This window comes from Dasypus novemcinctus, chromosome 30 (assembly GCF_030445035.2).
Source record: "Dasypus novemcinctus isolate mDasNov1 chromosome 30, mDasNov1.1.hap2, whole genome shotgun sequence".
NCBI lineage: Eukaryota > Metazoa > Chordata > Mammalia > Cingulata > Dasypodidae > Dasypus > Dasypus novemcinctus.
The window spans coordinates 22,709,447-22,997,804 of NC_080702.1; the positions used below are offsets into that span (position 1 = coordinate 22,709,447).

At 39.0% G+C, this 288,358-nt stretch overlaps 2 protein-coding genes and 2 non-coding genes across 7 annotated transcripts; 2 read left to right on the top strand and 2 right to left on the bottom strand.

The window, feature by feature from the left end:
- Positions 1 to 45,161: 45,161 nt before the first annotated feature.
- Positions 45,162 to 239,219, bottom strand: LOC131276944 (zinc finger protein 705F-like). Of its 4 annotated transcripts, none has more exons than XR_009184157.1 (7): positions 239,119 to 239,195; positions 175,990 to 176,072; positions 171,719 to 171,845; positions 170,173 to 170,264; positions 121,731 to 122,101; positions 114,701 to 114,765; positions 45,162 to 47,754 (listed from the first exon to the last, which is right to left on the bottom strand). XR_009184157.1 is itself a non-coding variant. In XM_058290572.2 (6 exons), the coding sequence occupies exons 2-6, from the start codon at positions 175,999 to 176,001 to the stop codon at positions 47,724 to 47,726; spliced, it is 327 nt and encodes a 108-aa protein (XP_058146555.1). In that variant the 5' UTR covers positions 176,002 to 176,072; positions 239,119 to 239,191; the 3' UTR covers positions 45,162 to 47,723. The 4 variants fall into 4 exon arrangements, 2 of the variants coding, with proteins under 2 accessions (XP_058146555.1, XP_058146554.1); XR_009184156.2 differs by lacking the exon at positions 121,731 to 122,101 and having other exon boundaries at positions 45,162 to 47,052; positions 47,261 to 47,754; positions 239,119 to 239,191; XM_058290572.2 differs by lacking the exon at positions 121,731 to 122,101 and having other exon boundaries at positions 239,119 to 239,191.
- Positions 64,411 to 64,542, top strand: LOC111761906 (small nucleolar RNA SNORA42/SNORA80 family). The gene has a single exon (XR_002795140.1). It is a non-coding gene; the product is annotated as a small nucleolar RNA SNORA42/SNORA80 family (small nucleolar RNA).
- Positions 65,005 to 65,933, bottom strand: LOC139437855 (olfactory receptor 14C36-like). The gene is given in 2 exon segments (XM_071212723.1): positions 65,005 to 65,594; positions 65,597 to 65,933. Coding segments are annotated over 2 exon segments (927 nt in total).
- LOC131276951 (U6 spliceosomal RNA) lies at positions 223,420 to 223,526 on the top strand. The gene has a single exon (XR_009184167.1). It is a non-coding gene; the product is annotated as a U6 spliceosomal RNA (small nuclear RNA).
- Positions 239,220 to 288,358: the final 49,139 nt, after the last annotated feature.

Consider the following 288,358-nt stretch of genomic DNA (forward strand, 5'->3'; position numbering starts at 1 on the left):
TGTAAAAACAACTAAATGGAAAGAAAAAAAATCAAACAACAAATGACAAACACAAGTCAAAAGAAAATCTGGCTAAGGTAGGTAATTCCTTGAAAGAAATAACACTGAATGTCAATGGATTAAACTCAACTGTTAAGAGACACAGATTGGAAGATTGGGTAAGGAAATATGACCAGTTGATATGTTGTCCACAAGAAACACATCTTAGATCCATGGATTCAAGAAAATTGAAACTGAATGCCTGGAAAACAATCTTACAGGCAAACAATAATCCAAAAAGGGCAGGAATAGCTATATTAATATTGCACAAAATAAACTTTAAATGCAAAACTATTCTTAGAGACATTACATATTAGTGAAAGGGATAAACTTTCAAAAAGCAAGAACAATCGTAATCATTTATGCCCCTAACAAGGGTGCCTCCAAATACATGAGGCAAATACTGGAAAAACTAATAATAGGAATAGATGCCTCTACAGTTATAGTGGGTCACTTTAACACACCACTCTCACCATTGGAAAGAACATCTAAAAGAGAATCAATGAAGAAACAAAGACTTTGAACAATATATTAGAGGATTTGGACATCATAGACATATGCATAACCTTACACCCAAATACAGCAGTATATACATTCTTCTCAAGTGCACATAGATCATTCTCCAAGATAAACCACATGCTAGGCCATGAAGAAAGTCTCAATGAATTCAGAAAGATTGAAATCCTAAAAAAAATAATTTTTCTCACCACAGCAGAATGACTGGAAATTTGCAAGGGACAGAGACCCAGATATGGCACCAAGATATGGAAGTTAAACTGCACACTCTTAGAAAAACAGTGGGTCAAGGAAGAAATCTCAACAGAAATCAATTACTACCTTGAAACAAATGAAAATGAAAACACTACATATCAAACCTTACGGGATGTGGCAAAAGCTGTCCTGAGAGGGAAATTCATAGCCATAAATTCATACATCAAAAAAGAAGAGCTAAAATTGAAGAACTAACTGCACAATTTGTTGGACTTACCCAAAGCAGCTAACAGGGAGGTGAAGATGGTCAACCACCACACCAGGGAACCAAGAGTGTCTACAACTGCAAGCAGAAGAATTTCATTCATCATCCATGTGGAATCTAAGCCCCCTTTTGATATAGAGGTGGAGTGGACATCCCAGTGTCCACAGAATGGAGGAATAAAATAGGGACTAGAGTGGACTTACTGGTATTCTACTATAAAACTATTGTGACTAGTAATAGAAGAAATTGCAGCATTGATGTGGAGAGAGTGGCCACAGTAGTTGCTGAGGGCACAGAGAGGGAAAAAGAGATGTGATGTGGGGGCATTTTGGGGACTTGGAGTTGTACAAAATGATATTGCAGGTTCAGATGCAGAATATTATATATCCTGCCATAACCCACTGAATAAACTCTGGGAGAGTGTGAACTACAGGGTAAGCTATTATTCATGTGGTGCAGCAATGCTCCATAATGTGTTTCCAGAGTATGATGAGTGTGCCACAATGATGGGGGAGTTTGTTCATGTGGGAGGAGTCGGGTGGAGGGTTTGGGGGTATACAGGAACCTCTTCTGTTTTTTAATGTAGCATTTTAAAAATAATGTATGTATCTTCAAAACCAATTTACAAAAATGATGGGGGTGGGGTATTGGGAACTGGGTTATATCAGAACCTCTTTTTTTATGTAATATTCTGTGTGATCTACTAAAATTTTTTTTTAATTGTTAAAAAAAAAACACAAAAAACATGAAGCCAACAACACCACCAAAAAAATTGTTATCATGTCCAGAAATACAGACCAGTTTAAAAACAAAATCTATATCATTTTGGGAATTCATAAGTAATATGAAACTGCCACAGACAAGTACGTTTATTTTTTTCATGGCAGTTGTGAAATTTTCAACTATTATTTCCTCAAATACTCTTTCTGCTCCTTTTACCGTTTCTTCCTCTGGAACTCCCATGACAAAAATATCATGTTTCATGTTGTCATTAAACTCACTAAGCCCCTACTTTTTTTTTTTTTCCAATCTTTTCCCTCTTCAATTTCAATTTTCTCTCTTTGGTATCACTTTTTCATTCTCTCATCATTTGAGTCTATTTTCGTATGCATCTAATGTGTTTTTTATCTTACCTACTCTGTTTGTCATTTTCAAGAGCTCTGTTACTTTTCTATTCAAGATTTCAAATTCTTCTTTGTGCTTGCTCATTGTCTTCTTGATGTGTTTTTTTCTCTTTAGCCATGTTGTCTTTCAACTCATTATTTTGATATTATAAATTTTTGTGTATCTCATTAATTAGTTCTCTCAAATCCTGCATCTCTTGTGGGGTTTTGATATAGTCCTTTTCTTGGGCCATTCCTTCCATTTTCTTAGTATGGCTTGTAATTTTTTACTGTTGAGTAGGCATCTGATTAGGATGGTAGTTTATTTAGATGCTCAATTTCTTTCTTTCATAGTTTAGTGATTGGAGGCTGTGTCTTCCTGCTGTTATTTAATTCTTGGTTTGACCTGGACCTATTTTATTTTGTTGCTTGTGATTTGCATGTTAAGTCTAAGAAAACATTTCCTAAGACAAGTTCCTGAAGATGCTTACCTATATTTTCTTCTTAGGAGTTTCATAGTTATTTCTGTTATATTAAGGTCTTTGATACATTTTGAGTTGATTTTTGTATATGATATGAGGTTGAGGTACACATTTTTTCCTCCTTTGTGATCCAGTGTTTCCAGCACCATATGTTTTAGAAACAATTCTTTCCAAATTGAGATGTCTTCTCCACCTTGTCAAAAATCAATTGGCCAGAAAACTGAGGGTTGACTTCTGAGCTCTCAATACAATATCTATTCTTTTGATTTTACCATGCTTTTTTTAACCACTGTGATTTTGTAATAAATGTTACAATTGGGTTGTGCAAGTCCTCCAAGTTCATTCTTCTTTTTAAAGATTACTGTAGCTACTTGCAGTCCATTATCTTTCCTCATAAATTTTATCATTTGCTATCCCATTCCTGCAAAGAATTTTTTTTTTCATTTTTATTGGGAATGTAATGAATCTATCAGTTGCTTTGGGTAGTATTGACATTAGAATGATATCTAACACATGAACATGGACTGTCTTTCCTTTTATTTAAAGTTTTAAAAATAATCATTAAAATATTTTGTAGTATTCTGTGTACAAGATGTTTACATCCTTGGTAAAATTTATTCCTCGATATTTGAGGTTTTTATTTGCAATTGAGAAGGGAATTTTTTTTTCAAAATTTATTCATTTTATTACATTCAGAAAATGAGGTCCCCTATACCCCCACCCCTCCCTGCATAGCAACAATCTCCTCCATCATCATGGACATTCATTGCATTTGGTGAATACATCTCTGAGCACTGCTGCACCTCATGGTCAATGGTCCACATCATAGCCCACACTCTCCCATGTTTGATCTGGTGGGCCATGGAAGGACATAAAATATCTGGCAATTGCCCCTGCAGCACCACCCAGGACAATTCCAAGTCCCAAAAATGCCCCTACATCTAATCTCTTCCTCCCATTCCCCACAACCAGCAGCTACCATGGCCACTTTCTCCACACCAATGCCACATTTTCTTCGATTACTAATCACAATAGTTCATGAACTGAATACCATTAAGTCCACTTTAATCCAAATTCTATTCCTCCATCCTGTGGATCTTGGATTGATTGTGTCCACTCCACATCTATATCAAGAGGGGGCTTAGATTCCACCTGGATGCTGGATACAAACCTCCTGCTTTCAGTTGTAGCTGTGCTTGGCTCCATGGTGTGGTGGTTGACTTTCTTCAACTCCATGTTGGCTGAGTGGGGTAATTCCAATAAACCAGAGTGTAGGAGGTGAAGTTTATTGAGGCTATCATATGGTCTATCATATGGTCAGTCCAGAGATTCAGATCCTCCGGGTATATATTAAACCCCAGCACCAATTACAGTCCTGGTAAATGTAACAGGAGAGGCCTGTGAAAAAAGGTCACATCTGAGTCTAGCTCCACCAGACAGATACACAAAATCCAAAGAAGGGCCAACTGACATAGCATTGAACTTGATCTGTCATGACCATAGAACCTGTGGGTCTCTGTAGTCCTCAGAAGAACTAATACCTGGGATTTTATCTACTTTTTCTGTCTCTGCTGAGGTGTGCATATGGCAACCCCTCTGATAACCTCCTGGCTCTTTTTTGGAGACTCATAGACATATAAACTCATTTGTCCTTTGCATTTCCCCCTTGATTCAGGTCAAAAAGCATTTTTAACTTCTGGTATTATATGATCATTGAGATATTCTGCTGGTCCAAGTTGACCCTTTTATTCAAGGTCATTTTCTAGTTACATCATCATCTGGTATTTGGTAGTAATTCCTCAGCACCAGAGAGGCTCATTCCTGGGAGTCATGTCCCACACTGTGGGGAAGGCAACACAATTACATGCTGAGTTTGGCTTCAAGACTGGCCACATTTGAGCAACATGGAGGGTCTCAGGAGGTAAGTCTTAGGCAGCCTGCAGGTCTAGGCCTTGTTCTTATTTCAGGTGCACAGGCTCACAAGCATATTCATTAGTATCAATGGCTCATTGTTGGACCTTCATTCTATTTTGGTCTTTGCTGTTCCACTTGGGGGATTGCTGCTGTTCCTTTAGGGACTGTGATAGAGCTCCCCTGGCTAGGAACTCAGCACTCCCTCAGTTGTTTTTAATTGTATCCACTATGAAAATATCCAAACATTTTTATGTACCCTGAATATATGCCCTATAGAACTCCCTGCCAACCATGTGTCCCCTGTCAATAACATCCCACACCAGTATGCCTCCCCTGCCATTGTTGAAACTCTCTGTGATCCAAAACCTCCTGAAAAGTGAAGCCCAATATATTGCCAGGTTCCCTTATTAGTAAAATGCAATATAGCAATGAGTTTAAAGGTTATAGAACACATAAATTTAGAAAAATTAAGGTAAAAATTACTTGGTGTATCAAAATTTAAAAATGCAAAAGATTTGTTTTTGATGTTTTGCCTCCATCACTGCAATAAGTGTTGCCCTGTTTGCAAATTGGCAAGGCAACTTCTTCCACCTTTTCCTCAGTGTCTACACCCCATCCTTTTCCTATATTTTTTCTAATTACTAAGCTTATCTTCACAAGGGTTTTAGATCACAGTAATTCATATATACAATATACAGTACTCCCACATATCCAACATAAAACCCTTTCCCTTCCACAGCAATAATCTTTTTACATATTCATACTATAATTACTGAAACTGATGCACAGATATAGAGACAATAGCTTTCAAACAAGGCAACATTTGTGTTTACATTGTGGTTTATATTTTAGCCTATAAAATTTTATAAATTTTTAATTATCTTATGTTTTACATTATGATTTACATTTTACAAATATAAATATTTATAAATATTTTATAAATATAAATATGATTTACATTTTATAAATATATAAGGGCTGATAGCCCTTATATATTTTTGGCGTAATTTTACATATCTTATATCCATCCTTGCGTACTTTTGTGAAACACTTCTATTGTCCCAACAGTTACATTGGTTCCATCTATTCAATACCTCTTTCCCCATCTTCTTAGGGCCCACAGTGACAGTCTTCATTGCTTGAAGGGTCATGTTCAGAGATAATTGTAACAGTATTTAGGGTTTAATATGCTCAACTACCCTAATGCCCTGGGAGCCACCATTTCTCTTGAGAGATACAGTTCCCTCTATTTGATGGTATCAGTCCTCCCCAGGAGATGGGTATACCTTCACTCTCATTATATGGGTCTCTAATCAATGATATAACCCACTCTAGCAAAACGAGCATTCACATATTCCCTAGGATCCTGTTCTGCATCAGATTATCCCCTTTAAGCATCTTAAACAGGTAACTTTCCTTATATTTTTGAAAAGGTTTTCTCAGCACTATACTCTCAACCAAATACCTGACAATCTCCTATGCTCGTATGTTGCCCCACACTCCCCCCAATTTTTCGGGCAAAATTACCCATCCTCCCATCCTTAGGCCCCTCAAGCCCGCATAGCCCCACCCAAAGGTAACCCTATGCCCCCATTTTATCTCTGCCTTTTACAAATACTTACCTCCAGTTTATCATAGATTTCACTGGGCCATATGGCAAATCTTTGGTTAGTTTTTTGAGAAACCACCAAACTATCCTTCAGAATGGTTGGGTCCTTCTGCATTCCCACCAGCAGTGGATGGGTGTTTCCATTCCTCCACATCCTCTCCAGCATTTGTATTCTTCTGTTTTTTTCAAAGCTGCCAATCTTATGGAAGTAAGATGGTATGTCATTGTAGATTTGATTTGCATTTCCCTGATAGCTAGAGATTTGGAGGATTTTTTCATATGCTTTTTAACCATTTGTATTTCTTCTTGGGAGAAATGTCTGTTCAAATCTTTTTCCCATTTTTTAAATAGGTTGTTTATCTTTTAATTTTCAAGATATAGGAGTTCTTTATATATGCAAGTTATAAGTCTCCTATCTGATATATGTTTACCGTATATTTTCTCCCATTGTGTAGGCTCCCTTTTCACTTTCTTGACAAACTCCTTTGAGGTGCAGAAGGCTTTAATTTTGGGGAGGTCCCATTTACCTATTTGTTCTTTTGCTGTTTGTGCTTTTAGTGTGAAGTTCATGAAGCTATTTCCTATTACAAGGTCTTGTATATGCTTCCCTACACTGCTTTCCAAAGTCTTTATGGTCTTGGTTCTTATATATAGGTCACTGATCCATCTTGAGTTGATTTTTGTATAAGGTGTGAGATGGTAATCCTCTTTCATTCTTTTACATATGGATATCCAGTTCTCCAGGCACCATTTGTTGAATTATTGGTGCACAGAAATGCTACTGATTTTTGCACATTGATCTTATAACCTGCAACTTTACTAAACTGATTTATGAGTTCTAGAAACTTTGTTGTAGACCTCTCAGGATTTTCTATGTATAGGATCATGTCATCTGCAAATAATGAAATTTTGACTTCTTCCTTTCCAATTTGAATGCCTTTTATATATGGTTCTTGCCTCAGTGCTCGCGCAAGTACTTTTAAGACAACGTTAAATAGAAGGGTTGATAGTGGGCATCCTTGTCTTGTCCCTGATCTTAGAGGGAAGGATTTTAGGATTTCACTGTTGTAAATGATGTTGGCTGTGGGCTTTTCATATATACTCTCTATCATGTTCAGAAAATTTCCTTGTATTCCAATCTTATGCAGTCTTTTTTATCAAGAAAGGGTGTTGTATTTTGTCAAATGATTTTTCTGCATCTATAGGTATAATCATGTGATTTTTTTTCCCTTCAATCTGTTTATATGGTGTATTACATTGATTGTTTTTCTTATGTTGAACCATCCTTGCATACTCAGAATGAGTCCCACTTGGTCATGGTGTATAATTCGTTTAATGTATTGTTGAATACAGTTAGCAAGTATTTTGTTGAGGATTTTTGCATCTAGGTTCATTAGAGAAATTGGTCTGTAATTTTCCTTTCTTGTGGTGTCTTCGTTTGGCTTTGGTACTAGGGTAATGTTGGCATCATAGAATGAGTTAGGTAATATTCCTTCTGTTTCAATTTTTTGGAAGTTTCAGCAGGATTGGTGTTAATTCTTTCCAGAATGTTTTGTGAAGCCATCTAACCCTGGGCTCTTCTTAGTTGGGAGGTTTTCAATGACTGAGTCTATCTCTTTACTTGTGATTGGTTTGTAGAGATCCATCACTTTCTTCTGTCATCAATACAGGCTGCTTATGTGTTTCTATGAATTTGTCCATTTCCTCTGAATTGTCATTTTTGTTGGAATATAGCTTTTCAAAGTATCCTCTTATGATAGTCTTTATTTCTGTGGGGTCAGTGGTGATATCTGCTTTCTCATTTCTTATTTTGTGTATTTGCATCTTCTCTCTTTTTTTCTTTGTTAGTCTCGCTAACGGTTTGTCAATTTTATTGATCTTCTCAAAGAACCAGCTCTTGGTTTTATCTTTTCAAGTGCTTTCTTATTTTCTATTTCATTTAGTTCTGCTCTTATCTTTGTTCTTTCTTTCTTTCTTCTTCTTGTGGGGCTACTTTTTTGTTTTTTTTTTACTCATTCCTCCAAATGTGCAGTTAATTCTTCAATTGTTGCTCTTTCTTCTTTTTTGATGTATGAATTTATGACTATAAATTCCCCTCTCAGTACTGCTTTTGCTGCATCCCAAAAGTTTTGGTATGTTGTGTTATCATTATCATTAGTTTCAAGGTAGTTATTAATTTCTTTTGAGATGTCCTCTTTGACCCACTGTTTTTCTATGAGTGGGCTGATTAATTTCCATATCTTGGTGTAAAATCTGGACCTCTGGCCCTTGGAGATCTCCAGCTTCACTCCACTGTGGTCAGAGGTATTGTTTTGTATGATTTCCATCTTTCTGAATTCATTAAGCCTGTTTTTGTGGCCTAGCAAAAGGTCCTTCTTGGAGAATGATCCATGTGCACTTAAGAAAAATTTATATCCTGCTGTATTCGGGTGTAATGATCTGTATATGTCTATTAGATCCAGCTCCTCTAATATACTGTTCAAATATTTCATTTCTTTACTGATTATCTTTTGAGATGTTCTGTCCAACGTTGATAGTGGTGTATTAAAATCTCCCACTATAATTGTAGAGGCATCTATTCTTTCACTTAGTTTTTCCAGTGCTTGCCTCACATATTTGGAAGCGCCCTTGTTGTTGGGAGCAGTCAAAATGAGTGCACACTGAATTCAGCAGAGCCAGCAGCTCAACCGCCAGAGCAGAGCCAATTTCCCTATTTTGAGTAAGCTATACTTAACTCACCACAACATGGCAGGCCCCACAACATGGCAGAGTCCAAATCTGCCCTGTCACTTCCTTATTCTTCTTCCCCCTCAATCCTTTGTTCTCCGTCTTCCCGCCACTGCCCAGACTGATAAGATAGTGCGCAGGTGCAAGGCGTGAAACTAAAGTCTGCCTCCCACCCTGGCAACAGTAACCACCAATCCCCAACCTCTACCTCCTCACTCCCTGCTCCTCCCCTTCCCAAGAGTATATATGCTTTGTTCCCCTCTGCGGCGGCTTGCTCAGTCGGTAGAGGTGGGGTCTGGCTGTGGATGAGGGGTCGGTCCAGCTTTGGATGAGGGGTCAGTCCCGCTTGGGATGAGGGGTCGGTCCCACTTGGGACGAGGGGTCGGTCCGGCAGCAGACGAGTGGTCGGTCTCACAGGGGTTGCCCGGTTTGGCTGACGGGGTCGCCTGGCGAAGCCAGTGACGAAGGGGTCACCTGGAGAAGCAGGCGACAAACTGGGGACAAGGGAGGCCAGGCCCTTGTCGGGGGCTCTCAGGACTGGAGGGCGCACGGCAGAAGAACTACCATGGAGACAAGGTAAACACGCAAGTCCACTTTATTGAGGGAGAGGCAACAGTTTTATAGGGGCTGGGGAAGGCTGATTGGTCGAAGCCACGCCCTGTTCTGATTGGTTGCCGGCGAAAGGTCAGTGGGCGGTACTGGACAGGGGAGGGGTGGTGATTAGGGATTGGCTGTCGCTGTTGCTGGGGGAAGGGGCAGGGTTTAGGGATTGGTGGCTGCTGTTGCTGGGGTGGAGGGCAGACTTGAGTTTCCCGCCCACGCCTGGCTGTTGCTGCTGTCGGGGGAAGGGAAAAGGGCAGACTGGAATTTTCTGCCCTGCGCCTGTGCAGGGAGAAAGAAGAAGAAGGGTGCCGCCCCACAGGCATCCTGTGGCGCCATCCAGGAGGAGGGGCAGCCGTGGAAGCATGGCTGCCGAGAAGGGGAGACCCGAGGGCACTCTGCGCCCATGCTGAGCTCCCTTCAGGGGTGGCGGTGAGTCCGACCAGCCACCCTATTATGGGGGCAGCAGTTTGGCCTGCCGCGGCTGCTCCCCCGCCAGGCCAGCAAACCATGCTTCAGCCCGAGGGGTGACCGCATTTTCCCCTTCTTTTCAAATAAGGGCCAGGATGGCAGCAGCAGCAAGTAGCCGAGGCCCAAGAGGCAGTAAGCAATGAGGGAAGCGGGGCTGAAGAGGGAGGTGAGTATGACGGGGATATAAATGTACAATTTAGGGGGCGGTATCTTGCCGTTGCAAGCAAGGGTGGCCAATGTCCAATTCTTGTTGATCTCGGTGGCTATAAGATCCATCTGTTGTTAAAAGTCCAGGATGACAGCACGTTGCAGGTAGTTGATCTCTCCTTGGCAGCGAAGACGTTGTAGGAGAGGATTACTTTTTCCTGCCAGAGGCTTACTGTCCAATTAAAAGGCTGATGGCTGGGGTTGGTGAGTGCAATGGGGAGTGTGAGGAAAAGAAGGGTGACGGTTTTGGACAAGAGGAGGCTTGGTGAAGTCATTATGGGAGGAAGATAAGGAGTAAAGCATAAAAGAGGATAATAAACAGAAAGGCGATGGAGAGTAGAATTCATTGGCCGAGGTTCCAATCTTCTGGGGCGGTAGCGGCTAGACAGATGGTGGAAAATATTATCAAGAAAGCAAAGGTTATGAGGAAGAAATAAAGTATTAAAGGCTGTGGGGGAAGTGAGAAGATCATTTAGAGGATAGGGTTGAGAATGGTATGTTTAAGACAGAAGCTTTGTGGTTTGTAGGAGACTGCTTTATAAACAAAGGAGAATGAGGGCAGTAAATATAGTAACGATAGATAGGAAGATGACAGTGAGGAGGAGTCTTTGTTTAAGGTTCCAATCGTCCGGTGCAACAGTGGCTAGGCCGATAGTGAGGGGTGTTGCTAAATAGACAATGGCTGCAAAGACAAAATCATCTTCTGTTTCCTTAAGAATAACTTTTCTTTAAATACTTAGTAGCATGCAATATTAGAAACCGTTTCCTAAAAGCAAGTTGGCAGGGGAGCTTGGTTGCTGTTAATCTTTCCTGTTATAAAATTACCTTTTATTATTATTATCATCAATTCAGTTTTATATATATATATTTAAGAATGACCTTTTGGAATTAGCCATTTAATACCTTAATGTAAACTATTGAAGATAAATTTTATCTTTACAGAACACATTCCCTTACGTAAAGTTATCACAATACCTTTTACACTTGCCGCATGCAAATTAAGTTTCAAGAGTTTATGAAAAATTAGCCATCCTACTTTAGGACAAAATACGTCTTTTTGCAAAACTTATTACATTTCAGTTAGCATTTTTACAAACTTTTACCCTTTTTAATATTCATATAAGTTTTACATTCTTTATATTATCCTGTGAAGAAAAATAAGTTATTCATTTTAATCTAGGCAAGAACAACTTTTATGAAGACGTAGAGTTAATTTTGTTAATTAAGACTTACAATTTTTTTTAAATTGTAGATATCTTATTAACATTTAAACTTATGTATTAATATAATAAACTTAAGTATTAATATAAGCACTTATTTAATTTTTGGCCATTTGAATAGAGCTCTTTTAAAGATTTCTAGTAATTTATATTTACCATCCAGAGGTATCACAATATATGTTGACATTGAACGAACAGACAGACAAACATAGAACAATTACAACACATTAACAGAAATATATAATTTATTTACAGTTGACTCATAATTCTTACTTTCTTGGTATAGCTGCTTTTAAATCCTTTTTTATATAGCATATCATAGATTATACCCTTCAAGATTTCTTCTGGACTTCGTGTTGCCTGTAATAAGCCAGGAGGGAATCTTTTACTTTCCTGCTCCACAGCAGAAGGGACCCTATCTATAAGGCGAGTATAGGTGTCCGGGTCCCAAAGCTGACACATGGTAAGCCATGGACTAAAGGGGAGAAGAAGGTCCCAATATACTTGGAGCTGTTTCAAAGAGATCTTACACCAGTGAGTGTCTAGGAGACCGGTGAGGGCCTGAACTTGTGGGGCTTGCTTAGCAGATAGGATGTTACCCATTGCTAATGGCCTTTTGGAGCCGATAAGAAAAGGGGCCCTTACTTTGAGAGCACGGCGATGGGAGCCAAGATGCGCGGTGAGATGAGGGGTCGGAGCCGGTGGGGCTCCGACGGTGGTCGTGGGCCAAGAGAAGGCCCCGACGAGGGGAGGGAGGAACGACGAGCAGTGGAGCAAGGCAAAGGGGAGCAAGCATGGAGGGGAGGAGGCAGAGGTGAAGGCAGGGGTGGAGGTGCTCAGGCACGCACTCCTGAGAGTTTTATTGGCGCCTCTTAATCATAGCGGGTCGGTATAAGCCCCCGACATGGAAGGAGAAAGCCATCCAGCGATTCTCCCAGACCGCCGTGGATCATATGAGGTAGCCAAGGCTCAGGTAGCAGCAATGTTGCATGAGAGAAGTCCCACGGTGAGAAGAGAGGAGGGGGGGGCCGCCAGGTTATGGAGTGAGGCTGTGGTGGAGTTGCCTTGCCCCACGTTGTGCTGTGGTGGGGTTGCTTTGCCCCACGTTGGGCGCCAGCTGCGGCGGCTTGCTCGGTCGGTAGAGGTGGGGTCTGGCTGCGGACGAGGGGTCGGTCCAGCTCAGGACGAGGGGTCGGTCCCGCTTGGGACAAGGGGTCGGTCCCACTTGGGACGAGGGGTCGGTCCAGCAGCAGACGAGGGGTTGGTCTCACAGGGGTTGCGCGGTTCGACTGACGGGGTCGCCCGGAGAAGCAGGCGATGAACTGGGGACAAGGGAGGCCAGGCCCTTGTCGGGGGCTCTCAGGACTGGAGGGCGCATGGCAGAAGAACTACCGCGGAGACAAGGTAAACACGCAAGTCCACTTTATTGAGGGAGAGGCAACAGTTTTATAGGGGCTGGGGAAGGCTGATTGGCCGAAGCCACGCCCTGTTCTGATTGGTTGCTGGCGAAAGGTCAGTGGGCGGTACCGGATGGGGGAGGGGTGGTGGTTAGGGATTGGCTGTCGCTGTTGCTGGGGGAAGGGGTAGGGTTTAGGGATTGGTGGCTGCTGTTGCTGGGGTGGAGGGCAGACTTGAGTTTCCCACCCACGCCTGGCTGTTGCTGCTGTCGGGGGGAGGGAAAAGGGCAGACTGGATTTTTCCGCCCACGCCTGGCTGTTGCTGCTGTCGGGGGAGGGGAAAAGGGCAGACTGGAATTTTCCGCCCTGCGCCTGTGCAGGGAGAAAGAAGAAGAAGGGTGCCGCCCCACAGGCATCCTGTGGCGCCATCCGGGAGGAGGGGCGGCCGCGGAAGCATGGCTGCCGAGAAGGGGAGACCCGAGGGCACTCTGCGCCCATGCCGAGCTCCCTTCAGGGGTGGCAGTGAGTCCGACCAGCCACCCTATTATGGGGGCAGTGGCTTGGCCTGCCGCAGCTGCTCCCCCACCAGGCCAGCAAACCACGCTTCAGCCCAAGGGGTGACCGCACCCTCAATAAAAATTGCAGCTTGATCAGAACACTGTCTTGCTGTCATTCTTCGTGTCTCTTGTCCCACCATTCTTTCTCGGCAGGTTTCGAGCCCTCGTTGCCGTCCCGTGGGCCGGGGCAGTCTGGCGCCCAACGTTGGGGTTCGATGATTCCCTGTAATCGAGAAAAGAACGTCACTTCATCCAAGGAGGGGAGTGCTCCCTGCATATGGCCGGCGAAAGGCCACATCTTAGCGGCAGAAAGGAGGACCTCAGCATCAACCCATGAATTCTTCAGTCATTGGCAGTGGCCAAAAGGGTAAGTGAAATACTTTATTTCACTTCATTTCTTTATAATCATGGGACAAGCAGAATCTTTGCATTCATTGTTTATTTGCCAGGTAAAAGAGGCACTCAAGACATGAGGAGTTAAGGTTAAAAAGAAAAGTTTAACTGAGTTTTTCAAGTTTATTATCAAAACCTGTCCATGGTTTCCCGAGGAGGGCACAATAGATGCAAAGTGTTGGAGTAGAGTACGTGACTGTTTAACTGACTATTATAAGACTTTTGGACCTGAAAGGGTCCCCGTCACCGCCTTTAGCTACTTGCGGCTAGTACAAGATGTACTAGGAATCACTCCCCAACCTCCTGATATAAAGAATTTAGTTACAGAAGGGGAGACTGCTTTAAAATTAAGTTCTCAACTCCCTTTGGGTTGCAGTAAAAAGTCCGAACAGCACTTGCAACCCCACCCCTCGTGCCCGGGCTCACCTCTTAGCCTAATCTCCCTTGACGATGTAGATACTGAGCACCTACGCCCTGCCATGCCTTCTGCCCCCTCTCCTGAGGATGGAAATGGTGAACACAACCCAAAGACTCTTGATAAGAACATGGAATGCAACCTTGAGCTGCTCCCACTCCCGCCCTTTAAAACCCCCCCATATGGAATCTCTTCCAATCTAAATCCTCAGTTTTTATATCCTTTGGCTTTAATGCCTTCTCTTACAAACATCAAACAACCTCCCACTCTTTCAGTTTCTTCTGAAATTAGCGAGCTTCACGCTGAAATGCGCAGTATTCGGGAACTCACTCAAACTCTTATAAGCATCTCACTTCCCGACACCAAAGGCAAAAACCCTCAGCTCGCTTTCCCTGTTCTGGCCAGAATAACCCTTTTCAAAGTTTGTAGGCAAATTGTGCATGGCTGCAGAAAAACTGTTTGGCGATACCAACACAGAAACAGTCTTTGTTAAGCAAATTGCCTTTGTAAATGCAAATGCGGCTAGTCAGTCCGCAGTTAGATCTTTTAGAAAGTAGGAGAACTTGTCTGGTTACTTCAGGCTTTGTTCTGAAATTGGCCCCACCTATCAACAAGGCCAGCCACAAGCCCCAAAATCCAACAAGCTCATAAGGCAATCAACTCTGTTCCAGCAAATGCCCACCCCTTTCACAACTCCTCCGGCTCCCTACTATCTACATGACAATGTAGCTCTGGGCCAGTGATGGCTAATATAGTTAATCCACTGGTATGAGAGAAAAACGTGGCAACATTTGTGTTTTGTTTTATTTCCATGCTAATTCTGATTGGGCTTATTTAACCAAGATAATAAAATGAGTACAAAATTTTTATCAAGGTCTAAAAAGGAATTTTCAGTTTTAAATCAATAATTATCTCCAGAACTTCAAGTCTCAGTATAGTCTTACAGTAATTATCCAAAAATGTGTGCTAATGGTCTGCCTAACTGCTGCTCAAGTTATTTTAACTGATTGCTGATAACTAATAAAAATGTTTCCAAGCACAAGCTTTCATATTACAGGCAACATGAATTCCAGAAGAAATCTTGAAAGGTACAATCTAAGATGTGCTATATAACAGAGGATTTAAAAGCAGCTATACCAAGAAAGTAAAGAATTATGAGTCGATTGTAAATAAACTGTATGTTTCTGTTAATGTGTTGTAATTGTTTTGTGTTTGTCTGTCTGTCCATTCAATGTCATTGTATATTGTGATACCTCCGGATGGTAAATATAAATTACTAGAAATTTTTAAAAGAGCTCTATTCAAATGGCCAAAAATTAAATAAGTGCTTATATCAAAACTTAAGTTTATTATATTAATACATAAGATTAAATGTTAATAAGATATCTACAATGATAAAAATTGTAAGTCTTGATTAACAAAATTACTATGCCTTTTCATAAAAAATGGTTCTTGCCTAGATTGAAATGAATAACTTATCTTTCTTCACAGGATAATATGAAGGATGCAAAACTTAAATGAACATTTGGTTAAAAGTTTGTGAAAATGCTAACTGAAATGTAATAAGTTTTGCAAAAAGGCATATTTTGTCCTAAAGTTGGATGGCTAATTTTTCATAAACTCTTGAAACTTAATTTGCATGTGGCAAGTTGTAAAAGGCATTGTGATAACTTTAAGTAAGGGAATGTGTTCTGTAAAGATAAAATTTGTCTTCAATAGTCTATATGGTTATAAATAATTATAAAAGATTTAATAAAGCATTGTTTACATTAAGGTATTAAATGGCTAATTCCAAAAGGTCATTCTTAAATATATATAAAATTGAATTGATGATGATAATAATAAAAGGTAATTTTATAACAGGAAAGATTAACAGCAACCAGCCTCCCCTGCCAACTTGCTTTTAGGAAACGGTTTCTAATATTGCATGCTACTAAGTATTTAAAGAAAAGTTCATTATTTTAACAAGCTTGTTTAGTGTTCACAGTATTATAAGAAGTTTGCTTAATAACTTTGTATGTAGGCTATATGGAATTTGTTTTTATTATTAAAGAAACAGAAAATGATTTTGTCCTGAGATAAAATAATTGATTATTGGAAAGAGTAGAGTATAGGACAGAACCTGAGTGAATGCTGAAACTGCAGAAGGTTGGTGGAAAAGGAATTTTTACAGTTAAAGGTAAATAAAATGTAATGGGTCTATCTATAATATTTTACAGGCTTTGGTGTCGGGTAATATGCTGATGCAAAGTTAAAAATTTTTGTTCTTTCTCAAGGCCTCTCACCATTAATCTGTTTTGGTAAAAGTTCTTATCCTCAGTCAGTATACAAAGAAAGTCTGTCTTGTGTTTCTTGTGCTTATCGTTTCCTAGGTATTCCAAGAAGGAAAGCTTTATCTCTTAAAGGAACATAACGTTCAAAATTGCTTTCTCAAAACCTAATCCTGAACAGTAGCCTTTTATTCCAAACTAATTATAAGAGATTTGTTCTTTTACCTTGAAAGAAAAATTAAAGTAATTAAGTTCATTTGATATGTTATAAGTTAAATAAAAGGTGTTTTAAAGTGTTAGAAAATTAACAAGTTTTTTCTTTCCTTTAACCCTCTGTTAATTAAAGTTGTCTGAGTGAAAGTTTTCTATAAATGCTTAAGAGTGTATAAAGTTACCAATATTTCAGCATAATATTAAAAAAAGGTACAATGTGGTTGATTATGGTTTTAATTATTATAAAAGAGTATATGTCACAAAAACAACCTCTTATCATAGATTAAAGTAACAACATGCTGTGCAGCAATCCCAAACACCGCTAGTTCGTTGTAAAAAGTTAAAGTCAAGCTGTATTGCTATCACTTTGTTTTAAAACTTGCTGAGACTCTCTTTAGTGTCTTACACAAATCAAGCCAGCTGCATTCCTCTATCTATAAAAAACCCAACAATAAACTTTTGCAGTGCTTTTCAAGGCTGCCTGCATAGCCCAACCATCCTGTACAGTATTTACTGATAGTAATAGTAATGGAAAAGCAGCATACGTTACTTCTCAGAAAGAACAGGTTTAGCCAACTCCTTATTCATCTGCTCAATGCACAGAGCTTTGAGCCATCATTAAAGTTTTACAAATGTTTTAAGAGCCCTTAAATATTGTCTCTGATTCTGAATATGTATGCCTTACTGTCAAGCATATTGAAACAGCTCATAGCTTTGCTACTGATGAGTTATCTCAACTTTTTGCTGACTTGCAACATCTTATTAGGTTAAAACAGCATCCTATTTACATTACTCATATACGCTCTCATGCCTCTTTGCCTAGTCCTATGACATCAAATAATGCTCAAGCTGATTTATTGGTAAGGTGTTTACAAAGTGCTCGTAATTGCCATGCTTTAACTCATATTAATGCTAAAGGCCTGTGAAATAAATATCAAAAGTTAACAAGACTACAGGCACAAGGAATTATCTGTACCTGTCCCACCTGTGGACCCTTAACTACAGTGTCTTTTCAGGCTGGGACTAATCCCAGAGGCCTGACTCCTAATCAATTATGGCAAATGGATGTTACTCACATACCATCCCTTAGTAAACTACAATCTGTTCACGTTTATATTGACACTTATTCTCATTTTATGTGGGCTACTGCTCAAAGTGGAGAACAGTTTCATCATGTTCACTCACACCTCTGGTCTGCTTTTGCTGTAATGGGATGCCCTCTGAAAATTAAAACTGATAATAGACCTTCTTACATTAGTAAATCCTTTGAATCTTTCTGTTTAAAATATGGTATTAAACATAATACCAGCATTCCTTATAATCCTACAGGTCAAGCCGTAATTGAATGCAGCCATCATACCCTAAAAACTATGCTTTTAAAACAAAAAGGGGGAGATGATGGTATTATAACACCAAAAGATTAATTAGCAAAAGCTTTATTTACTTTACATTTTCTTAATGTTTATAATTCATTAACACCTGTGGAATGTCACTTAGAAAATGTCAAACATCTACAGTAGACACAGGAAATGAAGATCAACCAATATTCTAGAAAGATATTTTAAGCAATGAATGGAAAAAAGGCAGGATTAAAGTAAGGGGGTGAGGTTATGCTCTTATCATTTCAGAAAATGGAGAACAAATTTAGTTATCTGCGAAAAGGATTAAACTCCAGAATGAAGAGATGGAGCCTTCTACAACTTCTGATGATGGTGATCGTAAGTAATAAGGAAGCTGCCAGCAATTACACTTATTAGGCCTATATACCTAACCCCCCATTGGAGTGTTAACCTGGAAAAGTCCATTCTTTCACATATATCTGAATAAAACCCATATATTCCCTATACCAATTGATAATCGATTGCCAATTAAACCCTATTAAGAAAAAGAATCGATAATCTCATATTACCATTTGATTATCAACACTTATGCATTGGTAATCATCCTTCCTGTATGTATGTTAAAAATCGGGCCATAGCTATCTTCAAAAATAATAATACTCAGTTTATTGTGACTTTATTTCCCTCTTACAATTTAATCATGACTAAAAATCCTACTTATGATTGTCCTCAAAAAGACAGTAGGGATAAAGAAGGATGGCAAGAATGCCATATAGGAAGAGAATCTGTCATTTTTAATGATTCCTATGGAATAGTGTGGGAAAGTGCCCCTATGGGGAGTCCCATTGCATATAATGACAGATTTATTTGGCATGGTCTAAGTAGTAAAGGACAACAATAAATAATTTTTACTAAAAATAATAGTGTTTGGAAACAGAAAGGGAAATGAATCCCTTCTCTATGGTGTAATATCACATCTATACACAAGCAGAAGTATCTGTGGAAAGTTTTTCTAGGAATAGCTCCTACTATAGAATGGATTGGGAATAATAGTAAGAATGGTCAATATCTGCATTTAAATCAAATTCATCTTCAGGCATGTGTAAGAGATCTTTATGTGTTTGTGGTTGGAAAACCAACTATAACCCAAAAATGTTCTGTTCTATAAAAATGAGGCCTTGCATCCTAGTAGCCATTACCCCACAACTAACATACTATGGAGAAGGCAAACTAAAAAATTTTACTATCCCCATCTGTGTCAAAGAGAGCCACCTTCCTCCCTATATTGGTAAAAAATTAGCCTCACAGGTTCAGTCGCTGCAGCTGCCACAGCACGTGGTGCTCTTGGTCATGGCCTCATCAGCTTGCAATACTTTGAACAACAACGACAAATTAGCCTAGAATCCAGTGCGCAGTCTCTTAATTCTATGCAGCAGCAACTAACATCTCTCGCTCAAGTAGCTTTACAAAACTGCAAGGCCCTTGACTTACAGCTGAAAAAGTGGGAATCTGCCTTTTCTCCAGGAAGAATGTTGCTACTATATAAATAAATCTGGTATTGTTGAGCAAAATGTTAAAATATGAGAATTGCGGGAAGGGATATTGCCCTCCCAGTCATCCTCCTCCCCGATGTTAGTGTTATTAATGGAACTGAACCTGTACCTGTCCCCAGCATGAACTACATTGCTGGCCATTCTAGAAGAGCTGTGCAACTTATCCCACTTTTTGTTACCTTAGGCATTTCTGGAGCCCTAGCCACTGGTACTGCTGGGTTAGGGCTCTCTCTCTTACCCAATATACAAAATTATCTAAGCAATTAATTGATGATATCCAGGCTTTGTCGAGCACTATACAAGATATTCAAGATCAAATAGACTCTCTAGCTGAGGTAGTGTTACAGAAGAGAGTTAAATCTGCTTACAGCAGAACGCGGAGGAATAGGTCTAGCTCTGCAGGAACAGTGCTGCTTTTATGCCAACAAGTCTGGCATTGTTTGAAATAAAGTTAAAAGGCTTCAAGTGCAACATTCTTAATACCCCATAATAATACAAAATGGTTGTGTTCCTCCACCGGCCTCACCCCATGTCTTAGCATCCAAGCCCTCAACACCACCCGTGAAACCTGCATGCTTGCTATTATACTCCCCTGCATTTATTTTCATAATGATAACCAATTCTTTGACTCCTGGCAGCGCCACCTTCTACCAGCCTATGTACAAAAAAGAGAAATCATTACCACCATCACAATCGCTTCACTTTTAGGTCTTGCCGGAGCGGGCACTGGAGTAGCAGCCCTAAGTACACAACAAACTTCTTTCTCCTCTATCAGGCAAGCCGTCAATGAAGATATAGCCCACATCGAAACCTCCATTTCCCATCCAGAAAAGTCCCTAAATTCATTATCTGAGGTTGTCCTCCAAAACCGCAGAGGGCTAGACCTCCTCTTCCTTAAGGAGGGAGGGCTTTATGCGGCATTAGGAGAGGAATGCTGCTTTTATGCTAATCATTCCAGCCTTATTAGAGATAACATGGCTCAGCTCAGAAATGGACTAGCAAAGCGTAAAAGAGAAAGGGAAGCCCAGGGAAACTTCTCCTGGGGATTCAATGGAATCCTTCCTTACATCCTCCCTATACTAGGCCCATTAATAACTATACTTCTCATACTGTCTTTCGGACCTTGGGCCATAAAAAGAATTATCAAGTTAGTCAAGGACCAAATTGACTCTGCTCTTGGCAGACCTATCCAGGTGCATTACCACCGGCTCCACCTCACTGACCAGGGTGTGTCTATGGACCATCCAGTCTGCCTCCCCTCCTGGATGAACTCTCCCCACCAATAAGCTGCTGAGTGCAAGGCACAGCACTGCAGGAGACAGTTAGAGGTAAGCACAACCTAACTGATCTCTGAGAAGTATGCCTCATTGTTACAGGGGTGTGCTCTGTTTGCTAAGGCCACTAGGCAGGGTGCTTCGACTGCACTCGGACTGCATAGACAGGTGGGATGCGTCGATAGCATTCTGACTGCTCAGGGAGCTGGGCTGGCTAGCCAATGACGGGCAACTGAACTGACCTAACAGTCAACCTAAGACAGGGACATGGCCTTTTGCTGCCATGCCTCCCCATGACGGGTAAGACTGGTCACACGCGTGAGTGAGCTGAAATGGCTCACCAGGTGCGGTTCCGACCTAAGACAGGCACAGCCCCCCTCATTCCATTTGCCTTTGCTGCACATTCAATAATACCCCTTCCTGAAAAATCAGAGCCGTCTACATCAGGGAAATGAGGCCTCTACTTCCCTCAGCTAGCCGTATGAGAAATACTGTGCTAATAAAAGAAAAAGGGAGGAGATGTTGGGAGCAGTCAAAATGAGTGCACACCGAATTCAGCAGAGCCAGCAGCTCGACTGCCAGAGCAGAGCCAACTTCCCTATTTTGAGTAAGCTATACTTAACTCACCACAACATGGCAGAGTCCAAATCTGCCCTGTCACTTCCTTATTCTTCTTCCCCCTCAATCCTTTGTTCTCCATCTTCCCGCCACTGCCCAGACTGATAAGATAGTGCACAGGCACAAGGCGCGAAACTAAAGTCTGCCTCCCACCCCGGCAACAGCAACCACCAATCCCCAACCTCTACCTCCTCACTCCCTGCTCCTCCCCTTCCCAAGAGTATATATGCTTTGTTCCCCTCAATAAAAATTGCAGCTTGATCAGAATACTGTCTTGCTGTCATTCTTTGTGTCTCTTGTCCCACCATTTTTTCTCAGCAGGTTTCGAGCCCTCATTGCCGTCCCGCAGGCTGGGGCACTTTCACTTAGTTTTTCCAGTGTTTGCCTCACATATTTGGAAGTGCCCTTGTTAGGAGCATAAATATTTATGATTGTTCATTCTTCTTGAGATCGTCCCTTTCATTAATATGTAGTATCCTTCTTTGTCTCTCACAATTGTTTTGCATTTAAAGTCTATTTTGTCCGATATTAATATAGCTGCTCCTGCCTTTTTTTGGTTATTGTTTGCTTGTAAGATTGTTTTCCAACCATTGACTTTCAACCTCCATGAATCCCTAGGTCTAAGATGTTTTTCTCTTAGACAGCATATAGATGGGTGATATTTCCTTAAGCAATCTCCCAGTCTGAATCTTTTGATAAGTGAGTTTAATCCATTGACATTAAGTGTTATTACTTTCAAGGAATTATTTATTTTTTTAACCATATTTTGTTTGAAATTGTTTTTGTCACATTTTGTTTTTCTCCTTGTCTTTCTGTCTTTTTTGTTGCTCTTACACTCTCCTCCATCTCTGCCTCTCCTGTTTTTTCCTTTCTTCCTGCAGAACTCCCTTTAGTATTTCCTGAAGGGAAGGGTTCTTGTTGGCATACTCTTTCAACTTCTGTTTATCTGTGAATATTTTGAACTCCCCATTATTTTTGAATGCTAGTTTAGCTGTGTAGAGTATTCTTGGTTGGAAATTGTTTTCTTTTAGTACCTTGACTATATCATACCACTGCCTTATTGCCTCCATGGTTTCAGATGAGAAATCAGCACTTAATCTTATGGAGCCTCCCTTGTAGGTGATGTTTTTCTTTTCTCTTGCTGCTTCTAGAATTTTCTCTTTGTCTTGAGCACTGGATAATTTGACAATCATATGTCTTGGTGTGGGCCTATTGGGATTTATGATGTTTGGGGTGCATTGTGCTTCCTGGACATGTACATCCATCTCTCTCAGTAGATTTGGAAAGTTTTCAGCCATTATTTCCTGCAACACCCCTTCTGTCCCATTTCCCTTCTGTTCTCCTTCTGGGATTCCTATAATATGTATGTTTGTGTGTTTTGCATTGTCGTTCAGGTCCCTAAGTCCTAGCTGGATTTTTTGTATCTTTTTTTCGATCAGTTCTACTCTCTGTTTGATTTGAGATATAATGTCTTCCACGTCGCTAATTCTCTCCTTTGCCTCTTCTAATCTGCTATTTGCTGAGAGTGTATTTTTGATTTCTTGAACTGTGGTGTTCATTCCCATTATATCTGTTATCTTTTTGTCTATGTCTACAATTTCCTCTCCCAGTGTTTTCTTCATGTTGTTAATCTCTTCCTGTACTTCATTAAGTTGGTCTCTAATATATGTTTTGAAATCATTAATTACTTGTCCTATATTCTGCTCCCCTTCCTGGTGTTTAGTTTGTTCATTGGATTCAGCCATGTTTTCCTGAGTATTGGTTTGGTTTTTAGTTTTTTGCTTTTGTCTGGTCATCATTTTATCTTGATGGGTTTAATCAGTTCCTTAGCTTCTTTGTCTAGTCTTGGGGACTAATTAGTTGTTGTTCTTGTGTAAATGTTATGTCTTCTCTTTGTCACTTTTTTCTTCTTATTCTAATTTCTTGTTGCTGGCTAGGTTCACTTTGAAGGAAAAAATTAGGGCCAGGGAAGGGAAATGTGTAAGAAAAGAAAATGTGTAAAGTAGTATTGGTAATAAATGTTAACAGAGCAACAATGTGAGATCTGGGAGAATGGATATTAGACTCATGTATGTTGTGTAGAGTTATAGCAGTAAGCAGAGTACCTATAATGAGATAGTCAACTGAATATGGGGAGGAATATAATATTAATTAAAAAGCCTTTCTTTTCATATGAGAGGGAAAGAGGAAAGAAAGACAGTAATATCAAGAGTGGATAAAAGAGAGAAAATTGAACAAAGGTATTAGAAATTAAAACTTAGATAATTTAGGGGTGAAAGAAATGGAGGTGGAATGTAAGAGAGACAGTAGATGATGGAGGATAGCAAGATGTCTGGGAAAGGGGATAGCGTAGGTCACCAAAATCAATTCACACAGAAATGAGGAAATGGAGAATGAGGAAAAACAGCAAATGTGGAGCGCTCCCTGCAGCACCTATTATATAAATAAAAGAAAAGAAAAGAAGAAGAAAAAGAGAAAAAAGAAAAAGAGAAAAGAAAAAATGGGGTGAGCAAAGAAAAGGGAGGGAATCAAGCAAGAAAATGAAAAGAAGAACAAAAAGTTAAATAAACAAAAAAGGACGTTGGGGGATAAAATGGGATAAAAGACCAGGAGATAATGCAATATTAGCGCCCAAGACAATAAAAAAAAAGAAAAAAGAGAGAGGGAAAAAACACACAAAGGCCTAAGGCTAGGATAATCAGTTGGACTTCAGGATGTGGTGGATTCAGGGATTGGAAGTCTGTGATATTGCAGACTCAAGAGGTGTGAGTCTCTGGAGTGTGGGCCAGCAGGGTTTAGGGGACACAGACCTGAGAATCATGCATCTGGTTAACAGGGAGCCTGGGAGCACCGCAGCACAACACAGCCTTCAGGGATCCCCACAGCTGGGTGCCAGCCCTAGGGGGAGGGGTCACACCTGCAATCTCTGACCTCCATGTCAGAAACCCAAAATTCGACGTCTCACAAGAATCTCCTCCATCACTGTCTCACCAAATCGACTTCCAGACACCTACCACCCTATGAAACATGGAACAGCCTGCAGGGGGTGTCGGTGCTCTACAAACAATTCAGGAACTGCTGCAGATGGGCTGCCAGCCCTAGGGGAGGGGCTCTAGGCAGAAGCTCAGACCTCTGTGTCAGAAACCCACAATTCCCCCTCTTGCAAGAATCTCCTCCGTCAGTCTCACCAAATCGACTTGCAGTCACCTCCCACCCTGCAAGCCCCTGAAGCAACCCACTCTTGGCTTGGGAACTCCCGAGCACAGCAAAACCTTTAGGAATCACTGCCGCCAGGCTGCCAGCCCCAGGGGAAGGGTTCAATACACAGCCCTGATCTCTGTGAAAGAGACCCAAAATTCTACCCCTTACAAGAATCTCCTCTGTCACCATCCCACTAAATCGATGTCCAGACACCTCCTGCCCTGCAAACACCCGAAACTGCCCAGTGGAGCAGGACTCCAACCCTACTCAGCTGCTTCCTTGCCGGAGTGCACTCACTCAGACGCCATCTTGCTCTGTACTCGGGAATTTATTTCTTCATTTCTCTTCCATTTGTTTTTGCTTGTCTGTAGAAGCACTAGTGATATTTGGGTGTTGGTTTTGTATCTTGCCAATCTGCTGAATTCATTTACTAGTTCTAGAACGAATTCTTTGTTGTGGATTTTTCAGAATTTTCTGTATATAGGAACATATCTATAAGTAGTGAAAATTTACTACTTACTTTCCAATTTGGATGCCTTTATTTCTTTTCCTATCCTAATTATTTAGGCAATACTTTCAGTTCAGTGTTGAATAAACGTGGTTATATTGCTCATCCTTGTGCTGTTCCTGACCTTAGATTGAATGCTTTCAGTCTTTCACCATTAAGTAGGATATTAGCTGTGGGCTTTTCATATATACCCTTTTTTTGTGTGGAAGAAGTTTCCTTCTATGCCTAGTGATCTATGTATTTTGTTTCGTTTTTTTCTTAGAAAGGGTGCTATATTGTGTCAAATGCCTTTTCTGCGTAGATTGAGACAATCATTTGGGAATTTTCTTTCATTCTCTTAGTGTGATGGATTATTAATACATTACTTGCATATTGGGTATTACTCCCACTTAATCCTTTTGACAGTTTGATTTCTGTGAGTCCCAAAAAGATAATGATTATGATTGTGATAAAATTTTTTTTATTCCCCCGTTGCAACTTTTTTGTGCTGTCTGCTCTCTGTGTCCATTTGCTGTACGTTTTTCTGTTCTGAAATTATTTATTTTCCCTCCCCCCTTGCATCTTGCTTGCCGTCTGCTTTCTGTGTCCATTTGCTGTGGGCTCTTCTGTGTTCTCACTTCTCTCCCCATTCTTTTTGTTGTGTCACCTTGCTGAGTCAGTGCCCCATGACAACTGTGGGCTGAGCAGTGCTCCATGGTGCTTGCAGGCTGTGTGGCAGTCCACAGAACTTGTGGGCTGGACAGTGCTCCACAGCATGTGGTTGAGCCTGTCTTCACAAGGAGGCCCTGGGATGCGAACTGAGGGCCTTCCATATGGTAGACAGGAGCTCATCTGATTGAGCCACAGCCACTTCCCTGTGATCTAATCTTTTTATGTGGGTGTGATACACTTTGCATTATTTTCTTTTGAGGGTGATTTGCTTAGATTACTTGATAAGATCACTTTAGGACTTTTAAGTGGAGTATGTTAGTGAGGCATGAGCCAGCTTGAGTCTCCTCCCTCTTGCTGGAGCTGATGTAATCAGAGACACAGACCGACATACACCTTCAAAAAGGGAACCACCATATTTTATACTTCAATGTGAGAGAAAGAGTCCAGGTTATCCCACAGCTGAGCTTCATGGAGAGAAGACCCTGAGAGGCTTATGTAACTGGGACCAAGGGAGAAATGAGTCATATGCCTGGTATTGTATAGTGAAGTCAGGAAGAAAGTGGAGCATGTAGATTGAGAGAAGATGCCTGGTAAGAGACAGGCCCTATGCCAGGTATGCCTACAACTGCAGAAAAGTGGGGACCTTGGTAGGGGCCAGGAGACATCTTGCTTCATCTTGTGTCAGCTAATTCTGGTGAGAAACGACCTCTTTTGTGCCATGAGTTGTACTATTCATGGCCTTGGAACTATACACTTTTACAATAAATAAATCCCCATTATAAAAGCCAACACATTTCTGGTACATTGGAAGGCCTTTGAGAATCAATTATTTTCGTGTGCTCATGGGCTTGGTTTGCTTGTATTTTGTTGAAGACTTTTACATCTAAATTCATGGGATATTTGTCAATCGTTTTAAGTTCTTGTGGTTTCTTTCTCTAGATTTAGTATGGAGGTCATTCTGTCTCCGTATAATGAATTAGGTAGTTTTCCCTTCTCTCAGTGTTTTGGAAGAGTTTGAGCAGATTTGAAGCTGTATTCTTTGAATATTTATTAAATTTTTCCTGTGAAGTGTTGTGGTTATGAGCTTTTCTTTTGAGTATTTTGATTGTGGATTCAATCTCTTTACTAGTAGTTGGTTTGTTGAGATCTTCTATTTCTTCTTTAGTCAGTGTAGATAATTTATTTGTTTCTAAGTATTTGTCCATTTCCTCTAACTTATCTAATTTTCAGCATTCATCTTGTGACAGTTTTCATTTCCTTTATGACTCCCTAAAAGAAAAAGGCTACTTGTGAACTAATCCATTCCTGCTGGTGTAGGTCCCTTTTGATTGGACTACATCAGTGAAGCATGACGTGGGTTGGTATTCCACCATCTCGCTGTGCTATATGTAAACAGAGACAGAGAAAAAGGAAGCTGCCATTTTTATCTTACAATGTGGGAGAGGACTTGAGTATCACTAGGAGCCAAAGCTTAAACATAAAGCCCCCAATGGGTCAGGCCCACAGATCAGTTCAAGGATGAATGGATGAGTCATATGCCTGATAACCCACAAATGAACTTGGGAAGAAAGTAAAGCAGACAACACTTGAGAGGAGGGCCAGTAAGAGACAAGATGTATACCTGGTTGCCGACATCTGGATACCAGGAGACAGTAGATTCTCGAAGAGAAGGCAGGTACCTTAGCAGTGAAGTGTGGTCATCTTGTTTTGCCACATAGCAGGACTCCAGGATCACCAGTAGCTAACTTTGGTGAGAAAATATCTGTGCTTATTCCTTGATCTGGATATCTCAGAGCCTCAGAATTGTAAGCTTATATCTTAAATAAAAAATTTTCATTATACAAGTCAACTCATTTCTGGTAATTTGCATCAGCAGCCTGTGGCAAGCTCAGACACATCTGCTCACAGACTCCACTAATAATCCTTTTGTATTTCAGAGTGGATGGTAGTAAAGTCTCCCTTTTCATTTCTAATTTTCATTATTTGTGTTCTCTCTTATTCTTGTCAGTCTAGCTAAATGTTTGTTGATTTTATTGATCTTTACAAGGAATCATCTTGGTTTTGTTAATCCTCAATTGTTTCCTATTTCATTTCACTCTGCTCTGATCATTTTTATTTCCTTCCTTCTGCTTGCTTTTGGTTTAGTTTGCTCTTTGAGTTCTCATTCTTTGAGTTTTGAGGTTAGGTGTCTGATTGAAATCATTCTTCAGTTTTAATGTAAACATCAAGAACTATAAATTTCTCTCTCAGAACTTCCTTTGCTGTGTCCCAAAAGTCTTAGTACACTGTATTTTCATTTACATTTACCTCAAGATATTTCCTAATATGCTTCTGATTTCCTTTTAACCCCATTGTTTATGAGCGTACTGCTTAATTACCACATATTTGTGAATTTCCCCTTTCTCCCTCTGTTATAGATTTCTAGACTCATTCCACTATGATCAGAGAATATACATTCTATGATTTCAATATTTTTTAAATTTATCGAGACTTTTTTTTTGTGACTCAACATATATTCTATCCTGGAGAATGATCCATGTGTTCCTGAAAAGAATTTTCATTATGTTTTCATTGGGTGCAGTGCTCTATATATGTCTAGTAGTTCTCCTTGGTTTAGTGTATCATTCAATTTCTGTCCTTCCTTATTATCTTCTGACTAGATATTCTATCTATTATTGAGAGTGGTGTTTTACACTCTCCTGCTATTAATGTAGAACCATAAAATTTTCCCATCAAATTTATGAGAATTTACTTCTTTTATTTTTGGGTTCTGTTGTTAAGTGCATATGTATATTCATAACTGTTTACTACTTCCTATTGAATTGTCCCCCTTATCAGATGCACTGACTGTCTTTATCATTCATATCTGATTTTATTTAAAGACTATTTTGTCCTATAGTGATATTGCCACCTCAGGTGTCTTTCAGTTACAACTTGCATGGCATATTTTTTCATCCTTTAATCCTCAGCCTATTTATATCTTTGAACTTGAATGAGTCTCTTGCAGACAGCATACAGTTGGTTCATGCTCCTACTATTTGAAAGAAGAGTTTATTCCATTTACATTTAAAGGTACCACTGATCATATGGGACTTTCTTCTGTTATTTTGCTATTTAACTTTTGTAATTCTTATAGCATTTTTGCTCCTTCTTATATTTAAACCTATTTTCACATTAATTTGCTTTCTTGTGTTATACCATATTGTGTGCCTCCTCATTTATAGCTGAATATAGTTTTCATTTGTTTTCCTTGTGGTTACCATGGGTTTAAAATTTAACACAATAATAATTATCTTCATTTTGATACCTACTTAACTTTAATAGCATCTGTTTATATTATAAACCTCTGTCCCCCAACAATTTTTTTACCTGTTATCACTTATGCCTCTATAGACTGTATGTACAAAAGCCTTGATTTATCATTACTTTTTATGCATTTGCATTTTGGCACATTTAGGAAGATGCAGGGTTACATTTTAAGTGGTACAGTACAATAATACTGGTGTTTACAATTACACAAATGGTTACCTTTACTGCAGGTCATTATTTCCTTATCTGCTTTGAAATACTTTCTAGTGTACTTTCATTTCAGTCTGAAAAATTCCCTTTAGAACTGTATTTGGGGCAGACCTATGGAGAATTCTTTCAGCTTTATATCTCACCGGATTTAAAAATTTCAATGGACTGATTTTCATTCAGCCCTTTAAGTATTTCATCCTACTCCCCTCTTGACTCCATGCTTTCTGACGAGAAGTCTGCATTTGATCTAATTAGGACTTCCTTGTACGCAAAACATTGCTTTTCTCTTGCAGCTTTCAGATCTCTCTTTTTGTCCTATGCTTTCAATTGTTTAAACAATACAGGGTGGGGTATATTTTTCTTCATGCTTATCCTATTTGGTGTTCTCTGAGCTTTTTGGATTGTCTTTTTCTATGTTTAGGAAATTTCTATGTTTAGGAAATTCTCTGTCATTATTTCTTCGGGTGTTCTTTCTGCACCTTTTTTCTCTTTCTTCTCCTTTTGGAACTTCCATAATGTGTATACTGGTATGTTTCATGATGTTCTGTATGTATTTTAGACTATTTTAAGTTTCTAAAAAATGAGGCCAGTAAAAGGGTTCTTTGACAAATGTGATGAGAGAGAAGTACACACCTGAGACATGGGTGTGAGCATATTATAGGGTGAGACATACAATGTGGGTATTGGGATAAGTCTTTTAAAGTCTTTCCTCCTTCCCCTACCCATATTAAGGAGGGATGTCAGCTATTTGCTGTCCTGGTTGCCTTCCCTAATTATTTGCTAGATTTCAGTGACCTTTTGTTAGATTTTCAGAGACCTTTCTGTTTGAAGTTATCCAGAGCTTCTTTTGAGCTGGGAATTTCAATTGTGACCTCATGACCTGAGTCTTGGTCAGCTTTTCATCTGCACTGTTTATAGCTTTGCTTTCAATCATATGCCTTCTCCCAGGGTTATTTTTTGCATCATCTCATGGCTATGTTCTGACCAGTGGCCTTCTCATGTTTTCTTTTTTCTTTTTTAACTGTAAGAGCTGACAAATTTATTTTCACATTTTACAATACAAATGAAAATTATTCCTTTTATTGTTCCACTCCTCACCTCCAAAATTATGTTCTTTTGTAGGAAGGGGGAGCAAGTTTTCCTTGTAATGTTGTAAGAAAACTCCCAGAGTCAAGCACCATACCTTCTAGTAAAGTAAAACAAGCAACATAAAACTGATTCCAAGAGGCTCCCCTCTATCCTGATCTGTCTGCCCAGATCATTCTTAGCCAAGTGGGCACCTTAATGGGATTGGCAGGAGGTCTCATCATGGGTGACCCAGGCATCATTGGTATGTGATCTCCCATGGGTGGCCTCATTCCAGGAGCAGGTCTCACTTGCATCATCCCAGGAGGAGGAGGGCCCCCATATGGGGTGCTGACATCATACCAGGGCAAGGAGGTCCCAGGACACTGGTTGGAGGTGGGATTATCAACCCTGTATGTGGAGGAGCAGAAAATGGAGCAGGAAGTATTTTCCATTGTTGAAATGCAGCCATTGTTTTGTCAGTCATGCTCTGAGCCTGCTCTTCCATCCATTTCTTATAGTAGTCTTTCACATTTTCTTTGCGTTTCCTACCACTGCACTGCATCTTTCTCACAGATGGAAAATGATGGGTGAGGTATGTATCACAGTAGTCACAAAAAAACTTAGGCATGTTGCTCTGCCAACTGTTGATCACTCCATTTCCCCTCATGTTTTCTATACTAATTTAAACTCACTCCTCAAAGTTTACATCCTTATTTTTAAGTGGGATCTGAAAGGTGATGGATTGTCTGTAGGTGCTTCCTGCTGGTTAGGGCCAATAGTCCCTGCTTGGTGAAGTGTGAAACTCTCGCTATTCCTTTGATTTTGAGGGAAGGCAGTTATGGCAGCATGGTTGGAACTGGATTAAATCTCCATACGACTACTACTTTTTCTAGAATGTGTTGATTCTTGAAAAAATAAACTTAGAATTTGAAGATACATTATGTTACTGAAAATATGATCAGTGACCCCAAGAAGGGGGCTAGCCAGAAGATACTGGACCATGGTGCAAGAAAAGCCAGGTGCCTAAAGAGGCTACATCCTCCAGAAGTTGATGGGTTTGATCTTGTAGGTTTCAAATGCTGTCCTGGGTTCTTCCAGAATGATTTCCATAGAAATAACATTCCTTCTCGAGGAACAGGCAAGTTTCTCCCTGTTCCACGGCTAGCATGCTTAGCACTCTTGGATTTTGCAGCACCACAGTATCAAGGGAGTGTATTTGTTGTCTGAGAGTTTCTAATGCATGGCCAGTTTCTTCTATGCTGTTGATCTACTCTGGGCAGAGATTATGGTAGACCCACTGGTTTGATATAAACTGAAAACCCCAGTTCCTACAGTAGCAGTTATGGCTAGGGCAGCTAGGAGGGGGATGAGGATAGGAACTTCCGTAGAAACGAACTCACAAAGACAATACAAGAAATAAGACAAGCATATGTGATGCAAATTAAAGATAGTACTTAGTTATTCTTTCATCTTATAGTCATATTCATTAATTAAAAAAGGAATCAAGTTTGCTATGGTTTTCAATATGTACACTATCCTCTGCATATGATCTAGAATAGAAGAGGTATTATCATATTTATCAGATATATAGGTATAGTACTTACTATTAATCAATTCACAAGTTCCTCTTTAAGCTGCAATTAATAAATCTAACGTCCACATTTGTGATACCGTATATGTGGTATTTAAGTTCCATTGATATTACTGATAATAATTGCTCCATTTGGTATATTCACCACACAGCCAACATGCTGCAGCACCATTGATTCTGGAGAAAAACTCCAGTGTTTCGCCAGCCTGGTGCATAGTGCCTGTATTGGCCAGGCAAAGGGGTGCTAATACTAATTATCAGATATCTGTTGGCTTTTTTAAGGGTACCTATTTGAGGTAAAAGCTTAAAGTTACAAGGCCCTAATGTATCCAACACAAGGCTGCTTTCTGATCAAAATCAGGCCTCTTGTGGAAGCATGATGGCAGTTGATCTCTACCTGTTCTCTCCTTCCTTCTTCCTCTTAAGTCTCTGTGGTCCCATATTCTTCTATAGACTGGCATATGATTTATCTTTCAGGGCTTCCTGTATCAATCTGTCATATGGCTCAATTCTTTCCAGATTCTCATAGCTGCTCAGATGCTCAGCTGCAAACTATCAAGTCAGTTGCTTATCTCTCTCTGGGGCCACAGGATCAAACTGTCAGAGTTCTATCCTTTTCTGTATCTTCTTCTGTGTGTCTTCTTGAGTGTCTGGTTCTATAGGTCAAAGGGGGCTGAAGACCCAACCTGAGGTGCACCTTCCTAACAGCCCAATTAGAAGCCCTAAATAGATTTTCTCAAGTAAATTTATTTATTTATTTATTTATTTGCCTTTTGTGTTGGGTTTATTTCAATCAACATGATGTCCTCAAGATTCGTCCATGTTGTGAAATGTGTCAGGACTTCTTTCCTTTTTTTAAAATTAAACTTAATAGATCACAAGGAATATTACATTAAAAAACATTTAAAAAAACAAAAAATGTAAGAGGTTCCCATATAAGCCATTCCCCACCCCCACCACACCTTTTTTGTAAATTGTATTTTTTGAAGGTATATATCACACAAAAAAAGTTACACTAAAAAACATAAGAAGTTCCTGTATACCCCCACCCCCCACCCCACTCCTCCCACACCAACAACCTCCCTCATCATTGCAGCACACTCCTCATGCTCACTGAACACGTTTTGAGGCACTGCTGCACTACACAGATAATAGTTTACCCTGTAGTTCACACTCTTCCCCAGTACATTCTGTGGGTTATGGCAGGATATATAAAGTCTAACATCTGACCCTGCAATATCATTAAGGACAAGTCAAAATCCCAAAAATGCCCCCACATCACATCTCTTCTACCCTCTGCCTGCTCTCAGCAATTACTGTGGTCACTTTCTCCACCTCAATGCTAAAATTTCTTCTATTACTCACCACAATAGTTTTTTAGCAGAATATAAGTAAGCCACTCTAGTCCATATTTTATTCCTCCATTCTGTGGACCTGAGGATGGTGATGTCCTCTCCACCTCCAGATCAAGAGGGGCTTAGATTCCACATGTATGATGGATGCAATTCCTCTGCTTATTGTAGGCACTCTTGATTCCCTGGTGTGGTGGTTGACCATCTTCACCTCCCTTTTATTTTATTTTTCTTTTTAGAGATTTATTTATTTATTTATTTCTCTCCCTTCTCCCCCCCACCCCAGTTGTCTGTTCTCTGTGTCTATTTGCTGCATGTTCTTCTTTTGTCCACTTCTGTTGTTGTCAGAGGTACGGGAATCTGTGTCTCTTTTTGTTGTGTCATCTTGCTGCGTCAGTTCTCTGTATGTGTGGTGCCATTCCTGGGCAGGCTGAACTTTCTTTCATGCTGGGTGGCTCTTACAAGGGTGCACTCCTTGAGCATGGGGCTCCCCTACATGGGGCCACACCTGAGTGGTATGGCACTCCTTGCATGCATCAGCACTGTGAGTGGGCCAGCTCCACATGGGTCAAGGACACCTGGGGTTTGAACCATGGAGCTCCCATGTGGTAGACCGATGCCCTAACCACTGGGCCAAGTCTGCTTCCCTTCACCTCCCTTTTAGTTGACCTGGGTAAGACCAACAAACCAGAGAGTAGGAGTCACCACTCTGCTGAGGCAAGTAAATTTAATCAGAGGTCCTTCACTGATTCTAACATAGTCAAAGGGCATCACACCCAAAGAAATACACCAGGTTACCAATATAATCCTTCTCTTTTTGGGATTCATAAATAATCTCAAACTGCCACAAAACCCTTCAGCATAACAAAAGAGTGTCCTTCAGCAGTATAAAATAGAGTCTGATGGATGCAAGGTCAATTGTAAATCTGGTGATATCAAGCCATCACTGGATGCTGCAGGAGTCCAAAACAGCAACCTACTTTCCATCTACTTCAGGAACATGGCCAGAGATGTAGTAGATACTTACATTGTTTTAGGGGCCAGAGTGAATGGTCAGTAATTCAACTGAAGAGTAACCATGCACAGTACTGGGGGTCTGGTTTGAATGCACAGGAGAGTTTGACTATACTGAAGCCTACCTCTTTTAATTTTTATACACTTTCTAAATACTTCCAATGCTGCTTGTAATGTATAAAATGAACTTAACTATTTTTGGTAGTATACTTTTTACTCCTACACATTTACCATGGTTATGTTAAACAGGTATTTTACTTTAGCCGTACAGGAGGAAAATTACTTTCTCCATTATTATAAGGAAACCTAATATTCCCAATGGAATCAAGACTTTGTTCCCCCTATCACCAACTTAATATGAAGATTAGGGTGATCCCTGGACAAATTTCTATGTTATGAAGTTACTTTTTGTTAACAATATCTGCTTAGGTGTCTATATAATAATGGCTTCCAGGAATGAGCCATTAAAATATTTCAGCTTAGAAAATGTTTTTGCAACTTTTCTATAACCAATCATAACCACATAAAATAGTTACTTTTACCGCAAAATAAACTTATTCAATTACAGATAGCCACCAATGAAATTTACCTTTATCCATTTAAGTCTTGCCTTACATCTCTTATCCTGTTCTGTGAAAACCAGTCATTTCATTGTAGGACAGATCTCATTTTCATTAAACATGAACTTTCAATTTTTATTATCTTAAAGATTAAATACATATATATCATTAGTATCCTATAAACAAACCTAGGGAAATTACATCCAAGCCAAACAAATGGAAGCAATTATAGTTTATGCAAGAAGTGTTCTTCTTCCTTCATCCACAGGAAGCTAAAACCAATTTAAAAATATTCTAAAATTGTGAGCAACCGTAAAAGCATAATTACTGCCAGGTTCTCGAATATATTATAATTACTTAATTCATTTTAGTCATAATATAGGAAAATCTTTCCATCACTTTCAAGAACTTTTTCTTACTTACTGAAATTTTACAATCTGATTATAAATTCCTCTCATTTTAAAGCTGTTAATGGGTGTATTAGCCAAAAGTGTGCTGATGCAAAATACCAGAAATTGGTTGGTTTATTTTTGGAGCATTTTTAATTGTATTTTTGGAAGATACATAGATCACAAAAAATGTTACATTAAAAAATATAAAAGGTTCCCACATACCCCCATGCCCTCATTCCTCCCATATCAACCTTTTTCACCATCGCAGCACATTCATTGCATTTGCTGAATACATTTTGGAGCACTACTCTAATATTTTGGTTTGCTTTTAAAAAGGGCACTTATTTGGGGTAGAAGCTTAACATTACCATAAAGTGTAAGTTACTTCCCTCACCAAAGTCTATTGCCCCATGTTTGAGCATGATGACTGTCTACATCTTTGACACTTCAGGCTTCCTGGGTTCCTCTCTTCCTGGGGCTTCTTGTCTTCATGCTCAGCTCCTCCACTATCTCCACAAGGCCTGCTGTAGACTATCAGGTGAACAGCTTGTTTCTCTACCCAGGGCCTTCTTGCTTTCCTCATGACAAAGCTCCTCTGTGTGCTTACTTCCTGGGACTTCAGCACAAAACTCAAACATCCCTTCTCTGTGGTACAGTCACACATTGAATCACCACCCACCAAAGGTCAGGGAATCAATATCCTACTGATGTGGCCCAGGGAAAGTCTTAATCATTATTCAATCAAGTAAAAGTAAAACTTCTGAATCCAATACACTCTAATATGCACAAAGGAAAAGATCAGTTTACAAACATCATCCAGTATTTCTTTTTGGAATTCATCAATAATATCAAACTGCTACAAAAGTTTTAATTTAGGAATTACAGAAAAATAACATGAATCTTAATTTCCCAGCTTAGTAGATGGAGTTTTAAACTAAACCTACATTTCCCTCTCTTGTCACACCTAGAGTGTAGCAGTTTGATATTTATGAATTCCAAAAAAACATATATTGATTATGTTCATTAACTGGTCTCTTCCTCTGGGTGTGTTAGCCTTTGGTTGTATTAAATTTAAAAGTTTTATGTTTATGTGATGAAATCAGGATTAGGGCTCTGATTTTACCACATCAAGAGGATTTAACTAAAGGTTGAATTCCTGCTCCCTTGGAAGGCTTTATTACAGGACAGTCTCTCAAGTAGACACACAGAAGTTGATACACAAGGAAAGAGAAAGAGCTCCATAGATGCCATATGAGAGAATTTTGTCATGACACAGAAGAGGAGGAAACTTGGTCATATTTTTATCCTACCACATGACAGAAAGAAGTCTCAAACTACTAAAGCTCTAGGCAGAGCTGAACCATTCACCTGATACTTTGCAGCTGAAGAGACCAGTGCCCTGACAAACAGAAGGCCCAGAAAGAAATGAGCCCTTCAGTCTCAGAGATCATTAGCCACCTTGCTTCAACACATTGCAAAGGACTTTGTGAGAAGTTACCTCTTATGGTACCTTGAGTTGGACACTTTAGGACCTTGTAACTGTAAGCTTTCTCCCCAAATAAACACCTGTTATAAAAGCCAACAGATTTCTTGTACTTTGCTTCAGCCTTCATTTGGCTGACATACATAGCATACATAGCACTTCCACCATAGCTCTTGCAAAGAGAAGGAAGTCCTGGAGGTGACTGGGTAGTTCAAGGAGTTTAGAAAAACATGTTTCCTCTTCCATCAGTTTCTATATTCAGAATTCTATATGACCTCTCTATCCTGTTTAGCTTCTTTAATTTGGGCTCTGTAGCAATTTGATATAATTAATGAATTCCAAGAAGAAATATTGGATTATGCTTGTAATCTGATCTGTACCTGGGCATGACTGAGTTATGATTAGGATGTTGTGTCCCCACCTTTGGTGGTTGGGGACTCACAGACAAAAGGCATGACAAAGAACAGAGTTGGGGGTTTCTGATGTTAGTGTTTGATGCTGAAAACCCGGGAAGTCAGCACCCAGAGGAAAGAGAAGCCAGCACCAGGAAGGAAGGAATGCTGAACCCAGAGAAAAGCAAGCCCCAGGAACATAGGAACCCAGAAAGCCTGAACCGACACAGATGTCATCAGCCATCTTTCTCCAAATAGATTTTGGTGAGGGAAGTAACTTATGCTTTATGGCCTGGTATCTGTAAGCTCCTACCCCAAATAAATACCCTTTATATAAACCAACCAATTTCTGGTGTTTTGCATCAGCACCCCTTTGGCTGACTAATAGTCTCTATGAATATACATTTATGTATGTAAGTGCTTATTTAATTTTTACCAATTTGAATAGAGCTCTTTTAAAACTTTTACTTGTTAATTTGATATTACCAACCTAAAATATGAAAATATACACTGGCCAAATAGACACAAATAGACACAAAAACACACAACTCAATGTTACTTATAATTTTCATTCTGTTAAGAAATAGATTTAGCTGTAAAATAACATTATATTGAAAAGATCTCTTTGTAGGCTGTTTCTGATTATTCTAACTTGGACTGTGATGATACAGTTTTACACAGAACTGTGTTCTTCTTAGTCATTGGCTTAAAACAAAATTGTTCCCAATACTTAAAACACAATCAACATTTTTCCTTTACTTCAGAATTCTGCTTAGTTTCCATTTCAGCTTTGAGAGACCTCAGATAAGAAATTGTAGTGGAAGCAAAGTGGATTCAGTGATCACATATTAAAGACTAGGATGCAGGAATTCTCTGAGAAGGAGGATTTATTACAACTGGCCATGTGCGGTGGACTTGTCCAAAAAAACTGAGACTAGTGTAATACTTCAGGTCCATTTTCTACAGAGAGTTTGGGAGTGGTGGTCAAGTGCTACCTTGATGCAAGAGGGACTTTCTCTGTTGGTTACTTAGAGTTTAGGGGTTTGTTTGGATACCCAGTAAGCTTGGATTAATGTATCACCGACATATCAGATAAACTTGAATTAACATATTGCTCACTTTCCATCTGGATGTAAGTTTGAATACACATTCAGTCTACATCCTTTCTAAGTATTCAAAGCCTATAGAGCCTATATCACTTAATTGGCTTTCTGGAAATGAGGCAAACTTGGATACAGGATTAGATAATTTTGAATTCATGTACAGGCCATATTATTCCCCCTTTTGTTGTCTGTTTCAGCTTGTTAAACTTGGGTATCAATATTGTCAGGGTTATGAGGTGGGCCACTGTCTCTGTTCTTACTGCATTGTTTAAGGACATACTCTAGTTATTATTAAGGAGAGGAAACAGGGAATGTATGATGAGAGCATGGGAGGACTTTTAGTTGTTCACCACCTCGACGGATTATTTTTCCCATTAATTTCTCAGGAGGGCTTAATAGTAGTCTCTGGGAACTTCCAGGGCTTTACTTGGCTTCTGGAGGAAGTCTTCTTCTGAGTCTTGGAATCATGGGGAGGTTTCTGCAAGGTTCCAGATCCATCTACCATTTTCCTATCTTACAAGCCTGCCCTATTTTTTTCTTTAGGGAGTTTTACACCTTTGATCTTAAAGGGGGTGCTGAAGGGAGATGATCTTTTTAATGTAGCTACTTCCTACTGCTAAAGAGCAGTCAGCCCTAACTGACAAGACTTGAAACTCTCTTCCTATCTATCTTATCTTGGTTGGAGGAAGATGGATCTGACATCTTGAGTGAAGCTGGATGAAGTTTCCATATGGCTAACAAGATGCTGATTCTGGAAGAAATAAACTTAATTAGGATTTTGAGAATATATGGTCCCACTGACCATATACTGTCCAGAGGACACTGGACCACAGAAGTAGAAAAGTTTAGGTGCCTGCAAAGGCTGGATTTTCCTAAAGTTGGTGGGAAACAGTCTTTTTCTTTGAGTTATTTTATGCTGTTGGCAAACTTTAGAGAGAAATTGCAATAGACAACAGGTTTAGGTATAAATTGTCAATCTCAGTTCTTATGGTAAAAAAGAGGAATGAGAAGAGGCATTTCTCTTTTCAGTTAAGCTAAAGGAGATGAAAAGAGGCAAGTTTTTTACAAGGGAAGTCTGGTTTGCCTTTCCCCTAGCAATAGGCATTTGGGCCAGAGCTAGAGGGAAGAGCTGATTTTGACATAGACACAACATAGCTTTGTCTCTTAAAGAGATATTTCAGGCTGTCCAATGACTGTAACACATGTGTTCTGTCAGGTGCTTTTGGTGAACTGGCTCTCTCTTGGGCAGCTAACTTCATTCAGGGTTAGTGCACCAAATGGACATTAACTTTAATAGCTCTGGAATTGATCAGAACTGCAGACTAAAGGTTTTTTTGTTTGTTTGTTTTTAAATTTTGGCTCCAATTGAGCAACTCCTGGTAATTTCTCTGACTGCTTTTTACCATGCTTTGTCTTTTGAAAACCCATTTGGCTAAGCTAGTTAGGGCATCTATCCCTAGATGAGTGGCTTGGTGAAGTCCATGAAGGGCTTTCCACTGCACTGCTCCTGGCAGGTAGACTTGAATGTTTTTCATAAGCTATTCATTAGTTTCCAGGGTGAATTCCAGGCTAGCTGCCCTGGTTTGTTCTTCCTGGGTATACTGTGGAACTTCAAGTACTGGTACAGTTACTGGAACAAGGGGTAGGAAGGAAACATTTTGAGCATTTCCCTTTGCTATTGTTGTGTTTTTTTCTGATGCTTTGAAAAATGCATAACTGAATAGGATATAGGGGCAGTACTTAATACTAATTAATGTACTACTCAATCCCTAAGTTTCTCCTTGAGCTGTAATTAATAACTTCTAGTTTCAGATTTGCAATACTGTACATGTTATCTCTCCATGGGAGCAAGCTATAGTGGCAATTGTGTTTTGAGTTTTACTCATAGTACTCCAGCAATCTTTGATCCACTATGCATGTTCTTCACATAAGCTGCAGCACCACTGACCCTAGGGAGAAGCTAGGAAAATAGGTTCCAGTAGTTTACAGGCCTGGTGCATAGCACTCTTTGGCATTATATAACAGTGCCAGTCTGGAGGTGATATTCACCTTACATTTGGTAGTACTGAGTTATTGTGGGCTGCTGCAGGAGTTAGAAACTGCAATGTAGTTTCCATCCACTTCAGGAGCACAAGAGATGTAGTAGATATTTTTATTGTTTTAGTGATCAGTGATCAACTTAACCAATAACCATATGGAAAGGCAAACCTGCAGTGTATTGAAGGCCTGGTTTGAATGCACAAGAGAATTTGGCAATGCTGAAGTTTATTTCTTGATGTTTATATACCTTTTAAACATTTTCATTGCAATGTGTTATATTTTAAATGAACTTTTTAGTACTTTGCTTTTAACTTTTAAACTTTTGCCATGAAGACATTAATTACACAGGTATTTTACTTTAGCAATAGAGGAAAACTATTTTTCCTATTTTTAAAATGAAAACTGATGGTTCCCAATGGAATCAAGGTAATTTTCATTATTTGAAATGAATATGCACTTGAGGTGACTTTCAAGCAGGTTTTATTGCTATGAAGTTACTTTTTGCCATTAATATTAATTTAGATTTTAATTACTAATGGCTTTTTAGAACTAGTCATTCAAATGCTTTAATTTGGAAGATTCTCTTACAAATTTTTTATACTTAAACACAACTATATAAACTTGTTAATTTACCTTAGATTACAGTAGCAACTGGTGAATTTATTTTATGGATTGAGGACAGGGCAGATCTACATTTCTTGAAATTCACATTGAGGTGAATTCCAGACAGTTTTTACTGCTTTGAAGTTACTTTTTGCCATTAACATCAGTTTAGGTTTCTAGTTAATAATTGCTTTTTAGATTTAGCAATTTAAATGCTTCAGTTTAGAAGATGCTTTTACAAACTCTTTAAAATTATCCACAGACATATAGACTGGTTCATTTATCTTCCATTACAATTAGCAACTTATGGATTTAAGAGAGGGCAGATCTACATTTCTTTAACTTAATTTCATTAGATATGAACTTAGAATTTTTATCAAGTAATATTACATATAACATATGATATTAATTTATTAACTTGGTATTTTATAAATCAAAGAGATAACACCCAAGCTAAATAAATTGAAACTGTTAATAGTTTATATAAAGAATTATTTTTTTTTCATTTCTTTACAGGGAACTAAAACACTTTTTAATATAAACTGATTCTTTTTTTTTTCTGCTTAGAAGAATTTTAATCTGTTACCTCTAAGTTTTCTTTAGCTTAATTTGGGTTCTAGGAATATTCATTATATATAACTGTATATTTAACTTTAACTATTTGAATAGAGCTCTTTTAGGAATTATTTGGCAAAGCTAAATGAAGACATTAAAGTTGAACACAGAGTTATGCACAGATTAAAACACAAGAGAAAATTCCGAACTTTAAACAGGTGAACTCCAAATCTGATTTTCTAGGCATAAGAGCTCCTTTTATCCTGATCACTATTTACACATTTTATAGGCACAACTGAGTTTACACTAATGGAAGTTTGAGGTTTATTTTCTTATTTCCTTAAGAAGACATGATATGATGTTTCTAGGCCTCGGATCTATCTTTTCCTTTTTTTACACTCATTTAACTGGAATTCAGGGTTCCACCCAGAGGGTGCTCTGTAGCCATGTGGAGCAGCAGCAGGCAGAACCTTCTGATTCCCGAGAAGAGATTCCCATAAGGAGCCCAGTGGCATGTCAGGAGCCATGCTTATCACTCTAGAAAGAATGAAGAGACACCCTTTTAGTAGACTGACCTGGCATCTCAGAGTTCAAGCCTAACCAAAGTCCTACTTTTCACACAATTCAATACCACCATCCAGAGGCATGAAAAATACACATTGGCATCAAACAAATGAACAAACATCAAAGAGTCACAGCACACAGACAGAAACACAAAACCCATCAATTTGACTCATCATTTCCATTTCTCTGATATGGCCATTTGTGAGCATTTACTTTTTACTTCTATTTCTAGGAGGTTTCTACATTTAACTTTTGGGAAGTGCCATCATAGGCTTTGGGGAAAGGGGCTTATCTTTTTTTAATGCTTATCAGGGGAACTGAGTTACAGTTTGTTAATTATTGCAAACTTAGTGAGGAGAATTTTTTTTTTTAATTTTTTTATTTTTTATTGACTTTGTAATAATATTACGTTAAAAATATATATGTGAGGTCCCATTCAACCCCACCCCCCGACCCCCCCTCTCCCCCCCCCCAACAACACTCGTTCCCATCATCATGACACATCCATTGGATTTGGTAAGTACATCTTTGGGCACCTCTGCACCTCATATACATTGGTTCACATCATGGCCCATACTCTCCTCTATTCCATCATGTAGGCCCTGTGAGGATTTACAATGTCCGGTGATTATGTGAGGAGAATTTTTAAGGGCTCTCTGAACACCCCTGCTCAATTGCAAAACAAGCTCAATTGCAATCCAGCATTAAAATTAAAAGACTCATTTTTGACCAAAAGTCTCCATACCTCAATTCATAATCAGACTAAGCTTTATCACAAAAACCAATTCAATTTTTTGTAACCAAGATATTTCAAATTTAGAGCAATTCTTCAGGATGTATGTCAGTGGAAAGCACTGAGATATTGATGCCTTATTTTCTATGGCAGCAGAAAGAGAGAGAGCAGCCAAAATAAAGGCACAGAGGCAACAGTACTTTTTATTAAAGGGAGCTAAGGAGTGGGACTTAAACCCATCATTGCCTCTCCCACTGTAACCAAACCTTCACTATCTTAGTGACAGCAAACCACAGTCAGCTAAAACCAAACATTAGGCTTTTTTTTTTTGCCTTTTCAGACCTGGAAAAGACAGCTTTCCCAAAAGCTTTTTGGAGTACTAGATCCTCTCAGGAGTTGATCAGTCACTCCTTCTAATGTTCACAGGCGTTTCTTACACTATGCCCCCAGGGGTCTTACACTTCTGGTGTGTGGAAACCCTTCTTCATTCTCAGGATTTCCTTTAGACCCTTCAGTGCCTCTGATTTCCTCCAGGAGGGCTCCAGCAGTGTCTACAACCTCCCTCTGGACTAAAAGGGGTCTAGGGGTGCCCTGGGATGGGAATCACCTGGGCCCTCCTGGCTTCCTTGGAGACATCAGAGAGGGGCAACCAACTGTTGGTAACTCTGGCCTTCATAGCAATCCTAGATGGGTCCCCAGGAAATGTAGGGGAAGCAAAGAGGATTCAGTGATTACATATTGAAGGCTGGGATGCAGGAATTCTTTGAGAAGGAAGATTTATTATGACTGGCCAGGCCTGGCATAATTCTGTCCAAAAAAAGAGAGCCCTGAGCAATATTTTCAGGTCCTTCTTATACAGAGGATTTGGGGGTGGGAGTCAAGCAGCACCTTGATGCAAAAGGGACTTTCTTTTTTATTTTCTTAGAGTTTAGGGGTTTGTTTGGATACCAGGTAAGTATGGATTAACATACCACACACATACTAGGTAAGCTTGAATTAACATATTGCCCTATTTCTGTCTGAATGTAAGTTGGAATACACACTCAATCTATATCCTCTCTGAATATTCAAAGCATATAGAGCCTATATTGATGTGGGCTATGGGTGGGAGGCTCTTTGTCTCTTTGAAGATAACCTTAACCTGAGCTGTCTGTCCTGACTTGTGGGTGTGGGATGGTGAGAGGCTACAGCCCTGCCCTTGGTAACCATGGCAATGACTCCAGTCCCAGGAAACAGTTTATCAATGCAAACTCTATAAACTTTAAATATTCAGGGAAAATGCAAACCAAATATGCTAAAAGCTTTTCTAGAATGTATGAAGTCCATGCTAAAAGATTACCTAGGATGTGGAAGATATATGCTAATTCAAGCCTATTGAGAACTGAAACAAAAGGACCATTTGACCCTTCCTCTCTATAAAAGGAACTCAAAATTCTTGTTCAGGGCTTGGGTTCAAAACAAAAAGCTCCCAAGTCTGGCCGGCCATCAATAAACCATTTTTTCTTCTCAAAATCATTCCTGAGTCCTGGCCTTTCTATACACAAATAATCGAACCTAGTATCAAATCCTACAACAATATCACTTAATTGACCTTCTGAAAACTAGGCAAACTTGGATACAGAATTAGACAAGTTTGAATTCGTGTACAGGCCATATTACAATAACATTTCCAGTATATACTCACTGACATAATTGAAGTCTCATGGAACACTAGTTTCTCTCATGACCTGCTGATTTCAGAATCCTTGATGTTTGTGGTGGGTGGTACCCACTCTCTGGTAATCAGAGATAATTGGACTCTGGCACCCACTGCCCTAGGAGAATGGGTGTCCAAGCCTGAGTTTTGATGATTCTACAGGGCAGCAATCTCCTCAAATGTCATGGGGTCCCTCTGAACTCCAGTCCAGAGTAGGTACATTGGAGCCTACACCTGGATACCCATGAGTGAAAGCAGGATTATTGAGGCCAGTGGGCAGATAGGAGACAGGATGGTCTCAAATTTGCCTTCCTCTGATCATGGGGAGCAAAACTTTCCATGGATTCAAACAGGGGAGAATAGACTATTTACAATTACAATGGTGAGGCCAGTCCTCAAACAACCATAATCAAAGGCAAGTTCAGTTTAGAATTACCATCAAAATAGCAAGCACTTTTGAGGGTGAGGGCTAGTTTTGAAATAACTGTAAGCAAAGTTAAGTTCAGTTTTGGATTATCATTACAATTGCAAGCATACCCAAGGGTGAGGCTGGACTTGAAGTAAGGATCAAGAAATGTAAATTTAATTTAGACTTATCATCACAATAGTAAGCCTAGGCTATGTCCAGCCAGGTTCAGCAATTTCATATATTATCCTTTTGCTGTTTTATAACATAGAAACATTTATATAATGTTTCTTTCTTACCTCTTACACTTTCTAGTAAATTTTCACTTCAAGACAAATTAGGCATCTTTATCAACTAAGCAACTAAAACTTTTATTAGTGACAACAATGTAGCTAAGTTTTTCAGCTTTTTCAGCACTTGAACTAATTCCATTTGTGTTTTTTTAATACATCAAATTAAATTTCAAGATCCTATTCAAATTCTTTATTGTTTTAATTTTTAATTTTTATTCTATATGAAGCTTTAGATTATATGAACATTACATAAATGTAGGGATCTTTAATTTTATTTTTATCTTTAAAGAAGATTTTTAAAAATTTTTCACTACTTTTTTTGATGTTACATTAAAAAATATGAGGTCCCATATACCCCCAACCCCTTTACCCCACTCTTCCCACATTAACAACCTCATTCATCAACATGGCACATTCATTGCTTTTGATGAAAACATTGTGGAGCACTACTGCACCACATGGATAATGGTTTACATTGTAGTTTACAATCTCCCCCAGTCCACCAAGTGGGCCATGGCAGGACATACACTATCCAGCATCTGTCCCCACAGTACCACCCAGGACAACTCCAGGTCCTGAAATTGCCCCCAAATCATATCTCTTCTTCCTTCTTCCTATCCTCAGCAGCTACCATGGCCACTGTCTCCACATCAATGCTACAAGTTCTTCCATTACTAATCACAATAGTTCCATAGTAGAATATCAGTAAGTCCACTCTAATCCATACTCTATTCCTCCATCCTGTGGACCCTGGGATGGTTATGTCCACTCCTCCTATAAATCAAGAGGGGGCTTAGATTCCACATGGATGATGGATGCAATTTTCCTGCTTTCAGTTATAGTCACTCTTGGCTCCCTGGTGTGGTGGTTGACCTTCTTCACCTCCCTATTAGCTGGCCAGGGAAAGTCCAATAAACCAGATGGTAGGAGTTGCAAGTCTGCTAAGGCTCAGGGCCTGGCTGTCATATGGACAGTCCAGAGATTCAGGTCTCCTGAGTATACACCAACCTTAGTGCTACCCACAGTTCCAGTAAAAGTAACACAAGAGGCATGTGTAGGAAGGTCATATCTGAGTCCAACTCCATCACACTCAGGAACACAAACTCCAAAGTAGGACCAACTGACATGGTACTGAATTCCAGAGTCATCTGCCATGACCATAGAACCTGTGGATCCCTGTAGCCCTCAGGAAAACCAATACCTAGGCTTCTGTCTACTTTGGCTGTCTCTGGGGCCCTGCTGAGGCATGCATAAGCAGCACCCCTTTGATGACCTCTTGACTCTTTTTTGGAGACTCATAGCCATAGAAACTCATTAGTCCTTTCCATTTCCTCCCTTTATCAAAAGTCATAAAGCAGTTTTTAATGCCCGATATTACATGTAGGCTGAGATATTCTGCTGGTCTGAGTTGACTGTTTTATTCAAGGTCTATTTCTAGTTACATCATCAGCTGGTGCTTGGTAGTAATCCCTCGGTCATGGAGGGGCTTTCAGCTGTTTGCCATTTTGATTGATTACCCCATCCATCAATCCCTTAGTGAGGATCCAATGATAAAGTTCCTAGGGAACATCAGGGACTTTTCCTTGTTCCCAGGAAGAAGACTTTATTCTGGATAGCAGAATTCTGGAGGTGGGGGTCCTCCAGCAGCCTTTGTGGGGGTTATGAATATCCACGTGGACTCTCTTGCCAGGTTCCAGGTCCATCTAATAATTCCCTATCTTATTAGCCTGCTTCATTCCCCCCCTCAGAAAGTTCTGCACCTTTAATATTAAAGGGGTGCTGATTGAAGATGATCTTTCTTCTGTAGCTACTTCCTGCTGGTTAGGGGCTTGCAGACCCTGCCTGGCAAGGTATAGAACTCCTGTGTATTCTATCTTATCTGGAAGAAGACAGATCTGGCATCTGTATGAAGCTGGATGAAGTCCTCATATGGCTAAGAAGATGTTGATCCTGGGAGAAATAAAATTAATTAAAATTTTGAGAATATATGGTGCCACTAAGAGGACACTGGCCCACAGGAGTAGAAAAGGCCAAGTGTCTATAAAGGCTGCATTTCTTTGACATTGGTGGGTGTTATTCTGCAGGTTTTGAATACTGTCTAGGGCTGTTTTAGAACAAATATGTAGAGATGGCATTTTTCCTTAAAGAAAGAACATACCCTTTCCTGTGCTGCAGTTAGCAGTCAAGTGCCCTGTGATTTTGCATTACCACAGCAGCAAGAGAGTCTGCTTGCTGTTTCACAGCTTCTAAGGCATGGCTCGTTTCATCTGCATTGTTTGTTCTAGGGGGCAATTGAAATGGATAATAGGGTTTAGTATAGATTGCCAACCCCAATTTTCAATGGTTCTGCTTATGCTTAAAGAAGCTAAGAGGGGGATGAGAAGGAACATTGCCTTTTTCAAAAGAAAACAGACAAGGATTTTTTCAAGGGATGATTTGGTTTGTTCACTAGCAATAGGCATTTAGGCTAGAGTTAGAGGAAACAGCTGACTTTGACACAGATAATACTTAGCTTTTTCTCTTGCAGAGGTATTTCAGGCTGTCCAATGACTGGCATTTGTATATTCCAATAGGTGTTTTGGTGAGCTGGCACTTTCTTGGGAAGCTGGTTTCATTCAGGATTAGTGCATCAAGTTGGAATTTTTAAAATAGCTGTAGGAGTGATCAGAATACAGAGTAAAGTTTTTTACATACTGGTGATGCTTGTTTTATGTTTGTTTGTTTGTTTTTGCCAAGTTGTGATCAGAACCATATTTTCAGATCTTTGGTCATGAATGTTTTCCCATTAACCATCTCAAAGGGGCTAGGTTGAAGTGAGTTTTAGCCACCTTGTTTGCTGTTTCTCTTCTGGTGGGAAAACACAGATCTGGTAGTAGGCATGTGGGTCTACCAGTCCTCCCCAGGGTATGATCTCCACATCTGGACAGGGGGTGTAAAGGGGGAGGATAGTTAAGCCTCCCACTGTTTGAATTATTAACTGACAGGTGTTGGAATAAGGGATAGGAGGGAGACCTGGGTTTGTGCTGCCATTTTAGCAGCTGCATTAGCTCAAGTGTTTCCCTTTGCTATAGCAGTGTTTGTTTTCTGATGCGCTGGACAATGCAGAGCTTATTTCTTGGGATAACAGTACAACTTCTAGTAAATCTAGGATTTCTTGCCTATGCTTAATAGGTGACCCACTGTTAGTAAGAAAGCCTCGTTCTCACCACACAGCAGAGTGAGCATGAAGGACAAGGAAAGCATACTTAGAGTCTGTGTAAATATTAGCCCATTTCCCAGCTGCTAGTTTTAAACTTTAGGTAAGGGCAATTAGCTCTGCTTTCTGGGCTGAGTTCCAGGGTGAAGAGCTTTGGCTTCTATGTTTTCAAATTCAGAAACTATTGCATAGCCTGCCTTTTAAATTCCTTCCTTAATAAAAATGCTTCCATCTGTGAACCATTCAATGGGTTCACAAGAGGCTCATCTTTTAAATCTGGCCTGTTCAAGTAGTTTTGGTTAAGAGTTTCATAGCAGGAGTGGAGAAAGGGTCCCTCAGGATCTGAGGCTGGGTTAAGAGTCTGACACACTCTTATTTGCACTTCAGGGGTTTCCAGTAATTGAGCTTGGTGTTTAATTAACCAGCTACCTATGAGCCACTGGTAGACCCTGACCTCAAGCACATCCTTTATGTGGTATGGGGTGAAAACTGTGAGAGGTTGCTCCCAAGTTAGTCTGGTGGCTTTCTCAGTTAAAAGGGTTGTTGCCCCCAAGGCTCTCTGGCAAGGTGGCCATTCCTTTATTTTACAGACATGTTCATTAACTACTCAGAAAATGAAGTTTACCAAGACTTTTTTTTAAAGGTTTATTTATTTATTTCTCTCCCCTTCCCCTCCCCACCCCGGTTGTCTGTTCTCTGTCTATTTGCTGTGTCTTCTTTTTATCCACTTCTGTTGTTGTCAGTGGCATGGGAGTCTGAGTTTCTTTTTGTTGCATCATCTTGTTGATGTCAGCTCTCCGTATGGCAGTGCTATTCTTAGGCAGGTTGCACTTGCTTTTCATGCTGGGTGGCTCTCCTTATGGGGTGCACTCCTTGTGCATGGGACTCCCCTATGTGGGGGACACTCCTGAGTGGCACAGCACTCCTTGCATGCATCAGCACTGCACATGGGCCAGCTCCACATGATTCAAGGAGGCCCAGGTTTGAACTGCAGACTTCCCATGTGGTAGATGGATGCACTAACCACTGGGCCAAGTCCTCTTTCCCCAGACTTTTAATATGTTCAATGTTTTTCTGTACATGATCTAATAGAAAAGATAACACTATAATCCTCAGGTATATATTTAAAAGAGTATAAAGGTATAGTACTTAATACTAATTAATGTACTACTCAATGCATTAGTTTCTCTTTGAGCTGCAATTAATAGATCCAAGTTTCAGGTTTGCAATACCTTACATGTTATCTCTCCATGGGAGCAGGCCATAATGTCAATTTTTATTTAAGTTCTACTTACAGTATTCTGGTGATTATGACTCCACTTGATACGTCCTTCACATGGCAAGCCATAGCATTGTAGGTCCTAGAGAGAAGCTAAGAAGGTAATTTCCAGTATTTCACTGGCCTGGTGCATAACATTCTCTGGCACTATAGAACAGTGCCAGTTTGGAGGCAATATCCATTGTATATTTGGCTGTACCAACCCATCATTGGCTGCAGGAGTTTGAAACTGCAACATAGTTTCTGTCAACTTCAGGAGCACAACCAGAGATGTAGCAGATACCTTTATTTTTTGAGGGGTCAGTGACCAACCCAGCCAGTAACTCATATGGAGAGACAACCTGCAATGTACTCAAGGCCTGATTTGAATGCACAAGAGAGTTTGATGATGCTAAAGTCTCTTGATTTTTATATACCTTTTAAATATTTCCAGTGCAATGTGTTACATATCAAATGACTTTGCTTACTTCTACAAGTTTACCATGAAGACATTAGCAGGTATGTTACTTTAGCAATAGAGGCAAAATTATTTTTCCCATTTTTTAAATGAAAACTGAAGATTCCCAATGGAATCAAGGTAACTCTTTATTACCACCACTTGAATATGTACATTGAAGTCACTTTCAGACAGGTTTTATTGCTATGAAGTTACTTTTTGCCATTAATATCAATCTAGATTTCTAGGTGGAAGATGCTTTCACAAACTCTTTATAATTGGCCACAATCACAGACTGGCTAATTTACCTTAGATTTCAATTAGCAAACAATGGAATTTCCTTTATGCATTTAAGAGAGGGCAGCCCTACATTTCTTTAATTTAATTTCATTAGATATGAATTTAGGATTTTCATCATTTGTTAATTTGATATCATCCTGATGTATGCAGTTACACACTGAGCAAATAGGCAGACATGAATAGTTTGACACAGAAACACAACTCAGTTACTTAAAATATTCATTTTTTACAAAATAAGTTTAACTGCAAAACATTTGAAAGCTCTCCTGGAAGGTTTTATCTTTAATTCGCACTATGACCATGCAGTTTTGCACAAGAAGTTTGTTTCTTAACTAATGGCTTATAACCAAAATGTTCCCAATGCTTTAATACAATTTCCTTTGTTTCAGAACATTATATTTTACTTTGACTTTAGCAGACTTTGGATGAGCAAGACTAATTCTATGTATATTCACTGAGACTACTGAAGCCTCAGGGAAACTGGTTTATCTCATGAATTGCCACTTTTAGGAACCCTGACAGTCAAGGCCAGAGGCCACCTTCACTTCCCAGTCCTTGGAGATAAAAAGATTCCAGCAGCCCCTGGACTGGAAAAGTGGACATTCAACCCTGAGGGATAAGAATTCCACCAGGCAGCAATTTAGTCCACACTTGGAATCATGAGAGAAGCAGGGTTACTAGTACCAGTAGGACAGGAGACAGGGATGTTTTACATTTGCTTTCCCCTGAGCCATAGGGGCACAAGCTGTTGTGAAATAACCATAAGTAAAGGCAAGGGGTGAGGCTAGGCCTGAAGTGACCATAAATGAAGGTAAGGTCAGTTTAGAATTTATACTTACAATCATAGGTTCAGGCTAAATCCACCCAGTTATAATTTCAGTTATTATCCTTCTGCTGTTTTATTATATAAATGCATCTATAAATGATTTTAACTTTTAGTTACATTTTTTAGTAAGTTTTTACCTTAAGGTGATTTGGGTACCTTTATTATCTAAGCCACAGGACTTTATTAATAGCAACTTTGTGAAGTTTTTCTGTTTTCTCAGTACCTGAAGTACTTGCACTTGTGATTTATGCATTAAATCTACTAGCAAGACAATACTGACACTCAAAGACTAATTTTCAAGTTACCTTTCACTGTTATTCAATTTGTAATTGGTGAACCCCAAATCTGATTTCATAGGCACAAGCAAACTGACAAAGTTAAGCCCAGATTTCAAAGTTAAACACAAAATTATGCACAAATTAAAACAGAGAGAATTTTATACCTTTAGCATTTCAAGGAACTTTGACTTATATGATGGTATGTGAAGTTTTTTATTTTGATTACTATTCACACCTTTTATAGGTACAACTGAGTTTAAACTGAGAAGTTTGAAGGTTATTTCCTCATTTCTTTAAGGAGACATGATATGAATTTTCTGGGCCTCAGTTTATCTGTTCTCTCTTCTTACACTGGTTTCACTGGAATTCAGGGTTCTATGCAGAGACTGCTCTTGCTATACTGTGGTCATGTGGACCAGCAGTAGGCAGAATTTCCTGATTCCTAAGAGACTACTATGGGGAGTCTAATGGTAGGCTAGAGACTGCACCCATTATTCTAGGAAGAATGAAGAAGCACCCTTTAGTTGACTGTTCTGGCATCCCAGAATCCCAGTCTGACTAAATTCATGGCTCCATATAATTTGGAACTGAAGTCTTGTCTCAGAGTCCTGAGAATATTTATTTTCAGGGTGTAACTGACCCACAAGCATCCTTGTGGGCAGGTCTTGGGGGTATCTGATTCTGGATATCAGATAAATGAGTCCAAGCAGACTGGGAGGCCTGAGCAGTGGCCCCAAATCAAAGCACATGAGATGTTTGTCCCAGAAGATATTTGGCTGCTCTCTGAATGGGTGGGCCCAAGGAATGGGGGCCATTCCATTTCCTGCTTTAGTTCTTGGCACCCCTACTTTCCAGGTTCTGAGACTGACCCAAACAGAAGTTCCTGAGTTAAATCTCAGGAAACATTTGGCTGCTGTCTGATTCCCACCACCCCAGGATTTCAGAGAGCTCCTGCCATCAGGTATTCCCAGGGCAGCCAGGACTTGGGAGACAGGCTGATTACATTTTCAACCTGAAGCTGCCAAGTCAAATTGTGCTGCTTCTTCCTATCCTTCCAGAATTATTAAACACAGTCTTAGTTCTTATGACTTTAGTGTCTGATAGTTCCCCAGTTAAACCAGTTATTAAAAGGCCATTAAGTGATTAGAGGTTAATTGTACAAAGTAAACAGTCTTTGGGGTTCTGAAGCAATAGCTTTCTTGCTAAACAAAGGCACTTTTCACAAGGACTTTATTTTCACAGTTTTAAAAACAGACCAAAGCATCCTAACCCATACCTGCAAGAAGAGATTTAGCAAAAAAAAACAAAATATGGGTAAAGGTTAGAAATTGCAAGGGTATTCTGGCCATGTGGCCACCCTGGGGAAGGGGAGCTCCCATGGCACCCATCTTGGCTCTGCCTGCCGCTTTCCTACTCATTCCCCCTGGTAACTGGTGTGGTCAGATAGGAATGCTGCTTGCAGAGGCATGGACTTGGTGGGAGGGATAAGCCCTCAGCTTTCCATTACTTCCCTGCACCCTCTAAAGGAGAGGGCAGGAGAAGGTGGCAGTTGCCAGTCCCTAGAGCAGAGCCTCTGGCTGCTAAAACAGCTTGAAAGTCCAGTGGCACAGGTAACTCCCATTCTGTGCCATAGCCCTCCCGACTGGGGTTAGACCTAACAAGGCGGGGCATGGTGCAGGGACGCAAAGAATTCCAGAGCCCCAGCCCCTTCCCTCCCAGGATTACAACTTTTGGGGGCTCATACACAAACCCATTTAAAATAGAGAACCAAAGGAAGGCATTAAGCAGGCTAAAGGCCATAGTTTCACTCACCAATAAACTCCTGAACTGGCTCTCCAAATATGTTAGTGGATTTTATCTAGGTTCTTGTCTATGCTGCAGAAATGAATTTCAAAAGCATGCCAGGTGAGTTAAGCCAGCAATTTATTCAGGTCGGGAGCAAAGAGAAATGGGAGAAAATAACAGAGCAGTGGTCCCAGGTAGAGAGGAAGGGGGTGGAAAGGGATGAAGAGGGCTGATTCACAAGCTACAATTCCCCATTATAGATGATAAATCTCCAGGTTTATTTGTGGGGCCACATGACAGAGGAGAAAAATGGCAACAGTGGCACACAGAGGACAGGATGGGCCCAGAGGCAGGAGAGCAGGGCAAGAAAGCCCATGCTCTGGTTTGTGCCTAGCTTTTCAACTGTTAATTATTCCACCCTTTTGCTAATGGTAGTGGAGGGTTCCAGCTGTTTGCTGCTTTGATTGATTACCCCACCCATTAATCCCTTAGTGAGGACCCAATGACAAAGTTTCTAGGGAACATCTGGGGCCCTTCCTTCTTCTAAGGAACAAGTCTTTGCTCTGGATAGCAGAATCCTGGGGCTGGGGGTCCTCCAGCAGCCATCTTTGGGGTTACTGATGTCCATGTGGACTCTGTCAGGTTCCAGATCCACCTATTAATTCCCTATCTTATTAGCCTGCTTCATTTGTGCAAGACAATGGGCTAGTTGCTGGGGCTGAGGTGGAAATACAAAATCAACAAGACACAATTCCTGTCCTTAAATGTTTACATTAGTAACGGCACATACCAAAATGACTGCTACAAGTGAGGTATATACAAACTCCTCCAAAACAGGGAGGAGAGTTTACTCCCTGGTAGAGGTTAAAATTGGGAACTGCTTACATTCAGCAGTGCAGGTGAGAGGCAGGTCAGGAGCATGAGAAAGCAAAACTGCTGTCTAAGCACATCTTGGGAGCAGGAAATACTCCAGTTCTTCTACACCTTTAAATATGCTTAAGGCTAAGGGATGTTCAAAGGAAAAGTATTAATTATTTTAATCCCTCTCATCATTAAGGTACTCCAATATAAGAAACAATTAACAGGAAGTGGGGGATGAAAAAAATTAAAATCTGAAGAGGCAGGGACATGGACATGGTTTCAGTGTAAACTCAACCCCCTTGAGTACACATGTCTAGTTGCCTCAGTTACCACTGCCAAATGGTAAAAACACACACTAGCAGCACCACTGTTTGTCCCTGACTTTGAAAAGCAAGTGTTGGCTATTGTCAGTAGTGGAGATAAATGATACACAATATTAAATTCCATATTTACATTTAAATTAAAGCCCATAAATGTTCCCTCCTTACCTCAACATGACAGAGAAGGCTAGAAGAATTTTTGGACATGAGAAATTTTGCTAGGTTAATTAATCTAATGACTTCAGGTATGCTTTATTCCCTACATTTAAAAAATACAGAATGAATGTGTCTTTCCTGAATTTAGTACATGTATAACAAACACCTCACAGAGATTTTTAATGGAGCATATTACTACTCAAACATCACAGTTTCTGCTTTTGCAATTTACACAAAGTATGATAATTATAATACTTTAGGGAGCCCTTACAAGCACAATATATAAGAAGTCGTTTTATTATTCATAATCCTGATCTGACTGTTGGGATTACATGACGTCAAAGGAAAACCACTCTGGGAAACGGACTTTGGCCCAGTGGTTAGGGCGTCCGTCTACCATATGGGAGGTCCGCGGTTCAAACCCCGGGCCTCCTTGACCCATGTGGAGCTGGCCATGCGCAGCGCTGATGCGCGCAAGGAGTGCCGTGCCACGCAAGGGTGTCCCCTGCGTGGGGGAGCCCCACGTGCAAGGAGCGCGCCCATAAGGAAAAGCCGCCCAGCGTGAAAAGAAAGAGCAGCCTGCCCAGGAATGGCGCCGCCCACACTTCCCGTGCCGCTGACGACAACAGAAGCGGACAAAGAAACAAGACGCAGCAAATAGACACCAAGAACAGACAACCAGGGGAGGGGGGGAAAATTAAATAAATAAATAAATCTTTAAAAAAAAAAAAAAAAAAGGAAAACCACTCTTACATCTCATTTCCCACCAAAGTCACCATGCACCTTAAAAAATAAGTAAATAAATAAGTAAGTAAGTCAGTAAATAAATAAATAAATAAATAAGTGCTTTCCTTTAAAATGGGAAATAGGAATGCATACACCTCCCAGGTGGTGGTGGTGAAATAAAAATAAACAACAAACATAAACCAGCACCTTATAATACTAAAACCTCCTTTTGAAGTATAACGTTCAAGTCTTCTCACCCTCTCAGTAAACTGGTAATGAGAATCAGGCCCCTTTCCCCACTTTGTCATATGACACACAGTATTTTTAACATTAATAAATTCCTGATATGCTACCATCAATAAATAGCTATATTTTTAACCAGGATTATGAGAACAGATATAATAGCATATTGAAAAGATTCATCTAAAAGTAAAATAAAAATATGTGATTTATCCTCATCCTATATTAATTTAATTTAAAAAGCTAAAGACAAAGTATGATTTCAAATCTATATACATCAAGATGCCAGTTTGTCATAAAAAAAGTACTTTAGTTATAAATGCTAGATTATGCAAAAATATTTTTACATCAACTTCATTTAATTTAAATGAATTCCCCCAAATGTAATATTAAAAACACTAAAAGAACTTAAGTTTTAATGACAAAAAGTTCCTATTTTCCCCATCTATTAAGAATAGGTTTTAGTTTCCCTATTGTCATATAATGCCCTATTGTTAAGGCACAACTTTTTTTTTTAGGATAAATATGAATCCGTGGAGGATTAGGTTTATTTTACACAGGAGTCACAAGATTGAATTTCTATAGCTGTAACCTGAAAATAATTAAATACATCTTCAAATTCAATCAAGACATAAAAGGCAAAATTCATTGTTCTTACCTAGGACCAATGCAACACATAACCAAAATAGGTAGTTGTGGGTTTTTAATCTGTTAAAGGCTTTCTCCAAGGGGGCAGGTTGGCCACGTTCTATTGTGAGGGGCAGGGGTTACAGTCCAGCTTTCTTTGATTCTGCTGGGAATTAGAGATAGTTGTTGCCTTAAAATCTGAATAAAATGCAATTTTAAAATTCAACATCTGATCAAAGGTAGAGTTCTGACCGAAGAGGTCAGGGCAGATGTTTCCTTTGCATCCTCTCTCTGCAATCCTTCCATTGTGCTGCCTCCATTTCCTCCACCACCCTCTTCTTATCCACCATTCTGCCCCATCTCCTTTGACACGTTTTACAAAATATCCAAAGGTGCACACAGCAAACAGGAAGAAATTGCAAAACTGTTACATAAAACACACAAACCAAAACGTGTACATTACTTTGTTATACAACCATAAACAACTGGTCTGAATGTTATTGATTTGAAATAAACAAAAAAGAAACATTTAATATGGGGGGGGTGGAGCAATTAGAGTATATAACAGAGGCAAATGTGATCCGTCTTGTAGACCCTCGTAATCTCAACTCTAATAAGGATCCTAGCATGAAGGTTTTTCAATAACAGGCTTATCCACTCATTTCCCTTGTATTTTCTACATTTATATTTTTGATGGATATATCGGAAGATATACTTCAAAAAGAAAAGTACCGGTTTAGATCTCACAATTTAAAACTTCATGGATTTGAAGGTGATTTTCCTTTCCTTTGTAAGTCTTTGAGAGAATGGGTACATAAGAGAAGATCAGGGCTGGTGTTGGGAGTAAAATATGCTGGCTAAAAAAGCAGAAAAAATAAAAGGAGAAACTTAATAGGCAAGGGAAATAACTAATAGGGTAGAGGAGACACAGGGGTCAGAAAAGGGAACAGCTGATGGATACTGAGGTCACTGATGTCTCAGCTGCTACTGAATGTGACATATGAAACTCAACTGTAAGGGCAAGTTACCCCCTAAATGAGGGCAAAGATGAAGGGAAGGGGAAACCAAGAGTTAAGAGGTGAGGGTCACTAAAAGTCAACTGTTTCCTCAGTTATTTTGCACTGTTTTTGAAATAATTTCATTTTTGTAACCCTAGGAGGAAATTACGTGTCTTAATGAGTAAATCAACTTATTCATAAGATGATTTACTAGAGTGTTCCTGCACAATAACATCTCATACATAAATATAAATACTGTTCTTTATGCTCATTCTAATTCTGCAATGTATATCAACTTTCACAAATAAAAAGTTTTAAAAAAAGAATGCTCTGTGAAAGCACTTAAAATCATTAGTAACTATACTATGGCAAACAAATTATAAAAGCAACACATTTAACTGTCAGCTGGTATCTTAATTTTTGCACACAACACAAACCCTTCACAAAGTGACTAACTATATGCAGATTAATGAAGCTAAAAATAAAACCAAAGCAATCATACTAGTTTTGTTTCCATTAAATCAGAAAGTATCCTTATAATATTGGGGGAAAACCCCTTTCAATTAAATTCCATTTCCTACAGTATCAGTTCAGTTTCCCTGAAAGTTTGCAATATTACAATTAAAATATCTGATTATTCTACCACAGGACTCAAGCAACTGCAACCTTTGCCATCTCTCCTGAGAAAAAAGGGTTTCCTCATCTTTCTGAAAATTAAAAAGGCCTCTGATAACTCCTTTTAGAATTCCAAGTTCTATCTAAAAATCAAGTGTTCCAACCAACCAAAACTTTTAATGAATTTTTACTGAACAAAGGCCTACCAATGAGGCTGATCACCTTATCAGATTTGGGATCATTTGCTAGATTGGATGGAAGCTTGTGCACTGTGCCAGACTCAGTTCATTAAGGAGGAATTAAAGGCCTTTGGGCAGTGTGACATCCAAACTTCAATTTCAGACATATTCCACCAGGCTAGAATATCCATTTTTCAGTCAATTTTAACCTCCAAGATAGGTAAATAAATGGAAATTGCCTCAGAATTAAAAATTAAAAAGAAAAAGAAAAAAAAAGGAACCCCCTTTCCTTATCAGTGAGTTGTGGAACACAAGGACATCAAAGCCACATGAACTAGTGGTGCTGACTGTTTACATGAAGTATCCAGACACCACCTGAGAGAAACCAGACATCCCATGAAAGGGAGTTCACAAAGCAAGGTTTCGTACAGTGGACAAGCAACTATGTCCCAACCTTTCTTCCAAGAAGATTCTCCAGACTGATCAGGAAAAAAATTCATCAATAAGTAACTTTAACCATCACTGTTTTAACATGAAGGGAAATGATAGGGTCTCTCAAAAGTTACTACTTTGAGAGTTTGGTTAGATTAGATCCATTTATTAATGGTAAAAGCAACCATAACACATTCTTGATCATTGAACTTTTTAGATTTTTTAAAAAGAATTGAAGTTAAACTTTTGCAGTTTTAAAATAGGGGAAGCTAGTTCAGTCCATGTAGAGCCAAACAACTTTCAATTATTAAAAAAATCATTTATCGTCTTATATTCCCTAATAGCATATCATCTCTAATAGAAAAGATGGCAAAATCTTAAGGCCAGCACTGAAACCTTAAACCAAATTTCACCAGTTAAGGATAAACCTTGGTCAAGGGCACCGATATGGCAGCAGCTCGAGGGGCCGCAGTGCCCCTGTCACCCCCCTCCCCCCCCCCCCCAGGCCAGAGGCTGAAGTGGCCCCTGGAAGCCCTCGTGGAGGGCGGGGCCTGCCGAGCCGGGGGCAGAGCAGGCCACCCCCCGGGACAGGAGGGTGCCTGGGGCCAGGGCGGGGGCCTCCCCAGCTCCCCAGGCGCCTCTGCTCCCCTTCGCCCACACCACGGCCCTCGCCCTAGGCTGAGCCCCGGGACTGCAGCACTTGGGCAGCGCGGGGCGGGCTCCTCCATTTGCAGCACGGTGCCGCCAGGTGAAAGCGTTAAAAAATGATAATAATGGCCATTGTGTGAGAGTGAAATACTCTCCCATTTCCTAATAGCTAATGATGTTGAACATTTTCTTGTGATTTTTGGCCATTTGTATAACCTCTTTGAAAAATGTCTTTTCAGTATTTGCCCATTTTTCAATTGGGTTGCTTGTCTTTTTATTGAGTTGCATGACCTCTTTATATATCATGGAAATCAAACCCTTTTTGGAGATGTGGTTTCCAAAAATTTTCTTTCCATTAAGTGGTCTGCCTTTTTACCTTCCTGCAAAAGCCATTTGAAGTGCAAGAGTATTTAATTATAAGGAAGTCCCAATAATCTATTTTTTAAATTTCATTGCTTGTGCTTTGGGAGTAAGATACAAGAAGCCACCACTTATCGTGAGATCTTGAGGATGTTTCCATATATTTTCTTCTAAGATTTGCATGTTTCTACCTTTTATGTTTAGGTATTTGGTCCATTCTGAGTTCATTTTTTGTATAAGGTATGAAATAGAAGCACACTTTTTTTTTTCTTTTAGATATGGATATACTCTTCTCCCAGCACCATTTGTTGAATAGATTGTTCTGGCCCATCTGGGAGGGCTTGACAGTCTAGTCAAAAGTCACTACAGTATAAATGTGAGGATCTATTTCTGAACTCTCCATTCAGTTCCATTGGAGAGCATGTGCCTCTTCATGCTAGCGCCATGCTGTTTTTACCACTGTAGCTAAGTAATGTGCTAAAAGTCAGGAAGTGAATGCCCTCCAAATTTGATTTTCTTTTTAAAGACATTTTTCGGCCATTCAGGTTCCTTACCCTTCCTAATAAAGTTGATACTGATGTTTCCATTTCTGCAAAAAAGGCTTTTGGAAGTTTTGTTGGGATTGTGTTGAATCTGAAAATAAATTTGCATTGACTTGACATCCTAATAATAATTAGTCTTCTAGTCCATGAATAAAGACTGTCCTTCCATTTATTTAGATCTTCGTTTTTTTTCAGCCAAGTTTGGTAGTTTTCTGAATAGAAGTCCTTTATGTCCTTGGTTAAGTTTATTCCTATATACTTGATTTTTTAGTCACTCTTGTAAATAGAATTTTTTCCCAACTTAATCATCAGTTTGGTCAACTATTGTACACAAACACTTTTGATGGACTTTTCTGTATGAATGTTGTATCCCATCACATTGCACTACTCATTAGTACTAATAGCACTTGGCGAAATTTTCAGGATTTTCCAGCTATATGATAATGTTCTTTCCCTAGTTGGATGCTTTTTACTTCTTTTTCTTGCTGAATTTCTCTAAGTAGAACTTCAAGCATAGTAATGGATAACAGTGAAGAGAGTAAGCATCTTTGTCCAGTTCCTGATCTCAGCAGGAAAGCTTTCAGTCTTTCACCATTGAGTAATTTAGCTGTGGGGTTTCACATATGCACTTTATCATGTTGAGAAAGTTTCCTTCTATTCCTATCTTTCAGAAAATTTTTATCAAGAAAACCATAATGTAAAACATAAGGTAATGAAAAATTCAGAAAATTGTATAGTCTAAAATATAAACCATAATGTAAACCCAGTGTAGCCTTGTTTGAAAACTATTGTTTCACTATCTGTACATCAGCCAAAGCAAATATAATATGAACATGTAAAAAGATCATTGCTGGGGAAGGGACAAAGTGTCTGATTGTGGATATGTGGGAGTACTGTATATTGCATATATGAATTACTGTGATCTAAAACTTTTGTGAAGACAAACTTAATAATTAGAAAGAAAAAGAAAGAAAGGATGTAGACACTGAGGAAGAAATGGAAGAAATTGTCTTGCCACTCTACATACAGGACAACACTTATTGCAGTGATAAAAGGCAAAACTTCAAAAACAAAGCCTTTTCATTTTTTGATACCCCAATTTATTTTTACTTTATTTTTTTTTTAAATTAGTATGTATTCTATATCTAACCTTTCAACCCATCACTATATTCCATTTTACTGTTAATGGAACCTGACAATATATTAGGCTTCATTTTTGAAGAAGTTTTGGACCACAGAGAGGTTCAACTATGGCAGAGGAGGAACACTGGTGGGGGTGTTATTGAGAGAGGGCACATAGTTGGGAGGGAGTTCTCCAGGGCATGTATACAGGGTCCATAAAAATGTTTGGATATTTTCATAGGGGTTACAGGTAAAAATGACAACTGAGGGAGGGTTGAGTTCCTAGCCAGGAGAGCGGAGCTCTCTCACATTCCCCAATGGAACAGCAACAATCTCCCAAGTGCAATGGCTAAGACCAATAAAAAGGATGGTCCAACAATGAGCCCTTGATACTAATGACTATGCTTATGAGCCTGTTCACCTGAAACAAGAACTAGGCATGGAACTGCAGGGTGTCTAAGAGTTACCTCCTGAGAACCTCCATGTTGCTCAAATGTGGCCACTCTCTAAGTCAAACTCAGCATGTAAAGGCATTATCTTCCCCCCAGCATGGGACATGACTCCTGGGGATGAGCCTCCCTGGTGCTGAGGGATTACAATCAAGCAATAGCTGATGCTGTAACTAGAAAATGGGTCAACTCAGAGCAGCAGAATATCAGGTGTTAAAAACTTCTTTTAGATCTTGAAAAAAGGGGGAAATGCAAAGGACAAATGAGTTTATATGGCTATGAGTCTCCAAAATAGAGTCAGGAGGTCATCAGAGGGGTTGCACTTATGCATGCCTCAGCAGGGTGCCAGAGACAGCCAACATAGATACAAGCCTAGGTATTGGTTCTTCTGAGGCCTACAGACATCCACAGGTTCTATGGTCATGGCAGATGGAGTTCAGTGCCATTTCAGTTTGCCCTACTTTGGAGTTTGTGTTCCTGAGTGTGATAGAGTAGGACTCAGATGTGATCTTTGTACACAAGCCTCTCCTGTTACTTTTACTGGATCTGTGGTTGGCGCTGGAGTTGGTGTATAATCAGGAGACCTGAATATCTGGACTGTCCAGGTGATAGCTAGGCTCTGAGTCTCAACAGACTTGCAACTCCTACCATCTGGTTTATTGGACTTACCCTGGCCAGATAACGGGGGAGTAAAGAAGGCCAACCACCACAACAGGAGCCAAGAGTGCCTACAACTGCAAGCAGGAAAATTGCAACCGTCATCCATGTGGAATCTAAGCCCCCTCTCAATATAGAGGTGGAGTGGACATAACCATCCCAGTGTCCACAGGATGGAGGAGTAGAATATGGATTAGAGTAGACTTACTGATATTCTGCTATGGAACTATTGTGATTAGTAATGGAAGAAAATGTAGCATTAACATGGATAAAGTGGCCATGGTAGCTGCTGAGGGAAGGGAGAGGGAAGAAGAGATATGATTTGGCGGCATTTTCAGGACTTGGAGTTGTCCTGTGTAGTACTGCAGGAACAGTTGCTGGACATTGTATGTCCTGCCATGGCCCACTGGGGGGACTGGGGGAAAGTGTAAACTATAACGTAAACCTTTATCCATGTGGTGCAGCAGTGCTCAAAAATGTATTACCAAATGCAATGAATGTCCCATGATGATGAAAGATGTTGCTATGGGAGGAGTGGGCGGAGGGGGTGGTGGGTACATGGGGACCTCATATCTTTGGAATGTAACATTAAAAAAATAAAGAGAACAAAAATATATTGCTAAAAGAAATTTTAAAAAGCATGCTGGATTATGTCAAATGCCTTTTCTGTATCAATCAAAATGATCATGTGACTTTTTTCTCCTCAAAATACTAACATTGTGTACTATATTGATTCACCCTTGCATGCCTGGAATAATACCCTTTTATAATGATGTATAATTCTTTTAATGCGATGTTGTATTCAGTTAGCCAGTGTTTTGTTGAGAGTCATGTCATCTATATTCATTTGAGTAATTGGTCTGTAATTTCCTTTTTTGTAGGATTTTTATCTCAATTTGTTATTAGGGCGATGTTGGCTACGTAGAGTGTGTATGTTAGCATTCCCTCCTGTCAAATTTTTGGAAATGTTTGAGGAATATTGGTATTAAATCTTCTTTGAATGATTGGTAGGATTTCCCTTTGAAGCCAGCTGCAACTGAGCTATTCATTTTGATGAATATTGCAATCTCATTACGTGTGATTGGTTTGGTGAGGTCTCTATTTCTTGTAAGTTCTGTGTAATTTATTCATGGTTTTCTAATGAATTTGTGCATATCACGCATGTTGTCTAAATTGTTATGGTTGCTTGTATTCTCTTCTTATGATATCTCTTTTTCCTAAGGAATCAGAAGTAATGAACTTCCCCTCATTTCTGATTTTATTTATTTGCAGCTTTTCTCCATTATTTTTCCTTTGTCAGTCAAACTAAGGGTTTATAATTTTGTGGATCCTTTTGAAGAATTACCTTTGGTTTTGTTGATTATCTCTACTTTTTGTTTGCTTTTGTTCTCAATTTCATTTATTTCTCTTCTACTCTGTCATTTCTTTCTTTCTACTTACTTTTGGATTAGTTTCTTGTTCTTCTATTTCCTGCAGGTTTTCACCTGGCTTCCTCTTACTGTTGGCTGTGCCTGCCTCTCTCCAGCACACCATCACATAGAGCTTCAAGATTCACAAAGTATTAGGCCACTACACAATTTTTTTCCCTCCTACATATTGCTTATTTGGCTGGAACAACAACAAAAAACCAGTGCCAAGACTAAAGTTCTGAAATTTAAACAGGAGAGCAATAAAGGACACACAGCAATCATTGTTTCTGGGATGAAGACACTCTCCAGTCAGGCCCCTGCAGCCCCGCCGCCGACCGCCCTCTGCCAGCAGCTCCTGCGCCTCCTCGGGCGGGCGGTCCTCCGGCAGGAGGGAGCCAGGTGGGCGGCGGCGGCGGCAGCAGGGCGGGCAGCGGGACCTCCTCGGGGCCGGCCCGGCGCGCAAGCGCTAGGAGTTCCTGTAAAGAATGAACCCACCTTTCTTCCAACATAGTTATACAGAAGGCCAAAAGATGTTCTTAGGTGAAATTTCTCCAGATGATAAATCTTTATTCAAATAAAGTCTTAAAACACCCAAGAAGGCAAAATACATGATGGTGGAGTATTTCAAAGGAATACACGCGTTTCAAGTTTAAATCTGAACATGGCTTTAAAGACACTTAAATAGACCCTGGACAATCCCATCTGTCACTTAAGTCCCGTCTATTGTAAATGTTAATTTTGTAAACAAGAATGAATTAGCTGACATAAGTTTTCTTGCCTTCCCCTAGGGGTTGCTTTGGACATTCCTGAGGATGATAATGCCAGAAGGTCACATTATGTTCGCTCTTAAAACAAGTTGTGTGCAATGCATGGGTTTGGATTTATGGCAGGCCCTTCCCCGTGGACCTCTCATTGTGTCCCATGCTAGAGCAAACTCTAGCCCCGAACCATTGCCTGGCCTTGTCCATAGGCCTCCGCACTGAAGGGGACTGCACAGTGTAAAAAAAACAAACACTTTCTAATATGCAGAACATCCATAAACCCACCGGAAGATAATGCCATAGGTCTCCCCTCTTCCCTGAAATATCGGTTTCTTAAAATTAGTTTGATTTTGTGCACAGCCACTAAATGTTACATTGTCTAAACAGCACAGCCAATTTTAAAACACATACCTCAGGAAGGAAATTGCTGAAAGGGTCAAGGGATACCTCTCTGGGGGCACTTGGGAGTGAACCTGGAAACAGCAACCTGCTGTTCTGTTAAGAGATTAGATCTTTTGCAAAATCAATGCAGAGCAAGTATAGGAGATAATCAAGATCAAAATATAGTTTTAAGTGCCCACCCTTTTGATCAAAGGGGAGCACTAATGAATCACAGGTAAACAGGAATTCCTTGAAACACTAGTCTGAAAATTGACTTCTTTTTCATGATGGAAAAATTCAGCTTGAAATATTAATTATGTTATATTTTTCCTGAATAAAGCTTTTCCCTCAAAACTATCTTTACAGCTTCCTTTATCTGCTTGTTTCTAAGGCTATAGATTATAGGATTCAAGAAAGGAGGGACTATACAATAGAACACAGAGGTGAGCATTGTGGGTGAGCTGGAGGTTGGCTTCATATACACAGAAGTAGCGGAGCTAATAAAGACGGTCACCACAAGGATGTGAGGGACACAGGTGGAAAAGGCCTTTCCTCGTTCTCCTGTTGTTGGAAACTTGAGCACAGTAGAAAATATGTGAATATAAGATACTATGATAAAGGCAAAGCAGCCACCAACAAACACCACTGCAGAGATGAAAATTAAAATTTCATTGTTGAAGGTGTCAGAGCAGGAGAGCTTCAGAAGAGAGGGGATGTCACAGAAGAACTGATGGACCACGTTGGACTGACAGAAGGGCAGTCGAAATGTGTTGCCAGTGTGGACTCCTGAGTAGGCCAGACCACTGAGTACAGAGGCCAGAGTCACCTGCACACAGACCTGAGGGTTCATGATCACAGTGTAGTGGAGGGGCCGGCAGATGGCCACATAGCGGTCACAGGCCATGATGCAAGGAACAGCAGCTCTACTGCAGCAAATGCAAACATGAGGAAGATTTGAGCTGCACATCCAGCCATGGAGATTGCCGTGCTGTCAAGCAGGAAGATGACACATGCTTTGGGGACTGTGACGGAAATGTAGCACATGTCCAAGACAGACAGATTCCTAAGGAAGAAACACATGGGGGTGTGAAGTTTCCAGCTGAAGGTGATTACTGTGACAATGAGAAGATTTCCCATCAGGGTTGCCAAGTACATCAGCGGAAAGAGCATGGCATGTAAGACTCTGAGTTTCCACACATCAGAAAATCTTGTAAGCAGGAATTCGGTCACTGTGGTAGAGTTGGGCATCTTAGAAAAGTTTCCCTTGGCCATGAAGAGTCAAACAAATAATCCCTAAGAAACACGTAGGATCCACATGTAGAAGGAATTAACCGTAGCACATTTATTGCCTTCACATTAATCCATTGTTAGTCAATTAAAATATTTTGGTCAGTAGGTTATAATGTGCTTCCTTATTCTCCTTTGGTCTCCCTGCTTTTTACACTTGTTTCCAGAATAGGAGTAGCAGTAAAATATAATATTTATGAGCTTGTGCATTTGTTTGCATATATTTCTATCACTAGTTATAAAAAAGATCTACTGAAGTTAAAGATTTGTCTAAAAGATTAAAAAGATTAAATGTAGGTAATTTCTATGCAACCCTGTCTCATTAGCAATGTTACATGAAATGTTAATACTTAGGATAATATGATGATCTTGTAGAATCTGAGTAAAGATCTGAGGTTACTATTTATTCAGAGCTATAATCAATTATAATCCGGTCCATGACCTCTAAACCGTTCCCAGTAAATGCCATCATACATTTCTCATGCTTCTCCATGTACTCCTTGATTATAACAGCTGCTTAGTTTTCTCTGTTCAAAATAATCACTTGCAACTCTTGATAGGTAGATATTACCCATATGGAAAAATATTTATATATTAATAATATCAGGTTCACTAAATTTAATGTTTATTCTTCTGTTTGGTGTCAAATACTGTTGTTTTCCCATAAAACCTGAACATATTTCAGAACTTGAATAAACTGATATAGAAAGACATTGCTTGATGTGTGGGTCATTAGTGGATGTTGTATTCACACCTGATTCCTTCATAAAGTTCTTTTTCACAGTCACCCTTAGCAAAACCCTTACTTAATCCTCAAGTGCAGAATGTTTTCTTCTCAGGTTTCTTCAGCTTTGAGTCATATTTTAACTCATGTCATCGAAATGGGAATGGCTTTCCTTGTTGCCTTGAACCCGCAGAATGTACCTTTCAGACTTGCTTATCCAGCCTCTCTAACCCTCAGTGTTAATGCACTTCATCTTCCTGCTCTGTGGTCCTTTTTCTCCTGACAAATGAAACTACTTCTGGAGAAGCTCTGCTAACTGTAAGAAGGCAGGATGCCTGTCACTTTCAAACTGACCTCTGAGCTCAAGAATAAAAGCTTTCTGACTCTGTTTCTCTTTATGTCAAAATTCTTAAAAAAAACTACTTCAATAAATAGTTGTTCTTCTTTTATATCAACAAGTTTACTGATAACTTACTGATAGAATTATATGGTGACTCTGATTAAAAATAGCTAACTTCACTATTTATAAGAAACTCTAACCTATTTAATACAGTTTCTTGCAGAAATTGAGATCTCAAAATAATTGCTTAATTTTTTTCCTCACTAAATTCTATATCAGACTTCTTCTACCATATTATAAAAATGGAACAGGATTTCACAGCTGGAACACAGAGTGGACACGTTTTATTTATTATTTCACCATCATCAATCAATTGTAGGTTTCTATCTTGAATTTATAATGTGTCAGCAAAGTAGAATTAAATCTTTGCCAACTACAGGGAAATATATTTTTTATGTCTTCACTCTCCCACTTATTTGCTATGTATGAGAGCTTCATATATCTTTGACTCTCAAATTTATAGAAATTTTGTAAAAAAATAATTACCTTTTGAATTTAACATGTGTAAAAGTAATTAGAGATTCTCATAATGGTAGCAATGCTAATAAAAAGTAAACCAATAATAATTTTTTTAAAAAGGGAGGCTAAGCACTATATTTTTTTCTTCTCAAATTCATATTACTCTTATTTTTTCAGAAGCAAATGAAGTATAGGAATGCCACCACTCTGAATTTGATACTGCAATTTTTTAAAAAGAAGTATGTCAACATAAAATGTTATGCACACATAAATAGAGATTGTTAAACTAAGACTATTCTTAGTCCAGGGTACAGGAGGATAACTTGCAAAGTAAGGTTCTCCTGGAATAACTAGACTATTGCATAGGTGTTCACATATTAAGTTGTAAAAACAACAGAGTTTTTGCCTTTTCTGCAAAATGTAAAGAATTGGAAGACATATTTTGGTAATTAATATATTTATTGATTGAGACATCCTTGTAATATTTAATTTATTTATAATATCTACCTTTAAAGATATTTTAGGGTGAATTATGTTCAGGCAGTTGTCTGGAGCTGTGGAACTCAAGTATGAAAAATGCTTACATGGTTTTCATGGTATGTTATGAGAAAATCCTAGAATTGCACTTGCACTATAAGGGGTCGAGTGCACTATTTATTTTTATGACAAGGATTGACTTATTCACTATGTACTCTGAACATAGCAGAGTGCTGGATAAAGAGAAAATAGTAGGAAAATAATCATTGAAATTAATTGGCAAAAGCACATATAAATCATTGATACTATTCTTTTTAGGCAAAACACACCTCATTTGAATTAGATCTCTTTAGGTATAAATTTAAATTAGCTTTCTGCCTCCTGAAGCTCTGGTCAGTGTGCAGAACTGCTCCTGCCCCTGCTCCATCTGGTGCTGCAACCAGCTCACTCTTTGCTTCCATGAACATCTACCAGTTCTCCTGAAACAGCTTGAACTGAGTTTACTTCATTGAATGAAAAAGAAGAGGTTTGTCTAATATATATATTAGGTACTCAATCATAGCTCCCTTGACGTTTCTCTCAAAAAAATCAAGTAAGCAGTGCAGGAAAAAATGCAGGTAATACATGGAGGGAAGGGAAGGAAGAGACAAAAAAGAGTTTATAAAAAAATCTCAAATGTCAATTTGGTTGATTACTTACACTGGATAGACACATCAAGATTTCTGATAAGGGTCCACTGATGCTTTACTTGGAGGCAAGGATGAGTAGGTATATTTGGCAGAAATGACTGACATCCTGTCTGGAAGCTTTTTATTGTAACAAGAGCTTTTGTTAAGTTTTATGTCTAAATGGGGTCTCTAATGGCCTCAAAGAAAACACCTGGGAACCCAGGTTTGGCTCCAATAATAACCAGTGCCCACAGGTAATTTCAAAGAAATAATTGCTTCTAGATGGCTAGGGAACAGGACCCAATTAAAATCTGCCCATGAACAGCACTTGTATACAAGATATATTCGTGTATTTGAACATAGATAATGGTGTAGATTAAATGGATAAGCAGAAAGAAAATACAGCTCCACTAGTATTCTCAGTGCTCTTAAGGTGAAATACCTGTGGATCTTAGGACTAAGGAGCAGAGAAGACTCAGAGCCTGGCCTCAGTCCAGTCCCAGGACAATGAGTTTTCTTGATTATCCTGAGGGTTTTCCTCTCAGGAATGGAGTGATATTCACTAGTCAAAACAAACTCATGGTATTGTTAGGATGACAAAACAGTCTTTCAGAAATTATCCAAAGCTATGAGCCCAAAGCCAAAGCCCAGCACAGTGGCCTGTGAGCTGGATGATCCTCATCACGTGGCTTCATCTCTGATTACTCAGTAGCTCAACATGTTAGCACATTAATAACGGTGTTCACCCTCATGTGCATTTGAGGGTAGGACTAAATGGATCATGTACCCATTTAGACTAGTACCCGGCACAAAGTGCAAACATATTAGGAAGCACTAGAATAAATGTTCAGTCTTCACTATCATGGTAGGTGGGTCATTTTTATCATGTTGGGAAAGTGGAAGTCTCAGTATATTTCTTAGAGATGCTATGTACCTTTCTGTCATTGATTTCCAGTTTAATTCAACTGTAATTATTTTTTTAATTTTTTTAAATTTATTCATTTTTTAAAAAATATTACATTCAAAAAATATGAGGTCCCCATTCACCCCCACCGCCCCCACCCCACCACTCCCCCCACAGTAACACTCTCCCCCATCATCATGACACATCCATTGCATCTGGTGAGTACATCTCTGGGCATTGCTGCACCCCATGGCCAATGGTCCACACCATAGCCCACACTCTCCCACGTTCCATCCAGTGGGCCATAGGAGGACATACAATGTCCAGCAATTGCCCCTGCAGCACCACCCAGGACAACTCCAATCCTGAAAATGCCTCCACATCTCATCTCTTCCTCCCATTCTCCGCACCCAGCAGCCACCATGGCCACTTTTTCCACGCCAATGCCACATTTTATCAATTATTAACCACAATAGTTCATGAATAGGATATCATTAAGTCCACTCTAATCCTTACTGTATTCCTCCTTCCTGTGGACCTTGGCTTTGTTGTGTCCATTCCACATCTATGTCAAGAGGGGGCTTAGATTCCACATGGATACTGGATGCAATCCTCCTGCTTTCTCAACCATAATTAGACAACATGCCCTTTTTGATTTCAATCTTCTCAACATGCTCTTGAATGCACTTTCTGCACCATTAGGAGTTAGTCAATTATACTGTTCAAAACTTTTATACTTTTCCTGATGGCTGTCCCATCATGATTACACTGCCTGAATTGTTTTTGCATATCCAGGTATAGTTTTGGATATATTAAGTTTTACTTTGTGCTATAACATGTTAAGCATTATATATTTTTAAGCCATGATAAATGGTGAACATAAATTTAGCATTGTCTATCATGATGCAAATTAACCTTAATATTGAGCCAAGCATCATGCCTTCAGGTGTACACTGTTTGATAAGAAGGTAGCTTTTGATGTTTTCAAATGGTATGTACCCCAGAAAATCACGTTCTTAAAGCCAATCCATTCCTCTGTGTGTAAATCTGTTGTAAATAGAAATTTTTATTAGAGTGCTTCAGTTCAGGCATGGTCCAGTATGACTCTTAATTCTGATATGGGAGTCCTTTTTAAACAGGATGAATATAGAGTTAAGGAAAGAAAACCACAGAATCAAGAAACAGGGAGGAATTAAATCTGGAAAAGATGGGAGAGACTAGCAGATGCTGACATGCTCCTTGCCACTTGACATCATCCAGAATTGCTGGCAGCCAAGTTTCCCAGGGAAAACATCTTTTGATGATGCCTTTTTTTTTTTTAATTGATTTTGTAAAAATATTACATTAAAAAAATATGAGGTCCCATTCGGCCCCACCACCCCCCAACGCACCCCTCCCCCCCCAGCAACACACACTCCCATCGTCATGAGACATCCATTGCATTTGGTAAGTACATCTCTGGATATCTCTACACCTCATGGTCATTGGTCCACATCATGGCCCACACTCTCCCCCATTCCATCCAGTGAGCCCTGGAAGGATTAACAATGTCCGGTGATTGCCCCTGAAGCACCATCCAGGGCAACTCCAAGTCCCAAAGGCGCCTCCACATCTCATCTCTTCCTGCCATTCCCCATACCCATCAGCCACCATGTCCACTTTTCCCATTCCAATGCCACCTTTTCTCTGAGGTCCTTGGATTGGTTGTGTCCACTGCACCTCTATGTCAAGAGGAGGCTCAGATTCCACATGGTTACTGGATGCAATCCTCCTGCTTTCAGTTGTAGGCACTCTAGGCTCCATGGTGTGGTGGTTGTCCTTTTTCAACTCCATCTGAGCTGAGTGAGGTGAGTTCAATAAATCAGATTGTAGGAGCTGGAGTCTGTTGAGGCTCAGGGCCTGGCTATCATATTGTCAGTAAAAAGATTCAATCCCCTAAATATATCTTAAACCCCAATACCAACCACAATTCCAGTAAAGTAGCATGATAGTCTTATGCAAAGAGATCCCCTCTGGGTCCAGTTTCATCATGCAGAAACACCAGCTCCAAAGAAGGGCCATCTGACATGGCAGTGAACACTATCTGCCATGACCATAGAACCCGTGGGTCCCTTTAGCCCTCAAAGGAACCAATACCTGGGGATTGTATCTACTTTATCTGTCTCTTAGACCCTGCTCAGTTGTGCATAAGGGCAATCCTTCTGACAGCCTCCAGACTCTTTTTTTTTAGAGACTCATAGCCATATAAACTCATTTCTCCTTTCTATTTCCCCCTTACATTAGATCAAACAGCATTTTAAAGTCATATTATTCTATGTAGACAGGGATATTCTACTGATCTGCATTGAACCTTCAATTCAAGGTCATTTTCCAGTTGCATTATCAGTTGTTAGTTGATAGTGATCCCTCAGTGCCAGGGAGGCTCATCCCCGGGTGTCATGTCCCATGCTGGGGGGAAGGCATTGCATTTAGATGCTGAGTTAGGCTTCGAGACTGGCCACATTTGAGTAACATGAAGGCTGTCAGGAGGAAATTCCCAGGCACAGTGCTGCTCTAGGTCTTGTTCTTATTTCAGTCATATAGGCTCACAAGCATAGTCGTTAGTATCAGGGGCTTACTGTTGGACCCTCATTCCTTCTTGGTCCTTGCCGCTGCACTTGGGGGACTGCCGCTGCTCCCCTAGGGACCACGGCACAGCACCCCCAGCCAGGGACCCAGTACCTCCCCCAGGTTTAGTTTTTAATTGTTGCCACTATGAGTATATCCAAACATTACCATGCACCCTGGACATCTGCCCTGTATAGCTCCCTGTCAGCCATATATCCCCTGTCAATAGTATCCTATACCAGTATTCCTCCACTGCCATTGTTGAACCACTCTGGGATCCAGAACTTCCTAAATATTGAAGCCCCAATATCATGTCAGGATCTCTTACTAGCAAAATGGGATATAGCGATGGGTTTAAAGGTTAGATATAGAATACGTGTTGACTTGGAAAAATTCTACATCCTATCTTTTTCTTTTCCTTTTTTATTTCCCCCTAATTATTGAACTTCTCTTCACAAGAGCCCTAGACGACAGCAATTCATGTATGCAATATACAGCACTCCCACACATCCACCACAAAACCTTTTCCCTTCCACAGCGATACTCTAACAGCCTATTCACAACATATTTACTTAAAGTGATGTACAGAGTCTGAGACAATAGCTTTTGAACCAGGTGACATCTGTGCTTACATTGTGGTGCATACTTTAGGACATGCAGTTTTCTAACATTTTTAGTTATCCTATGTTTTACATTATGGTTTACATTATCATTCTGTCATCCCCTATATGTTTATGATGTATTATTACATATTTTATATCCATCCTTGTGTACTCTCACGAAACTCCTCTCTTACCCCACATTTACCTTGGTTTCACACATTTAACATCCATTTTCCCATCCCCTTGGTGCCCCCAGTGACAGCCAACCTCCGTTTCTGAGGAGCCACATCCAGAGATACTTGCAACAGTGTTCAGGTCCTAAATTGCTCAGCTGCTCCAATGCCCTGGGAGCCACCCTTTCTCTCGAGAGATACAGTTCCCTTTATTTGATGGCGTTAGTCCTCCCCAGGATGTGGGTCCACCCCCACTCTCACTACTTGGGTCTCTACCCAATGGTATCAACCACTCTGGCAAAATGAGCATTTAGACATTCCCCAGGAGCCCGTCCCACATCGGACCATCCCTTCCGAGCATCCTAAGCAGGTAACCCTCTTAATTATATTTTGATATGATTTTCTCAGCATTTTACTCTCAACCAACACCTGACACCCTCCTGTGTTCGTATGCTAACCTTCCCTCCCCCCACTTTTTGGGCAATATTACCCATCCGTCCATCTCCAGCCCCCCTCAAACCCGCAAAGCCCCACCCAAAGGCAATACCTTGCCCCCATTTTATCTCTTCTTTGTGTTCTGCGGTCACCCCTTGAGCTGAAGTGTGGTTTGCTGGCCTGGCAGGGGAGCGACCGCGGTAGGCCTAATTCCTACCTGCTGCCCCCATAATAGGGTGGCTGGTCGGACTCACCGCCACCCCTGAAGGGAGCTCGGCGTGGGCTCAGAGTGCCCTCGGGTCTCCCCTTCTCAGCAGCCATGCTTCCGCGGCTGCCCCTTCTCCCGGATAGCGCCACACGATGCCTTATGAGGCAACACCCTTCTTCTTCTTTCTCCCTGAGCAGGCGCAGGGTGGAAAATTCCAGTCTGCCCTTCCCCCCCCGCCCCCCGACAGCAGCAACAGCCAGGCACAAGGAGGGAAACTCAAGTCTGCCCTCTACCCCAGCAACAGCAGCCACCAATCCCTAAACCCTGCCACTTCCCCCGGCAACAGCAACAGCCAATCCCTAATCACCACCCCTCCCCCTTCCAGTACCTCCCACCGACCTTTCTCCCCAGTAACTGCTTGCGGCAACCAATCAGAACATGGCATAAGCTTCGACCAATCAGCCTTCCCCAGCCCCTATAAAACTGTAGCCACTTCCTCAATAAAGTTGGACCTGCGTGTTTACCTCGTCTCCGCGGTAGTTCTTCTGCCGTGCGCCCTCCAGTCCTGAGAGCCCCCGACAACGGCCTGGCCTACCTTGTCCCCAGTTCGTCGCCTGCTTCTCCGGGCGACCCCTTCGTCGCCGGCTTCGCTGGGCGACCCCGTCAGCCGAGCCGCGCAACCCCTGTGAGGCCGACCCCTCGTCTGCTGCCGGACCGACCCCTCGTCCCAAGCTGGACTGACCCCTCGTCCAAAGCTGGACCGACCCCTTGTCTGCAGCCAGACCCCACCGCCACCAACCGAGCAAGCCGCAGCAGTGTTCATACTTACCGCCAGCTCATCATAAATTCCACCCCTGCAGACGTCGGCTCACATCCTTCCTCCACCCCCCGAATTCCTGTAAGCCTATCGTTCAGTCTCTAGCTCTCTGAGGCAGCTTGTTTATTTCATATCATTGAGGTCATGTAGTATTTGTACTTCAATGCCTAGGTTGCTTCACTCAGCATAAGGTTCTCAAGATTCATCCATGTTATCGTGTGTGTTTGTAGTGTATTTGTTCTTACAGCTGAGTAGTATTCCACTGTGTGTATATACCACATTTTATCGATCCACTCATCTGTTGATGGGCATTTGGGTTGATTCCAACTTTTGGCGATAGTGAACAATGCTGCTATGAACATTGGTGTACATATATCAGTTTGTGTCCTTGTTTTCAGTTCTGCTGGGTATATACCCAGCAGTGGTATTGCTGGATCATATGGCAAATCTATGGTTAGCTTTTTGAGAAACCGCCAAACTGTCCTCCAGAATGGTTGGATCCTTCTGCATTCCCACCAGCAGTGGATGAGTGTTCCCCTTTCTTCACATTCTCTCCAGCATTTGTATTCTTCTGGTTTTTTTTTTATAGCTGCCAATCTTATGGGAGTAAGATGGTATCTCATTGTAGTTTTGATTTGCATTTCCCTGATAGCTAGAGATTTGGAGCATTTTTTCATGTGCTTTTTAGCCATTTATATTTCTTCTTTGGAGAAGTGTCTGTTTAAATCTTTTTCCCATTTTTTTAAGTGGGTTGTTTATCTTTTTATTTTCAAGATATATGAGTTCTTTATATATGCAAGTTATGAATTTCTTATCAGATATATGGTTGCCAAATATTTTCTCCCACTGTGTGGGCTCCCTTTTTACTGTCTTAACAAACTCCTTTGAGGTGCAGAAGGCTTTAATTTTGAGGAAGTCCCATTTATCTATTAGTTCTTTTGCTGCTCGTGCTTTTGGTGTGATATTCATGAAGCCATTTCCTATTACAAGGTCCTGTAGATGTTTCCCTACACTGCTTTCCAAGGTTTTTATGGGATTGGCTCTTATATTTAGGTCTTTGATCCATCTTGAGTTGATCTTTGTATAAGGTGTGAGATGGTAATCCTCTTTCATTCTTCTACATATGGCTATCGAGTTCTCCAGGCACCATTTGTTGAATAGGCCACTCTCTCCCAGTTGAGAGGGTTTGGTGGCTTTATCGAATATTATATGGCTATATATGTGAGGTTCTATATCAGAGCTTTCAATTCGATTCCATTGGTCTGTGTGTCTCTCCTTATGCCAATACCATGCTCTTTTCACTACTGTAGCTTTGTAGTATGTTTTGAAGTCAGGTAGTGTGATTCCTCCAATTTCGTTTTTCTTTTTCAGTATGTCTTTGGCTATTCGGGGCCTCTTTCCTTTCCAAATAAATTTCATAGTTAGTTTTTCTAGTTCCTTAAAGAAGGCTGTGTTGATTTTTATTGGGATTGCATTGAATGTGTAGAACAGTTTTGGTAGGATAGACATGTTGATAATATTCAGTCTTCCTATCCATGAACAAGGAATATTCTTCCATTTATTTAGGTCTTCTTTGATTTCCTTGAACAGTCTTGTATAGTTCTCGGTGTATAAGTTTTTTACCTCTTTAGTTAAATTTATTCCTAAGTATTTGATTTTTTTATTTTCTATTGTGAATGGTATTTGTTTCTTGATTTCCTCCTGATCTTGCTCATTATTGGTGTACAGAAATGGTACTGATTTTTGCGCATTGATCTTATAACCTGCAACTTTACTAAACTCATTTATGAGTTCTAGAAGCTTTGTTGTAGATCTCTCAGGGTTTTCTATGTATAGGATCATGTCATCTGCAAATAATGAAATTTGACTTCTTCCTTTCCAATTTGAATGCCTTTTATATCTGGTTCTTGTCTCAGTGCTCGAGCAAGTACTTCTAAGACAATGTTAAATATGAGCGGAGACAATGGGCATCCTTGTCTTGTTCCTGAGTTTAGAGGGAACGATTTTAGGATTTCTCCATTGTAAACAATGTTGGCTGTAGGGTTTTCATATATACTCTTTATCATGTTCAAAAAATTTCCTTGTATTCCAATCTTTTGGAGTGTTTTTATCAAGAATGGGTGCTGTATTTTGTCAAATCCTTTTACTGCATCTATAGATATAATCATGTGATTTTTTTCCTTCAATCTGTTTATATGGTGTATTACGTTGATTGATATTCTTATGTTGAACCATCCTTGCATACCTGGAATAAATCCCACTTGGTCGTGGTGTATAATTCGTTTAATGTGTTGTTGAATACGATTAGCAAGTATTTTGTTAAGTATTTTTCCCTCTAGGTTCATTAGAGAAATTGGTCTGTAATTTTCCTTTTTTGTGGTGTCTTTGTTTGGCTTTGGTACTAGGGTGATGTTGGTGTCATAGAAGGAGTTCGGCAATGTTCCATCTGTTTTGATTTTTTGAATAGTTTCAGCAGGATTGGTGTTAGTTCTTTCCAGAATGTTTTGTAGAATTCACCTGTGAAGCCGTCTGGCCCTGGGCTCTTCTTAGTTGGGAGATTTTTAATGACTGATTCTATCTCTCTGCTTGTGATTGGTTTCTTAAGATCATCAATTTCTTCTTTCGTCAATATGGGTTGCTTATGTGTTTCTAGGAATTTGTCCATTTCCTCTAAATTGTCATTTTTGTTGGAATATAGTTTTTCAAAGTATCCTCTTATGATAGTCTTTATTTCTGTGGGGTCAGTGGTGATATCGCCTTTCTCATTTCTTATTTTGTGTATTTGCATCTTCTCTTTTTTTTTCTTTGTTAGTCTCGCTAAAGGTTTCTCAATTTTGTTGATCTTCTCAAAAAGCCAGCTCTTGGTCTTGTTTATCTGTTCAAGTGCTTTCTTATTTTGTATTTCATTTAGTTCTGCTCTTATCTTTGTTATTTCCTTCCTTTTTCTTCCTGTTGGGTCACTTTGTTGTTGTTTCTCTAATTCCTTCAAATGTGCAGTTAATTCTTCAATTTTTGCTCTTTCTTCTTTTTTGATATATGAATTTATGGCTATAAATTTCCCTCTCAGTACTGCTTTTGCTGCATCCCATAAATTTTGGTATGTTGTGTTATCATTATCATTTGTTTCAAGGTAGTCATTGATTTCTTTTGAGATTTCCTCTTTGACCCACTGTTTTTCTAAGAGTGTGCTGTTTAATTTCCAAATCGTGGTGTGAAACCTGGGCCTCTGTCCCTTGCAAATTTCCAGCTTGACTCCACTCTGGTCAGAGATATTGTTTTGTATGATTTCAATCTTTCTGAATTCATTCAGCCTTTCTTTGTGGCCTAGCATATGGTCTATCTTGGAGAATGATCCATGTGCGCTTCAGAAGAATGTATATCCTGCTGTGTTTGGGTGTAATGATCTATATATGTCTATTAGTTCCAGCTCCTCTAATATACTGTTCAAATGTTTTGTTTCTTTAGTGATTCTCTTTTGAGATGTTCTGTCCAAGGTAGATAGTGGTATATTAAAATCCCCCACTATGATTGTAGATGCATCTATTGTTTCACTTAGTTTTTCCAGCATTTGTCTCACGTACTTAGAGGCACCCTTGTTAGGAGCATAAATTGCGGTGGCTTGCTTGGTCGGTAGACGTGGGGTCTGGCTGCGGATGAGGGGTCGGTCCAGCTTTGGACGAGGGGTCAGTCCCGCTTGGGACGAGGGGTCGGTCCAGCTTGGGATGAGGGGTCAGTCCGGCAGCATACGAGGGATCGGTCTCACAAGCGGTTGCGCGGTTTGGCTGACGGGGTCGCCCGGCAAAGCCGGCGACGAAGGGGTCGCCCGGAGAAGCAGGTGATGAAGGGGTCGCCCGGAGAAGCAGGCGACGAACTGGGGACAAGGTAGGCCAGGCCGTTGTTGGGGGCTCTCAGGACTGGAGGGCACACGGCAGAAGAACTACCGTGGAGACAAGGTAAACACGTAAGTCCACTTTATTGAGGGAGAGGCAACAGTTTTATAGGGGCTGGGGAAGGCTGATTGGTCGAAGCCACGCCCTGTTCTGATTGGTTGCATGCGAAAGGTCAGTGGGCGGCACTGGATGGGGGAGGGGTGGTGGTTAGGGATTGGCTGTCGCTGTTGCTGGGGGAAGTGGCAGGGTTTAGGGATTGGTGGCTGCTGTTGCTGGGGCGGAGGGCAGACTTGAGTTTCCCGCCCACGCCTGGCTGCCGCCGCTATCGGGGGAAGGGAATAGGGCAGACTGGATTTTTCCGCCCATGCCTGGCTGTTGCTGCTGTCGGGGGAGGGGAAAGGGCAGACTGGATTTTTCCACCCACGCCTGGCTGTTGCTGCTGTCAGGGGAGGGGGAAAGGGCAGACTGGAATTTTCCGCCCTGCGCCTGTGCAGGGAGAAAGAAGGCATCGTGTGGCGCTATCTGGGAGGAGGGGCGGCCGCGGAAGCATGGCTGCCGAGAAGGGGAGACCCGAGGGCACTCTGCGCCCATGCCGAACTCCCTTCGGGGGTGGCAGTGAGCCAGACCAGCCACCCTATTATGGGGGCAGCAGCTTGGCCTGCCACAGCTGCTCCCCCGCCAGACCAGCAAAGCACACTTCAGCCCGAGGGGTGAGCATAAATATTTATGATTGTTCGATCTTCTTGACAGATTTTCCCTTTCACTAAAATGTAGTATCCTTCTTTGTCTCTCACAATTGTTTCACATTTAAAGTCTATTTTGTCTGATATTAATATAGCTACTCCTGCCTTTTTTGGTTATTGTTTGCTTATATGATTGTTTTCCAGCCATTCACTTTCAATCTCCATGCGTCTCTGGGTCTAAGATGTGTCTCTTGTAGACAGCATACAGATGGGTCATATTTCCTTATCCAATGTTCCAGTCTGAATCTTTTGATAGGTGAGTTTAATCAATTGACATTCAGTGTTATTACTTTCAAAGAATTATTTGTGTTAGCCATATTTTTATTGGATTTGTGTTTGTCATATTTTGTTTGTATTTTTTTTCCCCGTCTAGTTTGTCTTTTTTTGTTGCTCTTATACTCTCCTCCAACTCTGCCTGTCCTGTTTTTTCCTTTCTTCCTGCAGAACTCCCTTTAGAACTTCTTGAAGGGTCGGTTTCTTGTTGGTATACTCTTTCAGTTTCTGTTTATCTGTGAATATTTTGAACTCTCCATCATGTTTGAATGTTAGTTTAGCTGGATATAGTATTCTTGTTTGGAAATTTTTTTCCTTTAGTACCTTGACTATATCATACCACTGCCTCCTTGCCTCCATTATTTCAGATGAGAAATCAGCACTTAATCTTATGGAGCTTCCCTTATATGTGATGGTTTTCTTTTCTCTTGCTGCTTTTAGGATATTCTCTTTGTGTTGAGCATTGGATAATTTGACAAGTATATGTCTTGGGGTGGGCCTGTTGGGGTTTATGACCAATGGAGTGCGCTGTGCTTCTTGGATATGTACGTCTGTCTCTTTCAGTAGATTTGGGAAGTTTTCAGCCATTATTTCCTGCAACACTCCTTCTGACCCCTTTCCCTTCTCTTCTCCTTCTGGAATACCTATAATATGTATATTTGAGCGTTTTGCATTGTCATTCAGGTCCCTAAATCCTAGCTGGATTTTTTCTATCTTTTTATCGAGCCCTTCTACTATCTGTTTGATTTCTGATGTACTGTCTTCCACATCACTAATCCTCTGCTCTGCCTCTTCTAGTCTGTTGATATTTGCTGCAAGTGTATTTTTGATTTCTTGAACTCTGGTGTTCATTCCCATCATGTCTGTTATGTTTTTGCGTATGTCTGCAATTTCCCCTCCAAGTGATGTCTTCATGTTGTTAACCTCTTTCATTATTTCATCAAATTTGTTGGTGATAAATGTTCTGAGATCTTTCATTGCTTCTGTGAAGTTCTGCTCCCCTTCCTGATTTTTAGTTTGTTGATTGGATTCAGCCATGTTTTCCTGATTACTGATTTGGTTTGTTGATTTTTGTTGCTTTCTGGTCATCCTTTTATCTTGACGGGTTTAATCAGTTCCTTAGCTTCTTTGTCTAGGCTTGGAGATTAATTAGCTGTTATTTTTGTGTAAGTGTTATATCTTCTTTTTGTCACTTTTTTCTTCTTATTCTAATTTTTTGTTGCTGGTTAAGTTCACTTTAAAGGAAAGTATTAGTGCTGGGGAAAGGCAATTGTGTAAGCAAGGAAAAAGTGTAGAGTAGTATTGGTGATATATGTTAACAAAGCAAGAATATGAGATCTGGGAGGATGGAGGTTAGATTCATGTAGATTGTGTAGAGTTATAGCTGTAGGTAGAGTACCTATTATGAGGTAGATGACTGAATATGGGAGGAATATGGTATGAGCTACAAAGCTATTGTTTTCATGAGAGAGGGAAAAAGGAAAGAAAGGTAATAGTTTCAAGAGTGGATACCAGACAGAAAACAAAACAAAGGTATTGGAAATTAAGAGTTAGACACTTTGTGGATCAACGAACGGGAGGTGGGGGGTTGAATATAGGAGAGACAGTAGATGATAGCGGATATGAAGATGCAGGGGAAGGGGGATAGTGTAGGTAGCCTAAATCAGTTCACACAGAAATGGGGCAGTGGAGAATGGGAAAACCCAGCAAATGTGAGGTGTTCCCTGTAGCACCTATTATATACTTGAATTAAAATAAAATAAGTGGAAAATTAGGGACAAGAGGGAGAGAGAAAACCGAAAAAGAAAAAGTAATAATAATAAAGAAAAAAAGAAAGATGAGAAGAAAGGAAGAAAGAAAAAGAGGGTGGGCAAACGGTGGGGAATAGGTAGGGGGAAGAGAAATACAGGTATACACGAGCCACAATTGCAACACTATCTAAAACAACAACGAAAAAACCCCTAAATAACTGTATAAAAAAAGGGACTTTGGGGGACACGCTAGGAGAAAAGACTAGGGGATAATGCAATATTAGCAATCAGGGCATCAAAAAGAGTAAAAAATAAGATAAAATGAAAATAAAAACAAAACAATATGAACTAATAAAGATAAAACGCAAACGTTAAGGTCCAGGGCACTCAAAGACCCCAGGTAGACCCCAGGGCATGATGGATTCAGGGGTGGCAAGTCTGAGACACTGAAGACTCAAGAGGTGTGAGTCTGGGGTGTGGACTACCAGAGTCCAGGGGACCCAGACCTGGCAACCTCAAATCTGGTCAACAGGAAGCTTAGGAGCCCCGCAGTGCAACACAGCCCTCAGGGATCCCTGTAGCTGGGTGCCAGCCCCATGGGGGAAGCCAGATCCGCAAACTCTATATTTAATGTCTGAACCCTGCAATTCACCTACTCCTCAGGGTTTCAGCCTTTGGACAGCTCCCTCCCTGTGCTCTCATGCAACGGCCACTTGAGGGTGCCTCTACACCACAGCCAGTTCAATGACCCAGATCCCAAGCCCCGCCGGGTAGGCTGGGCTTCAGCTGGAAACGCCGAAAACAGACTCCAAAACCGGAAGTCCCAAACTTCGCAAAATATTCCCCAATCGGCTTCCAGACGTGTCCCCCTCCCTCACTGTACTCTGCAACAATCTCCCATTTGTGTCCCCTTATTGCCAAAAATCCAATTCCGTTGCAGATCGGCAGCCGGACCTGTGGGGATGGGGCTCCAGGCGGAAGCGCTACCACCCCTGTCCGCAACCAAAATGTCCCCCGCTTCACAACAAAACACCGTCTGTCTCCCCAAATTGATCTGCAAAGGAGTCCTGTCCCACCAAACCCTCACCAGTCCGCCCAGTACCCGCGAATTCCTCAGCACCTCAGAGCCTCCAAAAAAAGGGGAAAAAAACCCTGGCCGCGGTGGCTCCCGGAGCTGCAGCAGCACCCGATACGGCGGCTCCACCCACCCAAGGAGGGAACTTTCCGCGCCCAGCTGGGACCTCCATTTATATATTATAGACGTATCCTCTCTGTTACCTTCCCACCAAATCGATGTCCAGACAAAAATCCCCGAAACAGCGTGGTCCCAAAGAGCCTTCAATGCTGCCTAGCCGCCCCCTGCAGAGACACTACCAGGCAAGTTCACTCAGCCACCATCTTGCCCCAACCTGATGCCTTGATTTGGATATTTTTCTCAGCCTCAAAACTGAAAGCTTGTGAACTTGTGGATTTCCATTTTTAATGCCCAACCCATTTTATAGAATCCAACTGAGCAACTTAGCAAACTAAAATGCAGCAATATAGCCACAGCAGCTTTTTATTTTGTGTTTAATTTATATATATATACATGTATATCTCTATCTACCTCTACCTCTATCTCTATGTCTATATTGTTTTAAATTTAACAATGCATACAGTTTGAACATATTTCAAATAGTTTTTCTTATCAACAGAAAGGTCTTGCATATATTTTAAGTCTTATATAGGTAAATAACGTGAAGATGATGCTAATAGCCTAAGTGCAGTTTCACATGGTATAGGTTCGATCTCCCATCAGGATGCAAGATTTAAAATTGGGAAAATCATTCACTGACTTTCCATCCCTTCAAGAATCAATACCCTTACTAATATATGTATTATTATAAATATATTATTTATATATTTAAAGTATATAAATTATATATTTGCCAGGGTGGGGTCTCTGTGGGAACAAATGATTTTCTGCCTCCTCCCACCACCTGGAGAAATTCTTCTCACCTGGCTCTGCCCAGGCCTCTGCAGTCTGCCCCATCCTCTCAATGGTTATATCCTGCCCAGGAGCACAGGCTGGTCCTCCAGCATTGGTGGTGGGCCAGGGGGAGGGAAGGGAGTCAGGAAAGAGAGGCAGAAGCAATTCTTAGCATCCTTAGTTATTGGCAGAAGGGGAGGCTGAGCTCTAGTTAGCTTCTTCCCAGTGCGACGCGGCCTCCACTGCGTGGATCAGGTGCAGCTTCTAGCAGCTTTAGACAAATGCTGCATCCATGCCACATGATTCCAGGACAGCCTCCCCATCAGGCCACAGTCAAGGCCCATGTGGCAGAATCTCCAGGATGCCTCAGAGATGCACATTCCAGGAGCCCACTGGAGCTATATAACCAGAATCCTACATGTGGGACCACAAGCCTGTGACATGAGGATGCTCACCATGTGGGTCTATGCCTGATAAACCTGAGAACCCTGCCAAAACCCTGAATCAGGGTGGTATGGTTCTTGCCCTTAAAGAAAAATCAAGTCAAATACAGAAAAGCCATTCTCCCCACAGCACTAGCTGAATGAGATCCATGATTACTGCCAAAGTCTAATCTTGCAGAGCCACCATAGGTAGCATTAATATTTTAAAACCAGTCAAGTCAGGTGGTCTTTCCAATGTCAGCGTTGCCTTTTGTGCAAAGGCAGTGTTGACTGGGGGTCGTTCCTAATGAAAAGCACTATTTACAGAACATTAAAGAACTTGGATGGCCGAAGGCATGTTCCTGATTTTTGTTGGGTTGCTGGGGCATGGTTCCCAGTAGTGGCGGGCTCCTGTGACATCAGGTAATAAAAGCAAGGTTCAAAGGAAATTTTCTTACTTGATATTTGGAGACAATATGGATTCCCTAAGAAAAACCAAACTTATGAGAAGGCAAATTATGATGTGACTCTTTGTGGTCATATCCTCTCTTTGAATGGTAAAAATGTTGATTTGGGGTAGGCATTCCACATCAGGAACCCCCAACTGTTCTCTCATAGTGGGAGAGGCTTGTGTCCATGTTGTCAAGAGCTGCCACCTGCAGGGGACACTGAGGAATGATGTGTGCCCTCAAGCTAGTGGTATTTAACCCTACTTCTCCCTTGCCCAGGTCATAGAAGCCCCTGGAGAATTTTTATCTGTTTTGCTTCTTTAATTATGCCCTGGTTTAACTGGGCTGGGGTGAGACCCAGGGGGCCACTGTGCAGCCAGCATGAGAACACTGATTAGAGCCAGTGAGACAGGTTTGCTATAGGATATTAGCAGAGAATATATTCTGCCTGATAGAAAGTACTGTTATCCTTAATAACCTGAAAGTTTCCAAATTAAGATAGGAGTTTCTATGTCCAGTTTTGTTATGGAATAAAGCCAGTTTTTCTATGCATCCTATTGGTACATAAGTAAATAATTATTAATTGATAAATAGCACAAAGTGCACAAAAATACACAGAACAAGTAAGTAGCATCTAAACATTTTATCATAAAATTAAAACAAACCTGAAAAGAAGCCTACGTCCCATTTGAGAGTAAAGGATATATCTGGTGACAAAATGGAAAGTGGGAGGATTTGGAATAAGGAAGGAAGAATTTTTATTGAGCATTTCTCTGACTCTCTTAGAATCAGGCAGCTAAGGAATTTTCACATGTGCTCTCATTCCATACTTGTAACATCCTTACAAGTTACCATTATCCCCGTTTCGTAAGTGTAAGTTGATTGTTTAAAAAGGTGGTTGAAGTGATGCGTTCATGGTCACATAACTAGCAAGGGCCAGGCTGGCTTCTGCATTTAATACACACGCAGTGGTGAAGGTTTGCTATTGTAAATAATCCTGACACTAAAGCTAGCTTGCTCTCCAGCAAGCTGACCTGTAGCTATGGGGTTCTCAGAACCTTCATGAGGCATTAGCGAGCCTTACTGGCCTCAAACCTGAACACCTGGACAAAAGGCAACTTGCTGCTGGGACTGCTTTCCACAAGGCCAGGTCACACACAGTTTTGAGTCATGTTGTCACCATCATTGATAATTGAGTATGTGGACCTAAATTCTAGCACCTGCCCACGCCTCCATGTGCAGCCAACCCTTTCTTATATTGGTGGCTGTGCTCAAGTTTTCCCTCTGCCTGGTCCACTCTGTCCTTTGGGACTCAGTTCACAACTGCACTCAGGGCCCCTCTCCTGTAAGCTGCCCCTACCATCCACGCACATGGGTCCCTTCCAGGCCCAGGGAGGGACCCTCATCAGGTATTCACATGGTCATTTTTTAATAAAATGTGCAGAGGTGAGGTATTTTAACCATAATTATTTAGGTCTGTGCACTTCAACTGCTCCCCATGACATTTCTTGGGTTGGTTGGTGATGGGGTGACCCCATGCATTTTTGAGGTCAGAGTAATGGGATGTTGAGTTTGGAACACATTTAGTTTGGGTTTAGTGGAATAATATATTTATGTGGTTGTTAGTATAGGAATGGTGTCCAATCAGTTTTAACCAAAGAAACAGAAACAGTAGGAGATATTGACATAGACATAGACACAGATATGGACATGGACGTGGACTTAGATATAGACAAGGACATGGACATGGATGTGGAAATGGACATGGACATAGACTTAGATATAGACATGGGCATGGACATGGACTTGGACTTAGATATAGGCTTAGATATAGGCATAAACATGGTCATAGATATGGACATGGACTTAGACATAGATATGGACACAGACATGGGCATGGACATGGACTTGGACTTAGATATAGACTTAGACATTGGTATAGACATGGACATGGACATAGACATTGATATGGACATGGAGTTAGACTTAGATATAGACATAGACATAGACTTAGACATAGTCATACACAGACATAGATATAGATGCAGCTATAGATGTAGATAGAGACATAAACAAATGTTTTATGAGAAATTGGCTTTTGCAAGTGTGGAGCCTGACTAGGCATGTCAGAAGTCCCTCCATCCCCAAGAAAACCCAAAGTCCAATTTTAAGACTTTTCAACTCATTAAGTCTGGTCCATCCAGGATAATTTCTCTTCTAAGTCAGGCCCACTCAATATAATTTCCCTAACTTAAAGTCAACTGATTAGGAACTTTTCTAAAGCAAATGTCCCTCACAGCAGCACCTCAATTTGAGTTTGACTAAATAAACTAAATTCATGTTTGAGGACTGCAGTTCAGCCCAGTGACATGGACACATCAACCAGCCACCTCAGAAATGACTTCCACAGTAAGTCATGGATGTGTCGAGTCATCCAGCCCTGACTGGAGGTGCAGGACAAGGGTTTATGGAGCATGTGAGCAAAGCCTAACACAGCCAGCACCGAGGAAGGTAGGAACCAGAGGAGAAACTGTGAAGCCAGAAGCTTCTGTGTAGAAATTCTTTTGCTCACTTGAGTCTAAAAAATGCAAGGGGAAAGTTGAACTATCATCACTGCCTAGTCAAGATGGAAGCTCTAAATGGAGTAGCACATATAATTGTAAAAGCACCACACACTTGTTTTTTTCTTTTTTTAATGGGAAAGAATATTGGAGCTATAGCAAACATGCCGTTTTACCATTTTAACCATGCCATTGTAAGAGATTAAGGAAAAAACATTTGGAGCATTTTGGAAATAATTCTATAGATACTGGCAGGCTGCTTATTTGGATGTGTATAGAATGTACCTTGTCATCTTTAATTTTATTAAAGAATTATGAGAAAATTCAAACAAAAACTAAAGGGAATATGAAAGATCAGTCATTGAGCAAACAAATTATTTGGACGTCAAGAAGGAAATATTAACAACAAAATTTTCAGATGATTCCAAAAGTAATTAAAAAATTCCAAATTGAAGTACCAAATAGACTCTCACAGTAGGTGATAATTTAATTAATAAAGAGAAGTGGAAGATATGAACATATGGTAGAAAATAATTCAATTTCTAACTTATTTGATACAAAATATCAACTTCATCAACTCATTATATGTACCTATAAAAGTGATGTCAACAACCTGCTTAATGACTGTCATCAAATACAAAACTGAGATTATTCATTGACAAAATATTAAAAATAAGTGCCCTAAAATATTACAGCTTGTATGTGAAAGACATTTGATAGAGGTTTTCCGAAATTTGACAACAACTCTAAAAATTTATACATTACCAATAAAAATATGAATAATTTAAAGAAATTTTTCTATACTATCAGTGATGTATTAAAGTTTTGTGATCAGTAGTGCTAGAGCAAAAACTAAATGTTCTTGCTATTCCCTTTATAAAAATGGGGTTATAAAACCACTGCCATAGAAAGAGGCATTCTAAAAGAACTACAGAAGGATGTTAAGAAGTTGATTATTGGAAAACAGATGTGGCTCAACCAATTGGGCTCCCATCGACTATATAGGAGATCCAGGGTTTGATGCTCAGGGCCTCCTGGTGAGGGCAAGCTGGCACATGCAGTGAGCTGGCCCACGTGGAGTGCTGGCCCATACTGAAATGTCATCCTGTGCAGGAGTGCCGGCCATCACAGAGAGCTGGCACAGCAAGATGATACAACAAGAGACATAGAAGAAAGAAAATAAGAAGACATAGCAGAACAGGGAGTCAAGGTGGCACAAGAGAGTAATTGCCCCTCTTCCACTCTGGAAAGTCCCAGGATTGGTTCTGGAGTCACCTAATGAGAATACAAGCAGACACAGAAGAACACACAGTGAATGGACACAAAGAGCAGACAATGGGGGCAATGCGGGGGGGGGGGGAGACATAAAAAAACAAATCTTAAAAAAGAGAAGTTGATTACTAAAAATAGTCATCTTTCCAAATTTGTGATGTTTTTGTAGTTGCTAGCTTTTTAAAATCTATAATTTCTCATGACTTCTGAGTTAATTCATGCTTTTGCACCCATTTTCATATTCTTTTTCTAAACCAGGCCTTCAGATTGTAAACCTTAGCCACACCCTTCTCTCACCACCCACCACAATCCCAGCCCATTGCTCCAGGGCAGCCACCATACTCCTGTGTGATGTCTGTGTGTCTGTCCCCTCCATGACACTGGCCACCCCTTGCAGTCAAGCAAGCTCCTTACCTGACTTTGAATCTCTAGGGGCTGCTCAGAGCCTGCTCATGCATCAGATGCTCAGGAAATATTTGATGAATGCATGAGTATACATACAAACAGATGCCTTAGAGAACACTGAAAAAACAACCAACTGGATATCTGCCAGGCTGTGATACCACTATTATTTTCAGAGTGCAAGTTACAGGCTATTGATATTGAGTTCAACTGGGACAAAATAGCCTTAAGAGTGTCCAGTCCTGAGTGCTGATGCAAACTCGAAGGAACTGCAAAACCAGTGAGCCAGGGGGCACTGAAAGCTTTCATCCCCAAAGAGAACTTCTGCTTAAAAGAAACACAGACAAATGCAAGAGGATAAAAGGTGGCAAATCAAAACTGCTCTCCTCCACTCTTACCTCCCGCACCCCAACAACCCTCATTTTAGTCCTGTGTGTCCCCTCATGGCTCATCTCTCAGATGATGACACGATTGTGTGGAGAGTGTGAGAGAGGGAAGCATGGCACGCAGCTCCTGTGACAGACTGGTTCCTGCAATGCCAGGACATTGCAGCCTGAGACATGTGTTGTTTGGCATCCAAAATATTTCCTCCGAAAATGCAGTTTTGGATTATAATAAAGAGGCTTGCATAAAGAATTTGAAATCTACTCACTCATGTATGCCATCTCATTCCATATTTAAAATTTTCTCTTATGTAATGAGGAAAATGACCAGTTAGGAAAGGGATTTCCCAATAGGATTGTCCACACCTGCTCTGCTCTGTAGCCATCATGTCCACCTGGGCCTCTCCCAGTGGACACTGCTCTGCTCTTACCAAGGAAGTTTCCTGGTGTTTGAGGTGTGGGAGAGCTGAGCTCAGTGACCGTTTCCATGATTGTGCCCACCCCCACCAGTTCTGTAACTGGGCATACACCTAAGCTGGGGGCCCTGGAAACTCCATTCTAACCCCCCACCAACGTACTGCTTCTTAATCTTTTTGGAATTATGGAATTTCTTGAAAATCTCAAAATTTGCTTCCCAGAAAAATATTCACAAACAGAAATAGACCAAGCATTTTGTCCATTTTCAGACTTTCCTCCACCCCTTCATAGTCTCCATGGGGCCCCTGTGCAAGTCATGTGAAAACTCTTTATGTGCAGTGTTTCAGCACAGTATCTTTTCCAAAGTGATGAAGAGTTTAAGTTAAAGAACTCCTCTACTGATAACCTTTATTTTATGGGTAGTGCTAAGTGTAAAGTGAAATAGATAAATAAATCTCTTTTGAAAGCAAATTTACAATTACAAAGATCATCCAAAATGTAAATCTATTAAAAATAGGCCTTGGGGGTGGAGCCAAGATGGCATAAGAGTAAGGAGCTCCTGGAGTCAGCTCCTGAAACAGGGTGGTTGGTGGTCACCCAGAGCTACCTAAAGCACCTTTTGGAGGACCCAGGAGACCAGAGGAGTACCCTGCAACATCCTTGATGGTATGGAAGGAGGAGACTGCCCAACTGCACAGAGGAATCGTGAGTAGAGCCCTCCATGCCATGGAGGTCGGTGCCCCTGGTGTGCAAGCTGCCTCGGGAGCTATTCCGTGTTTGGAATTGAAGTTCCATCTCCCCCAATAAAAATGGGAGGAAAACACGGTGTGGCACCAACTTCAGCTACTGATTAGTGGATTTGGTGGGCTAAAGTAGAATCATAGGAACAACTAAACTTTGAGCTTGTCCAGGTCAGAGGGAGGCTGGTGGCCACCTTTCTGACTCCACCTGGGGCACAAGGGGAAGCAGCGTTAACTGAAAATTACAGTGCTTATCAGGACTGGCTTCTTTCCACCCAGGTTGGATTGCAGGTCTAGCCTAAACCCCAGTCCCACCGCCGGCAGGGAGGAAGCTGGGGGACCTGCACCACACGTCTGGGAAGCTGCAAGCCATGCAGAGTCTGGTGCCCATCCTACTCTAGGGGCACAAGCCAGCTCAGAGCTATTCTGTGGCTGGAGTTGGAAGCTCCATTTCCGATAAATTGTGAAGGAAGAGACAGGTGTCCACTGACCTCAGCTACTGGTTAGTGGGCTCAGCTGTCTAAAGTATTATTCTAGAGCCAGCTGGGGTCTGAGCCTGTCCAAGTGGGAAAGAATCCAGTAGCTGCCATCTTGACTCCACCCCCGGCATGAGGGGGAGCCTGGCTGACTGAAATCCAGTGAAGTTAGGGACAGGCTACTTTCCACCAAGATCAGACTGCAGCCCTAGCCTAGGCTCCAACCCCACCTCCAGCAGAGAGGTAGCTGTTGGGACCTGCACCAGGCTCTCCAGGCAACTGCAAGTGCTCTCCATTGGCACAGGCTGGGGCTGTATCCCTGCACCCCAAGAGAATAGGAGAGGAGTTCGGTATCTCGGTCTATCTGGGCAACAGCACGAGTTTTCAGCCCACACAGATTTGTTGAGTGCCTTTGAGCCCATCTCCACCTCTGTACCCTCACAGGATAGAAGGGGAAGGTATTGCCTCAACCTCTCAGGGCAACAATTTTGGGCTACACAAGTGTGACTGTTGGGCACCTGTGGCTCCACCCCTATCCCCAATAGGACAAGAGATGGGCTGTGTTTGCCCAGTCTCTTTGGGTAATTGCAGGTGCTTTTGGCCCACACAGCCTGGTCTGGTGGGTACTTGTGGATGCACCCTCACCCCTGAATAGGAAAGAAGGGGGCTGGTCATTCCACAGCCTTTTTGGGCAACAGCAGACCTTCAGCCTGTATGGACTGTACTATTGGATGCCTATGAATCCACCCCCACCCCCAATAGGATAGGGCAGTTTTGGTGTCTCCACAGCTGATCTGGACAATGGTGGGTACTTTCAGCCAACGGGGACTGAACTGTTAGGTGCCTGTGTATTCAACCCCATGCCTTAAGAGGATAGAAGTGGGCTGGTGTTTCCTCAACTTCTACAGGCAATGGCAGGTATTCTTGGCCTAAAGGGACTGGACTGTTGAGCACCCATAGAACCACCCCTACCACCCAATAGGATTGGAGGGAGCTGGTGCTTCCTCAGCTTCTCTGGGCAAGGGTGGGTACTTTCACCCGACAGGACTGAACTGTTGAGCATTTGTGGTTCTGTTCCCACCCCCTAAAAGGCAGAAGGAACAGTGCTCCCTAAGCCTCTTGGGGTAACTGCAGGCATATTTGGCCCACAGAGATAAGATTCCTGGGTACTCCAGAGGGTCTAGTCCCACTCCTGGTAGGGAGAGGGTCTGGTGATACATTAGTTTACATGAGCAACTGTAGTCATTTTGGACCCATACGGTATAGATTGCTGACCAAAACTATAGTTTCATCCCTGCCTAAGGTAAGGGAGGAAGGGGTGTGAAGCTTCATCTGTGTCGCTGGGTGATTCAGAGTCTCGTGCTCAACTGGGATTATTATACATGGCTACAGCTCTGTCCCTACCCCTGGCAGAGAAGAAAGGTGGGAGAATTTCATCAGTTCCTGGGGCAACATGGGCAGCTTCAGCCTCCATAGCTTGCAGTACTAACTACATTCTTGGCTCCTAATACACAACCAAGCAAGGAAGAAAAGATGAGAAATCCCTAAACTAAAGGGAGAAACTGCACCCAGAATAAATATATCTAGCAAGCCAGATGTGGAAACACCAACAAAAAATTACAATCCATACCAAGAAACAGGAAGAGATGGCCCAATTAAAGGAATAAGATAAGCCTGCAGATAACATAAAGGAGTTGAGGCAACTAATTTTAGACGTTCAAACAAATCTCCTTAATAAATTCAATGAGATGGCTAAAGAGATTAAGGATATTAGGATGGCATTGGATGAACATAAAGAAGAATTTGAAAGCATACATAGAAAAATAGCAGACTTTATGGGAATGAAAGGTGCAATAAATAAATGAAATTAAAAATACACTGGAGGCTTATAAAAGGAGATTTGAGGAAGCAGAAGAAAGGATTGATGAGCTTGGAGACATGGACTCTGAAAGTGAACAGACAAAAGAACAGATGAAGAAAAGAATGGAAAAAATTGAACCTCAGGGACCTAAATGACAGCAAGAAACATGCAAACACACATGTCATGGGTGTCCCAGAAGGAGAAGTGAAGGGAAAAGAGGCAGAAAGAATATTTGAAGAAATAATGGTGGAAAATTTCCCAACCCTATTGAAAGACATAGATGTCCATGTCCAAGAAGCACAACATACTCCCACCTGATTAAATCCAAATAGACCAACTCCAAGACACATACTAATCAGAATGTCAAATGCCAGAGACAGAGAATTCTGAGAGCAGCAAGAGAAAACCAATGCATAACATATAAGTGATACCTGATAAGATTAAGTCCTGATTTCTCAAGAGAAAACATGGAGGCAAGAAGGCAGTTGTATGATATATTTAAGATACTGCAGGAGAAAAACTGCCAGCCAAAGATTTTATACCCAGCAAGATTATATTTTAAAAATGAGGGTGAGATTAGAGTATTTACAGATAAACAGAAACTGAGAGAGTTTATAACAAAAAGACCAGCTTTGTAAGAAATAGTAAAGGGTGTGTTACATCCTGAAAAGAAAAGACAGGAGAGAGAGGCCTGGGAGAGAGCGTAGAAATGACAAATGTATCAATAACAGTAATTAAAAATACCAAATATTAAATGACAGACAAAATGCAAAGATCAAAATGGATGAAATAAGAACTGCCTTTACAGTAATAACATTGACTATTAATGGTTAAACTTCCCAATCAAAAGACACAGACTGGCAGAATGGATAAGGAAATATAAACCATCTATATGTTGTCTGCAAGAGACTCACATTAGACCCAAGGATACCAATCAATTGAAAGTGAAAGGTTGGAAAAAGATATTCCATGCATGCAGTAACCAGAAAAAAAAAAGAAAAAAGAAAAAAGCTGGGGTAGCTATACTTATATCAGATGATATAGACTTTAAAAACAAAACTGTTATTAGAGATAAGGAAGGACATTGCATATTAATAAAAGGCATGATTCACCAGGAAGAAATAACAATCATAAATATATATGCACCTAACCAGGATGCCCCAAGATACATGAGGCAAACACTGGCAAAACTGAAGGGAGAAATAGACATCTCTACAAAAATAGTTGGAGACCTCAATAAACCACTCTCAGCACTGGATAGAATACCTGGGCAGAAAATCAATAAACAGAGAGCTTGAATAATATGATAAATGGACTAAACCTAGTAGATATATACAGAACATTGCCCCCCCCCAAACAGTAGGATATACATCCTTTTCAGGTGCTCATGGATCTTTCTCCAGGATAGACCATATGTTGGGACACAAAGCAGAACTCAATAAATTCAACAAAATTGAAATTATTCAAAGCAGTTTCTCTGATCATAATGGAGTAAAGCTGGAAATCAACAAGCGGCAAATAAAGGGAAAATACACATATATATGGAGATTAAACAACACACTCTTAAATAATCAGTGGGTCAAAGAAGAAATTTAAAGAGAAATCGATAAATATCTTGAGAGAAATGACAATGAGAATACAACATATCAGAACCTATGGGATGCTGCAAAGGCAGTTTTGAGAGGAAAATTTATAGTCCTCAATGTTTACATTAAAAAAGAAGAAAGAGCTAAAATAAATGACCTAACTACACAGCTGGAGGAACTAGAAAGAGATCAGGAGATTAATACTAAAGCAAGTAGAAGGAATGAAATAACAAAGACCAGAGCAGAAAAAAATGAAATTGAGAATAAAAATAAGGAAAACTAAGAAAACCAAAATTTGGTTCTTTGAAAAGATTAACAAAATTGGCAAACCCTTAGCTAGACTAAGAAAAAAAGAGAGAAGATGTAAATAAATGAAATAAAAAGTGAAAAAAGGACCTTTACTACTGCCCCACAGAAATAAGGGAGATCATAAGAGAATACTATGAACAACTTTATGCTAAAAAACTAGACAGTATTTTCATAGCAATTACAGTTAAAAATGATGACTGAGGGAGGGCTGAGTTCCTAGCCAGGGAAATCTATCATATTCCCCAATGGAACAGCAACAATCCCCCAAATGCAATGGCAAAGACCAATAAAGAAGGATGGTCCAACAATGAGCCCTTGATACTGATGACTATGCTTATGAGCCTGTGTGGCTGAAATATGAACTAGGCCTAGAGCTGCAGGATGCCTAAGAGTTAACTCCTGAGAGCCTCCATGTTGCTCAAATGTGGCCACTCTCTAAGCCAAACTCAGCATTGCCTTTCCCCCAGCATGGGACATGACAGTGAGGGATGAGCCTCCCTGGTGCCAAGGGATCACTACCAAGCACCAGCTGATGATGTAACTAGAAAAAGACCTTGAATAAAGGTCAACTCAAACCAGAATATCTCAGTCTACATATATCAGGTGTTAAAAACTGCTTTTTGATCTTGAATAAAATGGGGAAATGGAAAGGACAAGTGAGTTTATATGGCTATCAGTTTCCAAAATAGAGTTGGGAGGTCATCAGGGGGGTTGCGCTTACGTATGTCTCAGCCAGGTCCCAGAGACAGCCAAAGTGGATGCAACCACAGGTACTAATTCTCCTGAGGCCTACAGAGACCCACAGGTTCTATGGTCATGGTGGATGGCTCTGGAGTTCAGTGCCATGTCAGTTGAACCTACTTTGGAGTTTGTGTTCCTGAGTGTGATGGAGTTGGACTCAGATGTAACCTTTCTACATAGGCCACTTCTGTCACTTTTACTGGACCTGTGGTTGGCACTGGGGTTGGTGTATACTCAGGAGACCTGAATCTCTGGACTGTCCATGTCAACACATTCTAGAAAAAGTAGTAGTCATATGGAGATTTAATCCAGTTCCAACCATGCTGCCATAACTGCCTTCTCCCAAAATCAAAAGAATAGCCAGAGAGTTTCACACTACACCAAGCAGGGACTATTGCCTCTAACCAGCAGGATGCACCTACAGACAATCCATCACCTTTCAGATCCCACTTAAAAATAAGGGTGTAAACTTTGAGGAGTGAGTTGAAATAAGTAGTATAGAGAACATGAGGGGAAATGATCAACAGTTGGCAGAGCAACATGCCTAAGTTTTTTTGTGACTACTGTGATACATACCTCACCCATGACTCTCCATCTGTGAGAAAGATGCAGTGCAGTGGTTGGAAGCACAAAGAAAATGTGAACGACTACTGTAAGAAATGGATGGAAGAGCAGGCTCAGAGCATGATTGACAAAACAATGGCTGCATTTCAACAATAGAAAGTACTTTCTGCTCCATTTTCTGCTCCTCCACCTGCAGGGTTGATAATCTCACCTCCCACCAGTGTCCTGGGACCTCCTTGCCCTGGTATGATGTCAGCACCCCAGGAGGAGGGAGCCCTCCTCCTCCTGGGATGATGCAAGTGAGACCTGCTCCTGGAATGAGGCCACCCATGGGAGATCACATACCAATGATGCCTGGGTCACCCATGATGAGACCTCCTGCCAATCCCATTAAGGTGCCCACTTGGCTAGGAATGATCTGGGCAGACAGATAAGGATAGAGGGGAGCCTCTTTGAATCAGCTTTATGTTACTTGTTTTACTTTACTAGAAGGTATGGTGTTGTGACTCTGGGAGTTTTCTTACAACATTACAAGGAAAACACTCCCCCTTCCTACCAAAGACCATAATTTTGCAGGTGAAGAGTGGAACAATAAAAGGAGTAATTTTCATTTGTATTGTAAAATGTGAAAATAAATTTGTTAGCTCTTATAGTTAAAAAAAGGAAAAAGAAAACATGAGAAGGTCACTGGTCAGAACATAGTCATGAGATGCTGCAAAAAAATAACCCTGGGAGAAGGCATATGATTGAGAGCAAAGCTATAAACAGTGCAGATGAAAAGCTGCCCAAGACTCAAAAGAAGCTCTGGATAACTTCAAACAGAAAGGTCTCTGAAAATCTAACAAAAGGTCGGTGAAATCTAACAAAAACTTAGGGAAGGCAAACAATCAGGACAACAAATAGCTGAGATCCCTCCTTAATATGGGTAGGGGAAGGAGGAAAGACTTTAAAAGACCTACCCCAATACCTACATTGCATGTCTCACCCTATAATATGCCCACACCCATGTCTCAGGTGTAGACTTCTCTCTCATCACATTTGTCAAAGAACCCTTTTACTGGCCTCATTTTTAGAAACTTAAAATAGTCTAAAATACACACAGAACATCATGAAACATACCAGTATACACATTATGGAAGTTCCAGAAGGAGAAGAAAGAGAAAAGAGGTGCAGAAAGAACACCCGAAGAAATAATGACAGAGAATTTCCTAAACATAGAAATTTCCTAAACATAGAAAAATACAATCCAAAAAGCTCAGAGAACACCAAATAGGATAAATAATAGAAAGAAGGAAAATACACCCCACCCTGTATTGTTTAAGAAATTGAAAGCATAGGACAAGAAGAGAGATCTGAAAGCTGCAAGAAAAGGCAATGTTTTCTGTACAAGGAAGTCCTAATTAGATCAAATGCAGACTTCTTATCAGAAACCAAGGAGTCAAGAGGGGAGTAGGATGAAATACATAAAGGGCTGAATGAAAATTAGTCCATTGAAAATTTTAAATCCAGTGAAATACAAAGCTGAAAGAATTCTTCCATAGATCTGCCCCAAATACAATTCTAAAGGGAATGTTTCAGACTAAAATGAAAGTACACTAGAAAGTATTTCAAAGCAGATAAGGAAACAATGACCTGCAGTAAAGGCAACCATTTGTGTAATTGTAAATGCCAGTATTATTGTACTGTACCACTTAAAATGTAACTCCACATCTTCCTAAATGTGCCAAAATGCAAATGCATAAAAAATAATGATAAATCAAGGCTTTTGTACATACAATCTACAGAGGCATAAATGATAACAGGTAAAAAAATTGTTGGGGGACAGAGGTTTATATATAAACAGATGCTATTGAAGTTAAGTAAGTATCAAAATGAAGATAATTATTATTATGTTAAATTTTAAGCCCATGGTAACCACAAGGAAAACAAATGAAAAATATATTCAGATACAAATGAGGAGGCACTCAATATGGTACAACACAAGAAAGTGAATTAATATGAAAATAGGTTTAAATATAAGAAGGAGCAAAAATGCTGTAAGGATTACAAAAGCTAAATAGCAAAATAACAGAAGAAAGTCCCATATTATCAGTAGTATCTTTAAATGTAAATGGAATGAACTCTTCTTTCAAATAGTAGGAGCGTGAGCCAACTGTATGCTGTATGCAAAAGACTCATCTCAATTTCAAAGATATAAATAGGTTGAGGATTAAAGGATGAAAAAAATATGTCATGCAAGTTGTAACTGAAAGACACCTGAGGTGGCTATATCACTATAGGACAAAATAGTCTATACATAAAATCAGATATGAATGATAAAGACAGTCATTATGTCCTGATAAGGGGGATAAGTCAATAAGAAGTAGTAAACAGTTATGAATATACATATGGACTTAACAACAGAACTCAAAAATAAGTAAATTCTGATAAATTTGATGGGAAAATTTTATGGTTCTACATTAATAGCAGGAGACTGTAAAACACCACTCTCAATAATAGACTATCTAGTCAGAAGATAATAAGGAAGGACAGAAATTGAATGATACACTAAACCAAGTAGAACTAATAGACATATGTAGAGCACTGCACCCAATGAAAACATAATGAAAATTCTTTTCAGGAACACATGGATCATTTTTATGATCCATGTTGAGTCACAAAAAACATCTCAATAAATTTAAAAAATATTGAAATCATAGAATGTGTATTCTCTGACCATAGTGGAATGAGTCTAGAAATCAATAACAAAGGGAGGAAAGGGAAAATTCACAAATATGTGGTAATTAAGCAATAGGCTCATAAACAATGGGGTTAAGAGGAAATTGGAAGCATATTAGGAAATATCTTAAGGTAAATGTAAATGAAAATACAGTGCACCAAAACTTTTGGGACACAACAAAGGAAGTTCTGAGAGGGAAATTTATAGTTCTTGGTGCTTACAAGAAAACTGAAGAATGACTTCAGTCAGACACCTAACCTCAAAACTCGAAGAATGAGAACTCAAAGAGCAAACTAAACCAAAAGCAAGCAGATGGAAGGAAATAAAAATGATCCAGAGCAGAGTGAAATGAAATAGAAAACAAGGAAACAATAGAGGATTAACAAATCCAAGATGATTCCTTGCAAAGATCAATAAAATCAACATTTAGCTAGACTAACAAGAATGAGAATACAAATAATGAAAATTAGAAATGAAAAGGGAGACATTACTACCATCCACTCTGAAATACAAAAGGATTATTTATGGATTCTATGAGCAGATGTGTCTGAGCTTCCCACAGGCTGCTGATGCAAATTACCAGAAATGAGTTGATTGTATAATGAACACTTTTTATTTAAGATACAAGCTTACAATTCTGAGGCTCTGAAATATCCAGATCAAGGAATAAGCACAGATGTTTTCTCACCAAAGTTAGCTACTGGTGATCCTGGAGTCCTGCTATGTGGTAAAGCAAGATGACCACACTTCATGGCTAAGTTACCTGCCTTCTCTTCCAGAATCTACTGTGTCCTGGTGCCCAGATGTGGGCAACCAGCTATACATGTTGTCTGTTACTGGCCCTCCTCTCAAGTGTTGTCTGCTTTACTTTCTTTCCAAGTTCATCTGTGTGCTATCAGGCATGTGACTCATCCATTCATCCTTGAACTGATCTGTGGGCCTGGACCATTGGAGGCTTTGTGTTTAAGCTTTGGCTCCTAGTGATACTCAAGTCCTCTCCCACATTGTAAGATAAAAATGGCAGCTTCCTTTTTCTCTATGTCTCTGTTTACATATAGCACAGCAAGATGGTGGAAAACCAACCCACGTCATACTTCACTGATGGAGTCCAATCAAAAGGTGCCTACACCAGCAGGAATGGATTAGTTCAAAAGTAGCCTTTTTCTTTTAGGGAGTCATAAAGGAAATGAAAACTGTCACAAGATGTATGCTGAAAATTAGATAACTTAGAGGAAATGGACAAATATTTAGAAACAAATAAATTATCTGCACTGACTAAAGACGAAATAGAAGATCTCAACAAACCAATTACTAGTAAAGAGATTGAATCCACAATCAAAATACTCCAAAGAAAAGCTAAGGACCACAGCATTTCACAGGAAATTTTTAATAAATATTCAAAGAATACAGCTTCAAATCTGGTCAAACTCTTCCAAAACACTAAGAGAAGGGAAAACTACCCAATTCGTTCTGTGGTGACAGGATTACCTCCATACTAAATCTAGAGAAGGAAACCACAAGAACTTAAAACTATTGACAAATATCCCATGAATTTAGGTGTAAAAGTCCTCAACAAAATACAAGCAAACCAAGCCCAGGAGCACACTAAAATAATTGTTTCTCAAAGGACTTCCAATGTACCAGAAATGTGTTGGCTTTTATAATGGGGATTTATTTGTTGTAAAAGTTTATAGTTCCAAGGCCATGAATAGTACAACTCATGACACAAAAGAGGTAGTTTCTCACCAGAATTAGCTGTCACATGGTGAAGTAAGATGACTCCTGACCTCTGCCAAGGTCTCCACTTTTCTGCAGCTGTAGGCAAACCTGGCATAGGGCTTGTCTCTTACCAGGCATCTTCTCTCAATCTACATGCTCCACTTTCTTCCTGATTTCACTATACAATACCAGGCATATGGCTCATTTATCCCTTGGTCCCAGTTATATGAGCCTCTCAGGGTCTTCTCTCCATGAAGTTCAGCTGTGAGATAACTTGGAGTCTATCACTCACATTGAAGTATAAAATATGGTGACTCCCTTTTCCAAGGTGTATGTCCATCTGTGTCTCTGATTATATTAGCCCCAGGAAGAGGGAGGAGACTCAAGTTGGTTCATGCCTCACTAACATAGTCCACTTAAAAGCCCTAAAGTGATCTTATCAAATAATCTAAGCAAATCACCCTCAAAAGAAAATAATGCAAAGTGTATCACACCCACATAAAAAGATTAGATCACAGGGAAGTGGCTGTGGCTCAATCAGATGAGCTCCCGTCTACCATAAGGGAGGCCCTCAGTTCGCATCCCAGGGCCTCCTTGTGAAGACAGTCTCAGTCAAATGCTGTGGAGCACTGCACAGCCCACAAGCACTGTGGGCTGCCATACAGCCTCCAAGCACCATGGAGCACTGCCCCACCCACAGTTGTCACGGGGCACTGACTCAGCAAGGTGACACAACAAAAAGAATGGGGAGACAAGTGAGAACACAGAAGAGTCCACAGCAAATGGACACAGAAAGCAGACACCAAGCAAGATGCAAGGGGGGAGGGGAAATAAATAAGTACAGACACAGAAAAAACGTATAGCAAATGGACACAGAGCAGACAGCACAAAAAAAGTTGCATGGGGGGAATAAAAAAATTACATCACAATCATAATCATTATCTTTTTGGGACTCACAGAAATCAAACTGTCAAAAAGATCAAGTGGGAGATGTACTTACCAAATCCAATGGATGTGTCATGATGATGGGAACGAGTGTTGTTGGGGGGGGGGAGAGGGGGGGTGGGGGGTGGGGTTGAATGGGACCTCACATATATATTTTTAATGTAATATTATTACAAAGTCAATAAAAAATAAAAAAATAAAAAAAAAATCATTCTAACATGTGAAAAAAAAAAAAAAAAAAAGATCAAGTGGGAGTTATACCCAATATGCAAGTAATGTATTAATAATCCATCACAATAACAGAATGAAAGAAAATTCCCAAATGATCATCTCAATCTATGCAGAAAAGACATTTGACAAAATATAGCACCCTTTCTAGGAAAAAAAAACCACACAGAACACGTAGATCACTAGGCATAGAAGGAAATTTCTTCCACACAAAGAAAAGGTATATATGAAAAGTCCACAGCTACCATCCTACTTAATGGTGAAAGACTGAAAGCCTTCAATCTAAGGCCAGGAACAGCATAAGGATGAGCAGTATAACCACTGTTATTCAACATTGAACTGAAAGTATTGCCTAAATAATTAGGCTAGAAAAAGAAATAAAGGCATCCTAATTGGAAAGTAAGAAGTACATTTTTCACTATTTAGAGATATGTTCCTATATACAGAAACTTCTGAAAAATTCACAACAAAGAATTAGTTCTAGAACTAGTAAATGAATTTAGCAGATTGGCAAGATACAAAACCAACACCCAAATATCACTAGTGCTTCTACAGACAAGCAAAAACAAATGGAAGAGAAATGATGAAATAAATTCCCTTCTCAATTGCAAATAAAAACCTCAAATATCAAGGAATAAATTTAACCAAGGATGTAAATGTCTTGTACACAGAATACTACAAAACATTTTTAAAGAATATTTTTAAAACTCTAAATAAAAGGAAAGACAGTCCATGTTCATGTGTTAGATATCATTCTAATGTCAATACTACACAAAGCAACTGATAGATTCATTACATTCCCAATAAAAATTTTAAAAAATTTCTTTGTGGAAATGGGATAGCAAATTATAAAATTTATAAGGAAGTAATGACTGCAAATAGTTACAGCAATCTTTAAAAAGAAGAATGAACTTGGAGGATTCATACAACCCAATTGTCACATTTATTACAAAATCACAGTGGTTAAAAAAAGCATGGTAAAGTCAAAAGGATAGATATTGTATTGAGAGCTCAGAAGTCAACCCTCAGGTTTCTGGCCAATTGGTTTTTGACAAAGTAGAGAAGACATCTCAATTTGAAAAGAATTGTTTCTAAAACATATGGTGCTGGAAAAACTAGATCACAAAGGAGGGAAAAATGTGTACCTCAAACTCATACCATATACAAAAATCAACTCAAAATGTATCAAAGACCTTAATATAACAGAAATAACTATGAAACTCCTAAGAAGAAAATATAGGTAAGCATCTTCAGGAACTTGTCTTAGGAAATGTTTTCTTAGACTTTACATGCAAATCACAAGCAACAAAATAAAATAGGTCCAGGTCGAACCAAGAATTAAATAACAGCAGGAAGACACAGCCTCCCACCACTAAATTCCTATGAAAGAGAAAGAATTTGAGCATCTATATAAACTACCATCCAAATCAGATGCCTACTCAACAGTAAAAAATTACAGGCCATACTAAGAAAATGGAAGGAATGGCCCCCAAAAAGGACTATATCAAAACCCCACAAGAGATGCAGAATTTGAGAGAACTAATTAATGAGATACACAAAAATTTATAAAATCAAAATAATGAGTTGAAAGACAACATAGCTAAAGAGAAAAACCACATCAAGAAGACAATGAGCAAGCACAAAGAAGAATTTGAAATCCTGAATAGAAAAGTAACAGAGCTCTTGAAAATAACAAACACAATAGGTAAGATAAAAAAACACATTAGATGCATAAAATAGACTCAAATGAAGAAAGAATGAAAAAGTGATACCAAAGACAGAAAACTGAAATTGAAGAGAGAAAAGATTGGAAAAAAATAAGTAGGGGCTTAATGAGTTTAATGACAACATGAAACATGACATTTTTGTCATGGGAGTTCCAGAGGAAGAAATGGTAAAAGGTACAGAAAGAGTATTTCAGGAAATAATAGCTGAAAATTTCACTACTGCCATGAAAACAATAAATGTAGCTGTCTGTGGCAGTTTGATATTACTTATGAATTCCCAATATGATATAGATTTTGCTTTTAAACTGGTCTGTTCCTCTGGACATGATAACATTTTTTGGTGGTGGTGTTGGCTTCATGGTTTTGTTTTGTTTTTTAACACTTTTTAAAAAAATTTAAGTTAGTAGATCACACAGAATATTACATAAAAAAAAGAGGTTCTGATATAATCCAGTTCCCAATACCCCACTCCCATCATTTTTGTAAATTGTTTTTGAAGATACATACATTATAAAAAATGCTACATTAAAAAAACAGAAGAGGTTCCTGTATACCCCCAACCCCCTCGCCCCACTCCTCCCACACCAACAAACTCCCCCATCATTGTGGCACACTCATCATACTCAGGAAACACATTGTGGAGCATTGCTGCACCACATGAACAATAGTTTACCCTGTAGTTCACACTCTCCCAGAGTTTATACAGTGGGTTATGGCAGGATATATAATATTCTGCATCTGAACCTGCAATATCATTTTGTACAACTCCAAGTCCCAAAAATGCCCCCACATCACATCTCTTCTTCCCTCTCCCTGCCCTCAGCAACTACTGTGGCCACTCTCTCCACATCAATGCTGCAATTTTTTCTATTACTAGTCACGATAGTTTTGTAGGAGAATACCAGTAAGTCCACTCTAGTCCATATTTTATTCCTCCATTCTGTGGACCCTGGGATGTCCACTCCACCTCTATATCAAAAGGGGGCTTAGATTCCACATGGATGATGAATGCAATTCTTCTGCTTGCAGTTGTAGACACTCTTGGTTCCTGGTGTGGTGGTTGACCATCTTCACCTCCCTGTTAGCTGATCTGGGTAAGTCCAACAAATTGTGCAGATAGTTCTTCAATTTTACCTCTTCTTTTTTGATGTATGAATTTATGGCTCTGAATTTCCCTCTCAGGACAGCTTTTGCTGCATTCCATAAGTTTTGATATGTAGTGTTTTCATTTTCATTTCTTTCAAGGTAGTTATTGATTTCTGTTGCGATTTCTTCCTTGACCCACTGTTTTTCTAAGAGTGAGCTGTTTAACTTCCATATCTGGGTCTCTGTCCCTTGCAGATTTCCAGTCATTCCACTGTGGTGAGAGAAATTATTTTCTTTAGGATTTCAGTCTTTCTGAATTCATTGAGACTGTCTTCATGGCCTAGCATGTGGTTTATCTTGGAGAATGATCTTTGTGCACTTGAGAAGAATGTATATCCTGCTGTATTTGGGTGTAATGTTATGCATATGTCTATGATGTCCAGATCCTCTAATATATTGTTCAAAGTCTTTGTTTCTTCATTGATTCTCTTTTTAGATGTTCTTCCCAATGGTGAGAGTGGTGTGTTAAAGTGCCCCACTATAACTGTAGAGGCATCTATTCCTATTACTAGTTTTTCCAGCATTTGCCTCATGTATTTGGAGGCACCCTTGTTAGAAGCATAAATGATTATGATTGTTATTGCTTTTTGAAAGTTTATCCCTTTCACTAATATGTAATGTCCATCCTTGACTCTCAGAAAAGTTTTGCATTTAAAGTTTATTTTGTCCATTATTAATGTAGCTACTCCTGCCCTTTTTTGGATATTGTTTGCCTGTAAGATTGTTTTCCAGGCATTGCCTTTCAATTTTCTTGAATCCATGGATCTAAGATGTGTTTCTTGTGGACAACATATCAACTGGTCATATTTCCTTACCCAATCTTCCAATCTGTGTCTCTTAGAGGTGAGTTTAATCCATTGACATTCACTGTTATTACTTTCAAGGAATTACTTACCTTTGCCAGATTTTCTTTTGACTTGTGTTTGTCATTTGTTGTTTGATTTTTTTCTTTCCATTTAGTTGTTCTTACATTCTCCACTAACTCTATCTCTCCTTTTTTTTTTTCTTTCCTCTTGCAGAACTTCCTTTAGCATTTCTTTAAGGGCAGGTTTCTTGTTGGCATACTCTCTTAGTTTCTGTTTATCTGTGAATATTTTGAACTCTCCAACACTTTTGAATGCTAGCTTTCCTGGATAGAGTATTCTTCATTGGAAATTCTTTCCTTTTATTATCTTGACTATGTCATACCTCTGCCTTCTTGCTTCCATGGTTTCAGATGAGAAATCAGCACTTAATCTTATGGAGCCTCCTTTGTATGTGATGGGTCTCTTTTCACTTGATGCTTTTAATATTTTGTCCTTGACTTGCACATTGGATAATTTGACAAGTATATGTATTGGGTTAGGCATTTTCAGATTTATGCTGTTTGGGCTGCATTGTGCTTCCTGGACATGTACATGCATCTCCCTCAATAAGTTCAGGAAGCTTTCAGCCATAATTTCCTTCAACACCCATCCTGTGCCCTTTCCCTTCTCTTCTCCTTCTGGGATGCCTATAATGTGTATGTTTGTGTGTTTTGCATTGTTGTTCAGGTCCCTATGTCCGTGCTGGATTTTTTTCTATCTTTTTATCAATCAATTATATTATATGGTTTATTTCTGATATAATGTATTCTATATCACTAATTGTTTCCTGTGCCTCTTCAAATCTGCTATTATTTGCTGGGAGTGTATTTTTGATTCCTTGGGTAGTGCTGTTCTTTCCCATTATATCCCTTACCTTTTGGGTATGATTACCATTTCTTCTGTATGCTCTTTACATGTTTTCATAATATCCTTAATCTCTTCCTTCACTTCATTATAGTGGTCCATGATATATGTTTTGAGAGATTTAATTTGTTGTTTGATATTCTACTCTTCTTCCTGGTTTTTAGTTTGCTCATTGAATTGGGACAGGTTTCCTGATTATTGGCATGGTTTGTAATTGTTTGTTGCTGTCTGGTCATCATTTTATCTTGATGGACTTATTCAGTTCATTAGTTTCTTTTCCTTGGTGTTTAAATAGTTTTTGTTTTTATGTGCATGTTAAGTCTTCTCCTTGTAACTTTGTTCTTCTTATCCTATTTCCTTTTTGTTGGCTAAGTTCCCTTCAAGGAAAGTATTAGGGCCAGAGAAAGCGAAAGGGGTAAGAAGAGAAAAATATAATTGTAGTATTGATAGTGAATGTTAGCAGAAGAACCATGTGAGATCTAGGAGAATGGATATTGAACTCTTGTAAGCTGTGTAGAGTTATAACAGAAAAAAAGTGGAGTACCTATAATGAATTAGTAAACTGAATATGGAAAGGAATATAATATAATTTAAAAGGCCAGTGTGTTCCAAAGAGGGGGAAAGAGAAAAGAAAGAACAATAATATAAAAAGTGAATAAAAGATAGAACACAGAATGGAGGTATTAGAGATAAAAAGTCAGAAATATTGTGGGCTAAACAAAGAGAGGAGGAATATAAGAGAAACAATGATGGAGGATAGAAAGATGTAATGGAAAGGGGATAGTGTTGATAGCCAAAATCAATACACACAGGAAAGAGGAAATTGAGGATGAGGAAGCACAGCAAATAAGAAATGTTGCCTGCAGCACCTAATATTTAAAAAGAAGAAAAAAGAAAAAGAAGAAAAGGGAAAAAGGGAAAAAGGGAAAAAATAGCAAACAAGAAAAAGATAAAGAAAAAAAAGGGCCATGGGGGGATAAAGAGGAAGAAGAAACCAGAAAACAAACCACCAGAAAAGACCAGACAAGGCCTCAAGCAAGGAATCCTCTTTACAATGGAATGAACTGCTTAGGAGTCTGATCTTCCCCCTTTCTCCCTTCCTCACTTCCCTCTCTCCAGGGCAGTAGGAAGGTTGTGTGAGGGCTCCTGTACAAGATTTAATTGAGTCCCTGTTGAACCAACTCTCTTCAGAAAACAATATCTCTTAATTTCTTGAAGAGAGAGCACTGCACCCCTTGACAGGAACCCTAAATATGCTATTGGAAGCCTGCAAAGCACATCCTACTGTCCCTCTCCCATAGGTGTGCTAAAGGGAGGCTAGCTAATTTTCTGACTCCACCTTCTCCCTAACGAATTTCCTATTCCAGGGCATTTAGGTAAATTGGGCTTTCTCAGCAGATTCACCTCTCCTCTCTTCCTAGGTTCTCCCCAAGTCAGCTGGTATATTCCTCCAAACTCAATAAAAGACGGGGGGGGGGGGGCAGAAAATTGAATCTATACTCCATGGGCCCCTCTGAACCTTCCACCTAAATCCTCCCACTCCCTGAATTAATCCAAGACCAGAGGGCTGGGGCAATGCCAGATCTGGGAGTGCTGGGTTTGGGAAACAGAGGCCTGGGAGAATGTGGACTCAGGGTATGTGTGTCTGTGAAATGTGAGTTGCAAGGGTTCAGGAAATACAGGCTTGAGGTTCATGCATTTGGGGAACACAGGGCTTGGGAACTCTGCTGTATGACTGGTAGTTCTCAGGGAATGCTGTAGCCCTGAGGTCTAGGGAGAAGGGATTTACCTTCCCACAGCTTCCTAATTCAGTCTTAGAAACCGACAGTTTTACCTCGAGCAAGCATAATTTTGTCACCGTCTCTCCAGATGGTTGTCCATATACCTCCTGCTTTGTAGGTTCCCAAAACAGCCCACTCCAGCAGGATTCTGTCACCACTCAACCAGTCCTTTGCAGGAGAGATGACAATGGTTTACTTACTCAGATGCCATCTTGCCCCACCTCACCTTTTGATTTTATTAGATTCAGCTGAGACAGCTGATAAGTTATGTTAAGATTAGGGCTTTTATTCAACCACACCATTAGAGTGCAACTCAGCCTTGAGTCCCGTCCCTCTTGGTGGACTAATAAAACAAAGACTGGATGATATGCTTACAGGAAATTGGGGGGTAGAGGAAGGATGTAAGCTGACTCCTACATGGGTGAAATCTATGATAAGCCAGAGCAAAAGAATTGTTTTAATGAAGAAAATACCTTATATTTCTTTAGGTATTATACTGTGATAATATCAAAGTATACTTTGATATTACATAGTTATACTTTGCAGAAGCATACCTACTCAACATATTTTCTCAATCTGAAATTAACTACATTATACATATTATTTAACTTTCAGCACTAATACATAAAACTCTTTTTCTTAAATATAAACCAAAATAGTTCAATACCTATTTTAAATTAGAGACAATTAAGTGCCAGGTGTAAGGATTATGAGTTAATAGTTCAATTAAATTAAAACATTCAATAGTTTTTTTTTTTTTAAAAAGGAGGTAGCTACACAGAGAAGACACACAGAGGATTCTGTGACCCCTGGGAGAGAGATGAGCCTGATAATTTACCACCTACCTTGTAAAGGGACCAGTGCAGCTGAGACTGGAAAGAATCAAGACCCAGAGGAAGAGAGACAAGCTATATGCCAGCCTACAGCTGAGATCTGAAGAAGGTTGGACTACAGATCCTTAAGAGGACAGAAGAAAGGTGAATATTCATAGATATCAGCCACCATATTGCTTCAATATGTGGCAAAAGCAGTTGGGTGGGGTACTTTGATTTGGACACTTTAGCGCCTGTAAGATTTTACCCTAAAAAAATATCCTTTATAAAAGCCAACAGATTTCTGTTGGTTTGAAATCAGAACCACATTGGCTGACTAATATAATGTCCAAGAAGTGCACTATACCCCAGTCAGAATAAATTTGTATAAACCTACTCCAAGACACATACTACTAGTATGTGAAATACCAATGATAAAGAGAAAATTCTGAGAGCAGGAAGGGAGAAGCAAAACAACACTTCAATGGACACTCAGGATGACTTTGTGCAAATTTCCCATCAGAAACCATGGATGTGAGAAGACAGTTGTATAATACAATTAGGGTACTGAAAGAGAAAAACTGCCAGCTAAGAATTCTTTATCCAGCAAAATTGTCCTTCAAATACAAACATGAGTATAAAATATTCACAAACAGAAATTAAGAGACTTCATAAAAAAGAACTGAACTTTGCAGGAAATATTAAAGGAAACCTTAGAACATGAAAGAAAAAGAAAGGAGAGAGAGGATTGGAGGGGAGCATAGAAGAAAGAATAGCAGAAAGAATAACCAAGAGAGTAGAAAGATAGACAAAAATATGATATGAACATATGAAAATTACAGAAGAAAATGGTGATAATAAATAATGCATTTACACTAATGTCATTGAATGTGAATGGATTAAGCTCCACAATCAAAAGACATAGGCTGACAGATTGGATAAAAATACATGAGCCATCCATATGCTGTTTACACCAGGAGTACAAATTGGCTGAAAGTGAAATGTCAGAAAAAGATACTCTATGCAAATAGTAACCAAAAAGAGCAGGAGTAGCTATACTAATATCAATCAGGTTTTAAATGCAAACATATTATGAGATACAGAAGGCCATTATATATGTATAAAAGGCACAGTTGACCAGGAAGGATTAAGAGACATAAATGACAATACACCTAAACAAAATATATGAAATAAACTTCTGGCAAAACTGAAGCGTGAAACAAACATCTCTACAATAATCATTGGACACTTCAACACACCACTCACATCATTAAATAAAACAACTAGGCAGAAGATCAACAAGGAAACAAAGACCTAGAACAATATGACAAATGAGTTAGACCTAATAGACATACAGAATGTTGTATCTACTATCAGTGAGTTATATATACTTCTCAAGTTCCCATTGTTTTCTATCCAAGATAGACTACATGTTAGGGAAAAATGTAGCTATCAATAGAAATAAAAAGCATCTTCTCATACCATAGTGGAATGAAACTGGAAATTAATAATTGACAGGAAAAAGGTAAATCACAAATGTGTGAAGATTAAATAACACACTTCTAAATAACCTGTGATTGAAGATGGTTCACCACCACACCAGGGAACAGAGTGCCTACAACTGCAATCAGGAGAATCATACCCATCAATCACGTGGGATCTAAGTACTCTCTCTATATAGAGGTGGACTGGACAGCACCATCCTGGGGTCCACAGGATGGAGGAATAAAATATGGATTAGAGTGGACTTACTGGTATTATACTATAGAACTACTGTGACTAGTAATAGAAGAAATTGTAGCATTGATGTGGAGAAAGTGGTCACAGAAGTTGCTGAAAGGGAGGAGAGGGAAGAAGAGATGTGATGTGGGGACATTTTTGGGACTTGGAGTTGTCCTTCATGGTATTGCAGGGACAGATGCAGGACATTATGTATCCTGCCATAACCCGGGACAGATGCAGGACATTATGTATCCTGCCATAACCCACTGAATAGATTAAGGTGAGTGTAAACTACAATGTAAATTATAATCCATGAGGTGTAGCAGTGCTCCAAAATATATTCACCAAATGAAATGAATGTGCCACAATCATGAATGAGTTTTTTGAATAGGGAGGAATGGGGAATTGTGGGGTGGGGTACATGGGAACATCTTATATTTTTAATTTAACAATTTTTGTGATCTATGTATTTTTAAAAAACAAATAAATATTTTTAAAAATATATAGAAATATTAAAAAATACTGTTTAAACTCTTCCAAAAAATTGAAGAAGATGGAAATTACCCAACACATTTTATGAACCTAGCATCACTCTAATACCAAAGCCAGTTAAATATACTACAAGAAAAGAAAATTATACGCCAATCTCTCCAACGAACATAGATGCAAAAATTCTCAACAAAATAATGCAAATAGAATTCAGCAGCATATCGAAAGACTTGTACATCATGACAAAGTGAGATTTATTCCTGGTATGCAAGGCTGGTTCAACACAAGAAAGTCAAACAATGTAATAGACCATATGTGGGATTTTGATATTATTTATGTATTCCAAAAAGAGGTTTTGAACATGTTTGTAAACTGGTCTGTTCCTCTGGGCATTATATCCTTTTTTTTTTAAAAGATTTATTTATTTATTTCTCTCCCCTCCCACCCCCACCCCAGTTGTGTCTATTTACTGTGTCTTCTTCTTTGCCTGCTTCTGTAGTTGTCAGTGGTATGGGAAACTGTGTTTCTATTTTGTTGCATCATCTTGTTGTGTCAGCTCTCCATGTGTGTGGCACCATTGCTGGGCAGGCTGCACTTTCTTTCATGCTGGCGGCTCTCCTTATGGGGTGCGCTTCTTGTGCATGGGGCTCCCCGATGCGGGGACATCCCTGCATGGCACGGCACTCCATGCATGCATCAGCACTGCACATGGGCTACCTGCACACAGGTCAAGGAGGCCCGGGGTTTGAACTGTGGGCCTCCCATGTGATATACCCTTTTGATTGTATTAAATTCAGAGGTTTCACTTGTATTTTATTAAATCAGTATTGCAAATTTGATTCAACCACATTATTAGGGCAATTATAGTTGAGTTACCACCCCCTTGTTGGACTATATAAACAGAAATTCATTCAAGAATTAGTAAGAAGGTTCAGACAATAATGTAGAGGAAGAGAAGCAGCTCCATAGCTACAGCAGAGGCCACAGGAAGAGAGATGAGACTGATAGCTTGCAGGTGAAGAGAACAGAGAAGGTGAGAAAGCCTGAGAGACAAGCCTTATATCACTCTACAGGTGAGAGGAAGAAGACTGAATGCTCACAGACATCACCTGCCATCTTGCCTCAATATATGGCAACATAGTTTTTTGAGACACTACCTATTATGGCACTGTGAGTTGGACATTTTAGGCCCTTGTAACTGTAATCTTCCACCCCAAATAAATACCCTTTATAAAAGCCAAAATATTTCTGGTACTTTGTATCAGCACTATTTTTGGCAAATACAGAATTTGTTATCAGGGATAGGAGGTGCTTTTGCAATTACCAATTTTACAAAACCATTTTACAAAACCATTTTACAAAAGGGAAAGGGATATTTTTTGGAGAAATCATGAGATGCTTGATAGAAAAGGCCTAGATTGCTTTGAAGAGAGTGTTGGTAGGAAAATGGATACTAAAGAGACTATTTAAGAACCCTTAGAAGTAAATGATGAAAATATTATTGGGAACTGGAGGAGAGATGATCCATGTTTTAAAGTCTCAGAGAACTTAGCAAGATAGACACCTGATGTATGGAAGGCAGAATTTCAAAACTACAAGCTTGGAAATTTAGCCAAGGAGGTTTCCAAACTAAATGTGGAAAATTCACCCTGGCTTGTTCTTGAAACTTGTAGCAAAGTCTTATAGGAAAGATATAAGATGATATCTGAACTGTTAGGTAAAAAGAAACAAGAAACTGATTCTGGGAATTTTGAAACTCTGGAAATCAAGTCCCCAGATGATAGTGCCCAATTTCAGAACTTAAATAAACGTGAAGCTTGTAAATCAGTATTGACAATGAAGTTATCAAGGAAAGACTTGTGGAAAGTCTGACTCTCTGATGGCTTGGACCCATGATTCCTACAAGCTAAACTAACACGCTTTTTGAGGGAACTGTCAGTCTGGACTAAAAGGAAAAGAGAGAGGAAAGATGGAAAGGAAAAGGCTTTCAGAGTAAACCATGGAAGCTGAATTCTGGATTAAGGCATCTCCTTGTCCCAAGAGGGGATTACTACCCATGTGTATAGAAAGCGTGTGTTTGCCCTGGCAGTAGAAGCAGGTGGATTTTCCATTCCTATGTTAGGGAAAGTTTTGCTGCCCCAGGCCACAGAAAGGGTGGAGCACATTCCCCAAGAGTTAGAGAGAGTGAGGTCAACACCCCATATGTCTGAGAGGGGCAGACTTGTCCCCCATAGGTTAGGGAAGGTCGGGTTGCCAATTACTTGCTCTGAGAGAGTTGGACCTGTATGTCAGAGTCAGGGAGAAACTTGCTGTCACCTCACTGCATAAGGGGGCTGAGACTTTACTTCCAAGATAGGGGAAGGAGTGTCCAAAACCACAATGTTCCTGGAGGCTGACATCTGGAGCTTTGTTGCCACCCAGATGCTTGATGAGGGTGCAACCAGGAAAATGGCCATTGGGCAAGTCTGTGGAAAGTGTCGGTCCCCATGAGGCCCCAGGGAAAAGGAACAACCATCTTGAGAATGACTCAAAGTTTGAATCTAATGGAGCATGAAATGCAAATTTATGTAATCCTAGGGACCCACGACTCATGTTTCCCCCCCGAATTTCTCTTTATGGTAATGTAAACATTTTTCCTTTGTCCCTTTGTATATTGGAAGCAGAAAAATTGTTTTGTAACTTTTAGAGGCCTACAGCAAGACAGAGCATTGCCCAAAGGCAAACTGTATATCTCTCTGTGAGGTGATTTTATAATTAACATTGTTATTGCTTAAGTTTTTTTTTAATATTGTAATGTCTTTTTGGAATTCAGAGGGTGCAAGTTTGATATTATTTATGAATTCCAAAATGTGATATTGATTACACCTCTGGGGGAGATACCCCTTTGATTGTATTAAATTCCGAGGTTCACTTTTAGTTTATTAGACAAGAAGGGACTTGATTTGACCACATCATTAGGATGACTCAGAGCTGAGTCCCCACCCTCTTGGTGGGCTACATAAATGGATGTTCAATCAAGAACATGTAAGTACATGCACAGAACACAGAGGAAGAGAGACAGCTTCATAGACAAGGAAGAGGCCTTGGGAAGAGAAATGACCTGATAGTTTGCAGCTGAGGAGAACAGAACAGCTTGGAAGCCATGAGAGATGAGTCTTATGCCAGCCTACAGCTGGGATCATAAGAATCTGGGGATACAGAGCCTAAAGAGAAAGAAAGGTCAAAATCTCACAAATGTTGCCCACCATTTTGCTTCAATATGTGGCAAAAGATGTTGGTAAGGAAGTACCGTTTGAATTGGACTCTTAAGGGCATTGTGACTGTAAGCTTCTGCCCCAACTACATGCACTTTATAAAAGCCAACGCATTTCTGGTATTTTGCATCAGCATCCCTTTAGACTGACTAATTAACCACATTGACAAATTGAAGGAAAAATTTCACATGATCATTTCAATTGATGTAGATAATGAATTAGAAAAAAACCTAATGTTCTTTCTTGAAAAACACTTCAAAATATTGGGATAGAAGGAAAATTCCCCAATATGATAAAAGACAGGAGAAAAACCAGAGCCAACATTTTACTCAGTGGGGAAAGGTTGAAAGCTTTCTAAGATCAGAAACTAGACAAGGATGCCCACTCTCACCACTGTTATTCAACATTATACTAAAAGTTCTAGCTAGAACAATTAGATCACGTTGAGAATCTTGATGTCTAGAAGAGAGAGACAGGTATGTTAAATAGGTACTAAAGTTCTGTAGATGCAAATTTAGAAATCTTTATGTACTTTCATAGGTTCCAAAGAAGGGAGTGCTGGATTCTATCCAGAGGGAATGTGGGTGTTCTGGAGGAGGTAAAGCTTGTTCTGTCTGGAAAGATGTCAAAAAATCGAAGGTGGAATAGTGTGTGGGACTCACGGTGAGTGAAGCAGCAGTAGCATTGACCTAGGGTGTGAAACAGCAAGGAATGTTTGAATAACTGCAGAAATCCTGGTAACTATGGTTTTCAGGTGTGTGGAAAGAGAATAGTGAGAAAAGAGAGACAGAGATAAGGACTTTGAACTTTACCTTGTAGGGACTCATAAGCCATAGGCTTGTCAATTATATTTATTTATATTTTATTTCCAAGCTTTGATCATCCAAACTCGAAGTGGCTATTACAGCCAATTACTACTGTGGTGGGCTATTTGCAAAATGGTTGCCATAATTCCCTGCACCCTGCATCCACACCTTCCTCTCTAATCATGGGCATGTTCAATTGACTTGCTTTGAACAATAGGATGATAGAAAAACTGAGACCAATAGCTTGAAAAATGCTTTCCATTGAGGGGCGTCCTCTCTCACTGTCCATGGGAACCATGCAGTCATCATCATGTGAATAAACCCAAGCAACCCTGCCGGAGACACTTTATGTGGTCACCTCCATCATCCCAGCCTAACCAGCACTAACCTCCAGATATGGGAGTGATGCCATGCTAGACCACTGCTTCCTCTTAACACATACTCATTATGGAACTAAAAAGACAAGAAAGAAAAAAAGATGTCATTAATAGTTGTACAACTATTATAGGCTTTCTCAGTATCTATATTTCCAATCTTTTTTTCTGCACAGATTTGTTTTCTACATGGCAATGACAGTTCTATGTAGACAATTCTGCATCATGATTTTAAAATTTATGAAATAACTATATTCTCTCATATATTACTCTTCAAAATATCATGTTTAATGGTTGAATAATGGTCCATTCAATGGGTGAATTATAATATCTTAGCTATTTCTGGACAATTAGATATATGCTGCAATGAACCTTCATAAGCATAAAGCTTTTTCTAAATTTAGAATGATTTCCTTAGAATATTTCCAATAAGTAGAGTAATTAGACGAAAGGGTATGAATATCTTTTAGAACCAACACTTATTGACAACTTTCCCTAAAGGAACTCATACCAATTTACACATTTTCCAACAGCATTTTCCAAGTAACAATTTTACCAAAGCCTCAAGGACCCCATATGTTTTCATTGTTGTTCATTTTGTGTTGTTTTTCATCTTTATAAATTTGTGTGAAAAGTGAATTCTATTTTCCATTGCAATTACTTCTTATAAAATCAATAAGGTTGAAGAGTTGGAAAGTCACATTTTCTCAGACTACCTGAGCATTGGGCTGGTTGATTTCTCAAAATTACTTCCTTAATTTATTCCACACAATAACTTAAGGTGCTCTCTGAATCTGTGTTGACAGAACAATTTACAAATATTGAGAAAATGCCATCCATTTGTATCTAAGAATGGGCCTATCCTCATGAAAATTATTGGTGGCAGACCCAAACTCCCCCCAAGCCACCCCTTTGCCATCTCCATTGTATTTCTTTTCCTTAGGCTGCCATAAAGTCCCACAAACTGGGTAGCTTAAAGCAATAGAAATTCATTGTCTCAAAGTTCTGGAGGCTAAAAGTCCAAAATCGAGGTGTCCATATGGCCATCTTGCCTTTAAAGTCTATCAGGAAGTATCTCTTCCATGACTCTCTTGGCTTCTAGTGGTGGCTGGCAATCCTGGGTGTTCCTTGGCTTCAATCTCTGCCTCCCTCATCACAAGGCCAACTTCTCTCATGTCTGCCTGTGTGCCTTCTCCCCTTATAAGAATACCAGTTATATTGGATTATGGGACCACCCTACTCCAGTGTGACCTTGGTTGTCTTAACTAATATCATTGCAGTGACTGTATTTCCAAAAAAGATCACAGTCACAGCTTAGTTCTTCACTAAATTATTTTTGGGGACATGATTCAACCTGTAACAGTCATGGTTTCCACACAATCTTCTTCCAAGTTACAGGTGAGCACCTGAGGCCTTTGAGATTTTAAGAAGTTTGCTTAAGTGTCCCATAGATACATGAACTTATTTTTTAGTAAAAAACTTTAAATGGATTGTTGGGGAAAGTGGATGGGGCTCCTCAGTTCATAGCACAAGAAAAATGATAAAACATCATTATGAGAAATGAAAGGACAAATATTGCATGGTCTCACTAATATGAACTAAACACAAATAATAAATTCATGGAGATAAAATCTAGAATATAGGTAATTAGGAGATAAGAAGAGGGTTGAGAAGAATTACTGGTGATTAATGTATGTAGAAGTTTTAATTAACTTGACTGTAGGTGTGTGGAAATGGATAGAATTGATGGTAACACATGATTATGAGTAGAACTAATGAAGCTGGTTTATAAATGGGATTGTGGACAACAAGAGCTCTCTAGGGATGCAAATGTCAACTGAAAGAAAGCTAGAGAATAACCTAGCTTTCTGAATAACACAGTAAACCCAGAGGTGAAAGAGAACTGTGGTTAGTAGAAATGCAAGAATATCCTTCTGTGACCTAGAACAGATGAACATCACTGCTGCAAGGTGGTGGGAATGTGTAGAAGCATACAAAAAATTCAATTAATGTAGCCTATGGACTATAGTGAACAGTAATGCTGTAATATACTTTCATCAATGACAAAGATGTACTGTGTTAGTAATAGAGGGGTATGGAATAAATATGCCAGAGTTACACTGTGGACCATGGTTAGTGGTAAGAGACTAATGAAACAAATGTGCCACATCATAGTTGTGTGTTGGTGGAGGAGTGTTGTATGGGAATTCCAGACATGTACATCATAATTTTGTAAGTTCACAACTTCTCTACTAAAAATACATTAAAAAATAAATACATGCAAATAGGAAAAGTGGAATTAAAACCTCCAATATTTGCAGATGACATAATCCTATATTTAGTAAATTCTGAAATGTCTACAACAAAGCTATTTGAGTTAATGAATGAGTTCAGCAAATTCATGGGATGCAAGAACAACATTAAAAAATCAGTAAGTTTTTATATGCTAGTATTGAACATTCTGAGGGGTGAATCAGGAAAAATTCCCATTTGCAATAGGAAAAAATGTCTCAAATACCTAGGCATAAAATGTAATCAACAAGTACAGGACCGAAATGCAGAAAACTACAAAATAATGCTAAAAGAAATCAATGAAAACTTAAACAAATGGAAAGATATTCCATGTTCATGGAATGAAAGATTAAATATTGTGAAAATATCAATCCTAGAAAAACTGAGTTATAGATCCTATGCAATACCAATCAAAATTTCAATAGCCTACTTCAAAGAAATACAAAAGGCACTTCCAAATTCATTTGGAAGGGAAAGTGCGGCTGAGTAGGCAAAAGCCTTCTAAGAAGATTAATGTGGGAGGAATTTCATTTCCTGACCTTGAAACATATTACAAAGCTACAGTGGTCAAAAGATCATGGTATTGGCATAAAGATAGACATCAATCAGGGGAAGAGATTTGAGACTCTAGAAATAAATCCTCCTATCTCTTGTCAACTGGATTTTAACAAACATACAAAGTCTATGTTAGTGTGACAAAAGAGTCTCTTCAACAAACCATGTTTCAAGAACTAGATATCTATAAATAAAAGATTGAAAGAGGACACCTATCTCATTCCCTATACAGAAAGCAACAAAAAATGAATAAAATACTTAGATATAAAATCAGTACCATAAAACTACCAGAATAAAATATAGGGGAACATCTTAAAGACATTGTGATATGTGGTGGTTTTTTAGAACTTTACACCCGAAGCAAGTGTAAAAACAACAACAACAAAAATCATAGATAAATGGGACCTCTTCAAAATTAAACACTTTTTGTCCCTCATAGGACTTTGTAAAAGGGTGAAAAGCAAGGAAACTTAATGGGAAAAAACAATTGGAAAAATCACATGCCCAATAAAGGATTAATATTCATGATGTATAAACAGATGTTACCACACAATAAAGAGACACATGATCAAATTTTAAAATGGCGAAAAGACTTCTAAAGACATTTGTCCAAAGAAGAAATACAAATGGAAAAATGAAAAAATGTTTAACATCACTCATGATTAGGGAAAATGCAAATGAAACAATGAGATATCATATCACTCCCATCAGAACAGCTGCTATGAAAAAGACACAGTGTTTGGCAGGTCCTAAGGAGGCTGAATATAGATTTGCAATGTGATCCAGCAATGCCACTACTGAGTATGTACCCAAAAGAACAGAAAGCAGTGACACGAATAGACATCTACACACCTGTGTTCACAGTGATATTAACAATTGCCAAAAGTTGAAAATATAACAGGTGTCCTCCCACCACTGAAAGGATAAAGAAATTGGTGTATTCAGCAATAAAAAGAAATGAAATTGTAAAGCATATGAGAACATGGGTGAACCTGGAGGATATTATCCTGAGTGAAGCAAGTTAGACACAAAAGGGCAAATATTGTATGACATTACTATGAAGTAAATATATTGTGTAACATATTGTATAATTTCATTTATATAAAATGTAAATGTAAATGGGACCTCTTCAAAATTAACACTTTTTGTCCCTCATAGGACTTTGTAAAAGGCTGAAAAGCAAGGAAACTTAATGGGAAAAAATGATTGGAAAAATCACATGCCCAATAAAGGATTAATATCCATGAGGTATAAACAGATGTTACCATACAATAAAGAAACACATGATCAAAATTTAAAATGGCCAAAAGACTTCTAAAGACATTTGTCCAAAGAAGAAATACAAATGGAAAAATGAAAAAATGTTTAACATCACTCATGATTAGGAAGATGCAAATGAAACAATGAGATATCATATCACTCCCATCAGAACAGCTGCTATGAAAAAGAGAGAGTGTTTGGCAGGTCCTAAGGAAGCTGAATATAGATTTGCAATGTGATCCAGCAATGCCACTACTGAGTATGTACCCAAAAGAACAGAAAGCAGTGACACGAATAGACATCTACACACCTGTGTTGACAGTGATATTTACAATTGCCAAAAGTTGAAAATATAACAGGTGTCCTTCCACCACTGAATGGATAAAGAAATTGATGTATTCAGCAATAAAAAGAAATGAAATTGTAAAGCATAGGAGAACATGGATGAACCTGGAGGATATTATATTGATGTGACACAAGTTAGACACAAAAGGGCAAATATTGTATGACTGCATTACTATGAAGTAAATATATTGTGTAATGTATAATTTCATTTATATAAAATGTAAATATAAATCAATTGATAAAGATGAAATTTAATTAGTGGTTATGGAGGGCTAGGAAAGGCATGCTAAGGCATATGGAGATTTTTATTGGCATATGGAGATTTTTATTGGAGTAAAGAAATATTTTTGAAATTTTTTCTGATAATGTATGCATAGCATTGTGATTATACAAAAAGTGGTCACTCATTCAACTTTAGATAGTTCATAGAGTATTTGAATATATCTAAATAAATTCTATTAATTTATATAAATAATATATATATTATAAATAATATATAATAAATGCTTAATAGAGAAATAATTGTGCAAGAGTAGCCAGAAATAGGAGCTATGTATAGCAGAGAAAACAGATTGAAAGGGTAAAGAATTTTCTTGTAGGTTTTTGTATATTGTATATTATTATTATGACTATTATGGAAATAATTAAAATGCTTTCATAATGATTGAGGTGAGGAATACAAAAACATATGATTATAACAAATACCTTTAATATGTATCAATAAATCTGATTTGTTAACAAAAAGGAAACAGGTAAATGGGAAGCCATCAAAATTTAAAATTCCTTTTGCTCAAAAGGCTTTATCATAAATGATAAACGACAGCCTATACAATGAGAGAAAATATTTGGAAAGCACATATCTGATAAAGGATTAATATCCAGTATATATAAAGAAATCATTCAATTTAAGAAAATGGCAAACAACCAGATAAAAATTGGGTAAAAGACATGAAGATATCTCTCTCCAAAGAAGATACAAAAATAGTGAGTAAACAAATGAAAAGATAGTCAACATAATCTGCCATCAGGGACAGGCAAAACAAAACCCTTTCATATTCAATTGAATGGCTATTCTTAATCTTTAAAAAAATGAATAAGGGTTTTTTTGTTTGTTTGTTTGTTTGTTTATCCCCCCCTTGCAGCTTGCTTGCTGTCTGCTCTCTCTGTCCATTTGCTGTGTGCTCTTCTTTGTGTTTGCTGGTCTCCATTTCTGTTGTGTCACCTTGCTGAGTTGGTATTCTGCAGTGCTTGCAGGCTGGGCGGAACTTGTGGGCTGGTGGCATTCTGCAGTGCATGGCTGGTGGCTCTCTGTGGCATGTGGGCATGCCTGCCTTTTTACAAGGAGGCCTTGGGACATGAACCCAGGTCCTCCCATATGGCAGACAGGTACCCAACAGATTGAGCTACAGCTGCTTCCTGATAATAAGTTTTTGAGAGGACGTACATAGAGAAGAAGACTCATTCATTGCTGGTGGCAATATAAAATGATACAGGTCTTCTGGAAAACAGTTTGGAAGTTCCTAAGAAAGCTCAGTATAGAACTACCATATGACCTGGCAATCACAATGCTAGGTATATACCAAAAAACAATGAAAGAGAACAGCCCAAAATAATATTGCACACTGGTAGTCATAGTACTGTTATTCACACTTGCCAAAAAGATGGAAGAAGCTCATGTCCATCAATCAATGAATGCATAGCAATATATTATTGTATTAGTCAGGGTTCTCTAGGGAAACAGAATCACCAAGAAATATCTGTCAATAGTATGTGATTTTATGAGTCTCTCATGTGACTGTGGCGATGCACAAGTCCAGGTTCTGCAGGCAGGCTGCAACCAGGAGCTCTGACGAAAGTCCATTGAAGGTTCTTGACGAATTCTGGGAGACACTGGCTGTCTAAAGACGAGGAAGGAAATTCTCACTCAATCCTAGAATCACTTCCCCTTATAAGGCATGCAAATGATTGGAGAAAGCATCACTCATTGCTGCTAGCAATCTCCCTGATTGATGTAATTTTAAACAGCATTCTATGATTTACCACTGCAATAAAATGAATGTTGACTAAAGTCCATAAATGCCCTTGTATTACAGTTAGTCCAGTGCTTGTTTGTCCAAACAACTGGGCACAACTACCTGGCTGAGTGGACAAATTAGCCTAACCATCACAGTCCATCCCTTGTCAACTTGGCAACCACACACATTACCTTAAACCATACTTAGTCTCTCAGTAAAAACAGTAACAAACATGCATATATATGTATTTCGACTAAACAATGTTGAACTCTCCTGCTTACTACTGGAAATACATTAATTCCATACAGAATATGATGCAAGGTCTTCGGTAATATTCATTCTTAAACTTGATATCCTCAAATATTATGACATGAAATTGATACAACTTGTTATATGATAAGGGAAAACTTTGTGGAAGAAGACAAAGAAATTTGTTTTGTATATATATACAATCTACACCATAATGAAAGAAGGAAGATTCTTTACCATTACAGTTCTCATTTCTGTAACTGGTCATGTGTTTGAAGTTCATATTTATCACTACCTTCTTCTGCTACCCATTCCATATTTCCATTACCTGTGGTTCTTTGCCTGGTGGAGTGATGCAACCTTCCATTCCTGAAGATTCTGGGCCATTTTTACTCCTCCTTGAATTAGGTTGTTGCAATTTCCCATTGACTTTAGTCATATGACATGGCAGTATGAGGAGATTCCCTAGAGGATCTCCTGTATTCCAGGCAAACTCTTCTTTACCTGCATCATATAGATGCAGTCCTATTTCCCCTTGATAATCAGGATCAATCACTCCAGCCAGTATCGTAATTTCCTTCTTTGTTGATTCAGAGGTAAGAGGAGCTCAAAGTGGTCAGGTGGCAATTTTAACTTCCAGTTCGATGGAATCACTGTTGTGTTCCCTGGTGACAGCACTCTTCCTTTGGTGATTAAAATCTGTAGACCAACAGAGTTTGAGGTTGCAGGGTCAGGAAGTGAAAAATCTCCTAGGGAGCTACTAGGGGTATTATTGAGTGGTGCCCTTTTCCACCCCTTTTCCACCCTTTGATTCCTGGACACATGGATCCTGGTTATGGGAGAAACATCACAATAGAATGGATGCTGATTTAGAGCATACACAGCCTCCTGGAGAACATTGCCCCAGCCCTGTATGGTATTGCCACCTCATTGGTACCATAATTGAGTCTTCAAAAGACCATTCTACCATTCTATCAATCCAGCTGGTTCAGGGAGAGGGGGAACATGGTAAGACCAGTGAATTGCATGGGCATGTGACTATTCCTGCACATCATTTGTTGTGAAATGGGTTCCTTGATCAGAAGCAATATTGTGTGGAATGCCATGGCAGTAGATAAGACATTTGGTAAATCCAGGGAGGGTAGTTTCAGAAGAAGCATTGTGTGTAGGAAATGCAAACTCATATCCAGAGTATATGTCTATTCCAGTTAAAAGAAATTTCTGCTCCTTCCATGGTGGAAGGGGTCCAGTGTAGTCAACCTGCTACCAGGTAACAGGCTAGACACCTTGAGGAATGGTGCCATATTGGGTATGTGTGTGCGTATCTGCTGCTGGCAGAATGGGCACTCAGCAGTGGCTGTAGCCAAGTCAGCCTTGGTATGGGGAAGCCCATGTTGCTGAGGCCATGCATAACCAAATCCCTATCTTTGCCATGGCCACTTTGTTCATGAGCACATTGGCAAAGACAGGAGTGACTGGGAAAACAGGCTGAGCATTAGCCACAGAGCAGGTCATCTTATCCACTTGATTATTAAAAACTTAATCTGCTGAAGTCACCCTCTGGTAAGCATTCATGTGAGACACAAATATTTTCATTTTTTGGCCCACTCAAAAAGGTCTGCCCACATACCTCTTCCCCAGACCTCTTTGTCACCAATTTTCCAATCCTATTCCTTCCAAGTCCCTGACCATCCAATGAAACCATTGGCATTAGCCCATGAATCAGCGTACAAGTGTACCTCTGACCATTTCTTCATCCAAGAAAAAAGAAAACCAGGTGCACTGCTCAAAGTGCTGCCCACTGGGAGGCTTTGCCTTCACCACTGTACTTCAGGGAAGTCCCAGAAAGGGACTTAAGTGCTGCAGCTGTCCGCTTTCGGGTGGTACCATATACCATGCTGAACCATCTGTAAACCAGCCCTGAGTTTTCTCTTTCTCAGTGAATTGATTACAAGTGACTCCCCAAGAGATCAAAGCTGTGGGCTGGGAAAAAGAAGTTAATATGGCAGTGTTGGTGACCACGAGCATTTTGGCTACTACCTCATGTAACTTACTTATGCCTTCAGGACACACTTGAGCTTTATCTCATATATACCACTTCCACTTTATTATGGGGTGCTGTGGTACATGCCCAACTTTATGATTTGGTGGATCAGACAATACTCAGCTCACGATAGGCAACTCAGGTCTCATGGTAAATTGAAGGCCCATGGTTCAGTGTTCAGACTCCTCTAAGACCCAGTACCAGTCCAAATGCTGTTTCTCAAAAGGGGAGTAGTTACCTGCATAGGATGGCAGGACTTTGCTCCAAAATCCTAAGTGTCTGCACTGTGATTCTCCTATAGGGGCTTGCCAAAGGTTCCAGACAGCATCTCTATTTGCCACTGAATTTTCCAGCACCATTGGAACTGCTGCATCATATAACCCAAGTGGTAGTGCAGCTTGCACAGCAGCCTGGACCTGACACAGAGTCTCTTGTTGTTCTGGTTCCCCCCCCCCCCCAAAACTACCAGCTTTTCTGGTCACCCAGTAACTGAGCTGGAGTAGCACACCCAAGTGAGGAATGTTTTGTTTCCAAAACCCAGAGACCAAGTAAGCATTGTGCCTCTTTTTTGGTCATAGGAGGTACCAGATGCAACAGTTTATCCCTCACTTTAGAAGGGATATCTTGACATGCCCCACACCACTGGACACCTAGAAATTTCACTGAGGTAAAGGACCTTGTATTTTAGTTGGATTTATCTCCCATCTTCTCCCATGCAAATTCTTTACTAATACATGCACAGTTTTTGCTACTTCTTGCCCACTAGGTCCTATCAACATGATATGATCAATATAATGGACCACTGTGATGTCTTAAGAGAAGGAAAGATGAGTAGATCCCTGTGGAAAATATTATGATGTAGGGCTAGAGAGTTGATACACCCAAGGCAGGACAATAAGGTATATGTTGGACTTGCCAGCTGAAAGCAAAGTGTTTCTGGTGGTCCTTACTAATAGAAATGTAGAAAGCATTCACCAAATCAATGGCTGCATACCAGGTACCAGGGAACATGTTGATTTGCTCAAGCAATGATACCACATCTGGGACAGCTGAAATTGGAGGCACCCCCTGCTTAACTTTATGATAATCTATTGTTCTTCCAAGATCAACCACTTTTCTGTACAGGCCAATTAAGAGAGTTGAATGTGTTTGTTGTGGGAATTCACCACCCCTGCATCCTTCAAATCCTTGATGGTGGCACTAATTTTTACAGTCCCTCCAGGAATCCAGTATTGCTTTTTAAATTTACTATTTTGCTAGGCAAGAGAAGTTCTAGTGGCTTCCACTTGGGCTTTCCAACAATAGACCTCATCCCACATATCAGGGATACAATGTGGGTATTTTGCCAGTTGCTGATTATGTCTATTCCAATAATGCATTCTGGAACTGGAGAAATAAACACAAAACGGGGCTGGGGACACACTGGACCAGCTGTGAGACAGGCCTGAGCTAAAATCCCATTAATCACATGATCTTCATAAGCTCCTACTCTGATTGGATCACAGTGATATTTTGAATCTCCTGAAATTAATGTCACTTTTGAGCCAGTGTCTAATAATCCCTGAAATATCTGATCATTTCCTTTTCTCAGTGCACAGTTACTCTGGTAGAAGGCTGTAGATCTCCTGGGGGAATGGCAGGAGGAAGAACAGTATACATTTTGGGCAGTTTAACAGGATCCTTCCCCCAGGAGCCCTGGCCTTCGCCTCATTCAAGGAGCTCTTGGTCTATAAACTGTTTCAAGTCTGTGAAATGATTAAGGTGTCATGATTCTCTGTGTCTGTAATTTGAGGTAGGCATTTGTTCAGTTGACCTTGAACTCTTCTGCTTTTACAGATCTGAAAGAAATTTAGTAGACTGCCTATTTCACTGGTAGGTACCCCAGTGATGTATTATCTAAGGCCATAACTTTATATGACTCATACTCAGTGCACTTAGTTTTAGTGCTTCCCTGAATCTGCCTTTCATTGAAGTAGTCACTCCCACCTTGACTTTGGCAATTAACTGCTGAAATCTGGCTTTTACCAGACCAATGTCTGATCATTCCCATAAAGTTTAAGGATTCTAATTCCATCAGAGCCCACCCAAAAGTAATATCTGGACTACAGAGAAGAGCAATCACAGAGCTACTCAGGGAAGATGGAGTTAGTCTTACAAATTTATTCATTATAGCCCAGGTTAAAGGTGTGTCCTCTGGACATTCCTGGGGTGGGTGGGCAGCTCTCAAATGGTAAATCCATTCTAGCATTCGAATCTCAGTAAGCCCTTGAATTTCCTCTTCTACTGTATGCAAGGGCAATTTGGGCATCTCAACCTAAGACATGCTAGGCCATCTTTTGGTCCATGCTTCAGTCAGTCATAAGAACAAACTGCTAGAGCCCTCTTAACCCTTGAGCTACATGTTGAATCCAGTATTTTGTTTAGTGGGCCCTTATCGATAAATTCAGCCTGATCCCACTTTATCTTCCCTTCACCATTATCCCATACTCTTACTATCCATTCCCACACATATTCCCCTGATGTGTGTCTATATGAGATGGAAAACTCATGCAGTTCTTTCTGAGTATACCTTACTTCCTCTTGGATCACACTTGTATTTCACCTTGGGGGCTTGTTGTGATTTTCGTCTAGTAATAGGCCTTGAAAATAAGAGAGGTGGTGGGGGTGGGTGAGGAGAAGGATTAGAAATGCCTAGCAAGCTACTGACCTTAAGGCATCCCCTAGCATTTTCTTCTGGTGAGACAGGATTTATTTCTTCAGGCAGGGGTTGGAAGGCAGTTTCCTCAGGGAGGACTGGAGGCTCAGCAGTGCATACAGGAGTTTGGCCGGTATGTCCCACAGGGCTGGGGCAGACTGGGGGCTGGGCAGGTCAGGCTTCAATTTGGGTGGTACACACCTCAGGGCTGGAAGTTGATTCAGACTTCCTGGGACAGGATGGAGGCTGGATGATACAAGGTTGAAAATGTGTGGTTTTGACAGGTCAGGCCATAGCAGCTCATGTGGTAATGATGTGGGCTATGGGTGGGAGGCTCTTTGTCTCTTCAGAGATAACCTAAGCTGTTTGACTTGTGGGTGTGGAAGGGTAAGAGGCTGGAATCCTGGCCTCGGTGACAATGGCAACAACTCCAGTCCCAGGAAACACTTTAAGAATGCAAGGTCTATAAACCTTAAGTATTTAGGGGAAATGCAAACCAAATATGTTAAAAGCTTATCTAGAATGTCTGGAGTCCACGTTAAAAGCTTACCTAAGATGTAGAAGATAGATATGCTAATTCAAGCCTATTGAGAACTGAAAAAAAGGGACCATTTGGCCTGTCATCTCTGTATAAAAGACATTTGAAACTCTTGTTCCAGGCTCGGGATTCAAACTGAAAGCTCCCGAGTCTTGCTGGCCATCAATAAACCATTTTTCCTTCTCAAAATCATTCCTGAGTCTTGGCCTCTCTATACACAAATAATTGAGCCTCTCTCAAAACTACAACATTTTTGGTGACTCTGGTGGGACAGCAAATGAAGACCAGGGACAGTAGCATTTTGCTGCCCCTTCCAAATCCCCGAGGAAGCCGGGAGGACTTGGGTGAAACCCAAATCTGGGTGCCCCTGGATTAAATTTAATCCAGAAAAGATGTGGGCTCCACCAGAATCTTCCCAACAAAAGTTGAGGGCAATGGAAGGTCTGAGGAGAAAGATTCTGGGAACAAAAAGAACTCTGAACATGGAAGAAGGTAAGACTCCCTGGGTGAGCACAGTCTGGAAAGCCCTAGCTTTAATTGCTAGGAAGGGGAGGCTGATCACCTCCCAAAAGAACCCTAGTAGCCCCAGAAAACTGGGGGGAAGCCATTCTCTCTAGGCCTGGGATAAGGAGAAAACTGGGGAAAAGCCCTGGCGTTTTAGGTTTGTCTAACTGCATGTTAGAATCTGGTACTGGTCTCACATCCACTAAAGGAGTGGAGTCTTGATTTTAATAGGAAGGGCTTTTATAGGTTCGAGTCCTAATGTCCTGGAAATTGGTCTAGATTGAAAAAAACAAAACAAAACTTGGTTACAGGAAAATGGATCGCCTTTTCTAGTGGAGCTTGGTCTGGGTGTAAAGTTAAACAGTGGAAATAATCTAGCTGAAATCTTTTGTTACGGTGCTAAATTGTGAATGAATTTGCTTTATACCAAATGTTAAGTGTTCTAAGGTTTGTGATGGCTGTGGGGGCAGCCATGCTAAAAATATAGAGAGAGAGCTTGTGGGTCAGATTAGTGACCGTTGTGTTTCTATGTCAGCTCAATGCTACTGTTGGAGTTGTGTCATTATGTAAAGTAAAATGCAGTAGAGCTAGAACCATCCCTTGCCATAGGCAAGAGGGTGAAATGATCATGGGGCAGTTTTGAGGAGTCTGGATGTTTGTGGAGTCTAGATGTTTGTGCATGCTCTGCTGTCTTGTTTCTGGTCTGCCCCTTCACCGGGGCTTGAAGGCCATCTGTGTCTGCGCCACACACCCAAGTTTGTTGGGGCTGCCCCAGTCAGGGTGGCTAGGTCCCCAGGAGAGTTGCCAAATTTGCTCATTTTGTGTGTCTGCTCATTTTGACTGAAAGCTAGAAAGGGGAGAGGGGCTTGCCCCTTTCCAGTGAGTCCACACCTTCTATTCATAAGCCGCATTCCTGTTTAATTGTTGTGCACCCAACTGCCTGGAAGGGGGGAAGTGAAGGGGATGAAAAGCAGAATCAGAATAAATGCAGTAAAGTTCCCTCCATAGGGTGTCAAAGCCAAAATACGTTTGCATTCTGCCCAGGTTCTTAGAAGGTATTGTAGTAACTTTAAGTAAGAGAATGTGTTCTGTGAAGGTAAAATTTGTCTTAAAGGTATAACTAGTTATAAAAGTTTTAGCAATGCATTGCTTAAATAAAGGTATTTAAATGGCTAATAGCAGAAAGTCATTATTAAACAAAAACTGAATTGATAATACCAGCCTTCCCTGCCAACTTGCATTGGAAAAAAACTGTTTCTGGTATTACATGCTACTAAGTATTTAAAGCAAAGAAAAGTTCATTATTTTAACAAGCTTGTTTAGTATTAATGCAAATTATATATTGTAAGAAGTTTGCCTGGTAACTTAGATATAGAATGTGTTTTTATTGTTAAGGAAACAGAAGATGATTTTGTCCTAAGATAAAATGATTGATTATTGGAAAGAGTAGAGTGTGGGACAAAACCTGAATGAATACTGAAAGTGTAGAAGGTTTGTGGAAGGAAACTTTTATGATTAAAATTGAGTAAGATCAGTATACAAAGAAAATCTGTTTTATCAAAATAGCGTCTTGTGCCTTAACCTCATCATTTCCTCAGTGTTTGAAGAAGGGTCTTATCTCTTTTAAAAGAACATTATGTTCTAGAAATCAAATCCTGAAAAGTAGCTTTTTATTTCAAACTAACTGCAAGAGATTTATTTTACCTTCAAAGAAAATTTAAAGTAATGGTTAAGTTCATTTACTATGTCATAAGTTGAATGAAAGGTGTTTAAAAGTGTTATAAAATTAACAGGTTTTTAAAAATTAATAAAAATGGTAACTAAGAGTTAAAATCATTTATAAATGCATTTATATTATAAAACAGTGAAAAGATAATAACTGAAATTATAGCTGAGTTAATTTAGCCTGAAACTATTATTTAAGTGTAAATTCTAAACTAACCTTTCCTTTGTTTATGGTTACTTCAAGCCTAACCTCGCCCCTTGCCTTTGCTATGGCTATTTCATAATAGCTTCTGCCCTACAGGCCAGAGAAGAGCTGGGACATCACTTTCTCCTGTCCTGGTATTAGTAACCCTTTCTCTCATGAATTCAAGTGTAAACTAAATAAATTGCTGCCTGATAGAATAAGGTTAAATGACCACGGGAGTTTTATTATCTCAAATCAAAAAGGGGGGGGGGGAGTCTCCTGCCTTGATGGTCAGTGTTCCTAAGAGTGGCAATTAATGAGAGAAACCAGTCTGTCTCCCTGAGGCTTCAAATAGCCTCAGTAAATATATATAAAATTAATCTTATTGCTTATTCAAAATTCTGCTAAATTCAAAGTAAAATATAAAGTTCTGAAACAAAAAAAAGTGCTAAAGCATTGAGAACATTTTAGTTACAATCCATTAATTGAGAAAGAAAATTCTCGTGTAAAACTGCATGGTCATAGTGTAAAACTGCACAGTCATAGTGCAAATTAAGAAAAGTTTCAGGAGTCTTTGAAATGTTTTGCAGTCACACTTGCTTTGTAAATATTAGAAGTTTAAAGTAACTAAAGTTATGTTTTTGTGTCAAACTATTCATGTCTGCCTATTTGCTCAAATTGTTGAGGTTAAATATGCAGTTATATAAGTAATATATATTTCTGGACCCCAAATTAACCTAAACAGTATATAAAATAATGCAAATTATAAGTAATATCAATGAGTTGTGTTTCTGTGTCTAACTCTTTGTGTCTGCCCATTTGCTCAGTGTATGTCTTCATACATCAGGATGTTAATATCAAATTAACAAATGAAAATTCTTAAAAGAGCTCTATTCAAATTGTTAAAAAATTAAATATGCAGTTATATATGTAAATAAATGTTCTTAAAGCTCAAATTAAACTAAGCAGGATGAAGAAGTCATATAGAAACCTGATTATAGAAATAATTGGGAAAGAGCCTCCTCTTTGCAAGATCTTTAAAGGCAAGACTAGGTGTGGCAGATTAAACCTATCTACTAGGCCAGGGAATTAAGAATTAGTTTGCCTGGTAATTTCCCAGTTTAAACCTTTTGTCAGTCATAAAATGTAAAAAACAAACAAACAAAGATTAGGTTAGTTTTCACATTTAAAAAAAAGTTGATTGTTGTAACCTGGTGACCTGCTGCCTCAGTCTCCCACTCCCGGGTTGGACAGCAGTGGAGGAGACCAGCTTAGGCCAGTCCTATGGGCAGTGGAAGGATGCCCAAGAAGGAGCTAGGTCGGTGCCATTTCAGCACTAAATTCTATTCCTTATTTAACAAAGGGGAGCAGGTAAAAACTAAAATGGTTAGAATGTGATAGAGGAAGCAGTTAAATCATAAACTGTTGCATGGGAAAGTTAGATCTTCTCAGATAAGCTGTAACTTCTGAAGTATCCAATCTATGGAGAAACAGGAAGAGCTTGTGTGCTAGGCTTAGGGGTATAAATTGTGTAATTTTCTTTGTTCAGGGCACCAGCCATATCTGGCTCTGTGTCCCTTCTTGCAAGATTGAGAATAAATTATTTTCTTCTCCACAATCTGGTGAGTTTATTTTCTTCCAGAAGATTTCTTTCCCACAAAATAAAGGTAATTAGTGGCTGATTAACAAATTTCAATAAGTAAAGTCCATAAAAACTATGGAGAGATCTTTCCTGGATTATGATTAAACAAATTAAGTAATTGTGTAATGTGTTTTAAAACCTGGTAGTCAGTATGCTTTTAAATTATTCATTTTCATAACTTAAGGAAGTTTTCAGCTTCCTGTAAGGGAAAAAAAGAACATTCCTTGCATAAACTATAATGGTTTCAATTTTATTTAACTTGAGTGTAATCCCCCATAGTTAATTTATGAACTAAATTAACATTATATATACAAAATCTTTAGTGTCATGAAAATTGTAAGTTCACAGTGGTGAAATTAGGCTAAAGGAAAAAGATTGTAGATATGCTCTCTTAAATAAATAAATTTCTTTGGTTGGTAATTATAATTTAATAAATTTATTTAAACATGAGGTGGCTAGTCAATGTGGTTATAGTCAATTATAAAGAGTTTGTAAAACATCTTCCAAACTGAAAATGTTTAAACAGTTCTAGCTCTAAAAGTCATTGTTAACTAAACACTTAGATTGGTATTAGTAGCAGAAATAACTTCGTGATAATAAAACCTGTCTGAAGGCCACCGCAAAGTACATATTTAAGTAAATACTAATAAAAAGTTATCTTGATTCTATTGGAAATATTCTGTTTTCATTTTAACAATGAAAAGTAATTTCTTCCCCCTCTATTACTAAAGTACCTACTGTTATCCTTATGGTAAAATTGTGTAAGTAAACAGTCATTTGATATATGATGCGTTGCATTAAATTGTTTAAAATATATATATATATAAACAAGGAATAAACTTTAACATTATCAAACTCTTTTGTGCATTCAAACCAGGCCTTGTATACATTGCATTTTGCCTCTCCATGTGAGTTATTGGCTAGGCTGGTCACTGGCCCCTCAATTAAAATATTTGCTATATCAGCCTCTGGTTCTACTCCTGAAATCAATGGAAACTACGTTGCAGTTTCAAGCTCCTGCAGCAGCCAATGATGACTCAGTACCGCCAAGTGTACAATGGATATCGCCTCCAGACTGGCACTGTTCCATAGTGCCAGAGAGCACTATGCACCAGGCTAGTAGAACACTGGAAACTCTCTCTAGAATCAACGATGCTGCCACTTGCTCACTGCGTGAAGAACATGCTAACTGGAGCCATGGTACCAGAATACTACTGTAAGTGAAACTTAAACACAACTGGCATTATGGCCTGCTCTCATGGAGAGATAACATGTAAAGTATTACAAACCTAAAACTTAAAACTAATAATTGCAACTCTGAATCCTTATGCATTAAGTAATACACTAGTTAATATTAAGTGCTGTACTTTTATCCTGTACTAAATATATGCCTAATAATTATAACATTATCTTTTCTATTTTGGATCAAGAGCAGATGTATATTAGACATGTTAAATTCCTAGTAAATTCATTTTCTAAACAGTTAATAAACATGTCTATAGCATAAGGTGGCAGTCTCAGCCAGGCTCAGTCAACTTACTATATTCTACTGTACTCTACTGTGTAGCAAAGGTGAGGCTTGCTTGCTGATGGTGAGTCACCTATTGAACAAGTCAAAATTGCTAGAAATTGTACAATTAAAACCAAGGTGTAAAAAAACTTTATTCTGTAGTTCTGATAACTCCCACAGCTGAAAACTAAGAAAATTTCCAACTTAGTGTTCTAATCCTGAATGAAGCCAGTTGCCCAAGGAGTGCCAGTTCACCAGGATCATCTAACAGAGTTAATTGAGTGCCAATCATTAAACAGTTTGGAATGTGTCTTCAGACAAAGCTAAGTGTCTGTTGCAATTTCTCTCTAAAGATAAATAACTTAAAAAAGAATATATATGCTGTTCCCACCAGCTTTTAAAAAGGAGTGCCATCTTTATAGGCACCTATCCTTGTCTACCTCTGTAATCCAATGTCCTCTTTTAAAAACGGGTATTCCAAATTTTTAATTAAGTTTGTTTCTTTCAGAGTGAACATCTTATTAACCATATGAAAACTTCATCCAACTTGGTACAGAATGCCAGATCCATCTTACTCCAGTTAAAATAAGAAGTTTACACCTTATTAGGCAATGACTACAGCCCATGGCCAGCGGGAAGCAGTTACAGAAATCATCTCCCTTCAGCACCCCTTTTAAATTAAAGGTGTAAACTCTTTAAGGGTAAAATAAATGTAATAGATGGATCTGGAAGCTGACTGGAAATCCACGTGAGTGCTGGTGGCAGCAGAATAACTGCAGGAAGCCCCTGCCCCAAGATTCTGCTGTCCAGAATGAAAAGTTCTAGACTTCTAAAAACAGTCCTGGATGCTGCACTAAAGACTGATAAATAATCAATCAAAACAACAAACAGCCATCCACCTCATACCTCCAACAGTAATTATGCCAAAGCGTAGCAAGTTAAACTTTGGCAAAGGGGGGAAATGATGTGGGCTATGGTTGGGAGGCTCTTTGTCTCTTCAGAGATAACCTAAGCTGTTTGACTTGTGGGTGTGGAAGGGTAAGAGGCTGCAGCCCTGCCCTTGGTGACAATGGCAATGACTCCAGTCCCAGGAAACACTTTAAGAATGCAAGGTCTATAAACTTTAAGTATTTAGGGGAAATGCAAACCACATATGCTAAAAGCTTATCTAGAATGTCTGGAGTCCATGCTAAAAGCTTACCTAGGATGTAGAAGATAGACATGCTAATTCAAGCCTATTGAGAACTGAAACAAAGGGACCATTTGGCCTTTCATCTCTGTATAAAAGACATTTGAAAATCTTGTTCCAGGCTCGGGATTCAAACAGAAAGCTCCCGAGTCTGGCCTTCTCAAAATCATTCCTGAGTCTTGGCCTCTCTATACACAAACAATTGAACCTCTCTCAAATTCTACAACAGTAAAGTCTCAGCATAATTCCGGGTTTCAATGTCTCCTCCAATATTATCATCATCCTATATACCTCATCCAAAGTCTCTGGATTCCACTCTTTTAAAAATCAGTGTCTTCATTTTAACTGTACAAACCCTGCAGAGTTGAGATTTTAGATTCCTTTGTAACTCTGCTACTCATACAATGAGAGTCTGAGGTTGGTTCACAGATATTTTGAGCTTGTGGCTATAGGTGACAATATTTTAAGAGTACACAAAGAAATTTTCCCATCATATATGTGGCATTGAAGTTTCAAATTTGAAGGCCTTTAATTATCTCTTTCTTTTCTAACAGTATCCAGATTATATAGGAGGAGTCAGCCAACATCATCATACCATTTGACTCTACAAAACTCTTCAAGGTGCTGAAAACAATCGCACCCAGAACCTTGCTTCTTATAAGCAAGGAAGTAGGGGATTCCAGTGACAATATTTTGCATATCTTGATTGCTAACTTGTACCTTGGACTGTTAGGAGCCTCTTTGTTATTGTTAAGGGAGTCCTCAATACTCTTGGTCCAATTACAGTAGAGAGCCAATTGCAAAACTCCCGGAACCACCTCAGACACCCCATGTTTAAGACTTTGTTCCTCAAGAACTGCTCCCTGTACAAAGCTTTATTAGTCAGCATTCTCTGGGTAAACAGAATAAACAAGAGATATCTGTCAATAGTATGCAAATTTAAGAGTCTCTCACATGACCGTGGGGATGCAAAAGTCTAGGTTCCACAAGCATGCTGCAACAAGGGACTCCAATGAAAATCCAATGAAGGTTCTTGACACATTCTGAGAGACACTGGCTGTCCAAAGATGAGCTGGGAAATTCTCACTAAGTGCTGGAATCTCATCTCCTTTTAAGGCATTCAACTGATTGAATAAAGCATTGCTCATTGCTGATGGCAATCTCCCTGACTGATGTAATTGTAATCAGCTAAGATTATCAGTGCCATAAAGCCAACAGTGACAAGTCCATAAATGCCCTTGTATTAGTTAGCCAAATGCTTCCTTGACCAAACAACTGGGCAGAATTACCTGACTGAGTTGACACATTAGCCTACCCATCACAATTATATACACACAAAAGACTATTTTCAAGCACTGAAAAAGGAAGTTCCTGTACATTCCACCATACTGATAAAACCAAGGTAACATTGAGTGAAACAAGGTAGACTCTAAAGTAAAATTTTGTGTGATCTCAGTGATATGCAATAATTAACAGTCATGATAGGGTCAGCAAAGAAGCGGCTGAGTAGGGTTGGAGTCCTCCTGGACTGGGCTGTTTGAGGTGTTTTCAGGGAAGCAAGTGCCTGTATATTGATTTGGTGGGACGATGGTGACAGAGGAGATTCTTGCAAGAGGTAGAATTTGGGGTCTCTTTCATGGAGGTAGGGGTTGTGGATGGGACGCTTCCCCCTGGGGCCAGTGGCCCAGCATTGGTGCTTCCCAAAGGCCTTGCTGTGCTGGGGAGTTCCCAAGCCCTGAGCAGGCTGTCTTGGGGGCTTGCAGGGAAGGAGATGTCTGGAAGTTGATTTGGTGAGACAGTCACAGAGGAGATTATTGCGAGAGGTGAAATATTGGGTTTCTAACTCAGAGGTCTGAGGTTTGAGTTGGAGCCCCTCCCCCTAGGGCAGGCAGTCAGGACAGGAAGTCCCTGAACACTTTATAGTGCAGCAGTGCCCCCAACAGACTATTTCAGGGGCATGCAGGGCAGGTGTCTGGATTTCGATTTGGTGAGACATTGACAGAAGAGATTATTGTGAGAGGTGGAATTTTGGGTTTCTGACACAGAGGTCAGAGTTTGTGGGTGGGATCCCTCCCCGTAGGGCTGGCGCCCAGCTGCAGGTATCCCAGAAGACTGTGTTGCATTGTGGTGCTTGCAGCCACCCTGTTAACCAGATGCATGGTTCCCAGGACTGTGTCCCTTAAACCATGGTGGCCCATGCTCCAGAGACGCACAAGCCTTGAGTCTGCAATATCAGACTTCCCATCCCTGAATTCACATTGCCCTGAGGTCCATCTGGGGTCCTGGATTACCCTAGTCCTTGGCGTTTCTGATTTATTTTCATTTTTCTTTTTTTTTTTTTTTGTCTTGGTTGCTAATATTGCATTGTCTCCTGGTCTTTTATACCGTTTTATCCCCCAAGGTCCTTTTTCATTTATGTTGTTGCTTTTCTCCTTTTTTTTTCCTGCTTGTTTCCATCCCTTTTCTGTGCCCACCCCCTTTTTTCTTCTGTTTTTTTTTCCTTTTCTTCTTCTTTTTTTATTTTATTTCATTTATAGAATAGGTGCTCCAAGGAGCGCTTCACATTGGCTGTGTTACCTCATTCTCCATTTCCTCTTTTCTCTGTGATTTGATTTTTGTCACCTATGCTATCCCCTTTCCCCCACATCTTCCTATCCTCCATCATCTACTGTTTCTATTACATTTCACCTCCCTTTCTTTGGACGCAAAATTGTTTGAATTTTAATTCCTAATATCTTTTTTATATTTTCTGTCTTTTATCCACTCTTGATACTACTGTCTTTCTTCTCTCTTTCCCTCTCTCATTAAAACACTGGCTTTTTAATTCACACTATATTCCTCCCCATATTCAGTTGACTGTCTCATTATAGGTAATCTACTTACTGCTATAGCTCTACACAACTTACAAGAGTCTAATATCCATTCTCCCAGATCTCACATTGTTGCTCTGTTAAACATTTACTACCAATACTACTTTATAAATTTTCTTTTCTTACTCATTTGCTTTCCCTGGCCCTACTACTTTCCTTCAAAGTGAATTTACCCAGCAACGAGAAAATAGAGTAAGAAGAACAAAGTGACAAAGAGAAGACATAACACTTATGCAAGAACAACAACTAATTAATCCCCAAGACTAGACAAAGAAGCTAAGGAACTGATTAAACCCATCAAGATAAAATGATGACCAGACAGCAACAAAAAACTAAAAATGAAACCAATAATCAAGAAAATATGGCTGAATACAATGAACAAACTAAAAACCAGGAAGGGGAGCAGAACATCTGACAAGTAATTAAAGATCTCAAAACATATATTAGAGACCAACTTAATGAAGTAAAGGAAGAGATTAACAGTATGAAGAGAACACTTGGAGAGGAAATTGCAGACACAGGCAAAAAGATAACAGATATGATTGTGATGAACACCACAGTTCAAGAAATCAAAAATACACTCTCAGCAAATAGCAGCAGATTAGAAGAGTCAGAGGAGAGAATTAGTGACATGGAAGACAGTACTTTGGAAATCAAACAGATAGTAGAAATGATTGATAAAAAGATACAAAAAAATCCAACTAGGGTTTAGGGACCTGAATGACATTTCAAAACACACAAACATACATATATAGGAATCCCAGATGGAGAAGAGAAGGGATAGGGGACAGAAAGGATGTTGCAGGAAATAATGGCTGAAAACTTCCCAAATCTACTGAGAGAGATGGGTGCACAGAAGCACAACGCACCCCAAACACCGTAAATACTAACAGGCCAACCCGAAGACATATACTTGTCAAATTATACAATGTTCAAGACACAGAGAAAATTCTAAAAGCAGCAAGAGAAAAGAAAACCATCACATACAAGGGTGGCTCCATATGATTAAGTGCTGATTTCTCATCTGAAACCATGGAGGCAAGAAGGCAGTGGTATGATATAGGCGAGGTACTAAAAGAAAAAAAATTTACAACCAAGAATACCCAGCTAAACTAGCATTCAAAAATGATGGAGAATATGACCCAGCAATACCACTGCTGGGTATATACCCAGCAGAACTGAAAACAAGGACACAAACTGATATATATACACCAATGTTCATAGCAGCACTGTTCACTATCGCCAAAAGTTGGAATCAACCCAAATGCCCATCAACAGATGAGTGGATCAATAAAATGTGGTATATACACACAATGGAATACTACTCGGCTTTAAGAACAAACACACTACAAACACATGTGATAACATGGATGAATCTTGAGAACCTTATGTTGAGTGAAGCAACCCAGACATTGAAGGACAAATACTACATGACCTCAATGATATGAAATAACCAAGCTGCCCTAGATAGCAAGAGACTGAACGATAGGCTTACAAGAAATCGGAGGGTGGAGGAAGGATGTGAGCCGATGTCTGCAGGGATGGAATTTAAGACGAGATGGTGGTAAGTATGAACACAAAGAAGAGATAGAAGGGGGGAAAGGGGTTGCCTCTGGTTGGGGCTTTGCGGGTTTGAGGGTGGCTGGAGAGGGGCAGATGGGTAACATTGCCCAAAAGTGGGGGGAGGGAGGGGTAGCATATGACCACAGGAGGGTCAGGTGTTGGTGGGGAGTAAAATGCTGAGAAAATCATATCAAAATATAATATAGAGGGTTACCTGTTTAGAACGCTCGGAGGGGAGGGTCTGATGCAGGACGGGCTCCTGGGCAATGTCTAAATGCTCATTCAGGCAGAGTGGGTGACACCATGGGGTAGAAACCCAAGTAGTGAGAGTGGGGGTGGACCCACATCCTGGGTAGGACTAATGCCATCAAATAGAGGGAACTGTATCCCTCGAAAGAAAGGGTGGCTCCCAGGGCATTGGGGTAGTTGAGCAAGTTAGACCCTGAACACTATTCCATCTATCTCTGGAAGTGGCTCCTCGGGAAACAGAGGTTGGCTGTCACTGTGGGAACCAAGGTGGAAGGGAAAATGGACGTCAAATGTGTGGAAACAAGGTAAATGGGGGGTAAGAGAGGAGTTTCGTGAGAATACACGAGGATGGATATAAAACATGTAATATTACACCATAACATATAGGAGATGACAGACTGATAATGTAAACCATAATGTAAAACATAGGATAACTAAGAATTTAAAAAACTGTGTATCCTAAAGTATGCACCACAATGTAAGCACAGATGTCACCTTGTTTGAAAGCTATTGTCTTAGTCGCTGTACATCACGTTAAGGAAATATGATGTGAATAGGGTGTAATGGTATCGCTGTGGAAGGGAAAAGGTTTTGTGGTGGATGTATGGGAGTGCTGTATATTATATATATGCATTGCTGTGGTCGAGGGCTCCTGTGAAGAAAAGCTCAATAATTAGGGGAAAAAAAAAAAAAAAAGATAGGATGTAGAATTTTTTCCAAGTCAACACGTATTCTTTATCTAACCTTTAAACACATCGCTATATGCCATTCCCTAGTAAGGGACCCTGACATTATATTGGGCTTCAAATTTCGGGGAGTTCTGGATCACAGAGTGTTTCAACAATGGCAATGGAGGGATACTGGTATAGGATACCATTGACAGGTGATATATGGCTGACAGGGAGCTGTCAGAACATATGTCCAGGGTGCATGGTAATGTTTGGATATACTCATAGCGGCAACAATTAAAAACCACAGTAGGGGGGGGTACTGGGTTCCTGGCCAGTGGTGCTCTGTCGTGGTCCCTAGGGGAGCAGCAACAGTCTCCCAGGTGCAGCAGCGGGGACTGGGAGGGAGTGAGGGTTCAACAGTGAACCCCTGATGCTAATGACTATGCTTGTGAGATGATAAGCCTAAAATAAGAACAAGGCCTAGAGCAGCATTGTGCCTGGGAATTTCCTCCTGTCAGCCTTCATGTTACTCAAATGTGGCCAGTCTCAAAGCCAAACTCAGCATTTAAATGCAATGCCTTCCCCCCAGCGTGGGACATGACACCTGGGGATGAGCCTCCCTGTCACGGAGGGACCACTATCAACTACCAACTGATGATGCAACTGGAAAATGACCTTATACGGAAGGTTCAATGTGGATCAGCAGAATATCTCTGTCTACATAAAATAACATGACTTTAAAATGCTGTTTGACCTAATGTAAGGGGGAAATGGAAAGGAGAAATGGGTTTATATGGCTATGAGTCTCTAAAAGAGTCTGGAGGCTGTTAGAAGGATTGCCCTTATGCACAACTGAGCAGAGTCTGAGAGACAGATAAAGCAGATACAACCCCCAGATATTGGTTCCTTTGAGGGCTAAAGAGACCCATGGGAGTTATGGTCATGGCCGATGGGGTTAACTACCAGGTCAGATGGCCCCTCTTTGGAAATGGTGTTTATGTGTGATGAATCTGGACTCAAATGGGATCTCTCTTCATAAGACTTTCATGCTAATGTACTGGAGGTGCAGTTAGTGTTGGGGTTTAAGATATATTTAGGGGATTTGAATCTCTGGACTGACAATGTGATAGCCAGGTCCTGAGCCTCAACAGACTCCAGCACCTACAATCTGATTTACTGGACTTACCACACTCAGCTAAGATGGAGTTGAAGAAGGACAACCACCACACCATGAAGCCTAGAGTGATTACAACTGACAGTGGGAGGATTGCATCCAGCATCCATGTGGAATCTGAGCCTCCTCTTCACATAGAGGTGCAATGGACATAACCAATCCAATGTCCACATAGAAGAGGTGGCATTGGATTGGGAAAAGTGGACATGGTGGCTGATGGGTATGGGGAAAGGCAGGAAGAGATGAGAGGTGGAGGCGTCTTTGGGACATGGAGCTGCCCTGGATGGTGCTTCAGGGGCAATCACCAGATATTGTAAATCGTCACAGGGCCCACTGGATGGAATGGGGGAGAGTATGGGCCATGATGTGGACCATTGACCATGAGGTGCAGAGGTGCCCAAAGATGTACTTACCAAATCCAATGGATGTGTCATGATAATGGGAACGAGTGTTGCTGGGGGGGGGGGGGGGAGTAGTGGGGTTGGGGGTGGGGTTGAATGGGACCTCACATATATATTTTAATGTAATATTATTACAAAGTCAATTAAAAAAAAGGAAAAAAAAAGATAAAATTTGTCTTCAATAGTCTATATGGTTATAAATAATTATAAAAGGTTTAATAAAGCATTGTTTACATTAAGGTATTAAATGGCTAATTCCAAAAGGTCATTCTTAAATATATACAAAACTGAATTGATGATGATAATAATAAAAGGAAATTTTTTTTTTTTTTTTTTTTTTTTTTTAAAGATTTATTTATTTATTTAATTTCCCCCGCTCCCCTGGTCGTCTGTTCTTGGTGTCTATTCGCTGCGTCTTGTTTCTTTGTCTGCTTCTGTTGTCGTCAGGGGCACGGGAAGTGTGGGCGGCGCCATTCCTGGGCAGGCTGCTCTTTCTTTTCACACTGGGCGGCTTTCCTCACGGGCGCACTCCTTGCGCGTGGGGCTCCCCCACGCGGGGGACACCCTTGCGTGGCACGGCACTCCTTGCGCGCATCGGCACTGCGCATGGCCAGCTCCACACAGGTCAAAGAGGCCCGGGGTTTGAACCGCGGACCTCCCATATGGTAGACGGACGCCCTAACCACTGGGCCAAAGTCCGTTTCCCAAAAGGAAATTTTATAACAGGAAAAATTAGCAGCAACCAGCCTCCCCTGCCAACTTGCTTCTAGGAAACTGTTTCTAATATTGCATGCTACTAAGTATTTAAAGAAAAGTTCATTATTTTAACAAGATTGTTTAGTGTTCACAGTATTATGTTATAAGAAGTTTGCTTAATAACTTTATATGTAGGCTATATGGAATTTGTTTTTATTATTAAAGAAACAGAAAATGATTTTGTCCTGAGATAAAATAATTATTGGAAAGAGTAGAGTATAGGACGGAACCTGAGTGAATGCTGAAACTGCAGAAGGTTGGTGAAAAAGGAATTTTTACAGTTAAAGTTAAATAAAATTTAATGGGTCTATCTATAAAATTTTACAGGCTTTAGTGTCGGGTAGTTTGCTGATGCAAAGTTAAAATTTTTTTTCTTTCTCAAGGCCTCTCACCATTAATCTGTTTTGGTAAAAGTTCTTATCCTCAGTCAGTATACAAAGAAAGCCTATCTTGTGTTTCTTCTGCTTATCGTTTCCTAGGTATTCCAAGAAAGAAAGCTTTATCTCTTAAAGGAACATAACATTCAAAACTGCTTTCTCAAAACCTAATCCTGAACAGTAGCCTTTTATTCCAAACTAATTATAAGAGATTTGTTCTTTTACCTTGAAAGAAAAATTAAAGTAATAATTAAGTTCATTTGATATGTTATAAGTTAAATAAGAGGTGTTTTAAAGTGTTATAAAATTAATAAGTTTTTTCTTTCCTTTAACCCTGTTAATTAAAGTTGTCTGAGTGAAAGTTTTCTATAAATGCTTAAGAGTGTATAAAGTTACCAATATTTCAGCATAATATTTTAAAAAAAGATACAATGTGGTTGATTATGGTTTTAATTATTGTAAAAGAGTATATGTCACAAAAACAACCTCTTATCATAGATTAAAGTAACAATATACTATGCAGCAATCCCAAACACTGCTAGTTTGTTGCAAAAAGTTAAAGTCAAGCTGTATTGCTATCACTTTAAAACTTGCTGAGACTCTCTTTAGTGTCTTACACAAATCAAGCAAGCTGCATTCCTCTATCTGTAAAAAACCCAACAATAAACTTTTGCAGTGCTTTTCAAGGCTGTGTGCATAGCCCAACCATCCTGTACAGTATTTACTGATAGTAATAGTAATGGAAAAGCAGTATACGTTACTTCTCAAAAAGAACAGGTTTGGCCAACTCCTTATTCATCTGCTCAATGCACAGAGCTTTGAGCCATCATTAAAGTTTCACAAATGTTTTAAGAGCCCTTGAACATTGTCTCTAACTCTAAATATGTCTTACTGTCAAGCATATTAAAACAGCTCATATCTTTGCTACTGATGAGTTGTCTCAACTTTTCACTGACTTGCAACATCTTATTAGGTTAAAAGAGCATCCTATTTACATTACTCATATACGCTCTCATACCTCTTTGCCTAGTCCTATGACAATAATACAAGGGCTGATTTATTAGTAGGATATTTGCAAAATGCCAATAAATATCATACATTAACTCATATTAATACTAAGGGACTTAGACATAAATTTCCTCAATTAACAAAACATCAACCTCAAGAAGTTGTTTGTACCTGTCCCACCAGTGAACCCTTAACTACAGTGCTTTTCCAGGCTGGAACTAATCCCAGAAGCCTGACTCCTAATCAATTAAGATAGATGGATGTTACTCACATACCATCCTTTGGTAAACTACAATATGTTCATGTTTATATGAACACTTATTCTCATTTTACATGGGCTATTGCTCAAAGTGGGGAACGGTTTCATCATGTTCACTCACACCTCTGTTCTGCTTTTTCTGTAATGGGATGCCCTCTGAAAATTAAAACTGATAATAGACTTTCTTACATTAGTAAATCCTTTGAATCTTTCTGTTTAAAATATGGTATTAAACATAATACCAGCATTCCTTATAATCCTACAGGTCAAGCCATAATTGAATGCAGCCATCATAACCTAAAAACTATGCTTTTAAAACAAAAAGGGGGAGATGATGGTATTATAACACCAAAAGATCAATTAGCTAAAGCTTTATATACTTTACATTTTCTTAATGTTTATAATTCATTAACACCTGCGGAATGTCACTCTGGAAAATGTCAAACATCTACAGTAGATACAGGAAATGAAGATCAACCAATATTCTGGAAAGATATTTTAAGCAATGTATGGAAAAAAGGCAGGATTATAGTAAGGGGGTGAGGCTATACTCATCATTTCAGAAAATGGAGAACAAATTTAGTTATCTGGGAAAAGGATTAAACTCCAGAATGAAGAGATGGAGTCTTCTACAACTTCTGATGATGGTGATCGTAAGTAATAAGGAAGCTGCCAGTAATTACACTTATTAGGCCTATATACCTAACCCCCATTACTTAGTGTTGACCTGGAAAAGTGCATTCTTTTATATCTGAATAAAACCCATATATTCCCTATACCAATTGATAATCGATTGCCAATTAAACCCTATTAAGAAAAAGGATCGATAATCTCATATTACCATTTGATTATCAATGCTTATGCATTGGTAATCATCCTTCCTGTATGTATGTTAAAAATCGGGCCATAGCTATCTTCAAAAATAATAATACTCAGTTTATTGTGACTTTATTTCCCTCTTACGATTTAATCATGATTAAAAATCCTACTTATGATTGTCTGCAAAAAGACAGTAGGGATAAAGAAGGATAGCAAGAATGCCATATAAGAAGAGAATCTGTCATTTTTAATGATTCCTATGGAATAGTGTGGGAAAGTGCCCCTATGGGGAGTCCCTTTGAATATAATGACAGATGTGGCATGGTTTAAATAGTAAAGGACAACAAAAAATAATTTTTACTAAAAATACTAGTGTTTGCAAACAGAAAGGGAAATGAATCCCTTCTCCATGGTGTAATATCAATTCTATACACAAGCAGAAGTTATCTGTGGAAAGTTTTTCTAGGAATAGCTCCTGCTATAGAATGGATTGGGAATAATAGTAAGAATGGTCAATATCTGCATTTAAATCAAATTCATCTTCAGGCATATGTAAGAGATCCTTATGTGTTTGTGGTTGGGAAATTAACTATAACCCAAAAATGTTCTATTCTATAAAAATGAGGCCTTGCATCCTAGTAGCCATTACCCCACAACTAACATACTATGGAGAAGGCAAACTAAAAAATTTTACTATCCCCATCTGTGTCAAAGAGAGCCGCCTTCCTCCCTATATTGGTAAAAAATTAGCCTCACAGGTTCAGTCACTGCAGCTGCCACAGCACGTGGTGCTCTTGGTCATGGCCTCATCAGCTTGCAATACTTTGAACAACAACAACAAATTAGCCTAGAATCCAGTGTGCAGTCTCTTAACTCTATACAGCAGCAACTAACATCCCTTGCCCAAGTAGCTTTGCAAAACCACAAGACCCTTGACTTACAGCTGAAAAAGGGGGAACCTGCCTTTTCCCCAGGAAGAATATTGCTACTATATAAATAAATCTGGTATTGTTGAGCAAAATGTTAAAATACGAGAATTGCGGGAAGGGATATTGCCCTCCCAGTCATCCTCCTCCCCGATGTTAGTGTTATTAATGGAACTGAACCTGTACCTATCCCCAGCATGGACTACATTGCCGGCCACGCTAGAAGAGCTGTGCAACTTATCCCACTTTTTGTTACCTTAGGCATTTCTGGAGCCCTAGCCACTGGTACTGCGGGGTTAGGACTCGCTCTTACCCAATATACAAAATTATCTAAGCAATTAATTGATAATATCCAGGCTTTGTTGAGCACTATACAAGATATTCAATAACAAATAGACTCTCTAGCTGAGGTAGTGTTACAGAACAGAAGAGGGTTAAAGCTGCTTACAGCAGAACGTGGAGGAATATGTCTAGCTCTGCAGGAACAGTGCTGCTTTTATGCCAACAAGTCTGGCATTGTTCGAAATAAAGTTAAAAGGCTTCAGGAAGATCTAGAAAAAAGAAGGAGAGATTTAGCCAACCACCCCATATGGAATGGACTCCAAGGTATACTACCATATCTGCTACCTGCTCCCCATACTAGGCCCATTACTAACCATACTCCTTGTAATATCTTTCAGGCCTTGGGCCATAAAAAGAATCATTCAGTTAGTTAAGGACCAAATTGACTCCGCAATAGGTAAGCCTATTCAGGTGCATTACCACCGGGTCCACCTCGCTGACCAAGGCGTGTCCATGGACCATGCAGACTGTCTCCCCTCCTGGATGAACTCTCCCCGCCAATAAGCTGCTGAGTGCAAGGCACAGCACTGCAGGAGACAGAGGTAAGCACAACCTAACTGATCTCTGAGAAGTATGCCTCACCATCACAGGGGTAAGCTGTCTGCAAAGGCCACTAAGCAAGGTGCTGTGACCGCATTCAGCTTGCAGAGACAGGCGGGGTACATTGATAGCAACCTAACTGCTCAGGGAGCTAGGCTGGCTACCCAATGACCGGCAACTGAGCCAACCTGACAGTCAACCCAAACAGAGACATGGCCTTTCGCCGCCATGCCTCCCCACAATGGATATCGACGGCTCTCATGGGTAAGACTGGTCACGTGCATGAGTGGGGCTTACAGCGTGTGTGAGCTGAAACGGCTCGCCAGATATGGTTCTGACCTAAGACAGGCACAGCCTCCCCTCATCTGCCTTTGCTACACAACCCCTTCCCAAAAAATCAGAGCCATCTACATCAGGGAAATGAGGCCTCTACTTCCCTCAGCTAGCCTACGAGAAATACTGTGCTGATAAAAGAAAAAGGGAGAGGATGTAGGGAGCAGTCAAAATAAAGTACACGCCGAACTCAGCAGAGCCAGCAGCATGGCTGCCAGAGAGGAGCCAACTTTCTCATTTGAGTAAACTATAATTAGTTCACCACAACATGGCAGGTCCCACATTATGGCAGAACTCAAATCTGCCCTGTCACTTCCTTGTTCTTCTCCCTCCCTGCTCCTTTGTTCTCTGTTTCCCGCCAGTGCCCAGACTGATAAGGTAGTATGCAGGCGCAAGGCGCGAAACTAAAGTCTGCCTCCCTCCCCGGCAATAGCAACAACCAATCCCTAGCCTCCACCTCCTCACTCCTCGCTCCTCCCCTTCCCAAGAGTATATATGCTTTGTTCCCCTCAATAAAATTTGCAGCTTGATCAGAACACAGTCTTGCTGTCATTCTTCGTGGCTCTTGTCCCACCATTCTTTCTCGGCAGGTTTCGAGCCCTCGTTGCCGTCCGATGGGCCGGGGAAGTTCTGATATAGATTCTCATATATATTCTGATATAATATTCAATAAAGCTACCAAACCCTCTCAACTGGGAATGGCCTATTCAAAAAATGGTGCCTGGAGAACTGGATATCCACATGTAAAAGAATGAAAGAGCATTACCATCTCACACCTTATACAAAAATCAACTCAAGATGGATCAAAGACCTAAATATAAGAGCCAAGACCATAAAAACTTTGGAAAGCATGTAGGGAAGCATATACAAGAACTTGTAATAGGAAATGGCTTCATGAACTTCACACCCAAAGCACGAACAGCAAAAGAACAAATAGATAACTGGGACTTCCTCAAAAGTAAAGCCTTCTGCACTTCAAAGGAGTTTGTCAAGAAAGTGAAAAGAGAGCCTACACAATGGGAGAAAATATTTGGTAACCATGTATCTGATAGGAGACTTATAACATGCATATATTTAAAGAAATCCTATATTTTGAAAATAAAAAGATAAACAACCCACTTAAAAAATGGGAAAAAGATTTAAACAGACACATCTCCAAAGAAGAAATACAAATGGCTAAAAAGCACATGAAATAGTGCTCCAAATCTCTAGCTATCAGGGAAATGCAAATCAAAACTACAGTGAGATACCATCTTATTCCCACAAGATTGGCAGCTGTGAAAATAACAGAAGACTACAAATGCTGGTGAGGATGTGGAGGCACGGGAACACTCATCCACTGCTGGTGGGAATACAGAAGGATCCAACCATTCTGGAGGACAGTTTGGCAATTTCTCAAAAAACTAACCATAGATTTTCCATGTGGCCCAGCTATTCCACTGCCGGGTATATCCATTAGAATGGAAAACAAGGACACAAACCGATATATGCACACCAATGTTCATAGAAGCATTGTTCACTATCGCCAAAAGTTGGAATCCACTGAAATGCCCATCCACAGAAGAATGGATAAACAAAATGTGGTATATACATACAATGGAATACTACTCAGCTTCAAGAACAAATACACTACAAACACGTGATAACATGGATGAATCTTTCTTTTTTTAATTTTTTTATTTTGTAAAAATATTACATTAAAAAATTTTGAGGTCCCATTCAACCCCACCACTCCCACCGCACCCCTGCCCCCCCAGCAACACTTACTCCCATCATCATGACACATCCATTGCATTTGGTAAGTACATCTCTGGGTATCTCTGCACCTGATGGTCATTGGTCCACATCATGGCCCACACTCTCCACATCATGGCCCATACTCTCCCCCATTCCATCCAGTAAGCCCTGGGAGGATTTACAATGTCCGGTGATTGCCCCTGAAGCACCACCCAGTGCAACTCCAAGTCCCAAAGGCGCTTCCATATCTCATCTCTTCATGCCATTCTCCATACCCATCAGCCGCCATGTCCACTTTTCCCACTCCAATGCCACCTTTTCTCTGTGGACCTTGGATTGGTTGTGTCCATTGCACCTCTATGTCAAGAGGAGGCTCAGATTCCACATGGTTACTGGATGCAATCCTCCTTTCAGTTGTAGGCACTCTAGGCTCCATGGTGTAGTGGTTGTCCTTCTTCAACTCCATCTTAGCTGAGTGAGGTGAGTCCAATAAATAAGATTGTAGGAGCTGGAGTCTGTTGAGGGTCTGGCTATCATATTGTCAGTAAAAAGATTCAATCCAATAAATATATCTTAAACCCCAATACCAACTACAATTCCAATAAAGTAGCATGATATAGCATGATAATCTTATGAAAAGAGACCCCCTCTGGAGCAGAAACACCAGCTCCAAAGAAGGGCCATCTGACATGGCAGTGAGCCCTATCTGCCATGACCATACAACCCGTAGGTCCCTTCAGCCCTCAAACAAACCAATACCTGGGGATTGTATCTACTTTATCTGTCTCTTACACTCTGCTCAGTTGTGCATAAGGGCGATCCTTCTAACAGCCTCCAGACTCTTTTTTTTTTAGAGACTCATAGCCATATAAACTCATTTCTCCTTTCTATTTCCCCTTACATTAGGTCAAACAGCATTTTAAAGTCATATTATTCTATGTAGACAGGGATATTCCACTGATCCGCATCGAACCTTCAATTCAGGGTGATTTTCCAGCTGCATTATTAGTTGTTAGTTGATAGTGATCCCTCGGTGCCAGGGAGGCTCATCCCCGGGTGTCATGTCCCACGCTGGGGGGAAGAAATTGCATTTAGATGCTGAGTTAGGCTTCGAGACTGGCCACTTTTAAGTAACATGAAGGCTGTCAGGAGGAAATTCCCAGGCACAGTGCTGCTCTAGGCCTTGTTATTCAGGTGTATAGGCTCACAAGCATAGTCATTAGTATCAGGGGCTCACTGTTGGACCCTCACTCCTTCTCAGTCCTTACCGCTGCACTTGGGGGACTGCCGCTTCTCCCCTATGGACCATGGCACAGCGCCCCCCGGCCAGGGACCCAGTACCCCCCCAGCTGTATATTATAATTGTTGCCACTATGAGTATATCCAAACATTACCCATGCACCCTGGACGTATGCCCTGTATAGCTCCCTGTCAGCCATATATCCCCTGTCAATAGTATCCTATACCAGTATTCCTCCGCTGCCATTGTTGGACCACTCTGGGATCCAGAACTTCCTGAATATTGAAGCCCCAATATATTGTCAGGATCTCTTACTAGCAAAATGGGATATAGCGATGGGTTTAAAGGTTAGATATAGAATATGTGTTGACTTGGAAAAATTCTACATCCTATCTTTTTCTTTTCCTTTTTTTTCCCCCTAATTATTGAACTTCTCTTCACAAGAGCCCTAGACCACAGCAATTCATGTATACAATATACAGCACTCCCACACATCCACCACAAAACTTTTTCCCTTCCACAGTGATTCTCTTACAATGAATTCATAACATATTTATTTAAAGTGATGTACAGAGTCTGAGACAATAGCTTTCAAACCAGGTGACATCTGTGCTAACATTGTGGTGCATACTTTAGGACACACAGTTTTCTAGCATTTTTAGTTATCCTATGTTTTACATTATGGTTTACATTATCATTCTGTCGTCCCCTATATGTTTATGATGTAATATTACATATTTTATATCCATTCTTGTATACTCTCATTAAACTCCTCTCTTACCCCACATTTACCTTGGTTTCACACATTTAACATCCATTTTCCCATCCCCTTGGTGACCACAGTGACAGCCAACCTCCGTTTCCCGAGGAGCCACGTCCAGAGATACTTGCAACAGTGTTCAGGGCCTAACTTGCTCAGCTGCCCCAATGTCCTGGGAGCCACCCTTTCTCTCGAGAGATACAGTTCCCTCTATTTGATGGCATTAGTCCTCCCCAGGATGTGGGTCCACCCGCACTCTCACTACTTGGGTATCTACCCAATGGTATCACCCACTCTGGCAAAATGAGCATTCAGACATTCCCCAGGAGCCCGTCCTGCATCAGACCATCCCTTCGAGCATCCTAAGCAGGTAACCCTCTTAATTATATTTTGATACGATTTTCTCAGCATTTTACTCTCAACCAACACCTGACACTCTCCTGTGTTCATATGCTACTGCTCCCTCCCGCACTTTTTGGGCAATATTACCCATCCGCCCATCCCCAGCCACCCTCAAACCCGCAAAGCCCCACACAAAGGCAACCCCTTGCCCCCATTTTATCTCTTCTTTGTGTTCATACTTACCACCAGCTCATCATAAATTCCACCCCTGCAGACGTCGGCACATCCTTCCTCCACCCCCCGATTTCCTTAAGCATATCGTTCAGTCTCTAGCTCTCTGAGGAAGCTTGTTTATTTCATATCATTGAGGTCATGAAGTATTTGTCCTTCAATGCCTGGGTTGCTTCACTCAACATAAGGTTCTCAAGATTCATTCATGTTATCATGTGTGTTTGTAGTGTATTTGTTCTTACAGCTGTGTAGTATTCCATTGTGTGTATATAACACATTTTATTGATCCACTCATCTGTGGATGGGCATTTGGGTTGATTCCAACTTTTGGCGATAGTGAACAATGCTGCTATGAACATTGGTGTACATATATCGGTTTGTGTCCTTGTTTTCAGTTCTGCTGGGTATATACCCAGCAGTGGTATTGCTGGATCATATGGCAAATCTATGGTTAGCTTTTTGAGAAACCGCCAAACTGTCCTCCAGAATGGTTGGATCCTTCTGCATTCCCACCAGCAGTGGATGAGTGTTCCCCTTTCTTCACATCCTCTCCAGCATTTGTATTCTACTGTTTTTTCAATAGCTACCGATCTTATGGGGGTAAGATGGTATCTCACTGTAGTTTTGATTTGCATTTCCCTGATAGCTAGAGATTTGGAGCATTTTTTCATGTGCTTTTTAGCCATTTGTATTTCTTCTTTGGAGAAGTGTCTGTTTAAATCTTTTTCCCATTTTTTAAATGGGTTGTTTATATTTTTATTTTCAAGATATATGAGTTCTTTTTATATGCACGTTATAAGTCTCTTATCAGATATATGGTTGCCAAATATTTTCTCCCACCGTGTGGGCTCCCTTTTTATTTTCTTGACAAACTCCTTTGAGGGGCATAAGGCTTTAATTTTGAGGAAGTCCCATTTATCTATTAGTTATTTTGCTGCTCATGCTTTTGGTGTGATATTCATGAATCCCTTTCCTATTAAAAGATCCTGTAGATGTTTCCCTACACTGCTTTCCAAGATTTTTATAGTCTTGGATCTTATATTTAGGTCTTTGATCCATCTTGAGTTGATCTTTGTATAAGGTGTGCGATGGTAATCCTCTTTCATTCTTCTACATATGGATATCCAGTTCTCCAGGCACCATTTGTTGAAGAGGCCACTCTCTCCCTGTTGAGAGGGTTTGGTGGCTTTATTAAATATTATATGGCTATATATATGAGGTTCTATATCACAGCTTTCAATTCCATTCCATTGGTCTGTGTGTCTCTCCTTATGCCAATACCATGCTCTTTTCACTACTGTAGCTTTGTAGTATGTTTTGAAGTCAGGTAGTGTGATTCCTCCAATTTCGTTTTTTTTTTTCAGTATGTCTTTGGCTATTCGGGGTCTCTTTCCTTTCCAAAAAATTTCATAGTTAAGTTTTTCTAGTTCCTTAAAGAAGGCTGTGTTGATTTTTATTGTGATTGCATTGAATGTGTAGATCAGTTTTGGTAGGATAGACATCTTGATAATATTCGGTCTTCCTATCCATGAACAAGGAATATTCTTCCATTTATTTAGGTCTTCTTTAGTTTCCTGAAAAGTCTTGTATAGTTCTCGGTGTATAAGTTTTTTACCTCTTTAGTTAAATTTATTCCTAAGTATCTGATTTTTTTATTTACCATTGTGAATGGTATTTGTTTCTTGATTTCCTCCTGAACTTGCTCATTATTGGTGTACAGAAATGTTACTGAATTTTGCGCATTGATCTTATAACCTGCGAGTTTACTAAACTCATTTATGAGTTCTAGAAGCTTTGTTGTAGATCTCTCAGGGATTTCTATGTATAGGATCATGTCATCTGCAAATAATGAAATTTTGACTACTTCCTTTCCAATTTGAATGACTTTTATATCTGGTTCTTGCCTCAGTGCTCGAGCAAGTACTTCTAAGACAATGTTAAATAGGAGCGGAGACAATGGGCATCCTTGTCTTGTTCCTGAGTTTAGAGGGAAGGATTTTAGGATTTCTCCATTGCAAACAATGTTGGTTGTAGGTTTTTCATATATACTCTTTATCATGTTCAAAAATTTTCCTTGTATTCCAATCTTTTGGAGTGTTTTTATCAAGAAAGTGTGCTGTATTTTGTCAAATGCTTTTTCTGCATCTATAGATATAATCTCCGTGATTTCTTTCCTTCAATCTGCTTATATGGTGTATTATGTTGACTGATTTTCTTATATTGAACCATCCTTGCATACCTGGAATAAATCCCACTTGGTCGTGGTGTATAATTCATTTAATGTATTGTTGAATACGATTAGCAAATATTTTGTTAAGTATTTTTGCATCTAGGTTCATTAGAAAAATTCGTGTGTAATTTTCCTTTTTTGTGGTGTCTTTGTTTGGCTTTGGTAGTACGGTAATGTTGGCGTCATAGAAGGAGTTTGGCAATGTTCCATCTGTTTCGATTTTTTGGAATAGTTTCAGCAGGATTGGTGTTAGTTATTTCCAGAATATTTTGTACAATTCACCTGTGAAGCCGTATGGCCCTGGGCTCTTCTTAGTTCGGAGATTTTTAATGACTGATTCTATCTCTCTGCTTGTGATTGGTTTGTTAAGATCATCAATTTCTTCTTTCCTCAATATGGGTTGCTTATGTGTTTCTAGGAATTTGTCCATTTCCTCTGAATTGTCATTTTTGTTGGAATATAGTTTTTCAAAGCATCCTCTTATGATAGTCCTTATTTCTGTGGAGTCAGTGGTGATATCGCCTTGCTCATTTCTTATTTTGTGTATTTGCATCTTCTCTCTTTTTTTCATTGTTAGTCTCACTAAAGGTTTGCCAATTTTGTTGATCTTCACAAAAAACCAACTCTTGGTCTTGTTTATCTTTTCAAGTGCTTTCTTATTTTGTATTTCATTTAGTTCTGCTCTTATCTTTGTTATTTCCTTCCTTTTTCTTCCTGTTGGGTCACTTTGTTGTTGTTTTTCTAATTCCTTCAAATGTGCAGTTAATTCTTCAATTTTTGCTCTTTCTTCTTTTTTGATATATGAATTTATGGCTATAAATTTCCCTCTGAGTACTGCTTTTGCTGTATCCCATAAATTTTGGTATGTTGTGTTATCATTATCATTTGTTTCAAGGTAGTCATTGATTTCTTTTGAGATTTCCTCTTTGACCCACTGTTTTTCGAAGAGTGTGCTGTTTAATTTCCAAATCGTGGTGTGAAACCTGGGCCTCTGTCCCTTGCAAATTTCCAGCTTCACTCCACTGTGGTCAGAGATATTGTTTTGCATGATTTCAATCTTTCTGAATTCATTCAGCCTTTCTTTGTGGCCTAACATATGGTCTATCTTGGAGAATGATCCATGTGCGCTTGAGAAGAATGTATATCCTGCTGTGTTTCGGTGTAATGATCTATATATGTCTATTAGTTCCGGCTCCTCTAATATACAGTTCAAATGTTTTCGTTCTTTAGTGATCCTCTTTTGAGATGTTCTGTCCAAGGTAGATAGTGGTTATTAAAATCTCCCACTATGATTGTAGATGCATCTATTGTTTCACTTAGTTTTTCCAGCGTTTGTCTCACATACTTAGAGGCACCCGTGTTAGGAGCATAAATATTTATGATTGTTTGATCTTCTTGACAGATTTTCCCTTTCAGTAAAATGTAGTATCCTTCTTTGTCTCTCACAATTGTTTCACATTTAAAGTCTATTTTGTCTAATATTAATATAGCTACTCCTGCCTTTTTTTGGTTATTGTTTGCTTGTATGATTGTTTTCCAGCCATTTACTTTCAATCTCCATGTGTCTCTGGGTCTAAGATGTGTCTCTTCTAGACAGAATATGGATGGGTCATATTTCCTTATCCAATGTCCCAGTCTGAATTTTTTGATAGGTGAGTTTAATCCGTTGACATTCAGTGTTATTACTTTCAAGGAATTATTTGTGTTAGCCATATTTTGATTGGATTTGTCTTTGTCATATTTTGTTTGTATTTTTTTTTCCCTTCTAGTTTGTCTTTTCTTGTTGCTCTTATACTCTCCTCCAACTCTGCCTGTCCTGTTTTTTCCTTCCTGCAGAACTCCCTTTAGAACTTCTTGAAGGGGAGGTTTCTTGTTGGTATACTCTTTCAGTTTCTGTTTATCTGTGAATATTTTAAACGCTCCATCATGTTTGAATGTTAGTTTAGCTGGATAGAGTATTGGTTGGAAATTTTTTTCCTTTAGTACCTTGACGGTATCATACCACTGCCTCCTTGCCTCCATGGTTTCAGATGAGAAATCAGCACTTAATCTTATGGAGCTTCCCTTGTATGTGATGGTTTTCTTTTCTCTTGCTGCTCTTAGGATTTTCTCTTTCTGCTGAGCATTAGATAATTTGACGAGTATATGTCTTGGGGTGGGCCTGTTGGGGTTTATGACCAGTGGAGTGTGCTGTGCTTCTTGCATATGTACATCTGTCTCTTTCAGTAGATTTGGGAAGTTTTCAGCCATTATTTCCTGCAACACTCCTTCTGGCCCCTTTCCCATCTTTTCTCCTTCTGGAATACATATAATACGTATAATTGAGCGTTTTGCGCTGTCATTCAGGTCCCTAAGTCCTAGCTGTATTTTTTCTTTTTATCGACCCCTTCTACTATCTGTTTGATTTCTGATGTCTTCCACATCACTAACTCTCTGCTCTGCCTCTTCTAGTCTGTTGATGTTTGCTGCAAGTGTATTTTTGATTTCTTGAACTGTGGTGTTCATTCCCAGAATGTCTGTTATGTTTTTGCGTATGTCTGCAATTTCCCCTCCCAGTGTTGTCTTCATGTTGTTAACCTCTTTCATTACTTCATCAAATTTGTTGGTGATAAGTGTTCTGAGATCTTTCATTGCTTGTGTGAACTTCTAATCCCCTTCTTGATTTTTAATTTGTTGATTGGATTCAGCCATGTTTTCCTGATTACTGGTATGGTTTGTCCATTTTTGTTGCTTTCTGGTCATCCTTTTATCTTGACGGGTTTAATCAGTTCCTTAGCTTCTTTGTCTAGTCTTGGAGATTAATTAGCTGTTATTTTTGCGTAAGTGTTATATCTTCTTTTTGTCACTTTGTTCTTATTCTAATTTCTTGTTGCTGGTTAAGTTCACTTTAAAGGAAAGCATTAGTGCCGGGGAAAGGCAATTGTGTAAGCGAGGAAAAAGTGTAGAGTAGTATTGGTGATATATGTTAACAAAGCAAGAATATGAGATCTGGGAGGATGGAGGTTAGATTCATGTAAATTGTGTAGAGTTATAGCTGTAGGTAGAGTACCTATTATGAGGTAGATGACTGAATATGGGAGGAATATGGTATGAGCTACAAAGCTATTTTTTTCGTGAGAGACGGAAAAAGAAAAGAAAGGTAATAATTTCAAGAGTGGATGCCAGACAGAAAACAAAACAAAGGTATTAGAAATTATGAGTTAGACACTTTGTGGATCAAAGAAAGGGAGGTGGGGGGGTGGAATATAGGAGAGACAGTAGATGATAGCAGATATCAAGATGTAGGGGAAGGGGGATAGTGTAGGTAGCCTAAATCAGTTCACACAGAAATGAGGCAGTGGAGGATGGGAAAACCCAGCAAATGTGAGGTGTTCCCTGTAGCACCTATTGTATACTTGAATTAAAATAAAATAAGAGGAAAAAGAGGGACAAGATCAAGAGAGAAAACAGAAAAAGAAAAAAATAATAATAATAAAGAAAAAAAAAGAAAGACGAGAAGAAAGGAAGAAAGAAAAAGGGGGTGGGAAAACAGTGGGGAACAGATACGGGGAAGAGAAATAGAGGTATACACGAACCGCAATTGGAACACTATCTACAACAGCAACGAAAAAACCCTTAAATAACTGTATAAAAAAAGGACTTTGGGGGACACGCTAGGAGAAAAGACTAGGGGATAATGCAATATTAGCAATCAGGGCATCAAAAAGAGTAAAAAATAAGATAAAATGAAAATAAAAACAAAACAATATGAACCAATAAAGATAAAACGCAAACGTTAAAGTCCAGGGCACTCAAGGACCCCAGGTAGCCCCCAGGGCATGATGGATTCAGGGGTGGAAAGTCTGAGACACTGAAGACTCAAGAGATGTGAGTCTGGGGTGTGGACCACCAGAGTCCAGGGGACCCAGACCTGGCAACCTCAAATCTGGTCAACAGGAAGCTTAGGAGCCCCGCAGTGCAACACAGCCCTCAGGGATCCCCATAGCTGGGTGCCAGCCCCATGGGGGAAGCCAGATCCGCAAACTATATTTAATGTCTGAACCCTGCAATTCACCTACTCCTCTGGATTTATGTGGGTGTATCGTCAATTCAGCCTTTGGACAGCTCCCACACTGTGCTCCCACGCAATGGCCACTTGAGGGCGCCTCTACACCGCAGCCAGTTCAATGACCCAGATCCCAAGCCCCGCCGGGTGGGCTGGGCTTCAGCTGGAAACGCCGAAAACAGACTCCAAAACCAGAACTCCCAAACTTCACAAAATATTCCCCAATCGGCTTCCAGATGTGTCCCCCTCCCTCACTGCACCCTGCAACAATCTCCCAATTGTGTCCCCTTATTGCCAAAAATCCAATTCCATTGCAGATCAGCAGCCGGACCTGTCGGGATGGGGCTCCAGGCGGAAGCGCTACCACCCCTGTCCGCAACCAAAAATTCCCCCGCTTCACAACAAAACAGCGTCTGTCTCCTCAAATCGATCTGCAAAGGAGTCCTGTCCCATCAACCCCTCACCAGCCCTTCAGGGACCCGTGAATTCCTCAGCACTGCAGAGCCACCAAAAAAAGGGAAAAAAAAACCCTGGCCACGACGGCTCCCTGAGCTGCAGCAGCGCCCGATACCGCGGGTCCACCCACCCAAGGAGGGACCTTTCCGCGCCCAGCTTGGACCTCCGTTTATATATTATAGACGTATCCTCTCTGTTACCTTCCCACCAAATCGACGTCCAGACACCTTCCAACCAGCAAAAATCCACGAAACAGCGCGGTCCCAAAGAGCCTTCAATGCTGCCCAGCCGCCCCCTGCAAAGACACTACCAGGAAAGTTCACTCAGCCACCATCTTGCCCCAACTCCTCCATGGATGAATCTTGAGAACATTATGTTGAGTGAAGTAACCCAGGCATTGAAGGACAAATACTACATGGCCTCAGTGATATGAAATAAGTAAACCAAGTGACCTCAGAAAGCTAGAGACTGGATGATAGGGTTACAGGAAATTGGGGGGTAGAGGAAGGATGTAAGCTGACACCTACATGGGTGAAATCTATAAGCTTGAGGTATTTGTATAAGGAAGGGATAAAATGGGGGCATAGGGTTACCTTTGGGTGGGGCTTTGCAGGCTTGAGAGGGGCTAGGGATGGGAGGATGGCAATATTGCCCAAGAAATTGGGGGAGGGTGGGGAAACATATGAACATAGGAGATTGTCAGGTATTTGGTTGAGAGTATAATGCTGGGAAAATCATTTCAAAAATATAATAAGTTACCTATTTAAGATGCTTAAAGGGGATAATCTGATGCAGGACAAGCTCATAGGGAATATGTGAATATTCATTTTTGCCATAGTGTGTTTATATCATTGGATAGAGAACCATATAATGAGAGTGAAGATATACCCACATCCTGGGGATGACTGATGCCAGTGAATAGAGGGAACATCTCTCAAGAGAAATGGTTCCTCTCAGTGCATTAAGGCAGTTGAGCATGTCAAGCCCTCAACACTGTTGCAACTATGTCTAAACATGGCCCTTCAAGCAATGAAGACTGACTGTCATTGTGGGCCCTAAAGGGAGGGGGAAAGACGTATTGAATAGATGGAACCAATGTAACTGTGTGGGCAATACAAGTGTTTCACAAGAGTATGCAAGGATGGATTTAGGACATGTAAAATTACATAAAAAATGTAGAGGGGCTGATAGGCAAAAATGTAAATCATAATGTAAAACATAACGTAACTAAAACTTTAGAAAACTGTATAGTCTAAAATATAAACCACAATGTAAACAGAAATGTTACCTTATTTCAAAGCTATTGTCTCAATATCTGTATATCAGTTCCAGTAAATTTAGTATGAATATGCAAAAAGATTATTGCTGTGGAAGGGAAAAGGATTTATGTTGGATATGTAGGAGTTCTGTATATTGTATATATGAATTACTGTGGTCTAAAACTCTTGTGAAGATAAGCTTAATAATTAGAAAAAAGAAAAGAAAAAGGATGTAGACACTGAGAAAAATATGAAAGTAGTTGCCTTGCTAATTTGCAAACATAGGAACACTTAGTGTAGTGATGGAAGGAAAAACATCAAAAACAAAGCTTTTGAATTTTTAAATTTTTTTCATACCCCTATTTATTTTTACCTTAATTTTTAAAAATTAATATATATTCTATATTGAATCTTTAAACTCATCACTATATTCTATTTTACTATTAATAGAACCTAGCAATATACTGGGCTTCACTTTTCAGGAAGTTCTGGATCACAGAGAGGTCCAACAATGGCAGCGGAGGAATACTGGTGTGGGATGTTATTGACGGGGAACACATGGTTGGCAGGGAGTTCTCCAGGGCATTTATCTATGGTACATAAAAATGTTTGGATATTTTCATAGTGGATACAATTAAAAACGACAACTGAGGGAGTGTGGAGTTCCTAGCCAGAGGAACTCTACCACAGTCCCTAAAGGAACAGCAACAATCCCCCAAGTGAATAGCAAAGACTAAAAAGAATGAAGGTCTAACAATGAGCCCTTAATACTAATGACTATGCTTGTGAGCCTTTGCACCTGAAATAAGAACAAGGCATAAAGCTGCAGGGTGCCTAAGAGTTGCCTACTGAGAGCCTCCATGTTGTTCCAATGTGGCCAGTCTCGAAGCCAAACTCAGCATGAAAATGCATTGCCTTCCCCCCAGCATGGGATATGAGTCCTGGTGATGAGCCTCCCTGGTGCCGAGGGATTACTACCAAGTACCAGCTGATGATGTAACCAGAGAATGGCCTTGAATAAAAGCGTAAACCCTGAACCGCATAATATCTTAGTCTACATATACGAGGAGTTAAAAATGCTTTTTGACCTGAATCAAGGGGGAAATGGAAAGTACAAATGAGTTTATATGGCTATGAGTCTCCAAATATAACCAGGAGGATATCAGAAGGTTGCCCTTATGCACGCCTCAGCAGAGTCCCAGAGACAGATAAAGTAGATACAACCCCAGGTATTGGTTCTTCTGAGGGCTACAGAAACCCACAGGTTCTACGGACATGGCAGATGGAGAGCAGTGCCATGCCAGTTGGCCCTTCTTTGGAGTTGGTGTTTCTGTGTGATGGAGCTGGACTCAGATGTGATCTTTCTTCAGAAGCCTCTCCTGTTGGTTTTACCAGAACTGTAGTTGGTGATGGGGTTTAATATATACCCAGGGGACCTGAATCTCTGGACTGACCATATGATAGCCAGGCCCTGAGCCTCAACAAATTGCAGCTCCTACACTCTGGATTATTGGAATTAACTCACTCAGCTAACATAGAGTTGAAGAAGGTCAACCACATCAAGGAGCCAAGAGTGCCTACAACTGAAAGCAGGATTGCATCCAGCATCCATGTGGTATCTAAGCCCTCTCTTGATATAGATGTGGAATGGACACAACTATTCCAAGGTCCACAGGATGGAGGAATTGAATATGGATTACAGTGGACTTACTGATATTCTATTCATGAACTATTTTGATTAGTAATCGAAGAAAATATGGCATTGGTGTGGAGAAAGTGGCCATGGTGTCTGCTGGGGGTGGAGAATGGGAGGAAGAGATGAGATGTGGAGGTGTTTACGGGACTTGGATTTGTCCTAGGTGATGTTGCAGGTACAGTTACTGAACACTGTATATCCTCCCATGGCCCAATGGCTGGAACGTGGGAGAGTATGGGATATGAAGTGGACCATTGACCATGATGCTGGGGCAGTGCTCAGAGATGTATTCACCAAATGCAATGAATGTCTCATGATGATGGAGGAGATGTTTCTATGGGGGAAAGAGTGGGGTGAAGGGGGTGGGGAGTACATGGGGACCCCATATTATTTTAATGTAATATTAAAAAAATAAAGACCAAAAAATTAAAAAAAATAATTGTCATAGGTGCAAAATATTAAAGATAGATTACCAGGGGAAAGTGGTGATAGTTAATCCATAATTATTTCTTAAAATTTTTGGTGTCTATACATATAAATCCTGCACCACTGCACATCCCAGCAATTTCTAAAATTGTTTGCTCCAAATTCTAACAAATTCATGATTGGGGGTGTGAGAGACCATGCATGCCCAGTGTAAGCATCTCTTTGCATTGTCAGCTGCAGCAATACTGTCTTCCTGGTGGAGAAAAGGACCATACAGACTCATAAAGACCTTCTATCTGTGGATGAGACAGTACTACTGCTTCAAAGGGAAATATATTTTATGTTCTTGTGGCTTGGTGGAAATAGGAAGGATTGTCAAGAGCTTTCAGGTCCTCCTGAGGCTAGAAAACTCCATCTCATACTGGGTCCTGGGCTATCAGTACCCTTCACCCAGGGGGTGCCCAATGACAGTATCATTGGTAAAATCAGGACCATGCTTGCCATGGCCACAGGAAGTGACACAGCTGCATGTGAGGGTGGTGGAGACACCAATGAAAAATCCTGATACAATACCAGACCAATGCTTTGCTGTCCACGCACTGGCATCCTGAAGATACTCATACTCAGTGCTGATTCACTGATGGATCAGCCAAGCTGAAGACACCTGGCATTATATCTATATAGAATACAACTGATAAGAGAAAACATAATTTTTGTCTTTGTTTATAGTAATGCATTCTCTATAACTATGACATAAAAGACAAGGTGTAGTGAGAATAACAGAAATAATTGTAGTAACCCCAATTTTAGTAGGAAAGCATTCTGCAATCATTTAAAAGTAGGCATGAAATTAGCTGTATGTTTTTGATATTTGCAAGTTCTGGGGTCATATTTTTTTTTAATTATTAATAACCAGGATAGGATTTCCAAATCTTTTTTTTTTTTAAGATTTTTTTTTAAGATTTATTTATTTATTTAATTCCCCCCCCCCCCTCCCCTGGTTGTCTGTTCTTGGTGTCTATTTGCTGTGTCTTGTTTCTTTGTCCGCTTCTGTTGTCGTCAGCGGCACGGGAAGTGTGGGTGGCACCATTCCTGGGCAGGCTGCTCTTTCTTTTCACGCTGGGCGGCTTTCCTCACGGGTGCACTCCTTGCGCGCGGGGCTCCCGCACGCGGGGGACACCCTTGCGTGGCACGGCACTCCTTGCACGCATCAGCACTGCGCATGGCCAGCTCCACACGGGTCAAGGAGGCCCGGGGTTTGAACCGCGGACCTCCCATATGGTAGACGGACGCCCTAACCACTGGGCCAAAGTCTGTTTCCCGATTTACAAATCTTGACCATCGTAATGTCATTGCTTATAGTTCCATAGGACCAGAGGTTTTGGAATCTATTAATATTTGATTATTAACAAGACAATTATTGCGGTGCATTTTGATTGATACTCTTTACTGGGTCAATAATGGGTGGCAATGGGAATGATCTGGACATCTCCTTGGCAAAATGAAATATTATGTACAAGACCCTCACAGCCACCAGTGAAGATTCCAATCAGTGAAATGAAATATTGTTTCCTCTCAGATCAGGAACAAAGCAACCATATGTTTCCTATCATTTAGATATTTAATCACTGTCTCAGGAGTACCATACAAGGAACTATATTCACTTACTGGAGAAGATTAAAAAATCAAGAGACTCCACACATTCTTTTTCCCCCTAAACCTATAACATGTCTCCCAATGATATCAATAACTCAGCCTCTAGATACCCAATCATTTGCCCAAACACTTCAAACATTATCCCTATAAAAACACAATAACTGATGCACACCACCTTCACAATTGCCAAAAAAGATGATTCCCCTTATTTTTTTTTTGAATACATTCTCCACCATGAATTTTCTCGAAGTCCATCAAGTAGTTTCATCCTCTTAATACGTTTCCCTCTAATTTCAAGATTTTATATGGTTATATATTTACTTTATATTTAAAGAAGTTTTAGGTTACCAAAATGTTATATAAAATATAGGAGGGAAGCAGACTTGGCTCAGTGGTTAGGGTGTAGGTCTACCACATGGGAGGTCGATGGTTCAAACCCTGGGCCTCGTTGACCCATGTGGAGCTGACCCATGTGAAGTGCTGATGTGTGCAAGGAGTGCCCTGTCACACAGAGGTGTCCCCACGTAGGGGAACCCCATACACAAGGAATGCACCCCATAAGGAGAGGTGCCCAGCATGAAAGAAAGTTCAGCCTGCCCATGAATGGCACCACACACATGGAGAGCTGACACAAGATGATGCAACAAAAAGAAACACAGATTCCCGTGCTGCTGACAACAACAGAAGCGGACAAAGGACATGCAGCAAATAGACACAGAGAACAGACAACTGGGGTGGGGGGAAGGGGAGAGAAATAAATAAATCTTAAAAAAATATATAGGACATTCCCATATGCAGCAATCCCTCTAACATTTTCCATTATGAATAACATCTTAAATGAATATGGCACATTTGTAAAAAGTGATTATCAAAACATTGCTACTAACCATGGTTAGGAGTTTTTATTATGACTCACACTTTGTAGCGTATAATTTTATAGGTTTTGAAAAAAATGGACAATGGTTTGTATCCATCAGTGCAATATCATACAGAACAATTTCAATTTCCATTTATAATTTTCCATTTTTAAATGTCATATGTTCCAACTATTCTTGCCCCCTCCCCTCAAAACATCTGGTAACTACTAGCTCCATAACAATGTTAAAAGTTCTTCCATTTCTAAAATAAGTCTAATTTGGTCCATGGTTTCATTTCTCAAGTTTCTCATTCCTTAGTCCTGAGGATTTTGGAATGGTGATGCCTGCCCTGCTTGAGACTGAAAGGGGGCTTAGGCTTTATGGGAAAGCTGGAAAGAACAATTTTGCTTGCAGTTTTACTCTTTGCTTTTTGGAATGGGTGTTGTCCATCAACATCGTTTGTTTACTCTTGGGCAAGTCTGATGAACTGAAGAGTGGTGTGGGTGGCAACACTGCTGAGATTCAGGGTTCAACTGGCATATGAACAGACCTGGAGATTTAAGTCTCTTGCAGCAAAATTTAATGTAGATAGTACTAATTATAGGTGCAAATACAAGGGTAGAAGAATCTTCTGAAGGAAATGGTAAATGAGCCTTACTGTTACAGTGGGGAAAGAGGTTGTCAAATGTCCCAAGGTAAGTTACAGTGGTGGGATGCTGATTTCATGGGGATCTGTGTTTTGTTTGCATTATTCAGGTTTCTCTAGAGCCCTCAGGGCATCGCAGTTTGAGGCTGAAACCTCACCCATTCACTTGATCATAGATTCTCCTCAGATTGAGCATTGGCTCACCAATCTCTACTCACTTTTCATCTGCTGATGACATATATTCAAGGCTCTAGCTCTTGGAGTCTGTTCAATATCCTGAGTTCATATCAGTAAAATAATGCAATATTTGCCCTTTAATGACTGGTTCACTTCACTCAACATTGCCTTCAAGATTCATTCATGTTGTCTCATGTCAATACTTCATGCCTTTATAGGGCAGAGTAATATTCCACTATATGTATATACCACATTTTATTCATCCATTGATGAAATCTTCAGTTGTATCCTTCTTCCAGGAATTGTGAATAATGCTGTGATGAACATTGTTGTATGTATAGGTTCACATCCTTGCTTTCAATTCTCCAGTAATAGGACTGCCAGATCATATGACAATTCGATTCTTTGCTTCCTAAGGAAGTGTAAATCCATCCGTCCCAGTGGCTGCAGCATTTCACATACCCGCAAGCAGTGGATGAGTATTCCTATTCCATCACATCCTCTCCAAAACATTATGGTTTTGTTTTGTTAATAGCAGTTAGGATAATGGTGTAAGGTGCTATCCCATTGTAGTTTTTTATTTGCATTTCCCTAAGAGCTGGTGTGACTGTTTGGGATTATTTATGAATACCAAAAGGAGAGATCATGTTTGTAAACTGCTCTTTACCTCTTGGTTTGATAACTCTTTGATTGTGTTAGATTCAGTGAGGTATCTGACTAAATTATGTTAAGATTAGGGATTTAATTCAGCCTCTTCATTAGAGTGGAACACAGGCACTGATAAAACAGACTCACACAAAATTAGACATGCAGGAGAAGAACATAGAGAAATAAAGATGGTGCCAAGACACAGAAGAGGCTCCAGGAAGAAAGATGAGCCAGATAATCTACACCTGAATTTTGGAAGAGAAGAGAGCAGCCGACTTCAAAATGAAACATGCCTTGGGGAGAGACATGAGCCATATGCCAACCTACAGCTGAAGTCAGAAGAAGCTGGGGCCATAGAGCCTTAAGAAGAATGAGGGCTGAATCCTCACAGACATTGCCCATCACCTTATTTCAACATGTGGCAAATGAATTTGGGTGAGAAAATACCTCTGATGGTACCTTGAGTTGGACTCTTTAGGGACCTTTGATTGTAAGCTTCTACACCCAAATAAATACCCTTTATAAAAGCCAACAGATTTCTGGTATTGTGTATTAGCACTCCTTTAGCTGATTAATGCTGCTGGTGATGTTGAGCATCTTTTCAAGTAATTTTAGCCATTTGTATTTCTCTTTGGAAAAGTGTCTATTCAAACAACTTACCCATTTTTTAAATGGGATGTTTTTATTTTTGAGATGTATGACTTTTTCATCTAGGCTGGATATTGGGCTCTTATCAATAAGTGGTTTCCAAATATTGTCTACAACTGAGAGGGCTGCCTTTTCACTTTCTTAAAAAACTCATTTGAAGCACAAAGGTTTTAATTTTCAGGGAATCTCATTTATCTTTTTATTGTTCATCCTTTGGGTGTAATGTTTATGAAACCATTACCTACATAGTGATGTCATAGATGCATACCTACATGATCTTCCAGATTTTTATGGTCTTCACTGTTACATTAAAGTCTTTGACCCATCTTGAGTTAAAATTTTATAGGGCATGAGATGGTGATCCTCTTTTATTATTTAACATATATAAATCCAGTTCAAGCCCCATTTACTGAGACTATTCTGTCGCAGTTGAGTGGGCTTGGTGGTCTTGTCAAATATTAGTTGGCTGTATATGTGTGGGACTATATCAGGACTCTCAATTTGGCTCCATTGGTCAGTATGTCTATTCTTGTGACAGTATAATGAATTTTACCACTGTAGATTTGTAGTATGTTCTAAAGTCAGGTAGTGTGATTCCTCCAATTTCAATTTTCTTTTTCAAGTTGTTTTAGGCTACTTTGGACCCCCTGCCCTTCCAAATATTTTTGATAATTGACTTTTCTGTTTCAGTATATATTTCTGCTGGAATTTTTATTAGTATTGCATTCAATTTGTTAATTTGTGCAGGAAAGACATCCTAATAATATTTTGTCTTCCTATCCACGAGCATGGAATAGTCTTCCATTTATATGGATCTACATTAATTTCCATTAGCAATGTTGTGTACTTTTCTGAGGACAAGTCCTTTACACATATAAATTTATTCCTAGATATTTGATTCTTTTTGTTGCTATTGTAAATGGTAATTTATTCTTGATTTCTTCCTCAGATTGCTCATTATTATTTTACAGAAATGCTACTGATTTTTGTGTGTTCATCTTATATCCTACCACTTTATTGAACTGGTTTGTCAGATCTAGAAGCTTTTTTGTGTATTTTTGGGACTTTCTACAAATAGGGTTGTGTCATCTGCAAATAGTGAAATTTTTATTTTTCCTTTCCAATTTGGATTTATTTGTTTCTTTTTCTCACCTAGGTGCTCATGTAAGTACTTGCAATACAATGTTAACCAAGAGTGGCAAGAGTGTGAATACTTGTCTTTTTTAGATCTTAAAGGGAAAGCCTTTAGCATCTCACCATAGAGTATGAAGTTAGCTATGGGTTTCTCATATATGCCATTTATCAAGTTGAGGAAATATACTTCTAATACTATCTTTTGAAGTATTTGTGATAAAAAAAATGCATGCTGTTTTGTCAGTTGCATTCTCTGCATAAACAGAAATAATTGTTTGATTTTTTTCTTTGATATGTCAATGTGGTGTATTATATCAATTTTCTTCTTTTGAACCATCCTTGCATACATGAGATAAAATTCACTTGATCATGGTGTATAATTTGTTGTGTGGTTGGATATGATTAGCAAGGTTATTTGGACATCTTTTATTAGTTCTTCCATGTTGTGTGACTCCTCTTCCATTTTAGTTTGTTCACTATGCTGGATCATAAATTCTGGTTTCTTAATATGGAGTAATATTTTTTCTGATGTCTAGACATCAGTTTACTTTGAGGTTCACATTCAGTTTGTTAGTTCCTCGTTATACTCTAGTGTTTTATTTTTGATTGGTTTTCTACAATGAGACTCTTTATCACTCAGTTCCACTTTTTCTATATTCTTACTGCCCATTTCAACAGAAAAAAAAATTATTTAAAAAATAGAGACAAAAGAAAAAGAGAAAAAATTTAAAAAGGAAAAAGAACAAAAAGAAACAGAAAAAGTTAATAATAAGAGGAGTAATAGAAATAAAATTTTAAAATGTGAATATATAGAAAGGACAAACTGAAAATAGAGAAATGTCTTAATACGTCAAAACAGAAGACAAAACTGGGAAAGGAGGGAAGAAAATAAGAGGAAAATATGACAGAGTATTAGAGATGAACGGAAAAGTGAAGAGGAAGGAAAGAGAAATAAGAAAAGAGATGAAATAATAATATGAAGAGGGAAGGAAAATCACAAAAATGGAGGAAAATAAAAATAGGGAAAATTTAAAAAAATTTTAAAAATGAGAAGTGGGAAGCAAAAGAAATACAAAAGCAAGAGAAGAAGAAATGAAAATGAGGAAGAGGAGAGGAAGAAACAAATAGGCAAACAAAATAATACAAAAGGAAACAGAAATTTGGTTCTCCCTTTCAGGTCACCAGATGCACTCGGACTGCTTGTTTTGGGCAATTGACCACCCCACAAAAATATAAAAAAACAGGCCTTTACCTCAGTCCACAAGGACCTCACCTGTCTACTCTTATCTGGCTGCTTTTAGCTGCCAAACAATCCATCCACAGGTAGCTTCTATGCCAGAACCCAAATAAAGAAAAAATGATTTAAAAAAACTGTAAAGAAAAGGGAACAAACAGAAAAAACACTTTTCACTAATTTCCCTCAGCTCCCTTCATATTTCATTCAGCTCTAGCTACTCTAAGCTGCTTGGGCATAGACCCACCTGTATGATTGCCCCTCACCAACTTCTGTGGTCCCTGAGAGCTGATTGTCTTACCTTCACCCAGAGTGAGATGTGGGAATCTCTATTCCTGTATAGATAACATGAATGTGGTTTCCTTGCTGTCTCAGAGCTCCAATGTTCTTTAAGATTAAAATATTCATTGCATGCTTTCACACATAAATGACATTCATGAGATTTCTCTCCAGTGTGAGTTCCTTCATGTTTTTTTAAAAGAAGAGTGATGAAAGATGTGTTTCTCACCCATGTACGTTCTCTCATTTTGTTTTGGGGAAGAGGATTGAACAAGGCTTTCACACAAAGATGACATTCATGGAGTTTTTCTCCAGCATGACGTTTCTCATGGTATTTAAGGCAAGAGGATGCAGTGAGGACTTTCCCACAGAGATGACATTCATAGGACTTCTCTATAGTGTGAGTTCTCTTATGTCACTGAAATTTGGAAAATTGACTAAAAGCTTTCTCACTTAGATGATATTCATGGGGTTTTCTCACCAGTGTTAGTTCTTTCATGGTATTTAAGTTTAGCATATTGACCAAAGCCTTTGTGACATAGATGGCATTCAAGGGTTTTTCTCTCCAGTGTGAGTTCTCTCATGTCTTTTAAGGGAAGAGCAATTAGTGAAGCATTTCCCACATACATGACATGCATAGGGCTTCTCACCAGTGTGAGTTCTCTAATGTTCTTTAAGGTTACAATGTTCACTGAATCCTTTGTCACATAGATGACATTGATGAGGTTTCTCTCCAGTGTGAGTTCTCTCATGTGTTTTAAGGGAAGAACGTTGACTGAAACATTTGCCACATAGATGACATTCATGGGGTTTCTCTCCAGTGTGAATCCTCTCATGTTGTTTAAGGTAAGAGTAAAAAGTGAAGCATTTCCCACATATAGAACACGCATAGGGTTTCTCACCAGTGTGAATCCTCTCATGTTGTTTAAGGGAAGAGTAAGCAGTGAAGCATTTCCCACATAGAGAACATGCATAGGGTTTCTCACCAGTGTGAGTTCTCACATGTTCTTTAAGCTGAAAACATTGAATGAATCCTTTGTCACATAGATGACATTGATGAGGTTTCTCTCCAGTGTGAGTTCTCACATGTGTTTTAAGGGAAGAACGTTCACTGAAACATTTGCCACATAGATGACATTGATGGGGTTTCTCTCCGGTGTGAGTTCTTTATGTTTTTTAAGGTTAGAGCAATTAGCAAAGCATTTCCCACATAGATGACATTCATGGGGTTTCTCTCCAGTGTGAATCCTATCATGTTGTTTAAGGGAAGAGTAACCAGTGAAGCATTTCCCACATATAGAACACGCATAGGGTTTCTCACCAGTGTGAATCCTCTCATGTTGTTTAAGGGAAGAGTAACCAGTGAAGCATTTTGCACATATAGAACACACATAGGGTTTCTTACCAGTGTGAATCCTCTCATGTTGTTTAAGGGAAGAGTAAGCAGTGAAGCATTTCCCACATACAGAACATGCATAGGGTTTCTCACCAGTGTGAGTTCTCACATGTTCTTTAAGCTGAAAACATTGAATGAATCCTTTGTCACATAGATGGCATTGATGAGGTTTCTCTCCAGTGTGAGTTCTCACATGTGTTTTAAGGGAAGAACGTTGACTGAAACATTTGCCACATAGATGACATTCATGGGGTTTCTCTCCAGTGTGAGTTCTTTTATGTCTTTTAAGGTTAGAGCAATTAGCAAAGCATTTCCCACATAGATGACATTCATGGGGTTTCTCTCCAGTGTGAATCCTCTCATGTTCTTTAAGGGAAGAGTAACCAGTGAAGCATTCCCCACATATAGAACACGCATAGGGTTTCTCACCAGTGTGAGTTCTTACATGTTGTTTAAGGACAGAACGTTGACTGAATCCTTTGTCACATAGATGACATTGATGAGGGTTCTCTCCAGTGTGAGTTAACACATGTTGTTTAAGGCGATAATGTTGACTGAAACATTTGCCACACAGAAGACACTCATGAGGTTTCTCTCCAGAGTGAGTCTTCTCATGTTGTTTAAAGGAAGAGCAAGAAACAAAATATTTCCCACAAAGATGGCGTAAGTAGTGTTTCTGGGCAGTATGAGTTCTTTTATTTTCTTTAAAATGAGAATAGTGATATTCATGAATCTGCTTATGCTGACTAATAACTGAGTGGTTCCTGTGTAATTTTGCCATCAGACTCCTAAAATATGGTTTCTTTGTCTTGCAAATTAAAGCATATTGTGTCACTGTGGATCTGTCAGTGGTATCTTCTTTCAAATAATTGTATTTGAAAGAATTCCTTTTAATGTTAGATCTCTGCTGTGGGGAACTAGATGAGAGGACTGTAAAACATTTGTCAATATACATGAATTTCTTTATTTCCATGCATATGAATTCTACACTAATCCTTCAGTGATAGAATCCAATTAAATAATTCCCTTGTTACATTCATAAATACATTATTCTTCTCCATAACACAGAGATAGTCTTCATTACAGAATTCCAATATCAGAGTTATCTGATAAATTTTGAACTTCACTATGTGTTAAAGATTACATATGTGAAACCTATTTATGCAATTCTTTTAAATATTTTCTCAGGTTAGAGTTTTGGCTTAGGTTAATTTTCCTTAAATTCAAACTCAGATTTTTTCTAGATTAGAATTTAATCCCAAAATTGATTAAATTCGGCTATTTTAATAAATTCCTAATTTACTCTATCTCCAGGTATCTATGTGGAAACTAGGGTTCACACATTGAAACTTACCAATGACATGATTTCAGAAGTATCTTTCCTACAGATAGGTGGGTTGAATATCATTTCTATCATTTCCCATTTTTTAGAGACTCTTTTGCTACCTGTAATAATTAGGGAAAAAATTTACATGTTAGGGTACGATTCAGGGCTTGAAAATGTTTAAAGTTTCCAAGTATCTCTCTCAGTATGTGTCCAACATTCAGAATTATCAGGAAAAGGGAATCAAATTGAATACTCTAAACAAAAAAACTATTATATTCACTTATAATGGGAAAAATTGCATATATGATTTTTGAAAAACTGAACAAATGTATATTAATACTACAAGAAGTTAATATCAGGTAAAAAACATGCTAAGTGAAAGAAACCAGATGCAAAATACTATGCATTATATGATTCCATTTATATAAAATGTAAATATAAGTCAATTTATAAAGAAATAAGTCTACTGATTATGTAAGACTGGTGAAGGATTGCTAACAGGGTGTAGTTTTTAGTTTTGGTGTAATGAAATTGTTCTAAAAATTTTTTCTGTTGATGAATGCACACCATTTGATTATAATAAAAGCCACTGATTATACCCTTTGGAAAAATTGTATGGTATATGAGTATATCTCAGAAAAACTTCTTAATAAATAAATAAATAACGAAAAATAGCCAGAAATACCAGCTATGTAAAACAGCTGAAGCATAGACAAATTGAGAAGTGAAGAATCTTATGTGTCTCGTTTTTGTTTGTTATAATTATTGAAATAAAAGGTTCTAATTATATTAGTGATACTTCAGAGAAAGTAAAGAATCCTGTTAATTCTAAATACGAAGAAATCTGTTTCCACAGTGACTGAATATATTTTAAAACAATTTGATTGATACATATTAGTGAAGCATAGGATGCATTCAGGGTGTACAAATCAATGGTATTTGGAATAATAACATAAGTGGGCAATCATTACTTCAAGCATTATTAGAGCAGTTTCACTACTTTAATAATATTAAACAAAAAAAAATTCATCACCTCTCAATCTCTCTATGCTTCATGAGATTCATTTTATGTTGAAAAAAAAATCAAATAAACTTCTTCCATCAGAATTATCTAAATTCTATCTGGGAAAGTAATACGCAAATTTTTTTTAACTGTTCTGAAAACTCAGCATAGCCCTTGCAGCAGAATACTTATTTCACAATGGCTATTTATCCATTCAAACAGCATTCACTCAGTTCTCCACACTGCATAGAGTGTTGGAAATGGAGTTTCACAAAGGACATTAAGTTGTGGTCAAGATTAAATTATATTGGATTGAAATAGAGGTAAGTAAAAGAAAGGAACAAATTTCATTTAGGCAATTGTATGTGTTATAAAATAATATATTTAAATTACAATATATAAAATATAAGTAAAATAATGATTACATGACAATATAAAAAACCTGATCTTGCTATCTGAATAAATGGAAGATGATTTATAGTAAATATATAGGTAAATGCTAGATACATAGGTGGGATAGATGGTAAACAGAGATAGACAAAGTTGATAAATATATTTTTAGATTCTTACCCACAGAGACCAGGTGATTGATATTCTCCAGCATCACTTCTCTGAATAGCTTTCTCTGGGAGGAGTCTAGCATGTCCCACTCTTCCTGGGTGAAGTCTACAGCTACATCTTTCAAGGTAATTAACTCCTAAAACGTCATAGCAATTTTGGTTCACATAGGGCTATCTGTAACAATGTCTTGAGTGTGATGCTCAAATTAACATCACTAACCTCTACAATAAACTTTCATATTATACTGAGATCTCTTAACCATAAAGGCTCTTTCATATTTAATGATTCCCCATTTTGGCCAAGGTCTTTTTCCAAATTCATCACTAGTTGGTGCTTCATATTAATCCCTTGGTACCAGGGAGCCTCATCCCTGGAGGTCATGTCCCATGCAGGGGTTATAAAGTAGTGTTTTTATTTGCTCATCAGTGGTCTGGCATTTTGTGTTTGCTTTTATTAGGCATTGCTTACGTACTTGAGAGATTCTTGCCTCTCTATTTGAGAATGTAGCAGGAATCCCCAAGATAGGAATTTACAATTTTGTTGTGTGGGTCTCTACCCACTTAAGATAACATTCTAGGCAAACATGAACACATTCATATTTCAAAGGGGCATGTTCCAGGTACACCTTTCCCCATACATCCTCATACTTGATAACACTCAGCACCAGTGACCCTCTCCTGCAATATTTGCCAAAATAACACTCCCCACAATGTATTATCAACTACAGCCCCCCACCTCCCCAAAGATCAACTGTTCCTTACTCCTGCCCTCCCCTCAGCTCCATGGAGAGCCCAAGCCACCCCCCCCCCAACCCTTCACATACTCACATTGAGTACTACTGGCCCCACTCACAATGCTCCTCCACCATTAGCCCATCTTTTGCCAAACCAAACCCATCCACTTTATCATAGTTTCTCCCCACTTTGAGCATCACCTCACCACTCTCCACTCCCTTTTATATCCTGGCAAACTATCTGCCAGAATCTATCTCTCTGAGTCTGCTAAATATCCTTAGTATCAATGAGATCAGGTAATATTCCTCTCTTAGTGACTGGTTATATCACTCAACATAAAGTATTTGGGTTCTTTCATGTTGTCTCATATGTCAATACTTATTCCTTCTTACAGCTTAATAATATTACATCATATTATATACCACATCTTGTTTATCCATTCATCCCTTGATGTAAACTTGTGTTGCTTCCAACTTTTGGATGTAGTGAATAATACTGCAATGAACATTTGTGTGCATATATATGTTAATGACCCTAATTTCAATTCTTCTGGAAATATTCCTAGTTTTGGAATCGTTTGGTCATATGGCAATTCTATACTTGGCTTCCTGAGGAACAATGAAGCTGTTCTTCAAAATGGCTGCACCATTCTACATTCCCACTAGCAGTGGATGAGTGTTCCTATTCCTCCACATTCTCTCATAAAAATGGGCATTATCTTGCAACATTTGTCAACCAATTTCCCCGATGTAACAGAGTTAGACTCATTTATTTTCCTACACATGATTCTTCCACCCCTTTTCTTTGAGCCAATGAAGAGTATCTTACCAGTTAAATATATATCCCTGAGACTTTAATCTTCAGACTGTTCCTATGTCACCTGAGCCCTGAATCTCAGCAGAGGTGCAACCAACACCTAATCTCCAGTTCATCAGACTCACACAGGACAACTAACATAATGTTGATGCTGGAAAAGCCCCATGCCCCCAAACAGGGAGGATATACAACTGCAAGCAAAACAGGTCCTTCCACCTGTTCCATAAAATCTAAGCATCCTCTCAATCTGAAGCAGATTGCATAATCCTCAAGATTGAGGAATGAACAAACATAAAAGGGGAATGCTATCATGGACCAAAGTAGGCTTTATTATTGTAGCAATGGTAGAACTTGTAAAACTGACATAAATATGGTAGTACCAGAGTATCTGAGGGGAAGAGGAGGGAAGAAAAGGTGGAAAACAGGGCATTTTAAGGTCACTGAAACTGTTCTGCATGATATTGCAATGATGAATACAGTCCTTTATATATTTTTTCAAAACCATAATATTGTGTGGTGCAAAGTGTAAACATTATGGTAAAATATAGACCTGGGTTAGTACCAATGTTTAAATTTTATTCATCAGCTGTAGCAAATGTACCACACTACTGTAAAATATTAATAGGGAGAATGTGAGAGAGGGAAAGTTGGGGTAGATGGGATTAATTTATGCTTTTGATGAAACATTTCTGTAATCTAAAACCTCTTTAAAAGAATAAAATCTATTATACAGAAAAAGAAAAAAAAAGAACACCCAACACTAAAAAGCAGACTGTGCATGAAAAACTCTATGTGTGTGAAGGGTTCCAGTATACTTATTATTAATGCTTAACTGTAATCGGCCATTCTGATATGCTCACAGTCTCATATACACTTTGAATGCATAAAACTCTATTGTTAAAGAATATCACATGAAATGTATGATACACACCTGGAAACTTCACAATAAACATGTAATTATGACTTCTTACTGGTGATTATAAAGCTTTCACTCAACAATTCATAATTAAAACAATCCTTCCCACTAACTTTGTTAATTTACAGACATCATCAATATCATTTTGACTGCCTGTCAGTTTGAAAGCATTTAACAGAAAGTTTTTAAAAGAAAAAATAAGTATGTTTAGGTTATAAATGTACATATAACTTCATTTTCCTCTCATTTTTTAAACATCTTTAAAGAATAAATTAACATTTTGACAAATCTAACCAGCTAATGTGTGAAGTCCTTTCTTCCCAGATTAAATTCACAGGTCTATTATTCCTGAAAATGGCAGGGAGCTCTGAAGCAATATTCAGAAATATGAAGAATAATTTTCATATCCAACTCAGTTCAATAAGGTCTGCTTGCTTCAAGTATACATATTTCAAATTTTCACCATACCGTGAAAGGACAGATGGATCATGGTTGCAAGTCATGGACTTCTGCGACCACTGTACAGAAACTGGAGCTAGACTGATGAGTCCTATGGTAGGACTGGGGCCTACAAATATTAGTTTTCATTCTCTTTTGTATCTTCATGTCTTCTGTGTGAAACAGATTAAGAGAAAACTCTCCTTTACTTCTGGTATCTCCAAATCTTTAAAAAATTTCACAGGGACATAATTTTTATTCTGCTTCTGATATGCAATCTGAACAAGCAGCCACAATGAAGGAAAAAATAATAATTCCTATACATTGCATTCATTTATAAAATTTTTATAAATTTGATTTAGAAAAACTGAAGTTGGTAAATTTGAAGAGCAGTGGTAAGGAGAATTTTTGAATATTTCAAAATGGGCAAACACATTCTATAGAAAATTTTAAGAAAATTAATTTGGGGAAAATATATAAATGATTCCTCATTTCCTTTTCTATTTAAAGATTTTATTTTTTAAAATGTATTTCTCTCCCTTCCCCCCCCCCCCCCATTGTCTGCTCTCTTGTGTCCATTTGCTGTGTGTCCACTTTTTATTGCATCACCTTGCTGTATCAACTCTCCATGTGTGTGGTGCCACTCCTGGGTGGGCTGCACTTTTCACATGGGGCAGCTCTCCCTGTGGGGCACATTCCTTACATGTGGGACACTCCTATGCAGGGGCTTCCCTGCATGGCATGGCACTCCTTGTGTGCAGAAACTCTGTGCATGGGACAACTCACCACACTGGCCAGGTGGCCCTAGGTTAGATCCCTGGACCTCTGATATGGTAGGTGAATTCTGTATCTGTTGAGACATATCTGCTTCCCCCTCTTTTCCTTTTCTTTCCTAAGCTTCTCTTGCGCTTCTGGTGAATATACTTAGATTTACACCCTACTATCTGTAATTTTGCATGGATTGAATGAACCTGTTATAAATTCAGCCTATTTTTCTAACTGTAAACTTATATTCTTTCTCATCACTATCACCTCTAATCACTGCATGTTAAACCAATTTCAGACACTAGCATAATTCATGAATACACTATTTCTCTAATGATGCCATAGGTTGGGAGAGAAAGAAAATGTGTCTTATCTTTCCAGAGAATACACACCCTTTGTGGAAGGTGGAAACAACTACTGTAATGGGTGAAGGAGATTACTTATTGATCAGTACCTAACTTACCATAATTCTACAGTTGTGTATAATTATAATTTGAGACCAGATCCTTGAATAGCTCATGAATACACTTGGATAATCCATGCCACTAGGAGAAATCTCCCCATCTGCTGTCAGCAGAGGTACAATTTCAGTTAAATAATACCAAACTCACCTGTGATTCCATTGTCACTACCTCAGCTGCAATCTATCTTCCTCTGGGTTTTCATGCAAATCCACACAAGCAGAAGAAGAAAGCTGAGAATCGAGAAAGAAGCCTTAAGAGTCAAGACTTGATCACAAATTTCAGGTCCACTTGTTATGAATACCAAACATGTCACCTAGTAATAACCCCAGCCCAGTCAACAAGAGGAAAATGAAGTGTGCTCCAAGGGAAATAAGGGAAGGACTCTCTTTTATGAAGGTCAAGTGGCCAGAGGTCTTATCTTTCCTAGCTAATAAAGATGATATGAATACCTCAATGTACAGATAAGAACATGAAAATCCATGAATTTTATTAATTAGACTGTGATGTTCAGAGACTTTCGTCTTTAATTTTTAAAGATATTTAGATTGCATAAATATTACAAAAAATATAGGGGATTACCATAAGCCCTATTCCCCACAATACCCACATTTGCCCCAATTAACTACATCCTTCAGAGTGTGGTACATTAATTGCAAATGAACACATTTTAGAGCATTGCCATTAAGCATGGATTATAGTTTACATTGTAGTTTACACTCTCTCCCACACAATTCTGTAAGTTATGGCAAGGTATATAATGGCCTGTATCTGTCATTTCAATGTCAGTCAGGAAGATTACCAACTCCTGAAAATTTCCCTGTATTACATCTGTTTTCCCTCTCCCTGACCTCAGAACCTCCATTGGCCACTGCCTCCACATCAATGATATAAGTTCTTCCATTTTGTAATCGCTTTAAGTCTATAGTAGAATACCAGTAAGTCCACTCTAGGGCATATTTCATTCCCCAATCCTGAGGATTCTGGGATGGTGATGCTCACTCTAACTGAGAGAGGCTTCCCATATGCCTGATGGATGAAGCTTATTTGCTTGCAGTTGTAGGCTCTCTTGGTTCCTTGGTATGGTGTTTGTCCATCATCACCTCCTTGTTAGTTGTGCTGGGTGATTCCAATGAACTGGAGCATAGGTGTTGCAACTCTGTTGAGGTTTATGGCCCAGGTGGCACATGGACAATCCAAAGATTCAAGTTTCTCAGATGTACACCTAACAATTCCAACACTAAATATAGGATCAAATGGAAGGGCCCAAAGAGCCATGCATAGGGAAACCACAACTGAGTCCAATTCTGTGTCACTGTGGGGCACAAACCCCAAAGTAGGGCCCACTGGCAAGGTACCAACCTCATGAGCTATCTACCCTGACCACAGTGCCTGGGTGTCTCCAGAGTCCTTAGGAGCCCTGCTATTTGGGGTAGTATCTAATTTGACAGTCAATGAGTGTTCAACATGATCTTGCAATGATGGATATAAGTGATGTTAACTTTCATCAATATTTATAAAAGTATATGGTCCAAAATGTAAACCATCATGTAAACCACTGACCATGGTTGGTAGATATGCTTCAATATTTGTACATCAGTTATAAGAAATGTACCATACATGTATAAAATGTTATTAATAGAGGAAGGGGAAATTGGGAGGATGTTGGATATATAGGAGTCCCCTTTATTCTGCATGGGACAGTGCTGTGATGTAACATTTCTTTGAAGACAAAATGAAAATAGTAAGACATTGGAGGAATAATTGGAATAAAATGTCACTGGACATACAGGGAAACAGATCTTATAGGGAGGAAAGGCACAACATCAAAAAGAATTTTATAGTTTTCATTATCTGTTACCCTAAAATGTATTTTATAAAAAATTTTTGTATCTTATTTTCAATCATCAAAACTATCAAGATTATTTCATTTACTTAATAATTATATTCAGCAATTTTATTGGGTTCATTTGGGGGGTCATTTTTTATGAAGGTCTAGATCACAAAATGGTTACAACTGTGAAAGGGGAGGACAATGAAAGGGTATACGTGAGATGATTCACATGAGCATACATATTAAGTACATAAATGCATTCAAATGTTCTTAATGTATTGTCATAGTGGGTGGAGAGTCAGACAATAACTGAAAGAATGTTGAATTCCCATCCTGAGGTGTTCTGCCATATTCTGATGAAACAGCAAGAATCCCCCAAGGACAGAGGCAATGGCTAGAGAAGGATAATGGTCCATTGACAGGACCTTGAAATTGATGACTGTAGTTATAAACCTTTATTCCTGACAGTGAAACTTAGCATAGTATCAAAGGGAGCCAAAAGTTTACCTCCTGAGAGCCAATTTGTTGCTCAAATGTGGCCTGTCTTTAAACCGAACACATCATATAAATGCAATAATTCCCCCAAGCATGTGACATGACTCTCAGGGATGAGGTTTCCTGGCATCAAGGGATTACTACCAAGCACCAATTAGCATACAACTGCAAAAAGACCTTGAACAAAAGAGGTATAAGTTAAAAACAAATTAGTTTATATGACTAAGAAAGTTCAAAGGGAATAGGGAAGTCATTACAGAGATTGTGCTTATGCACATCTAGCAGGATCTCATTAACTGCCAAATTAGATGAAGAATTTCAGTTCCTTTCATGATTCTAAAATTAGAAATCCTTGACCCATGTCACATTTAGAATTATGCCTCCACACCAGAGAATGCAGACTGAAGTTACTCAATTATATTTATCCTTAGGTTTAGCACTAACATTGGTTCTCCAACCTCTCTCCTTGTCTTCTGGACTCTCAGTCCCTTCCTACACTATTCTGTACCTGAACTTATGGGCACACATGTCCTAAATCATTTTGTTCTTCCATGAGAAGACTAACAATGCACTCCCTCTAACACGAGTTCTACATCTCACCCCAATATGAAAATCAACTGAAAGAAAAAAATCACATGATCATATGTATAGATGGAGAAAGAGCTTTCAACAAAGTACAGCAAACTTTCCTAAAAAAACACTGCAAAAGATAGGAATAGAAGGAAACTTTCTAAACATGATCAAAAGTATATATGAAGAAAAAAAAACCACAGCTAATATCAGTTATAATGATGAAATCCTATATTCTTTCCAAGATCAGGAACAAGACAAAGATGACCACTGTCAATCCTTCTATTTAACATTGTGTTAGAAGGACTTGTTTGAGCACTGAGTCAAGAAACAGATATAAAAGACATCTAAACTGGAAAGGAAGAAGTCAAAATTCCACTATTTGCAGATGACAAGATTCTATATATCGAATGCACTGAGAAATCTGCAACCAAGCTTCTTGATCTTATAAATGAGTTCAGTAAAGTCACAGGTTATAATATCAAAGGGTAAAAATCAGTAGCATTTCTGGACACCAATAATGAGCAATCTTAGGAGGAAATCAAGAAACAAGTATAATTTACAGTAGTAAAGAAAAACAATCAAATACCCAGGAATAAATTTAACTAACTACACAACATTGTTCAAGGAAATCAAGAAAGACTTAAAGAAATGGAAGAATATTCCCTGTTCATGCATAAGAGGTCTAAACATTATTAAGATGTCAATCCTATCCAAACTGATCTACAGATTTTAATGCAATCACCAAAAAAATCAACACAGCATTTTTAATGAACTGACAAAATTAACTATGGAAGGTTTTTGGAAGGGAAAGAGGCCCTGAATAACCAAAGATATTTTGGAAAAGAAAAATGCAATCAGGGAAATCACACTACCTGAATTTTAAAACATACTACAAAGCTATAGTGATCAAAGTGGCATGGTATTGCCACAAGGATAGAAATACTGCACAATGGAAATGAATTGAGGGTTTTTATATAGATCCTCACATACACAGTCATCTGATATTTGACAAGGCCACCAAGCCCACTCAACTGGGAGAGAATGGCCACTTTAACAAATGGTGCTTTGAGAACTGAGTATCCATATGCAAAAGAATGAGAAAGGAATATCCTCTCACACCTTATTCAAAAATCAACTCAAGATGTATCAAAGACCTAAATAGACGAGCCAACACCATAAAGACCTTGGGAGACAATGTAGGAAAGTATTTACAGGACACTGTAATAGGAAATGTCTTCATAAAATTCACACCCAAAGCACAAGCAGTGAAAGAAAAAATAAATGGGAGTTCCTCAAAATTAAATCCTTTTGTACCTCAAAGGAGTTTATCAAGAAAGTGGACAGCCTATACAATGGTAGAAAATATTTGGTAACCATATATCTGATGGTATCCTAATAACCATCATATATAAGGAAGGCCTAGATCTCTGAAATAGAAATACAAAGAGCCCATTTTAAAAATGGGCAAGAGAATTGAACAAATACTTCTCCAAAGAAGAAATACAAATGGCTGAAAAGCACATGAAAAGATGTTGAACATCACTAGCTATTAGGGAAATGCAAATCAAAACTACAAAGAGATACCATCTTTCTTCCATTAGACTGGCCACTATTTTAAAAAAGAGAGATTACACAAGTTGAAGAGGATGTGGGAATGGGAATCCTCATCAATTGCTGTTGAGAATTTAGAAGGATCCTGGCACTGTGAAGGATAGTTTGGCAGTACCTCAAAAAACTAGCTGTAGATTTGCCATATGACCCAGCAATTGTACTGCCTGGTATATACCCAGAAGAAATGTAATCAGGGATACAAACCAATATATGTACACCAATATACATAGTGGCACTCTTCACGATTGACAAATGTTGGAATCAACCCAAATACTCATCAACAGATGAAAGAATAAACAAAATGTGCTGTATACATTGAATGGAATACTACTCAGCTGTAAGAATACAGTACAAAATACACAGGATAACATGGATGAGTCTTGAGGATCTTATGTTCAGGGAAGCAAGGCAGGCATTGAAGGACAAATACTACATCACCTCTCTGATATAAATTAAGTAAATCAAGCTGTCTCAGAGGGCTAGAGACTGGAAGATAAGCTTACAGGAAATGGGGGTAGAGGAAGGTTCTGAGCCAATGCCCACATGGGCAAAATCTATGCTAAAGTGGAGATAAGAAGTTGTGCAGTGAAGGGATAAGATGCGGACATAAGGAAACAAATGGGTTGGGCTTTGCAGGTTTTAAGAGAGCTAGGGTTGGGAGGATGGATCAGATGGTCCACAGAAACAGGGGGAGGGTTGGATAGGGAGCAGGTGAACATGGGAGATTGTCAGGTGCAAGGCTGAAACTATAATGTTGAGAAAAATCTTTAGAAAATACAATAAGGAAGGGTTACTGGTTTTAGGTGTTTGATGGAGGACATCTGGAACAGGGTGTGCCTGGGACAGGTTTCTAGGGAGTGTGAGAGCGCTCATCCTGTCATAGGAGACACATACAATGTTGTAACCTAATCCTGGGGAAGGCTGATCTCAAACTGAAGGCACGGTGTCTCGACAGCATTGATGATCACCACTGGGGGAGAACAGACTAGTATGTCAAGCCCTCAGCATTGCTGTAAGTATCTATGACTCTAAATCCTTTGGGCAGTGAAGCTTAGGTGTCACTGTTGGCCCTGAAGTTTGGAAGAGAGATGAATAGAGTAGATGGAAGAGGGGGTAACTGTGGGGCAATGGAAGTGTTCTCCATGATTGTGCAATGTTGGATACAGGCCAGGTTAAATGTCACCACAATTTTATAAAAGTGTATAGTCTAAAATTTAAACCTTAATGTAGAACTTAATGTAACCATGGTTGATAGAAATGTTTCAATATTTGTGCCTCAGTTTTAGCAAATGTAGCATCTGCATGTGAAGCAACTGTTGCTAAGGAAGGGAGAAAAGGTGAGGATGTTGGGTAAATTTGAGTTCCCTATATTCTTCATGTGACTTTACTGCGATTTAAAACTCCTTTGAAGAGATAAGAAAAAAAAAAGGATGTAAGACACAGGGAAGAAATGGAAGAAATTGCCTTGCCTTGTACATAGAGAACAACACCTGTTGCAGTGATGAAAGGCAAAATGTCAAAAAAAATTTATGATATTTTTCAGTTTTAATGTCCCAATTAACTTTTTATTTCATTTTAGTTTTTCTACATATTATATATTTTATTTCTAATCTTTAAAACTATCATGACTATGTCTTTTCCCTAGTCTTTGAACCTGGCAGTGTATTAGGCTTCATTTTTTAATAAATTTTGGATAACAGACTGGTTCAACTATGGCAGGGGAGGAGCATGGTGTGCAGTGTCATTGACAGGGGACCCATGGGTGGGAAGGAGTTCACTGGGGCATGCATATGAAGTGTATTTACATGATCAGATTTTCTTTGGGTGTTGACATAATGGGTGGAGTTTCACATAATGCCTGAGGGGGCTGGGTTCCCATCATGGGGAGCTCTGACATTTTCCCCAGTGGTATGGTGGCATTTCCTTAGGTGCAAGGACAGAGACCAGTGCAGAGAGATGGTCAAACTATGGGTCTTTGATGATGATGGCTATGCTTCTGATCCTGTGTGCTTGAAATTTCAACTTTGCCTAGAGCCTCAGGGTGCCTAAGACTTACCTCCTGAGAGCCTCCATGTTGCTCACATGGGGCCACTCTCTAGGCCAAACTCAGCATATAGATGCAATACCTTCCCCCAGTGTGGGACCTCACTCCCGGGTTTGAGCCTCTCTGGCACTCTGGGATTTCTACCAGGCGCTGTGTGGTAATGCAACTAGAAAAATTCCTTGAGCAGAAGGGGGAAATGGTAAGAACAAATGAGTTTATATGGCTAAGAGACTTCAAAATGAGTTGGGACATCATCAGAGAGGTCATGTTTATGCACATCTCAGCAGGATCCCAGAGACAGTCAATGTAGATACAACCCCAGGTAGTGGTGTTCTTGAGGGCTGCAGACACATCATGGTCCTATGTTCATGGCAGATGGCTCTGGAGTTCTGTGCCTTTCCAGTAGACACCACTTTGGAATTTGTGCTCCTGAGTGTGATGGGAGTTGGACTCAGATGTCACTTCTGTACACATGCCTCTTCTGTCACTTTTCCTAAAACTGCAGTTGGTTCTGGGATTGGTGTAGGCCCAGGAGACATGAATCTCTGGACTGTATATGTGCCAGCTGGGCCCTGAGCATAGCAGAGTTGCAACACCTACTCTCCTCTTTGTTGGACTTTCCCAGGTCAGCTTACAAGGAGGTGATGATGGTCAAACACCACACCAAGGAACTGAGAGAGTCTACAACTGCAAGGAGAATCCCATTCAGCAGTCATGTGGGACCTAAGCCCCCTCTCGATTTAGAGGTGGAGTGGTCATCACCATCCCAGGATCCTCAGCATGGAGGAAAAAATATGGATTAGATTGGATTTACTGCTATTCTACTATAGAATTATTGTGACTCGAGCAATGGAAGAAACTGTGTCATTGATGTGAAGACTGTGGCCAATAGAGTTGCTGAGGGCAGAGTGGGATGAAGAGTTATGATATGGGGTCATTTTTTGGACTTGGAGTTGTCCTGAACGCTACTGCAGGGACAGATGCCGGACATTATATATGCAGGTATTACCCTCTGAATGGACTGGAAGAGTGTAAACTACAATGTAAACTGTAATCCATGCTGTGTAGCAGTGCTACAAAATGTATTCATCAAATGCAAAGTGCCATGCTGATGAAAGGGGTTTTTGATGTGGGAGGAATGGGTAGGTAGGGAGTTAGTGTATATGGAATCCTCTTATATTTTTAATGTAACGTTTTGTATGATCTAAATATCTTTCAAAAATAAAATAAAAAGCTATTTAAAATTATAAAAGAAATTCAACTGAAACACTTAAGAACGTATTATATTACGTGGTTATCAATTCAAACTCTTCATTAATTGGGAGTCGATTGGGAGGGATCAATAGCTCCCATCAAGGAAATCTAGTCATGAAAATCCCCTGCATCAATAAATAGCAGAATTATATAGGTCATAATGTCTTAGTCATATCCCACAATCCTCATAGGCTTAGAAAGCTCAGACAATGCAGAATGAAGGAATTTGGGAGAAAATACATTTGAACAGTTTGAAATGATAAATGAATTCTTGTTCAGTATTAATCATCATCAGCTACAATATCTCTACGTTTCATTATTTTTGTTTGAGAAAATGGGTATACTGTAAATTCTCCTCTAAACTATCATTAACAATTACATCCATTTCATGGACAATTAATGAGAAGGCATCATAAACAGAGCTAGGATTAACTTAGTTATTTGTATCTGAAGTCCACAAAGAAAATGGTTGTATTCAATATGCTTGGAGAATTACATATTTTTTAAAATTTAATCCTCACACTAATCCTGCTGATAAATGTTAATTTACAAATTTAACAAGTTTCATACAGAGAGGTTCAGAAAGAAAAATATGACAAACTTACCTGTCCAGAAAAAGACACCTAGAGTTTGAATTTTTTCTTCCTGTATCCCAATCTTAAATAACACAAGGGTTACATGCCACTCCTGGGTATTACCTGGAATGTCACCATTCATATTGATAATCAGTCCCTCACCATGTTTTCAAAGTGTTCTCTTTATGTAGTCTGTTACCACAATTACACCCCATGCCCAGATTTTCCTATCACAAGGAAAACTCCATTGCATTGGACCCACATCCAAAACATCAGATTCTAACTCACTTGATGTTTATTATCAGTCTTTCCAAGCATACTTATTTTGGCATATTCTTCCTTAGAATGACATTCCTGATGTTGTTTTATTTACCTTACTCTATCAATAAATATCTTACTATTTACCACTCCTACCCTCATAGGAGGTCACTGTAATTATCAATCTTGTTTTTACTTATCTGACAAAGCACATTACTAATCTCTTCTTTTAGGTCTCAATGAAGAATCACCACTCTAGTGCTTTCAAATATTATCTAGGAAACAGACTACAGCTTGAAAATTCAGTCAATTTCCCACATTCCATAATCACTTTACATCCTATAGTTTTGAACATCATACTCTCTCACATTTCATATTATCTTCTAATAACCAGTTGTATGATGTAATTTGAGAAATCACCTCAATTTAATACCATAATATTCCTAGATTCACTATTTCTGTATTCATACACATTCGTTAATCCTTCTCTTTCATGAAGTGTCATATCACCTGACGGAATGCCTCCAATTGAATTACCATCTTTTCTGTTTCTTCCTGAAATCTTTAACAAGCAATATCTGTCTCTTATCATAATCCTCTCATCATTTATCATTGTTTATCTTGCTAAGAATGAAAATGTAATCTGTGCAGATTTCCTCTCTCATGCCTGATATTTTCCTCCTCTCATGATCAATCTGCACTAGCATTTTACCCTGTCATCACACAGCTTAATACGATCACTTGACATCACTGCCTTCCTCTTTAAAAATCATGCTATCTCCAATAAGTGTCCTATGAATAAATCCATTTTGTGTGTCTCATTCTATAACTTGGAATTAAAGAATTAGACCTTTTGAGAACTTTCTTTACCCTAGTCTTCTCTGAGATCTCAGTCCCCTGAATGTATTCAAGTTATTTTGGTTATTTCTTCCTTTTTTGTTCTGCATGGTACTCTTCAAGCTATATTATTAGAACATCTTAATACTCAATTGTAACCCCTTACTATCCCATTTCTGTAGCTGTCATGATATTCTCACACATTTATTTAATTACTTCAATTTATTGCACTCTCAGCCCTAAAATTAAAATGAAGATCTCTATTTTCATAGGCAGAGGTACAGAAAATAAAATATAATACAAGACATTAACAACACAGACCCAGAAATCTTACAAAAAAATTATCCTCCTATAGAGATTACTTTCTGGGTAACCTAGATGTCAATCAAGATAAGTATAATCAAGGCATGCTTCTTTAACAAAATATTTCCCCTCAAATTGGATAAATTTCATTTAGGATTCCTCCAGGTATCCAAGGATTAAAATAGAAATCACTGCTCAAAAATGCACAAATACATATAAGGAAAGATATTATTTCAGCTCTGACCACTATAATCATCCTTTACTTCCATGGCAACCCCCTCAAAAGTTGTCCCAAATAATAGTATGTTCCTTTGGTCTTTATTTTGTCATTTCTTCAGAAGTCTCTTCATTGATCCCAGCCTAAGATACCTTTTTCCTTTCCTACAGCCTCTATTAAAATTCTGCATTGGCCCTACTTTGGAGTTTGTGTTTCTGTGTGATGGAACTGGACTCAGATGTGATCTTTGTTCACAAACCTCTCCTGTTACTTTTACCGGAACTCTAGCTGGCACTGGGTTTAATATATACCCAGGCGACCTGAATCTCTGGACTAACCATGTTATAGCCAGGCCCTGAGCCTCAACAGACTTGCAAATCCTACACTCTGGTTTATTGGACTTACCCCACTCAGCTAACATGGAGGTGAATAAGGTCAACCACACCAGGGAGCCAAGAGTGCCTGCAACTGAAAGCATGAGAATTGCATCCAGCATCCATGTGGAATCTAAGCCTCCTCTTGACGTAGATGTGGTGTGAACATGGCCATTCTAGGGTCCACAGGCTGGAGGAATAGAGTATGGATTATAGAGTGGACTTACTGATATTCTATTCATGAACTAGTGTGATTAGTAATTGAAGAAAATGTGGCATTGGTGTGGAGAAAGTGGCCATGGTGTCTGCTGGCGGTAGGGAGTGGGAGGAGAGCTGTCATGTGGGGGCATTTTCGGGACTTGGAGTTGTCCTGGGTGGTGCTACAGGGACAGTTACTGGACACTGTATGGCCTCCCATGGCCCACTGGGTGGACTGTGGGAGAGTGTGGGCTGTGGTGTGGACCACTGACCATGAGGTGCAGCAGTGCTCAGAGATGTATTCACCAAGTGCAATGAATGTCTCATGATGATGGAGGAGATTGTTGTTATGGGGGAGGAGTGGGTTGAGGGGGGTAGGGGATATATGGGAACCTCATGTTTTTTAAATGTAACATTAAAAAATAAAGACAAAAAAAATTCTGCAATTTCTTCAGGTCACTCATTTTTCTTTATACATTTTTTTTGTTCCTTTTTCTCTCCTACGGGCCTCACTGCATAAAATTCTCCTATGAATATTTATTTTAGGTGAATTTCCCTTTGAAAATTAATAGATGATTCCACAGATACTGTATCTTCACAATAACTTCACCTGACCTCAGATTACTTTGGCCCAACTGGCTGCAGTAATTGAATAGTACGTTCTGAATAAAAAGAAAATTATTTCCAAATTAAATTAGAATTCTCACACCTGGTTAAAATTCTCTCCTTTCCTTATCAGAACAAAAAAGAACTGTGAAGGCAAGGAATCAAAGTTTTAATGAGGCTGCTTTCACTAAATTCTGTAGTCAGAGCTTCTTTCTCTCTACAAAAAGCACCATTTGGATGGTCAATCCTCTTTTTTTGTAGCTGATACCCCATCAGTCCTATAATCAAAAGTCATACCTTGATTATTTCATATGTTATTCAAGATAAATCTAATAAAGTCATGCCTCGGTCATTCTTTCCAATAGTCTCAAAATCCATCTTCTGCCAGGTCCATGAGGCGTCACAATTTTAAGAAATTTGCTTGTCCTGAGTAAGGACAGTAGAGCATCTATAGCAAGAAAATTACTGCTAATCTGTGTGTCTAAAAGGACTTTTATCAGTCATTCCTGTGACTACCAAAAAAAAAAAAATTCATGTTCAAAAAATACATTCAAGGAAAATTATTTTACTTTTCTTGGTGTATATTTTTCTACCAAGAAAAAGAGAGACCATGCAGTAAAGGTCTTGTTTTGTCAGATATTGCTTCAAACTTCAAAATATTTGGTGTCCCCAAAATAAGTGATTAAATTCACTAATATGGACTTTAAAGAATTTTTGCATTTATAACTACAAAATTATTCAGACACATCATGAAATATAGAAAAATAAAGTATTTCTGTAGGGAAACCAAACAGTATATTTCCATTATAGGTGTAGGTATTTACATGCAAATAAATATTTTGTCATTTTCTTTTATAATTCACTCTTCTGAAATTAAAAAATTGCACATTATTATTTTGGTATAATACATTTTAGATAATCAATTTCTCCCTTTTCATAGTTTTCTAATGTAGTCCTATGTGTTTTCAGCCTAATTTCTGTAGCATTAGTAAAATAAAATCTATGTGTAACCTACCAAGCACCTTAGGAATAGTTTCTGTAGGAAAGCAAATAGTTCTGTCTATGTGCTTTATTTGAAATTAAGAAGACCATTTATTTCTTCTTTGTAAAGAAAAAAATACATGTTGTCAGCATGGAATGCTTCTCTCATTCATTTATCCTTATCACCATGAGACTTACATTCACCAGCCATATTTAACTTGATATGAATGAGAGCAGTACACTAGAGAAAGTCCTGAGCCCCTTCTCAGAGATCTCAACTTAATAATTACATTTGTTTCAAATCTATATAAAAGCCATATGAAAATCCCTCAATAGGGAGGCATATAGGAGATTGTTTAGATCCTATAATCCACCTTCTGATAAAACCACTTCCTCCCTAGCCTAGTTTGGTGGGTCTTCCTATTCTGCGGTGCCATGTGATGATCAGTGGACCATTCTGGTCACCTTCAATTTGGCAACCAAATGGACTATTGTCCTCATGATAAGGGCACTGCTTGGTGGTCCCTAAAGATAAGATGTTCATGGCCTTTGGCTCTGTAGCTGCCAGTGTATTTTATTCTGAGACTTGGAACATGCGTTTCTTGCCCTGGGTAGCTAGCATCCCTAAAGGAGGCAGGGCATGAAGGGAAAAACATGTTCTCTGTGTATTGTCTGCTGTCCTATTCAACAGCACAATAACTCTGGCTAAAGCTGTAAGTGGAGATTTGCCATGCTTGGTTTTGGGGAAGTGTTAGTTACACAGGCAGTGTTACTAACATTGGTTGTCCGGGTTTCTTGGAACTTGTTTAGTCAAACTATTGAAATGAGAAATAATCAGAATTCTAAGGCAGAAATAGAGTAACACAATAAGCTGAATTATTAACCATTGTGAACAATTTGGGTATGAATTGACAAAAAGGTGAATGATCTGTCTTTTTAAGTAAAGCTGGCCTCAATATGCATTACAGGATGAACATGAATGACCAGCACAAGCATCCTTAGAGTACAATACTGTTTTGCAATTGCATCTATTCTGAAAAAATTTAAGTAAATGTGATTAGATTCCTTAGATTCCATATTTTATGGAGTTAGCCCAAAATAAAAATCTTGAGAGCTTGTTTCAGTCACAGTGCACTGCCAGTTGTTCAGTACCTATATCCCCAACACTTGAAAGTAAAAAATGGCAAGGGTTCACCACACCAACCAGAAAAGAAATTAGTCAAAACTCTAAACCAAAGCAGGAGTGAAATAGCTGTAAGGATGGATGAATAAAAGTCTCCCTGATTCTATCTGCACTGATGATGTTTTATTTCCAATGTTTTAGATAATATCATTGCTAATATATTGATACTTGGGATTGTCACAACTCCAATATCACCTGCACTGCCATATAAGAGGGATAGAAATGAGCCTGAATTACCATTAGATCCCCAGGAAATACCTCCCCCACCCTACAACCAGAGGGAAGACACTTTACCTCAGGGTGCCTTGACCTTGGAAGAGCAAAGTCAGGGCCAATTCTGTCTTTGACAACAACCTTTAGGATTGGATGAATAAAGAGCACCATGGGGCTATCTATATACCCATATTCCATTTTCAATAGCAGACCTATATAATTGGAAAGATTGAGTCCTCTGCTATAGAGAGTAAGTGAAAACTATTTTCAAGTATATTTGGAATCATCACAAAAAATTGGGCAAATATGCAATCATTACCAAAAATAATTGTAATCTCAGATGAAAAGCGAATTGTACTAGAAAAGGATCAAGATCATGTGAATTTTAGTCAATAGAAACCTTCACAAAGCCACTCATGTCCTAGGGAGTCATACCATTCAAATAACCGACCACAAATGGAACCTGAATGAACAAGGGCGCTGAAGTAACCTGGATAATTACAAAGCATACATAATTGTGGGGCTCAGGAACAGTTTTCCCAATTGGAACCTGAAGGAACAATATCAATATTCAGGGTGAACAATGAACCCAAAAGTTTATGAATCCTAAGAAAACTACTCTGAGATAACTACTGTTCTGATTGTCAAAGGCCAAACATAAAGAGAGGATTTTGAGAGCAGCAAGAGAAAAGGAATGTATTACTTACAAGGAATTCTTAATAAAGCTAAGTGCTTTTCTGTCTTCAGAAACTATGGAGGTAAGAAGGTATAAAATGTTTAAGTTCACAAAGGAAAAAAAAACTGCCATCCAAGAATTCGTTATGTGGAAAACTATACTTCAGAAATGAAGGTGAGTTTAAAGTTTTTAAAGATAAGAAAAAACTGAGAGAGTATGTTACCAGGAGACCAAATCTATAAGTGATATTAAAGACTGTGTTACAGCCTGAAGACAAGGAAGAGAGCCTTGGACAAGAGTGTAGAAATGAAGGACATAAGACAAAATAAACTGGAAAAACTACTGATACTTGCAATAATTTGGATCAATCTCCCTAGAATTATGCTGAGACAAAAAATGCTATTCAAAAATATCACATACTGTAAGATTCCATTCATATGTTTGAATTTACAGCACATGGAACTGTCCATTTTAAAAATATAGGATAATAAACAACTATTACAGGGAAGCAGACATAGCTCAACTGATAGAGCATCTGTCTACCATATGGAGGGTCCAGGATTCGATCCCCAGAGCCTCTTGACCTGACTGGTAAGCTGGCCCATGCACAGTGCTGCCGTGTGCAGGGAGTGCCCCCACATAGGCATGCCCCATGCACAAGGAGTGCACTCCACAAGGAGAGCTGTTCTGCATGAAAAAAAGTGCAGCCTGCCCAGGAGTGGCACAGCACACACAGAGAGCTGATGCAGCAAGATGACACAACAGAAAAGAGACGCAGTCTCCCAGTGCCACAGATAATGCAAGTAGATGTAGAAAAGCAGACAGCAAATGAACTCAGAGAGCAGACAACGGGAGTGAACAGGAAAGAAAGAAATAAGATAAATCTTTTAAAAAAACACAAACTATTAACAATTATTAAGGAAAAAATAAACAACCCAGAATAAAAATGGGAAAGATCCAAATAAACACTACCAAAACCTAAGGAAAAATGAAAAACAGTACAATTATCATACATCTGACAAATTTGTAAATTATAAGTTTTTCAGTACCAAGTGTTTGTGGGAATATGGAATAAATAAAATTCTATTTCTGAGATTGTGTATTGCTGGATCCATTTTGTAAGTGATTTGGAAATAACATGTGATGAAAGATGTGCATATTCTATAACCTGGCAAATAAAAAGTCATAGACTGATAGAAGTAATTTTTAAAATAAGCCATTTTTGCTTGCTACAGAAGACTCACTTTAGATGCAAGGATACAACCAGGCTGAATATGCAAGGTTGGAATAAGTTATTCCATGCTAATAGCAATCAAAAAAGAGAAGCTGTAGTGATACTAATGTCCGATAAAATAGATTTTAATTGGAAAACTGTTATAAGAGATGAAATATGGTACAATATATTAGTAAAAGGAACAATTCACCAAGAAAAATAACAATAATAAATATTTATCCACCTACCATAGTTGCCAAAAAATATGATACATACACCAGTATGTATCATACTAAGGGGGAATACAATAATTATTAGACTTCAACACTGCAAGTCAGCATTACACAGAACATCTGAACAGAGGATAATTAAGGAAACTGAAAGCTTGCCTAATATAAAGAAATGAGATCTAATAGATATTTATGAACATTACACAGCAAAACAGCAGAATATATACTCTACTCAAGTGCTCATGGGTCTTTCTCCAAAATAGACCATATATTGGGAAATAAGTCATATCTCAATAAATTTACAAACATTGAAGTTTTACAAAGCATATTCTGTGATCATAGTGGAAATACATTGGAAATGAATAACAGATGTTATAAAGGAAAATTCACAGATATATGGACAGTAAACAATATACACTTAATCAGTAGTTTAAAGGAGAAATTGCAAGAGAAATGAGTAAGTACTTCAAGACAAATGAAAATGAGAACACAACATACCAAAAGCTAGGGGTTCCAGAAAAGGGAATGGTGGGAGGGAAATTTATAGGCTTCCATGAGCACTTTAAAAAAGAAGAAAGAGCTGTAATAAAAGACCTAACTGTACACCTGGAGGAATTAGAAAAAGAATAGGAAATCAATCCAAAAACAAGCAAATGGAAAGAAATAAAAATTAGAGCTGAAATAAATGAAATGGAGAATTAAAAACAATAGAGAAAACCAACAAAACCAAAAGTTGTTTCTTGGAAAAGAATAACAAAATCAATAAACCCTTAGTGAAATTAACAAATAAAAAATAAATAAAATAAGAAATGAGAAGGGTGACATTATCCCTGACCCAGCAGAAATAAAAGAGATTGGAAGAGGATAGTATCACTGTCAAAAACTGTATGCCAACTGTATTAGTCAGCCAAAGGGGTGCTGATGCAAAATACCAGAAATTGGTTGGTTTTACAGAGGGTATTTATTTGGGTTAGGAGCTTACAGATACCAGGCCATAAAGCATAAGTGACTTCCCTCACCAAAGTCTATTTGGAGAAAGATGCCTGCTAACATCTGCCAGGTTTCAGGCCTCCTGGGTTCCTATGTTCCTGGGGCTTGCTTTTCTCTGGGTTCAAGGTACCGTTTCTTGGGGTTGACTTCTCTTTCCTCTGTGAACTTACTTCCCAGGGTTCCAGCTTAAGTCTTCAGCATCAAACTCAGACATCAAAACTCCAACATCAGAAATCCTCAACTCTGTTCCTCACCATGCCTTTTATCTGTGAATCCCCCCCACCCACCCATGGGTGAAGACGTAAATGCCCTAATCATAACTCAATCATGCCCAGGTTACAGATCAGATTACAAACATAATCCAATATCTATTTTTGTAAATCATAACTATATCAAACTGCTACACCAATCACCTGGGCAAAATTGATGAAATGCACAAATTTCTAAAAACATGAACAATTCACACTGAACCTAAAAGAAATAGAAGACCTCAAAAACCAAATAAAGTGGAAATTGAAACAGGCTTCAAAATTATTCCCAAAATGACAGAGCTTGAAAGGGAAGGCCTAAGAACATTTATATTACTAGAAGGAAAGTTAACAAAATGTAGCACTGAATTGTATAAAATAGAGAAACCTCATTTAAAATATGAATATGGGTGACACTGCATATATAAGACTGTTTTTACAAAACATAAACACAAAATATATAGAAGGAAAGAATTGCAGCAATATATGTCAGGGGAAGCATAGACAGATTGAGAGGTGATGAGTTTTGTTTTGTTTGATTTCTTGGTTTTGTTTTTTAGTATTATCATCAAAATAATGAAAATGCTCTGGGAGTGATTGGAGTGATAAATGCAAAACAGAATAGCATTGATTGTACACAGTGGATGGACAGATACTTTATAAATATGAATAAATAAAACTGATTTGTTAAAAAAAAAAAGCTAAGTCCAAGAAAATTTGGCTTCATAGGTGAATTCTAGTAATCACTTAAAGATGACCTAATACAAATACTGCTCAAACCCTTCCAAAAACCTGAGCTGGAAGTATTGCTCCTCAAATCACTCTATGAAGCTAACATTGCCCTAATATTAAAGCTAGGTAAAGATGTTATGAAAAAAGAAAATTACAGCTCATGTTCTTTAATGAAAATAGATGCAAAAATCCACAAATATACTTGCTAACAAAATAAAAAAACACCTATAAAATACATCATCATCAAGAGAACTTTATACTGGGTGTAGTAGTTTGATATAATTGATGAATTCCAAAAAGAAATATTGGATTATGCTTATAATCTTATCTGTACCTGGGCATGATTAAGTTAAACCAGAAAAGGGTCTAGATGTGGGACAAGAAAATTTCCAACTGCAATTTTACTTCTTGAAATGGAAGCATTTTTCCTTTGTCTTCAGAGTTCAGTGTGGTAGAAAGAATCATTCCTGTTTGCCATGAGTCCCAGAGAAAGTGTAAAAGCTACATGGTTATGTCTCCTGAAAGTCCTGGGAAGTGCAGCAAACAATTTCTCCCCAAATACTGAGTTCTACAGCCTCCTACTCGGAAGGTATAAATCAACTAGCTGACTCTTCTTTAGCTTTTCCCTGGACTTTACATTTTGGAGGTGATTGAATGATGCTGTCTGAAAATGTTAAGCATGCAGAAAATAACCAGACTCAAGAATTTTTGGGCCTATCTGAACCATGTAGAAGATTAGCTGATTATATGACTTGCGAGAGCACAATAACAAGTTTGCCTCTGGGTAGTGAAGAAGATGTCTGTGTCAAAGTCAAATGTTAAGTGATGAGGAAGTGTCCTAGCCTGTGAGAGCATCTCACTTTTCACTGAGTGATCAGCAGACAATACCAGGAAGTGTGCAAGTTCAAGAGGACCTTCTCATTAGTCCACTCTTTTCTCCTATAGGTGTAATGTCTTCTGTGTTTTTCATGATACAATAAAAACAATTCAGAAAATGTTTTTAAGTGCCTATTACATACCTTTGAAATGTAAACAAGGGTAAAATATGACAACTGGGTTTTTTTAAAAAATGCTAATGGCATTACAATATTTTTTCCACTTACACATTGGGAAAGAAAATACAGTTGAACAGCAGCTGATGAGCCAAAAGCAGAAGGTATGAATTGTGAATTATTTTCAATGCAAAAGAACAAAAAACACCATTTTTAAAAAAACAGCAGAAAACTACAAGTGCTGCAGAGAATGTGGAGAAATAAGAACACTCCTTCTGATGATGGGAGTATAAGACATTTCTAACTCTGTAGAAGATGATCTGGTGGTTCATCAGGAAACAAAATATAGATGTTGTATGATCCAGCAATCCCACTATTAGGAATATATCCAAAGAACTGACAGCAATGACCTAAACAGATATTTGCACACTGATGTTCATATGACATTATTCACAATTGTTAAAAGAGGGAAACAACCTAAGTGTCCTCCACCTGAAGAATGGATAAACAAGGCTTACTATATTCATATAATGGATTGCCATTCAGCTCTAAGAAAAAATCAATTTGGAAAGCACATGAAAACATGGAGTAATCTTGAAGATATATTGAAAGAAACAGGGCAGATTCAAAAGAAGGAATATTGCATGGTCACACTGATAGGAACTAAATACGATGTGTAGATTTATGGAGCTGGACTATGAAGTGAAGGTTGCTCAGAGATGGAATGGGATAAGAAGGGAGAGAAGAGTCAATGTATGTAGTATGTTTAATAAGGTCAAATGTAAATATGTATTGGTTGGAAATAATAATAACACATTATAATGAATGCAACAAACACTATTGGTTTTTGGATGTGATTGTGGCTGAAATGAGTAGTCTAAGAAGATTAATGTTAGTTGAAAAATAGCTGGAGGAAAATGATGGGAATGTATGGCATTGATTTTGGAAATAGATAAGGATTGTATTTAATGAGATAAATAAAGGCATGTTCTACTTCAAGGTGTTAAGAATGTGGTGGTACATGGGAAAAACCTAACTATTTTATGGACTATTGTTAACAATATTTTAATGTTTTTGTAGCAAAAGCAAAGTTGGTACTATACTAATTGTAAAGGTAAAAAAAGAATATCTGGTCAAAAGTGGATTTGGCTCAACTGATAGAGCATTTGCCTACCTAGCATATGGCAGGTCCAGGGTCAAAGCCAGGGCCTCCTGACCTGTATGGTGAGCTGCGCCATGCATAGTGCTGATGCACACAAGGAGTGCCAGGCCACAGATAAGTGTCCACTGCATAGGGGAACTGCTTGTGCAAAGATTGTGCCCTGCAAAGAGAGCCACCTCACATGAAAAACAAAAACAGCCTGCTCAAAAGTGGCACTGCACACACAGAGAGCTGATGCAGCAAGATGATGAAACAAAAAAAAAAGACACAGATTCCCAGTGCTGCTGATAAGAATGCAAGTGGGCACAGAAGAACACACAGCAAATGGACACAGAGAGCAGACAATGGGAGGAGAGGGGAGAGAAATAAATAATAAAAAATGAAAGAAAAAATGTTCTACAGTTGGGACCTAATCAGACCTTGCTTCTCAGACTTTAACATGTCTTTCTTTCCAGTCCCAAAACCTGGCACACAAAAGTAGAGATTTGTGCAACATTTAAAGGTGGTTAATCAAGTGGTAGAAGACATCCACCCAATGGTATCTAATCCTTATATATTCCATGTCAGGACTTTAGATGATTAAGCTTGGGTCACTATTTTAGAATTGAAAGATGCTTTTTACTGCATACCCTTAGAGAAAGAATCACAAATGCTTTCCATTTTTGAGTGGGAGGATACCAATACCAGACTAAAACAACAACATTGTTGGACTGTATTGCCACAAGTGTTCAAAAATGTTCCTACTCTTTTGGGGCTGATATTGTCCTAGAACTTACAAAGCATATGCCTCCAAGAAGGACATTTCCTTCAGAGTGCTGCTGATATACTCATAGCTAGCAAAACCCAGGGAGCCTCAAATCAAAACACAAAAATGCTAAAGAGGCTGACAGAAAGTATATAAAGTACCTGAAATGAAAACTCAAATATTTTATTGCCACTTTTGATTGTTGGTTCAAACAGAATTCAGAATGAAGAAATGTGACCTTATTGCAGTGACAAGATATTTATTTGATTACAGCTCAGTGTTACGGCTTGAGTTCACACTGTTAGTCTCGCTGGGATGAGGAAGGAAGTGCCCTCAGTGTTACAGCTCAAGACTGGCCAAGGTGACAATGGAAGTGTACTCAGGGCAAAGAAGGAAGTGTGCCCAGGGTTTTGGGGCTCTTCTGGATACAGGTTCACTGTGCAGCCACCCTGGGGTTGGAGACTTAAGTTGCAATGCTCTAATTGGTTAGTTATTGGGTTCTGCCAGGGAGCATTCACTGGAGTTTGGAAGCTAGGTTAGCACTTGTGTTAATAGGGTATGTTAGCTGGGAAGCATCAGATTGGGTGAATACAAATTAGGGGAATGGTTTGAAAATCTTCTTATCCTACTAGTTGGCTTTTCCTCCCTCTTCCCAGGGGTCAAAGTTCAGTCACCAATGTACTCCCTCAAAACCCAGGTAAAATACCTTGGATTTTAATTATCTTAAGGACTATGAGCCCTGTTGCCCAGCAAAAATGAAATCTTTCAGTAAGTGTCAGAGCCCCCAAATAGAAAGAAACTTAGATGGTTTCTAAGTATGGCTGGCTATCACAGGCTCTGGATAACAAATTTTGGACTCATTGCTAAATCCTTATATGGAGTCTTAAAGGGGGAAGATAAAGATCTTTTAGAATGGAACCCAGAATGTTCTCTTGATTCTAAGGATAAGCTCCTATTAGCCCTAGCCCTGAGACTCCTGACCTCATGAATTTATGTTGCTTATGAATAAGGCATTACATTGGGACAATAAGTGCAAGAATTTGGAAGAAATATCAGGTCAATTGTTTCCATATCAAAGCAGATCAACTCTGTACCTGAGTATGGCCAGCTTGCTTGCTAGCTCTAGTTCCCACCTGTGAACTTCTCCAGATATCAGAATTCTCACTGGGCTCTCCCATAAGAGTTTTCACCCCATATTACATTCTTACTACACTAGAACAAAAAGTGGGCCCCCATTTTAGCAAATATCAAGCCATTTTACTAAACAATCCAAATGCCACTCTGAAAACTATAGATGAACTCAACTTGGCCACTTACTACCTGAATTACATGAAACACCAGAATGGAAAACTTCCAGATATGATTGTGTGTAACTTCTTCTTGATATATACTCTAGAATCCTGGATTTCAGGCACATTAGTTTAGGGGGAAAGGAAATGAGTCACAGCTGAGACCTGGTAAAAAATATGGGCAAGAGACATGTGGTCATGAAAGCACATCTAGAAACTCCATGTAGGAAGAGTGCTGCCAAGAATAAAGCTGGAGAGATCCCAGAAGACACCTGGCACAAGAATCCCATTTGGAACAAGATTGGAAAGAGATCCTATTCAGGGTCAAGGGGGAGCCCCAGATCCCTTCAAACAAAAGGCCTCACCATTGGCCCATGAGAGATAACAGGTGGGACAACCAATCAGAAGAGCAAACATCAGGGGCCTTGCCCAAACATTATGAAGGGGAAGAGCAAAACTTTTAAAAGGCCTGGCCTGGGACCACACACACACATCTTACTCTGGATCATGCCCACAGTCCATGCCTCAGACTAGGTACTTTTCTCATTTTCTTAAACTCCTTTCTTCCTTGCCTACTCTATGGCATGCCCTTCAATTCTTTTATGTGACGTAAGTCAAGAATAGAGAAGCCCAGAACCCAAAGCTGTCTACTAACATATTGACTGATGTCCGACTATCACACCAAGCAGAAATTTTCTCTAATGGGAACAGTTATATGAATCACGGAAAGCACAAGGTAGACTACTCAGTAGTCATTCCCACTGGAATACGAGAAGCAGACCTTTGTTCCCACAAAACTTCTGCACAAAGAGGTGAATTAATTGTTCTTTAAGTGTCCTGTTATTGAATGCAGGACATAGAGCAAATATATATACTATTCTGGATATGCTATTGTCATCTGCATGCCTATGGAGCTACTTGAAGAGAGTGTAGTTTTCTAACCAATACCAATAAAGACATTAAACATAAAGATTTAATCCTGCAACTGCTAGGTGCAATCTTTTTTCAACCAGTGGAATCTGGTATAATCACATAGTTGTGCATTTATCATCTCAATCATTATTAGAGCATTTTCATTACCACAGTAATAATAATAAACAAAAACAAACAAGAAAATTCTTCACCTCTCACTCTATGCTTCCCCTGCTGTATATATCTGCTACTTCTGTTCATTCTTGCACAGGTATTTATGTATTTACTTATTTAAAAGTTTTATTAAGCTATCTTTACATACTATATGATCTATTCAAAGTGTATAATCACTGGGTTTTACTTTAATTACAATGTTGTGCATTCATCACCACAAAATTTTGAATAATTTCATTCCTCCAAAAAAGTGAAACTCTATATCCCTTAGCAGTCCCTTCTCAGGTCTACATTACCACTAATCTGGTTTTAGCGTTTAAATTGATTTATATTTATATTTTATATAAATGGAATCATACTATATGCAGTATTTTTTGTCTCATTTCTTTCAGTTAGCATTATGGTGCTTTTGTATGATATTAAAATCCTTTATTATTAACAAATATTTGTTCAGTTCCAATGGAAAACTCATATGTGCAATTTCATCCATAGTCATATTTCACATGTGGTTTTACTATGCTACATGGGTTCCATGTTACAATTTTTTAGAATAGAAAATGTGAAATCACAACATATTTATACCTTGAAGTACTATAATGTGGTTATGGCTATGGATCAAAGGGAAAGTCTAAGGTTATATATGTTACAAACATGATAGATGCAGTTTTACAACCAAAAGAACTGGTGGTCCTCCACTCTAAAGGACATCAATCTAATAATAGCAAAGATGCTAGATGCAATAAGCTAGCTGAAAAAGCAGCAAAAGAAGTGGCCAAGAATGAAACCCCTTCTGCAACTCTTGCCATGTTTTATCCAAAGCTCCTGTTGTTACTTCTAGGTGAACAGGGACCTCAGCTTGAAAGACTTTTGAATCTTCAATATTCAATAAAACTTGGCAGGGACAAAGAAGGGGAATTTACAGGTTTAAAAGAACAATTATGGTTAGAAAGTGGTAATAAACCTGAGGATATCCATAAAATTATTGTCCCAGATGGACTCCTTAAACTCATCATAATATATTTTTAGCAAATCATTATGGATATGAAACGCCGTATAAAATGGATTAGTCAGTTCCTCATGGGTCCCAAGTTATGATGAATGATTCAAAATACAACTGACCAATGTGTGATTCACACTCAAGAATATCTTGGACCCCACACCAAATCCCCATATAAACAAAAGGAGTGCAATATTAGAAGTTTGGGTGGAGAACACTGGCAAGTTGATTTTACTCTGATGCCAAAGACCCCAGAAAAGTTTAGATATCTTTAAGTGTTTGCTGAAAATTTTACAGGATGGATGGAAACTTTGCTAAAGAGAAACAACCCATAAAGTGGTTGAATGTCTACTAGAGGAAATTATTCCTAGGTTTGGACTCCCTTTCTCCATTCTGTGTCAGTGGTGCTACTCTCACCTGTAAAGTAGCAAAGATGTTTCAGGTTGCTGGGCATTCATTAGTGACTACCCTCTTCTTATGGCCTCAGTCCACAGTAAAAACACAACATATGAGCTGAACATTAAAGGGATATCTAGCAAAAACCTGCATAGAAATACAACTGAAATGGGATAAATCCCTCCTGAGGATAAGAGTAGCACCTTGAAGTGTGCTAGGTTTAAGCCCTTATGAAATGATCTGTAGAAAGCCATTTCTAAAAGTTGAATATGCTGGCAATACGCATCTAGTTATGAACCAGCCACCATACAATATGTGAAATCTTTATGAGCTATCCTAACTCAAAAATATACATGCTTCCAACTATCTTAATTTTCCCCACTTATAGTCCTTTACACAATTACCAACCTGGAGACTGGGTATGGCTGTGTACATGAAGAACAAGGACAATTAAATCCCAAATGGGTGTTGCTTGTCACTCATCCTTAAGTTACAGGACCTAAAACCATGAATCCATCATACCAGAATCAAGGCACAACCTATCCTACAAGGTGATTCTCCATCACTCACTCAAAAAGCAGTTATTACCAATGACCCATCCAAAGATCCAGAACTCAGGTATACTTGTGAACCTCTGGATGGACTCAAACATTTATTTTTAAAAATTCATTAGTAATTGGTGGTTGTGTTTATTGTTAATTCCCTTTTTCTCATTTTTCTAGAACTTGGGATCCTGGATAATATAAACTTTTTTATTTATTTAGGATTACCTCAATATTGAATTCTCTTAGCATGATTACTTAACCCATTACTATGCTCTCTCTCCTTTCCTTAACTGTACAATCACAAGAAAAAGATCTGTTTCTCCAATGGGCTAATTCTTATGCTAACTCTTTATAGAGTTAATTCTGTCTAATTCTTGAGTCTGTGGACAGCTGCCAACTTCAAGTGTTTCTAGATTATCTTTGGGGTATCTCCCTTACAATTTACTAAATGGAAAGTTTTAAAGTACTTTACAAAAGAAAAGCAAAAATGGAAAGAAACTTTAAATACCATTGATATAACTACAGTCAACCCAAACTACTGACCAGTAAACTTGATAAAACCTTGTCATTGTCTCTGATTAACAAATAATGTTACTACTAGAAATGCCTTGCAGTATTCTTTTCAATTACATGATCAAATTGAAAATTAAGCTATAGAAAATTGGCAGAATGGATAAGGAAATATGGCCCATCTATATGTTATCTACAATGAACTCACCTTTGAACCAGGAATGGAAGGAGATTGAAACTGAATGGTCGGAAAACAATTCTACATGCAACCAATAATCAGAAAAGGGTGGGAGTAGCTATCCTAACATTGGTAAAAGAGACTTTAGATGCAAAAGTATTGTAAGAGGTGTGATATGGAGGCATTTGTGGGACTTTAAAGCTTTCCAACTAAGAGCCCAGGACCATATGGTTTCACAGGTGATATCTATCAAATATTTGGAAAGAAATAGCATCAATCCTGATTAAAGTCTTCCACAAAATAGAAGGGGAGGGAACATTGCATAACTCATTCTAGGATGCTGACACCACTCTAATACCAAACCCAAAGATGCCACAAGAAAGCAAAACTGTAGACCAATCTCTCTAACGAACCTAGATGCTAAAATCCTTCAAAAAATATTTGCTAATCAGATTCATCATTGCATCAAATGAAATATACACCATCTGAACATGTGTTTCATCCTTGGCATGCAAGAGTGCTTCAAAATAAGAATATTAATCAACGTAATACACCATATAAGCAGATCAAAACTTAAAAATCAAATGACCATGTCTATAGATACAGAAAAAGCATTTGACAAAATACAGCAACCATTCCCAAAACAAGGAAGCCCATATTCAATGCTCTTATTTAACGCTGTATCAGAAATACTTGCTCAAGCACTTAGGCAAGAAAAAGATATAAAAAATCATCCAAATTGGAAAGGAAGAAGTAAAAATGTCACTATTTACTGATGACATAATCCTATACATAGAAAGCCCTGAGAAATCTACAAAAAACTTCAAGAGCTGATAAGTGAGTTCAGTAAAGTGGCAGCTTAAAAGATCAATGTGCAAAAATCAATGACATTTTTGTACACCAATAATGAACAACCTGAAGAGGTAATCAAGGAATACACTCCATTCACAAAGGCAACCAAAAGAAACAAATACCTAGGAATCAATAGAAATGTAAATGATTTGGATTTAGAAAAATATACAACAACGTTAAAGGAAATCAAAGAAGAACAAAACAAATGGAAGAACATTTCTTGTTCATGGACAGGAAAAATAAACATCAATTAGATGTCTATCCTATGCAAAATGACTTACAAATTTAATGGAATCCCAATAAAAACTACCACAGCATTCTTTACTGAATTGGAAGAACTAACTCTTAAATTAATTTGAAGGGCAAGAAGCCCTGAATAGGCAAAGACATATTGAGAAAGAAAAGTGGAATCAGAGGAATCACACTACCTGACTTTAAAATATATTAGAAACCTACAGTGGTCAAAATTGCATGGTATGGGCACAAAGATAGACATACTGACCAATGGAAACAAGCTGAGAGTTCTGGTATAGATCCTTGGATATATAGTCAACTGATATTTGACAAGGCACTAAGCCCATTCAAATGGGAGAGAAGGGTCTCTTCAACAAATGGTGCTTGGAGAACTGAATGTCCATATCTAAAAGAATCAGAGGGGAACATTCAATCCACACCTTATATAAAAATTAACTCAAAATTGATCAAAGATCTAAATATAAGAGCCAAGATGGTAAGGATCTTGGAAGATAATGTAAGGAAGCATCTACAGGATGTTGTATTAGGAAATGGTTTCATGAAATTTACATCAAAAGCATGAGATATGAAGAAAAATAGATACATGAGACATCCTCAAAATTTAAAATGTTTGGACCTCAAAGGAGTTTGTCAAGAAAATGAAAAGGTAGCATAAGCAATGGAAAAAAATATTTGGTAACCATATCTCTGACAGCAGCCTAATATCCAGCACATATAAAGAAATCCTACACCTTGGAAATAAAAAGACAAAAACCCACTTATAAAATGGGCAAATGATTTGAGTGAACATTTCTCCACAGAAGAAATACAAATGGCTAAAAAGCACATGAAAAGATACTCAATATCCCTAGCTATTAGGGGAATATAAATCGAAACTACAATGAGATATTGTCTTACACCCATTACACTAGAAGCAATTGAAAAAACAGAGGGCCCCAAGTGTTGGAGAGAATGTGAAGGATTGGTAACTCTTATCCACTGCTGGTGGGAATATAGAATGTAGAATGTTAAAGCCATTGTGGAGGGCAGTTTGGCAGTTCATTATGAAGCCATTGTTGGAAATGTTCGCTGTCCATACAGGCGAACAGGTCTTACAGTGATGAAAGACAATGTCAAATATTTTTGAAATATTTTTTACATTATTTTTATTACTCCAAATTTTTTCATTTTTAAAATTTCTTATATTTTATTCCTTATTTTAAAAACTCTAATTAATTTTGTATTAGTCAGCCAAAATGCCTGAAGCCTACTGGCTTTTATAAAGGGTATTAATTTAGGTATAGGCTTACAGATAACAAGCAGCATAAGTTACTTCCCTTACCAAAGTCTACTTCACATGTTGGAGCAAGACAGATGCCAACAACTCCTGGGGTTCAGGCTTCCTGGGTTCCTGTCTTCCCAGGTCTTGCTTCTCTCTGGGCTCAAGGTTCTTCTCTTCCCAGAGCTTGTTTCTTCCTTGGCTCAGAGTTCCTCTCTTCCTGGGACTTGCTTCTCTTTCCTTGGTGTGCTTACTTCCTGGGGTTCCAGCTTAAGACTTCAGTATCAAACTCCAACATTAAAAACACTCCAACTCTGTCCTTTGCCATGACCACCAAGTGGTAGGGAATGAAAACACTAATGACTTGGCCCAATCAAAGCCCTAATGAGAACATAATCATGCCCAGGTACAGGCCAGTTTACAAACATAATCCAATATGTATTTTTCAAATTCATAACTATATCGAACTGCTAAACTCTACTCTCTGAATTCCAAAAGGACATTACAATATTAAAATGAACTTTAAATCAGTAACAATGGAGGTACTAAATCACATCATAATCAATTTAAAGAAATAAAATTTGTCTTGGGGCAATTTCCCTCCTGGATGTAAATCTCTGAAACTTACAAAACAATTTATCTGCTTCCAATACACAAATGTACAAAGGATAAACATTTGTCATGGGTCCTCAAGATTTCAGTAATCCTGCAGACCATACTCCATATAATTTCACAGTCTGAAAGTCATTCTTAAAAAGATAGATTTTCTCCTTTGGACCTTATGGGAACCCACCCCTTCTACAGGCTTGCCCAATGGCCATTTTATTGGTTCCACCCTCATCTAGCAGCTGGGTGTTACCCTAGCTCCAGACCTCACCCTGTGAGAGCAGTGGGGTGATGACCACAACTTACCCAAACCCTGGATTAGTGTCTTAACCCCCCTAGTGCAGTGATGTGAAGACAACATTCCCCCTAACTTTTGACATACAGGCTCAACCCCCTCAGAGCTATGAATTGACCACCTGGTCTTCCTTGATCCATGGGGGCAGAGGCACCCCTCGCAGGCCTATGGAGTGCTGACCTTAACTGTCCAAATCCTTGAGGAAAATGCCCCACTCTCTCTGTACCACGGGGTGTATATTAGTTAGCCAAAGGGGTACTGATGCAAAATATCAGAAATCTGCTGGGTGCAATAAAGGGTATTTATTTGGGGTAGGAGTTTAGAGTTACCAGGCCATAAAGCATAAGTTACTTCCCTCACCAAAGTCCTTTTTCATGTGTTGGAGTAAGATGGCTGCCGGCATCTGTGAAGGTTCAGGCTTTCTGGGTTCCTCTGGGTTCAGCTCCTCTGTTTCCTCCCTGAGTTCAGCTATAGGCTATGAGGCTCTTTAGACTTTGCCTCTCTCTACAAGGTCAGCTGTAGACTATCAGGTGAATGGCTCTGTCTCTCTCCCTGGGGTTTCTGCCATATCTAAAGAGCCATATCTATTCCTCTGTGTTGTTCTCCTGGCTTAGGAAAAAGAAAAAACTATTTTTAAAGAACTCAAGGACACGTGATATAAATGTTCCATACAATAGGATGGTTGCAAACTTTGAAGGGATGAACAATATTCCCTATTTTTAAAAATCCATAAAGTAATGGTAAACATGCAAAATCTAATCTACGAACTGAAAATTAAGCATGAAAATTCTTCCAAATAACCTTGGCATGAATAATAAACATACATTAGGAAAAATAATAAAAATTTTTGAATATTTTACCTATTACTAGAGTCACAAACCTAGACCACTATTCCTGAGATAATTATTGGTTTTGTATTGGGCCAAATACTTTTTATAAATTAAAATAGATAAATGATATTGTTGGAGAAAATACAGTTCTTACTAGGACAAGGAGACTGACTGACCATAAGCAAAGAACTTATTGAGAAGCTCTCCCAATGGAGGGGGTCTGAAGAACAGACTTCAGCCCCCCCACCAGCATGGTGGGGGTCTGAAGAGAGACTTCAGCCCACTCCTGGAAGGGCAGAACTTTAATGTATACAGAACTTTCCTAGGCGGGGAAATGATAGTTACTAAGACGGGGGTTGAGAGTCTGAGAGAGGTAGTGGGAAGGAGTTGAGTGAGTCCATGGCTTCTTGGAATGCTGCAGGAGCAGATGTTTCTTTTGATCTGTAAGGTTTTTTTTTTTTTTTTTCTTTTTTTTTTTTTAAAGATTTATTTATTTATTTAATTTCCCCCCCTCCCCTGGTTGTCTGTTCTTGGTGTCTATTTGCTGCGTCTTGTTTCTTTGTCCGCTTCTGTTGTCGTCAGCGGTACGGGAAGTGTGGGCGTCGCCATTCCTGGGCAGGCTGCTCTTTCTTTTTCACGCTGGGCGGCTTTCCTCACGGGCGCACTCCTTGCGCGTGGGGGCTCCCCCACGTGGGGGACACCCTTGCGTGGCACAGCACTCCTTGCGCGCGTCAGCGCTGCGCATGGCCAGCTCCACACGGGTCAAGGAGGCCCGGGGTTTGAACCGCGGACCTCCCATATGGTAGACGGACGCCCTAACCACTGGGCCAAAGTCCGTTTCCCATGATCTGTAAGGTTTTTAAAAGCGTTTATAAACAGTGAAGGTTTCTGTCTCCATCTCCCTCTAATATGCAGATAGAGGTAGTAAAGATCTCCATCTGCCTCTGATATGCAGAGGGTGAAGATGTCTACCTCCCTTTACCAGGGCTCCTTTGTTTAACCAGGGGGAAAGTGCCACATAGGGGAGGGGATTTACCTTTTTCCCAATGCATATCAGGGGAAACTGAGGTACACCTTGTTAATTATTGCAAATCACTAACATTTTCTTTTGGTGTGTAGTTCCTTAACGTATATTTTGAGCTTGGAGGAGCATACCAGCTGGCTTGAGGAGAGGCCAGTCAAAGAGAAGAGGTAAATCTGCTGAGAGTCTGTCTGATTTACATAAATGCCCTGGGATAGGGAAACTTGATCTGTATAAAGGTAGAGTCAGAAAATTAACTAATAATGCATAGCACACCTAAGAGAGGGGGATCGTAGGATGTGCTTTGTATACTTCCAATAGCATATTTAGGGTTCCTGGCAAATAGGTGCTCTCTCTCAAAGAAACTAAGAGTGATTATCATCTGTGGTGTGTTGGTTCACCAGGGTCCCATTTGAATCTTTGAGGGGAGCCCTCACATGGCCTTCCTGCTGCCCTGGAAGAGAGGGAAGTGAGAAAGGGAGAAAGTGGGAAGTACAGACTCCTAAAGCAGTTTATTCATTTGCCAAGAGGATTCCTTGCTTGAGGCTTGTCTGGTCTTTTTTGTTGGTTTATATTCTTCTCTTTCCTTCCTCTTTATACTACCATGGCCCAACTTTTTCTCTTTCCCCCTTTTTTCTTTCTTTTTTTCCCTTTTTTTCTTTTTTCTATTAGGTGCTGTAGGCAGTGATTATTATTTGATGTGCTTCCTCTTCCTCAATTTTCTCTTTTCTATGTACTCATTTTGGCTACTGATGATATCCCTTTTCCATTACATCTTTCTATCTTCCATCATCTATTGTTTCTCTTACATTCCACCCCTTCTTGTTTAGCCTCCATTTTTTTCTGAATTTTTATTTCTAACTTCTCTAATTTGTTTCCTATCTTTATTCACTCTTTATGTTATTGTACTTTCTTTCTTCTTTCCCTCTCTCCTGAACTCACTGGTCTTTTAAAATGTACTATATTCTTCCCTACATTCAGTTTGCCATCTCATTGTAGACACTTCACATTTTACTGTTCTAACTCTACACTGCTTACATGCATTTAATAACCATTCTTCTAGACCTCACATTTATCTTGTGCTAACATTTACTATCAATACTACTATTATACTTGTGCTTTCCTTACCTCCTTGGCCTTCCCTGGCCCTAATATTTTCCTTCAAGGGAACTCAGACAACAACAAGCAAAGAGAATGAGAACAACAAAGTGTCAAAGAGAAGACATAACACACACATACAAAGAGCACCAAATAAATCCTAAGACTAGATGGAGAAGAAAATCAACTGAAAAAAACCCATCAAGATAAAATTATAATCAGACAGCAACAAAAAATTACAAAAAAAATACCAAATAATCAGGAAAACATGGCCCAATCCAATGAACAAACTAAAAACCTGAAGAGGAGCAGAACATCAAACAACTAATCAAAGCTCTCAAAAAATACATCACAGACAAATTTAATGAAATGAAGGAAGAAATTATGGATAATAAAACATTTGAAGAGAATACAGAAGAAATTGTAAACATAATCAAAAAAGTATAAGGAGATGATGGTAATGAACGGTACAATCCAATAATCAAAAACACTCTCAGAAAATAACAGCAGATTTGAAGAGGCAGAGGAAAGTAGTAGTGATGTGATAGAGAGTACATCTGAAATAAAACCAGTAGATGGAGTGATCAATAAAAAGAAAAGACCCAGCAGGGACTGGCACCTGAATGACAACACAAAACACACAAAGGTACACATTATAAGCATCCCAGAAAGAGAAGGGAAAGGGGACAGAATGGGACTTGGAGGAAATAATGGCTGAAAACTTCCCAAACCTATGGAGGGAGATGGATGTACATATCCAGGAAGTACAATGTACCTCAACAACATAAATCCCAACAGGCTTACCACAAGGCATATACTTGTCAAATTATCCAACAATATAGACAAAGGGAAAATACTGAAAGCAGAAAGAGAAAAGAGATGCATCATTTACAAGGGAATCTTTCTAAGGCTAAGTCCTGATTTCTCATCTGAAACCATGGAGCAAGAAGACAGTGGTATGACATAAGGCACGCACACAAACACACACAAAAAAATCCAACCAAGAATATGCTACCCAGCAGAACTGGCATTAAAAAATAAAGGGGAGTTCAACATATTCACAACCAAGAATATGCTACCCAGCAGAACTGGCATTCAAAAATGAAGGGGAGTTCAAAATATTCACAGATAAATAGAAATTAAGACAGTATGGCAACAAGAATCCTGCCCTTCAAGAAATACTAAAGGGAGTTCTGCAGGAGGAAAGAAAAATATAGGAGAGACAGAGTAGGAGGAGAGCGTAGAAACAACAAAAAAAAAAAGAGAAAAAGAGACAAAACACAAAAATATATGACATACACACATCCAAACAATATGGCTAATTACTTGAGAGTAATAACACTGAAAGTCAATGGATTAAACTCACCTGTCAAGAGATACAGATTGGATGATTGGATAAGAAAATGTAACCCATCTATATGCTGCCTACAAGAAACACATCTTAGACCCAGGATTCAAGAAGGTTGAAAGTGACTGGCTGAAAAACAATCTTACAAGCAAATAATAACCAAAAAAAAAAGGACAGGAGTAGCGATATTAATATCAGACAAAACAGACTTTAAATGCACAACTACTGAGAAACACAAAGATGGGCAAGGGGTAATGTATCAAGAAAAAAGGACAACCATAAACACTTATGTTCCTAACCAGAGTGACTCCAAATAGGTGAGGAAACCTGGAAAGATTAAGTGAAGGAATAAATGCCTCTACAATTATAGCTGGGGACTTTAATAAACCACTATCACCATTGGACAGAACATCTCAACAGACAATCAATAAAGAAACAAACACTTTGAACAATATCTTAGAGGAGCTGGACCTAATAGACATACAGAACATTACACTGAAATACAGAAGGATATACATTCTTCTCAAGTGCGCATGGATCATTCTAATGCTAGGCCACAGAGAAAGACTCAGTGAATTTAGAAAGATTGAAATCATAAAAAATAACTTCTTGGGAAGCAGACTTGGCCCAGTGGATAGGGCATCATCTATCACATGGGAGGTCTGCAGTTCAAACCCCGGGCCTCCTTGACCCATGGGGAGCTGGCCCATGCTTAGTGCTGATGCATGCAATGAGTGCCATGCCACGCAGGAGTGTACCCCACAAAGGGGAGCACCACGTGCAAGGAGTGCACCCCATAAGGAGAGCTGCCCAGTGTGAAAGAAAGTGCAGCCTGCCCAAGAATGGCAATGCACACACAGAGAACTGATGCAGCAAGATGACACAACAAAAAGAAACACAGATTCCAATGCCCCTGACAACAACAGAAGCTGACAAAAAAAAAAGAATGTGCAGCAAATAGACACAGAGAACAGACAACTGGGGTGGGGAGGGGAGGAGAAGGGGAGAGAAATAAATAAAAATAAAGAACTTCTCTGACCACAGTGAAATAAAACTGGAAATCTGCAAGGACCAGAAACCCAGATTAGGCACCAAGATATGGAAGTTAAACAACACATTCTTGGACAAACAGTGGGTCAAAGAGGAAATCTTGAAAGAAATCAGTAACTACTTTGAAGCTAATGAAAATGACAACACAACATATCAAACTCATGAGATGTAGCAAAAGCTCTACTATTAGGGAAATTCATAGCCATAAATTCATACATCAAAAAAGGAGAGCTAAATTTGAAGGCCTAAATGCAAACTTGTAGAAATTAGTTAAAAAAAACAACAAACTAACCCTAAAGGAAGAAGAAAGAAATAACCAAGATCAGAGCAGAACTAAATGAAATGCAAAATAGGAAAGCAGTAGAAAATATAAACAAAACAAAGAGGTGTTTCTTTGAGAAGATCAATAAAATTGACAAACCCTTAGGTAGATAAACAAAGAAAAAAAGAGAGAAGATGCAAATACACAAAATAAGGGAAGTGGACTTGGCCCAGTGATTAGGGCATCCATCTACCACATGGGAGGTCTGCGGTTCAAACCCCGGGCCTCCTTGACCCGTGTGGAGCTGGCCCATGCGCAGTGCTGATGTGCGCAAGGAGTGCCGTGCCACACAGGGGTGTCCCTTGCATAGGGGGCTCCACACACAAGGAGTGTGTCCCATAAGGAGCGCCGCCCAGCAGGAAAGAAAGTGCAGCCTGCCCAAGAATAGTGCCGCCCACACGGGGATCTGACACAACAAGATGATGCAACAAAAAAAAAAACACAGAAACCCGTGCCGCTGACAACAATAGAAGCGGACAAAGACAACGCAGAAAACAGACACAGAGGAGACAACTGGGGGCGAGGGGAGAGAAACAAATAAATGAAATAAATAGATCTTTTAAAAAATACACAAAATAAGAAATTAGAAAGGTAATATCACCACTGACCACACAGAAATTATGAATATTGTAAGAGAATAGTTTAAAAAACTATATGACAACAAGAAGGACAACTTAGATGAAATGGACAAATTCCTAGAAACACATAAGTATCCTACATTGATGAAAGAAGAAATTGGTAATCTTAACAAGCCTTCACATAAAAAGAGATAGACTCAGTCATTAAAAACCTCCCAACTAAGAAGAACCCTGGGCAAGACAGCTTCATAGGTCAATTCTACCAAACATTTGGAAAGAAATAACAGCTATCTTGCTTAAACTCTTTCAAAAAATCAAAAGAGTAGAATGTCTCCTAACTCCTTGTATGAAGCCAACATAACCTAATAACAAAGCCAAAATAAGTCACCACAATAAAGGTAAATTACAGCCCAATGTCTCTGATGAATCTAGAAGTGAAAATGCTCAAAAAAAAGCTTGCTAATTGGGGGGTGAGTGGAATGCAGGAACCTCTTAAATTATTTAATGTAACAATTTGGGGATCTACATATCAATAAAAAAGACAATTTAATTAAAAATATATGTAAAAATTACTAATTAATTGTATTCAACAACACATTAAATGAATTTTACATCATGACCAAGTGGGTTTCATTCCCGGTATGCAAGGAAGGTTCAACAGAAGAAAATTAATTAATATAATACACCACATAAACAGATCAAAGGAAAAAATCACATGATATCTACAGATGCAGAAAAATCATTTCACAAAAATACAGAACACTTTCTTGATAAAAACACAGCAAAAGATAGCAATAGAAGAAAACTTTCTGAATGTGATAAAGGATTTACATGAGAAACCCACAGTTAACATCATTTACAATGGTGAAACCCTAAAATCTTTCTCTCTAAGATCAGGAACAAGACAAGGATGCCCACTATCACCTCTCTTATTTAATCTCGTGTTAGAAAGTCTTCCCTGGGCACTGAGGCAAGAACCAGATATAAAAGGCATCCAAATTGGAAAGGAAGAAGTTAAAATTCACTATTTGTAGATGACATGATCCTTTACATAGAGCACCCTGAGACGTCTACAACAAAGCTTCCAGAAATTATAAATGAGTTTGGTAATGTTGTAGGATATAAGATCAATGCACAAAAAACAGTAGCATCATGAATAATGAACAACCTGAAGAGGAAATCAAGAAACAAATACCATTTACAATAGCAAATTAAAAAAGTAAAGTACCTAGGAATAAATTTAACTAAAGATGCAAAAGACTTAAACACAGAACTACACAACACTGTTCAACGTAATCAAAGAAGACTTACATAAATGGATGAATATTCCCTGTTCAGGGATAGGAAGACAAAATATCATTACAATATCTAGCCTACCCAAACTGATCTACAGATTCAAAGCAATCTCAATAAAAATCAACACAGTGGTGCTGACTGAAAATCAGCACTTGTAAGGAACAGCTTCTTTCCACCCAGGTAGGATTGGAGGTCTAGCCTAAAACCCAGTCCCACCTCTGGCAGGGAAGAAGCTGGGGGAACTTGCACTGCCTCCCTGGGAAGCAGCAAGCCACGCTGCAGAGGTTGGTGCCCATCCTACCCTAGGGGCACAAGCTGCCTCAGGAACTATTCCATGGCTGGTGTAGAAAACTCCATTTCCCATAAACAGTGGAGGAAGAGACAAATATCCACTGACCTCAGATACTGATTAGTGGACTCAGCTGGTTAAAGCATAATCCTAGAGCCAGCTGGAGCCTGAGCCTGTCAAGTGGGAAAGAGTCCAGTAGCTGCCATCTTGACTCTGCCCCCAGCATGAGGGGGAGCCTCGCTGACTGTAATCCAGTGAAGTTAGGGACAGGCTTCTTTCCACCAAGATTGGACTGCAGCCCTAGCCTAGGCTCCAGCCCCACCTCCAGCAGAGAGGAAGCTGGCAGGACCTGCACCAGGCTCTCCAGGCAACTGCAAGTGCTCTCTGCTGGCAGAAGATGAATAGTCAGACACCTGGGGCTGAATCCCTGCACCCCAAGAGAATAGGGGAGGAGCTAGGTATCCTCGGCCTCTCCAGGCAATGGCAGGAATTTTCAGCCCACAGAGATTTGTTCAGTGCCTTTTAGCCCATCTCCACCTCTGTTCCCCAACAGGATAGGAGGGGGATGGTGTTGCCTCAACCTCTCAGGGCAACAGTTTGGGGCTTCACAAGTCTGGCTATTGGGCACGTGTGGCTCCACCTCCATTCCCAATAGGAAAAGAGACGGACTGTGTTTTGCCTAGCCTCTTTGGGTAACTGCAGGAGATTTTGGCCCACACAGCCTGGTCTGGTGGGTATTTATAGATGCAACCTCACCACCCCCCCCCCCCCATAGGAAAGAAGGGGCTGGTCTTTCCACAGTCTTTTTGGGCAATAGCAGACCTTCAGCCTCCATGGGATGGACTATTGGATGCCTATGAATCCATCCCCACCCCCAAAAGGATAGGAGTGTTTTGGTGTCTCCACAGCCTCTCTGGATAATGGTGGGAACATCAGTCAACAGGGTCTGTACTGTCAGGTGTCTGTGGATCCAAACCCATGCCTTAATAAGATAGAAGGGGGCTGGTGTTTCCTCAAACTCTCCAGGCAATAGCAGGTATTCTCAGCCTAAAGGGACTGAACTGTTGAGCACCCATAGAACCACTTCTGCCACCCAATAGGATAGGAGGTACCTGGTGCTTTCTCAGCCTCTCCAGGCAATGATAGGTAATTTCAACCTAGAGGACTTAACTGTTGAGCATCTGTGGTTCTGTTCCCATCCCCTAAAGGGCAGAAGGGACAGCACTCCCTAAGCCTCTCTGGGCAACTTCAAGCATATCTGACCCACAGAGATTAGATTGTTGGCCACAGTAGAAGGTCCATTCCTACTCCAAGTAGGGACAGGGTCTGGTGATACATCAGTTTACTGAGCAACTGTGGTCATTTTGGACCCACACAGCATAGATTGCTGACCAAAAGTATAGCTCCATCCCTGCCTAAGGTAGGGGAGGAAGGGGTGCGAAGCTTAATCAGGGCCTCTGGGTGACTACAGACAGTCTTGTGCAAAACTGGGATTATAATACATGGCTACAGCTCTGTCCCTATCCCTGAGGGAGGACAAAGTTGGGAGAAATTTCATCAATTCCTGGGGCAACGTGGGCAGCTTCAGCCTCCATAGCTTGCAGCACCAACTAAATCCTTGGTTCCTACTACACAACCAGAAAGGGAGAAAAGATAATAAATCCCTAAACTAAAGGGAGAAACTGCACCCAGAATAAATACATCTAGAAAGCCAGATGTGCAAACACCAAAAAATAACAATCCATACCAAGAAACAGGAAATGATGGCCCAGTTAAAAGAACAAGATAAACCTGCAGATGACATAAAGGAGTTGAGACAACTAATCTTAGATGTTCAAACAGATCTCTTAATAAATTCAGTGAGATGGCTAAAGTGATTAAGGATATTAACTAGACCTTGAATGAGCACAAAGCAGAATTTGAAAGCATACACAGAAAAATAGCAGACCTTATGGGAATGAAAGAAGCAATAAATAAAATAAAAAATACATGGGAGGCATATAACAGATTTGGGGAAGCAGAAAAAAGGATCGGTGAGCTTGAAGACATGACCTCTGAAAGGGAACAAATAAAAGAATAAATGAATTAAAGAATGGAGAAAGTTCAACAGGGTCTCAGGGAACTAAATAACAGCAAGAGACATGTAAACATACATGTCATGGGTTTCCTAGGAGGAGAAGAGAAGCAAAGAAGTGCAGAAAGAATATTTGAAGAAATAATGGTGGAAAATTTCCCAACCCTATCAAAGGACATAGATATCCATGTCCAAGAAGCACAACGTATGCCCATCTGAAGAAATCCAAATAGACCAACTGTGAGACACATACTAATCAGAATGACAAATGCCAGAGACAAAGAGAGAATTCTGAGAGCATCAAGAGAAAAGCAATGCATAACATATAAGGGATACGCAATAAGATTAAGCGCCGATTTCGCATCAGAAACCATGGAGGCAAGAAGGCACTCATATGATATATTTCAGATATTGCAGGAGAAAAAACTGCCAGCCAAGGATTTTATACCCAGCAAGATTATCTTTTAAAAATGAGGGTGAGATTAGAATATTTACAGATAAACAGAAATTGAGAGAGTTCATAACAAAAAGACCAGCTTTCCAAAAAATACTAAAGGGACTGTTAAAACCTGAAAAGAAAAGACAGGAAAAAGAGGCCTGGAAGAGACTCTATAAATGACAACTGTATCTGTAATAGTAACTACAAGTGTCAAATATAAAATGACAAACAAAATGCAAAGATCAAAATGGATGAAAAAAGAACTGCCTTTACAGTAATAACATCGAATGTTAATGGATTATACTCCCCAATCAAAAGACATAGGCAGAATGGATAAGAAAATATAAGCCATCTATATGGAGTTGCAAGAGACTCACCTTAGACCCAAGAATACCAGTAAGTTGAAAATGAAAGGCTGGAAAAAGATATTCTATGCATGCAATAACCAAAAAAATAGTTATATCAGATGATACAGACTTTCAAAGCAAAACTGTTATTAGAGAGGACAGACATTACATATTAATAAAAGGGATGATTCGCCAGGAAGAAATAATAATCATAAGTATATATGCACCTAACCAGGATGCCCCTAGATACATGAGGCAAACACTGGCAAAACTGAAGGGAGAAATAGACAACTCTACAATAATAGTGGGAGACTTCAATACACCACTCTCAGCAAAGGATAGAACACCTGGGCAGAAGATTAGTAAAGAAACAGAGAGCTTAAATAATATGATAAATGGACTAACCCTTACAGACATACACAGAACACAGCCCCCAAAACAGCAGAATATACATTCTTTTCATGTGTTCATGAGTCTCTCCAGGATAGACCATATGTTGGGACACAAAGCAGATCTCAATAAATTCAACAAAATTGAAATTATACAAAGCACTTTCTCTGATCATAATGGAGTAAAACTGGAAATCAACAAGTGGAAATAAAGGGAAAATTCACATATATATGGACATTAAACAACACAATCTTAATCAGTGGATCAAAGAAGAAATTTCAAGAGAAATCAATAAATATCTTGAGACAAATGACAATGAAATACAACATAGAAGAACCTATGGGATGATGCGAAGGCAGTGTTGAGAGGAAAATTTGTAACCCTCAATGCTTACATTAAAAAAAGAAGAGCTAAAGTCAATGACCTAACTACACAGCTGGAGGAAATAGAAAGAGAACAGCAAGCTAATCCTAAAGCAAGTAAAAGGAATGAAATAACAAATATCAGAGCAGAAATAAATGAAATTGAGAACAAAAAACAATAGAGAAGATTAACTAAGTCAACAAACTCTTGGCTAAACTGACTAAGAAAACGAGAGGGAAGATGCAAATAAATGAAATAAAAAATGAAAAAGGGAATCTTACTACTGATGCAACAGAAATGAGATCATAAGAGGACAATATAAACAACTTTATGCTAAAAAACTAGACAATTTAGATGAAATGGAAAAATTCCTAGGAATGGACAATCTACGTTGACACTAGAAGAAATAGAAGAGCTCAACAAACCAATCACAAGTAAAGAAATTGAAATAGTCAACAAACAACTCCCCAAAATGAAAAGCCAAGGACCAGTGGTTTCACAGGTGAGTTCTATCAAGCATTCAAAGAAGACTTAATACCAATCTTACTCAAGCTCTTGCAAAAAATTCAACAAGAAGGAATGCTACCAAACACATTCTATGAAGCCAATATCACTCTAATACCGAAGCCAGATAAAGATAATACAAAAAAAGGAAAATTACAGACCCATTTCTCTAACGAATACAGATGCAAAAATCCTCAATACTTGCTAACTGAATCCAACAACACATTAAAACAATTATCCATCATGATCAAGTGGATTTTATTCCAGGCATGCAAGTCTGTTTCAACACAACAAAATCAATCAGCATAATACACCGCATTAATAAATCAAGAAAAATCACCTGATCTTATCAATTGACACAGAAAAGGCATTTGACAAAATACAGCATCCTTTCTTGATAAAAATACTACAAAAGTAGGAATTGAAGGAAATTTCCTCAACAGGATAAAGGCCATATATGAAAAACCCACAGCTAACATTATACTCAATGGTGAACAACTAAAAGCTTTCCTGCTGAGATCAGGGACAAGACAAAGGTGCCACTGTCACCACTGTTGTTCAATATATTGCTAGAGGTTATATAGCTAATCAGGCAAGAAAAAGAAATAAAAGGCATCCAAATTGGAATGGAAGAATTAAAACTTTCACTACTGACAGATGATATGATTGTATATTTAGAAAATAAAAAAAAAAAAAAACTACAACAAAGCTGCTAGAGCTAATAAATGATTTCAGTAGAGTGTCATGATACAAGATCAATACACAAAAATCAGGGGTGTTTCTATACACTAATAATGCACAATCTGAAGGCGGGGCAAGATGGCATTTGAGTAAGTACACCATCATCATTTCTCTTACAAAAGACCGGTTGTGTGGTGACAGAGTCCTACCAGACCAGGTTGGTTTGGGAACCTGCAGGGCAGGAGGTGTCTGGACATCAATCTGGCAAGACTGAAGCAGAAGTGGTGTTTGCTCAAGATAGAACTGTGGGTTTCTAACACTGAACTTGGAAGTCTTCTCCCTAGGGCTAAGGGCCACAGCGTTCACTGAGAACTGCTGGCCCTAGAGCAGAGATTCCAAGCCCCATGTTTCCCAAATGTGTGAACCCCAAACCTGTGTCCCCTGACCTCCCATGGCCCACATTTCACAGACCTACATACTCCGAGTCCTCATGTTTCTGAGCCTCTGTTTCCCAAGTCCAGCACTCCCAGAAATCTGGCATTGCCCTACCCCTCCCATCATGGACTAACTCTGGGAGTGGGAGGGTTTAGGTGGGAGGTGAAGAGGGGCCAAGGAGTGGAGGTTCAATTTTCTGGTTCCCCCCTTTTATTGAGTTTGGAGGAGCATATCAGCCGATTTCCAGAGAGTCTAGGAAGAGAGGAGAGGTGAATCCAGTGAGAGCCCAATTTACCTAAACACCATGATATAGGAAACTTGGTTTGAGAGAAGGTGGAGTCATAAAATTAACTAGCCTCCTTGTAGCACACCTAAGGGAGAGGGACAGTAGGATGTGCTTTACAGGCTTCTAATAGCATATTTAGGGTTTCTGACAAGAGGTAGGTTCTCTCTCAAGAAATTAAGAGTCATTATTTTCTCAGGTGAGTTGGTTCACCAGGGACCCATTTGAATTTCCTACAGGAGCCTTTATGCAGCCTTCCTGCTGCCTTGGGAGAGAGGAAAGTGAGGAAGGGAAAAAAGGGGAAGGTCAGACCCCTAAGGCGTTTATTCAAATGCAAAGAGGATTCTTTGCCTGAGTCCTTGTCAGGTCTTTTTGTCTTCTTGTTTTTTCTTCCTCTTTATCCCCACCACCATCTTTTTTTTTTTCTTCCTTTTTTTCTCCCTTCTCTTTTTCTTCTTCTGCTTTTTTTATTCTTTCTTTTTCCATTTTTTTCTTTTTTTTTTAATATTAGTGCTGCAGGCAACATTTCTTATTTGCTATGCATCCTCATCCTCAATTTTCTCTTTTCTCTGCATACTGATTTTGGGTACCAAAGCAATCCCCTTTCCTTTACATCATTCTCTCCTCCACCACTTCCTGCTTCTCTTAAATCCCACCTCTCTCTGTTTAGCCCCCAATATTCCTGACTTTTTATCTCTAATACCTCGAATCTGTTCTCTATCATTTATTCACTCTTTATATTATTGTCCTCCCTTTTCTTTTTCCCTCTATCCTGACCACACTGACCTTTGAATTCATTGTACATTCATCCCAATATTCAGTTTAATATATTATAGGTACTCCACTTTTTTACAGTTGTAACTATACACAGCTTCCATGAGTTCTATATCCATTCTCCTAGATCTCACATGGTTCTTCTGCAAACATTCACTACCAATACTGCTATGTTATTTTTCTTTTCTTACCCCTTTTCCTGTCTATGGACCTAATATTTTCCTTCAAGGAACCTAGTCAACAACAAGGAAATAGAATAAGAAGAAAAAAGTAACAAAGAAGAGTCTTAAGACACACAAAAAAACAACAAATAATTAAACCACAAGACCAGAATAAGAAGATAATCAACAGAATAAAAAACAAGATAAAATGATGACCAGATAACAAAAAACTACAGACCATACGAATAATCAGGAAAACATGGCCCAGTCCAGTGACCAAACTAAAAACCAGGAAGAGAAGTGGAACATTGAACAATTAAAGTTCTCAAAACATGTATCATGGACCGATTCAATAAAGTGAGGGACAAGATTAAGCATATTAAGAAAACACTTGGAGAGCGTAAAGAAGAAACTGTGACCACGAACAAAAAGATCATAGAGATGATGGGGATCCATAGCACAATCCAAGAAATCAAAAATACACTCTAAGCAAATAACAGCAGATTTCAAGAGGCAGAGGAAAGAACTAGTGATGTGGAAGACAGTACATCTGAAATCAGATAGGAGAATTAATCAATAAAAAGATAGAAAAAATCCAGCAGGGACTTAGGGACCTGACTGACAATGCAAAATGCACAAATATCACATTGTAGGCATCCCAGAAGGAGAAGAGAAGAGAAAGGGGACAGAAGGTGTGTTGGAGGAAATCAGGGCTGAAAACATCCCACATCTATTGAGGGAGACGCATGTACATGTCCAGGAAGCACAATGCACCCCGAACAGCATAACTCCCAACAGGCCTACCCCAAGACATATATATACTTGTCAAATTATCCAATGTTCAAGACAAAGAGAAAATACTAAAAGCAGCAGGAGAAAAGAGAACCATCAGAAGGAAGGGAGGCTCCATAAGATTAAGTGCTTGTCTCTCATCTGAAACCATGGAGGCAAGAAGACAGTGGTATGACACAATCAAGGTACTAAAAGAAAAGAATTTCCAACCAAGAATACCCTATCCAGCAAAGCTAGCATTCAAAAATGATGGAGAGTTCAAAATATTCACGGATAAACAGAAACTAAGAGGGTATGCCAACAAGAAACCTGCCCTTCAAGAAATACTAAAGCCAGAGAGACAGATAAAGCAGATACAACCCCCAGATATTGGTTCCTTTGAGGGCTAAAGAGACCCATGGGAGTTATGGTCATGGCCGATGGGGTTAACTACCAGGGCAGATGGCCCCTCTTTGGAAATGGTGTTTATGTGTGATGAATCTGGACTCAGATGGGATCTCCCTTCATAAGACTTTCATGCTAATGTGCTGGAGGTGCAGTTAATGTTGGGGTTTAAGATATATTTAGGGGATTTGAATCTCTGGACTGACAATGTGATAGCCAGATCCTGAGCCTCAACAGACTCCAGCACCTACAATCTGATTTATTGGACTTACCACACTCAGCTAAGATGGAGGTGAAGAAGGACAACCACCACACCATGGAGCCTAGAGTGATTACAACTGAAAATGGGAGGATTGCATCCAGCATCCAGGTGGAATCTGAGCCTCCTCTTGACATAAAGGTGCAATGGACACAACCAATCCAGTGTCCACATAGAAGAGGTGGCATTGGATTGGGAAAAGTGGACATAATGGACAAAGGGTATGGGGAAAGGCAGGAAGAGATGAGAGGTGGAGGCGTCTTCGGGACATGGAGCTGCCCTGGATGGTGCTTCAGATGTAATCACCGGACATTGTAAATCCTCACAGGGCCTACTTGATGGAATAGAGGAGAGTATGGGCCATGATGTGAACCAATGTATATGAGGTGCAGAGGTGCCCAAAGATGTACTTACCAAATCCAATGGATGTGTCATGATGATGGGAACGAGTGTTGTTGGGGGGGGGGGAGAGGGGGGGTGGGGGGGTGGGGTTGAATGGGACCTCACATATATATTTTTAATGTAATATTATTACAAAGTCAATAAAAAATAAAAAAATTAAAAAAAAAAAGAAGTAATATTACAAAATAAAAAAAAAAAAAAAGAAATACTAAAGGGAGTTGTGCAGGAGGAAAGAAAAAAACAGGAGAGACAGAATTGGAGGACAGTGTAAGTACAATCAAAACTACAAAAAGAGAAAAAAAGTCAAACAACATAAGACAAACACAAATCCAAAGAAAATATTCCTAATAAAAGTAATTCCTTGAAAATAATAACACTAAATATCAGTGGATTAAACTCACCTGTTAAGAGACACAGATTGGAAGATTAGATCAGGAAATATGACCCATCTATAAGTCGTCTAAGAGAAACTCATCTTAGATCCAGGGATTCAAGGAGATTGAAAGTGAATGGCGGGAAAAAAAACTTACAGGCAAACAATAACAAGAAAATGGCAGTAGTAGCTATATTAATATCAGACAAAATAGACTTTAAATGCAAACAATTGTGACAGACAAAGATGGACACTACATATTAGGGAAAGGGATAATCATTCAAGAAAAAAGAACAATCATAAACATTTGCACCCCTAACAAGGGTGCCTCCATATACGTGAGGCAAACACTGGAGAAACTAAGTGAAGGAATAGATACCTCTACAATTACAGTGAGGGACTTTAACACACCACTATCACCATTAGACAGAACATCTCAAAAGAGAAGCAATAAGGAAACAAAGACTTTGAACAATATATTAGAGGAGCTGGACCTAACAGACATATACAGAACATTACAACCAAATACAGCAGGATATACATTTTTCTCAAGTGCACATGGATCATTCTCCAAGATAGACCACATGCTAGGCCACAAAGAAAGCCTCAATGAATTCAGAAAGACTGAAATCATACATAATTTCTCTGACCACAGTGGAGCAAAGCTGGAAATCTGCAAGGACCAGAGACCCAGATTTGGCACCAAGATATGGAAGTTAAACAACAAAATCTTAGAAAAACAGTGGGTCAAGGAGGAAACCTCAACAGAAATCAATAACTATCTTGAAACTAATGAAAATGATAACACAACATATCAAAACTTATGGGATGCAGCAAGAGCTGTACTGAGAAGGAAATTCGTAGCCATAAACTCATACATCAAAAAAGAGCTAAAACTGAAGAACGAACTGAACGATTGGAGGAATTAGTAAAAAAAACGAACTAACCACAAAGAAAGAAGAAAGAAATAACAAAGATCAGAGAAGAACTAAATGAAATAGAAAATAGGAAAACACTCGAAAAAATAAACAAAACAAGAGAGCTGGTTCTTGGAGATCAATCAAAAATGACAAACCCTTAGCTAGACTAACGAAGAAAGAAAGACAGAAGATGAAAATACACAAAATAAGAAATGAGAAGGGTGATATTACCACTGACCCCTACTGAAATAAAGACTATCATAAGAGGATACGTCAAAAGACTGTATTCCAATAAGAAAGACAATTTAGTGGAAATGGAAAAATTCCTAGAAACACAAAAGCAGTGTACACTGACAAAAGAAGAAACTGATGGTCTCAACAAACCAATCACAAGTAAAGAGAATCAGTTATTAAAAACTTCCCAACTAAGAAGAGCCCTGGGGCAGATGGCTTCACAGGTGCAGTCTACAAAACATTCCAGAAAGAAGTAACACCAATTTTGCTTAAACTCTTCAAAAAACTGAAATCGAAGGAACATTGCCTAATTCATTTTGTAACGCCAACATTACCCTAATACCAAAGCCAAACAAAGAAACCACAAGAGAGGAAAATTGAAAACCAGTCTCTCTAATGAACCTAGAAGTGAACATCCTCAACAAAATACTTGCTAATCGTATTCAAAAATACATTAAACAAATTATACACCATGACCAAGTAGGCTTCATTCCTGGTATGCAAGAATGGCTCAATATAAGAACACCAATTAATATAAAACACCATATAAACAAAATGAAGGGGAAAAAATCACATGATCCTATCTACAGATGCAGAATGACAAAATACAACACACTTTCTTGATAAAAACACTGCAAAAGATTGGAATAGAAGGAAACTTTCTGATTATGATAAAGGGTATATGCGAAAAACCCACAGCCAACATCATTTACAAAGGTGAAATCCTAAAATCTTTCCTCTAAGATCAGGAACAAGACAAGGATGCCCACTATCACCTCTTCTATTTTAACACTGTTTTAGAAGTACTTGCTCAAGCACTGAGGCAAGAACCAGATATAAAAGTCATCCAAACTGGGAAGAAAGCAGTTAAAATTTCTCTATTTGCAGATGACATGATAATATACATAGAATACCCTGAGAAGTCTCCAGATAAGCTTCTAAGGACTTATACATGAGTTCAGTAAAGTCACAGGATAAACGATCAATGTACAAAAATCAGTAGCATTCTGTACACCAATGATCAGCAATCTGAGGAGGAAATCAAGAAAGAAATACCATTTACAATAGCAAATAAAAAAATCAAATACCTAGGAATAAATTTAACCAAAGATGTAAAAGACGGTGCTCGCTTTGGCAGCACATATACTAAAATTGGAACGATACAGAGAAGATTAGCATGGCCCCTGCGCAAGGATGACACACAAATTCGTGAAGCGTTCTATATTTTTGCCTTCTGCACCTCAAAGGAGTTTGTCAAGAAAGTAAAAAGGGAACCCACACAATGGGATAAAATATTTGGCAACCATATATCTGATAAGAGACTTATAACTTGCATATATAAAGAACTCATATATCTCGAAAACAAAAAGATAAACAACCCATTTAAAAAATGGGAAAAAGATTTAAACAGACATTTCTCCAAAGAAGAAATACAAATGGCTAAAAAGCACATGAAAAAATGCTCCAAATCCCTAGCTATCAGGGAAATGCAAATCAAAACTACAATGAGATACCATCTTACTCCCATAAGATTGGCAGCCATGAAAAAAACAGTAGAATACAAATGCTGGAGAGGATGTGAAGAAAGAGGAACACTCATCCATTGCTGGTGGGAATGCAGAAGGATCCAACCATTCTGGAGGACAGTTTGGCAGTTTCTCAAAAAATTATCCATAGATTTGCCATATGACCCAGCAATACCACTGCTGGGTATATACCCATCAGATCTGAAAACAAGGACACAAACCGATATATGTACACCAATGTTCATAGCAGCATTGTTTACCATCGCCAAAAGTTGGAATCAATCCAAAAGTCCATCAACAGATGAGTGGATCAATAAAATGTGGTATATACACACAATGGAATACTACTCAGCTGTAAGAACCAATACACTACAATCGCACGTGATAACATGGATGAACCTTGAGAATCTTATGTTAAGTGAAGCAACCCAGGCATTGAAGGACAAATACTATATGACCTCAATGATATGAAATAAGTTAACTGCCTCAGAGAGCTAGAGTCTGGAAAAGTGGCTTACTGGAAATCGGGGGGTGGAGGAAGGATGTGAGTTAATGTCTGTAGGGGTGGAATCTGCGATGAGCTGGGGGTAAGTATGAGCACAAAGAAGGGACAAAATGGGGGCAAGGGGTTACCTTCGGGTGGGGTTTTCTGGGTTTGAGGGGGGCTGGGGATGGGAAGAGGGGTAATATGGTCCAAGAAATAGGTGGGAGGGAGGGGCAACATACAAACATGGGAGAGTGCCAGAAGTTCATTGAGAACTAAATGCTGAGTAAAACGTATCAAAGTATAAGTAGGAGGGTCACCTGGTTAGGACGCCCAGGGGGTATGGTCTGATGCGGGACGGACTCCGGAGGGAATAGCTGAAGGCTCATTTTGCCAAGGTGGGTTCTCCCATTGGGTGGGGTGGACCCATATCCTGGGGAAGACTAATGCCGTCGAATAGAGAGAACTGTATCTCTCGTGAGAAAGGACGGCTCCCAGGGCATTAGATTGGCAGGCGTTGTGGGCCCTATGGGGAGGGGAAAATGGACGTGCAATGGATAGAACAAAGGTAAATAAGGGGGCAAAAGAGGAGTTATGTGAGAGTACACGAGGATGAATATAAAACAGCTAATGTTACACCAAAAACATATAGGGGACGACAGACTAATAATGAAAACCATAAGACAAAACATAGGATAACTAAAAAATTTAGAAAACTGTACAACCTAAAGTATGGACCACATAGTAAGCACAAATGTTACCTTGTTTGAAAACTATAGTTTTGGAATCTGTACATCAGTTTCAGGAAATATGATCTGAATAAGTTAAAAGATTATTGCTGTGGAAGGGAAAAGGTTTTATGGTGGATCTGGGGAAGTACTGTATATTGTATATATGAATTTTGGTGATCTAAGACTCTTCTGAAGCTGACATTATGTTGGGATTCACTTTACGGGAAGTTTTGGATCACAGAGTGGTTCAACAATGGCAGTGGAGGAATACTGATATGGGATGTTATTGACAGGATATATATGGTTGAAAGGGAGTTATACAGGGCATATGCCCAGGGTATATGGTAATGTCTATATATACTCATAGTGGAAACAATTAAAAACAACAACTGGGGGGGTACTGGGCTCCTGGCCGGGGGGTCACTGTTGTGGGCCCCGGGAGAGCAGCGGCAATCCTCCAGGTGCAACGGCAAGAACCAGGAAGGAAGGAGGGCCCAACAGTGGGCTCTTGATACTAATGGCTACACTTTTGAGCCTATGCACCTGCAATAAGAACAAGGCCTAGAGTAGCATTGTGCCTGGGGGTTTCCTCCTGACAGCCTTCATGTTACTCAAATGTGGCCACTCTCACAGCCAAACTCAGCATGTAGATGTGATGCATTCCCCCCAGCGTGGGACACGACACCCGGGGATGAGCCTCCCTGGCACCGAGGGATCACTACCACATACCAGCTGAAGAAGCAACTAGAAAATGACCTTGAATTAAAGATTCAATGCGGAACAGCAGAATATACCTGTCTACATATAATAAGATGACTTTGGGAAGCGGTTTGACCTAATGTAAGGGGGAAATGGAAAGGAGAAATGAGATTATAAGGCTGTGAGTCTCTAAAAAAGAGTCTGGAGGTTGTCAGAAGGAATACCCCTATGTACAACTGAACAGAGTCTAAGAGACAGATAAGGTAGATACAACCCCAGGTATTGGTTCTTTTGAGGGATAAAGAGACTCACGGGTTCTATGGTCATGGCAGAAGGGGTTCACTGCCATGACAGATGGCCCTTCTTTGGAGCTGGTGTTTCTGCGTGATGGAAATGGACTCAGAGGGGATCTCTTTTCACAAGACTTGCATGCTACTTTATTGGAATTGTAGTTGGTGCTGAATTTAAGATATATGTAGGGGATTTGAATCTCTGGACTGATAATATGACACCCAGGCCCAGAGCCTCAACAGACTTCAGCTCCTACACTTTGACTTATCGGACTTACTCCACTCAGCTAACATGGAGTTGAAGAAGGTCAACCACCACAACATGGAGCCTAGAGTGTCTACAACTAGAAGCGGGAAGATTGCATCCAGTACCCATGTGGAATCTAAGCCCTCACTTGACATAGGTGTGCAATGGACACAACCAATCCAATGTCCAAAGAGAAAATGTGGAATGGGTGTGGGAACGGTAGCCATGGGGGCTGCTGGGTGTGGGGAACGCGAGGAAGAGATGAGATGTGGAGGCGTTTTCGGGAGTGGAGTTGTCCTGGATAGTGCTTCACGGACAATTACGGGACACTGTAGATCCCCCCAGGGCCCACTGGATGGAACGTGAGAGAGTCTGGGCTATGATGTGGACCATTGACTATGGGGTGCAGTGATGCTCAGAGATGAACTTACCAGGTACAATGGATGTATCACGATGATGGGAGAGAGTGTTGCTGTGGGGGGAGTGGGGGGCGGGGGCGGTGGGGTTGAATGGGACCTCATATATATTTTTTAATGTAATTAAAAAATAATAATAATAAATATTAAAAAAAAAAAAAGATGTAAAAGACGTAAACACAGAAAACTACACAAAACTGTTCAAGGAAATCAAAGAAGACCTAAACAAATGGAAGAATATTCCCTGTTCATGGATAGGAAGACTAAATATTATTAAGATGCCTAACCTACCAAAACTGATCTAGAGATTCAATGCAATCCCAATAAAATCAACACAGCATTCTTTAAGGAACTAGATAAACTCTGAAATTTATTTGGAAAGGAAAGAGGTCCCTAATAACCAAAGACACATTGAAAAATTGAAAAAGAAAAATGAAACCAGAGGAAACACACTACCTGACTTCAAAACATACTACAAAGCTACAGTAGTGAAAATGGCATGGTATTGGCTCAAGGATAAAAACACTGAGCAATGGAACTGAATAGAGAGTTCTGATATAGATCCTCATATATATAGTCATCTGATACTCAAAAAGGCCACCAAGCCCACTTAACTGGGAGAGAATGGCTCCTTCAACAAATCGTGTCTAGAGAATTGGATATCAATATGCAAAAGAAGGAAAGAGGATTACTATTTCACACCTCATAAAAATATCAACTCAAGATGGATCAAAGACCTAAATGTAAGAACAAAGACCATAAAGACCTAGGAAAACAACATAGGGAAGCACCTACAGGACCTTATAATAGGAAATGGCTTCATGAACTTCACACCAAAAGCACAAGCAGCAAAAGAACCAATAGATAAATGGGACTTCCTCAAAATTAAAGCCTCTTGCACCTCAAAGGAGTTTGTCATGAAAGTGAAAAGAGAGCCTACACAATGGGAGAAAATATTTGGTAACCATATATCTGATAGTAGACTAATATCCTGCATATATAAAGAACTCCTATATCTCAAAAATAAAAAGACAACGATTTAAAAAATGGGAAAAAGATCTGAACAGATGCTTCTCCAAAGAAGAAATACAAATGGCTAAAATGCACATGAAAAAAATGCTCAAAATCTCTAGCTATTAGGGGAATTTAAATCAAAACTATAATGAGGGAAACGGACTTGGCCCAGTGGTTAGGGCATCCGTCTACCACATGGGAGGTCAGCGGTTCAAACCCTGGGCCTCCTTGACCCGTATGCTGCCGGCCCATGCACAGTGCTGATGCACGCGAGGAGTGCCGTGCCACGCAGGGGAGTCCCCCGCATAGGGGACCCCAACGTGCAAGGAGAGCTGCCCAGCGTGAAAGTGCAGCCTGCCTAAGAATGTACCGCACACACGGAGAGCTGACGCAACAAGATGACACAGCAAAAAGAGACACAGATTCCCGTGCTGCTGACAATAACAGAAGCGGACAACAAAACAAGATGCAGCAAATAGACATAGAGAACACACAATGGGGGGGGGGGGATAAATAAATAAAAAACTCTTCAAAAAAAAAACTATAATGAGATACCATCTTACTCCCATAAGACTGGCAGCTATTAAAAAAAATAGAAGACTACAAGTGCTGTAGAGGATGTGGAGGAACAGGAGCACTCATCCACTGCTGGTGGGAATGCAAATGGACTCAGCCATTCTGGAGGACTGTTTGGCGGTTTCTCAAAAAGTTAGCTATAGATTTGCCATATGACCCAGCAATTCCACTGCTGGGTATATAACCAGAAGATCTGAAAATACGGACACAAACCAATATATGCACACCAATGTTCATAGCAGCATTATACACTATTGCCAAAAGAAGGAATCAACTCAAATGCCCATCGATGGATGAATGGATAAATAAAATGTCATATGTACATACAATGGAACACTACTGAGCTATAAGAAGGAATATGATACAAACACATGTGATAACATGGATGAATCTTGAGGACCTTATGTTGAGTGAAGCAAGCCAGACATTGAAGGACAAATACTACATGACCTCTCTGATATGAAACAAGCAAACTGTGCTGTCTCAGAGAGCTCAAGTCTGGAAGATAGGCTTAAAGGAATCTGGGGGGTGAGGAAAGCTGTGACCTGACACTTACATGGGTGAAGTCTATGACAAGCTGGAGGTTAAGTATTTTTATATGGAAGGAATAAGATGGGGGCATAGGGATACCTTTCGGTGGGACTTTGTGGGATTAAGGGGGTTAGGCTTGGGAGGATGGGTCAGAATACCCAAGGAATTGGGGAGAGGGCTGGGGGAACCATTGAATATGGGGGAATGTCAGGTATATGGTTGAAAGTCTACTGTTGAGAAAACTCTTTAGAAAATATAATAACGAAGCATCACGTGTTTCAGGTGCTTAAGGGGAAGGCATCTGGTATAGGGGCAAGCTACTAGGGAGTATGTGAGTGATCATTTTGTCATAGTGTGTTATAACATTGGGTGGAGACCCATACAATGATTGTGAAGGTGTACCCACATCCTGGGGAGATCTGATGTTCCCAAAGAGAAGGAATTGTGTCTCCCAAGAGGATTGCTGGCTCCAAATTAGTTAGGGCAGGTGAATATGTCAAGCCCTCAGCATTGCTGCAGTATCTGTAAATCTGGTTCCTTAAGTAGTGAAGACTGAGTGTCAGTGTGCCCTGAGGGGAGGGGGAGAGAGATATAGCATGGACGGAAGAAGGGAACTGGGGGGCAATGGAAGTGATCCACAAGATTATGCAATGATGGATATGTCAACTTACATCTAAAGTGTATAAAAGCCTCTAAACTAAAATGTAAACTATAGTGTAAAACATAAGGAAACTGAAAACTTAGAAATTTGTACAGTCTAAAATAGAAACAATAATGTAAACCAAAACGGAACCATGTTTGATAGCTATGTTTCAAAATTGTACATACCTGCAGCAAATATAACATGCATATGTAAAGAGATCATTGCTGGGGAAAGGGGAAAAGGGTTTAATGTTCGATATCTGGGAGTCCCCAATACTGTGTATGTGAATTACTGTGATCTAAAACTTTTTTGAAGACAAAATAAAAAATTAGAAAAAAAAAAAGGATGTGGACACTGAGGAAGAAATGAAAATGTCTTGCCACTGTACATACAAGGCAACACCTACTACAGTGATGAAAGGCAAAATGTTAGAAACAAAGCTTTATAATATCTTTCATTTTATTAATACATCAATTTATTTTTATTTTAGTATTTCTAAATTACTATGTATTCTATTTCTAAACTTTAAACCCATCACTGTATTTCAATTTTCTATTAATTGAATTTGGCAATATATTAAGATTCATTGTTGAAGAAGTTTTGGATCACAGAGAGGTTCAACTGTGGCAGGGGAGGAACTCCAGTGTGGGGTGTTATTCATGGGGGGCACATGGGTGGGGAGGAGTTCTCCAGGGCAAGTATATAGGGAACATGAATATGTTACAAGGTATGTTGGGTATTTTTATAGTAGTTACAGTTATAAACATCAACTGTGTAATCTAAGCCCCCTCTTGATCTAGAGGTGGAGGGGACATCACCATCCTGGAGTCCACATATTGGAGGAATAAAATATGGACTATAGTGGACTTACTGATATTCTACTATAAAACTACTGTGATGAGAAATCGAAGAAATTTTAGTATCGAGGAGAACATGGTCACAGTAGTTGCTGAGGACAGGAAGAGGGTAGAAGAGATGTGATGTGGGGGCAATTTTCAGATTTTGAGTTGCTTTAATGATACCGCAGGGTCAGAGCATCTGACCTTTATATATCCTGCCATAACCCACTGAATGTACTGGGGGAGAGTGCAAACTACAGGGTAAACTATTATCTGTGTAGTGCAGCAGTGCCCCAAAATGTCACTGAGTGCGATGAGGGTGCCGCAATGATGAGGGACGTTGTTGGTGTGGGAGAAGTGGGGTGGGGGGTATACAGGAACCTCATATTTTTTAGTGTAACATATTTTTGTGATGTATATATCTTCAAATATACAATTTACAAAAATAATGTGCGGAGAGGGGAGTGGGTTATATGGGAACCTCATGTTCTTTCTAAGGTTTTTTAACGTAACATCCCTTGTGATCTATTAACTAAAAAAAAAATTCTAAATGCACAATCTGAGGAGGAAGTCAGGAAAAAATTCCATTTACAATGGCAACTAAAAGAATAAAATATTTAGTAATAAAGTTAACCAAGAATGCAAACAACTTGTATTCAGAAAACTGTAATGCATTGCTAAAAGAAATAAAAAAAGAACTAAATAATTGGAAAAACATTCTATGCTCATGGATAGGAAGACTAAATATCATTAAGATATCAATTTTATCCAAATTGATATACAGATTGCAGGGAATCCCAATAAAAATTCCATCAGCATTTTTTAAGCAAATGAAAAACACAATCAGCAAATTTATCTGGAAGGGTAAGAGGCTCCAAATAGCCAGAAACATCTTAAAAAGGAAAAGTGAAGTTGGAGGACTCTCACTTCCAGACTTTAAATCATATTACATAGCTACAGTGGTAAAAACAGCATGAGATTGACATAAAGATAGACACATAGACAAATGGAACTGAAATGATCAATCAGAAACAGACCCTCAAATCTTCAACCAAGTGATTTTTGACAAGTCTGTCAAGCTCTCCCAGTTGGAGCAGAACAGTTTATTCAATAAATGGTCTTGGGAGAACTGGATATCCGTAGGCAAAAGAAAGAAAGAAGACCCTACCTCACACCTTATACAAAAATTAACTCAAAACGGATCAAAGACCTAAATATAAAAGTACAATAACGCTCTTAGAAGAAAATGTAGGGACACATCTTCAAGACCTGTTGGTAGGTGGTGGATTATTAAACCTTACACCAAAAAGCAGGAGCAATAAAAGAAAACATGGATAAATGGGACCTCCTCAAACTTAAAACATTTCTGTGATTCAAAGGACTTCATCAAGAAGGTGAAAAGGCAGCCCAGTTAATGGCAGAAAATATTTAGAAACCATTAATCCAATAAGCATTTAATTTCAATTCTATATAAAGAGATCATACAACTCAACAATAAAAGACAAGCAATCCAATTTTAAAATGGCCAAACGATTTAAAAAGACATTTCTCCAAAGAGAAAATACAATGGCCAAAAAGCACATAAAAAATGTTCCATATCACTAGCTATTAGGGAAACACAAATTAAAACGATGATGAGATATCATCTAGCACCACATAGAATAGCCATTATTTAAAAAACAGACAACAATAAGTGCTGGAGAGGATGTGGAGAAACAGGAACACTTCATCACTGTTGGTGGAAGTGTAAAATGGTGCAGCCTCTATGGAAGACAGTTTGGCAGTTCCTAAGGAAGCTAAATATAGAACTGCCATATGATCCAGCACTTCCTCTACTAGGAATATATCCAGGAGAACTAAAAACTATGACATGAATAGGCACCTGCACAGCAATGTTCATAGTGGCATTGTTCACAAATGCCAAAAGATGGAAACAATCCAAGCATCCATCCACCAACGAACTGTGGTATACATGTATGATGGAACACTATGTTACAATAAGAAGAAATGAGATTGGGAAATATGGGATAACATGGATGAATCTTGAAGACATTATACTAATCAAAGTAAGTCAGACACAAAAGGACAAATATTGCATGGTCTCATTAATATGAAACTAAATACAAATAATAAACATATGGAATTAAAACCTAGAGTATAGATTATAAGGAGATAAGAGTAGGGTTGAGAAGAACTATAGATGTCTAATGTATGTAGAAGTTTTAATGAACTTGACTGTAAAAGTGTGGAGATGGATAGAGGTGATAGTAGCACATTATAGTGAGTAACAACTGGTTTATAAATGGGATTGTAACTGAAAAAGGTAGTCTGGGGAAGTAAATACCAATACAAAGAAAGCTAAAGAATAATCTAGGGACTGAACAACCCAGTGAGCCCAGAGGCAATTGAGAATTGTGGTTAAGGGTACAAATGCAAGAGAGTCCTTCTGTTAGCTAGGACAGATGTACATCACTATTGCAGGGTGATGGGAATACAGAGAAACACAGGAAAACTACAATTGGTGTTACCTATAGACTATGGTTAACAGCAGTACTATAACATTCTTGCATTAATGCCAAGGTATACTGTGTTGAGAAAGGAGGTGTGTGGAAAAAATGTGTCAAATGTATGCTATGGACCATGATTGGTGGTAATAGCCTGATGATATTATCTCATAATCTGTAACAAATGTTCCACCAGGGGGTAGAGTTTTATGGGAAATCTATACATCTGTATGATTGTTTTGCAGGTTCCCAATACCTATAACAAAACTACATTAAAAAAAATAGGACGGGTTGGGGGAAAAATATACCAAATGTAAGATAATGAATATAACTGGTAGTAATATTTTGACAATGCTCTAGCATAGCTTGTAACAAATGTTTCACACCAATGCAAAGAGTTGGTGGAGGGGTGATGTATGAGACCCCTGTGAAATGTTATGTGTGTTTATTTTTTAAGTTCACAATCTTTACTATGCACTTATTGTTTATGTGTGTTCATGTATGAATGACATACTTCAATAAAAAAAATCAACACAGCATTTTTTAATGAACTAGGAAAACAAACTATGAAATTTATTTGGAAAGGAAAGAGGCTTCAAACAGTCAAAGACATATTACATGGGAAAATGAAATTGAAGGACTCACACTACCTGCCTTCAAAACAAACTACAAAGGAACAGTGTTGAAAATGGCATGATATTGACACAAAGATAGACATACTGAACAATGGAACCAAATTGAGAGTTCTGATATAAATTCTCATAAATACAGGCACTTGATATTTGACAAGGCCACCAAGCCCACTCAATTGGAGAGAATGGCCTCTTTACCAAATGGTGCTTGGAGAATTGGATATCTATAAGCAAAATAATGAAAGAGGATTACCATCTCACACCTTATACAAAAATCAGCTCAAGATGGATCAAAGACCTAAATATAAGAGCCCAGACAATAAAGATCTTGGAAAACAATGTAGGGAAACATCCACAGTATCTTGTAATAGGAAACGGCTTCATGAACTTCACACCCATAGAACAAAATGCCAAAAAACAAATAGGTGAATGGGACCTCCTCAAAGCTAAAGCATTTTACACCTCAAAGGAGTTTGTCAAGAAAGTGAAAAGACAGCCTACCCAATGGGAGAAACATTTGGTAACCATATATCTGATAAAAGGCTAATATCCTGCACATAAAAAAACACCTATATCTCAAAATTAAAAAGACAAGCAAACCATTCAACAAATGGGCAAAAGATCTGAACAGATGCTTCTCTAAAGAAGAATTATAATTAGCTAGAAAGCACATGAAAAGATGCTCAAAATCACTAGCTTTTCAGGAAATGCAAATCAAAACTAGAATGACAAACCATCATACTCCCATAAGACTGGCAGCTATTAAAAAAAACAAAAGACTGAAAGCTTTGGGGAGGGGAAGTGGCTGTGACCCAACCGGTTGGGCTCCCATCTGCCATATGGGAGGCCCTGTGTTCCTGTTCCAGGGCCTCCTTGTGAAGGCAAGCTCACTTGTGCACAGCAGAGAGCCAAAGGCCCATGCACCACAGTAAGCCAACGGCCCACATGCCATGGAGAGCCAACAACCTGCATGCCACAGAGAGCTGGCACAGCAAGGTGACTCAACAAAAGGGAGACAAGCAACCACAGAAGAACATGGAGCCAATGGACACAGGAAGCAGACAGAAGCAAACTGCAAGGGGGGGAGGCAGCAAGGTGATGCAAAATAGGGAGACAAGCAAACATGGAAGATCATATAGTGAATGAAGACAGGAGAGCAGACAGCAAGCAATCTACAAGGAGGGGCAATCAATCAATCAATCAATCTTTAAAATAAATGTGTTGGAGAGGATGTGGAGGAATGGGAACATTTACCCACTGCTGTGGTAATGCAGAAGGATCCATCTGCTACAGATTTGCCATGTAACACAGCAATTCCATAGTGGGGGATATACACAGAAGAATTGAACAGAAGGACACAAACCAAAGTATGCACAACACTGTTCATCATAGCATTATTCACTACTGCCAAAGGGTGGAATCAACCCAAATTGCCATCAACAGATGAATGTATAAACAAAATGTGGAACATACATACAATGGAATACCACTCAACTATAAGAAGGAATACAGTACAAACACATAGGATAACATGGATGAATCCTGAGGACCTTATGGTGAGTGAAGCGACCCAGGCATTGAAGGACAAATACTGCATGACCTCTCCTTTGAAAGAGCAAACCAAGCTGTGTCAGAGAGCTAGAGACTGGATGATAGGCTTACAGGAAATTGGGGATGAAAGCAAGGTTGTGAGCTGATGTCTACATGAGTGAAATCTATGATAAAGTGGAGGTAAGTAGTTGTACAGGGAAGGGATAAGATGGGGGCATAGGAATATTATTGGGTGGGGCTTTGTAGGTTTGAGGGGGGCTAGGGCTGGATGAGTCAGAAGGCCCAGGGAATTCGGGGGAGGGCTTGGGGAACAGTTGAATACGCGAGACTGTCAGGTACATGGTTGAATAAGGCTGAGAAGACTCTTTAGACAATATAATAAGGAAGGATTATGAGTTTAAGGTGCTTAAAGGGGGCATCTGACACAGGGGCAAGCTTCTAGGGAGTGTGTGAATGCTCATTTGTCATAATGTGTTAAATCCTTGGGTGGAGACTATATGATTGTGAAGGTATACCCACATCCTGGAGAAACCTGATGTTCTCAAACAGGGAATTGTGTCCCTTGAAAGAATTGGTGGCTCCCAATTGGTTTGGGCAGTCTAGTATGTCAAGCACTCAGCATTGTTGCCAGTAACTGTAAATCTGGTCCCTCAAGCAGTGAAGATTGATTGTCACTGTGGGCCCTGAGGGGAGAGGGAGAAAGGTACAGAATAGATGGAAGCCCAGTAACTGGGGGGCAATGGAAATGCTCCACAAGATCATGTAATGATGGATATAGGACATGTCAACTTATACTGATGTGGGCTATGGTGGAAGGCTCTTTATCTCTTCAGAGATAACCTAAGCTGTTTGACTTGTGGGTGTGGAACCTTAAGAGGCTGCAGTCCTGCCCTTAGGCACAATTGCAAGGGCTCCAGTCCCAGGAAACAGTTTAACAATGCAAGGACTATAAACTTTAAGTATTTAGGGGAAATGCAAAAACCAAATATGCTAAAAGCTTATCTAGAATATCTGGAGTCCATGCTAAAAGCTTACCTAGGATGTGGAAGCTATATATGCTAATTAAAGCCTATTGAGAACTGAAACAAAGAGACCACTTGGCCTTTCCTCTCTGGATAAAAGACATTTGAAAATCTTGTTCAGGGCTCGGGATTCAAACAGAAAGCTCCCGAGTCCGGCTGGCCGTCAATAAACCATTTTTCCTTCTCAAAATCATTCCTGAGTCCTGGCCTCTCTATACTCAAATAATTAAACTTCTCTCAAATGCTACAACAATACCACAACTGTATAAAACTCTAAGCTAAAATGTAAATTATAAACTAAAAATTTAGAAATTTGTAAAGTCTAAAATATAAATCATAATGTAAACCAAAATGGAACCATGTTTGAAAGCTATGTTTCAATATCTGCACATCAGCAATAGCAACTATAACATGAACATGTTAAATGATCATTGCTGTGGAAGGGGAAGTGTTTGATGCTGGATATATACGAGTGCCTTATATAGTATATGTGACTTTTCTGTGATCTAAAAGCTTTTTGAAGACAATATTAAAAATTTTTAAAAGGATATAGACCCTGAGGAAGAATGAAATTGCCTTACCCCTATACATACAGTGCAATACCTATGACAGTTATGAAAGGCAAAATCTCAAAAACAAAGTTTCATATTTTTCATTTTTGATACCCCAATTATTTTTTACTTTTAGTTTTTCTAAACTAGTATGTATTCTATTTCTAATCTTTAAATCTACCATTACTATTTCATTTTCCTACTAATTGAATTTGGCAATATATTATGCTTCATTTTCAAGGAGTTTGGACCACAGAGGGATTCAACTATGGCAGGGAAAGAACACTGGTATGGAGTGTTATTGATTGATGTTGTAGGGACAGATGCTGGACATTATACATCCTGCCATAATCCACTGCATGTACTGGGGGAGAGTGTAAACTACAACGTAAGCTATTATCCACATGATGCAGCAGAGTTCCAAAATGTATTCACCCAGTGCAATGAATGTGTCACAATGATGCAAGAGGTTGTTGATGTAGGAGGAGTGGCGGGGTGGGGTGTGCGGTATATGGGAACCTCATATATTTTTGTAACTTTTTAAATCTATATAGCTACAAAAAATGCATTTAAAAATAAATATGAAAAATAAAGTGAATTGGGAAGAAAAAGACTGCTTTTGCTCAGGATCAATCACTCTATAGTCACAACTGGTCTAGATGATTAAACATATCACAGAAGTGCATGGAAACCTTACTAAAATAATCCATATGCCTCCAAGAACTATAAGTTAACTTAATGCATGTCCACTTTCAGGGTTAAGGTACTCAATTGCAAAAGATTCACAACACAAGTAAATTTTGGTCCTCTCCTCATTTATACTCTGAATACCACAGAACCTTGGATCCAACCGACAAATGACAGTATTCCTAGTAATGGATCTTTAAACAAGATCACTTTGGATGTACTGATGTTTTGCCAGTCAAAATTTCTATTGTGGAAATTTTATAGGGCAATTCCCTGGGCAGTAAATTGCCTTAATAGCTAGTAAATTCCTGGGCAATGTGCACTTGGTCTCCTCACAGCCCCTTAGGAGTGTATAATCAATCAAACTTTTCACTGGACTACTAGCCTCAATCTACATTCTCAAGCAAAACAGGATGAACACAGGGAGTTAATAATTCTGATTTTGCCTCTTTAGGCAGATTTTTGATACTTTGCCATATGCTTAACACAAATGAAAACGGGATTAGATATTTATCGATCACAATAGGAGAAAATAATAAATCTACTACTATACAGCAGCACAGCAAGTCATTAGATTTTTTTGCTTAATTTATTTTAGAAAATAGCATTGCCAAATTTGTTTACTTGGCTGAACAAGGAAGCATTTTGCCGTTGCCAACACCACTTGCTCTACTTAAGTTAACTCTATTGGGGAAGTTGTCTCACACATAACACAAAAGCTTGAAAAAATTAAAACATGCCGTATAGCTTAAAGAGATAAGGCCTTCCTGGTTCAAATCATGGGCCCTAGGCTTAGTAGCATACCATGAGGTGGGCATTCGGGCATTTTTTATTTACAATACTCATTTTAGTCTCCCTGGTGCACTCATTGCTCTCAAGAGTTTTGAATTCATGACATCAGTTACTTGTAAAATAGCAAATGATTTCTTTGTATCTAGAGTGACATAAAAAATGATGATTAAGGAAAAATTGACATCATCGTGACTATGTGCCTAATATGAAAACAACCTGTAAGTACTACTTCAAGACCTCAGGCAGTAACTGAAAATGGATACAATACCTTAAATTTTGATCAACAGCTGAAAGCCAGATCAAACTGAAGGAAATTGTTAAAGAAATTAATTTATTCCACAGCTGTTTTCCCTTATACTAAGCCCTCTACCAGCAAACTGAAGCTTAACTAAGGTCCTATCTCTTTGAGGTTGTCATTTCTCCAGAACCCGAAACATAATCACAACTTGCCCTAACTTGGCGGCTTCTTTCCTGTCTTCAGCAGGAAAGTTGATCAGTTTTGTTTATTTTTGTGCAGAATTCTGTCCCCAGTTCCTGTAATTTGTTTAAATTCTCTTCCTCACTCTGTACCCCATTTTCCTTGCACATTTTGTTTCTGAGACCCTCCCCTCACAAAGCAGTTCCGTTTAAGCATCCCCACTATTTTCCTCATGAGGCTTTTCTGCTTTAGGTTTCCTCCCTGCTAGGAAAACCCTGCCTCTGGGTTTCAGATGGAGTTATTCCCGTAAGGTGAGTCCCTCCAGAAAAGTCAATTCTGCAATTAGAATCCCACCAACGGTAACTAGACGGCATTAGCTACCGCCATTCTGCCTATGTTCACCTCCCCTCCTCCACCGAGGGGCCCTTTTGTTTCCAGTACTCCTCAAAGGCTTGTTTTCCACCCTTGGTCTCTGTGGATGGACTTGGGTCTCCGTGCCTGGATATGCATAGGGTTCTTACTCACTGCTCTGAGTTCTTCTAAAATCTTTTTCTTCAGTGAGGGGGACTCATGCTGCTGGCCCCCTCTAGAGAACTCCCACGCATTACATGAGACACATTGAGAGGGAAGGGAAGAGGACAGGCAGGTCATGGATGAAATTTTCCCACCTGGTATTTTTCTCTTTCTTCAACTCAAGGTTGATGGAGTCTTTGTCCAGCTTCTAACAGCCTCCAGAGCGCTGGATGATGTCGCTGCCGTTTTTTTAAAGAGTTAACTTCCGTCGCTCTGTTGATGACGTCAACTCTTCCTTAGGCTCGGGGGGAAGCGAGGGACGCAGGTGCTTAGAAATCAGGCCAGGAGCTGAAATCAGTTTAAGCAAAGCATTTAATGAGAGAGAGGGGGCTTAGCAGTAGGATTTATGGGGATTAGTTCCACCACCTCGGCACGGGCATGCTTAAGTGATTTATTAAAGCTCGTCTGTTCTTGCTTCAGAGCAAAAATAGCTCTGTCCTCCCTATCTCTGCACAAGCTATCTCTTTTTGCTTGGAAGTTTGGAAATGGCTTTTTCTTGCATTTTTGCTGGTAGATAAGATGTGAGTCTAGGGACAAGGTTTCTTGTTCCAGGACAAAACATACTTGAGAAATTTAAGTTTACCCACAGGCCTTGGCCAAATCCAAAAATACATGATATATAATCAAGAGAAATAAGCCAGATGAGGCCCTCCCTGCATATGACTTCTGGTGTATGTTTTTTTTTTCATTTCCGTGGCAATTTGGGCCCAAACTTGGGGCAGCTGATTTTCTCCCTAGCTGCAGGGAATTTTTCAGGTTGGCCCCCAGTGTAACTACATTCCAGGCGTTCATCGCTGCTAGTAATCACAGTCGCCCTTGAGGTAAGCTGCTCACTGGGTTCATGCATAGAACCATGTCTGCCTAGTATGATTAGTCTGGACCAAACTTCCTGCAGAAACAGGACATCAACTGCCCTGAGAGAGGAAAGCTGACTGCAGACACTAGTATAACTTGAGAAATACACTATCCAGGCAACAGGAGATCTTTCTCTCTGCACTTTACAACAGATAAAAGGCTGCAGTCCTGCCCTTGGTGAGCAGGAAACAGTTAACAATGCAAGGTCTATAAACTTTAAGTATTTAGGGGAAATGCAAACAAAATATGCTAAATGCTTATCTAGAATGTCTGGAGTCCAGGCTAAAAGCTTACCTAAGATGTGGAAGATACATATGCTAATTGAGCCTATTGAGAACTGAAACAAAGGAACCATTTGGCCTTTCCTCTCTGTATAAAAGACATTTGAAAATCTTGTTCAGGGCTCGGGATTCAAACAGAAAGCTCCCGAGTCTGGCCGGCCGTCAATAAACCGTTTTTCCTTCTCAAAATCATTCCTGAGTCCTGGCCTCTCTATACACAAATAATTGAACCTCTCTCAAATTCTACAACACAACAACTATTGAAAGCAGCTAATTGTGAAGTGGAAAAACAACAAAGTATTACTTTGCTTCAAAGAGTATAGACTTTTGTCCATACATCCCCAATGAGGGAACATTAGATTTTGAATTCTAGGAACTCTAGACCTACAATTATGAGTCATTATAAACTTTATATTTCTGTTGGTGTAATTGTTTTTGTGTTTGTTTGTTCAATGTCAGTGTATATTTAGGTGCTCTCTGGGTGGTAATATTAAATTAATGGATAATAGTTCCTAGGGGAGCTCTATTCAAATAGCCAAAAAATAAGTGCTTATATTAATACATAAGTATAAATGCTAATAAGATCTCTACAATGATAAAAATTGTAAGTCCTAATTAATGAAATTACTACAAGTCTTCATAAAACATAGTTCTTAACTAAGGCGAAATAAATAGTCAATTTTTCTTCACAGGATAAAATGAAGGATGTAAAACTTAAATGAATATTTTAAAAGGTAAAAGGCTTATGGGAATGATAACTGAATTTTGATAAGTTTGTTCAAAAAAGTGAGTTTTGTCCTGAAATAAAATGGCTAGTTTTCATAAAAACAAAATGAGATATGCAGACAAAACTTACATATATATGGCAAGTTATAAAAAGTATTTTTGTGGCATTCAAGAAGAGAATGTGTACTATGAAGGTAAAATTTTTCATAAGATAAATAATTATAGTTTATGTGGTTATGAATAATTATAAGAAGTTTGTAGAAGCATTTTTTTAAATTGATGTTTTTAAATAGCTAATTCTAAAAAGTCATTATGACACAGAAACTGAACTGATAATAACAACAAAATGTAACTTCATAACAGGAAAAGTTATTAGTAGCCAGCCTCTCCCTTGCCAACTTGCCTCTAAAAATCTGTTTCTAGTATTGCACGCTACATGGTATTTGAAATTAAGAAGAGGTTATATTTGTACATAGCCAAATTGAATTATTATTTTGACAAGATTGTTTAGTGTTAATAGTAATTGTTTGTTGTAAGAAGTTTGCTTAAAGACAGTTTCCAAAATCATTTTGATAACATATATGTAAAGGATGTAAAACATGTTTTTATTATTAAGGAAACAGCAAATAATTTTGTCCTAAGATGAAATGACTAGTTATTAAGAAATAGTAAAATTTAGGACAAAACCTCAATAAATACAGAAAGTGCAGAAGGTGTGTGGAAAAGCAATTCTTATGTTTAAAGTTGAATAAAATTCGATGGGTCTAAGTTTTAAGAGCTTTAATATCAAATAGTATACTAATGCAAAGTTAAATTTTGTTCTTTTTCAAAGTTTCTTAAATCACTATTCTGTTTTAGCAAAAGTTTACAAAGAATTTTTCTCCTGACTTATCAGTGTACAAAAAAGTCTCTTTTATCAAATTAGCTTCTTGTATTTTAACCATGCATGCCCTTGGCTGTTTACTGCAAGTCTTCTCACTTTTAAAGAAATAATATTCAAACATGCTTTCTCAATGTCAAATCCTGAAAAGTATCTTTTATTTCAAGCTGTTGCAGAGAATTTATTCTTTTACCTGAAAAGAAGTGAAGTGATAAAAATTAAGTTCATTTAATATGTTATAAATTAAATGAACAATATTTTAAAAGTTATAAAATTAAATAGATTCTTTAACCCTCTGTTAAAGCTTTATAAATAAAAAGTCCATGTGAATATTTAAAGCATATATAAAATTCCTGAAAATTTAATAATGTTCCAACATAATATTAAATAAAAATATAACATTGTTAATCATAATTTTAGTTATTAATCAAATAGTATATATCACATGAACAACCTCTCTACTTAAAAATGAAAAAGCCAATGTTTTAACTCATACTTGTGTGATTTACACTGAAAGCTGCCACAAGACAAATATTTTAACTGATACTTGTCTGATACACATAGAAAGCTGCCAAAGGATGATATAAAATAGTAAGCTTTCATAAATTAAAGTAACACTTTGTTGTGTTCATCAACCCTAAATATTGTTAGTTTATTTCAAAAATTAATATCCAGTTGTGTCACTATCACAGTGTTTGAAAACTTGCTAAAGCTTTCTCTAATATCTCCTTCAGCAAGTCAAGCCAACCTGCATTCATATGTGAACAAGCCAACAGTAAATTTTATAGTGTTTTCCCAAAGCTGTGTGCATAACCCAATTATGTATCCTAGCCTAATTACAAAAATCTAACTGTATACAAACCTGCAGTTTTAACCCTTTTTTGCTATATTAATAATATATTAAAAATTTTTTTTTTTTCACAGAATAATCTCACTGCACCTTAAAACTATGCCTACAAAACAAAAAAGGGGAATAGGGTGTTAGGTCTAACCAGTCCAAAGAATGTCATACAAATAGCCTTATATACTTCACATTTTAAAAATCACATTGAGGGTAGTTATACATCAGCAGAACATTTTCAGATACCAATTGTAAAAATTTATCCTAAAGTGTTATACAAACTCCTGGATGAACCAGAAGCTAATGGTAATTGGCATCATCCAGTAAATTTACTAACTTGGGGACAAGATTATGCATTGTGGTCTCTCCCTAAGGAGGACCTCTTTGACTTCCTGCAAAGCATGTAAAACCATACTGTGGCCTGGTGGAATCTGCAGTAGAACCCAATACTGAGCCTGGAAGGATTCAAGGTGCAACTGACTAACATCCCCCTAAAGACTACCCAAGGAGATGAACCAAGTGCATGAGGGAGTCTTAAAAAATTGGGCAACTAAGCATAAACTATTATGGTATGAGTTGGGTGCCCCAAGAAGCCTGAAAATACATTTTTAGCTTACTTGGCAGTAGTCACTACCACTTCTCCTGAAGTGGGAACATGGAAAATGTATGTATTGTTCATCCTTATGTGTTTTAACACCTGCACAGCTAATCACACCTATTGAGCCCATTCAACAGATCCACCCATGTTTGCTCTTACCTCCTGGTATAATCCTGAGCCTGCATTATCCTCAAATGATTCAACATGGATAGGAGGATACTGGGTTCCTTCTGCATGGCCTCTAATAAATGAAATTGATTGGAGGCTTTGGAACATTTGTGTCACTCCTTTAAAATGGAATGACACTCAACATAATTGGAATAAAAAAAAAACCCTTCAATGTGCATTCTCCTCTCATATATCAGATGAAGTAGAAGTTCCACATCTCCAATTGGAGTGGCAATTATGGAACTCAAACTTAACAAACCACACTAAAATTTTTAACTGAACAGTTACAATGACTGAACCCTTCAACATGGTTTTCCAATCTAAGTTTTGAATGGTAAGCAACAATAGGATTGATTTTTCTCTGTCTTGTTACATTTATAGGATGCCAAAGCTTCTTCCAACTCTAGCAATGTACCACACAACTCTATGAGTATCTGGTCACCATATACAGAGGTACTCAGTAAAACCACCTGCTTATAAAAGAAAGGGGGAAGATGTGGGGATTAGTTCCACCACCTCAGCACAGGCATGGTTAAATTATTTATTAAAGCTCATCTGTTCTTGCTTCAGAACAAAAGTAGCTCTGTCCTTGCTATCTCTGCACAAGCTATCTCTTTTTGCTTGAAGTTTGAAAATGGCTTTTTCTTGCATTTCTGCCACTAGATAGGATGTGATCTAGAGACAAGGTTTCTTGTTCCATGACAAAACATCCTTGAGAAATTTAACTTTAACCACAGCCCTTGGTCAAATCCAAGATACATAATATATGAGCAAAGAAAAAAACCAAAAGGTGCCTTGCCTTCATATGAGTTTTAGTGTGTGTGTCTTTCATCCCTGTGGCAGGACTGAGTTAGAACAGATGGCAGCAGCCAAGGAGAGGGAGGGGGGTATTTTTAACTCTCTTGGGGGCTATACTACAAGGGGACTAGTTTGTGATGGTTTATGGTAGCTTTGCATTTTTAAGTTCAGAGCAAGATAACTCATATAGGCTTTGTAGTTCCATCTGCCTCCCTCAGAGATGGGTTGCTGCTATCAAGCCTGAATGTTTAGGGAGAGACTTCTCCTTTAGGGAGAGGAAATTTGGTTTCATATCAATTAGGACTTCACAGCTACAGCAAGAGGAGGAGAGGGGGGATGAAGGCAGGATGGGTGCAAGATGGAGACCCTGGTCTATCACCCTCCACCACTGATTTTTTATCTTCATTTGATCTTCAAAATTAAAAGAGACAAAAAAGCAGGTTAACAAATTATGGAAGCACTACTCTAAAAAAATTCTATTCAGGCTCATTTATCTTACTTAATTCTAAAAACAACAATTGTTTCTCCAAGGTTAGAAAAGATAAATAAATGAACACAGATTGGTTGACAAGACCAAGGTCCCTTTGTTAATGAAGAAAATGAAGAAAACCATGCTTAATCATATTCATATCTCATATTGTAAAATTTATTTTCTTCTATAAGATTTATGGTTATAGATTTTAAAATGAATTTCTTGACTTTTCTTGAGGTAATTTTTGTATAAGGTGTGATATAATGGTCCACTTCCTTTCTTTTATATATGGATATCCAGTTTCCCAGCACAATTTATTGAATGGATTGTTCTGACACAGCCGGGTTGGTTTGACAGTCTTATAAAAAACACTTGACCTTTAAATATGGGGGATCTATTTTTGAACTCTTGTTTTGATTTTTAAACCCCAAATAATATTTTTCACCTTTAGCATTGATCTAGTACCTTCTTTGCTGTTGCTACAATACTATTGGTAACTATAATCTCTAAGCTTTATTAGTGGTATTTTTCCCATATATTGGCATATCCTTATCACCATAGAGTAGAAAAACATTCTTGTATTTATATTATCAACTGCCATCCTCATTTACTACAAAATCATTGTTATATATCCCCTAGATTATCTTCTGAGTATCTTTCAATTAGCATTAACCTCCCCAGATTACCCTTTCAACCACAATCCCATTTGTAAACCAGGAAGGATTGTTATATTCATTATAATGTGTCACTATCAATGCTTTTCATTACAACATATTTACATTCAACCTTATTACACATTCTACATACATTTAGTATCATCTCCCCCTTCATAACCAACATTCTGCCTCCTGTTAACCTATACTCTATAGTTTAATTCCTTAAGCTTACTAATGGTGTTTACATCATATCAGTGAGAACATACAGTATTCATCCTTTTGTTTTATTTCAGTTAACACAATATTTTCAAGGTTCATTCATGCTGTCATGTGCTTTCCCAGTTCTGTCTACTTAGAGTTGAATAGTATTCCATCATAGGTATATATCACATTTCTTTATCTAGGTTAAGATGATGAACATTTAAGTTTTTTCTGTCTTTTAGGAAATGTGAGAAATGTAGCTATGAAAATTGGTGTGGAAATATCTATTAGCATTCATGCTTTCAGTCCTTCTGTATATATAGCTACTAGCAGGATAGCTAAGTCATAAGGCAGTTCTACATTTAGATTACTGAGGATCCCCTAAACTGTTCTCCATAGAGGATATACCATTTTACAAACCTACAAACAGTGAGGGAGTATTATTATTTCTCCACAACTCTCCAACACCCATAGTTCTATTTCTTTCAGGTTTCCATTGTGTAAGTCATGAAATGGTATTTCATTTTAGTTTAGATCTGTATTGCCCTGACAACTAGTGATGTTGAGCATCTTATCATGTACTTTTAGATCATTTGTATTTCCTCTTTGATAAAGTGTCTATCAAGACTTTTGACAATATTTTAATTAGGTTGCTTGTCTTTCTGTTCTTTCATAACCACTTTATATAGCAGGCATATAATACCTTTTTTGTCTATGTGGTTTCTAAAAATTTTCTTCTGTTGAGTAGGCTGCCTTTTCCCCTTAAAAAATCTTCTGAAAAGCAAAAGTGCTTAATTTTGAGGAAGTCCAAAAAACCACCACCTACCAGAAGAACTTGAAAATGTTTCATTACATTTTCTTCTAGGAGTTTTATGGTGATAAATTTTAGAATTACTTTCTTGATATATTTTTGTGATAGTTTTTGTGTAAGTTTTAAGATAAGGATCCTGTTTCTTTCTTTTATATATGGATATCCATTTTTCCCAGCACATTTTATTAATAGGCTGTTCTGACACAGCTGGGTTTGTTTGATACTCTTGTTAAAAAAACACTTGGCCATAAATGTGACGGTCTATTTTTTTAAAAGATTTATTTATCTATCTATTTATTTATTTATTTATTTATTTATTTGGGCAGGCTGCACTTTCTTTCACGCTGGGCAGCTGTCCTTACACAGGGAACACCCATGTGTGGTAGGGCACTCCTCGCGCGCGTCAGCACTGCACATGGGCCAGGGGCACACGGGACAAGGAGGCCTGGGGTTTGAACCGCGGACCTCCCATGTGGTAGATGGATGCCCTAAACACTGGGCCAAGTCCGCTTCCCAAGTGAGAGTCTATTTTTGAACTCTTGTTTTGCAAGGGCGCACTCTTTTTTACCAGTGTACCTAAGTAATACACCTTCAAGTCTTGGAGTATGTGTCTTCTAGTTTCATTCCTCTTTTTATAGATATTTTTGGCTATTCAGGATAATTTTGATAATTGGAATTTCCAATTCTACAAAGAATGTTGTTTGAAATTTTATTGGATTACATTAAATCTGTAGATCAGTATGAGTACAATTAACATCTTAATGATATTCAGTCCAACCCATTAATAGAAAATATCCTTCAATTTACTTAAGTATTTAGTTTCTTTTACCAATATTCTATAAGTCACTGAATACAGGCCCTTTATATCCTTAAGTTTATTCCTAAATATTTGATTCAGTCAGTTGCTATTTTAAAAGTTCTTTTTCCTCAGTTCTTCTCACTAGTTGTGTATAGGAAATCTCTTGGTTCTTTGCATATTAAGCATCAGATCACTTTGCTCAAATAGCTAATTATTTCTAGTTGTTCTCTTGTAGATTTGAAAGGATTTTCTGTATATAGGACTACATCATCCATAAACAGCAAAAGTTTTATTTCTTCCTTTAGTATTTTGGTAACATTTATTTCTTTATTTCTTGCCTACTTACTCTAGCTAGAATTTCTAGCACAATATTCAATAAGAGTGGTGACAGTGGGCATCATTGTCTTTTTTCCCCCAATCTCAATGGGAAAGTTTTCAGTCATTCATTATGATATTTTTCATGGATTTTTCCCTTATGCACTTTATCATTTGGAGAAATTTTCCTGCTATTCCTATCTTTCAGAGTGTTTTCATGAAGAAGGAATGTGGCATTTTGTCTGTGCCTTTTCTACATCAAATGAGATGATCCTGTGATTTTTTTCATCGTCATTTTATATTTTTGGTATGTTACACTGATTGAGTATCTTATGTTGAGCCACATTTGCATTCCAGGTATAAAACCCATTTCTTCATGATGATTAGTTTTCTAATATACATTGGAATTCAGTTAGAAAATATTTTTGTTGGGGATTTTTCATCTTTATTTATTAGAGAAACTGGTTTATAATTTTCTTTTTTCTTAATATCTCTATTTGACTTTGGTGTTAAAGTGATCTTTCCTTCATTGAATGAGTTTGCTAGCATTCCAATTTGTTCCATTTTTAGGAACATTTTGAGGAAGAATGGAATTAGAATGCCTTTAAATACTTTGTAGAAATCTCTTGAGAAGCCATCTGGTAATGGGTTTTCATTTTGTGCTGAGTGTTGTTAATTGTATCAATTTCTTTGCTTTTGGTTAATTTCTCAAAGTCATCAATTTCTTCTGAGGTCACTGTGGGTTGCTCATGGGTTTCCAGGAATTTTTCCATTTATTCAATGTTGTCTACTTTTTTGGTGTACAGCTGTTAATAGTATCCTTTTAGCATCTGTTTATTTTTGTTAGGTCAGTGGTCATATACCCTTTCTCATTTCTGATTTTATTTATTTGCATCTTCTTGCCTTTTCACTTTTAGTCTAGCTGAGGATTGTCAATTTTGTTGATCTTCTCAAAGAATGTGCTTTTGATTCTATTGATTTTCTGTTTTGATTTTAATTCTACATTTTATTTATTTCTGCTCTAATCATTACTGTTGCATTCCTTCTGCTTGATTTTGGATTCATTTGCTCTTCTTTTCCTAGTTCCTCAATGTGTCCAGTTAGGTCTTTTTTTTTTTTAAAGATTTATTTTTATTTATTTAATTCCCCTCCCCTCCCCCAGTTGTCTGTTTTCTGTGTCTTTTTGCTGCGTCTTGTTTCTTTGTCCGCTTCTGTTGTCGTCAGCGGCACGGGAAGTGTGGGAGGCACCATTCCTCGGCAGGCTGCTCCCTCCTTCGCACTGGGAGGCTCTCCATAGGGGTGCACTCCTTGCCGTGGGGCTCCCCTACGTGGGGGACACCCCTGTGTGGCAGGGCACTCCTTGCATGCATGAGCACTATGTATGGGCTAGCTCACCACACAGGCCATGAGGCCTTGTTTTTGAACCCTGGACATCCTATGTGGTAGGTGGACGCTCTATCAGTTGAGCCAAGTTCACTTCCCCATGCTGCTTTTCTCTCTTTATTTTTTTAAAATGTTACATTAAAAAAATAGGAGGTCTCCATATACCCAGCATGATGGACAGGCATCTAATAAATAAATAATGATCAATAGGCATTTAATAAAGCCACAGTCTCCTTATTTCCATGGAAAAAATGAATTCAAAAGAGTGTTCTGGTGGGCAAAATGCATGCCAAAAATATGCTTCCTGAGGTTTCCTGACCTTTTGAAAATAAAATTTAATGGAATTTATGTGTCATCACTTCTTAATTTTTTGCTGTTTTGTTTACACTTTACACTCTTAATAATAAAAAGACACCATGAAAATTCAATTAAGTGAAAGATAGTTATATATACAAATACATATACATATCTTTACTGTATTAGAAATTAAAAGGCATACAATTGTAAATGATTTAATTTATTTAACCCAATGAATCCTATATACATTAATATATTAATACCTTTTGACCAAAATACATTCATTTCTAAAACAAGGGCATAATGAGAAATTGTTTAGGACTTATGAAAATCTCTTTAAACCAAGAGATTTAGCATGTTAAGAAAGAGCTGGAATTTGCTACCTGTGTCTTTATTTATGCTTTTGAGATAAGAGAGCCTCACACAGACATGTTGTCAAAAAATGGAAGGACTATTTAATGAGCATTTTTAGATAATCATTAATACTTCTTCATAATATTGAAATTCTACAAAAATTCAACAAGTGGTTACTTACAAAGAATGATTGTAGCTTATAATCTGAAAATATGCCAAAACTTTCATATTATGTTAAATTTAAATTCATTGAATTAAAAACATTGACTATTTTCACAGCTGTGCATAATTTTGTAACACTAGAAAATATTTACACATTTACACATTTGGTGAGCTTTCAAATATGAAATAATTCTTACACATATACACTTACAAATATGAAACACATACATTTATTTCACTAACAATTCTCATGGAGAAGACTTTCATTACTGGGAGATTTGTAAGGTTATATGGAGAACAATTTTCTAAAATACGAATTTCATTGAAACTAAATGAAATATTTAGCTTCATTTTCATAGATTTTCCTTCAGTAAACTATTTCATTACTAATATTAGTATTCAATTTGATTTTCTTTAATTCCTGATATATCTAAGTAGAAGTTAACCAGTCTGGTAACCTATCTTTTAAAGAAACTAAACCTTTTTGCTTTTCTTACTTTTTCCTTTCCTTTATTTGTTTATCCTCTTCTACTTACTTGAAGGTCACTTTCTTTTCCTGTTTTTTCAGTTAGAAATGACAGTCATTCAGTGGTGCAATAATACCTTTGGGTTGAATGGTGCTGGTTCATCTGAGGAATAGGGAGGAGAGGGTGGGGTGCACTGTCCATGGAACTGGGGGGAGGGTTGGGGGATGGAGCAGGTGAACACTGGAGATAGGCGGGTATGTGGTTAAAACTACAACACTGGGAATGCTCTTTTGGCAACATGGCAGGGGAGGGTTACTGGTTTAGGGTGTTGAATGTGGGGGACTTTCGTGACAGGATGCCCCTGGCAGGCTTCTAGGCAGTGTGTGAGTGTGCATCTTGTCATTTTGGGTTGTATCAGTGGGTGGAGGCCCACAAAATGAGCAAGAAGGTGATGCACTCCCATCCTGGGGAGTCCTGCTGTGTTCTCAGATAGAGGGGCAGGAGTCTATGGAGAGCATAGCATTCAAATAGGAGAGGACGGAACAATATGTCAAGTCCTCCATGTTGTTGCAAGTAACCATGAATCTTGGTCTTCAAGGAGTGAAGCCCGGTGGTTGCCTGGGTCGCAAGGGGAGGGGAGGGAGGAATAGAATAGATGGAACATGGGACATTTTGGGGGAGGGGTGATGGAGGTGGTCTACATGATCTTGCAATGATGGATACAGGCCATGTTAAATTTCATCAAAATTTATAATAGTGTATGTTCCAATATATAAATCATAATGTAAACAATTGACCATTGTTAGTAGATAATTTTCAATATTTGTACATTAATTGTAACAAATCTACCATCCACATTAAAAAATGCAATTTATATAGGAAAGACTAAAGGGGAAGGATGTTGGGTATATGAGAAATATATATGTGTGTGTGTGTATTCTATAGTTTATTCTATAAAACTGAATTCCAGCCGGATTATTTTATAAAATTATAAAGATAGGTTTATCAGTTGATATATTTATTTCTCTCCTCTCCCCCCCACCAGTTTTTCTCCTCTCTGTATTAATTCACTGTGTGTTCTTTTGTGTCCACTTATATTCTCTGAGCAGCACCGGGAATCTGTGTCCTTTTTTTGTTGTGCCATCTTGCTGTGTCAGCTCTCCATGTGTGGAACACCACTCCTGGGCAGGCTGGACATTTTTTGCACTGGGCAGCTCTCCTTATGGGATGCACTCCTTGAGGTTGGGGCTCCCCTGTGCAGGGGACAGCCCTGCGTGGCAAGGCACTTCTTGAGTGTGTCAAAACTGTGAGTGAGCCAACACATCACACAGTTATCAGGAGGCCCTGAGTTTGAACCCTGGACCTCCTATGTAGTAGGTGGATGCTCTATCCATTGAGCAAAGTCCGCTTTCCAGTTTATATTTTTTAAAGACTTACTTTTCAGAGCTCTTTTTGGGAAATACAGAAAAGTTTTAGTATCAGAAGGTAGTCATCCATAATGTAACCACTCAGAAGCAAATACTATTGCCATCTTTGCATGATTTCTTCCATATTTTCTTTTGAAAATATTGTTGAAGCTACACCATATTTTCAAAAACACCTCTATTGAGGTATAGTTCACATACCATTCAAATCACACATTTGAAATGAGTGATTCAGTGATTTTTGGTGTACTCAGAGTTCTGTAGCCATTACTCAATCTAATTTTAAATCATCCCAGAAAAAAACTATTTGCTAGCATATCACTCCCTGTTCCCTATGCCACTGCCCATAGTCCAAGGCAAACATTGATCAACTTTCTGCCACTATGGATTTGCCTACTCTTGATATTTCATATAAGTGGAATTAGAGAAAATATAGTTTTTGTGACTGGCATCTTTCACTTAGCATGTTTTCAAGGATTATCCATGTTATAGCATGCATCAGTATTTCATTTCTTTTTATTGATTAAAATATTCCACTGTATGTATATGCCACATTTTATGTATCTATTTGTCTATTGATGGACTTTTGGATTGTTTGTACTTTTGACTATTATGGATAATGCTGTTCTCAACATTCATGTCTAACTTCTTGCACGTACATATGTTTTTATTTCTCTTGGGTATATACCTACGTGTAGAATTGCCGACTCATGAGGTAGCTCTATGTTTGACATTTTGAGAAAATTCTAAAATGTTTTGCAAAGTGACTGCACCATTTCACATTTTCCTCAGCAATGTAAGAAATTTCCATTTCTCCACATCCTATCAGTATATGTTACTGTCATTTTTGTTAAAGCCAATCTAGTGGTGTAAAGTGGTATCACCTTGTGGTTTTGATTTGCATTTCTCTAATGATGAATGATGTCGTTTTCTTATGCTTATTGGCCATTTTAGATCTTCTTTGGAGAACTATCTATTGAGATCTTTCACCCATTTTTGAATTGGAGTATTTATATTTTGATTATTGAGCTGCTTTGAGAGTTCTTTTTGTATTTGAAATACCAGTCACATATGAAATATATAATTTGAAAATATTTTTCTCCCATTCTCTTAGTTTTCTTTTCACTTTCTTGATGAAATTATTTGCAAACGATAAGTTTTTTTTTTGCTAGAGTTGAATTTATCCACTTTTCTTGTATTACCACTGATTCTGGTGTCATATCTGAGAAACCATGCCCTAACACAAAGTCACAGAGATTTGCTTCAATGTTTTCTTTAAGTGTGTCATAGTTTTGCCTCATATATTTAGGTGTATGATTCAGTTTGAGTTAATTTCTGCAAGTAGTGTGAAATTCTTTTGCATGTGTATATCCTGTTGTCCCTGCAGTATTTGTTGGAAGCACTATTGTTTCCCCATCATTGAGATGTTTTTGAAAACTGGGTCAAATTTAATTGCTAGAGGGTTGTGGGAAGATGGCAATGAACTAACAGACAGAGCTGAATGCTCTCACAAAAGTAGTGGAGAAAGAGCCAAAAGCTGTCTGAGGGACCTGCTTTGGGGATCAGCAGACCAGGACAATGTTACACAATTCCAAGAGTAGCAAGGAACAGAGAGATGAAGAAGTGAAAATCACAAACGTGACTTACCCAGCCCCTGTGGCAGCCAAGAAAGGCTCCCCTCCCTAACCCCCAAGATATTAAGCTGGGAAAAACCCCTGCTGACTGTAGCTGACTGAGAGGGGAAAGGACATCATCCTGCCTGTCAGCAGTTTCAAAGGAGTAAAGGAGGGCAGGTCAGGGTGCTTTTGTTCAGTGAATTGGCCAGCAGATTCTACTTTGAATCACGATCTGGAGATTCAACACAAGAAGAAAGTATAGCCTAGACTGAAACACCTGTGTGGAAAGGTGTGCTGATAAGTGCTAACTGTTGGGTGGTGTGGAAAGTGCATGGACAAAAACTGTTCATGTTCTCTGTATCCAACCCCTGGGAGAAAAATCTATGCCCCACTGGTGAGTGTCTGGCCCGATTTTGAAAACTTAAGCCTTGTAAATTTAAAGACTTAGAATAACTTGAATCAAATGTCAAAGAACTACTGTAAAAAGAGAAAAAACAATAGGAAAGAGAAATTGGTCATCAGAATAAATTCACCAACATATTCAGATTCCTTGACATCAGCAAAAAATTATAAGAAAAATTACTAGGAAACAGGAAAAGATGGCACAGCCAAAAGAACAAACCAAATATCCTGAAGAAATATAGAATTCAAGACAATTAGTCAGTGATAAACACACAACTCTCCTAAATCACTTCAAAGAATTTAAAGAAAATAGGACTGAAGAAATAAATGTTACAATGAAGGCACTGGGAGAGCATGAAGAAAAATTTGAAGACATTCAAATAAAAGTAACAAAGCTTACAGGAATGAAAGACGTGATGGATGTGATAAAATAAATAAAAAAACATGAGAGGCACATTCGAGCAGCTTTGAATTGCTTAAACACAGAAACAGTAATTTTGAAGACAGAACATCTGACCTGGAAAACACAGTAGAACAGAAAGAGACTAGAATGGAAAAAATGGAACAGAGTCTCAGGGAATTGAACGACAGTGTGAAATGCACTAACATTTGTGTTCTTGGTGTCCAAAAAGAAGAGAATGGAAAAGGAGCAGAAAGAATATTTGAGGAAATAATTACTGAAAACTTCCCAACACTTATGAAATACATAAATATCAATATCCAAGAAGGACAATGCATCCTAAGAAGAATAAGCTTCAATAGACCTACCCCCAGACACCTAATATTCAGAATGACAAACATCAGCAATAAAGCAAGGATTTTGAAAGCAGAAAGAGAAAAGCAAAGCATTCCATACAAGGGAAACTCAATATGATTAAGCACCCACCTCTCATCTGAAACCATGGAGGAGGGAAGAGGGTGTGGCTCGGGTGATAGCACCTTTGCCTATCATATCGGAGGACCTGCGTTCAATCTCTGGGGCCTCCTGGTCAAAAAAAAGAAGAAGGGAAGCATGCCTGAGCAGTGAGTCAGTGCCCAAGTGGTGACTGCAGTGAGCCAAGTGCCCATGAAGTGAGCCAAGTGCCTACATGGTAGGCTGAATGCCCACATGGCAAGCTGAGTTCCCACATGGTGAGTCAAGTGCCTGCACTGTGAGCTGGTGCCTGTGCAAGTGAGTCACGCAGTAAGATGATGACACAAGGAAAGAGATGAAGGGAAGAGTCAAGGTGAAGTGCAGTAGAGACCAGGAACTGAGGAGGCTCTCTCCACATCAGAGGTCCCCAGGATTGAATCCAGGTGAATCCTAGAAGAGAAAGATGAGAAAAGAAGACAAAAAGAGAAATAGGTAAGGAAGATCACACAGCTAATGGATACAGACAGCAAAAATCCATTGGCTATTTAGGAATGTGCTAATTTTCACTTATTTGTGAATTTCAAAAATTTCCTTGTTATTGCTTTCTCACTTAACTTCATAGTTTGTGTGGTTTTTTAAAGCATTTATTACAAGTAGGATTTATAAAGGTGTAATTTTGTTCTGGCAAAGCAGTCTTAGAAACATCTTTTCTTAAGGTGATTTTTATGGTCTATCATATGAGCAATCCTAAAGAATGTTACACTTGTGCTTGTGATGAATGTGTATTCTGCTTGTGTTGTGTGGAATGTTCTATAAATATCTGTTAGATCTAGTTGTTTTGTGGTATTTTGCTGCATTCAGCTCACAATAGGTTGGCTTGAAGGGAAGGCAATGCAGAAATAAAGGTGAGACACAAGAGGGGAGACAAACCTGGGACCAGGGGACTCACAGCTTCTGGAACTGAGAGCCTCAACCCTAGTTTTCCCATCGCATTTATTGGGAAACTACCAAGCAGTTCTTTGCTATTAGAACTGCAACATCATTTACAATAACAGGGAACAACTGCAACATCTAACAACTGCTACATTTAACAGGTGTAACATTTACAATAACACACAGGTAAGCCAGTTTCCCACAACAGTATTTTCTGTAGATTTTGATCTTCTGCCTCAATTTTCTATTTATTATTGAAAGTGGGTTATTGAAGGCTTCATCTATTAATGCTGAATTGTTTCTTTCTTTGGAGTCCTGTGGTTAGAAGCATGATAGGTGTTCCATTGTTATATCTTCCTGATGGAGTTATCCATTTATTATTTTAAAATGTCTGATTTTGGGGGGACTTAAAGTCTATTTTGTCTGATATCAATATAATCCTTCCGACTCTCCTGTAGCTTGTTTGTATGGTATGTCTTTCTCCATGCTTTTAGTTTTGACCTATTGTATTTTTTATTCTGAAGTGTGTTTCTTATTGACAATATAGAGTTGGTTCTTATTTCTTTATTCAGCATGACAATCTCTGCCATTTGGTTGCATTGTATAATCCTTTCCCATAATGTTATTGATATCATTGAATTTATATCTGCCATTTGGTTTCTATACATTTTATATTCTTTTATTCCTCTTTCTTTTCCAATATTCTTTTTATTACATGGATATTTTTTTGTAGGGAAATATTTGGATTGATTTAATGATTTTGAAACCATTTTCGACTTATTTTCTCAGTGTGGCTCCAGGCCTTACCATATACATAAAAACTTACATATTCTCAAATTTATACTACATTTGAGTGAGATATAGAAATTTTATTCCTATATATGTTTTCCCTCTCCCCTTTTTGTGCTATTATACATATTCCACCTATATATAAGTCCCAAATACGTTATTATAGTTATTATTTTATATAACCTTATCTCTTTTAAAGTAGCTGAGTAAAGAATGCAGAACAAGTATATATGAATAGAGTTAATTTTATTAACCTTATTTATGATATCTGGTTTTCTTCGTTTCTTTTTCTTTTTCAAAATAAAATTTGCCTTATTAATTTTGGATTGTGATAAATCCATAAAATGCCTTAGTTCTGCCTTTCTATTACAATTCCAGCCTCTAGCTGAGCCTCCTGTACCCTTCCCCTCCCCTCCCCTCCCCTCCCTTCCCCTCCCCTCCCCTCCCCTCCCTTTCCCTTCCCCTCCCCTCTCCTCCCCTCCCCTCCCCTCCCCTCCCCTCCCCATCCCTCCTCCTTCCCCTTGCTCCTCCTGCCTTCTCGGCGTCCATCCTCCTTACTTCGCAAAGCCCCGGATGGAACCGCTGCTGCAGGCGGGAGGGTCGTTTGTTTTAGTGGTGGCCAGGCCTGGCGCCTAGCCTGAGCCGCGGAGAGCCCTGGCGCCCCCGTCTACTGTGCAGACAGGCCGGGGGCAGGAGGAAGCCCTGCCCCTGGGGCGACCTGTCTGCCACCGCGGTTCCTCCTCCCGCCGCTCTCCCTCCTCCCGCCGCCCCTGCCTCTCTGGTTTTCTTCATTTCTTCTTGCAGGTATGTTACCACCAGGTATTACGTCCTTACTTCAGTTTAGATTTGTTCGCATCTACCTCCTTTGTGCTCCTATAATGAAATTTTTACATTTCTACATATTATGGGCCCAGCAATACAAATTATTATAAGTCCAGCAATAAAATTGCAAACGTATTGCTTTCTGTAGTTGCTTTTTAATGTACTAGTAGAAGTTAAGAGAAGACATATAATGTCTTTATAATTGCCTACATAATTATCTTTATTGGCACTCTCTACTTTTTCATGTGGATTTGAAATACTGTGACTTGCTTTTAGCCTGAAGAACGTCCTTTAATATTTCCTGTAAGGCATTCCTGCTAGTAATTAATTCTCTCAGTTTTTCTTACTAGAAATTTATTTTGTCTTCGTTTTTGAAAGATAGTTTTGCTGGATATGAGATTCTTGGTTGACACTTTCGGTTTTTTTTCTTTCAGCATTTACAATATGCCATCTTGCTGCCTTCTGACCTCTATTGTTTCTGATGAGATGTCAGCTCTTTATCTTATTGGGGTTCCCTTGTATGTGAATAGTCAAATACTTCTTGCTGCTTTCAAGAATTTCCTTTGGTCTTGTTTTTCAGCATTTTTACTTTGATGTACTGTGTGTGACTCTCTTTGCATTTGTTTTACTTGAAGTGTGTTGAACTTCTTGGATGTGTAAATTAATGTTTGTCATCAAATTTAGTCTCTAAGGCTCTGCTTGTTTTTTATCATTTTATTCTCTCTGTTCCCTAGATTGCGTAATTTCCATTTATCTGTCTTAAAGTTCATTGGTTCTTCCTTCTGCCAGGACACGCTGTTGATCCCCTCTAGCAAATTTATCAATTTTGTCATCATTCATTTCAAGTCCAGAATTAGCATTTCATTCTTTTTTTTATAATTCCCATCTCATTATTGATATTCTGTCTTTGATATGTAATTATCATTATATTTTCCTTTGTTCTTTAAACCTGATTTCCTTTAGTACTTTAAACATATTTAAAATAGGTGCTTTCAAGTCTCACTCTGCTGAGGGCAGCATCTGGGTCCCCCAAAGGCAGTATCTTTTGTCTGCTTTTTTTCCCCAGTTGTGTTGGTCACAGTGTCCTGTTTCTTTTCATGTCTTATAATTTGTTATGAAAATTGAACATTTTAGATAATATATTGAAGTATCTCTGGATGTTGAGTCCCAACGACCCATGTTCCCAAGACTTCTTATACTTGTTATTATTTGCTCATTTCTTTGTTATCTACTGGGCTGGAAAGTCTATTATTCCCTTCATGTACATGTGCCTGCTCAATTATTTTCCTTGTTTTTTTCTTTATGGTTGACTATTTAGGGTTTGCCTAGGAGTCAGTGCCATTTTTTTTAAGAAGACACTGGAGATTGATTCCAGGACCTCCTTCATGGAAAGCAGGTGCTAAACCACTTGATCTACATCCACTCCCAGCACCATTTAGTTTTCAACCACTGATTGGTCAGGATTTGCTTAAGTCCCCTAAACCAGTAAGATTTTCACTTTTTACTATTGAATCTGTGTGTGACTTGGAGACTGCTTTTACTCTTCAGGTGTTAATGAATTTGTCCAATATGTAGTCAGAGACTTGTAGCTCAGAAATTCCTTCCCTGGTTCTTTAGAGTGTACAGCATTGAGCATGTACAGTTTTTCTGATCACCAAAGATGACAGAGATTTAGCTGGACTTTCTTTGAATGTCTCTTTTTCTTATGTAACCATTAAGCTTTTGGCTCTGTTGGTATCAGACTCAGCTGTTAGGCCCCAATTATTGCTGACTGATCACTCTATTGTTTTGAACAACACCCTGAAACTTTAATTGCTTTATAGTCTTATCCAAATAGTACCTGGGCCCTTGGCAGGGGCAGGGTGTTGCTAGCCTTTGAGATTATCCCAAGACCTGCCTTGGGCAAAAGGTCAGTACTCTGGAACAGAGGCTGGGGTTCCGAAAGGATGACTTACTCTTCACTAGCTTTTACTCAAAGAATCTCCTTATAGAACAGGGCCTGTGTGCTAGGCTCAGGGTTGGAAAATGGGGCCACCAATCTTCTGCCACCACCATCCACTATAGTACTTCTGTAGCCCAAAGCTGGGAGGAAATTCTGGAAATAAAATGAATAGAACAATAGCAATACAGAAATATGAATAAAAAGGGAGACGGTACAATAGGAATGAAAGGGGAACATTATAACTGAAATTAGAAAGACTGTAAGAGGATACTATGAACAACTGTACATCAATAAATTGATAATCTAGATGAAACGGGCAAATTCTTAGAAATACATGGTCTTAGAAATGGAAAAATTCTTACATTGACTGAAAATCTAATAGAAGATCTCAACAAACTAATTTGTAGTGAAAAGATTGAATCAGTCATCAAAGACCTCCCAACAGAAAAACCCAGGACCAACTGACTTCAAAGGGGAATTCTACCAAGCAGTCTAAGAAGACTGAACTCCGATTAGTCTCAAACACATCAAAAAATTGTAGAGGAGAAAGCATTCCCTAATTCATTCTTGAGGCCAACATCACCTTCATACCAAAGCAAGATAAACACAGCACAAGGAAAGAAAACTAGAGACCAATATCCCTTAGGATTATAGTTGCAAAAATCCTCCACAAAATGCAAGCAAACTGAATCCAACAGCACATTAAAGAATAATACACTGTGATCAAGTGTTATTTTAACGAGTATGCAAGATTGGTTCATTAACAGAATGAAGGAACTAAACCACATGACCATCTCAATTGATGCAGAAAAGTTATTTGATGAAATACAGCACCCTTTGTCATAAAAGCCTTTAGAACATTAGGAATATACAGAAACTTCCTCAACATGATAAAGAGAATATATGAAAAGTCAACAGGTAGCATCGTACTTAATGGTGAAACATTGAAAGGTTTTCCTTAAGATCAAGAATAAGACAAGAATGCCCACTGTTACCACTGTTATTTAACATTGTGTTAGAAGTCCTAGCCAGAGCTCTTTGGCAAGAAAAATAAATATAAGGCATCCAAAAGGTCAATGAGCACATGAAAAGAGGCTTGAATTCATTAGCCGTCTGAGGAATGCAAGTCATAACCACAATAAGAAACCATCTCACAGCTGCTAGTATTGCCATTATTAAAACCAAATCAAAACAAAACAAAACAAAATAACAAGTGTAGAAGAGGCTGTGAAGAAATGGTAACGCTTGTTCATTATTGGGAATGTAAAATTGTGCAACTGCTGTGGAGAACAGTTTGGCAGTTCCTCTGAAAGTTAAGTGTATACTTACCACATGACCCAAAAGAATTGAAAGCAGGACTTAAATTTGCACATGTGCACATAGTGCCATTTTTCACAGTTGCCAAAAGATGGAAGCAACTCAAGTGTCCATCAACAGATGAATGAGTAAGTAAAATATGGTATAGACCTACAATGGAATATTATTTAGCCATAAAAAGAATGAAGTTCTGACACGTGCAACAACATGGATGACCTTTGAAGATAAGATGTTGAGTTGTGATCTCATGGACATTAAGTAATTAGAATAAGCAAATTCAGTGAGAAACTAGAATGCAGGTTACCAAGGACCAAGATGGGGAAAGGACCTTTGGGCTTAATGCTTATTTAGTATAGACTTCCTGTTTAGAGTGATAAAAAACTTTGGTAATGGATGGTGGTGATGGTAGTACAACACGTTCATTATATGTTTGAATGTGGATAAGGAGGGAAGTTTTAAGTTTTATGTAACTTACCACACACAGAACAGCACAGCTCAAAGAGTGAACCCTAATGTACACAGTAGGCTAAAGTTTGTTGTATAATTATAGTAATATTGTTTCATGAATTGTAACAGTGATACCACATTAGAAAAATGACATTCAGTAAAAACTAAGGAAATCTGAATAAAGTGTGGTAGTTAAGTTTTTAAAATATTTAGTATTTCTTCTTAGCATTTCTGCATCTGTAGCCTCAGTGTGTCTGTCATTGCGTCTAAGATTGTAGGCTGGAGGTCTTGTAGTACTGAATAAGAAATATAGGTAATACTATTTAGATTATTTATCCTATTTACAATAGGATAGGGAAGACAAACTTGTAAATACTTTACATGTTTTATCTTATTTCATGTTTTTTACAACAAACCTTTAGTATTTTTTATTTTTCATATTAGAGATGAAGAAGTGAAAGGTTAAGTTACTTGTTCAAGATTAAGCATTAATTCCCAGTAACCAGATCCTATACTCTTTTTTTTTTTTTAAAAGATTTATTTATTTATTTAATTCCCCTCCCTCCCCCGGAGGTCTGTTTTCTGTGTCTATTTGCTGCGTCTTGTTTCTTTGTCCGTCTTGTTTCTTTGTCCGCTTCTGTTGTCGTCAGTGGCACGGGAAGTGTGGGCGGCGCCATTCCTGAGCAGGCTGCACTTTCTTTTGTGCTGGGCGGCTCTCCTCACGGGTGCACTCCTTGCGTGTGGGGCTCCCCTACGCGGGGGACACCCCTGCGTGGGGCGGCACTCCTTGTGCGCATCAGCACTGCGCATGGGCCAACCTCACTCGGGTAAAGGAGGCCCGGGGTTTGAACCGTGGACCTCCCATGTGGTAGACGGACGCCCTAACCACTGGGCCAAGTCCGTTTCCCGAGATCCTATACTCTTAACCATTAGGAGTTACTGAATTTCTCTTGTAACTAGAGAATGGTTATTTGTGGGGGAATTTGCAAGGAGCAGTTCCTCTTCATCACCAATTCTGGCTTCTGTCCAGATATGTCAGATACAACATAAGAAGTCTTCTCTTACATTCATTAAATGAAAGTGGAAAGGTTATTCTTTTATGGTGTTGTATGTATATTATTTCATACCCACTTCTTCCCTATTTTCTCCTTTATATGGTAGGAATACTACAATTTTCTACAAACTAAGAGTCCCATACTCACTAGTTTTATGATGACTGGACAAATACTCTCTACCAGTATACCTCAGGTAAAATGGTTATTATCTAACATCTGTTTTGCATCATAACATTTACAGATATTGGGTCTTTTTTAAGTCATCCTTTTTCATAACAGCATTTGGAATTTTTACTTTGTAATCCTCAAATAGCAGAAACAATACCAGGGGCTTGGGAACATTTAATCAAGTTTGTTTGGCAACGTTATATCTGAAGACCTCAATATGTGTAATCCTGCTTTTTTCCCCTGTAAAAATAACATAAGGTAACATCTCAATGTTTTCTTAGTTTTCCAGAGCCCAGCTGACAATACCTCATTTTTATTATTTTTATAAACATTTATTTACGTAATTACAATCCAAGTAGCAATGATGCTAATTGGCAGAGATGATATCTGCCCAGAAAAAAAATGTGTTCTGTAAATTGAGGTGAACTATTTGCCCTTGGCTTGAATCTTTGTGGTGCCTCACAGCTAGTTTTTTTTATTTTCACCTAGTGAGGGACAAGTAAGATTTATTTATTTTGGGACACAGAAAAAAATGCTAGCATGTTCCTTTCTTTGTGAGCTATGTTAACATTTTGAAGTCTAACCTACAGTAGTGCAGTCCACCATTTTGCACCTGCAGCCCACGACCTCCTGAACAGGGTTGAGCCATGCCACTAGCAGATAGCTAAGCTGTCACAATTCACCTTTTTATTCAGCTACTACTTCTGTGGTAGGTGCCTCCCAACTTTATTTATGTGACACACATACAAAGTGATGCTATTTGGAGAGTACCTTGGGTTAACTTGTGGCTGGTGGTGATTGGCCTGAGGGCTCAAGCTGCCCCAGTCTCCATCAGTCACCCCAGGCTGAAGGGTTCAGCATCTTAGCATACTTGTAAACTACTTGTGATGCATTATGTGCTTTCCTCCCCTGTTCTGTGATAGGCAGTGGTGTGTTTTCCCCAGGTGTATTTAGTTTGCACAACAAATTGTGTAAGGTTTTTACAAAAAATCTTTATGCAGAAATCTGAAATATTTAGAAGATACATGATATTACAGTCTCTTAAACTGATTTGAATCTTGCCTTTGACAACTTGTATTGGATAATTCCATTACGGGGATGGTGTCTCTTAAGAGGTCCAATAAATCATCCCTTTTCTCCACCTAAATTTTGAATAAAATAAGAAATAAAATAAAAGTTAGGCCCATATTTACCAGTAAGATGAGTGACTTTTTCTTCTCTGGCAAGAGATAGGAAGATGTTGACAGAAGGTCAGTAGTTACGTGACTGAACTCCCTCCACACTCTCAGGAAGCAGAGGAAGTGCAGAAGAAGCATTTTTCCCAATGCCAGTGAGTGAGTTACCATTATTAGTTGTAGCAAGCTGTGAAAACCAGACCTTTTTATATAACAGGACCTTAGAAGAAACCTTAAATAGGGCCTCTTAAAAAGGAAGGTATTTCCTTAAAAAATACCTCAACCTGAAAAGATTTAGATTATTAATCATATTTACTATCTAATATGTGCCCTAAAGATAGTTTTCCTTCTCTGCATTCAAGTCCCTTGAGCCAATGACTTAGGAAATCTATATGTGTTTTATGAAATCATTTTAAAAAGTCAGATTCTTTTTCTATTTGGAGTTGTGAGTTTTAAGCTTAGAAAGTCAAACATTTCAGAAACAATGTTGATTTTGGATGAGTATGAATTTTCGTAGCATTATTAGGAATTCCGAAGAATCATTAGAACTTTAAAAATGTACAGTTATGAACTTCAACTAAGGGGGTAGATGGAATTTGAAATATCTTGAAACATTTAAAAGTATTTCCAGAAGGTCTCCTTCTAGTAGAAAATCTCAAAAGGTAAAAATGGAAATATATGGTATTATACTGTATTAGTTAGCCAAAGGGGTGCTGATGCAAAATACCAGAAATCTGTTGGCTTTTATGAAGTGTATTTGGGTACCATCCTAAAGTCACAAGGCCTTAAAGAGTCCAACTCAGAGTACCATAACAGGTACTTTCTGACCCAGATTCAGCTGCCATGTCTATGATGCAAGACATCAGGTGATGTTTGTAAGGGTTCAGTCTTCCTCCTCCTCCCAAGGCTTTGTGGTCCCAGCTTTGTCTAGTCTCAGCCACAGGCTGGACAAGTCTTGCCTCTCCCAGGGCTTGTTTCTCTTTGGGCTCAGCTGCCCTGGGCGCTCTACAAGGTCAGCTGTAGGCTATCAGGCAAATGGCTCCTTTCTTCCCAGGGCCTCTGCCATGTCTATAGAGCTGTGATCTTTTCCTGTGTGTTTACTTCCCAGGCTCCAGGTCCAGAATGCCTTTCAACTCCTTTACCTTGTCATTTTTTCTGCGAGTCCCCACACGCCAAGTGAATGGGGAATCAACATCCTACTGATGTAGTCCAATCGAAGCCTTAATCATAATTTAATCAAGTAAGAGTGAAACCTCTGAATCCAAAATCTACTTTTAGAATTCACAGAAAATATCAAACTGCTACATGTACCATTTTTGTTATGTTAAAATCTCATGAGAAGAAATTGTTTGGTATTTGCTGTCTCAAAATCACCTTAACTTCAAGGCAGTCTTCATTTTCTGGCAGATGGCCAGTGCTCAACAAATGTTTCTTTTTTCCTTTCTCCTTGCTGATTAATAAATCATGTTCAGGCTAATGTCTTTGCCAGGTAGTCCTATTAATGAAAGATGAAGTTAAATATAACCATGAGGTATCCTTTATATAAAACATTTTGAGAAAGAAAATTAAAGTATTTAAATAAGGAAACAGTTTCAACATGGAAGAAAAAGATCAAACTATCTCAGATTCCCAAAATAATGTAGGATATGTTTTTCACTTAAAATACAATATCTTTGCCTTGCCACTGTACACACAGGGCAAAAATATTGCAGTAATGAAAGCCAAGATGTCAAAAATAAAGCTGTATAATATTTTTCATTTTTTAATACCCTGATTTATTTTTACTTTATTTTATTTTTCTAAATTAGTATTTATTCTACTTTTAATGCTTGAACCCATTATTATATTTTGTTTTCCTATTAATTGAATTTGGCGATATATTAGACTTCATTTTTGAAGAAGTTTTGGACTACAGAGAGGTTCAGCTATGGCAGTGGAGGAACACTGTGCGGGGTGTTATTGATTGGTGGCACATTGTTGGGGGTTCTCCAGGGCATGCATATAGGGTACATAAAAATGTTTGGATATATGTTGGGTATTTTCATAGTAGTTACTGTTAGAAATGACAATGGAGTAAGTGCTGAGTTCCTAGCCAGGGGAGCTCTATCACATTCCTGAATGGAACAGAAACAATCATCCAAGTGCAGTGACAAAGACCAACAAACAAAGATGGTCCAACAATGAGCCCTTGATACTCATGGCTATGCTCATGAGCCTGTGTGTCTCAAATATGAACTAGGCCTAGAGGTGCAGGGTGCCTAAGAGTTACCTCCTAAGAGCCTCCATGTTGCTCGAGGGGTTAGAAATGACTCTAACAATTTGTTTGGGTGGCTGACTGAAACATGGAGCAAAAGACAGCATAGCATGTCTGAGGTTGACATGCCTGATTTGTCCAGGTATACAGTAGAAGAGAAAATTCAAAAGCTTAGGGAGATTGGAATGCTAGAATAGATTTACCATTTGAGTGATGCCTAACTACCATAGGAATGTCCCAAGGACACACCTATAATCAGGACTGTGAGGAATAAAATTGTAAGGCTAACTCCATCTTCCCTGAAGAGCTCTGTGCTTGCTTTTCTGTGTAGCCCAGATATTAATGTAGGGAGGGCTGTGATGGAATTAGAATCCTTAACATTATGGGGATGATTGAATGTAGATCTGGTAAAAGTCAAGTATTTGTAGTTAATCACCTACGTCAAGGAGGGTGCAGCTACATACCTTGAAACACAGATTCAAAAAAGAACTCAAAATAATCTGTGTCATGTAGAGTTATGGCATTGACCAATACCTCATGGGGTACCGAGCAGTGAAGTAGATGGGCAGTCTACTAAATTTCTTCTGGATCTGTGTAAAGAGAAGAGTTCTAGGTCAAGTGAACAAAACCCTTTCTTGAATTGAAGACACAGAGAATCACAGCCCCTTAATCAATTTCCAGACTTGGGACAGCTTACAGACCCAGAGTACCTTGAATGAGGAGAAGGCTAGGTCTTCTTGGGGAAGGATCCTGTTAAACTGCCCAAAATGTATATGGTTAATCTTCCTCACATTTCCCCAAAGGGATCTATGGCCTTTTACCAGAGTAAGTATATACTGGGGAAAAGGAAATGATCAGACATTTTGGGGATTATTAGATATTGGCTCAGAGGAGACATTAATTCCAGGAGACCCAAATGTCACTGTGGTCGACCAGTCAGAGTAAGGGCTTATGGAGCACAAGTGATAAATGGAGTTTTAGCTCAGGTGCATTTCACACTTGGTCCAGTGGATCCCTGAGCCCATTTTGTTATTTCACCAGTTCCAGAATACATACTTGGAATAGACATATGCAGCAACTGGCAGAATCTCCACATTGGACCCCTGACCTCTGGAGTAAGGGCTATTATGGATGGAAAGGCCAAGTGGAAGCCAGTAGAACTGCCCCTACCTAGCAAATTAGTCAACCAAAAGCAATACTGGATTCCTGGAGGGACTGCAGAAATTAGTGCCACCATCAAGGATTTGAAGGATGCAGGGATCGTGATTCACATCACATCCCCGTTCAACTCCTGTACAGAAAACAGATGGATCTTGGAGAATGACAGTAGATTATACTAAACTTAACCAGGAGGTGACTTCAATTGCAGCTGCTGTCCCAGATGTAGTATCATTGCTTGGTCTCTGATATGCAGCTGTTGATTTGGTGAATGCTTTTTTTCTGAATTGCAATTAGTAAGAAGCACCAGAAACAATCTGCTTTCAGTTAGCCATGCCAACAGTATACCTTTACTGTTCCTGCCTCAAGGGTATATGAGCTCTCCAGCCTTATGTCATACAATTGTCCACAGGGATCTAGATCACCTCTCCTTCCCAGAAGACATCACACTGGTCCATTATATTGATGATAGCATGTTGATAGGACCTAGTGAGCAAGTAGTAGCAAAGACTCTAGACTTAGTAAGGCATTTGCATCAGAGTGGATGGGAGATAAATCCAACTAAAATACAGGGTCCTTTCACCTTAGTGAAATTTCTAGGTCTCCAGTGCTGTGGGGCATATTGAAACATCCCTTCTAAAGTGAAGGATAAGCTGTTGCATCTGGCTCATCCTAAGACCAAAAAAGAGGCAGAACAACATTGGTGTCTTTGGATTTTGGAGCCAATACATTCCTCATTTGGGTGTGCTACTCTGGACCATTTACTGGGTGACAGAAAAGCTGCTCGTTTTGATTGGGGATCGGAACAAGAAGTGGCTCTGCATCAGGTGCAGGCTGCTGTGCAAGCTGCACTACCACTTGGGCCATATGATCCGCAGATCCATTGGTGCTGGAAGTTTCAGTGGCAAATAGAGATTCTGTCTGGCATCTTTGGCAGGCGCCTATAGGAGAATCACAACGCAGACCCTTGGGATTTTAGATCAAAGCCCAGCCATCCTCTGCAGATAACTTCCCCCCTTTTGAGAAACAGCTTTTGGACTGCTACTGGGCCTTAGTAGAGACGGAATGCTTAACCACGAGCCATCAAGTTACCGCAAGACCTGAGTTGCCTATCATGAGCTGTGTATTGTATGACCCACCAAATTATATAGTTGGGAGTGCACAGCAGCACTCCATAATAAACTGGAGGTGGTATATACAAGACAGGACTCAGGTGGGTCCTGAAGGCCAAAATAAGTTATATGAGGAGGTAGCCCAAATACCCATGGACCCTGCCCCTGGCCATGTTACCTTCTCTTTCCCAAGACATCCCTTAAAATCAGTTGACTGAGGAAGAGAGAAAACTTGGACCAGGTTTACAGATGGTTTTGCACGATATGCAGGTACCACCCAAAAGTGGACTACTGCAGCCCCTTTCTGGAACATCCCTGAAGGACAGTGCTGAGGGCTAATCCTCCCAGTGGGGCAGAGCTTGAAGCAGTGCACCTGTTTGTTCATTTTGCTTCAAAGAAGAAATGGCCATGGGCTGTTGCCAGTGGTTTGCCTGGATAGTCAGGGACTTGGAAGGATCATGATTGGAAAATTGGTGACAAAGAGGTCTTGGGGAAGAGGTATGTGGATAGACCTTTTTGACTGGGCAAAAAACATGATAATGTTTGTGTCCCATGTGAATGCTCACCAGAGGGTGAATTCAGTGAAGAAAGATTTAAATAATCATGTGGATAAAATGACCTGCTCTGTGGCTAATGCTCATACTCTTTCCCCAATCACTCCTGTCATTGCCCAATGGGCTCTTGAAAAAGTGGCTGTGGAGGGAGGAATGGATGTTATGCATGAGCTCAGAAGCATGGACTTTCCCCTTCCAAGGCTGACTTGGCTACAGCCACTGCTGACTGCCCAGTCTGCCAGCAGCAGAGGCCCAAACTCAGCCCCCAGTATGACAGTATTCCTTGAGGTGACCAGCCTGCTACCTTGTGGCAGGTGGACTACATTGGACCACTTTCACCTTGGAAGGGGCAGGGATTTATTTTAACTAGAATAGATGCATACTCTGGATATGGGTTTGCATTTCATGCACAGAATACTTCTTCCAAAACTACCATGAGTGGACTTAACAAATGTCTTATCTACCACCATGGCATTCCTCACAGCAATGCTTCCAAAGAAGGAACCTGTTTCACAGCAAATGATGTGTGGAAATGGGCACATGCTCATGGAATTCACTGGTCTTACCATTTTCCCCATCACCCTGAAGCAGGTGGATTGATAGAATGGTGGAATGGCCTTTTTGGGGGGGGGTCTTTATTTATTTTTTTAATATTACATTAAAAAAATATGCAGTCCCACCCCCCTCACACCACTCCTCCCCCCATAGCAACAATCTCCTCCATCATCATGAGACATTCATTGCATTTGGTGAATATATCTCTGAGCACCGCTGCACCTCATGGTCAATGGTCCACATCATAGCCCACACTCTCCCACGTTCCATCCAGTGGGCCATGGGAGGACATACAATGTGCAGTAACTCTCCCTGCAGCATCACCTAGGACAACTCCAAGTCCTGAAAATGCCTCCACATCTCATCTCTTCCTACCATTCCCCACCCCCAGCAGCCACCATGGCCACTTTCTCCACACCAATGCCACATTTTCTTCGATTACTAATCACAACAGTTCATGAATAGAATATCAGTAAGTCCACTCTAATCCATATTCTATTCCTCCATCCTGTGGACCTTGGAATGGTTGTGTCCACTCCACATCTATATCAAGAGGGGGCTTAGGTTCCACATGGATAAAATGGATGCAATCCTCCTGCTTTCAGTTGTAGGCACTCTTGGCTCCATGGTGTGATGGTTGACATTCTTCAACTCCATGTTAGCTGAGTGGAGTAAGTCCAATAAACCAGAGTGTAGGAGCTGAAGTCTGTTGAGGCTCAGGGCCTGGCTATCACATGGTCTGTTCAGAGATTCAGGTCCCCTGGGTATGCATTCAACCCCAGCACCAACTACAGTTCTGGTAAAATTAACAGGAGAGGCTTGTGAACAAAGATCACATCTGAGTCCAGCTGCATCACACAGAAACACAAACTCCAAAGAAGGGCCAACTGACATGGCAGTGAACTCCATCTGCCATGTCCATAGAACCTGTGGGTCTCTGTAGCCCTCAGAAGAACCAATACCAGGGTTGTATCTACCTTATCTTTCTTTGGGACTCTGCTGAGGTGTGCATAAGGCAACTCCTCTGATAACCTCCCCACTCTTTTTCAAGACTCATAGCCATATAAACTCATTTGTCCTTTCCATTTCTCCCTTGATCCAGGTCAAAAAGCATTTTTAACTCCTGGAATGGTCTTTTGAAGACTTAGTCATGGCACCAACCAGGGGGCAGTACCTTGCAGGATTGGGGCAGTGTTCTCCAGGAGGCTGTGTATGCTCTAAATCAGTGTCCTCCCTATGGTGTTCTTTCTCCCATTACCAGGATCCATGGGTCCAGGAATCAAGGGACGGAAATGGGAGTGTCACCACTCACTATTGCCCCTGGTGACCAACTAGGAAAATTTTTGCTTCCTGTCCCTGCAACCTTAAACTCTGCTGGTATGCAGGTTTTAGTCCCAAAATGAGAAGTGCTCTCACCAGGGAATACACAATGATTTCATTGTCCTGGAAGTTAAGACTGCCACCTTGGCACTTTGGGCTCCTCTTCCCTCTGAATCAACTGTCAAGGAAGGGAATTACTATACTGGCTGGGGTGAATGATCCATACTCTCAAGGGGAAATAAGACTGCATATACATATGGGGGGTAAAGATGTGTTTCCCTGGAATACAGGAGATCCTCTTGGGCATCTCCTAGTACTGCCCTGTCCTATGATTAAAGTCAATGGGAAATTGCAACAACCCAATTCAAGCAAGACTAATAATCGCCCAGAATCATCAGGAATGAAAGTTTGGGTCACCCCCATCAGGCAAAGAACCATGGCCAACTGAACTGCTTGCTGAGTGTAATGCAAACATGGAATGGGTAGTAGAAGAAGGTAGTGATAAATATGAACTTCGGCCAAGTGACCAGTTACAGAAACGAGGGTTGTAATGGTCAAGAATCTTCCTTCCTTTTTTCATTATGATGATGATTGTGTGTGTACACAAAGCGAATTTCTTTGTCATCTTCCCCAAACTTTTCCCTTATCATGTAACAAGTTGTATCCATTTTGTGTCATAAAATTTGAAGATGTCAAGTTTGAGTGAATATTACCCAGGATTTTGCATGCTATTCTGTATAGAATTAATGAGTTTTCAGTTGTATGCAGGAGACGTGAACATTGTTAGGCAGAAATATATATATATATAAATGCATGTTCGTTATTGTTTTTTCTTAGTGACTGAGTATGGTTTAAGGTAATGTGTATGGTTGTCAAGATGACAAGGGGTGGACGGTGATTGTTAGGCAAATGTGTCAACTTGGCCAGGTAATAGTGCCCAGTTGTTTGGTCAAGCAAACACTGGGCTAACTGTAATTCAAGGGCATTTATGGACTTTAGATACCATTGACTTTACTGCAGTGGTAAATCATAGATAACTGATTACAATTACATCAATCAGGGAGATTGCCATCAGCAATGAGTGATGCTTTATGCAATCACTTGAATGTCTTAAAAGGGGAAGTGATTCCAGCATTGAGTGAGAATTTCCAGCTCTTCTATGGAAAGCCATTGTCTCTCAGAACTTGTCAAGGAACTGCACTGGACTTTCATCAGAGTTCCTGGTTGCAGCCTGCCTGTGGAACCTGGACTTGTGCATCCTCAAGGTCATGTGAGAGACTCATAAAATCACATGCTATTGTCAAATATCTCTTGTTGATTCTGTTTCCCTAGTGAACCCTGACTAATACAGGGCATATGGAGTTACCTTCTGCAGACTTAACTTATAAACATGTTTTTTGTTGTTTTTTTTTTCTCAGTGAGTAGTCATACTAGATTCTTTAGGATAGAAGGGAAAAATAACTTTTAATCCTAAAACAAAATTTTAATCCCAGTAGAAAAATGTACCTATGTAAATTGAAGCTAAAGGTAAGAGAGATTAAGAAACCATTCCATACAACTCCATTACCTTCAAAAATCTAAAAATACAGCTTGAATGTAAAAAGTTAAGTAAAAAACCTACAAAGTAGTTATTTTGCTCATTATTCCCTCCAATTAGAATATTAAACCTGTAAAAATTTTTCTCTATTATATAATGCTACAATTGAAAGTCAGTATAGTGTATCTTATTTTATGTCAGAATAATGAAAAGCATTGTCCTAAAATGATCAATTGAATGCATATTATTATTGCATGTCAGCATCCCTATTTAGAGTTCATAGGTAAAATATCCTAATATGTACACAATTTTGGGATTTCAACATATGGCTAAAGATGAGGGCATCTCTGTTAATCAATTTTTAATTCAGATTGTCATTTTGTATACATGCTTTTGTAGATGGTAAAGGTTTGACTGCCCATCATAGTTCAGTTCCTTTGAGAACAGCTGTTGCAGATGAACTTCTTTTACATGCTTTAGGTAAAGAGTAGTCAAACCTGATACAGCACCTGCTTTTACATATGCAAATCTGTTGTTTTCTCGTATCATTAAACTAAGGAGAGGTAACAGTCTCTTGGATTCTAAATAAGTGTGCAATATCACTTATATGAAATAAAAGTCAGCAAAAGACAACTGATTTCTGTTCTGTAGTCATGGGAGGTTGCTTCTGTTTAGGGCTTTGTTTCTGGAAGACTGTCCATAATTCAGAGGGAGGATAGAGAGGAAAAATAAGTTTGGAGGCAAGAAAAGGTAAGGTGATTTCTGTCATTGACTGTAGGGTAGTTGTGAAGTTTGACATGCCCAGAAGCTACCAAATGCCATGTGGGCCCCCAACACCACATGCCTCAGTTTTCATCATCTGATGAGCCTGCAGCAGGATTTCCAGACACTGGAGTTGACAATGTGTCTTCTTTGGTTTGGAGCTGATTGATTCACACAACAGAACACGCCTGTGGGATCTTCCCTTGTTATAGAACAACATAAATAAGTGAAATGCTTTTTTTTTTTTTTTAGTAAAAATGAAACGGTATCATTGGTTTATAGACCTTACTGCATATGGGATATAAAGTGTCAAATAGTAACACAAGTATAGTTTGCTGGAAATTTTCACAGTTAAGTTAGTGAGTCATTGCTTGCTCAACTTTGGTGTATTAGAAATAAAAATGGGAAAACACAAATAAGGGAAAAAGAAGATATGAGGAAAAATTCCCCTTATTTACTGTATTCTTAAAAAGGACAGTGGCATATAATAAAAATGGCAACGTAGGATTTTCAAAATAACTGAAGATTTTACTCTGTCACCATAGATTGCTTTGGGGAAGAAAAGAGAAATACTAGAATTGATGAACAAATATTACATGCTGTCTTTTTGGTTTCCATTAGTTTACTGTGAATTGTTCCTAATTTTCCTTTTTAAAAAATAGTGCAAAATGCCTTTACATAGAAAATAATTTTATGAATCTGCTAATTGTGTTAATTATGTTGAAATATGTCTATTCTGACAAGGGTATACTTGGAGCAGGAGTAAAAATATTTTTTAGCTTTTGGGGAAGTTTTAAAAATTCTTTCCTGACCTTTTAACCTTGTCAAATGATTTCCCTGCTGTGACACAGTACATTATATTTACAAAGGTTGGTAGATAAACTTGAATGTATCAGGCATCATTTTTATTGGGATATTAATTCTCAGAGGTGCTAATCTCTTAAGATTTTAGGCATTTTCTTTCATAGGCTATTCTGATTTGTAACTCTTTCTTTTCACAGCAGTGTTAAATATCAAAGCTTCTCCGATGTGGACGTTCATTTAAGATAAGTTTTTGATGACAGTCCTTTCCTGTCCTCAGTTTTAAATACCTTGATGTAAAGCTAAGAAGCCATTGTGGTGTTAGCCCTCCTTGATGAGCCTTATGAGATCTGCAGGGTAAATCAAAGAAAATCAATAAAAAGGCAGCAGATGGAAGCATAAATATAAGGCCAATAGGGAATTGGGTTTGGCTCAACACATAGCATATCCGCCTACCACATGGAGGTCCAGGGTCCAAACCCTGTGTGAGTGTGGTGAGCTGGCCCACACGCAGTGCTGATGCATGCAAGGAGTGCTGTGCAACACAGGGGTGACCCCCACATGGGGTGCCCCACAGGCAAGGAGTGCACCCCATAAGGAGAGTCGCCCAGTGCAAGAAAAGTGCAGCCTGCCCAGGAGTGGCACTGCACACATGGAGAGCTCATGCAGCAAGATGATGCAACATAAAGAGACACAAATTCCCAGTGCTGCTGGCAAGAATACAAACAGACACAGAAGAACACACAGAGAATGGACACAGAGAGTGGACAATTGGGGGAAGCAGGGAAGGGGAGAGAAAAATTAAATCTTTGAAAAAAAGATAAGACCAATGAACAATTGTATTTACGTGATGTTGTTATGAAGTTGACAGGAGCTAAAATTCACTAATCTAGTTCAAATGATCTGCATTTCAAAGAAATCTCATTTAACATCATCTTGAAGGTTTGTAGGCTGAAGTTCTTTTACTGCAGCTTTCATTGCATTCTTTGCTATTTTTATGGTCAAGATTTTCAAGATTTAGCCTTGCTTACTTAAAGCTTCAAGTATGTTACAAGGAGTCTTAAATATTATGAAAGCATTGATGTCTAGACTATGAACTGGAGGTAATTACATATCCAGTCTTTAATAGAGTACATTTAGAAAATACTGTTGTCCAAACTGAATTGTCAGGGCAATACAGATAAAGTAGGTTCCCCCCCGCCCCGCCTGTTTGCTTTGAGATATTTTTTACTTAATAAACAAGCTCATATACAGTGAACTCAGAATTTATGCACAAAATAAGTAGATAATCTTTATGTATGAATCCATTAATGCTGATATTGGCTGTGCCCTTTTCAGAAAGGAAAATTATTAGTTTAGGATGTCTGATACCGTTATTTGACTCAGTGCAGTTATAAATTTTGTTAAATGAGAAATCTAAAATGTTTGAAAAAGTATTTGAAAATAATTTAATGGAAACTAGTTATATTGAACTCTAGTTAGAAAAATTATATACTTATATTTACATTATTATATCATGTATATTACATATATATGCATATTTATACACATCATGTATATATATTTTCATAGTGCATTTATAGATATATTTACATGTAAATTAGAATATACACATTACATGTGAGAAAAAATTATTATATATATTTACATATAAACAATGGTTTGTTGATAGAGAAATAATCAAATAAAAATGAGTAGAAGACATTGACAATTTCTTCACCAGCATATCTGATTTAATGAATGAGAAGCTTTTTTTAAAGATTTATTTTATTTCTCCCTCCCCCCATCCCCCCATCGTCTGCTCTCTGCATCCATTAGCAGTGTGTTCTTCTGTGCCTGCTTGTATTTTCAGTAGGTGGCCAGGAACTGTCTCTGGGAACTTCCAGAGTAGGGGAGAGAGAGGTGATTACTTTTTTGTGCCACCTCAACTCCCTGTTCTGCTACATCTTCTTATTTTCTTTCCTCTGTGTCTCTTGTGTCATCTTGCTTCACCAGCTCTCCACATTGGCCAGCAATCCTGTGCGGGGCAGCTTTCCCACACAGGATGGCATTCCCACACAGGGGGCGTTCCTGCATGGAGTGGCATTCCCGCATGTGCCAGCACTGTGTGGGCCAGCTCTTCATGTGGACCAGCTTGCCCTCACCAGGGGGCCCTGGGCATCAGACCCTGGAGCTCCTGTATGTAGAGGGGAGTCCAACTGGTTGAGTCATATCTGTTTCCCATGAATGAGGGTTTTAATTGTCAATATTAATGATTGTTTTTTGTATTTATTGAATTAATTGACAAAAATACCAAGCATATTTTTTATGGCCTTATTGGAAGTTAGCTATTCAGTTAAAAAAATTGGTGCCCAATATATACGAAGCTCTGTCCTAGGGAAATGAACATAATTAATATATAAAGTTATTAAGAATCTAACATTGTAGTGAGAATTTGTGTCCAAAATTTCCATGTAGTGTGATAAGTGCATTAATGATAATGATAATAATGTCCAAATAACATTTTGGTATATTAGTCCTATTTTTTTAGGGTTAAGATGATAGCATATTAAAATTGAAATTTTGAGGAATAGTTTGATTCTTAAAAATTTTTTTCAAGGGAAAATATAAGGCATAGATAATTGTACATATAAACAGGTTTTTCTCCAACATAAAAAATATGTTCACTATAAATATATATTTTTCCATAAAGGGATGCATTTCCTTATCCATGATATAATTTTAGCCATACTCAAGCTGTATTCTGCAAGGAGTCTGGCATATTCCTCTGACACCTCTAGTAGATATGGATGACATTAATTAGCTTAGGTTTTGCTTTAAATGACGTGTCAGTCCAAGACCACAAAAAGCATTTGTTACTCTTGTCAGTCACTCATCCTTTGTCAGTTCAAGAGGCTTCCCTGAAGGAATGTGCACTGATCTAACACCGACCCAAAGTACTGCAAAAATCATTTCTGTATGCTAGAAACCATAGTAGAACTATCCATGTTTTTAAAGCTCTATGGAAATATTCATATAGAGAGTGTATAGTGGTAAATTTTAGCAGTAGTACTTTAAAATAGGTCAAGATTAATTGAATATTTGCTACAGAACACAATAATTGTTTGCAATACAAATATCTTGAATGGTTTGTTACCTTTAGTAGCTTTCAACATTTGTAATCAAATTTAGGTTTTCTTTATTTCAAAAGATAGTAAGTAGATGATTCTAAGTGCCATTTATAATGGTTAAAAGCAAAAGGGGATCCTAAGAGTATCAGCTTGTGACCAAGTAAATGGTTTCAAGAGGTACCCTTTTGGGCCACATTTATTTTGGCTTTATGTTTAGGTATTCTGATGTAGGTATTGACTGGTTTCTTTTTTTTTTTTAAGATTTATTTATTTATTTCTGTCTCCTCCCCCCCCCCACCCCGGTTGTCTGTTCTCTGAGTCTATTTGCTGTATCTTCTTTGTCCATTCTTTTGTTGTCAGTGGCACGGGAATCTGTGTTTCGTTTTGTTGTGTCATCTTTTGTTAGCTCTCCTTGTGTGCTCCATTCCTGGGCAGGCTGCACTTTATGGGGCGTACTCCTTGCATGTGTGGCTCCCCTACGTGGGAACACAGCCTACTGGTGCTTTAAAGCCAGTTTTTGCTCAGAATTTGACTATTATGTTGGAAATTTATTTTTTTTAAAGTATAGTGGAAAAATAATAAAGTAATTAAAAGTAAAGCAATCAGGTGGCAGACTTGGCTAGGTGGTTAGGGCATCTGTCTACCACATGGGAGGTCTGTGGTTCAAACCCCAGGCCTCCTTGCCCTGCTTTACTGACCCTCTGCTGCTTCTGGTCTGTCTCATGTTCTTGAAATCATCCTTTTAATTATTCCATTCAAATTTTTAAAACTGGAGTTTGCTATACATTTTTGTAATCATCCTGCAATTCTTTAGCCCTAAGACATTAACTTGAATGAATAAAAATATTGGATACCTAATCATATCTGCCAGTCGATTCAAACTCATGGATTTGCAAAATTATGTTGAAGTCTTCTAAAAAGACATTGAGTGGGCTTTTGTAGTCATTTGGATTTTGAATATTAATTTTCTCTTGCTGTGCTTATTAGCCATAACAATAGAAGAGAAGAGAGATGTGGTTTAGATTTAGTGGTTTAGATCTAAAATACTAATTTTGTTTATTACAGTGTTCAGCAATGGCAATTCCTATTTTTTCTGTTTACCAAAGATCCAACAGAAATTAATGGCATATGCCAAACCCCTGCCCCCACCAGCACTGTTAGAAGAAAGTTTGATGCATTTTGAAATAATTAAAAGTATAATTTCCCCATAGATCAAACAAATGATAAAAGTCTGTTGAAGCTTTGTCCTGACCTATTCTGGAAGTAGAATACCCTGGAGAAAGGAGCATTGTAAGCAAAAAGAATAAGACTTCTCAATCCTGGGAGAGAGAATTATTCTACCATTCTGAATGTAAGTCATCTGCACTCTATATTTTCTGTCCCTGTTTTTGTGCCTAGTTAGGTATTGTTAGAGAATAATGTGATAATAATAGTGGTTGGCATTATTTCCGTACAAAATTTACACGTGTAATGGTTGGTAAATTTTTAAGTTCAATTTGTGTTGAATCTTTATTAATTAATAACATAAATATTGCCATAATAATATTTAATGAAAAATGGATTAAAATCATGTGCATTTTCTGGGAGAAAATTGTTAAGAATTTTGAGAGTGTTCTGATGAAAAGAAATAATTTCCTATGAATTTAATATCTGCAGTTGTGCAATGACATTCCCTTTTTGCTCTGAACTTAGATCTTCCTTTTATACTGCTTCTTATCAGAGATTGACTATTTTAATATATGTATGTAAAACCACCACCCTGTAAGAGAAACTTTAAGTCCTTTTATCACTTTACACTTTGAAACTGAATTCGACTAACTTTGTATCCATAATCTACTATGAAAATGTATGAATTTTGGGGCTCACTGTACTGCAAAGACCAATGTCCTGTCTTGTTAGGAAGAACTTAAGAGACATGTTAATGATTTGCTGTTTAGAAAGTAAGAAATTTATCCTCTTTGTTAAGTTCTGAAGCAGAAAAAGAATGGCAATGGAAGCTAATACTTGTTTGAGGAAAATTAAATTTCATATTCTTGACACTTTTTTCTGGAAAGTTACCTGGTATTCACATGACATGTGATGTAAAGGCTATTCTACCAGATTTTTACTTAACAAGTGATAACTTTTTCCATTCCTCAGTGATAAGAATCAAGAATTGACTACTGTTTTGATTTTTTAAATTATCCAAATTGTGCAATAGAAAATGAATACTTATTTAAATGCACTTACATCATATCTTCCCATTATCATCTAAATTGAAACATGAGTCTTTACAGATTTTGAATGTAATATTCTTGATGACATAGCATCTGGTAGAGTTATGAAAGTAATCTACGGTGAGAAATCTCCATAATTTCTAGGTTCATGTCTAATGCCATTCATTTGGAGCTTTTTGAGTCACCATACATTATGGCTGTTGGAGAAAAGGGGCTCTCACTGGAACACAGAGACTGATTGCAGGCAGGAAGTTTATTTCAAAGCTCTCTCACTGGAGGGGGTCTGAAGAATAGGCTTCAGCCCACTCTGCCAGCATGGCAGGTGTTTGAGAGAGACTTTGGCCACTTTTGGAAAGGGTGGATTTAAATTTATACAGTACATACCTAGGTGGGAAATGATAATTGGTGGGAGGGGCTTGAGGGCCCAAGTGAGGTGCAGGGGCCAATAGGAAGCCCTATAGATGAAAAATTTCCCTTGTATGACTAGTGGGTAGTGGGTTAGGGGGTTACGTTTTTTCAGAATGCTGGAGGAGCAGGTGGCACTTTGATCTGGAAGGAGTGAAGGTCTCTGTCTCCCTCTACTGTGCTTTCCATGTGGTTTCTTTTTTAACCTCTGGGGAAGTGCCATGCTTTCAGATACATAGGCTTATGGGGGGGGGGGTGCTTTTCTTTCCTCAATGCATGTCAGTGGAAACTGAGTCCCAGCTTGCTAGTTATTGCAAACCTAGTGGGAGGAACCTGTAACATTCTTAACTCTTTGTTTATATATAAGAATGGGGGGAGGGTGAATTCAGAGATAATATCAGAGGATTATATGGAAGAGGTATGGGGTGGGCACGACCTGAGGAATCAAAGTCAGAGTGTTCAGAAGATTTAGGGGTTGAAAGTTTGAGAAGGAAGATTTCTGAGGAGTTTTCTGGTGTAAAAGAAGAACAGGATTGGCAGAGGGAAGGAAGGAATGAAAAGGAATGCCTGAATATAAGGGATCTCTAGACAGCTGCCCTTGAATTGGCTGAAGTTCTCTAAGTCTTGGAGAACTTGGAAATTGGAAGTGCTGTTTTTTAGTCATTGACTTTCATTGTCCAATTTGTATGCAGCCCCCCAAAGGTTGAATAGAAAATGATCTTTTAAGGTCTGATGTCTCCTTCTGGCTGCAGAATTTTAAGTTTATGAAAGAGATAGACAGCCCAGAGGCATAGTTTTTTGGGTGGCTGAACTTGAATTCCCCATTTTAAGTGGGTGGGGTGAGACTAAAGATCTCAAGGACAGGAAAGATTCTGAGTGAGAAGGCATCACTCATCAGTCAGATAACTCCAAGGAAACAGGAAACCATGCTTGGAACCAGAAGTCTCTGGAGCCAAGGGGTTTCTTCCCATGAGAATGTGGGTCTTCCACCTTCCATGGCCCTCAGACACAGTGAGGTAACTGACCTAGTGCTAGTTTTTTTCCCATGGGTTGTCCTGGACAGTGGAAAAGGAGAGAGAGAGGGAGCAGTATCCTCCAGTGGAGAAATCCTTAAGTCACCCAGCTGAGATTCAATATCTGGTTTTGGATGGGCATTCAGCCACAGCAGAGGGGAGGTTCCTCACCAATCAACCGGTCTCACTGTGACCCCAGTCCCAGGTTTCAGCACCAAATGTTGGAGAAAAAGGGGTACTCACTGGACCCAGAGACTGATTGCAGGCAGAAAGTTCATTGGGAAGCTCTCCCCGTGGAGGGGGTCTGAACAATACCCTTCAGCACTCCGCCCAGCATAGGGAGCTGAAGAGAGACTTTACTGTGATCTAAAACTCTTTTGAAGACAAAATTAAAAATTTAAAAAAGGATATATACACTGAGGAAGGAAGGAAAGAAATTATTTTGCCACTGTACATACAGGGCAACACCTGTTATGATGATGGAAGGCAAAATGTCAAAAACAAAGTTTTATGCTATTTTTTTACTTTTTAATACCCCCCATTAATTTTTTACTCTACTTTAGTTTTTTTAAATTAGTATGTATTCTATTTCTATTCTTTAAACCTATCATTTAACTAAAAATTGAATTTGGTGGTATATTAGGCTTTGTTTTTTAGAGGAGTTTTGAACCACTGAGGAGTTCAACTATGGCAGGTGAGGAACACTGGTGGGGGTGTTATTGAAGGTGGACACATGCCTGGGAGGAAGTTCTCCAGAGCATTAATATAGGGTATATAAAAATGTTCAGATGTTCATTGGGTAGTTTCATAGTAGTTACAGTTATCAGTGACACCTGAGGGAGTAAGGAGATCCTAGTTGGGGGAGCTCTGTCACATTCCCCAGTAGAACAGCAGCAATACCCCAAGTACAAGGGCAAAAATTGGTGAAGAATGATGGTCCAATGATGAGACGTTGATACTGATGACTATGCTTATGAGCCTGCATGCCTGCAATTTGAACTAGGCCTAGAGTTGCAGGGTGCCTAAGAATTACCTCCTGAGAGCCTCCATGTTGCTCAAATGTGGCCACTTTCTAAGTCAAACTGAGCATGTAAATGCATTACCTTCCCCCAGAATGGGGCATGACTCTGGGGATGAGCCTACCTGGCACTGATGGATTACTAACAAGTACTAACTGGTTGTGCAACTAGAAAAAGACTTTGAATAAAAGGGGGAAATGGTAAAGACAAACGAGTTTATATGGCTGAGTCTTCAAAAATTGTCAGGAGGTCACCAGAGGGTTCGTGCTTACACCTCAGCAGGATCCCAGAGACAGCTAAAAATGACACAATCCCAAGGAGTGGTGCTCTTTAAGGCTATGGAGGCATACAGGTTCTACGGTCATGGCAGATGGCTCTGGAGTTCAGTGCCTTGTCAGTGGGCCCTGCTTTGCAATTTGAGTTCCTTAGTGTGATGGAGTTGGACTCATATGTGACCTTGCTGCACATGCCTCTTCTGTCACTTTTACTGAAGCTGTGTTTGGTGCTGGGGTTAGTGTATACTTGGGACACTTGAATCTTTGGACTGCCCAAATGTCACCTAAACCTTGAGCCCCAGCAGAGTTCCAACTCCTACTCTCCAGTTCATTGGTTTTACCTAGGTCAGCTAAGAGGGAAGTGAAGATGGTCAACCACCACAAAACCACAAGCAGGAGAATTGCATCCAACCTCCTTGTGGAACCTAAGCCCTGTCTTGATTTATAGGTGGAAGGGACATCACCATCCCAGGGTCCACAGAATAAGGAATAAAATGTGAATTAGAGTGGACTTACTGGTATTCTACTGTAGAACTATTTTGACTAGTAATGGAAGAAATTGTAGCATTGATATGGAGAACGTAGCCATGGTAGTTGCTGAGGGTGGGGAGAGGGAAGAAGAAATGTGATGAGGGGGCATTTTCAGGACTTGGAGTTTTCATAAATGGCAGGTGCTGAACATTATATCTCCTGTCATAACCCACTGAATAGGCTGGGGGAGAGTGTAAGGTACAATGTAAACTGTTATCCATGTGGAGCAAAAGTGCTCCAAAATGTACTCACCAAATGCAATGAATGTGCCAAAGTGATGAAAGAGGTTGTCAAAGTGGAAAGTATGAGGTGAGATGGAAATGGGGTATATGGGAACCTCTTATGTTTTTTAATGTAAAATTTTTTGCACTCTATGTATCTTCAAAAATACACAATTAAAAAATAAATAAAATGATCTCTTGGATGAGAAGCCTATTACCTCCCAGGAAGTTCCTTTTCATTTCAGACTTTTCACATCTTTGGAAGTTGTTCCTTATGTTAAACCAAATTAAGTCTTCCACAAGCTTCAGTGTATCAGTCTGTGTTCTTATCTTTGGAATCTTGAAGGAAATTTAAACCAGTCAAATATGGAGGTCACAATCCATTTGAATATCAGTGAGTCATATTCTTCAAGCTTCTTCATAATATTTTAACATGAAAAATGATATTGTATTACCTCTTATATGTTTAATAACACTTAGATGATAAATGTATTGGTAACAAGAACATTGATAAAATCACTGAAGCCCATTAATTTCGCTACCACTATCCCTAAAATTTATATAATGGAAATAGTCTTTTCTCATACCTGGGATGAAACTTAAGCAGGCTTCATTACCTTTTTTCATACTGGGCCTTGGTAAATCCTTGAAGTTGAAGGCTGTCACAAGGTATAATCAACTTACATTTGCTCTTGTAGCCCACCTTACCCCTAATATTAACCAAAGGACCAAGTTCTTAAAGGGGTCCCATAGATGCTCTCCTGTCCCTTTTGGGGGTAAATGACACTCTAGCACACATTTCTCAAATATAGTTCTATTTACATACCCCCTCTCTATTTCTACTCACCAATCATTTGATAAATTCGAGATACATGAAGTGTTTCAAAAGTCACCTACTTTGGACTACTGGTCAACCAAGATGGGCATGTACATACTTGAAAATGCCATTCCTTCATGGATCTTTGAAAAACTAGCAAAAATTGGAAGTAACATCTTTCTCAAGAAACTCCTGAAAAATATTAAAAAGTTGCAGTATGTGACCAATTGATGAGTCAATAAAATGTGTCCTGAAAAACAGTAGATGAAACTCCTTGCTAAGCCCTCTCCCCCACAACATTGCCAGGCTTTGAAGCAGCCTGCACTTCCATTGTATGTCTCTGGCCCTGTTCCAGAGGGAGCAAAGTAACCTCTATGAACATAATGGGGTCCCTATATGCCACTGCCCATCTATGAGAGGGAAGCCTGAAGTACTGAATCAGGAACCTTGTCTCAGCAAACAGAAATTGTCCTACAGGCAAGGAATCATCTAAAGCACTGTAGGAAATAATTTTGTCATAGAAGTCTGGAGCAAAGGATTACCACCATGGGGTCATAAAAGAGAACCCCAGCAAGAGGCAACAGGAATTCAAATTCCAAAAATGGAGTAATACTAGGGCCAAAAGCAAGCACAAGCCAAGACAAGAAGCACACATTTGCTCTAAAATTAGGATACTATAGATAAGATGCAGAGAACAATATGTTTTCCAGGCACTTCAGGTTGATCGTCTTGATAAGAGGAGTTAGCTATAAAGGAGAACACCTGCCACAGAAGAGAGAATTTGAAAAGATGTGAAAGGTGCCATTTCCATTGGATTTATTGTTTTTGTTTTTTTAGCTCCTGATACTCAAGGAAATCTTCAAATTCCTTCTGGATACAAACTTTAGGAAAACAGACATCTCAGAGAATAAATCCCAGAGTTAACATCATAAAATACTAAAATGTTCAGTGTGCAACATAGGAACACAAGACAAAGAAATATGAAATGTAAGCCATAAAAAAGGACAAGGTAAATATCCAGAAAATAGAAACAATGAGGACTAGATTTTTGACATACCAGAAAAAGACTTTAAAAAATGATCCTTGAGTGCTCCAGGAGTGGACAGAGAAGGGTGCCCCCCCATTAGGTGATGCTGTCTCTGTTGCTGGAGTCACATTTGCTGTTGTGTGTCATTGTGTCCAGCTTAGTCCCTTCTCCCCCCAACACCATGGGCTGCAGGTTGAGTGTTGAAGACAGAGCAACAGTGGAATGGAGCCAGATGATCAACCACAATTTCAGAAGAATGTGTAGAAAAAAGAGAAAGAAATGAAGGTACTGCTTTTTGGTGTTCGAGAATCTGGTAATTTGGGACGATGGTGATGGACTAACAAGCAGAGCTCAATTCCCTCATGAAAACAATGGAAAAAGAGCCAAAACCTGTACAAGAAATCAGATTTGGGGGTTCACCGACCAGGGCAGGGTTACACAATTCCCAGGAGATGGAGGGACAGAGATAAATAAGCTGACAGAAAAAACATGGATTTCTGGGCCTCTCATGCAGTGGATGACTAAGGCTTCTCAACCCCATCCCAAAATATTAAGCTGTGGTAAAACACCTGGCTTGCTTCGTCTCTATCAGCTGTTTCAAGGGAAAAGATATTGGGAGTCAGAGGGGCTTTTCTTCAGTGTCATCCAGTAGAGCCTACATTGAATCTCTGGGGAGTCAAGACAGGAACACAGGACAGCTCAGACCAATAGGCCTCCAAGGAACGGTGCACTGATGAGTCCCATCTGTGGCTTGGTCTGGAAACTGCATGGACAAAATTTTTCTTGGTCCTTTCTGTATTCTTACCTCTGATAGAAAATGTGTGCCCCACTAGTGAGTCCTTGGCTTTATATTTTAAACTATTTTTTTTATTTTTAAAGAAGCTTTAGATTACATAAATTCTACATAAAAATATAGAATATTCTCATATGCTATACTCCCTGCCCCTCCCACACTTTCCCACTTATCACATCCTTCATTAGTGTGGTACATTTGCTAAAATTAATGACCACACATTGAAGTAATGCTACTAACTGTGGACTATAGTTTACTTTGTAAGTTACACTCTGTTCCACACAATTTTGTATGAAGTGACAAAATATGTAATGGAACTTAATCCTCATTGCAATGTCCTGCAGGACACTTCTGATGTCCCAAAAATGTTCCCATACTGCACCTATTCTTCCCCTTCCCTCTCCTCAGATCCTTGTATGGCCACTGCACTTATGTCAATGGTAAAAGTTCTCCCATTGCTAGAATAATAACGTCTGTAGTAGAATAATAAGTCTAATTTACTCCATTGCTCATTCCTCATTCTTTTTGGTTTTAGGATGGTGATGCCCACTCTATTTCTAATTGAGAGGTTCTTTAAATCCCATGAGCCAGGTGGATGTAAATATATTATTTGCAAATGCAAGCACTGTCTGCTCCTTGGGATGGTTGTTGTCCATCATCATCATCTTCTTATTTTTCCAGGGTGAGTTTAAGAACTGGAGAGTAGGTGTTGCAACTCTGCTAAATTTCAGGGCTCAACTGACATACTGATGGACCAAAGATTTAAGTGTGTGGAACATATATTTATCAAGTATAGTGTTAATTATAGGTTCAAATAAAAGGGACAGAGTAGCCATGTGTAGGGGAAGTATAAATGAGTCTTAAGTCTGTTACATTTGGGAGGATAAATTCCAAAGTAAGGCCTACTGACAGGGAGCTGAATTCCTGAGATGTATGCCCTGCTTATATGCCTTGGGTGTCTCTAGAGACCTCAGGAGAACCACTATTGAGTTGCTCTTTACTGTGGCAGTCAATGAGATCCTTGTGAGACATGCATAAATGTAACCTCTGGAATGACTTCTCAACACACTTTGAAATCTCTTAGCCATAAAAACTCATTTGTATTTACCATTTCCCTTTTTGGTTAAAGTTTTTTTCAGATGCATCTCCAGTCAGCACTTGTTAATAATCCCTCAGTTCCAGGGAGTCCTATTCCTGGGAGTATGTCCACTGTAGGTATGGTAGTGCATTTATACACTGAGTTTTGCTTAGAGAGTGACTACATTAGAGCAATAAGGATGCTTTCAGGAGGCAACTCTTAGGTAATATGTAATACTAGGCTCACTTTGAACTTCCCAAGTCAAGATTCAAAAGTAAAATCAATGTCAAGGGCCTGGAGTAAAGGTCTGACTTCCTTCACTAGGCACTGCCCTTGCACCTGGGGAATTGTTAACTGTCTTATTAGAGAATGTAGCATAATTCTCCAGGATGAGCATTCAGTGTCCCTTCAGTTATTGCATGGCTCTTCAAAACCAAGATAATCTTCACCCGACATTGATATCTTATGCCAGGAATTTATACAGACTTAGAGTAATTTGAACCAAATATCAAAGAAGAGCTGTGATAAAAACAACAACAACAATCGAAAAGAAACAGAAATTGGCCATCAGAGTAAATTCACCTGTTCTGATGCCTAGACATCAATAAATTGTAAGACACACTAGGAGATAGGAAGAGATAGCCTGCTAAAGGAACAAACCAAATATCGTAAGAGATATAGGATTCAAGACAATTATTCAGTGATAATCACACAACTCTCCTAAATCACTCAAGAATATAAAGAAAATGTGACTAAAGAAAGCAAGATATTAAGAGGACACCTGGTGACCTTAAAGAACAATTGGAAAGCTTGTAAAGAAAAGTAAGAGATGTTATGCGAATAAAAGACATGATGGCTGAGATTAAAAATACTTTAGAGTCACTTAAGGGCTAATTTGAATTGATTCAAGTAAGAATTAGTGATTTCAGAGACAGATATCTGACCTTGATATGACAGGAAAAAGAAAGAGAAGAATCTCAGGGAGTTGAATGATAATGTGAAATACACAAACATTTGTGTTATTAATATCCCATAATGAGAAGAGTATGGAAAAGGGGCAGAATGAATATTTGAGGAAATAATGAATGAAAACTTCCCAACTCTTAGGAAAGACATAAATATCAATATCCAAGAAGGTTGACACACCTCAAAAAATATATATATCTCAATAGACATACCCTGAAACAAATACTATTCAGAATGACAAGTATCAGAGATAACGAGAGGGTTCTGAAACCATGAAGAGGAAATCAAAGCATCATGTAAAAGGGAAAATCAATAGAATTAAGTGCAGTCTTCTTATCAGAAAGCACACAGCAGAGAATAAACTGGTATGATGTATTTAATTTACTGAAAGAGAAAAACTACCAGCCAAGAATTCTGTATCTGGCAAAACTTTCCTTCAGAAATGAGGGAGAGTTCTAAGTCTTCCCCATCTAATAGAATATGTAAAAAGACCAGAATTGCAAGAGATACTAGAGGGAGTGCTTCAGCCTGAAAGGAAAAAACAAAGGTGAGAGATTTGGAGAAGAATTCAGAAATGAAGATTATTATGAAGAGTAAACTAAAGGATAAGAGAGTCAATAGAATAATGTAACAACAGAGAGCAAAGGTACAAAATGGATGAAGTAATGCCTTTATAGTAATATTGAATATTAATGGTTTGAACTCCCCAATCAAAAGATGTAGACTGATTGAATGGATAAAAAATCATGCATCATCTACATGTTGTCTACAGGACACTCACCTCAGATGTAAGGATACAACCAGGTTTAAAGTGTAATGTTGGGAGAACATATTCCATGCAAATAGTGCCCTAATATACATGAAGCACACAGTGGCAAAACTGAAGGGAGAAACAGATATCTCTACAATAATAGTTGGAATCTTCAGTACAGCACTCTCAGTATTACATAGACCATCTGGACAGAGGATAAACAAAGAAATGGAGCAATCGAATAATATGATAAATGGTATTATTTATCATATGATAAACCAGTAGACATAAACAGAATATTGACACCTCAAAACAGCAGAATATACATTCTTTTAAAGTACTCATGGTGCCATCCCCAAGACAGACTACATGTTGGGTCACAAGACAAATCTCAATAAATTTAACAACATTGAAATTATACAAAACTCTTTCTCTGATCACAATGGAATGAAGCTGGAAAGCAGTAATGGATGGAAAAAGACAAAATTCATAAATATATAGAGATTAAAAACACATTTAAGCAATCAGTAAATCAAAGAAGAAATTTAAGGGAAATACAGCAAATATTTTGACACGATTGAAAATGAGAACACAACATTGAAAAAACTTAGGGACACGGTGAAGGCAGTGCTGGGAGGGAAAATTATAACCCTCAGTGCTTACCTGAAACAAGAAGAAAGAATTAAAATTGATCTAATTTCACTTCTAAAGGAACTAGATAAAAGAATAGCCAACTAAACCAAACTGATGGAAAGAAATAAAGATCAGTGCAGAAACAAAGTAATCATGCACACACCAAAAGAAAAACAATTGGGAGAATCAACATCACCAAAACCTGATTCTTTGAGATGATCACCAAAATCAGTGAACCCTTAGGTAGACTGACAAAGAGAAAGAGAGAATGCAAATAAATAAAATCAAAGTAGAGGGCAGACATTACCACTGACCCTGCACAAATGAGAGTGATCATAAGAGGATACTACGAACATCTGTATACCAAAAAACTAGATAATGTGTAGGATATGGAAAAATTCCTGGAAAGACACAAACCAC

Excerpts from the sequence above, each read along its gene's own strand:
- LOC131276944 (XM_058290571.1), bottom strand. Across the intron at positions 170,265-171,718 it reads CAATCACCTGGTCTCTGTGG|GTAGCAAAAGAGTCTCTAAA; the intron begins GTAAGAATCTAA and ends TAATTATTACAG. Across the intron at positions 122,102-170,172 it reads CTTCTGAAATCATGTCATTG|ATTTTAATCACCAAAGGAAG; the intron begins GTAAGTTTCAAT and ends GTTGGTCTACAG.